Here is a 256,345-nt window from a genome sequence, read left to right as displayed (position 1 = left end):
GCGAGATGATGTAATCAGCTAGATCAAACAATTTAGACACGTCGTCAAACTGTACATTTGAATGACATTTGGAACTTAGTCCATGAAAGAGCAAGGAACTGTGCAACCATCTATCTTGAACATAATAAATCGAAAACAATACGAGCTAAGACGGTGAACATCATCTTTATATTAAACTTTTGTACCAAATTATCCAACAAGAAGATACAATGTTCCAAAATGCATACTTGATTCGCTTCACTATATCCAAAATACCCCATATTAAGGGATTTCCGATATTTGTGGAAAGCTGTAAGGATTAGAAATAAGATGAATATTTACATCCAAATCCATAAAGTACAATTCATTTCTATGTAAAAAATTTTTAGCCAGTTTTCTGCCATAAATGAATTGTTTTGCTTCCCCTCAAATAGAATCACGCAAGGTTGCCTTTTAGCATTATAGTCTATAACAGATATTGAGCCGATTGAACCTTATTGTTCTAATAAGATCCCACGTGGTAATTGGTTGTATTTAAATTAAAATTAAACACCAATTCAATTTCAGAACACTATTCTTAGGATTTATTCATATTTTTAAATTCGCTTGTAGAGTAAAATTGTCTTTTTTATGTATCGCTATTGTATGGCAAACTATCCTCTAGAAGTCAATTGGAAAACCTTTCTTACCGTAATAAAATAAATGAAAATAAAATTGCAAGGTCAATACAAAAAGTATTACGTTATTTAAAAAGTTTAAAGTTGTATACCATTGGCATTCGTCCTCCAACCTTCAAGGGGATAAACCTATATTGTAGAGAACTCTTTTCGTTTCTTGTCCTTAAACAACTTTACAAAGCCATTACAGCTTTTGACTCTCAGAATGTAGGTAATATTTTTAATGAACTTTTGAAAAAAGTTGTCTTTTGAATTGCAAAGGCACACAAATAATATATATATATATATATATATATATATATATATATATATATATATATATAAGCCTTATTTTATGTGAAGCAGAATGCAGTTTTGAAGACAGGGAAAGGACTTTCGATTTCGTGACGTAGTTTTATTTCATATAGGAGAAGCACGCAAGAAGGCGTGGACATGGTAGGTCCGCCACAGCGCGGCACAAAAGCAGAAGTGAAGAAGAAGAGAGAAATAAATTATCCCTCGTCTTATATAACGAGATATGGATAGGAAAAATATTTTTTTACAGAACTAATATATTATTAAGATTCTGATAGGGATTTCTGATGCATGTCAATCACGTGTAAAGGAAACAGAGCGATCTTTTAAAAAGAATGTACTTACTGGACAGTTTTCTATCCTTTCACGCTGAGCGTGTGAAAGTGTTGGCGTTTAGCCGATTCAGCAATTTTATAAAGCTTCTCTTGAATTAATTAAGTAGAGAAAGTGGAATTGGATCGCGAAATAAGAGAATATTTTAGAATGAAGTTAATATGGGCTAAATTAAGATAAAATCTTGGAAATTAATTAAATTTAAATAAGAGTTAAAATATCATTACAATTTTCCCCCCACCGCAAGACGTGGAAGTATGTCGGGGCCCTCCACACACAGTCATACCTTACAGTGGTGGTCAAGTAAGAAACTAAAATTTAAAGGCATATTAAAAGTAATATCAGAGTTTCCCTTTCCTTTACAGTATATAAACATTAATACAGAAATCACCTTCGTCATTTTATATTAGAAATATAAAAAAAGACCAAGAATTATAGTTGTGAAAATATTATATAAAAACCTTAATAATAAACAGTAATAACAAAATATTAAAATTTTAAATGATTTAGTGCACATATGTATTTTTGTTATTATTCTGTAGTTCACTTAATTTGGTGAAAATAATCTGACAGGCTTGCTTATATTATTCTTAAATGCTAGGAAGTCTGACTCAACAAAATTATTAAATTAGAAATAAAGTATTAAATTATTAAATATAATATCAATATTGTTATGATTTCAACCAAATGGAATATCATTATAACCATGATTTCAAATAAAGTATTTGGATTGTAAATAAAAAACAAAAGATTTGCAAATTTCAAATAAAAACTTGGAAATGAAAATAATACTTGCAGAATTGAAATATTTCATATTAAACACTTGGAACTGAAACCATAAATATAAGATTTAAAAATATCTATAAATAATACTTGTAAAATTGAATGGTTTCATATAAAACTTTTGGAAATGTAATAAATGTAAGATTCATGTATTTTAAATTAATCATTTGGAAATGATAATAATAATTGCAAAATTCAAATATTTCAAACAAAACAGTTGTGAATGAATGTAACAGACACAAGACTCAAAATACTCATATGATAAAATATTTGAAAAAAAATATGTAATATAAAAAATATTTGTAATTTGTTAAAAGCAAGTATTTGGACACAGTGATAATAGAGGGTAGCTCAATAACTGTCAGAAGTGCAAAACTTTCCCCTGAGGTATTCACTACATTTGTCTAATTACCATTGCCATTAATTATTATATAAGAATCTTGGTATGTTACTTTTTTCGTTCACAATGTCTGCATGCATAATTTTTAAATAATGGGTTAGAAAAAATTTAAAAACTCAATATTTTAAACTAAAACCCATGATATTATGAATAATAATATAAAAAGATTATTTGCAATTATATTATAATAGAAAATTCAATTTAAAATTAAATCAAAAGTACAGAATATAAATCTTGATTTTCATTTGTTGAGTCAGTTGATGGATGCTTTTTTTTTAAAAAACGCTAATCACTTTTTTGATGAATCACTTTTTTAATTAATCACAAAAATGCAATTTTGAGCACTGAAACTGGCACTGGAGACTACGGCAAGTGACTATTATTTTGGTGATGATAATAGAGCAAGGAAATGACGTCAAGATCGGGATTATTCAGCACAGGTAAGGAGCCAGAAATTTTTTATGATGACATGGAGCCCCAACTACTTGAAGCTATTAGGAGCACGCACATGACGGTATGGAGCACAAACACAAGGATATTAAGCAGCAGTTTCGGATGAAGTCGCAGGTTATGGAAGGCATAGAATTGTGTACATCAACGGAGTCACCGAATTTCAGCGACGTGAAACGGCGTGGCCGGATCCTGGACTACGGACAACAGATAATATTGCATCGGCTGCGTGGCCGCAGGAGAACACCATCGGTATGGGACAATATCAGCGTAGCGAGAGACAGAGCGCCCGAGCCTGGCGTGAAACGACGCAGCGAAGCTATGCCACGGGAGACTGTAGACGGCAGGTCATCTTCCTGTATAAACAGCATCATACAACGCAAACGGGTGAACGGATTGCAACGAAATTTGGTATATAAACTATACACGAAATGCGCTCAAGGAATTTCGAAAAAAAAATTTTAGTTCTAAAATGACCACTAGAGGTTGCTTTTTCCGGTAAAACTTTAAATTTAACACAATAAACGACCAAAACGGAATACAGAAATAATATTAAGAATCCAGAACAAGAGTTATGAGTAATAAAATATAAAACAGGGAAAAGCTGTCAGTTCTAGAAAAAATGTCGAGATTTGCATGTTTTAGAAGAAAAGGAAGCTTTATGCAAAACAGGTTAGGATAAGAAACGTTTGCAGTCGTTGTCATGTTTTATATCGATGTTTCCGGCTATAATGATGACCATATATTGTTGCGATGATGTTGCGATGTTGAATGACTTAAAGAACTCCATAACGCTTCATGTGCGAAGCATTACAACTGATCAGTTACGATCTGCTATTGAATATGTCCATCGACTTGAAAATTTGTAGGTGAATGTGGATGGCATGGAGCACCTTTCCCTACATTATCCTCGAAACGGTTAACAACTGCTCCTCTAGCGCAATTTTGTCCTAATCTGTTCTTGTTTCTGCAAACTTAACTGCTTCCCCCCTCTTAAACAGCGTACTGTTATTTTTTCCTTACCATTATTTAATGTGGTTCGATGACAAGGTGATTAGAAACTAGTTAATATTGTTTCTGTATTCCGTTTTGGTCGTTTATTGTGTTAAAATTAATGTTTTTCCGGCGCGCACTGGTAGACATTTTGGAACTTTTTTTTTTTTCGAAACTCCGTGAGCGCATCTTGTATATATACCAAATTTATTACATCTCGTATATAGTATATATACCAAATTTATTATAATCCGCTAACCTGTTTGCGTTGTAGGATGCTGTTTATAGGTTAAGTTTAATTATAACCCTTCCTATATATATATATATAGAACCCCGCCGGCCGAAGAATCCCCGCGTGCTTGGTGGCTGACGCGCGTTAAATCTGTCTTGGTCACAAAGTCCTCCATGTCGAGAGTAATACCACTGGGGGCACTGGATCAGGAGTGATCGTTCTCCGATTCAGGTCTAAATTACAATCTGTGGTTGAGTGAATGAAATGCGTGAATGAAGTCCGCCCCGTAAAAAGGGTTGTGACGTGTGTGTAGCTAAGTCGTTCTCTTGACCCTAGTTGGCGCTACTTTAGAAACAAGAGGCGCTCCCCCCTCAGGCTTAAATCGGCTGTCTTCAAACAGCGGACTTGTCCATGGCAAGTGCCATAAGAAACAACAACAACAACAACAATAATATATATATATATATATATATATATATATATATATATATATATATATATATATATATATATATATATATATATTATATACATATAAATAGAAAAATAAATAATTGCAAAAAAAAAAAAGAATTGCAATGAAACGACAATTTAATTTTGATATTCACAACTGTTTTATTTTTAAGTATTATAAAAGTAAGTAAATATTATGTAAAATATTTATAAATTCTTCTAAAGTAAGTAAGTAAATATTAAGTAAAATATTTATAAATTCTTCTAAAATTGTTTTATCTAACAAAAAATGGAAATATTATTATTTAAATTCTCCCAGAATGAGATTCTTCAATGCACAACTAGAAGAAACCTGTAGATATATAAACAAATTCTTTTAATAAAATTCATTTCATTTTTAATTTCGATCAAAATATAAACTTGTAAAGTAATATTTCGAGGAAATCAATTTGACATAAAAGCCATACGGACACTACTCATTAGAGAACAGAAGAACAATTGCTAACTTAGTACACAGGAATTTCTTTAAAGCTAACGAAGAATATACAAGATATCACATAAACAGTAGAACAAGTGTTTATTATCTTAATACGAATATGTTCAGAGAGTTTGCAGGAATATGTTCAGAGAGCCTTTGGATTTTGTTATTTCCATTAAAAAAAGTGTATTTAGAAAATGACCGATAGATGGCGCTCACACGTCATACCGAGACAGTTTATGCAAATCAGGAAAACAGAGCACAGTAACATTATAGTACATTTTATTTTAAAGCAAAAGATGCTCAACATGACCGCCACCACAAGGTATTAAGCAAGTGAGGCGTGTAACATGTCGGCATCGATGACACCAACGACAAATTGAATGGTATCTTTCAGTTCCGTCAAAGTAGCAGGAAAGCTCCGCTCGACACGAGACTTCAGGTATCCCCACAACCAAAAGTCCGCTGGAAAAAGATCTGGCGATCGTGAGGGCCACTCATTCTTACATCCTCGGCTTATCACTCTGCCCTCAGTGAATGTGTCTAGCAGGAACGTCTCAACGGAACTAGCAACGTGGGGCGCGGCACCATCCTGCATGAAGGTGACGGAAGATAACGCACGTCTTTGCTGCAAAGCAGGTATAACGTGGTCTCGCAAAAGCCTAACATAGCGTTCTGCAGTGACGGAACAGGCTTTCCAACCACATGCAGGACAACGCTCTTTAAAAAAGAAAGGGCCTAGAATAAAAGACGCACTCAAACCGCACGAAACAGTCACATGCGGAGAATGTAGTGGTTTGGTCGTGTACGCACGAGGGTTTGATGTCGCCCAGATACGACTGTTTTGCGTATTGATGTCACCATGCAATGAAAAGTGGGATTCATCTGTCCACATGATGTTCAGTAACCAATCTGGGTCACGTTCCATTTCTGCGAGCACCTTTTTTGCAAAGGCTTGTCTTTTCTCGCAATCTGCTGGCAACAACTGGTAAATGCCTCTATCTTGTACGGATGCAGTTTCAAAATTTCGTGCAGAATGCGTTGGATCGACCTTTCCGGAATTCCTGTTACTTTACCTGCTTCATGTGCACTGCAACTCCCCGTTGAAGTCTCGGCTGCCACATTCCTCAGGATCCTTTGGATAACAGGAACGCGGTCAGCGCTGACGGATGGTCTGCCACTTTGTGGACGATCCTCTAATCTTCCCGTTTCCTCAAAACGGAGAACTGAATTCAATATCCCAATCAATGAAACTGGGTTTTCTTCGCCTTAATTTATTCCGTAACTGTCGCAATTCTTTAATCGCGGATTCACCGTTCTTATAGAACAGTTTAGCCACTAATGCTCGATCCGGTAGCGATAGCATGCTACTGGCGTCGAATGACAGATCCATTTCCAGCTTTGTGTTTTATAGCTATGCTGATTTGCATAAACCGTCTCGGTATTACGTGTGAGCGCCATCTATCGGTCATTTTTAAGTTTATTTTTTAATGGAAATAACAAAATCCAAAGGCTCTCTGAACATATTCCCACAAACCGCAATTTTTTTCTAGCATTACTTTATTTATTATGGTTTTTTGAAGTTTGCACGAATTTATGCCGCATCCGGTATACTTTCAATACAAAGCTTCAGGAAATAAGATACTCAAATGAATGAAAATACTTTGTTTTCTGTAGAGGTGCGTAATAAAAAATTACGAAAATTGAATGTTTAAATGGTTCCCATAACGGAAAAGGTTCAAATAGTAAAACGCTTTTCTGACATTCGTCTATAAGTTCACAAATTTCCATATTTCTATTTGAAGACAAATTTATTGACTTAGACTATTCTTACATACCTCTGACCGGTGTTTGAGTGAGAGTTTCGTTATAATTTTCAATGATGATATAAATATCCCGAAAGATTATTAAAAGAGCAAAAACAGAAAACAAATTTATTAACTTTCCCTAAATTTTAAATATTAATCAGGGAATACATTAATCGACGTGTTTAAAGATTTAATAAAAATGAACGCTTTTGAAACTTATAACAAAGTTTTCATTCATTTAACAATACTTGCACGTATGGGATCGAGTTCATTTCCAGTGATTTAAAGGTAGGCTTCTTGAATTCGTCGGCAAAGATCTACAGAGTGTACTGCTGAAGCTAATCCATCCCTTAGTTCAAACATAATTCCAATACAAACTAACTGAATATATCGATCACCATTTAGCATACAGTTGAACAAAGTGGAATTTTGTTACGCCATATACATTGTTGGCCATTAAAATTGCAACACCATGAAGAAAAGCAAATACAAAAAGTATATTTATTGCATCTAAAAAATATGTCAGAAAGACAAAATGCTCAAATTTGTAAGTAGTTTGGGGTTTACAAGGGAGAGAAATTAGTTGAAACAGCTACCACCTCTGGTAGCTAAAACGACCTTTACCGGTCAGACATGGAAAGGATCTGGGCTTGGATGACAGAAATGAACAATTCATTACATGCTATTTCAAGTCTATTCCACACTTCATCAGCCGTATTAGCTGGAGAGGGGTGGAGGATCGGTCTCTCATCAACCCATGATCAGATATTTTCAGTGAGTGAAAGATTTGGAGACCGTATAGGCCAGGGAAACAATCGAATACCATATGTATCCATGTGATCTTGCATTATCTTGTTGGAATATGGCGTTTGGTAGGCCTAGAAGATAGGGCACAACCACTGGACGTAAGATGTCAGAAATGTACCGATCTGCTTTCAAATTACCGTCGATCCGAACTAGAGATGTGCATGTCATATACCCAATGTTTGCCCAAAACCATCACACCAGGTGCAGGACTCCTATGCCGATATCGAATACAAGCAGACGACTTGAGGTCTCCTCGGAGCTCCAGACATGTGTACGACGATCAGAATACTGCATGCAGAACTGGGACTCGTCTGAAAAAAACGACATTTTGCCACTCCTGTATTCACCTTTGTCGTTCGGCGCACCAAAATCTCCATCTCTCTCTATGCTACATTGTCAAGGGAAGCCGAAGTAATCGTCGCCTTGCTGACAGTCCATGCTGCTGCAAGCGTCATCGCACTGCACGAGCGAATCGTGCTTGCAAACATGCCCATTTCCTGACTAATGATCCGTGATGTGGTTATATAGTTTTGCAGGGCCGACCTCACAATATGTCTGTCCTCTCGGTTGTTAGTCATGGGAGGGTGTTAAAATCCTGCATGCGCTCAGTATGACTCTCAGCAATCTATTGATTTCATATTTGCATGACTGTGATTGGTTTTCGACCAATTGGATGGGCGATATTATGGAACAATAATCCACACTCTCGCTAGGTAACGATCCTGCCTCTATCGAATTCAGACTCATGCTGGTAAGCATTTCTTATTATTATTCAAGACATAACACGATATTCTGAGCAAACTCCAATTTTACAAAGCGCTTTGCAAATGAGAAATTCACAACACAGTTTTTCTTTTATGCAGTGCTTCAGATGTCGTTTTTTTCTCCTGCATCGTCTAAAAGCGCTGAAATACTCTTCATTTGCATATCCCAACCTCTTCATCCTTTCATGCGATTTTGAAATTCGTCAGATCATTCTTTCCTGGCGTTGCAATTTTAATGACCAGCAGTGTATTTATAGAAAATTGTTACTGATAATGAGCCTTTCCTGAGAAGAATGAATTTTTACCATTCCAAAAGAGATCCTTTTAAAAATTGATCTAAAAAAATCTATCTCTCAGTCTAAAAATCTATTTCAATTAAAGCTACATAAGTCTGTCAAAATTATATTTTACAGAAAGGATATGATAATACCCAATCCTTTCCCTTTAGTTAGGGACCAATTGTAAAATTATAGACGTCGATCGTGTAGGTTTACACAGACAGTTGTAAGAGCCTATGAACTCCACGAATATTGTATGATTGCTAATTATCACGTTGAAATATCTCTACATTGTAGGTTTCGGTTTTTGACTTCTGGGCTGATTATTTGTACACTAACATGAGGGTAACATTAAAAATAAGTCAAAATGTTAATTTCAGTATCATAATACTTTCTCCTTCTCGTTACTCGCCCGGAAAGTAAGGATCTTATAGCTTGTAATCGCTAAACCGTTCTGTAAAAACACTTCAAAAAAGAATGCCGGGAATGAATTCTTCTACAACTTAGCCAGCATTACATACAGAATAAATAGTCAGCACATCTAAAAGTTCCTTGTAATTGAATATGTCATTCTCTTAAAAAGCACCCAAGTACGAGAAATGAATTTAATTTTACGCTTTGGTAAGAAAATTGATATTCGGTTAACAAATTAATTGATCACTATAATAGTCAATTTTACTATAAGTTTTTTTTTTTTTTTTGAGAATAACATATGAATTAAATCTTTCAGAGAGTATTTAATCACATTTAAAGAAAAAGCTTACTACTCAAAAAAAAAAAAAAAAAACTTGACAAATTTGAAGTGCATTCTTTAATGTTTTAGGAGACCTCATAATCAGTGAGTGCGTGAGTGAAATTTCACTTTTATGTATATTGCCAAGATTAAGATACATTTTTAGAAAATAATTAGGCTTATTTGAAAAGGAGAAATGGTCACACAGGAGAATCGGGTAAATGGTGACATATGATATCAAGTTGTAATATTTGTTGAATGATAAGTCGCCAAATGTGTTAATCTTTTTCCTTAGTTTCTTAATATATAATTAGTTTCACGAGTTTTGATAGGTTTGCCTAGAATTTTTTTCGTCTAGGCCAGACATTCGGTACATGATTCTTCTATTCTATCGGAAAAATAAAACAAATGCACTCGCAATCTCACTTCCAAAATAAATATTATAATAAAATACATTTAAAACAACTAAATAACTTCTGAAAATTTTTAAACTAATCAATTTTACATAATTTTGCCATTAAATCTTTCTCCTCTTTTACTTTTATTTAATTAGTTTTATTCAAACTATTAATCTCTAGACCACGTGCATCTAAACAATTTTGTTTCGATGCAACCTTTATTTCAATAAAAAAAAAAATGAAAGAAAGGCAAAAGGTTTAATTCATTTTTTTTTCAAAACTGGTAACATAAATGTTGATGTTGAAACCAGTACAAATTAGGGATTGAAAATCACTTTTTAGCCCCTAATTTTTAAATAGTTGCTACTATCGAAAAATTTTAAGAACAAAAGGTTAAAGTTCCCTTCACTCGTTTCTTTTTGGCTTGAGCTTCAATATAGCAGGCATCACACTTTCTTCCTGAGCCTGAGCTATCGTTTTGGTTAATTTTTTCCATTCAACCTTGACGAATGTATGATAACTTTGTAAAAATAAACTTGGCAAGCAAATCCTATTCTAGATTATTACACTTTGTATAAATTTACACATAGTGAAAACTCTCTGAGCATCTACTCCTCTGTTTCAAGAAATTTTGGCCGCTCAGAGGAAATGGCCACTTTGAAGGATTTTCGTAATAGTTGCAAGATAATTTCTATAATACATAATATAAACAAGTCTAGCACATCTAAAATAAAGTTTGAGGCTTATCTAAACAGAAAATAGTATTTTATTTAAAGTTTTATTTTTACATTTTATTGAAAAAAAACGATATAATTTGGCTCTTTTTTAAGTTTTTATGCTTTTTAGAAAAAAACATTTTTTCAAGTTTGTCTTTCAGTTTACAAAGTAAATCTCTAACGGATTCGTTTGTCATTGCGTCGGAATTTCCGATGACTTCAACTATTTTCCTCAAAGTCACTTTAGTTGAAAATTTAGCTAAATTATGATTACAAACCGTGTGAAAAAATTCCTCTCCAAAACAGAATCAACTCCCGAAAGGTACAAAACTTCATTGTAAAAAAAAATTTCAAACATACAACAGACTGTTTAGCTAAATATACAACAGACTGTTAGTACTGTTCAGTTAAATAAATCTTAAATTAATTTTAGATTTGATTAAAGGCATATAAAAGATGCTTACTTTCGATGGACGTTAATCAAAAGAAATTACTCCCAATCGTAACTTGCATCAAAGCACTCCATTGCTGCTTCGTGCTGGAAAGATTCGGGATCGTACTCTATTCCAGCAAGTTTCGAGAGCTCTGCTAATTTATCTTCCGCCTTCGAAGAAATCTAATTGTCTCTCGATTTCTCTGCTACTAATTCCACAGCTAAAGAAACATTTAGCGATCACTTCTTGACTTATTTTTTTCCCAAGAACTTTTAACCAGTCAAGAGCATCTATGATAGAAATCTTTGAAAGCACTTTTGCATCCATCCATACGAACAATGGCATGTCGCAGAGCGCATTGTCTATGTTCGAACTTGAAACATTTTATAACAACATGACCAATGGCCGAAGTTTTGTTGTTATATTTGGCGATAGAAATGTGAGTTTAATATTTGTGAGCTGACCTCAAAGTGCATGATATGCTGCATTGTCCAATTAAAGGAGAACTTTCCTGGCTTGATTTCTCATTTTTCAAAGTTTACCAGCTTTTCTTCAAAAGAGGATGATCTCATCCAAACTTTTTTGTTCCCGTATTACGGCACACCAAGACGGTTTAAATCTCTTCCTTTAAAATACCTGGGTCTTTAACATCTCCAAAGACTTTTCTTCCTCTCCAGCTGCTCTCACATAAAAACGAATGGTAGGCCTTTCTTTCGGAAATTATCCACCTCTGTCTTCATCAGAGTTTTGACAATCTAGTAAAATATGCCAATGCTATTTTAAATTGCCCTGTCCTTGTCAATGATATAAAAAATACGTTAAAATCAACCTCCACTCAAAATGGTGAAGTGAATGGGATCTCAAGAATACAAATAAACTTCATTCAATTAAACACATTATTGATCATTGACCCGGCTACCAAATAGAAAGTACGATACAACTTTTACTCAGTCACACTCGAGTCACTCACAGGCATTTGTTGTTGGGAGAAGCCGCCCCTCAATGTACAGAATACCAATACCAATTGTCAGCTCATCACATTCTAATTGATTGCCCTCAATTTATTTCACAACTCATCCGGTGCTTTCAGTCTTCTTCTATCATTTTAAGAGACATTCTTCATAAAATCATTCACATCTTTTTACTTTCTTAAAAATTATTGGTTTTTACCATTTGATCTAATTAAAAATAGTTCAATTTTAAAGTTTTCTTACTTATTTTTACCGTATAACATAAACATTGACAATCATGACAAATGATAAGGTTTTATCTAAGAGTTTATAAAATAAAGTTTTAATTCATACCATACGTTTGGTGCAGCATAATCAGGAATGGGTTTTGCTCCACTAAACTCCACTAAATCAAATCTGAATTTTGAATCGTACTTTTATCGGGAAAAGTCGTTCTTGCCAATCTTGGCTTTTCCACTGACCGGAATTTTCTTCGCAAGAACATATTTAAACCATTCCAAAACAGCCTTATTTATGTCGACATATTTTTCGTTTCTCATCCGTTTGACACCACTAAATTTGAAATATTCATATTCTTTCAAAATCAAATAATTTTCTTTAATGATTTTATTGATTTGCTTTCTTTCGTAGGTAAATAATTCAGCTAATTTTCTCCGATTTACCATTTTTATATTGTTGCAGAACATGTATACACTACTCTAGTTTTAGCAAAATGCGCTTCGATATCCTAGTAACTCAGATCAATGACCAACTAATGAAAGAAACCTGAATGACATTTTTATTCCAAAATTATCGTATTCCACTAATAAACAATAGGAAGCAAGATATACAACTGCCTTTCTTCACCTGACCTTGAACGTTTCGCCTCATAACTATTGCAAAAATAAGAAGTGATTACATTCTCCTGAAAAATAAGATGGGCGAACCCACGCTGCAACAATTTCAGAGGCGGTTAGGTAGTCGTTGCTAGGAGTTATTTTAACACTAGGTATATGGATCGAAAAATCCATTCTAGGAAAAATGGTCCATTAAGACGGATGACCGCTATATAGGAGTGACCATTCGAAGAGGTATCACTGTATATGGATTAAAAGCATCAGCCTAAAACAATAAATAAATCAATAAATAAAATAAATTCTATTAGTTCATGGTGGACCAGGTGACCTTCGCACCATTCCAGCGTCCTTGCCTTGCAATCCCCTTTCACCTCGGTAGTTCTATTGATCTCCTCCCCTCCGATTCTGCAAACTTCGTCTTTGGAGGAGCAGATTTTACAAAAAGTTGTTGGTCTGCACTAAATAGACAAGTTAGATTTATTTTCTTACATTAATTCTTAACGAAGTTATAGTGGAATAAAAATTTCCATTCTTCAAATTTCCATTCTTCGAGCCCCTTTGAACTAGACGGTCCGTCTACGAACTCATTTGTGGTTTGTAGACTTTTTAGAACATATTTCAAGCAGGTTAAAACCAATCAATATTACTGTAGTTATTATGTTAATAAGATAGCATGGGCAAATCGTACACGAAGGAGTACTCTGAAGAATAAGAAAAACTGGTACACCTAACTAATATCATGCACACGAGCATGCAAAATTTCCGCAAAACGATATGACATGGACTGAACTAACGTCTGAAAGTATACTGGATGTAACTCACTTCATGAATTCCATAAGGCATTCTACAAATCTATAGGAGTGAGATGTGTTAGAGATATCTTCTGAACAGCAAGTTGTAAGGCGTCACAGATGTGTTTAATAATGTTCATGTCTATAGATTTACATGACTAATGAAAGTATCTAAACAGTGTTACTGTAGCGATTCGGTAGCAATTTTCGAGTGGAGTATCGCATTTCCTGATGGAATTGACGAAATCCGTCGAAATGTACAATGGACATGAATGGATGTAGGCGAACTGTCAGGATACTTACGAACCTGTCACATGTCAGATTCCTTTTCTGGCATATTAGGAGATCCCTATAATACTAACTGCACAACATTTAAATCATTCCACAGGTTCCACCAGATTGAGCAATCCCTGTTGCCATGTAAAACCAATAGATTCGTGGGGTTGTCTCCATACCCGTCCATCCACTCGATACAACTAGAACCGATATTATTTAGGCAAGGTGTAAAGTACCTATTTAGAATCATGAAAGTCAAATAGCGGTGTTGTGGCACCAGGCAAGGTGTAAAGTATGTGCCTGCAATCAAAATCATACACGAGTGTTCTTTCGGCTCCAAAAGCATGTACCAATGATGACCCATTGAACAATTCTGAAGCTGACACTTGTTGATGCCTCACAATTAAAATCCCCGACAATTTGTTTAAGTTGTGCGTCTATCCCGTTTTAAGATTCTCGTCAATCGTCAATGGGTCTGTTCTTTCAAGGTCTTTTTCCGGCCACACCGATGTTGCAGATTTTATATTTTATGAGATATTCGACATTCATGGTACATTAATAAAGTAATCGTACTCCAAAATTCAAATTTCACCACAACTTCGATGATGCTTTGTCCCATATCTAGTGTGTCGATTTTAGTGTCTCATTCCTTGTAACAGAAAGAACCGATCTAACAGCTTCGTCAGATACCTATTGTTTTAAATAGACCCTGCCTACCACATCATGCAGATTAGTAGCATAGCTCTTTTATTTGTATAAGCACTCCTGTACCAGTTTTTCTGGCTTTTCAATATACATTTATGAACGAAGGGCAGTTTTGTGCCCTAGAAACCATGATCTATGAATATCTGCAGAAATTATCCCGAAGTCGTGTCAGGAGAGCCGTTGCAATAGGTAGTCTTTCTATAAGGCATTTACTAATATGAACTTTGACAAAATGAGGTTACGCTTCGCATTTGTATATAGAATGTGAAAATTCCTCTATTGGGTGCATATAAACCAAAAGAGCTAAAAATAATTATTTCAAGTGTTAAAGGCTGGTTTTTATTTATTTACTTATTAAGAGCACTTATAAATTGCTTTTAAACTAAAAAAATGTAATAACCCAGGCTGAAAAGTTGTTTTCCATATTAATTTCTTTTCCCATATATTTTCTTGCGGGATGTGGGGAAAATATTTTACGTAAAATTCAGGATGCACATAAAATTTATTGTTATAAAACATCCTTCCAGAAATTTTGAGCGGAAATTTGGAGAAGGGTAGGCCAACACTAGAGTTGTCCTCGTTATCCATCGATGATTTGAATGAACGAAGTCCGTCTCAAAATCGCTACGCTTCTCTAAAACGGAACTTCCATAAAATTTATTTGAGACAACAGAAATGGAAATTAAGATAATAGTGATTTCCACCAACAATCTTTCATGATTATCGTATTTATTTTATGAAACGCTTACAAATACAAATCCCTCCTCTTATTTTTAATAATGAATTTTAAAAATCCCTTTGACATCTCAATATAGAAACTTAAAAAATATAAATACTTTACATTTTCCTTAATACACTGTTGAAGAGACCAGTAGTAAACTACATACTATGTTAACTTTGGTTGCAATAGATTACTTCCTTCAGCTGTACAATATAACAATATAAGTGTAATGTTTAACAAGTCATATAAGTGATAATTTTAGTAGATGGGTTTGCTTATATCAATCATTATTAATTTTTAAATTAAACTGAATTTTGGAAAATTCAGCTATCAAATACTTCAGCAACACTTAACGATAACTGAAGCATTTTTATTTCATTAAACCTTTTTAAGAAACTTTTGTAAAAAATTTTTCTTTCATGATTTTTTTTATTACATTATAGCCCATCAAAACGTAATTCTCATTACTGGATGTATTGAGACATTTTAAATTAGTTAATTTCAATAAACTAAAATTAAAATATCCGTCTTCACTACAATTGTTTGTTTCATTTTATAAAAGAAAAAAGTTATTAGGCAATATTCATATTTCAATCATATTTTTTTTTAATATCTTTAGTTTTGACAATTGTGTCGTGTCATTCAAACTTCTAATTAAATAATGTGAAATGGATTTACATTCTTTTCTATGAATTCGTATTTTTTTTTCCAATGGCATGAAAAGGCGAATAAATTATTCTATGATTTGGGGAGGAGAGGGGGAGTTAATGCATAGTCCTTATGAATAAATAAGGATGAATATCCAAATTATTTCCATTATCTAAACATCTATATATTCCATTTCATGATAAAACTATGTCTTACTTTTCATAATCTCTTTAATCTATCAACTGGTTGTTAACTGCTCTGTACATGATTAAGAAGATATCGTGTCACCTGATATAAGAATCTTTCTATTAAACGGGAAAGAAAAGGAACTCAACGTAATATTTGGGATGAAAAAAACTGTTGTTTCGGATTTTTCACCGCTGGGTTCACTTGATAGTGGGTGTATGATGTGAGAACACAATCAGCAGGCCTCAGTAGAAAACAACGACGTTTATTTACACGAAGACACTGATACAAAGACGACGAGTACATAGACGACAAATATTTACATCAGAGACGACCACAGGACAGCACACAGTAGCACACTACAGACGTCTGTAGCCCACAAGTAGTAATCGTTCACAGCACACGAAGCGGCCAGACAGAATCCAGCAGGAGAGGGGAGCTTCGCTCTACGAACTCTCCAACGGCTGAACTTCTCACTGTCTCTTCTCGTTTTAGCTGCCGACTCACTACTTCTCACAACTGGCTACTACACAAAAGATATGATGCTGTTTCCACAGTAGACAACAGGATTCAGCACACAGCAGTTCAGCACTCGCTCCACACAACGCTGGCTCTCCGCTGTTTCTTCGCTATCCTGTCGGCGACACCGACTACAATTACGATGACGACTCTCGACGACACCCCACAGCTTGAGAGTGCCGATTTTTTAAAGTTCCCGTGAGGCGGGTCTAGAATCTTTTATCCTAATCAGGCGTATCTCGGTTCCTAATGAACGGATCGACAAAATTTTCGAAGTTGCGAGCATTACCCATTTTGTCGCCAAAGTCGCCGAGTTTGTCGCCAAGCTGTAGGATCACTGGCTCGGCATCCGACAGAATCCAGTACAGATGACTGTAAAACGGTCTTTCTTTTGATGACACTATTCGGGATGGGAAGCCAAATTACAGGTTTGTAACACTATTCATTAAAAAGCCAGAAGGTCGAAAGCATACAATATTAAAACAACACACACACACAAAGACGCAATAACGTGAGCAACTTCCTGAATAGTGGCCTACTAAATTTTCTCACTGACATATTATTGAATTGCTAATAAATAATTAATTTTATTAAAAGAAATACGAGCATTTGAAGCCAATTTAAAAGAGTCTACTAAGCAAGATAATGTCTTCCATTCTTATAATTTAAAGAAATGTTTTTCGAATATTCGCTACAAGAGGATAGCTATAAAAACTGAAAGCTTTTAAATTAATTATAATCATAATTATTTTCAATTATTATATTTCTTCAATTATTCATTTCATTTTAACCGATGTTTTTAAAGAAATAAACTTATCTGGTGTAGTGTAAGCAAATTATGTTCTGATACCACAAACACCTACTAAACCAAGCTGCAACAAATATTTCAAAAGGTATTCAAGAAATGCTCATTTCAGTAGAATGCAATGATGAAATAAAACTGGATATTCAAACTTTAGAGACTTTTGAAGGTAATTTGAAAAGTAATTAGCCTAGGTAATTGTAGAGGTAAAGGCAATGTAATTTGCCAGAACCTTTTGCTCAGAAGTTTCAAAAATACATAAATGAATAAAATGTGAATAATTATAGAATTTTCTTTTTCATTTCGTTGAAAATTTCTTTGTTCTCCAGAGTTAAAATATTCCCAGAGCAAATTTCGGAGGGGGGGGGCGTTTACAATAAAAAGTTATAAATATATTTACTTAATAAGAAAAATCATTCAACCATTTGCTTATCCACAACCACTGAACCGATTTCGAAATTTTTTAATTTATATGAAAGCTCCTGACTTCTAGATACATCAACAACGCTCCCTGCCCCTACCGCTGTCCTTTTTCGTGATAAACTACAAAGCCTAACTTCAAAGTACATTCTCTGCTGGGAAACACGTCGACAGTTTCCCAACCATTTGGTTTTTGCAAATGCTCCTGATTCCTGGATACGCCATCGATTGTCGTCTAGTCCCCCCCCCCCTCCTTTCAAAGGAATGCTGTAAAATAAAGCTTTGAAAGAGCTTTAAATCTCACTAATTGGACTGATTTCGCCAAGCACAGTTAACCATTTAGAATTTCTATCATTATTGTGCAAGTCTACTTTAAAACAATGCTTTATTTTCTTGTGATAAGATTTAGTTCATCAAAGTTGGTTGACATGAATAAATTAATCTTATTAATATTATTCCCTTTTGGTGGACATTCTGATGGTATTAGCATAATCATATCGATCAATTTCGATGAAATGTATCGTATCGAAACAAAGGAAATACTATTTTCTAATGTAGCAATATTATGAATGCATAATAATATGTTCTGATCTCTTAACTGTGCTTGTTAAGTAGAAAAAAATGTTGAAATCGGTCCAACTGCTGAAGTTGGAGGCTCTGCCTTTTATTCTGTGATATCTCTCAGAAACAAAGGCGGAGAGGCCCGATGACAGTTCATGACTATCTATGAATCATCAACTTTGATATGAAATAAAAATTGGCGAGATTGGTATAAAAGTTGAGACAGGGGAACTTTGTCGTGGTTTTATAGATAAAAAATGTACAATGTAGTTACGCTTTTTAAATTTTTCTCGAAAATGGACTGCGGTGGTGAGCAGAGGACCACTAATGACTTCTCTAGATAACATTTTAAAAATGAAATGAAAAATTGACAAAATTGGTACAGTTGTTGAGGTTGGGGAATTAGTTCATTGGTTTCGCCAATAAATATGAGTTAGAAAATACAATATTTCCCAAAACTTAAGCAACAAAGTAATTTTTCATTATACAACTATGAAACTGTAGAAAATGGGCTGTTTACGAATATCATAAAAAAAAAGCACGTCAACAGAAAGGTGATGTATATGCAAATATCAACACCATGATGATACAGGGCATGTACAAGGTCATGCAAAAGACGTAGAGGTAGCGCACGCAGTGTAAAGCAGAAAGAAGAAGGAAAGTCGCATGTTTAAACATGATTTTAAATAGGGTAGTATGATCGGAAAGCTGGAAGAAGGGTATCGTTTGACTAGTGTTGTCGATTAGTTTGAAATTGTCAAAAATGTGGTATCGCGGCCTTGAAAAGTGTTTCAGCGAGCAGGTAGAGAAAAAGGGTTGGAGGTGGTGACAAAGAAGGAAAAAAGAATCGATGAGCAGCATATCGCCTTGTTAACAAAACGAAACCAAAACAGACATCGGACAACATTGTTCAGAACTAGCATGCGGTAATCGGACGACAGGTATCACGGTTTCTCCTTTACCAGACGATTGCATAAAAGCCCCTCCTTCGCCCGGTATCAGGAATGCTAATAACATTGACAAGAGATGACCAGTGGCACCGTTTACAATGGTGTAACGAACACAAAGACCGGACATCTCTTCGGTGGGGCCATGTCTTCTTTACCAGGCTGTTGTTGTCGCAAATTGCTTTAAAAAGTTGTTGTACAAGTTGCTTTGATCTTAAAAGCAATTCTTCGATACCAATTGATATAGAGAGAAATACCGACCTGTTTAGATTTTACCAATATCTGAGAAAAAGACCGTTGGAACTTGATATGCTTATGTGGGAAGGAATAAGGATGAATGGAAGAACGAAGCTCCACATTTATGACAGAGTTTCAATGACCAGAGATCGCTATTTTGATGAAGTTATCCTCCCCATATTTTTCTATTTCGAGGTACCGTACGTCTAGACTTTGGGCAATAACAAATTACCACGTAGGATTCTTGCTGTTCAAGAGCTTCTGAAAGGTGAAGGTTATCAGTCGAATGGATTGATCAGCATTCTCCCCTGATTTAAATCCGATTCAGCATATTTAGGATGCTTTTGAGAAATATTTGCCGGCACGATCGAATCGTCCAGGCGATTAACAATCAACTGATATAGATGCTCATTGAGGAATGGGCATCTCAGGAATTTGTCTGAAGAAATGATAAATAATAATTATGTGAGCGTGCCAGCAACCACTGAAATTAGAGGAGGTCGTATCTCTTACTAAGAGACATCTGTTTGTTGTTCACCTTCTCGTCTAGACATGGTTTTTTTACCACCGCCATCCTGGCAATATATCCTTTTCACTATATCATCCACTAATGTATGCATCATCTTATTTTTCTAATTATTGTTCGCCCTTTAAGAACTACATTGCGCCTCTGTAGTATAAATTTTATGTTTTCAAAATTATTTTTTCCTGAATTACAACAAAATTAGAAAAGTTGCTTCTTATATTTAGCAGACGCATATCTTTACAGAGCATGCGTATAACAGTTTCATTCTTAAAGAGATGAAATAACGTAATGTACAAAATTCCATCCTATGCCACCAGAATAGTAGTTTTTTGATGGAGAGCCTGGGCGATCAGCCAATAATTTCCGCTCCCTAATCGTGCTATTGAAAGATAACTGTGCAAACATAGTGTAACATACGTAGCAACATAGTGTAACATACGTAACGTGTAGCAAACGTAGTGTAACATAATAATGTAGTGCATAGTAATTTAAATTCTATTCTTATGGCAAACACAGCATGTTCTACTTAAATCAAAACCGGATTGCCAGATTCCCAGTTGGAATAGGATGCAACACAAACTCTAAAATGAAAATACACGGGAAATATAAAACTTATTAGGAGTGGCAACAAAAACAGTGCTTGAGTAAAAAAACCTATCATTGAAGGGGGGGGGGACTTAATTTAGATTTTGTTTAACATAAAACCATTATTACAAATTACTTATTAAGGCAAACTACTGTGACACTTAGAATTGCAAAGAGAACCATTTTTCATGTAGAAAAATCTCTTTGCAGAACAATCTTCTTTACAAAAACAGCGGATTAACCCTTGTCCAATTCCTACAGCTCCTTTTCTTGATGCTGTTCTCAGTGAAATTTCCTAATTCGGCACTCTTTGCAGCGATGCATTAAATTCAGATCTGAAAATCAATGAATATGATAAACTTTTGTATCAAACTTGTACCTTGATTAGCTGTAGTCTATTGTATAAATACTTATAGAATTTAAAGTTAATATAAATAATAACCATATATTTTTCGAATAAATACTGAACTAATTAACTATCATTTCTTACCTCGAATACAGAACTCCATCTTTCGTACTAATGTTATGCAGCCCATCTTTATTTTTTTCAAGCACTACACCGATGAGATTTTGCAAGTCAGATTTAGAATCTAGATTTTAAGAAATTCACAAATCTAGATTCATATGGTTTTATCTAGATAAAACTGGTAACAACTAGAGAAAACCGGTTTTCCCTAGCGCTGTTAGTTAAAACGTTTTACCAAGTTAATTCGCGTTTTGATTGATTTCAGGTTTTCACAATTTGATCCGGATCATTTAAAAAACGGATTGTGAACGAAAGATTTGAAGGATAGTAGTGAATTGAACGCATCAGATCCAAGAACTCGATGCAGAATGAGCAAAACAAACCTTGCTTTTTGTTGATATTGGTGTCGGCATAGTTCTCTTTTACGGAGAGGAAACAGCCAATTATTCTAAACAAACTGATCTTTTTCTCGAATTTTTAGAATTTTGTTTATGCAATAATCGATTGGTCTTATTTAGAAAATAACTTTCGAAGAAATTTAATATTAGTTGATTAAGTTTGTATTTAAAAAAATCTCTCATCACCATAGATGATTTCAAACTTGATGCACTATAGAAATTTAGAGGCGTATTTAAAAGTACTTTACTGTTATGTAAAATGGAGTGGGCATTTGAAAAACACGTTCCAGTAAGAGCTTCATTCCCAAAAAGCAAGTTTTCATTTTTATAAAGTAAAGTTAAAAAGTAAGCTTTCATATTAAATAAAATAAAATAAATATCTGTTGGAGTTTTTAGTACTTATACCGTTTCCTTCGTTCGTTGAAATAAAATTTTGATATGACCCAATTTTAGATATTTATACTTCTTCGACATGAAAAATGGTAGTAAAATAATAAACTTTTACTTGCATTCTTTCTGATATGCAATTGTTTCCGAATATTTTCTTTCAAGCATTTTGTACCCTTTAAAAGGTTTATTTGTGCATTGACTTTGATTAAATTCAAATGATTTGAGATAAAATAATTAAAGTAAGCACATATACCAAAAATCTTATAAACAAATCTGTAAAATCAGTAATTAAAAGCATTTGTACAGTTTTACATGGTAATTTAAGTCTTGCAGTTCTTAATAAGTTATTTTTTCTACTAATAAAAATTTGGAATGAAATATGCATTCATTTCTTGCTTGTACTTAACATGAAAAGTTACTGTTTTTTAAACATATAAACAAATTTATATTAGGTTTATTGCATGCCAAGCAGATCGGTTTTAAAAGTTTATAGTTCTTATTTTAAAATTTGAAGTGATTATTAGCATACATCTTTTAAATGTGTGCTTTCAAGAAACCTAATTTTTAAAATAAAAATTAATTTTGTCATGTACAAAACAACTTTCTGGCTATCGTATACTTTTTCCTGCACGAGTTGAAAAACAAAATCTATTAACTATGAAAAATATTTTATTATTCTGAAGTGTAAATTTGTTTAATAATTGTAAAATTTAAAAAAAATGAAAAATGTAACTGATAGTTGACAAATATTTATATGCTTACATAAATTGAATGTGAAATTTTATGTACAATAAGAACAATTTGTTTAAGGTAGTAATATTAAAAATTCAATTTTCCATTGGATTTATTTAAACTTTGCTCATAGACTAATGCTGATATCAATTTCTCTTCATTTCTTTCAAAATTATCTATTTTTAGTGTTCATTAAATAAATTAATGCCTTTTGGTTTTAAATATTTAAGCATAGTTTTGCCAATATCCCTAATTTATTGACTAGTTAGTCAATATGAAATTATCAATGCTAATTAATGACAATTAGACTAATCTGTATTCTGTAAGGTAATTGAAAACTATTTATTTTTAAATTAATAAGCATTGAAGGATTTCTAATTTTTTTGCCAGTTTATTTTTGTTTGAAACATAGTATTATCTAAAATATATTGTTTTAATAATATATTAAAAGAGAATTGCAGTAAATAATTTGCTGACATAAAGATGTTTGGTCATATTTGTTAATAACTTTGAGTTTGTAGATGCTCATGGTAATCGAGAAACATAAACATATATTTAAATGTTTAAGTATTGCATAATTATTTAAATTTTATTTTTCATTATTAGTTGAATTGTTAATGTAATTAAAATCAATCCATATACATATTTTCTTTCTTACTAATGCAGATTCAAACCTTTAGGGACATTATTTGAATCTTCCTAAATATGTTGAAATTGCTGAATGCTATTCTATTGACTTGCATTTTCAATTTTTAAAAAATGTGCATTAAATCATTTTTCAGAAAAATATTGTTAGCTTATCATCAACATTGTTAAACACTTCGTATGTATAATTCTCTTATTAAAAATGCTGGATAGTATTAGAAATATGAATGAAATAAATTGATTATGGAAACATCTGTAGATATTTTCATAATTAGAATTTTGTTTCTTATATTTGTTATTTGTTAAATGCTTAGTATTTCTTTTTTAATTATTTAAGCATGCTGTTCTTGGGGAATCGTCCCATCCATGAAATTTTTGATATTACTGTGAAAGCATATTTGACTCATGATTATTTTGTTTTTCTAGCACATCTATATGTATTTTGTACTAAAGTATCTTAGTATTTTCCTGGTTTATTCATTTCTAATTAGAAAACTGCTAAAAAAAAATTATATTCAAAGAATTATTTACTAAGCTTATCAGCCGATTAGGAGGGTATTCTCAGAAGTAAATTCTTTCAAAAATAATCTACTGAGGAAAGGCATTTTCACAGTTAAAAATTGGCTTTGTATGTTTTGCGAAATTTAAGAATTTTTAAAGAATAGTATTTTCCTAACCAGTTTTAAAGTTAGTTCTGTAAGTGTGTCTTTTGGATGAAAATTGCAATATCTGATTTTTTATTATATATTTTTTGATACTTAGATAATATTATGTAATTGAATAGAAGGAAAATGTAAACATTTTATACATCCAAATGATTATTAATAGATGTGTCAGGGGGGGAAAAATCCCTAGAATTTTTAAAATTCAATATCCCTTGTTGATTTCGTATTGATATTCTGAGGGAAATTGAGAAAAACTAATTTTTCCCTTATAAAATATTGTGTGAAGATTCATTTGCTTAATAAAGTGGTCATGATTAACTTTTATTTATTTAACCATGAGAGATCAGAGTTTGAGGAAATGCAAATGTGAAATATAATTAATGTAAAGTTTGTCATCTGAAGTTTTTGATTAAATAAAAATTCAATAATGAATTGAAACTAAAAAAAATTTACATGCTTTAAAAATTGCTAACTCAATTGTTTCCTGCACCATGAGCAAAGACAGAAAAATCTTTAATACTTACACATCTTTTTTAAAGATTCTCTTGTTTAAGTCGACACATGTCAGAAAAATCCCTATCAGAATTTTGTAATAAACCCACAAAAAGAAAAAATACCGACTCTTTTGCTCATGTCTTCTAGTGCGAATGTACTCATTGCACCTTTGTTTCTGTGTAAAAATTATACGTCCTATGGTATAATAAATTTAAGTTCATTCAAAAAGTGACTTCCTTTCGGTCATGTAACTGCCAAAATTATACTACATATATATATATATAGAGAGAGAGAGAGATGTAAGAATTTAAATTTATCTGCATTTTTAAAATTAAGTATTTTCTAATCATATGAATCCCATCTTCATTTGACCTATTGCATACTGTATGGTTTTCCCACACTCATCTTACTCCTTCATCTACTCAAGCCTAAAAAAAGAAATAACCATCATAGCCATGATCTTCATCTGCTTAGTTTAAAATAAGAGCTAGTTTTAGGGTAAATTCCCTTTTGAAACTGTTTATGCTCTGATTGCATTACATTGCTTTTTTTCCTGTTATTTGCTTGCTATGCTGAGTGTGCCATTTCCTCTGCTTATGGACATAAAAAGAAATTTTAATAGTTATTAGTGATTCAACTCGCCCTTAACCATGCTGAAAGAGAATAAAAATTTGATTTCCTTTTAAGCTATTTCTTTTCCCAAACATATATATATCTTGCATTATAGTTAAGCTTTAGAATTAATTATAATAAGTTTTTTAATTAAATTACAAAATTTAAAAATTGTTGACGAATTTGTGGAGTACAAAATGAAAAATACTTGCCAAGAATTTTTTTTTTCTATGTGATGCTTGTATAATATAAGTAACCAATGCATAAACATGTTAAGCATAAGCCTTTGTTATGGTATATTAAGAGCATAAAAGAAATTGTTGATTTCTTACAATAACATGTGTTAAATTATAAATTCATGACCTATTCCCGTATTTACTCATGAGATTAAGAAAATTTAACTTAATATAATGTAAGTTTTCATAGATTGATTTTGTGGCTTTCACTGCATTTATTGTAAGCATGCAAATATAGAACGAGTAGCATATATTGACATAAAAAAGTTAAAAACAATGCATCATAATTAAAAAATTCTTTACTTCATTGTCTATTTGGAGAACAGCCCAGGATGATTTTTTTTTCATTATATTCTAACTTTAAGTGGTATTTTTTTAAAATCTAAAATTTCGAAGGCAATTTCAGGCATTTATTTTTTAAATTTGCCTGTGGAAAATGAAAACAATTTTAATTATTGATTTAATAAATAGTTTCTGATCATATGTTTTTAAATTTAGATCAAAATTCCTTCAACTTTGTAACAAAATCTGGTATGAATTGAAGCAAATAATGAAAGCTTCCATTTATAATACAAGAAGAAGAATGTATTTGTTTTCAAACTGATGCTGGAAAATTCATCATTTCTGGTGGAGTACTCTTATTTCAAAAATGGTATGTGGTATAATGATTTTAAATAATTATTTTTAGAAATTTATTTTATTGCAGTTTGGTTTTGAATGCATAATTAATTATGAATTTTTAATGGTACTACTATAAAACTTTTTTTTTTTTTTTTTTTGCAATTATATGATGTATATTATAAAAGCAAATGTGGTAGTCATTTGAGGTGTAAAGGCTTATTAATATTTATTTTATCTTCTTGAACATATTGGAATATTTTAACTGTGCATTACCTCCCCCCCCCCAAAAAATGCCCCTGTTAATTGGATTTTTACTCCAGAGATACATTATGCTATTTGAAATGCTATTGTAAGAAACCTTTAGATAACTGTGTAATTGGTGCATGCATTGTTACTGATTATTGAAAAACAGCAACAATTGTGTTATTTGATTATTAGGATTTCATTGAAAATAATAAACAATCTAAAACAAAATAGCAGATTTATTGGTAATGGTTATAGATAAGTTTCTTTTAATTAAAACATTTGCAGTATTAAGCACTGCTGTGTGAGTCCACACCCTTCAAATTTGCTTCTTTTGTTTTCTAATTCAGCTTACAAAATATGTTTAGCATTTTTCCTTTGAATATATACCATGGTTATTTTGAAAATGGCAGAATTGAATGCAAAATGCATCATGTCTATTGATGTATATTATTTTTATTGGCTAAATTATTCATATTTATTGAATAGACAAGATATTTTAATTGTACCTATGTCCAAGATCCAAAATAATTAAAAGCAGATCAACAAAAAATTTCATAATTTATAATCACACTGCTTTTGCTATGGAAGATGAATTGTGAATATTATTAAATCAACTTTAACTATTAAAAATACATTCATTTAAAATGCTCATTAAATATTAGTCAATTATGCTTGATACCCCTTCTTTTTATTTTCTAGTTTGTATTCTTGTTTTACTGCCCAAATTCAGAATGCTGTATTACTTTTGCTTCTGGTGGCCAAAATGTGAATTATTGTTTCTTTCTTAATAAATCAATTACCTGTTATCTCAAGAATATGTATACAAAATGGTGCTTGATCATTATTCTGCATAATTGAACTCTTACAATTTATAATTTGATTATAATCACCCTCTAAATTGATAATTTAATCATAGACCACAGCTTAATCTTTCTCTCAACAGCTGTCATCCTTTACTTAATAAATTATAACCAAACATTTAAAAGCAGATAAGAATTTTTGTCTTAATTTTTTTGATAATCAAAAAAAAAAAAAAAAAATCTAAATTGTATGGTATGCATATATTGTGTGTAAATATGTGTATTGTCTTAAATATGTATGTTTGGGGGTTTAGTGGATTTATCAGTCCCCTACAATAGCTTATTCAATTTATTCATTATGTGCAAAGATGGTTATGAAAATTTACAGATGAAAGTTCTATGACGAAGAAGAAATATATTTCGGTTATATTTGACTATCCAGAATGAGCCTTTCTACCTACACTTGGTTCATTTGGATTTTTATTGAAAAATCCCTTTATGCTAGAATTCTAATTTTAATTTTTTCAATGGATCATCTCTTTTTGAGAGCTGCAATCCAGCCTCCCTTATGATGTGTAAATTTCACACTGCTACTGCGATCGCTGAGATTGGAAAGCGACCTGTGGTGAAGAAACAATTCCCATATCGCTCGACCATCGACATGTAAGGTTTTCCGAACACATACTTATACAAATGAAGTGGAAAGGAGAAAGAAGATTGAAATAAAATGGACCGAAAAAAAAATGTAATGTTGAAAAAAGTTTTAGAATGCTTTAATCACAAGTTGCAACTGCTCCAGTCTTCGGTTACATGTGGTCAGCTGAAATAGAAGTTGCTTCTGGCCCTTCATTGGATCCTACTATTGCTATGTTGGAACGATAACGTGGCTTTATCTTGATCACTTTGTAAAGTCCTTAAAACTTTGGTCTTGGTTTCAAAGCTCCTTTACTTGCTATTAAGTCTTTTATTTTATAGATAAGACATTTCTACAACATCTATTGCATTGGCGTCGTTTCTTCTCTTGCAATTTGCCGATATTTGCTTTGGTCTCATCATGAATAGTTTCTTTCTCATGAGTCATGGAGTGCAGGAATTCTTCATCAAGAATTTGTTTAATTCTTAAATATGCCTTGTTTCGCATCTTCACACCTGTCATCAACTCAGGGAGCGGATTTGGTGGATCTGCTGATAGAGTTGTTAATGATTCACTGGACATCTTGCACAAACTTGAACCCCTTTCGCAGCGACGTCCATTGATAATTTTGCAAGCACTCGAATGAGGGCGTCTTGATGTGATTTGAACGTGCTGAATTCCTTCGTCCTTGCAATAGTCTTTAGAAGTGAAGGCAGAACCTTTGTCGGAAAGAATTCTGAAAGGATTGCCAAAGACAGCTTTTTAGATTTGAAGCTTTTGCAGTGCCTCTGCTGCCAATGGTGTTTTGACAACAAACACCGTTGGTATCGGATTTAGTAAAGGCATCTAGTACTATGAATATTTGGTGATTTTTCTTTCTTAAATTTGATAGAGAACCAGTGAAATTAGTGTGATATGTACTCAAAATTTTGCTCTTTAGGAATCGGAATTCAAAGGATCTCCTATGCCGCTTCTTTTTTATTACAGAGAATGCATTCGAGACATTCGTTATGATCTGTTCTTTTCTTCTTTTCATTCAAGATATGAAAGTCTCTTTTCAGTGAATTTTCAGTCTTTTGTGTAAATTTCTTAATAATAATAATAATAATAATGAAAAACATTTGGGACTTAATTGAGATGGAGAAAACCATGTTTTTCCTTCACGGTTCTATGGTTTTTGAAATCCAATGTTTCATACAATTTATCTACGGCAATTAAATCTCATAACTTTTTGAAGCCCACCCTTTTTTTATTTCCTTTGACGTCAAAGTTGGCGACACTAGGGGAGGGGGGAATCAAGCCCTTGTCTGAGACCATTTTCCCCCTTATCGATGAGTAATTAAGTTTCATCGTTAAAAATCTTTATCATTTCGGAAAGAGATATAGAAAACTGCATCTTCAAGTTATTGTTGTTTGTACACCTTGTGAAATTTTATGAATACATATGTGAAAAGTGATTCAACCTTCTATTTTCTGTAGTGGTGATTGGCATCTATAATAATAATTAGTAATTTAATTTTTTTATAAATGCATGAGTATATGTATTTTTCAATTAAAAAACATTATTTAATATATTCATTACATCTAAAATAAAAATCATAAGGAAAAGTGAGCAAGAAGATCAGTGCGAAAAATTTTTACACTGTAGAGTTCAACATTTTAAAGTATGCCATCTGTCAGGTGTAATAAAATATTCCTCGGTTCTCTTTTTAATGAAAATATATAAATCCAAACTTATAAAACTTATTTGTTTTCCGAAAAAGCAACAGTTTTTGGTTCCAAGTTAATTGCAATGATAATCGAATGCTAGAGGTGGTAATGGTTTTGTCCGGATATCTGTAATCATGTTCTTGCTTTGAGAGTATATTAAATCGATCACTCCAGTCTCGTTAAGGTGTTTCAGGTGATGAAATTTCACGTCTATATGTTTTGTTCGTGAATGATACATGTCAGACTATGACAGGTATATACACGATTAATTGTCCTCATAAGTTGTGACAAGTTCAAGTCTTTCATTAGATTGATCAAGTGTGTGAGTTCATGTGCAGCATTGGCAGTTGAAACATATTCATTCTCTATAAATAAATATGCCACGTAGTTCTGACGTTTCGAAAGTCATTATATAGGACTTCCCCATTTTGAACAGATTTCCACCAGTTGATTTTCTGTCTTGTCATTTGCTCAATCTGCATCACAGAAGGCTGTCAGGATTAGATCTTTATCCTACTGATAACAAGTTGTAATTCAGCTGTAATTTTCAAATATCATATTATCCCCTTCACTACATTCCAGTCTTTTTCTCTCATTGCTTCTACTCAGGTTGTTGATAGCTATTGTGATGTCCGGTCGTGGTGCAGTTAATATATACAACAATGCTCCTCTATTGGGTATTGTTCTTCCACAGATCATTTTCTAGTTTTATATAATTTGGTTGATTTCTTTCAATAATTATTCGCAGATAATAATTTACTTCGCCAATATTCTTCTATTCGTGTTTCTTTTTTAGTTCAATAAGGAATTTCTTTATTTTCTTTACCAGCTAAGAACAAATCATCTACATAGACAATTATATTCATTGAATTTCCAATACTAGACATGGATAAATCATAATTTTCAAGTTATTCTCTAAGATGCCAAGCTCTTGTTGCTTATTTTAATTCATAGATGATCTTAAGTCGTTTGCAAACTTTTTGTGATATTTCAATATAACCTTCAGGTTGTGACAGGTAAACTTCGTCTTCCGAATTTTCATTATGAAAGCAGATTTTATATTAACATATGCAATATTTAAATTTTTATGCGCAGTTGCAGCCAAAAACGCTCTAACTGTAGTATATGTCACTATAGGCGACCATTGGTGACCAACTGGAGAGAAAATTTATTTTTGGAATTATCTAAAATAACTTCATAAAGAGAGTTATTTATTTTTCTTTTGCAAGAACTCTTTCTCACCTTGCATTATTTTACATTCATTTTTCTCCAGTATCATATACTACTATTCTCTGGGGCTTTTCTAACTGCTACGACTTTTTTTCCCCTTTTTCCTCTGCGCATAGAATATTATTTCAGAGAACATTACTTAATTTTCTATCCAAAATCATAGTTCAAAGAAGAAACTTTTCCGTGATGATGAATAAACAATTTACAGTCCTTCGCTATTAATATTGATTCCATTTGCTCTTAATTTATTTCTGTAAAGAGATGTTTGTTTTTGAAAATGCTAGACTGCTACTTGAGCTATTATCAATGACTACGTTTTTTATTTTTTTTTCTATTGGCAAGTAAAGAATACTCAGCGTCATTTATTTTTGATAATTCATTTTCCGTTTTCATCAGATGGCTTACGAAAGCAGAAAGGGGATTTATAGTTTATTTGCTTGAGGTCAAAATTATTTTATTTGAATGTTTTTGTTTATTTCCGCTATTATATTTAAGATGCTGACATTTAGACTTTGCATATTTTTTTTATGACAATAGGTGCAAAATTTACTTTCGGTATTAAATACATGCATTTATTTTAAAGCGCTTTACTAGTTTCGTTCTGAAATGTCTCCAGTTATTTTGTATATTCGTCAATTAGTATATTCTTAATGAAATCAATATTCATTTCGTTTCCTGGTATTGCTTTATGAGCAGTATTTCAATTATCATAACTTTGTAGTACAGGGCATAAGAGTAATGCTGAGATATGCGAGTCATTTATATTTTCATCGATACTGCGAAGTTATGGATTAACTCCATTAAATTCATGATATGATTATTCATATTACCGTCTTCTTCTAGATTTATACTATAAAGTTTTCTTAGTAAAAATAATATACTAGTTAGATGTGTTCTTTCCTGGATTTTCTTCTTCTTTTAGTTCATACCTAGCTGCATTTGCTGTTTTTTTCATTTCTTATTTGGATAATTTGATTATCTTTATTGGATAAATTTATGTTAGCTCTGCGTTTTGATCGCGTTTCTATCGATCGACTCCTTTAGATTCTGTCATTTTTTCTGTGATTTGTTCATACAGATCTTCTTTAATGAGAATAATTTCTTTTTTGAGCAATCAGTTTGCATAATTATTGGAGTTTAGTTTTTCAACATTTTCTTTATTCGATAATGATGCCATTATTTATTTTCAATTGACCGTTGACTTACGAGGAGATATCAATAAGTAACGCACATAGTTTAGTACACAATAATACAAGATGGACATAAAGTCCCTAAAAACTTTAAAAAATTTATAAAATCCGGAAAATTAAGCAAAATAAAAAACGATTTGTAGGTTTGTCACGGGATTTTTTTTAAGATAAGAAAAAATAATTCCAAAAACAGCCGATAAGTTGCGATTCGTACATAAGTGAAAGAAAAGACTCATAAATAGCAAAAATAATGATACCAAATCGTTTATTATAGCAATATTTGTTCCATATGTCTACCACCATAGGTGATAACACATTGAAGGCGTGTCACAAATCCAGCAGTGGCAAAGTGCATCATATCCGGCTGTATGCGTGACAGCTCTCGACGGATTGGTTGGAGTGGTCGATACACACGGGATTTTAAATTTCCCCTTAGCCAAAAGTCTGCTGGTGTCAGATCTGGAGACCGATGAGGCCATGGTAACTTGCAACGTCTGCTAATGTTAACTATAATGTGGCCATGAAGCGAAAAACGAGCTTCATCTGTCCACAAGATGTTAAAGACTCAGGCGGGATCTTGTCCAATTTTGGAGAGAGCCCATCTCGCAAATTCTTCTCTCTTTACGGTATCCGACAATAAAAGCTCGTAGCAAGACTGTAATTTGTATCGATACTGATGAAGAACTCCATGAAGAATGTTACATATTGAGTATGGTAGTAAGCCCAAGCGTATGCCAGTTTCCCTTGCGCTGTTGTTAATCCCTGCAGAAGATCCCAATGCTAATGTTTCTATTCCTGCTGCAACGTGCGCTAAACGTATCTGACTTAGACTTGGTTGTCCGGACCTTATACGATCCTCCATCGATCCAGGTTCCTCAAATCACTGAACAAATTTATAAAGCTTACCACTGTTAAAAGCTCTTTTCCAGTCTTCACACTTTTCTGAAGTCGGAATTTTCGTAGTGCAACAGTCGCTGATTCCTTGTTCACTTACATGGTATGCGACGGAAAACTGGTTCTGAATCAAGAGCGTATCCCATTTGCATATTTCCAACTAAGTCGTTTGTACCAGCGCCATCTGTCGGCTGTTTTTTGAAATTTTTTCTTATCAAAAAAATTCCGTGACTTATCAATGCTAAATCTGCAAATCGTTTTTTTTTTAAATTATTATTTAGGATTTTTTTCTTGTTTTATGAATTTTTAAAGTTTTTGTAGACTTTTAAAAAATGCAATAAAATGGCAATTTGAAATGGAAATGAAAGTATTGCCGATTTATAATTTTTTGATGAGATCAATACTCAGACCATCCTCTGGTTTTCTTTAAGAGCACCAATTAAATTGTAGTAATGAGCATAAGAATAATGCTGAGATGTTCCAGTCAATTATATTTTTACCGATATGGCCAGGTTTATTGATTAAATCCTTTAAACTCCTATTCATGTTGAGGTATTTACCGCAGCGCCTAGATGCGTTTGAAACTACCAATCTCATAGGAAGTCATTGTCTCTTATGAGGTCGTTTTCAGAGTCAGCTTTTTGACCGACGAAAAACATTTAAAGTATATAAAACTGATTAAAATATGAGGGTGTAAATCCAGGGCTATGTAAAGAGTGCTCTAAAACTCCCCTGTTGTTTTGCACGAACGATTCGTTCATTAATCCGGCATTCGTTAATTTTCGAATGAGTATATGTACTTTTTACTCATTGCTTCAGTCTCTCAAGAACTGAAAACCGCACTGAACTTGACGACATACTTTTGATTTTCATCGCGTTTTATTCCTCAAAACAATCCTATTTATTTTGGATTTTCTTCCTATTATTTGTTATTTCTCCTCCCTCAAATTTTAATTGATTTTTAATTATATATTTATTCATGTAACTTTTTTGGCTACCCGAATCGAAAATTATTCTCATTAGAGTATTTGACCGTTACCCCTTTAATACGTACAATTAATATTTTTAAAGATGCTTTTTTCAAACTCGAACTACTGAAAAGGGTGTTATCCTGTTCTGTTGTGATTTCATTTTACTGAATTATCACTAAAAAGCCGAATATGCCATTACAGCTTTATCCATAGAGATAATAAGGATTCAATTTTGTTCTATAATCGCGAGATAAACGATGACAAGTTTTTAAATACCTGAATCAAACACTTTTTCTCATAAGAATATCTTTCCTTTCGTTCTTTGATTTTTCTCTAGATAAGTGGCATTTAGCATGGGGTGCGAATATTGTCCCCTGAAAACGCAAGGTTCATTAACCTGCTCCTCCCAAATTGCAATAATATTCGCCGCTGTGGGGAGCCGCTAGGAATTATTCGAATCTGAAGAATTTTTACGAGTATCAAATTTTATTCTGTTGGTGTTGCCACAGTATCGATTGTTTGGCGTAGCATTTCACACTTGGAAATCATTATTGTGTTGGGTAACACTTTGCCCTTTCAACAAAAATTCAGTTTTTTCTGGAGCGCTGATTTCTTTGTTCATGCATTGCAGTAATTAGTTTAATTTATATTCATAACTATCAACGCCTTTTTTGAATTCAAGAACCAAATCATATGGCAAACAGTTTCTGATTAATGGACATAATAAAGTGGTGAGATTTTCAAATGTGACATTTGGAGATGTAAGACTTCTTATTTGTATTGGATACATATTAAAATATTCTTTTAGTCCATTAATATCGTTTGAATATTTTAAAAGAGGAATAACAGTCAACAACTTCTGTAAATGTTTCATTAATGTGCCCTTTCTTTCAAATAAATTCTTTGCACGAATTTTAGCAATGATGGTGAATTCTTCCATATCGCCAAAACTGCTGATCCCAATCAACCTTTCAAATATGCAAATTTATCAATAGAATGTTGCAGTTTCGAACGAGTTCCAAAATGACCATTGATTTATTTCCCTATAAAGTTTGGTAATATTTATTTTTGATAATTTATGTTTACTACATTTGCTATTTTCACAGTTTCTGTTATTGAGCCTAAATCGCAATTAAAGTTGGATTGATTGGATTTCCGTAAATGTTTCTTGGCTCGAAATCTCCATGGAATGATTTCTTCCCGATAATATTCTATTGTTTCTGCTGAATTCTCTATTCGAAGGTGTGAGCAGAGGTCCAAAATCCTATCCATCGCTTTCAAATTTTCAAGTTTACCATTTAATTGATTAAAAAGTTCTTCAGTTTCGTCATCATTAGGGTCTTTTGATTTTCTTTCCTCTGTCAAATTGTAGAATATCTCTTGTGACAGCAGTTCGTAATGCAGAGTGTTTCTTTTTATAAAAAAACTTCGGTCATTTTTAATTTTCAATTAATTGAGTAATTGCTTTCAATTTCAAATATCCCCACCTCTCAAATTTCTGGAGGGATGCCACATAATCCAAATAATTTCAATGCTTCAATTTCCACAGGTCGGGAGCAGGGTAATCCAAATATCCTATGAGAATGAGCGCAAATAAATGTATTTTACAAGGGAAGACTACTATAACACATATTTACTCATGACGATGAAATTGCCTTTGATTATTTTCTCTCCTGCTATCATAATATACAAAATAAAATAAAACATTAATTGTTTGGAAAGAAAAACGTATAAAACAAGTGTTTCAAATTATTTCATTTAAAATATTAATCTAAAAAACTCACGCATTCACATGTCTATTTGAACATGTAATTAGTTTTTACTTATTCCCAAATAATGTCTGGCTAAGGACGCCTGTTTTGGATTGGTGAAAAGCGTCCAATTACATCACTCGAAGATCTTCGTTGGGAAAGATGCGATTAGAGTATTTTATTTCAAACTTATTTTCTTTCATATTATTAGAAGGATTTATTGGATTTTACACCATTACTCGCCATATTTACACCATGTGTATAAAAAGACTGACGATTTTTTTCCATAGAATATTAAGCATACTGTGATTGTTAATTGATTGATTTTGCCAGAGGTATGCGATTAAATTCCAGAAATTTTGTTAATACTTTTCTTAACCGAAAGGTGGTTCTTAATTTCCGAAGCTCTCAACCAATGGTTAATAGATGCCCTGGATTAGGTTTGGGAAATTTGATACCCTGAATCTAATTTCCATCAACTGCTCTTCCAGTAATTAAAAAATTATTGGAAGGGCAGCTGTTACTTGTAGAAGTATCAATGAGAACATACAATTAAATCAAGTGACCATATTAAAAACTCACACCAATTTGTGGTTAACCTTATTAATGGAAAGCCTTATTAGATAATCCATGATGTTATTATCCTGCAAAATTAACTACTCCATGATATTTATTTAGTCTTGTACTATTAATATGATTATGGATTTGCCAGATTTTAATCAAGAGGATTTCTCATGGGCCATTTGAAAGATGTTGTACATCTTCAAAATCCAGTAATGCTGATAGAACTGAAAAAAATTATCAGCTGTGATGTGCAGCCCGTTAATTGCAGTGACATCATTGCAGATTTTGCATGTTTGCTTGTATTTTGCCATTGCTTGCGATGCTGGTAAATGTTTTTGAAGCTGGAGCAACATTTGTGAATGAAATTTATTACTAATATAGAGATCCGGAGAAAAGATCCGGACTTAACTCATTAATCTCATTCAAGAATAACTTAAGTATCCTAGTTTGTTTACTGTTCTATTTTTTTAAAAAAAACTGACCGCTCTTTTCTGGGTATCTTGTAACATGGTTTTTAATGGTTGAATTTGATATTAATGTTGATAATTTTAATTGATTTGAATGTAAAAGCAATTATCTGATTAGCAGTTTTATTAACAAAATTTTCTGCGTGAAGTTTTTTAAATAATTGTTGTTTATAGGATTTTTTGATGAATTTATATCGTAAAATTTGAAACCTTGCTGATTCGTAATTTTTTTCATATAAACATTGATGTTATTCAGAAATTGACTGTCATATTTATCATTATCTTCTTTATCATTATTTTTTGTAGATTTTTTCTATTATATCCCATATTTATATTTATTGTTTTATTCTTCCCATATTTGTATTTATCGTTATCTCCATTATCATTATTTTTTTTAGATTTTACGCATTTCATGGAGTATATATCGTTACAAAACAAGCTTAATCTTTATTTTGACGTACACTATAGTCATGCTCCTCATCATATCCTATTTCAAAGCAAATATGTATCCTGTACCGATGAATTGTTTTGTATATGAAAATAACGATATCAAGTCAAAAGAAATAGTCTTCAATGCTGAAATTAAAATGAACGACTTCTTAAAGTATACAAAAATTCAATCATCTAGTCATATTAAAGGTTGGATTGAAATCACTCAAGATGTGTTCATATACTCTGTTTATATTGATAAATGTCCATCTACAATATCTGAATCTTCAGTTTGTGTGCAGTTTATTGGAGTAGCTTTAATGAATATTACTGATACTGATTCCTCTTTGTCAGATTTGAAATGTGCTTTAAAAGAAAAATCCACTATTAAAGAATTAGGATTTGCATATATTGAAAAATTGCCTGAACATCATTTTAAACCTTATACAGCTATTTTTGTTTATTGCGTTGTGGAAGATTTTATAATTGATTTTACTTCTATTTATTATGCAACATTGTACAAATTTTCTATATCAACATGGTTACCAACATATTGTTTGATTCCAAAAGTGTCTTCTAATTTAGCTGTGAATTTATGTGTGCGACCATTGTATGGATCATTTTCTATCATTTTTGTAATAGAATTCTTGTCATATTATAAAACTATGGGTATTCAGCATTTTGTATTTTATCGTTTTAATATTTCTGAATCAACTAACTTATTTTTTGAATATCTTAAACATACTAATTTAAGTATTGAAATTAACCCTTGGGATATACCTCTTAATGATGAATTAATTCATGAATATGGCCAAATTGTATTCACTCAAGACTGTATTGTTCAAAGTAGATATAAATTTAGTCATACTATTATAGTGGATATAGATGAATTTATTGTCCCAAAGCTTCATTCGAACATTACTTCTTTAATTTCATATTTAGACAAAAAATATGAAAATGCTGGGAGTTACATTATTCCTATGGTGCTATTTTGTGACGAATTTTCTTATGGTAAAAACAGTTCCTCCATCTTTCGTATTTTAAATAATAATAAACGACAAAAAACACCTTGGGCTTGGGGATATCGATCTAAATATATTGTAAGAGCCGATCGAGTGCTTTATGGAGGAGTTCATTTTGTGTGGAAATATAAAAAAAATTGTTATGAAATCAATGTTTCAGATTCAGTAGCTTTGCTTTATCATTACAGACGTTGTTGTGGTCTTTTGCAAACTTGGTTTTTGCATTTGTTTAGTTTTCATGTATTAAATGATGAGATTGTGATAGACAATACTTTGATTAAAATTGCAGATAAACTCCTTAATGATAGCTTGGTTTCATTAGTTTTGGAATCTTCAAATTTTACAATGTTTGCTGATGTTTTGCATTCAATTCATTTAAAAGGAATATGACGATAATGTAATAGGATCAGATTAGTTTGTAGTTAAAAACTTGTTTGGATAGTCGCGTAAATATGATTCTTTCACTGGGCTAACAGTTCAGTTGGCTTGGAGGGCACATTGTTATTTATTCCACTGTTAAATAGGGGAAGTCGCTCGCATGATATGCAAGCACGTTGGACACTCGCCAGGAAGCCCGAAATTATGTTTTTACCTTTAGATAGCCATACGATGGGATTTTCATTATTCCTTTCCACTTAACAGTTGCTCTTATTTGGGTGATGAGTAATTTCAAATTATCAAAATCTTTAAAAATCATTTATAGTAATCGCTTAATCTTATATTTTGAATTTACTTTGGTTAATTCGAAGTCTGAATTAAAATATGTTAGAAACTGTATTTTCGGTAGTCAAATGTTTCCGCATCTCGTGTCCTCGGTGATCGTCAATGTGTAATTTTCTCTCTGTCCTTAAAGACTTTATTGGTGTGTAATGTATTCCATAAAAAGCATTAAATTATCACTTTTTAAAAGCGATTTGAATGCATTAAAGGATTCAATTTATTTTAAGAGTTCTTTTAATGTGCAGTTTTTGTGTCCAAAAATACTGCAACGTATCTTTTTTAAATTTCTTATTTATTGGTATTATTCTTAGATTTATTAAAATTTTTAGGAAAATAATTAGTATTACTTATTTATTAAAATCGTTTACTATTTATTTATTAATTTTGTATTATTATTAAAATTATTAAATTTATGAGCAAATCTGTATTGTTATTTCAGTATAAAAATTGTCATTATTTCCTGCTGAATTTGTTTTGAGACTCAGTTTTATTTAATTCATATTTTTTGATAAATCGAATTAGTCAAGATCGAATTTGTTATTAATATTCAATTTCAGAGTTGTCTCTTCATTTTGTCAAAATTTTATCTGAATTTGTCTTCTGTACATTTATTAATGCTTCTAAAAAATTTTAAACAATAAAAGGCAAACATAAGGTCGTGTATTATAAATTACAATTCTTGAAGAGAAGTCAGCGAAAGAAAGCTAATGGAAAAATGCATAAATTAACGAAAAATTGCATTAGCATCAATGTTCAACATTAAATAGCACCTATCTTATTTATGCTTCAGTATATTTAAATATCAGATTGGATTTTGATGCTCTTGTGTTTGATCTTGTTGATTCAGATGTTAACTAAATATTTGGACAATTAAAAATATTTAGATTCAAATCTTCAGTCTAAATATCACAATATAAAGCTTTAATATTTTGATTATGCTGCAGTTTTTTAAATTTTGTAGCGGATATCTCCTATAGAAAATTAATAAATTAATTGTATGCAGAAAATTTATATTATCTATTTTGTATCTTAAATGCTATTTTAGATTTTAAGAGAGAAAATTGAACATATGAACAAAACTCAGTTTGATTAATAATATTGAAATCACCATCATATTGTAACTGTTAAGTTGTTAAAAAGTGATGATAAACTGTGGAAATTGTGTGTTTCCAATGGAGCAAGATGTTTTTAGGTTTATGGTTTTGAAATTGAAAATAATGTTACAGAGGTACCTATAACAATAAAAAAAAAAAAAAGGTTTTCCACATTGCGCAAATTTAATTGCATGTATTATGATTTTCAATGCTATTTATTGCAGTTAAAGCAAGTATTATTTATATTTTTTTTTATACTTGAGGAAGTTATTTTTAAACCGTTCAAATATTTCCTTACTCTTTCTCTCTCTCTCTCTCTCTTTAATTATATATATATATATATATATATATATATATAACGCTTATATGTACTCGAAATCGTCATTTGATAACAGCTGGCACGTTGCATCGCTTATCTTTTATAGTGCAAAAAAAAAAAAAAAAAAACCGTTTAAGTCGAGTAGTTTCGATTATAAATCGAAAACGAGAAGTTAGAGCAAATGAAAATGTCGAAAAATCGTTCATACTAAATTCCAGTTGGAATGAACAGGACTAACATGATTAAATTAATTTTATTAATTACTCGCATCTCCTGCGATTATTTCAATGTAATTAACATTATGTCGCCGAATCTTGATAAAATACATCTTATCAAAACAAGAAAAGGAAATAAATTCAGTTTTGATTTTTAAACATCTTAGAATTATATACTTTTGCTTTCTAACATTTACATATAGAGTCAGTCCCAAAATTGAGTATACTAACTATAATTATTAATATAATACATGTTAATTAATTATAAAAAATCTAGTGTTATATTTATAGTACTATATTATTAATTTTAAATTGAGTATGAAAGTATAAACTATATTTTTACTTAATAAGTTAAATGTTGCTTTAAGGAAATTGTGTTTTTAACTAATTATATCAATCTACCGGCATGCGAAGCAAAGATTATGAAACAATGAATTTTTATAGAAAAATCTATTAATATAGCGTTTAGATGAAAAAGAATGTCACGAAAATGAGCATGCTATTTTATTAATTTTATTACGATAAGCAAATTAATATTTAATTGCAAAACTTTTTGGCTGGACCACTGCTTATAATCTCTTAGGCATGGATATGACCAGTATTTTGGATTGTTTCAATTGAAATTTTGGCCCACTATTTCCTTAACTTTCTTGAGATCCTCTATATTTCTAGAGAGAATGAGATCCTCTATTTATCACTTCATGTTCATGAACGCATTTCTCCAACTCAGACCATACATTTTCTATAGCATTTAAATCTGGAGATTAGTGTGGTGTGTGTAGCTGTTTCTTTCAGTGGTAATACTCGAGTATATCAAGATATGCTCGATATATCAATACTTGGAATATACGAGTATCAATACTTGATAATATACTGCGAGTATTATCAAGTTATACTTGATAATACTCGCAGTATGCTTCGGATTGTTGTCTTGCTGAAAGATGAAGTTTGACTCTAGTCTTAATTAATTAATACTTTTTAATAAGTTATTTAAAATGGCAGGATAATACCAGTCTATCCATAATGCCATCAATGATCTCCTACTTCATTTTCTGCCATACAACCCCAAACGAGGACAATATTTTAATTAAAGGACAGTATTTGTATTATTATCAGTGTTTTATTATCCAACACGAAAGTTAAAGAGAATCTTATAATTAGTCTTATTTTTAACCGTTTTGTATTTCTTTTTGAGTTTCTTGTTGGGAAAACTTAAAGAGAAATTCTGAAATCATGCAATAAATTTGCTGACCTACTTTCTTCTTTAAAAAAAAAAAAAAAAAATTGAAAATTTGCTTGCAATTGCTACCAAGTAAGGCAATTTTCAATGTTTTTAAGCTCTAATGTAAATATATAAAAAAGAAAAGAAGAAAAAAAAAAACCCTACGATCAAATTTTGTATGTTAAAGGAACAGCTTTTTTTATCAAACTTTATTGTAATGATAATCTACAATTTCAAATTAGAATTATACATTTCTAAATATGTTGCATTGAGAAAGTCTTATACTTTTACAAAAATTGTTAGTTTAATTTTATAACTGTATTGTTCAAAGTATGAAAGCTTTTGGTTAAATTAATCTATATATCGTTTTTTAACCATAATATGTAGGTATTGAATTAGAATTACATGATATATAGGCATTTTTAACCATAATATGCAAGTATTGAATTAGAATTACATGATATATAGGCATTTTAAACCATAATATGTAAGTATTGAATTAGAATTACATGATATATGGGCATTTAGCATTTTCCGTTGAATTTTTACTTCTTTTCATCACCTCCATTCTAACAGTATTATTGAAGAAGAAACCGCAGCGGACGGGAATTAGTTTTTATATTCAAGATAAAGTTCATTTTGGGGGATTATTATATTAATATCATTATCTTTGATGTTCAGAGATATTTATTCCTTTTGACTGAAACAAAGATACGCTGGTAATGATTAACTCGATAGTATAATGGAAAAATAAATACGCTTCTTGTTTTTATTGATTTGCTATCAATTTCCCTAATTTCTTAGTCAAAGCTGTTATACCACTATTGTATAGAACTGTATTTATGAACAAAAATTAATTGGTATTTTTAATTGCTATTTGCAGTTCTATTTTGCATTTTTTTGCATTCCTCCTAATTAGTGTTAAAGTATTATGAGTACTTATCTTAATTAAAAGTACTTACAAAAAATTAATTTTACAGTTACTATGAATATTTTGGATCAAAATTTTCCTCAAATTTTATAATTATCATGTTTTATTAGTTATGTTGTTTTTATTTGTACTTATCTTTTAGTGACTTATTGTTAGGTGTAGATTTAAAGAAATATTATAGAGCTTATTAAAAGTATTAAATTCATGTTTTTGAATTTTTCTTTATCAAATATTCTAATGTCATTTATTTTTTAACGCTGATTATAGAAGATTGCTATGTTTCTTTCATTGTGTATTAGTTATTTTTTATGTATTTAATATATATATTGAAGAATGGTGTATATGTATGTTGCTTTAGACAGAAGGCTTTCTCTTCTAGATTTCTCAGATTTATGCCCTTTAGATCTGAAAAATAGATAAAGTTGTTCTGACATTTTTATATTAAATTTTATTTTGAAAACTATAAATTTGTACAAATGCAGAAATAGAACATAAGTAATCAATTAAAATTTTGACCTCTAAAGATTTATTAAGCTTAAGTTAAAGATGTCCAATTACTGAAGCATTCAATACCTCTAAAATGCATATTTTACATCGCAGACTTAGAATCACTGATGTAGAGAACTGTAAAAGAAAAAAAGCGTTTTTTAGATAATTTTTTTGCACATTATAAGATTTGCAATTTTAGACTGACTTTTGTCCACACTATACCCTTTATCTAAAAATTCAAAATAGTGTTCCTTATTTGTGTCAATTGTCCATTATTGCATATTCTTATATGTTATGTCAACTTCTATGCATATTACAGTTTGAGATATATATTTATATACTGTAATGCCGTCTTAATACAGTGTTACTGTATTATGTGCCTTATTTGGTTAATACTTTTGTGATTTTATCACTGCTTTTTGTTTACTAATTTGATTTCTGCGATACTTTTTACTCCATATTATAAAACTTTTAATACCTCTCTGTTCATCAGCCAAGAAGTTTCCTTTTAATGTGTCTCTTCAAATTCATATCTTATATTTTGAACTATTGTGTATTTCCCATGTATTTCAAAATAATTATTTGTATGATGATAAATATATTACCTTTTTACTTTGTTATAAGTCTTTAAGAATTGTCATGTTACATTTTTATAGCTTATGTATTTATTGTTATTCATTCTTCAGTAGGTATGAATCTTGGGTATTTCGAAATTTCTTTATGGAATTGAAAAATGTTAGAGCTAAAATTTAAAAATTTGCATACGTTGATTGTCATTGCTTAGTATTTATAATAGGTGAGACAATGTTATACGTTTTTATTGGAAATGCTGCTAAGATGTAGCAAATTTTTTCGCTATGAAGTTAAAATATTGCAGTTAAACATGATTCAAAGAATATTTTTGAAAACTTAAAAAATATTTTTAACTGTAGAAGATTTTACTCATTATATAATAAATATTGGATATATTTTTTTATGACTGAGAGAGTGAGACTGAAAAAAAATTTTCCTCTCTGAAAAAGAGAACTTGCATCATATTATTTAGTTGCTCTTAAAATAATTATATTATGAACAAAATTTAATTAATGGAATCATTGCTCATTCTTTAGGTATATGTGTGATACTGTATTATAATATGCTGATCTTTGTTTGGATTTCCTCATTTTTATATTTGCAATATTGTGAATGTTTTAAGTATTATTTCAATTTAAATTGTTATTATTATAAAATATTTGCCTTGGTCAAGTTTCATATAAATAGTCATGAAATTTTATCATAACTTTTTGTGTATTTTCTTTCAGTGTAACTGTATAGTGCCAATTTAAACACGTAATTTGTTGCTGTTAAATATACTGTTGAAACAAATGTATGATTGAACAAGTGATAAAATGAAATAAATTTTTATGCAATTGAAGTGTCAATGTGTTTTAATTTTTTGTTTAATTGTTCAGCATTCAAATGATCTACAAGATTAATTTGATGAATTATAATAAAATAAATATTCTACACCAAAATGAAAATCATAATCATTCATAAAATTTTGTATTTGGCATTGACAAATTGTTTCTCTTTGGATTTTCATATGGTATTTTTCTTTCTTTTATAATGAACTTATCTTGAAAAAGAATGATATATGAATGTAAGATGAGTTATAGGCGATGTTGAATTATGATTAAAAACTAAATTATCCTCTACTGTGAATCATCTGGAAAATTATTATTTTGTACTGAATAGATTTAATAATTGTGTAGTGATTATAATATCCCATTTTAAATGGAATATTATTAGGTTTACTGAGCTACATAATGTGAATAAATTTTTGGCGTCTTTGAAAGAATAATATTGTACTTGATAAAGAAAATGAAATAAAAATGGCAAAAAAAAATTACTTTTAAATTGAACCATAAAATAACAATATTTAAATATTTAATCACATTCTTGAATATTTTAATAAAAATGTGTGTGTGTGTGTGTTAAATATTTGATTGCTATGTAAACTTTAGTATGGTTAAAATTTTTGAAACAAATGAATCAAGTACTAAAATATTTTAAAAGACTTAAGAAATTAATAAGTTTTTTTTTTTTTATTTGTACAACTTCATCAAATCCAATTTGAAATTACTGAATCGTATTTTAAGTGATATTTTTCCAGCAAAGTACAACAACAATTTTAGATAACGAATGAAAATGAATATTTTAGTTCTTTTATTAGCCTTAAATTTGGTTGAAAATTTATGCAGTAAATTACGGATTATTAATCAAGACTGTAATTCATTCATTTCATTCATAAAGTTTATGAAAAAATAAGTTGATTTGAATATATCTAATATCTTTTAAAAAGTAAGATTTTTTAATGGGTATAAACATATTTAATTAATTTTTAAAATGTGATTTTTTTTAAAGATTTAAAAATAAGATTTTTTTCAAATGATTCGAGAGAAGATAGAGAAATTTACAAATTTAAATCAGAACGTGTGTAAACACACTACTACTCCATTTTATACGAAGAATATTTTATATTCCATTTTATACATTTAAGAATGAATTTGGTTTCATAGATTTAAAAAAAAAAAATATTGAAGATTAAGACATAAAGACTGAAAAAAAAAGGATTTTAACTTGGTTTCATTGATAAAAAAAATAATATTGATAAAATTTAAGGAAAATGATATAATCCTTAAAAACAATTAAAGATCACCACCCAGGATCTCTAACAAAAATTTCTAACAAATGCACTTCATTTCCTTTTCCACTGTCTTTTTTCTCTTTGGAAATAATTTCAAGTCAGGAAGTGTATTGAGTTCTTACATTTCATTTTTAGTTAATTTTTTATTACAGCTTTCTGATAGAAAAATATTAAATTCTCCAAATATTTATTTTTTAACCCTCCAATTTTTTTAATATTTTTTTTTTTTTTTTTTTTACCATTTTCATGCTTATTTTTATAATTTCAGTTACATTATATTCTCTATCGATTTCAAAATTATTTAATTTTCTGAAGGGAGCAGTTTCCAGAGAGCCTAAAGTGTTGAGCTTAGAATGTCCATTTATTTGGAAAAATTTTAATAAATATTTTCCTATAGTAGTTTATAAATCCCAATTTCGCTTGTCTCGGATATATTTTCATGTTCATGTTTATTGTCAATTGTATGGATTAATTCTTCAAAGTGTTGTAAATATAACTGAATTAATTCTAAAAGATAAAAAAATTATATTCCTCATATAAGTTAATTAAATCTTGATAAAATTTAGCTGCATATATTCTCACCTAAAGAACTTTCAGTATAATTACATGTGATAATTTTTTAATATCATTAAGAGATTCATCCATATTTTTTTATAAAGTCGAAGGAGAATTTAAAACTTTTTTATCATCCATTTATTTAGAAACATTTTTATAAGACTTATAATCTATTCAAACAATCTAAAGCTCTATATCATAATTTCAATCGTCTATAAAGTTCTTCATCAGAAAGTCTCAATTTCATCGGAGCTCTACAATTTGTTATTTTGTTTATATTTTTAACGATAAATGCAGAAGGTAGATTATTTTGATATTTAAAAATATCATTCCAATCAACCGATTTATCGAGATTTTCGATTGTATCTTCATTCATATTTTGATATCTAAAAACTAAAACCATATATAATTTTCAAACATTTTCTAAAATAAATTTATCACTTAAAGTCTGATTTTCTGAAATGGATGACCAATGTATTTTATGATCATGCATTAATATGACACTTTCAGAGAATATTTGAAATTTAGAAATGATATCTCAATCTAGTAAATTTTCATTATCTCATATAAATTTTCTGATAATTTTTGATAAGCTGAAATGTTTTGCCAATTGACTCTACCTGTAAATTCTAAGATAGAAGGAGCACATTAATTAATTAGGGCTCATACAAATATAAATAAATAAATGAATGTTGATTTCTTAAAAGAAGCAGAACAAATTCAGAGTTCCATTATCATCTATTAGCAGTGAAACCTCAGTATAATCTGAGGAATTTATAATCAATAATTAATATAAAGACAGAATAGGTAATAGATTTAAGTATTTTCAAGAAGAGCATAAATTATTATTAAAAGACAAATAATTTTTTTAAATATATATTTCATCATCTTATTGATTTTTAGTGATGAGAAATATATTCGTTATAATTATTTTATTAAAAATATGGGAATATTATTCTATTCCTAATAATATTATAATCGATAAAAAAAATATGATTTACAGTGGGAGAAGTTCTTAAATTATTTTCAGTCATTAAAAAAATGAAACTTTTACAAACGGTGCTGAAATAGGACCTACGTTATGTATTTTGTCTACCCAGAAGAGATACAGAGAAATAGATATATACCTTAAAAAATTAAATGGAGCTAAATTTCAAAATTTGCACATTTTGTTTGACTTCTAAGCCTATAATTGAATTTTATTCATTTCGCACAAAGAACTCTAAAATTTATTATCAATCTGAGTGTAAAGATTGTAATTCTAAAATCAGTTATAAAAAATTAACTCTGATTGTGGAAAAACTTATAATCATTAAAAAGACATTTAAATAGTAATTATCATATCAAGCGTAATCTGGGAAACCACATCCACCTTAAACAATTTTTTTTCCTAATAAATGGAATCTAAAGTCTAAGAGTGTTAAGAACTACATAAGTATTGTAAAGCGATTAATATTTGAGGCAAGAAAAAATGATCTAGATTTTGTGATTGATCAGATGAACAGAAAAGAAATTTATTTCTGCATTTAATTTTCAAAATAATGATTTTACCACATCTAAAATTGAATATAAGATTTGTAGTTAATATTATAAATCATCCGATATAAAAAAAAATTAAGAACTTTAAAGCATAAAAAAAATTAAGGTCTTTAAAGCATAAAATTGCTTTATTTAATGACGAAAATATTGAAGGGAAAAATTTGAAATCGGAAACAAGAAAAAATTATTATTAGATTATTGTAAAAATCATAATTTTCAAGTACTTGAGGATCTGAAAAAATCTGATTTGATTTAATCTATCATAGATCAAGTTCAATGGAAACAATTTTTGAATTTGTTTTCTTTTGATAATAATTTTTTTAAAAGCAAAAACAAATCTAGAATACCTCAGATTAAATGTGGAGGATATTATAAAAGATCTTATAAAAATTAACATCTACGAAGTGTAAAACACAGAAATTCCATTTTCGAGGATAGTGAAGAATTTATAAAAGTAAATTCAGGTTTTAAGAGCAGATTGTAAACATATTGGATTATAAATATTGACGATGTCACGAATCTCTCTGAGCTTTTATATGAAAGAAGAAGAATTATAAAAGAAATTTTAGATACAGAAAAGCATTTAAAAAATAAATTTAAAATTAATTTGCGATTATGTGAAAGAAGATGATAAAACTCAAGAACATTGATTTAAAGCAAAAAAAAAAAAACGTTTTATAGTAAAGCATACAAATTTAGATGGTTTTTATGATAATGCTGCTCAAAAATTATTAAAAGAAGCCGTTGAATTTGAGGTAAAAGATTCTGAATGGAGTTTAGATAGAATTAAAGTATTGGAATTGCAGTAAATAAATATGATCTTTTAAAAGGATAGAGTCATACAGATTTATCTGAAGAATTTAAAAATAAAAAAGCAATTGTAAACGCAAAAAATAATGATATTAAATGGGTTGCATGTCCAATGCGCACAGTCGCATTTGCACTAACTCATTAAATAATGTCATATGCGCTCAGGCTTTAAAACGTTTGCCACGTTATAACTTTTATCTTTGCATGTAAGATTTGGCGATTTTACTATGTACGCCATGTGATAATCAATCACTGTGAGATTGAGAATGATACTCCATGTCCCTGATAACGAAACGAAGCTTCCGTGAGAAAAATGCTGATGGCCCTTACCGCGTTTCAGACGAGTGTTGAAAATAATAAATAAAATGTGGGAAATTTGCTTTAAAAAATTATTATAAAGGAATATGTTTATAATTTTTCCACTCAGAAGACATTTATAAAAATTATAATTATGATGTGCATAATACAAATTTAATCTTATAAAGTGAAATATAATTTTCAGTTTTATGAGGATTTAATCTTTATTTGTTCTATGGTTTAAGTTTATTTAACAAATTGAAAAAATACATAGAATTAAATTAAAAAATTCAATTGAAATGGATGTCAATAATGTTTAGTTCTTTCTATATGTATGTATATATATTCCGCAAGCTTATACTTGAAATAAGCTAATGAATTTTTTACGTTGAAGTTGTTGAAATAAGGTGCGTTATTATTTCTTTGCAAAATAATAAGTTCTTTGGCTAAAATAAATAAGATATGAATCATATTAATAATTTTAAAAATAACAGTTGGTTAATTCTCAGGAAAAAAAAAAAATTCAATAAGAAAATGTTGATAATTACTGAAATTTCTTCAAACCTGAAATATATTGCCTCATTTTCTAGCTTATTTACTATCAGATTTAAATATACATAAGCCAATGTACCAGCAATCGACATGTAAATGCAAAATCTATACGTTCTACATTAAAACGCTTAGTTCTCAGATACAGTATCATGATCTAAACTTTTATTCGCAGGTAATGTAGTAGCAACTTTCTGCCTATTTTCTTAAAAGCGCTGCCATTGATTTAATACTAATTTTCAATTTGTCCTAAATCTATATACGAAAGAAAGCTAGAAATAAAATATATTATTTTATATTTTATTCATTCTTTTTTTCCCTTGAATTTCTTGTCAAAAGTATAGATTCATATAGATTGGACTTTTATCGTAATAAAAATTGAAATTACAATAGTAAATATTTAAATATTAGATCATAAGATAAGACTAATTTTACAGATATGTAAGCATAGTTTCTGAAATCATTTTTTCCCCTAAAAAGCATTAAGGTAATTGCAATTAAGAACAAGTTTTTTTTTTAAATACTGCGTCTAGACATATTTCCAATTTCAAAATTTCATTAAATAAAGTAGACAATTGTAACAAAAGTTGCAAAAATTAAATTTTCAAAAATCCATCATAATTTCAATTCGTATAATTTCAGTGAATTCGTATAATTTTTCTCTTATTTTCATCTCTACACGCAAAATTTAAAATTGCTCTCTAGAAAATTTGCAGAGATATGCTTAGTTTTAAATTTTGAAAGACTGGCCACAAATATGAAAGAAAATATTTATTTCAGAATGCAACTATTACACCATCCAATCATTATAACTTCAAATGGATTAGATAATCACACCTAACGTTGTACACTTTCATAGTTTGGCAGTTGTACCATCCACTTTATAAAGAAAGAACAGAAACTTGAGGAACTGAACATTTAAGACATCTCAGAGACTTACTGGAATACTCAGCAAGAAAAGAAATTATTTTTAAATCGATTTTGTGCAGTTTCTAAAAGAATTATATACAGGGTGGTTATAATTAAAGTTACCCTGTCTAGACCTACGTAGAGTCCGCTCTAGTGGAAGAATGTCGAAGAAACTCGATACTTAAGTTGTATGGATCATAGCGAAAAAAAAAAAAAAAAAGCTGCAATGAAAAAAATTAGTTCAAATTTCAGCCAATAGATGGCGGTTTTCCTGTACGATAAAGGCCGTTATGCAAATTTAGAGTAGTTTAAAAAGCCAGTACTCACTGCCGCAAAATCATTCTTCGCCATGCTGTTAGAGAAGAAAGGAAGAGCTTTACTGATAAAGTTGTTTTATCAGAACAGCAGTAATTTGTCAGCTGCACTACGAGAATATCGGCTCTTGAAAGACTTGCGGAAAGGGCCTATGTCCAGGCAGGCTTTGAAAAAGATTCATTATTAATTTTGAAGAGATTCGTGAGTTGGGTGTGCTACAACGAAGAGGACGGAAACGGATTTCAAATGAAACTGCGGAAGAAGTCGCTCCTGCCATGGTCGAAAGAGCGTCCGATTCGCAATATTTTTCATCAAGTGCTCTAACGGTGGCACGTGATTTGTCCCTCCCTTGGTCTACAGTACGAAAGATTCTTCAATCCATTGTAAAATGGTATCCATACAAGATCCATCATGTGAAAGAGCTGAATCCTGCAGACCCGGAGAAACGAAATCAATTTGCTAGAATTTTTTTTAGCGAGAAAGCCGTTGACAATTCATGGCCTTGGAACATTTTGTGGTTGGACGAGGCTCATTTTCCCTAAACGGAGCAGCTAATACTCAGAAATGTCGCATATGGGGAACTGCAAGTTCTAATGTTGTGCATGAACAGTCTCTACATCATGATTACATTACTGTATGGTGTGGTTTTACTGCTGATTTCATTCTTGGTCCCTTTTTTTTTTTGAGGAGAACACTCCTCATGGTCCTCAAAGGTGTTCCGTTACGGGTGCCCGTTACCGCGACCTTCTTCAGCTGCAAGTCATTCCTGCGTTACAAGAATGATAATGTTTAGGAACTACTGTCTTCATGCAAGATGGTGCACCACCTCACATAGCTCGATCAGAGACGGCATTGCTTCGTGCCCACTTTGAAGATCAGCGGGTAATTTTAAGAAGTTTTCAAACTGCCTGGCTTCCGCTTTCTGTGGACTTGAGTCCCTGTGATTTCTGGTTGTGGGGATTCCTGAAAGATCGTATCTATGAAGGAAGCATACAGACTCTGAATGAATTGAAAGCAAGCATAACACGTCATGTTGCTGCAATTGATCGAGAAACCCTTCGTGCCACTGTTGAACACGCCATAATATGTTTTGAACATGTGCTTGACGAAATGGAATGCACATTGAACATATATTGTAATTAAATAAAGTTTTAAGTTCCGAATTGTGTTTTTGTTTTTCATGCGCCGCTTTCTTACCTGGCGGTTGAAATTTGAACTATTTATTTTATTGCAGATTTCTGTTCCCCATGATCCATACAACCTAAATATCAAGTTTCTTCGACATCCTTCCTCTAGAGTGGACACTACATATGTCTAAACAGGGTAACTTCAATTATAACCATCCTGTATATTGGGTTGGTTATAATTAAAGGAGTTTCTTTGACCTGCTATATTTTAATAAAAATTTACAATATTTAATAAATTTATGAGTGAAAATATTCTTTTAGGTTATAAAAATGCTTGTCGATAACCATACTCATATACGTCATATTATTCTGTACCATTTTGAGAAAGGATGGAAAGCAGCGAAATCATTTCGCGATGTCAACGAGCTAACGGTGGGGGCACAATCAGCGAAAGTCGATGCAGGGAATGGTTTGCCCGTTTCAAATCTGAATGCAATAGCTTGGAAGATAATCTAGTGAGAGTTTGACCATCGGATTTCGACGACCAGGCAATTTTGGCAGCTGTGGAAGGAGACGAAAGTTTGACAACTCGAATGCCACAACTTCAATGTGGATCGTTCAACCATTGTTCAGTTATTGAAGAAGATGGTGACAACGCTTCGGATTAATCATTTAAAAACGCCTACTAATTATGCACCAACCCAATATATATATATATAGTTACAAAATTTTCCTTGTGGGTGTATTTGGAGGCAATCCCATAAGCAGGTCTCGGTTGATATAATATTCAGACTATCTGGATTCTTCTAGAAAATTCCTTTTGTAGCTAAAGTCGCCAAATTTCTCGTCGCCAACTTTTGTGGTCAAGATTGGCATGTCACGGATTCGTTTTACCACTTTGTAATACTGTTCCCCCTTCAAAGACTGCACGACCCGGGAAGTCTCATTACATAGAACTATGATCAGTGGCCTGGTACGGAGCCAGCCGATTAATGTGGATGACTTTTGGCTTGGCATTCGACGACCTCCATACTCTGTAGACGACATCGTTTAATCTCTTCACAATAGTATAAGGTCCTTCCCAGTTTTGTTGTAATTTTGGACTGAGACTTCTCCATTGCTTCGGGTTATACATCCAGACTAGATCACCCTGCTTAAATTGGTGGTCGGTCACTCTGGAGTCGTAACGAGTTGTCATTCGTTCGCTGACCAGTTTAATTCTCTCGCTGGCAAAAGCATGTTTGCTTTCTAAAAGCGCTTCTAAATTTTTCACGTACTCATTTCGCGAGGAAGGCGCTTCAGTCGGTCGTCCAAAGAAAATATCACAGGGCAATCGCAGCGTTCGACCAAAACGCATTTCTGCTGGGGTCAGTCTGGTCGCTTCATGTTCTGCGCTTTTATAGGCCAAGAGAAAGAGTGGCAGATGTGCATCCCAATTCGAAACAAATATTGACAGATTCTTCGAAACAAATATTGACAGATTCTTCGAAACAAATATTGACAGATTCTTCGAAACAAATATTGACAGATTATTTAAAATTGTTCGATTAAACCTTTCGACCATCGGACTCGGGATGCAGCGCTGTCGTTTGAATCTTCTCAATCCCCAAAAGTTTACAAAGTTCAGTAAAGAGCGCGGAATTAAAATTTGTTCCTTGATCAGAATGCAAAATCATAGGCACGTCATAACATGAGATCCATCTTCGAACTAATTCTCCAGCTACAGTCGAGGCCTCCTGATCTGGAATGGGAATTGCTTCGGGCCACTTGGTAAAATAGCCCATTAACACTAGAGCATAATTATTGCCCTTTGTCGTTACAGGAAAAGATCCTAGGATATCCAAAGCTATTCTTTCAAAGGGTGCTCCCACATTATAGCGTTGCAAATGACCCTTCGTTCTTGTTTTAGGTCCTTTTCGGGCTCCACAAGCATGGCATTCCCTGCACCATTTTTCAATGTCAGCGCGGAGTCGATCGCATTAAATTTCGTTCTCTTGTCTTACTCAAGGTTTTCATTACTCCAAAATGCCCTCCACTTGGGCTGTCATGAGTCTCTCGCAGAACTTCTGTAATTATACTCTTTGGGAGAATTAATTGCCATCGGCAGGAAGTTCCATCATCACTCTCCCACTTGCGGTATAAAACATGGTCTCTCTGATGTAAGGAGTCCCAAATATCTCAGTATCATTTCGTTGCCAGACCTTCCAGAGCGATTTCTTGCCAAGACGTTCGATCCGCCGAATTTAATTTCTTCTCCAAAATTGGCTTAATAGCGGGATCTTCTAACTGTTCTTTTTGTATCTCACTTGAAGATCAGGGATCCACCGTTGTTATGGTTAAAACTTTCACGGAAATATTCGTTTCCATTCCGAACTTTTTTTCCGTATTCGTGCAATTTTTGCAGCTTTCCCTACAGGGTCTTCGAGAGAGGGCATCTGCGTTTCCATGAGAGATCCCTTTGCGATGCTGGATCTCGAATTCATACTCCTGAAATCTTTGAATCCAATGAGCTATCTGACCTTCAGGTTTCTTTAAAATTTAAAAGCCATCTCAAAGAAGCATGATCAGTCCGGAGAAGAAATTTCCGTCTATAGAGATAGTGATGAAATGCTCTATAGACTTTACAATGGCTAGTAATTCTTTACGTGTGACACAATAGTTTCTTTCTGGCTCACCCAAGCCCTTTCTGAAATAAGCGACGACACTTTCTTCGTTTCTAATCTTCTGGGATAGCACGGCCCCTATTCCTTCATTACTAGCATCCGTATCCAATATAAAATCTTTGTCAGTCCGAGGGTAGGTTAAGACAGGGGAAGTTGTGAAAGCCTGCTTTAAACTGTTGAAAAGATTGATCGTATTCTTTTGTCCAATTAAATGTACATTTATCTTCAGTTAATTTGTATAAAGGTCTTGCTATTGTAGAAAAATTTCTTACAAAATGTCGATAATAAGTACACAGCCCAAGGAAACTTCGAAGGTCATGCACGGTCTCTGGACGAGTCCAATCGACTACTGCCTTAATTTTCTCTTGATCGGTTTTAACTCCCTCTGCTGAAATAAACATGTCCGAGGTAAGCTACCTGCTTTTGGAAGAATCGGCATTTCTTAGGGATTAACTTAAGGTTGGCTTTCTGTAGTCTCTGGAATACTTTCTGAAGGTCATTCAAATGTCCGTCCTATTACTGTGATGTCATCTAAATACACTAAACAGGCTTCAGACGATAGTTCACGTAATAAAATCTCCATTAGTCTTTCGAATGTTGCAGGAGCATTACAAAGTCCAAAAGGCATTACCTTGAATTGCCAAAGGCCTTGCACGGTGGTGAAAGCTGTCTTTTCTCTATCTTCAGGTCGGATCTCTATCTGCCAGTATCCTCTTTTCAAATTCACGGTTCCATCTTTGAACGGAACCATTGACTTCCGTTCAAAGAATCCAGGGTATCATCTATTCGCGGTAGGGAATAACTGCCTTTTTTAGTAATTTCGTTCAATTTCCTGTAGTCTACACAGAATCTTGTTGATCCGTCTTTCTTTTTGACAAGTACAATAGGCAAAACCCAAGGGCTTGGCATTTCATCAATTATTTCATTGTCAACCATTTCTTTAATTAGTTTCTCTGTTTCTTCCTTCTTTGCAAGGGACAATCGTCTGGGGTATTGTTTAATTGGCGGATGGTCACCTGTATCGATTCTATGTAGTGCCATATTGAACCGGCCAACATCAGAGTCACAGGTCGAAAACTAGCTTTGAAATTCGTTAAGTAATTTTTTTACATCGCTCTGTTGCTGTTCATCAAGTCCTTCAAGACTCTCCAAAATTGTTGGAGGATGTGCTCCAGAAAACTCTTGAGTACGAGCGACGATATCCACCACCGGGTCACACGACACAACAACAGTTCCTTTGTTCACGATCTTGGGTTTATTGTTCAGATTCAATACTCGAACGGGGATGGCTTCCGTTTTCAAATCAACCAGTGAGGTCTCCACAAGCACACCGTTTTGGGAGACTTGACTAGGAAAGTCCGTCACGGCGTATCTGAACTGTGCAGAAACTTCAGGAACCCCCTGGATAAGACATTCAGATCTTGACAGTATTAAAGTTCTCTCCTTTGCCAATACATAACATGATTTTGAATTCTGTACATCGGCTGAAAACAGAGGAATTTCTTCCCCTGCTGTCCGTATCTCGTTTCTTTTAAGGTTTACAGTAAAATTAAATGTTTGAAGGAAATCCAGACCCAGAATACAGGGATCGGTGATGTCAGTTATGTAGATCTTATGATGAAATTTTCTTAATCCCAATTCAATGGATGCATCTAATTTGCCATGTATTTTAGCATTTTCACCTGTAGCAATCTTTAAAAAATATTAGGAGCCGTGTAATAAAATTGTTCTTTTAGTTTCTAGGCCAAGTCTGTTCTTAAAAGTGTGACATTTGCTCTCGTATCTATCAACATCATACACTGAATGCCGGAAATAAGTCCTTCTAAGTAGAGCCCATTTTTATTTCCACTAAGAACGGAAACTCTCAGTTCTTCTTCAGGAGCTCCATTCAGAAAAGGCAGCCTTCGCCTCGCAAGACGGCCATGAGTTAGTTTCCCTGGTTGGAAACAACCAGCGAGCACTCTCTCTGTAAGTGCCTCTTCTTGTTGCACCTCCAGCAAGTCACATTCGGGTTTCGGTGAGGGATGTTCTTTTCACCATCACGACTGTTCAATAATTTTTCCAGCATGCTGCAGAGTGATTCAAATTTGTCATAACTTTTCCTGCCGGTATCATCTTGAATCTGAATCGGTCTGACATGTATGCAACTCCTGGAAACAGTTTTTGCAGCCTCATACTTCATGCTTTAACCCTTTCGCGCCGACTGTCACCTGTACGTGCCAGCAAGAAACGCACTCACTTCCCGGCCGACACGCCGGCGTGCAAGAGCGTTTTCTCGTTCACCCCCGGCCGTCACCCATTAGTGCCAGTGTCCTGGAACGTTTTAAAAACTAAAATTTTTGCCAGAAGATGGCATTATATGTCCATATGGTTTCAGATACATGTAGATTTGACCTTCTACTCAAAATGAGAGTAGTATGACTCACATACACGTGGTTTTTAGGGGGAAGGAATGAAGGAGAAAGGAATGTTTCCGAATGGCGTGAATTATGACGGCTCTTTAAATTCGCACGTGGTATTTGTTTACAGTAAGCAGGGGAAGTTTTTTTTTTTCGCTACAGCGTTGGGTATTTCGATTTGCGGTCCAGTTTTTAGTGGATAGTTAGATCTTGTAGACGTGAATTTTTTCTCTTTTTACCGTTAGAATGTCGAAGCGTCGAAAAATTTTAACTGAGCTTGAAATAGCGGAAATGATGCAAAATATTTCAGATATTGATTCTGAAACAGATTCGGATAGTGACAGTGATAGTGACACTATAATATATTCTGATCATAAAGAATCTAGCGAATCTTGTGATGATGAGGACATTACTGATATCTGTATGCCGAGTACATCGAAAGCAAGTACTTCTCCATGGTCATCCACAGTAGAAAATTTAACACAATTACCATTCAAAGCAGTGCCTGGACTAAAAGTGGATGATTCGGTTGCAGAAGAAATTGATTTCTTTAGGCATTATTTCGATGATACAGTAATGAAATTAATTACGGAACAGACCAATCTGTATCAGAGAAGTATATATCCTGAGGATGCATCTGGTGCACGTTCTTCGAACTATTTACCTGTCACAGAGGAAGAAATGTTTGTTTTCTTTGCTCTTACAATTTTGATGGGCATTATAAAAAAACCCAAAATCAAAATGTACTTCTCAACGAATCCCATGCTTGCAACGCCATTTTTTAATAGCGTAATGAGTCGTGATCGATACGTTGCAATTCTTCGATGTTTGCATTTTGCCAGCAGCGATGCCAAAAAAATCGGAAAGCTTCAACCAGTTTTAGATAAAATAATTGAAAATTTCAAGTCCGCTTACACCCCTGAAAGGAATATATCAATAGATGAAAGTTTATTATTGTGGAAAGGAAGACTTGGATTTCGCCAATACGTCCCTGCTAAACGATCTCGATATGGAATTAAACTCTATAAATTATGCGAATCTAAATCAGGATATATATACAATTTTATTATTTATACGGGGAAGGATACAGTGTTAAAGGAAACTTTAGGATTATATGGGGAAAGAGTTGTGAAATCTCTACTTGAAGAACTTTCTGGTCAAGGGTACCATTTATATATTGATCGTTTTTTTATGTCTCCATCATTAGCGGATGAACTCTTCGGACTACAAACAAATACTTGTGGGACTGTAATGAGGAGAAGGAAAGGAATGCCTGAAAATTTTCCGCCGCCCAAAATGAAAATCGGTGAGATGTTGGTTTTGCAGAAAAAGAACATGAACTTAACTGCTTTCAAAGATAGACGAGAAGTGCTAGTGATATCAACTATGCATGATGCAAAATTGCTTGATACTGGTAAAAAAGATCGCGCAACATCTAATCCCATAATGAAGCCAGAGTGTATCGTAGAATACAACAAAAATATGGGAGGGATAGACTTAAGCGATGCCGTCATAATTCAGTATCCATCTTTCAGGAAAACTGTTAAATGGTATAAGAAACTTTTCTTTAATATCATGGATATGGCTGTATTTAATGCCAATATTCTTTTCAACAAAAAAAGTAAGAACAATCTTCCTCTCCTTAATTATCGCCTTAATTTAGTTAATCAAATTATTTCTCAGCATTCCTCTAAAATCCCCAAAGTTAATGTCATACCAAAATCAGCAGAATCATTAAATCCACTCCGATTAACTGAAAGACATTTCCCAAAACTTTGTTCAAAAGAAACGGGTGAGAAAGTGAGACGACGATGCTTCGTTTGTTCACATTCCCGGAAAAATCCTCCAAAACGGCAAATGAGTTATTATGAGTGCAAGGACTGTAACGTAGGACTGTGTGTAGATCCCTGTTTTCAAATTTTTCATACGAAAAAAGAATTTTAAGTCATATATTTAGTTTTGAGATATATGATGTTAAAAGTTATTAAATGGTAAGTACATAGTGAAAATAAAATGTGTAAAATATATATTTAAACAAGAAATAACTTAAATAAATAAAGTATCTATAGAAATAAATATGAAGCATATGCCATTTAAATATTCTACAGAATATTATTAAACAACGCGTTGATATTTCGGTAATTTCATGGATTTAGGCTTAACAGTGAAAAACCCTCCGGCCGTGGACAGACACTCGCGAGAGAGACTGCCGGCCTCAGCGATAAGCGCGCGTTTGCGCTTCGCGTCGCGAAAGGGTTAAGCTAGAGCTGATTTTAGATCTTTTTCATCCATTAGCCTCGTTGCATACTGCGTGTCTTCGTCTCTGATGGCATCGACGAAATACTGCGCTGCTAGGCTTCCCCGAACATCTAGAGGGCATTCGGCGTAAGCCAGGCTCATTAATCGTTCCACATCTGCGGCCAAAACTTGAAGGTTTTCCCCTGACTTCTGCTGTTTTGTCTTCAGCTCTGTTCTGTAAAATTGGGTTAGATGGCTGTCCCCAAATCTGGATTCCAGGGAATTTTGAATTGTCATTAGGTCCATCAGCTTTTCAGATGGAATTTCTTGAAGAACCTCCGCCGCTGATCCTCGGAGAGACACTACAAGTTGGCTGGCTTTTACAACATTTGTCCCTTGGTTTGGTGAACTAACAACATCAAATTGGGTTTTAAAAGCATTCCATCATGTCTGTCCATCATATGTCAAAGGCTTGACTGTCGGTCTGGTATACGAAAATTCTGGACTTGGTAGGAAGTTGTTTGGTCTGTCCTCAAGTTCACTAAGTCTCTTCTCGAGATTGCCGATCCTCTCCTGAACTGTTTCAATTTTGCTTCGAACCTCGCTCCTCACTTCTCCAATCTCCCTCTCGATACTTTGGACATCTTCTTCTATCTTCTCTATGCAACTGTTAACGTGATCTTTAATTCCCTTGACTTGACTCTTGACGTGCACCTGAATCTGATTTTTCAATTCCTTTTGGCTTTTCCTCCTTTCGTCCTCTCCAGCTTCCATTTTATTTTCTTATCCTACGTTCATCTCCTCTTGTCCTTTCTTCATCTCTGCCATCATGGCAAGTAACTCTGCGAGTTTTTCATCCATTCCTCTAGTCCAAGGCATACACAGAAAAATCCAACTAACCCCACTTCTGACACAAAATGTTACGAAATTTTCCTTGTGGATGTATTTGGAGGCAATGCAATAAGCAGGATCTTACAAAAATAAAGCTCTTTATTTTAACGAAGTCTAAAAGGAAAACTCTAAAGTAGCACAAAGCAACAGAAATATCAATATCAACAAATATCGCCATTCAAACGCAATAACACAGCGCATTTAATCACTAGCTCTGCGGCTTGCTTGCTGTCTAATACTCCAATTTTTTCCAGTCTTGAGTGCGTGGTTTTTTTATAGTTCCTCCACAGGAAGTGATGTCATTGACAGGAAGTAATGTAATCTTAGGGAAGTTCCGGAACTTTCTCCAAGCTTCAAGGAAAAACTGGTCTCGGCTGATATAATGTTCAGACCATCTGGATTCTTCTAGAAAATTTCTTTTGTAGCCAAGGTCGCCAAATTTCTCTCCAAGTCGCCAACCTTTGTCGCCAAGATTGGCATGTCAGGGATACGTTTTACCACTTTGTAATAATATATATATATATATATATATATATATATATATATATATATATATATATATATATATATATATATATATATATATATATCAATAGGCTGTGTGATTTAGTGATTAATAGGATCCTTACTTCAACAGGAGAGAAATGGTGAGAATGAAGTGTCATATATGTGACGAAAAAATTGACATTTTTCTTTATTTTTTAGGTTATTCTTTTCCAGAGCTCAAAATTCCAAAATTGACTGTGTAGAGAATATTTCAACTTTAATAGGGGACATTCGTACAAAATATTGAATAGTCGTTTAAAAGCAAGCAAATAGGCCCTTCCTTTGGCAAAATCAAAACTTTCTTTTCTGAAAAATGTTGTTTGGGGAGACGAAGGTTGCTTTGATCTATATAGAAGCGTTAATTTTCAAGATTGTCACGTTTGAAAAAATTAAAACAATTCTTCGTGCAAGAAATTCATCAATCGCAGTTTTCTGTTCATATGTTACATGCTGCTGTTTTTAGAAGTTCTTCAGTTGGTCCAATCAGTTGGACCAATTTATCATACAGTATACCGATAGATTCAGTTAATTGTTATTGGCATTATATCTGAACTAAGAAATGAATTATCAGTGGATATTTGATAAATCTTTGCTGACTAACTCAAAAATCCAATCCTTATCTCACATGAACTGGATCAGATATGCCCAAGTATTATTAAGGTAACGCAATTCTGTGTAGGTGTCGAAGGTGTTAATTTGGAAAAATTTTTTAAGCACTATAATTAATGCCATACCGGGCCATTTTTTTAAAAAAAAATTAATGAAAGTTAATAAATATGTTATAGGGTTTTGCAAAGGAAAGCCAGAATTTAAATCGCTTGAAATTAGGTAACAAAACACGTTTTATCCTTTGAGAGTAAATTTTATTGACCACAGTTTAGTACTTATTACAGTATAATTTTATTCAAATACTTTAAAGTAAGTTTAGATTATTCTTTTTTTGGGCGGAGGGGAGTTCTTCCAAAAGGGGGCTTAAATTGGAATTAAAATTATTTCCTAAATTTGATATTCAGAACAAGAAGTCTATCATAGCTCTCAGAAAGCAGTTATAATCATTATCATTAATTGGAATTGGATAAAACTAAAGCAAAAAGATAATAATTAATATAAAAAGACACCAAACAATAGAAAAACTAAGGCTGTGGGCTTTTATATCTTGAGGAACAAGCGAATAAATAAAGTAATGCCATAGTTCATAAAATATCAAGAGTTTGGATTTTATATGCTGATATGAATTTGAAAATCAAAACCTATTTTGTATTATTGACCTTAAAGAAATTAGTGATGTAATTTGAAGAACTCTATTCTTTAATTGAACCGATGAAACAATTTTAATAGGCTAAGTTTTATTCTACTTTAATGTGTATCTCTCAGAAAGTTTGTTCCATTTTTAATGACAAATAAACTACTGAAAATTCATTGCTTTTGCTTTGTCGAAATTAGTTTTCTGTCAATTTTCATTAAAAACTATTTATATCATTCAAGTCTATTTTAAAAATACTCCTTGTCTTTCCTAGCTTCTAGATTAGAAATGCCTTCCTTTATTTTAAGAGTTGTAATTTGTTCTTAAAGAGACACTCTTTAAAGATACTCGAAAGGGATGAATGATTACCATCGCAGTTTCACTGACTTTTCTTGTGATATACATTGCTGGCTGTGTCATGGCCTTTTGCAGCACAGTGTGCGCATGTAACCGTTCCGAGATAATTTGCTTTTGAGTGGCTGGAACTCTGATATTGAAAGTATCTTAAATAATTTGGGATGCATTGCCTGCCTAACTGGTAATTTTATATGCCCGGTATATATAAATTTTGGCAATTTCGGGAAATAAAATATTAGTATAAGATGCTTTGTAACAAGAAGCTACCCATCCACCATATTGTTACGTGGCGTACATTCGTTACTCTTTTCCTCTGAAATTCATTTGATATTTCCTCAAGAGATACATTAAATATTTCCGATTGTAACTACGACCTCTGAATAATTCAGTGACGAGTGTGGTTGGACAGTTATAGGTGTTGTGGCTAGTGTATTTAACTCATATACTTGCCGGGTTTGCTTTTTAGAATTCGTATCCTCAGAATGCGTTTCAAAGATACATCATATTTCATGAATTGTTGCTGAGATAGTCTTTTGCCCAAGAAAAGGAGAAACTGAGTGGAAAGTTTCATTACTTTCAAATAATCGTTTAATTATAAAATCTGTGTCGAATTTAATTGTACAAATAGATTTTATAATTTTCTAATGTCCTTTGAAGGGAGACTATTGTTTGGAGCATATATGATATTTCATGAATTGAGTCCCGACGGCTCTGCGCACCAAGAAGCCTAATTAAAAAAGGTGTATCCACAAGCTCTGAAAATTTCCAACTTCTTTGTTTACCAGATTACTAGCCGGAGCCTATAAGCCCCAGACAATTCTTAACGCCAAGCCCAAGAAAAGGCCCCTTCGCTTGATCCCTAGCATATTAACTATTCTGGTGGAAAACCCCCTGTCGATTTATGCAGTTGGTGCCACAGTGCACCACCTATCTATTAACCTGCCACGCACTATCAACACGTGGGTTTTTTTTATTGTTCATGAGAAGCGAGAAGCAAACAGAGCAGCGACAACTTCTCATGGAGAGCTCTCTCGCTTGAGGAGAGCTCGCTGCCGTTGAGGGAAGGGAAGAAGAAAGCAATTAGCAGCAAGCTAGGAAAGCAGATAAACTGGTGAGCAGACCTGGAGGTCATGAAACCCATCACCCCCAAAGAAGATGTGTCCCTTAGGGACTATTTAGTGTTAAAACAGACATATTAAACATTTGCCCACCTAGCAAATATCCGCTCTTTTCAGTTATTATTCCAATTTAGGTGATTTCGTTTGCCATTTTTATCCTAAAGAAAAAAATATTTATCTGACATTTTTTTTTATTTCTTGACAGCGTTTTAAGCTCCTAATAAGTCCTAATACAATGTCTCAGAAATGTGAGTTTGTTCAATATCTTTGCAATGAATTGGCTGATTTTTCAGAATAGATTTATAAACTGTAACTTGGAACTTGATATCGTGTGTTTCAGAATGTACAGGGGAATCCGGAGTTATTTAAATATTTGCAATTCACAAACGAAGATAGAATGATACTTTTCCACAAGAAGAATGAAAATTAGACTTGAATTGTTTTTGCCACGAAGTCTAACTTATTGGTTGCAGTAGTTTAAATTTAGGTCATCGTCTGATTCTGCAATTAATGAAATGATGCATTACATAAGATGATTAAAAGTTCAAGAAAAAGCTACAATTACATAGGAATATATGACCTAAAACTCCATCCGATTAGAGTAGAAGATACGCTGGCCACGACATTGAGGGTCATAAACAAGAAGAAATCCAGGCTTAGGAGATTGCAGTGGCCACAGGACAGAACCATATATTTCTTATTTGCACAAGTCCCTGGGCAAATCTGTGAACATTTGGTGATGAAATGCGAGTGTGTACGGTACATGTTCGCCATTTCAGCATTACACGCTCTCCGTATGTAGTCGAAATTTTAGAGGATTATCACTGAAATTCTACCTCGGTACTGATGAAAAAGCCCATTGCCTCATTCGATTGATATTTCAAATCATACCTTCCTCTATGAATTTGGCTTATTTTAATGTTTCTTTTGCGCTTTAAAGTATGTATGTTGAATTTTGGACCGCTATTTGTAAGATAAAATAATAATTAGATTAGTAGTTTACAGATGTTCAATGCACCGTCCTATATTTAGGGATACTGTTGTCAAAAAAGAAGCTATATTTCTATTTCACAATTTTAAGCAACATTTTCTTTGTTCATATTCTGTCCCCGTATGTATTGACCCCTCATTTAACATTTGTCATCTGTTATTACTTTGTCCCATGCAGCGCACTTATCCATATTCAGCAGTATCATTTGATGGTTTAAAAAGTAAACCATGTAACCAATAAATTGTAGTGGTAGAAAAAAATGTTGGTTGATTTCTGTCCTTTCAGTGGCAATGGTACTCTTCTTCCTTCATCCGTTTGGAAATTATTCAAATATTAAATTTATCTGGATTTCTGAATCACCCTATATATTTTAAATTGCTGTTTTCGTCCATATCCTTCTAACAAAGCTAATGGCGATGCATGAAATTACAAAATTATTTATGAGATATGTATTTAAAGCTTTTCTAAAAAATAACTTAAACGATGTTTTTAGATAGTACTGTGACTTTTAATGGGGAGTTTTGCATAGGATTCTTTTAATAATTTATTTCTAAATCTGTATGTTAAGAATTTTTTTTTATTATTATTGATTACTAGTCTAAAATGCTTAACTCCTCCTACTGAACATAGATCAGATTTGAAGGAAATTTCTTATCTTAATAAGTTTTTAAAAAACAAAATCCTTTTTAAATGACGCACCAAAAGGAAATTTATAAAAAGTCCTAACATTATTTTTTTACAGTTTTAATGTAATATTACATATTTGGTTTCTTTATTTACACATTATTGCCATATCTTTACCTTAAATATTATGAGAATTATGTACGTAATTATATAACCATTGAAAATGTTACAAAACTAAAATGTTTCTCTTTGTTTGGAAATAATTGGTGGTGTAACAAAGGTAATTGTCGTCAGGGTACCTATAGACCTTTGTTTCTCCAACACTACATCACTTGAAATAGTTCAACATGTATTCGTAAATTTCACTAAAATTTTTTTAATTTGCATGCCTTACAAGTATTTAATCTTCGATGTGGTATCACACTAATTTCTGGATATTAACAAGTTTGCTTATGAAGTTCAGATATTTTTTCAAATTCCAATAGCTTATTAAGCTGATATTTTTTTTATAGTTGATTTATGGAGTTTAAATTTTTTTCAGAAAAATCTTAATCCAATATTTACAGCCTCTCGGAGATTATGCTGTAGCTTCTGGCTACTGAATTTTCTTTTATTGTCCAATTTTATTTAACTTGACTTGTTTTATATTTGCATAAATGAAATTTTGCAATCAATTTTTCACTCATTTTCTGATGATATGGAGTTTTAAAGTTTTGTAAATTTGTGTCTTCTTAGTGGCAAAACATTATTCTAACGCTGTCATCCATTATTTTAATTAAATTTCAGTTCCATACCGCTGGCTTCATCTGGTGATATGTTTTAGAAGAAAACAGATATCAAGTTTTCAAAATATAATAAATAATGTATTATAAATTAAGGATTAATAAGTAAAAAGTAATCAAAATAAAACTATTCTATATCATATAACATTAATAAAAGTTATTTTCAAAAACTGTTTTTATGTATTTTAATCCTTGTGCCTTCGAAGAAAGTCATGAAGTCTTCGAAGAAAGTGTGCTTTCAAATCCACTGTTCTTCATAAATAATAGCGAAAATAAAATCTTCCAATCAAAATCAGATCGGAGAAACCACTTTTCATTTCCCTGAATCCATTGCCTTTGAATAAGTAGAAAACTTCCATATTTTATAATGTTCTATTACTCTCAGCACTCTTGGATAGTATAATTAAGAGAGCATTTAACTGTGTAATTTCCGTTTCAGTATTATTAACGTCAATTGACTTTTAATGGATTAATTAATTATTTCCCTTCCATCTTTTATTGGTTTTTTTCGGCAAAGCCCAATGTATAATAATAGTAGCAACGATCCATTCTTTTTGTCTTGCTTAGCAATGAATAAGTTATCAAAATTTTCTATAAAATGATGAAATTATTTTACTACGAGCACACTTTTCCTTCTTTATATAACGATGTAAATTGCCAGAAACTTTCGTATTCGTAATTATAAAACTATAATTTTCATTTTATTAAGAATATATTTGCTATTTATTAAGAAAGAAATGGACATACTGAATACATATTCATTACAATAATTGCATACATTACAATAATAAATTACATTAAATACTGAATATATATTACAATACGTGCTATTAAGAGTGTCACTGCAATGCACAAAGCAATGAGCTACTGATTTTCACTAAAGGTACAGCTTATTTCGAATAATATTTCTTAGTATTTAAAACTTTTCTTTGACAGAAGTGATTTTCGTAGTCTTTTAATTTTTCAGTTTGTGATCAAGAAACTAAGAACTAATGATAAAAGTCAAATTTGAACAATTTGAAATCCCAAACTTGAAGAAGTTATGGGCCTTTAAAAATTATAGCAATCAAACTTGTATGCAAAATACTGATATATATTTGTAAATGATGAATAAAAACACGTGTAGTTATTATAAAGGACGTTAGTATATTAAGGTGAGGTTAAAAATTATTAGTTTTGAAGTAGGTCACCGAAATGCTCTATAGATGTTTATTTTCTCCAAAGAAACGTTATAAAATGAATGCTGAATAGATTGAAATCTGATTTTAGTCCAAGCCTGTTTCTCCTAGTTTTTAAAATGGGATTTTTGTTCTCAAGGAAATGTGTTTGATGCATAAAGATAATTTTTTTTTTTTTTTTTTTTTTTTTTTTTTTTTAACATGGCAGAATTTTTTCTGCTAGCTAATTTATTGGTTTAACCGAATATTTTAAAGTGCCCAGTGCAATGAACGCACTACTTTAACCAATCATCTAATTTTTCAGCCTTTACTCATAACAGGTTTTTAATCTAGGAAAAAAAAACGCATTTTCTCCATTTATCTAAGAAGAAATTCAGTAGAAATACTCCCGTGTATCCAGGGCAAAGGCACTAAATCATCATGATGGATGCATAAGCATATGCGCAGTAGCCGAGCTGGATGCATATATACTGCTTTTTCAGATGCCAGGGAAAATTTCTACAATTTCCTTTCATTAAAATTGGTAAAAAAGGTGTCATTGTAACTGTGGCCTAATAGCTAATTTCTGAACTCTTAGAAAAAGACAGTTTTCCATTTGGAGAACTGCTTTAAAATTCTAAAAGAATAACATTTCATGTGATTTCAGTCAATAAATAAAACGCTAAAAATTACGAAATTTAAATTTTTAAACCATTTAACGGTCTTTAATCAATTTTTGTAAATTTTTCTTGACGCACCATAATTTATACAAAAAAGAATTCCATTCTTTTGAGGCCAAAATTGACCGAGTTATGAAGCTCTGAGTATCACTATTTTATACTGTTTCAACGGCTATCTCAAAGATCATTCAGTCAACGTTTCTTCGAGGCAGCCGTTGATTAGTCTAAAGCTGCGAAATCAATGCTTTTTTTCCCGGTCAGTTCGTTGGACAATTTATTGAAACAATTCATTGGAACTATTTAATTAGAAATTAACTATTGAAAGACGATCAAAGAAGATGTCTTGCGTATCAGAATTTGTGATGAAAACTCGAGTTTCTTCCCACACTTACCAATAATGAATCTTAACTATTTGCTTTTTTTATTTTATTATAATTTAGTGCGTATACTGATAAATATATGGATCAGTTTGTTTTAAAATAATAGGATGCGCTGAGTAGATTTTCTCGTTAAATTACGTAATCAAATCATCCTGTGACTTCCATTCTATTCTTTTTTACATCTGGAGGGCCTCTCAAGTCATTCCATAGATTATTAAAGGAACACATGTTTTGTAGTCTGTATATGTTATCATTACTGATGTACTTAAGAGCATTTTCCCTCTCTTTTTTGATATGGTGAAGGATTTACGAATTTTCTGAAATAAAAACAGGCAAGTAAAAGAATTTTCTTTCTCATAGCATTCAATAATTTGATACAGTTTTAGATTAATTCTTATTATTTGTTTATGTTTCCTTTTGTTAAATTAATGTTTCTTTATTTCTGTTTATAGCTACTGCTGTAATGTTAATATGAAAGCATGTAATATTCAAAACAAATATATTAATTAAAATTTCTATTTTTTGATACAAAATATAGTTTATTACGTTTTATATACAGAAATATCAGTTTTATAATAAAAATTACATATGTATATGTATATATATCTATATGTATATATATTATATGAGACAAACTATATAAACGAAATTTATCAAAACTCGATTTATTTCTTCTGATATTGGCTAGCTTTTCTCTTTCTCAGAGAATTCTGAAATAGTTTTGTGTTTGTATGTGCGCAGCGATACTGTTGTAAAATTTTGTGCTAATTGTTGATCGTTAAGTGGCCTGTTCGATTTCGTTTCTAGACGATATAACCGCTGTTTAAGTTGCTTCTGAGTTCTAGTATATTCACTAAAAAATCTTGCAAACCTAGTTTGCAAGTTATCAAAAGCTGTTTGTAGTTTATTTAAACGGGCCTGAAGATTAGAATCCTCCAGATCTTTCGCGTTCGCATCCTTCTCATCAAGAAGGCCATCCTTGATAAGAATCTGCTTCCCTCTTTCTATCAACATTTTTTGTGCTTCTGGGTATTCTGCCAAAACATTCCATAGATCTTCTTTAGATAAGCAGAATAGATCTGAAAACCCAACGCTTCGAACATTGGCAGTTCTTCTGTTACCAGTCTTTACGCCTGAAATGTTTAAAATGCTAAGTTCCCCAAATACACATCCTTCACTCAGAGTTGCGAGGACCTTTTTACCATCATCACCAACAACATGAAGTTGTCCTCTTTTTACGATATACATTTCCTTACCGACATCCCCTTTTCGGCAGATGTAGTCACCAGGACTGAACACCTGCAGTTTAAGTTTTAATACCAATTGCACCAAAAGCCCTGGCTCACAATCTTGAAAAACCTTAACCCTCTTCAAGGTTTCCATATGAACGTGTATTGCTATCTCTGCTTTTAATTTATCAGGTAGCACTGATGTAACATCATCTTCATCAAGAGATTGTCGATTGATCCACAGGTAGTCAAACCATTTGATAACTCTATTTTCTAACTCTTTACTCACCTTACGGAACTCTAGATATTGTTTCACTCCATCCATTCTTCTCTGAAATTCTGATCGAGTGACATTCATATTAGTTATCATACTTCCGACATTTCCGACAATCGTTGCAAAAATGAGGACACCAATTAAGAAATCCACTACAACAAAGACATATTCCTCATCTCTGACTGGTGGAGGCATCTCTCCAATAGTTGTTAGCGTCAATGTGGACCAATAAAAACAGTATATGTATTGATGTCTCAAGGACGAAAAGCGTGGAGTAGTCATATTATAAACCCAAGAATCGGTTCCGAACCCTATTGAGTAACTGACTGCAAAATATAAGCATGCATTCCAATGAATTATGACTAATATGTAAAACACTAACTTTGCTATTCTAAATGCGTAAGGGAAATTGGTACGTGTTTCTGTACGATCGAAGAATTCCAGCAGTCTGTGAAAGCGTAACAACCGGTTTAGTCGAAAAATGACGATGCATGGCACATGTAAGTCACAATTGGTATCCATGATCAGGTACGTTAAATCAGTAGGTACGAGACTTAAAAGATCCAACTTGACTTGATAAGAACGAATATAGTTTTTAAGAAGTTGTTTGGAATCCCGTACTAGAAGACCTTGTTCCAAATATCCTGAAAAGGAAAGAAAAAAATTGATTTTATCTATTTCTCAGTATTTCAAATGCACATTTTTCAATTTTAGAGTGATACAGAAAACATTTAGATGTCCCTACTCTTTAATTTCATTTCTCCTTTTCGAACATCTGTTGAACGCAGAAAGAATTCATTAATATTTCATGAAACATATTCGGTGATTAATGAATAAAACTCGCTAGCCTTTAAAATGTTCTAAATGAAAACTAAATAATTTTCGGAATGAATATCAAGAAATTACAAAAAATAATTGCAGTAGATAACGCTAGTCAGTAATACTTTTATTGAAAGATAGAAACTTATGAAACATATCTTTGACAGATGGCTCTCTATGACATACACTATGGCGAAAAATGGAAGATGAAGCAAATTGAAATGTGAATTGCAACCATTCTGTGTTAGGCAATATCTTCGTTAATATTTTTTTAGCACAGGAGAAGGAGCAAAATGGTCTCCGGCGCCTGTCTTGATAGGCGATTTTGGCAAGTTTTGCAAATTCTAATAACGAGAATGGTGTAAAAAAAGTTATATACTTGCTACAAATGCAATAATATTTCATTTTCATCACAATATTTCATCTTTTCTGTATAGTGTGTATGTCAAATTTTTTGATTTTTATATATGTGTTCTACCTGCAATTAATTAAATTTTTTTTGTATTTTTTCAATCGAATTAAATGCATACAATTTCATTACAATTGCGCTTTTAAAACCACTATGGATATTTTGTTGTGTATTTCTTATTTTAGATTATTCTATGACATGAATTCAGAATTTAAAACAGTTTAAAAAACGAAAGGAATCCACTTTTAACATACAAATTTTGAGAATTAATTTACAGATATAAAGTTCTCATCTGATTGAATCTATTAAATGAAATATTTCTGATTAGCTTAGGACTAGATTTAAGAAATAAGAAAAAGAGTATTCATACCTGTACGGGCATGAATAACCATATCGAAGAAGTAAATTCCGTCGCACAAGTAGTCTAAGCAATACCATGTGGTTGGAGACAGTTTCTGTAGTTCCCAAAAGACACTACGCCCAACTATCATGACTACGTTGTACACCAAGGCCAATGAAATCACAGATAACCATCGATAGTGAAAATTTTCGGAGGGATCAACAACGAAAGTCCTAACAAAAAGTAAATAAAACTTTATTTCATACAAATATTCTTTTAGAGTATTTCTTAAAAGATTTTTACTGTGTTAATATTCATACAGTTTGATGTATAAAAGTGCAGATACATATTAAAAAGCGTGTTAATTTCCATAATCATTACCCAGCTAAATTATTACATGCAGAACATCAAAATAGAAGGATTTTCATTGAAATGAGAAAGAACGAGTACTTTTAAATCCAACCAAAACTCTCATTCGTTAAATTTTTAGAGTTAATTGATAATTCATGCTTGAATGTCCTTTCAATTAAAGTAATCGGCTACGCTTGGAATAAAATTTATAATAGGCTGGATTTTGTAATAACCTTTCTCTTATTTTTAGATGAATTGTCATTTATAAAAAAGAAAATTATGAAACAGCTTTTTATAAATATAATCTTTTTTCAAGAGCAAGGGAGTTTTCCAATAGCTGTTTCTACATCATCGCTATCGGAATTCCTCGTTTTTTCAGATATTCATAAAAAGCTCGAAATCAAATGGACATACTGGCTGCTGCAGCATACCTCTATCTGATACACTGAGTCATTTTCATAATTTTTGCTCCGTATTTACTCCTGAGTTGGTGGCAATTTTCTATGTTCTTCAGAAAATTTCGCCTTCTACCCAGGTTAAATTTATAATTTATACCGACATCATGGTCCCTATGGAGATGCTTTTTCACTATTATAATCGGATGCATCCAATTGCTTCCGAGTATGAGTTCGAGTTTGTTCGTGTTTTTTGGCGCAAAAGCCACCTTTGGCTAAGCTGCGCTAAACTCCGATTACTTTAGAATTTTGTTCACTTTGCATCTACTTCAAAATGATAGCTTTCAGAAGATTTTTAATTGGGTTTCGATTCGTGTAGGGAATTTTGGGAATGTAAAATCAGATTTAGCTGCAAAATTATCAAAAGCGTTTTTGTGCACAGGAATTCCAATTTGCGACATTAGAAGGTTTTTCGGCAGTCTTGTTTTTTCTACCTGGCAAAAGATATGGAATCTGCAGATCCATCACAAATTACATTCTGGTCAAAAAGACAGTAGATTGTGGCCTGTGCTTTCTAAAAGTGAGATGGATGTTAAAATGGCGCTTCTCGTTTCCTTCACAAATATTTTACATTTGGGAAATTGCACCTAAGTGTAGCTGATGTCAGATTTATTTTACTGTTCGTCATATTTTAATTGAATGTCCTTTTATTAGGTCATATAGTGTTCATTTTTTTTATCTCGTCTTCCTGAACAAGACCTGATGGATGAAAAATTCCACTGCATATTTCAAACTTTTTAAAAGTCGTTAATTTCTTGATTTGCATTTAGTACTTTTTTTCTTCTGTTTATGCCACACATTTCTTTTTGTTTTAATTTTTTCTAAAATCATTTATTTTTGCATTGTCATATTATTTACATTGCCATATTTTATGTGATTTTAGCTTTCAACTGTTGGTTTTATTAACTTGTTTTTTATAACCTACTCTGAATTTACCATATGATTGGTACCCTATAGTCAGTTATGGCTCATACAACAATAAACCACCCAAAAAACAAAATAAAACCGAAAACGGCCATTTCAATAAGAAATGGAGGTACAGGATGGAAACTTTCCTTTTTGATCAGAATGCGACAAAAAAAATTCAGAAGAGTTTGCAATGTTTGTTCGTTGCTCACTGAACGGGTCCTTTAAGATAAGCGCTCATATGATATGGAAATAGATTCGAACCCAAAAAGGGAAAACAACTTTTACTTTGGATATTTCATACCTTACCTTAGTGCTAGCCAAATCCTATATGCTCAGAGTTACTCAGGTGACAGTGACCACTCCAGAAATGACCCCTTCGCTTAATCCCCAGCACATTAAAAACTGAAATGGCTGATTTACAGCCGACGGATGCACCGGGGACCACAGTGCGCTCTCCGTCTAATGAATCGGCACATGCGGCCAACACGTGGACTTTTCGGCTGCACATCACAAGCAAAGAAAAAAAAAAGAGAGGCGACAGCTTCTCTTGAATAGCTTCTTGACTAGCCGTCGAGGAATGGAAAAATCAAATGTAAAGCAGAAGGTATACGGAAGAAAACACTTGAAAGAAGTGAAGATCCCTGGGAATCTCAGGATTCAGACACTCGTATCCACTTTTAGAGAGTTGGTCCCTAAGGGGACAAAATTATTAGGATATCAGCCGAATTGATGCATTGGGGGTCAACAGTATACCACCCATTCAAAGGGTTACCACGTATGGCAAGCACATTGGAGTTTTAGCTGTCTATGAGAAACAAGAAATAAGCAGAGAGGGGGCATTTTCTCATTTAGATCACCCTCGCTTGCCGTCGAGAGATGGAACTAAGCAGCAAACAGCAAAAGGTGTAGGAGAGGATAAACGAAAGGGGAGTAAAGATCCCTGGGATCCCTTGTCACTGGGACACCGCACTCACCTGTAGCACTCATCTGAGGGCTATAAGTCATGAGTGGTTCTTTTCAGAATAAATCTTTCGTTTTTTTTATATATATATTTATACTAGACTTTGTATAATTTTTATTAATACAAAGGTAAATCGGTGATTACCTCAACGGATAAAAATCCATATGCCTTTATTTAAAAAAATCCTATTTGCTATCATATATCAATAATCTCTATATTGCTTCGTTTGATTTTCGAAAAATGGGCTAAAAAATTTACGAGAAATTTGACATCTGCCATTTCAAAATTCGTTCAAAGGAGTTCAATATTAGATATTTGTATCCATAAAGTTAAGAATTTGTTTATTTTTTCGGATTTACGGAAATCATGAAAAGTAAAGGACTAAACCGACCTGTGAAAAGTCTGTAAAAGAAGTGGGAACATGCGCCTCAAAGACCTTTTCAGATGTTAACTTGCAGTGAAGAGAGAAAAAAAAATATTTTGCTGAATGATAATCACAGTTCATCTTACCTTCCCCAGCAATGAGTAGAATTATTTTCATTCGTGGGGTCTGCTGGTTTCGGGCCATTCGAGAACTTTTCTAAAAATGAATCAATGCGTTCTAAATCTCTTCTACGGCGTCTTCTGATGAGTTTAAAATCCTATGAATAGAAAACATATTTATCAATTTTAATTAAAATATTGATGCAAGCTATTGAATATCAATTATCTGTATGGAATATACAGTATTACAATGTATTACATATTATAGAAATTATTGTATGCAGAGTAATTACTACATTCTAATTTTCACTGATTCCATGATGTGAGCTAAATACGAATGCCCATATAGTTACTGCCTATCCAGTCTATGAAATTTCATTACAAGTTCAGTTGCTTTTTTAGGGTATAAAATATAAAAAAGTGTGCTTTTTCCTGTGGCGTTTATCCCCTTAAGAAAAGACCTTCCTCTTAGTTTAAATCAGGGATGGGCAAACATTTTTCGATCGCGGGCCAAAAATTGAAAAAAAAAGTTTGGAGAGTCAAGATAAATCTTTCTAAAATTTTAAAAACAATATAAAAGTATTACAGTTTAAATATATGTTAATGAGATGAATGAAATTGAGATTTCATTTTTAAAAGTTACTTATATTGAGTCTCGAAGTGAGATGCATTGATTCTAAGGAACGAGGCTAAATGCTCCTCTGTCAGTCTACTTCCGAAATAATTCCTTCTAAGGTTCATAGTTGAAAACACATGTTCACATATACAAGATGAAGCAAACATAGCACTGATTTCTGGGCTTGAGATATTAAATTTGGGAAACTTACTTTCGATAATGATTTAGAAAACTCTAACTTTTGTATACAGTAGACTCCCGATTATCCGCGGGCGGGTTATCCGCGGTGCGGATTATCCGCGCCTGCCGCACAAAGTTTTTTTTTTTATTTTTTTTTTTTATTTTGACTGATTTTTTCAAAAAGGTGCAGTTTTACAGTTATGCTTTTGTAATTACATAATACATTACAGTATTAAAACAGTACATATGTATTAATTTTTCTGTGTATCCTTGACGCCTCTCGTAAATACAAAGCACTTTTCTGTTTTCATTAACAAAATGCATTTTAGGTTAGTTTTCAGTGATATACTAAAATAGTAAGCGTTAGTTAAACATTTCCTGCTATTTATTTTACGTTTTATTGTACATAAAACGATTTTTCAAAGTTGGAATGACTGTTTTCTTTTTTCCTATACCCGTTATTAGCTTTTTTCGGATTATCCGCGATTTTTGTTATCCGCGGCGGCAGCGCCACCCAATTCCGCGGATAATCGGGAGTGTACTGTATTTAGAAACAACTGCTTGAAATAATTGTTAAATTGCAACTCAATTAATTCAAGCTGCAAATTGACCTCACTGCTTTACAATTTTCGTTGAAAGGCATGGCAAAAAGATCCAATTTTGTTTGAATGGCACCGAAGTCTTGAAATCTGCTTTCGAACTCAAAATGCAATTTTTTCAAGCCATATTCATAATTCTTAAGCTTCTCTTCATTTACTGAGGGTATTGAATTTAACCGCGGAAAATGAGACAAATCGTTCTTAGCTAGCTGCCCAGCAAGCAGATTAAGTTTTAGTTTAAAAGCTTTGAGATGGGCCCAGATATCGTCGATAAATTTATTTTTCTCTTGCACCTTGACATTCAAGTTGCTCATATGACAAAGAAGATCTATGAAAAATGCGAAGTCCGAAAGCCATTCTGTATCTTCTAATATTTTGCACTCCGCAGAACACTGTTTCTCATGGAATAACGACACAATGTCGTTTTTCAGCTGCCAAACTCGCTAGAAAACACATCCTGCACTAAGCCATCTTTCTTTCATGTAATACAGTACATCAGAATATAAAGATTGCACGTACTGAAGAAAATCTCGAAATTTCCTGTGAGTAAGCCCACGAGATTGAATAATAAAGGATGGTTAAAATTAAAGTTACCCTGTTTAGACCTACGTAGTGTCTGCTCTAGTGAAATGATGTCGAAGAAACTTGATACTTAGGTTGTATGGATCATGGAGAACCGAAATCTGCAATAAAAAAAATCAGTTCAAATTTCAACCGCCAGTGAGAAGGTGGCGCATAAAAAGCAAAAAACACAATTTGGAACTTAAACACTTTATTTAATTATAATATACGTTCAATGTGCATTCTATTTACGTCAAACACATGTTCAAAGCCTGTTATAGCGTGTTCAACAGTGGCACGAAATGTTTCTCGATCAATTGCAGCAACGTGACGTGTTATGCTTGCTTTCAATTCATGCTGAGTCCGTATGCTTCCTCCACACACACGATCTTTCAGGAATCCCCACAACCAGAAACCGCAGCGATTCAAGTCCACAGAACGCGGAGGCCAGGCAATAAGAAAACTTCTTGAAATTACCCGTTGATCTTCAAAGTGGGCACGAAGCAATGCCGTCGCTGATCGAGCAATGTGAGTTGGTGCACCATCTTGCATGAAGACAGCAGTCCCTAAACATTCTAGTTCTTGTAACGCAGGAATGACTTGCTGCTGAAGAAGGTCGCGGTAACGGGCACCCGTAACGGAACACCTTCGAGGGCCATGAGGAGTGTTCTCCTCAAATAAAAAGGACCAAGAATAAAATCAGCAGTAAAACCCCACCATACAGTAATGTAATCTGGATGTAGAGACTGTTCATGCACATCATTAGGACTTTCAGTACCTCATATACGACAGTTCTGAGTATTAACTGCTCCGCCTAATGTAAAATGAGCCTCTTCCGACCACAAAATGTTCCATGGCCATGAATTGTCAACGGCTATTCTGGCTAAAAAGATTCTAGCAAATTGATTTCGTTTCTCTAGGTCTGCAGGATTCAGCGCCTGCACATGATGGATCTTGTATGGATACCACTTTACAGTGGATCGAAGAACCTTTCGTATTGTAGACCAAGGGAGAGACAAATCACGTGCCACCACTCGAGCACTTGATGAATAATATCGCGAATCGGACGCGCTTTTGACCGCGGCAAGAGCGACTTCTTTCGCAGCTTCATTTGAAATCCGTTTCCGTCCTCTTCCTTTTACCACACCCGACTTTTCAGTCTCTTCAAATTTAATAATCATCTTTGTCAAAGCCTGCCCTTTCCGTAAGTCTTTCAAGCGCCGATATTCTCGTAATGCAGAAGACAAACTACTGCTGTTCTGATAAAACAACTTTATCAGTAAAGCTCTTCCCTTCTTCTCTAAGGCATGGCGAAAAATGATTTGATAAAGCCAGTGAGTACTGGCTTTTTAAACTACTCTAAATTTGCATAACGGCCTTTATCGTACATGAAAACCGCCATCTATCGGCCGAAATTTATACTATTTTTATTGCTTATTTCTTTTCCCCATGATCCATAGAACCTAAATATCAAGTTTCTTCTACATCCTTCCACTAGAGAAAACATTACGTAGGTCTAAACAGGGTAACTTTAACTATAACCACCCTGTATTTACAAGCTTCATGACTGCATCAAGCATGGGTTTCATATTCAATGTAGATTTACATAGAGAATCTTGATGTATAATACAATGTGGAAAAACAACATTTTTCCTGGGAAAGTTTTGATTAAAGATTCCAAGAAATCCCGATTTTTTTTCCTGTCATATTTGGTATTCCATCGGTCGTAATATTACATATATTTGCTATAGACAATTTCAAAGTTAAACGCCCTTCCTGAAATTCATGAAAAATATGACATCCTTTTGTAGTTCCCTAAGAACGCATGCACGCCAGTTTCTCTGTAATTTCAAAGTTCTCATCAACACCTCTTATAAATGATACTAATTGAGCAGTATCATTTATATCAGTGCTTTCATCCATAGCTATTCAGAAAAATTTAAACTGGCCAATCTTTGATTCTAATTGTGATGTCAAATTTTTATGGATGTCTTCGATTCTAGAAGTCACCGCTTTTCGAGATAAGCTTACAGTCTCAAAATTATTTTTCTTGTCTAAACATAGAACATCCCAAATTTGGAGCATGCATTGTTTAACAAACTCCCCATCACTGATAGCTTTATTATTTTTAGCAATATTGTTTGCTACAATGTAACTTGCATGTGTAGCTGCTTCTTTGATATTGCTGCTTCCCTTATTGAAAAAAAAGTTGTCGGCCTGATAATTTTTTACACAGACTTTCTGCATTTTGTTTTCTTTCATATTCGGGCATTGCTTCGTAATTTAAATTCTTATGCTTAGATGTAAATTGATGGGAAATGTTATATTCTTTGAAGACTGCTAAAGCTTCATTGCAGATGAGACACACTGGTTTATCTTTTACAACTGTTAAAAATATTTCGAGGTCCATTCATCATTAGAAGCACGGCACTCTGAATAAACTTTACATTTTTAATAGCGATTTTGGGGTTGAAATATTTTACGAATAACCCAAACAAGCACTAGCTACGCTATACTTTTAATAATTTCACCACTATTCACAATGATGCTGTATGTCCGCAATCTTTCCATACGCAATCAATAATATTAAAACTCGGGCCAAAAGAAAAAGCCGCTGGCTGGAGCTTGAAATGCGCATATTTGAGGTCTAATTGACCTATATTGGATTCCCATATGTCTGATCCCTGAGAAAGAGATAATGCTTGTTGGCACCAATCTACAGCTATAACTAACAAAGAACTTCCTCTTTTAACACTTTACCGATTGAAAGATGTTTGTGCTTGCTATTTCCGTCGATTTATGTTTTGTAGAACAAAAGTAGAGAAAGTAAAGAGATCAACAGTCCTTTGAAAAAAAGGAATAAAAAAAACTAATATTTAATCAAAGTAGAAAAGGAGATCAATATATAATATATAAATATATATTTCTTTTAATTTGTCTCGGACCAACAGAATTAAAATTATATCCGCGGGCCGGATAGAACCTTCCGGCGGGCCGGAGTTGGCCCATCCCTGGTTTAAAGGATAAATATCTAATCACCTGAAAGTATTTGAACCGTCATTATATGGTCAAAAATCCATTCAACCATATTTAAAGTATTCTGCTATTTGGAATTATACATGAATACTGAGAATCCGAAATGAGAATTGGCAGTGAATTTCCTTAATCTATTAGGTCAACGGATTTATAGCCTAGTCCTATTGATAAAGGTAGAATTTTACAGCAAATTTTTATTTGTAAATCATGGTTTATAAAATATTGTTTTGGCAACTAAGTAATTGCGGATTTCACTCATAGATGGCTTCAGTTGAATTTTTAGGTTTGCAGACGTAGTACAAATGTAAAACACATTTTTTTATTTGATAGTTGGCAATTCAGCTGTCAATCAGTAAAAAAAGTTTTTTGATCGGTTGCGTAGTTTTCGTTTGGCGTTCGTTGAAAAATGGAAAATCAAAAGGAACATTTTCGTCATATTTTGCTTTTTTTATTTCCGCAAAGGGAAAAACGCATCGCAAGCTCATAAAAAGTTATGCGCTGTTTATGGTGACGAAGCCTTAAAAGAACGGCAATGTCAAAATTGGTTTGCCAAATTTTGTTCTGGTGATTTTTCACTCAAAGATGAAAAACGCTCTGGTCGTCCAGTTGAAGTTGATGACGACCTAATCAAAGCAATAATCGATTCGGATCGTCACAGTACAACACGTGAGATTGCAGAGAAGCTTCATGTATCACATACATGCATTGAAAATCACTTAAAAAACTTGGCTATGTTCAAAAACTCGATACATGGGTTCCTCACGAGCTGAAAGAAACGCATTTAACGCAACGCATTAACAGCTGTGATTTGCTAAAGAAACGTAATGAAAATGATCCATTTTTAAAACGACTTATAACTGGCGATGAAAAATGGGTTGTTTACAACAATATCAAGCGGAAAAGATCGTGGAGCCGGCCAGGTGAACCAACTCAAACAACATCAAAGCTGATATTCATCAAAAGAAGGTTTTGTTATCAGTTTGGTGGGATTACAAAGGAATTGTCTACTTTGAACTCTTACCGCCTAACGATCAATTCTGATGTTTACATTGAACAACTAACGAAAATAAACAATGCAGTTGAAGAAAGGCGGCCCGAATTGACAAATCGAAAAGGTGTTGTATTCCATCATGACAATGCAAGGCCACACACATCTTTGGTCACTCGGCAAAAATTATTGGAGCTTGGTTGGGATGCCACATCCACCATATAGTCCTGACCTTGCACCATCTGATTACTTTTTGTTTCGATCTTTACAAAACTCCTTGAATGGTAAAAATTTCAATAATGATGATGATGTCAAATCGTACCTGATTCAGTTTTTTGCTAATAAAAACCAGAAGTTTTATGAGCGTGGGATTATGATACTGCCTGAAAGATGGCAAAAGGTCATTGATCAAAATGATAACAGAAGAAAGTTATTTAGTTCCATGAAAAAATTGTCTTTGATTTTCTAAAAAAAATCCGCAATTACTTAGTTGCCAACCCAATAATTTAGTTTTCCTTTTTCAACTTCATACCATTTAGTATACATTTATACTTATTTTGTATGATTTTCATATAATTTGCTTATAGACATGGTGAAGAAAATGAAATGACATTCCAACTTGAGAAAAGATGATAAAAATGTATTTTTGCTAATAATAATAATCTCTATTAAATATAGATAATGTATATTTTTATTATCTGCATAAGACAATATTTTCTTATGTGAGAACAATATTGTCTGCTCAGGTGTTTGGAAAATGTATTAATTTTTCATTAGTGAATATGGTGCACTCCAGAATTTATGAGTGAATTGTTTTAACAATGGATCCATTTTGCTTTCGTTCTCAAAACAATACATGTTGAGTTGTAAATAATGTTGATGTTTGTTTAAAGCAATTACGTTAAACAGCAAAATTCATTCAGATATGGATAAGATAAATAAGCTAAAAATTATTGATTTAAATTCACACTTTTATGAATGTTCTAAAATTACGATATTTTTATTTAAAAAAATTACTCCTTCTTTTTTTCTTTAATTTGAAATTCATTGTTAAAAATATTATAGAATTTTGAAATTGCTTTTTATTCTCATATTCATAATCAGGTGTTACCGATTGAATTACATTACATAAATTTAATTGCATTGATAAAATAATTGGTGATCAACTTCTGAATTCTTTGCCGTCTTTCTTTCTTTGAATAATGAACTGCCATCAAGGATACACAGGTGGACTAAGATTCAAAGCTTTAGTGCATCAGAAAGCAAGTAAACTTTCGATCACAAAATTCCATTTTACTAGCATGAAACCAGGTTATATAAAAGTGCATTAAAATAAAAATGTCTTTTTGATAATTAGCCTTAAAAATAAATTAAAATAGGTTAATGGCAGCCTCTCGAAGCTAAATATTGTTATTATTATTATTTTTTTTTTTTTTTGGTGTTACGAAGTTGATATTTAAATTTTTTTTCTGCATATTTATGAATGTTGTATGCTGTATTTTTTTTTAAACTACGGAGATAGGAGTTATTAAGAAAGTAGTTCTGATAAAGAGAAGATGAAAAAAAAAAATTCTTATTAAACATCGAAATTTATTCTTAGAGCGTAAATATAAATTAACATTTTCTGACGACACAATTTATTTAAAATTTAATCAAAAAGTTGATTTTAAGGGCTTTTTTTTTTTTTGCCTGAATTGCGCCATGTATATGATTAAAAGTTTATCAAGCGTTATCAATAAAAGAGTTAAAAACGTAGTAACAATTGGTAAAGTGGCATAAATGCTTAAAGAATAAATAAATATATATACATATATATGATAGATATACCATATGCTAATAGAATACAAGAGGGAATAACTTTTATGAAATAAAAATATTCGGTGGTATTTTTCACCCACCAAGAGACGATAAATTGAAAAAATTCACACGTTCACACGATAAAAGCAGAATATTTAATTAAAATGTGGTTAACAGTAAAATCATTGTAACATGTGAGGTACTTGAGGGGCTCTGTATGCAAAAACGATATGCTTATGAGTGAAGCGAGCCGAATCAATTTGACATCCAACTCTCAAATAGGAAGGGCAGGCCAGATGTAATTTGAAGGTTTAACGCTAAACAATTTGTTCTGAATTCTTTCCCATTTTTTATGCGAAACAGAATTAAGGCGACTGGCAACTATTGCGCAGACAATAAGCGTTTCTGACAGGGTCACAATATCACAACTGAAATGTCCATATGATTTCGAACCATCTGTAAAAAAAATGATACAACTGCAAAAAATGATTGACAGCGATGACTAGTACTCAGTTGTTGGAAAACTGTTGGAGTAACTGCTTAAACAGTTGTGCATACGATAGCTTAGTGCGTCAGATTGAAAATATGATGCCACAACCGACATGTTCATCTGATTTCGGGCTATCTTTAAAAATTGATGCTAAAGAAGAATACTGATAGCGATGATATATAAGAAACATGTTGGGAAACAAAAGGAGCAGTTGTAGATTTATCAAAACCTACAAAGGTCTTCAGAAAAAAAAATTTTGGAGCATCCCCTCCCCCTCCAAAAAAAGCAAAAAAGTAGATCAAAATAAATAAAAAATAAAGAAAAAACCTCAACGAATTTAAAACTTAATTAAGGACCAAGTCATGCAGAAGCAATTTCACTCACTCACAAAAAGAGACAATATGAGAGGTCTGAACATCTTAACGTCTCCGAAGATCAGCCGAAAATGCTATTATATTTAAAGGAACGTTTGGGACAAATTGCCCTCGAAAAAAAATATAATATCGATTTTTTAAAATTTTTTTTGCGCCTTAAGTCACGAGGTAGCTATGACAGATGTTATAGAGGTTTTTTGTGAGCAATTTTCTAAAGGCATCTGAAGAAATTCGTAAATAGAATGGTGGATGTACCCAGCCGGTGTAAAATTCTAGGGCGGGAATACATCATGCATTTAGGCGGGAAAGAATGACTGTCTCAGATTTTTCACACTTTTTCCGCAAAGGATTTTTTGTTTTGTTTTGTTTTGTTTTTTGCGCAAAGGCCAATCTACTGACCATAGTGCACCAAACTAAATAATAAAAAATAATGTCAAAATAAAATAAATTTACAAATGAATAAAAAATATTGTGAAAATCTTCTGTCAAGATTGAATAATGAATATAACAGAGAGTAAAAAATAGCTGATTTTAACAATGCAAAACGAATTTTTCCAAGTAAGGCAGATGATGAAACTGAAATATTATTGAAAATATGTCAGCGCTGGGAATTAAATTTTGGATATTCTGAAAGCATATGAAGTTGCAAAGCAAACATACTGGTATTTGTTCTCCAAGCAATAAGTGACGATGAGTAAATCTTGAATGCCAAAAAAATATCACACTTTTTGTTTCCTAAAAACTTTCAAGATTGTACAATTGGTGAGATAGCCTGAAGTTTATCTCCAAGTTACACTGCTCCTGCCATTTAAAGTAATACATTAATTCAATGTACCGTTTTAAACTATTAATCGGGAGAGAATCGGTTTTAGAAGTTGCAGCTGATTTGGCAGCCTTTTCTACTTGTTCAGTACCATCTATTCTGATATGAGAAGGTATCCTGTGAAAAAACATTGCATAGCCCTGAATAGTGAGTGTTTCTAAAATATCTAAAACTTTAAAAAATCAGAGAGTGGGCATGATCTTCAAAGTATTTTAGAGAATTTAAAACACTTAACAAATCTGCATAAATGGTGAATACTTTTTGATAACTATTAGAAATTGGCTCTAAAGCATATAGAATAGCAGAGATCTCCGTTATAAAAATAGAACAAGAAGAATGAAAAAGGAAATTGTGTCCCGAAAAACAACTGCAAAGGGGACGTTTTGGATCTGTCAGTATAAACGGGGATCAAATGACGATAACATTCTCTATCCCAAATAATGGCCGATGTAATGCAAGTTCAATGAAGATTTGTTGGTTTATAACGTCTGCTGTATTGTTCTTGTAAAAGTTTTCGAATGAGTTCAATACTAGCATTTGAAAAAATTTCTAAGAAGGGAAATTATTTTTTGACTGAAGTGTTACATGTAAGCATAGCGAGTTTTAGCATCTCGTTATCTCTCCTTTAGATCTGTAAGATATTATGAATTCTTGAAAAATATACAGATATTAAAGATTTTATAGCATCCAGCATTCGGATCAGAAGAGAACGAAGTTTAAAATTATAAAATGGATTATGCATATTGGATTGGATTCTAAAATAATAATTCATTGATAATATTCGTCTTCTAAAATGATTTCCTTCTCTCCTTTTGACCCCATACAATGCTCACCCCAGATGATGACCCTTTCTATTTTTTCCCTACAGTTTGAGTTTGTGTTTTATCGCACAAAAGCTATCTTTGGCTAAGCTTCACCACATGGAAGCTTAGGAAGGAATTAAAATATTTGTAGCAATTTATAATAAAATCGAAATATGGAATATCTACAAAATCCAAATGTCTAAAAGTGCAAAAATGTGCTTTTTCTCTAGAAGGTTAGTCACTTAGATGATTAAGCTATCTGCCGATGTTCAGTACTTTGCTACCAACGCGCCAAGTTGGCAAGCGCCCATTCTAGGGTTGCTCCTTTTTTGTAACTGCGCGGGGTCATGACCCGCCAGAACTGCGAAGAACTCTGAACGCGATGCTTACCGTTGGTAGTGGGGTGACTCCATGCCCCTTCTCATAGAAATAAATCGCATTTTATAGAAGCATCGTTTTCATCCTTATAGCTACACCGCATTTCCTTAGTTTATTTAAATTAGTTACACCGCATTATTTAGTTCTCAATCTCAATTGTGGAGCCATCATAGACCTCCACAACATTTTTTGGTCCGTCGGAGCCTGAGCGCACTGGATTTCTATTTGATATCCATTCAAATTAGCTATGGCAAGTGATTTAGTTGTCTTAAATAGAAGAAAGGGGAGTATTAGAGGACAGTTGACAAAACTGCGAACATTCATTGAAAAAGGAGAACATTTAACTGAATCGACAGTGATTACCCAACTGGATATTCTTTCGAGAACAAGTACAAGATTTGAAGAACTGAGAAACGAATATTATAGGACTGTGTCGGACAATGACTTTGATCAAGTGGAATCCAATCTATCCGAACTCGAGGATGAAATTTTGAAAATAGAGGTAAGCCTCAAATCCATTTTACATGATCTCAAATCTACTTCTGTTTCTAATTCTACAAATGGTGTTATTATTAAAGAGTCCATAGATAAATTTACTTCAATTAGATTACCGGAAATACCTCTTCCATTGTTTAACGGTAAAATAGAAGAATGGAATTCCTTTAAGCAACAATTCCTAAATTTAATAAATGATAATCCCAATTTAACTGAAAACCAAAAGTGCTACTATTTACGTTCATGTTTGAGAAACGATGCAAAATTGATAGAAACGTCTGAAGATACATATGATTCCCTTCTGAAAGCTTTAGTAGAAAGATTCGAAAATAAACGTGTAATTGTAGACACTCATATCAAAAATATAATTAATCAAGAAAAAATTGCTCATGAATCCGCGAAGGAATTACGCAATTTAATAGATTGTATTCTTAAAAATTTAAGAGCATTAAATGTTTTAAAATATGAACGTAATGAATTGTCAGATGCTATTTTAATAAATATAATTTTGCAAAAATTAGACCGCGAATCTCGAAAGCAGTTTGAACTTTCCTTAGTAAACAAGGAAGTTCCTGATTTTGATGATTTCATAGAATTTTTAGAAAGAAGATATCAAGTTTTAAATGCCATTGGGCACAATATTCCATACAAATCTAAATATTCGGATGTTAGTGAACAGAAAAATAAAGCAAGAAACCTTTTTGTTAAGCCATCGAATAATCCCAAGTATTGTATACTGTGTAGAAACGCTGATCATCCATTGCATAAATGCGATCAGTTTTTGCAATTCTCCCCGCAAAAGCGATATGAAACTGTTCGAGAAAAACATTTATGTTTAAATTGTTTCGGATCTCACAAAATCGCTCAATGTAAATCGAAACACACTTGTTTCACTTGCAAAGCAAAGCATCATACTCTATTACACCGGATGCAGGTGTCCACAGTAAGCGATGACTCATCCTCAATGAATTCAAGGCAGACTCCCTCAGTTGCTGACCCCTTTTCGTTGTGCAACCCTTCCCCCCTGACTTCCTGTTTCGTTACGCAGAAGAAAAGAGTGATTCTAGCTACGGCTGTTGTTTATGTTTTGGATAGTTTCGGAACTGTCAGAAAGGGTAGGGCTTTATTAGATTCTGGAAGCATGTGTAATTTGATGACATCTGATTTCGCCAATGCACTTGGTTTAAAGAAAGAAAAAATAAATGTTCCAATATCGGGGATTTCCGATACTACTCTTAATGTGAAAAGAAAAGGTACCTCCACTATTTTGAACTCGGATGGTTCTTTTACTGCAACACTAGATTTCTTGGTCATTCCGAAAATCACAGATCTAATGCCATCCACATTTATTGATTTAGAAGGAATAGAAATTCCGCCTTACGTCCAATTAGCGGATCCGGAATTCTTTTCCCCCAAAAAAGTGGATATATTAATAGGGGCAGAAATATTCTTAAGTATCTTAAAAGAAAATAGATTTGATATAAATAATTCCTTAATTTTGCAAGAAACTGTATTTGGACATATACTAAGTGGAACAATTCAAGGTAAACAGGAATCACATCATTGTGGTTTAATCTCTCAAATAGATAACTTAGATAATTTGTTAAAGAAATTTTGGGAAGTTGAAAATATTTTAGATACACCTACATCTAAAAACAAAGAAGAATTAGAATGCGAAGAAAATTTCGTGCAAACTTATCGTAGGGATGAGCAAGGTAAATATATTCTTAACCTTCCTCTTAAGAAGAATATGCAATTAGGCAATTCCATTCAAACTGCAAAACAAAGATTAGATAGTCTCTGGAAGCGATTAAATAATAATCCGAATTTTTCTGATCTTTATTGTAATTTTATGAAAGAATATGAGCAATTGGGTCATATGCAAAAATTAGATAGTATTGAGAATGTAAAATATGTCATGCCTCATCACGGCGTTTACAAGGTTGTCAGTAGTACAACAAAGTTACGCGTAGTTTTCGATGCCTCAGCTGCATCTACTTCAGGTGTATCTTTGAATAACTGTTTGCTAAAAGGAGGTGTTGTTCAAGATGACTTGTTTTCAATCTTATTGAGATTACGAAAGCACAAGGTTGCATTTACTGCTGATGTCAAGAAAATGTACAGACAGATTTGGGTTAATCCTGAGCAGTGTAATTTTCAATGCATTCTTTGGAAAACCAGGAGTTCTGAGGAACCTTCATTTTATAAGCTTCTTACAGTTACATACGGCACCAAATCTGCTCCCTACTTAGCTACGAAAGTGCTAAACCAATTAGCAATAGATGAGCAACACAAATTTCCTTTAGCATCTGCTGTAACCTTAAAAGATTTTTATGTTGATGATGTTCTCTCTGGTGCAGATGACGTTTCTACTGCAATAAAATTACAGCAAGAATTGATTTCTCTTCTAAAAGCTGGTGGCATGGATTTGCACAAATGGTGTGCTAACAATGAAATGCTTTTAGAATCTGTTCCATCTGAAGATCAAGGTTATCAGTTTGGTGATTCTGATAAAAATACAATTAAAACACTTGGCTTAAAATGGAACCCAAAAGAAGACTGCTTTGGTTTCAATGTAACTCCATCAACTAGCATTCCCACAAAGCGAACTGTTTTGACTGATATAGCTAAACTTTTTGACCCACTTGGTCTTCTAGGACCAGTGACAGTAAAGGCAAAGATCTTCCTCCAGAGATTGTGGCTACACAAAATTGAATGGGATCAAGTGTTACCACATCAGGAAAAGCACGAATGGGAAATATTCAGATATTGTTTAGGGGATATTACAAAGATGCAAATTCCTCGTTGCATTCTAACTGACTCCATCAAGGAAGTTGAACTACATGGTTTTGCTGACGCATCGAAAGATGCTTATGGTGCAGTCATCTATCTTCGTTGTGTTACTATATTGAATCATGTGAAGGTTTCTCTACTATGCAGCAAATCTAAAGTTGCTCCAATTAAGGTGATGACAATACCCCGTCTTGAGCTATGTGCTGCTGAGCTTCTTGCTAAGCTCGCTTCTAAAACTGTGTCATCTCTTAACCTGAAAATAGATAAAATTTGCCTCTACTCAGATTCGACTATAGTGCTGGCCTGGATTAATACTTCATTGCATCTACTTAAGGTGTTTGTGTCAAATAGAATTTCCCGCATCCAAGAGCTGACGAAAGAATTTTCCTGGCATCATGTAAAAACTTGTGAAAATCCTGCTGATATTATTTCACGTGGTATGACTCCTCATCAACTTATGAACAATCATTTGTGGTGGAATGGTCCACAGTTTCTTCAACACGTTACTGTTGAACTTAGTGATGAAAGTAACATTCCTACTGATGACGAATATTTACATGAACTGAAAGGAGAGACTACTAAGACTCTAACTTTAAGTGTGGATGCTACATTTTTAGATTTACTTTTATGTATTACTAACAAATATTCTAAATTAATTCGTATTGTAAGTTTTCTTTTTAGATTTTGTAACAATTTAAGAAATCCTAAGAATAGGTTGTATTGACCTCTTTCTACAGTAGAATTACAAAGGGGTAAATCATTCTACGTAAAATCTGTGCAAGAAATTGCATTTCAGAGTGATATAAATTTACTTCTTCATGGAAAACAACCCACAGGTAAGATTAAAAATCTAAATCCTTTTCTTGATGAAGATGGAATTTTGAGAGTAGGAGGTCGTATTCAACACAGCAGTGTAAATTTTGACCAGAGACATCCAGTTATCTTACCTAACAAAAGTAATTTAACAAAAATTATTGTTATGTATTTTCATTTGAAAAATTTGCATATTGGGCCACAAAATTTATTGTATTGTGTTCGTAGAGAATTCTGGCCCTTAAATGGAAGGAATGTTTGTAGAAAAATTGTCCACAGTTGTATTACTTGTTTCAAAGCAAAACCTTTGACTAATGAACAAATTATGGGCAATTTGCCAAAAGAACGTGTGAATGCAAATTCTCCTTTTAACTGTACAGGTATCGACTTCTGTGGACCGTTTTTCATAAAGTATAAAGGTCAAAGGAAAGGTTTATATCATAAAATTTATGTTTGTATATTTATCTGTATGGTTACCAAATGTATTCACTTAGATATTGTTTCTGATCTAACTTCTGAAGCATTCATTGCATGCCTCAAAAGGTTCTTTTCAAGACGAGGTAAATCGCAATTTATTTTTAGTGATAATGGTAAGAATTTTGTAAGTTTTAATTCTGAATTAAAGAGATTAGCTCTTATGGTAACAAAACATGATGAATATTTATCAAATTTTTTATCTGAAGAGGGCATTCAATGGAAATTTCTTCCACCCAGAGCACCTAACTTTGGTGGCTTATGGGAGGCAGGTGTCAAATCCTTCAAATACCATCTAAAACGTGTTGTTGGAGTTTCAAAGTTAACATATGAGGAATTTTTTACTATTCTGCATCAGATCGAAGGAATTTTGAATTCCCGTCCTATTACTCCTTTGTCTAGTGACATGGACGATCTGGAAATTCTGAAACCTGGACATTTTCTCATTGGTCGGCCAATCACATCCATTGTTGAACCAAATTTAACAAACACGGAAAATAATAGATTGAATTTATGGCAAAGAACCTCAAAAATGGTACAAGTCATATGGAAAAGATGGCAAAATAATTATTTAAGTACTTTGCAACAAAGACATAAATGGATAATTAAGAACCAAAATTTAAAAATTGGTGACATGGTTTTGCTCAAAGAAGAAAATCTTCCATGTTGTAAATGGATTTTAGGTAGAATTGTAAATGTATTCTATGGTAAAGACAATGTAATAAGAGTAGTAAATGTTAAAACTCATTCTGGTATATATAAACGATCCATTTCTAAAATTGCACTTTTGCCATTGGAAGTCTAATTTCACCTTACATAATTCATTTCTAAATGTGTACCTTGAAATCTGTAAGATTCTCTTTAATATTTGTAGCGAATATTATATCTAAAAACTGCATTAATTGTCTCCCTTGTTTTTACAAAAATGTAATTGATGTAATTATTGAAATGTATATTTCAACGGGGGCGGCATGTTCAGTACTTTGCTACCAACGCGCCAAGTTGGCAAGCGCCCATTCTAGGGTTGCTCCTTTTTTGTAACTGCGCGGGGTCATGACCCGCCAGAACTGCGAAGAACTCTGAACGCGATGCTTACCGTTGGTAGTGGGGTGACTCCATGCCCCTTCTCATAGAAATAAATCGCATTTTACAGAAGCATCGTTTTCATCCTTATAGCTACACCGCATTTCCTTAGTTTATTTAAATTAGTTACACCGCATTATTTAGTTCTCAATCTCAATTGTGGAGCCATCATAGACCTCCACAACATTTTTGGGCGCGTTGGTAGCAAAGTACTGAACAGCCGAAATGATACACCTTGGACCAATAGTGTACAACCACTCTAATGGGTTGTCAAGCACGGGTAACACATGGGGTTTGGGGCTGTTCGTGAGAAACTAGAGGTGAGAGCTTTATGGAGAGCTTCCTCAATTGCCGTTGAAGGATGGAAATAAGTAGCAAATAGTATAAGCTGTAGGGAGAGGGAATAAAATGAAAGGGAGTTAAGAACCGTGAGAACCTTAGGATTGGGACACCTCTGCTAATCCATACCCGTAGGTGAGCCCCTAAGAGGAATTAATCAAGAGTTTGCTCATTGAAGCAAACACTTCGCTGTCTTGTACATCAGAATAAATATGTATTAGGATCAATCAAGGATTATTTCAAATTCATTTTGGCGAATAAAATCGCTTCATCATGAATAACACTTTTGTATGATATATTTCTAAATAAAACTTTAAATCGTAACCAACCACACGAAAAATTATCTTTATCACGGTATGCTGCTTGTCTTTTTATTCTCTTTGAGAACAAAAAAGGGCTGAAAAGTGAATAGTCTGAAACGATACTTACTACTAAACTACTACGATATTGAATACTAATATCTAATTGTTTTCATCCTTTCAATTTTCAGTTTATTTCGTACAATGCAATTGATTTAAATTGAATATTCGAACACTTTCAGTGTTTATACAATATTTATGTTTAATAAAATTTAATCTACCATATGTCAGAAGAAGAAGAATGAGAATTGGGGACTATTTTGCCTTTATAGAAGATTAGAATTTTTTGATAAGTTTTTCGACAAGCGTATATGCATTCATCAGAGTGATAACTGTTATATAATAAAATGCACGTTAGCTACGTATTAGTCCTATGTATCCCAATTTCAGTGCCCCGCCTTGTTCTTATATGATGCCTTATCAAATTCTGATATGCACATCTCTCCTCAGTCATCGCAAATACTTTTAATATACTCAGAACTGGTGGATTGATATGAGTTTTAGCAAGAATTTTTGGGGTTTGCTTTTAGAGTTTTTCATCCAAGCATGTGTTTGGAGGAAAAACTAAATGTGTTATGGTCTAAATATGTGTTTTCGTCCTCCAGAATGGCAGCCGATCATCAATTACTTCCTTTACAACATACAGATTGTCCCTATTAAAGCTCCAAAGTCCAGAACTGCCTACATATATGCCGTTCATCAAGAAAGTGCGTGACTTTATAAATAATTTAATTAAAGGATGTCAAAATACTTATTAAATAAAAAAATTAATCATTTTAATACTCTAACTATCATAAATAATATTCGAAATAAATGAGTATCGTAGTTTCCATATTGTGATAACTTTTTACTCAAATGAAAATTACTTAAGCGTTTGAAGCCATAAGACTAAATACAGCAGGTATTATTTTTCAAGAAATTTTCTTAGAGCACTGACAGCATTATCAAAATTTTATTCCAATTTTTACAGACGGATCAAAATCAGTTGCTCATTTCTCCTTTGTTGTTTTTTTTTTTCTTATGCAATTTTTTCTTTTAACTTTCATCCATCGTGTTTAATTTTTACTGAAGAAATAAGTGGTCTTTTATATGCCTTAGAAGAAATTTGTAATAGCCTGGATAAAAATTTTATCATCTACACGGGCTCTCTGAGCGTTTTACATTCTCTAAAATCATGTCATCCTCATCCTTTGGTTTTAAGCGTCTTAAATGCTTTTATAAACTAATTTCTCGTAGTTATACTATTTTATTCTTCTGGGTACCATCCCATGTTGGAATTTTAGGTAACGAAGAAGCAGACAAGATTTCCAAATTGCGACTACTTCAATCGCTACTATTATACCTGTGAGCGACATAAAGAAGCATATTAAAATGCTTCTTTACTCTAAATGATAGAGACAGTGGGATCTCGAAACAAGCAACAAACTTCATGTTATCAAACCTCATGTACAACCTTGGCCCTCATTAGCAAACAAAAAAGCAGACATTATTTTAACTCGTTTGGGCATTGGACACATTAGATTCACTCATATTCACTTGTTTCTAGGTGAAAAACCACCACTGTGTTCGCGATACCATTGTCAAATGTCTGTACAACATATATTGTCAGAATGCCCAAATTTCAATTCCCAGCGTCAACACCTTCTTAGAAAGTCTTGCACTCTATTATTTTTCTTGCTTGTTAAGATACCTCACTTCCAACTCTTTGCATTTTTAAAGTCAATAAAGTTTTATCCATTTATTTTAATCTTGATGACATTTTAATTTCTCCTCATATTCTCTTCGATTATTCTTTTAAAATGATATCATTTTACCTATTGTTTGACGTAGAATGGTATTGTTTGACGTAGCATCATGACTCTTGCGCCAAAAAAACCCTAAACAAACGTCATAAGGCCAACGTCATCAGTCCATTAACGCTTTCAATTTCATCATATTGTACTCATTTTATAAACTTTTAGTTAGGGTAGGTTTTATGGCAGCTTTTCGTAGAGATTCAGAATGATTTCACAACTAATTGAATTATTTTTTTTTTCAAATGCCTTTTCCTTATTTTCAATCAGTCATTGTACCTGCCTGGATGAAACAAATTTTTTTTAAATGACTTCAGCTTATTTAGAGGAACTGTTAAAGTTTCATGAACAGTAGAACTTTCAACATGTTAAATTTTCATATACAATTAATATCCAGTTTAAACTCACTCAGTTCTCAATTTCACAAACATCTCTAATGTTATTAAGCTTGATGATCGTTTTCGTTTGGTATAATGATTAAATTTCTTAGAATACCAATTGATAGTCATTTGATAGAGATTTAAAATTCAGTCCATAAATAATTATTAGAGATTGATGGATTCGTCCAGCTTTGATCAAGCAAAATAATTCTAGAATAGTCTTATGGAAACAAGAAAATGACTGTTTCCATTTTTCCGGTTTAAAATTAGGAAATAGCTTTTCGAACAGCATCCGGAATTTCAGTCTTTTTTCTTCTCTATGAAAGCGCAATAAGTAAAATGATTAGAACTGACATATTTTCACCATTGATTGATGTAAGTCTGCTGTGAAAATAAACAATGTAAAAAAAATTAAACAACTGTATGTTATATTTTGATGACTGCCTTTCATAAAAAATTGTGAAATGATTAAAAATGTATTATTTTCATCCTTCTTTGAATGGTATAAATACTGCTATAATTCAAATGGTAAAACTGCTAAAAATTGGCATTTCTTATGTGTTTTTTTAAGCGAAATTATGGTAGTACTGAAAGTCATATTTTAAGTAAATTCAAAACTGAATTGAACTGGAACAAATGGACATGCCCAAATTACAGTTAAATACTTTTCTGAATGAGAAAGTTTCTTTAATATAAAAAGTAAATTCTATTTAATGACATATATCTTTTTCAATAACAAAGAACTAAAAATAGAAAGCCGATTCACAGAATATAACTAATTAGTTTTCTGAAAATTCCTATGTTTTCCTGAAAAACACAATACGGAGTTCTTCAAATAAATTCAGTACTCAAGTATACATTTTCTTTTTCAAGGATATTGCTCGTCTTCTATTGTCATTAATGAAATGCTGAAGAATTGTCAGGTAACAAAACTGATTGAATTTTACAAATTCCGTTTGTTAAAGAAATTTCCCGAAACAGAATAAATTCGAACTTCTAGTCCAAAATATAACAGCATCATATGCTACTATACTATATTTTGGACATCTGTCTTATTTCTTCAGCCTGTGAAATCTGTACAAAGTGACTATAGAATTGCACATTTTATAAAAAGAATGTTGACCTAAAAACATTATATTGTTCAGGGAAGTGAAACGAAAAATTTTGTTTTGAAACTAATGCTCATTTTTTATAATAACGTTAATAGTGCTAAACAAACATCATGGGTGTGATTTCATGTGAATGTATTTTATTTTATTAATTTAATAAAGATATGTAACTGAGATTAGATTTATTATAAAAATTACATATTTCATGAAAATTATAAAATTTATTTTTTACAGTTATTGCAAATAACATTGCAGTGCCTTTTATGAATGTAGTTGGAACATATTGTACATCTATTAGTATATTTTCCATTTTCTTTCCTTGTACATTTATAACATCTTCTTTGCTAACATGTGGAAGGTGGAATTGGTGTTGTTTACTCAACCTTTTCTTCATTTCTAATATTATTTTCCTCAGATTATATGACATATTCGGTATTTTTTTTATCGTTCTTTAAGAAATGATTCAATGAGAGAAAATTCTGATTCTAACAGGTATTCTGCCTCGTAATATTTCAGAACCATTTGTAAAATGCAAGAATGAGCTTACCCTGGCTGTGTTTAGTAATCCATAAAATACTGCTAAAGGCCATCTTCGACTAATGGAGTAGTTTCTGCAAAGCTGATCAACCTCCGTTTTATTAGTTTCTGGAGCGATCGTGATAAAGAAAGGACAATTTTTTTGTCTTTTACAAAAAAAGTAAGTTAACAAAATTAGTAACAAAATTAGTAAGTTAAATTTTATCGTGAGTGTTATAGAGAAAAAAGATAGTTTTAAGACACAACTTTTGGCTAACAATTATTGAAGCAGAATTTCACACTGATTTTTTTCTCAGAGTATCAACCACACTCGTATTGTATTTCTGAGCATTTTTTTATACCAACCTAATGTAAATGAATCGTCTACAGTTATTGTAGAATTGGTTTCATGGATTGATTTCGATACATTTTTGACAAAGTAATTAGTCAGTGACAAATCATTAGTGCTGGTTGCCTTTCCAACATATGGAATCCCAGAAAACGCATCGTAAGAATTCGAATCACACATAAGTACTTATTTAATTCCTTATCTGTCTGGTTTGTTAGGAATATACATTCTAAACTTATTTTTGCCTCGAAAACTTAATAGTTTCTCATTAATTGTACATTTATAAGATGGTCTATAATAATCCTGGCAGTCTTGAATAAATTTTTGCAGTGATCTTATATGGGTAAATGGGTCTGTAATTTTACAAGCCTTTCTTAAAAAACAATCATCAAATCGTCAGCAATTCGTTAGCTCTTAATAAGCAGTATACTACTGTAACTTTTGTAACGTAGAAATTTCATTTCATGTGGTTAGCTTTCCTTGACCTGTCAGAGATCTGCATAGTATATAGTGAGCCAATGTATGCTTTGAATTCGATAACAGATCAGTTAAACTAAGAATTTTCATGAGAATAATTATTCCGTTATCTCTCAATTCCTTGATCCTTAGAAGTTTCAATTTCATTTAACATTTCGTAGTCAAAAAATAAATCCCAAGCTTCGAGAGAATCATTGACAATTTTTGCCTTATCTTTTTATCCAGGAACTGATTTTATCACATTTTTAACAGCAATTAACAATAAATATAAATAGTCATTGTTGAATATTTATATTTATTTTAACCTTTTAGAATATCTTTCTTGGGTAAAAGGATAGATGTATCAAACTGTTCATTAAACCAAATATCATTACTTAATTTAGTTTCTTTTTACTAATAGAGATTATTTAGGAAAATCGTCCTGATTTGAACTAGAAATTATAACACGAATACTAGAGCGGATGATATGCATTTCTTTATCACTTAAAATTTCAACATTTTCTCCCATGTCATTATCAAAATTATTCACCACGCCATTGTCTTCTTTATTATGGTTTATATTGTCTTCATAATCGCTAAAATTACCCATTTCTAATATAAATTTTCCCATTTAATCTCTTTCTATTTTTATTTTTTTTTTTTGTCGGTGGAAAAATATTATATAAAATTATCTTCACGGCAATAAAATAAATAGAAACACTTCTAAAATAATTATTTCCTTACATCTCAGCTTCTAACTGTCTTACTACATGGAAAAATTATAATTACGATACTTAACAGCAAATTAAATCTTCCCGAAGTAGTTTTAAAAAAACTTAGTGTATACGGGGTGAAATATCATCCCAGATCATTTTTCATTCTAAAATGATACGCTAAAGAAGTTCATAACTAAAGAAAAAAAATTATGGTAATTGTATCCCAACTGACGCCATAAATGATAACAGGCAAATTCAATGTAACTAGTAATTCGGCTTTTTAATAGTATTAGAAAAATAATTTACATGAGACATTTTTCATTCATGAAATCTTTCAGGGCTCACGGAACGTTTCAGAAGATCAAAAGCATTTTTTCAAAAATATTTTAATATTTTATGCAAAAGTAGTTTGTATGTTAAAAATATTACACATGAAAGGATTCTATCATATATCAAACGGTATTGAATTAAAGAAAGTGACATATATAATATCAGGGTTGAGAAGAGTGTTGTACCTTCTACCAATTTTCAATATTAATTTTTTATTAGCTTTGTAAATAAATTCATTATTCTGATGTAAATGCTGTTCTTAACTCTGTTTATTTCTGCATTTTAAAAAAACCCAGAATTTTCAATTTTAATAGTTTTAATTATTTTTTTTTAATTTTACAAGGTGTAAAAGACATATCTGTATTGCACTTTTAACCACTATGAAAGTTTTTTTTGTACCTTTTACCTGTAATTATTATAAAAAAAGCATAAATGAGAAAATGAATTTTATTTACATAAAATGAAAATACAGTTACTTTTGATTAAATCTCAAGTTTTTATACTTAATAACAAGTTATTTACAAGATTTCTCAGTTTTAAAGCTTCCATTCTTTTAAAATATATTCATTATACCATAATGAATCAGAAAATTCTTCATTGAATTTTATAATATGAAAAAAAAAATGATCACTTCTTTAAGAATTCGTTTTTTTCCCTTAAGCTTTTTGTTGTTGTTATTAAAACAGAAGTGTTTTTTTTAGTCCTTTTTTAAAGTTTTAGGGCCATTATTTGACGACAATGCCTTCAAGATTAGTTGGCAGGGATCATCTCTCATTTCATTTTTTTACTTACTTCTGCACATTAAGGAAGGGATTCCCATTTTCAGGAGATATTCCTGCGGATATTCATAGCATACTTCGGCTGATGTGTCAGAATCTGTATAAACGAACCTACAATGGTTGAACCGTGCATGTCATATGGATGAATCATTGGCCAGCAGTTAAAGATGCAGGTAGAAACTCGTCAACGGTAACATTATTTTTAATAAAAGGGACCAAATTTATAAACTATGATATTCATGGTATTATTACAAGTGAAATTGAATCACCTCATAGATTGTTATTTGCGGTTCCCATCCATTTGATCCTTACCTGGTTGTTTCGAAGGGGCCAAATATATCCTTGTGTTGCGAGGAGGACATTTTTTTATCATCTCAATAACAAAAAGAGTTTCGTGATTGTCAAGGAGTTTTAGAGATGATTGATGAAATAAATGAAGAAAAGGGGTTTTGTAAAATAATCTAAAAATCGAAAAGTTATCTCGTAAGAAAGGAATTCCAGACAGAAAGTAATCTTATGATGAAACCACTCAGAATGAAGGTCCAATAGTGTGTCTAAAATTATAGATTGAAGAAGACAGATCAAACTATGGATTGCAGATTTACAACGGAAATATTTTCCTTGGTCTTTCTTTCAAGAGTAAACTTCCATTTCACAGAGAAATGAAATAAGAAAATTGACTTGGGGCTCCCAAAATATATTTTTCTGGCGATAGGCCATAAGACCAAAGGTTATATAGAGATAGCATACATAAAATACCACCTTCCTCACACTATAAGAAAATGATCAAGATAGATGCATTTATGTTTTCTTTGAATCACCCTTAAATCATTATCTTAAAATAGCCAAAAACATCGACCACTGATATACAATTAACATAAAAGAGAAATGGAAAGAAAAATAGCGATAGTTCAATTCAAAATCTTAACATTGCTTAGGAAAGGAGTACCCATAAATATTTTTATTTCGGAATCGATAGAGTTAAAATTTTTAAATAATATCAATTAAAAAAATGGTGTAGAAATGAAACTGATATTGTTTAAAAGGCAAAGCTTTGAATTTTAAGATGAGGCAAAAATTTATTTTCTGGAATACTTCTACCAGAAGTTATTATAGAAAAGAAGCAAAATGTTGGTTATTTCTCATAGCCCGAAGCTGCTGTCGTCGAACATCTATTTTTATTTCTTCATAAAAACTTTATTTTCTTGCCTCTGGCTGAGCGATTGACATTACGCTTGCTTTCAAGCAATTTTAAATCACGATTTAAATGCAATAAAAAATGCCGTCAAAAGATATGTAAAAATCAAACAGAAATTTTAAAAAGTTGTGGTAGAGTAGTTCAAAGTCTAAATGTTGCCGAGTAAAAAAGCACTTACACATTTCTTTGCGTTAAACATTTACACGAAAATAAAATTGGTATCGTTCAAAAAATAATGTATTTATTTTATAATGGTGTAATTATTTTTTTGATAATTTTATCTTAAGTTTCCGTGGGAAGAAGGTTAAATATGGGTTCATTTTTCATAACCTGAAGAGGCTGTTTCTGGCTTACATCTGTTTAATTTGCTCATAAAGGCTTTACTTTTTTTTTTTTTTTGCTTCCTTTTGAGTGATTGACTTAGAGCTTCTTTTTTTACCATTATAAAATCGAAAACTTTAAAACGCATGAATGTTTGGGAAAAATATACGTATTAAACCAAAACACAAATTTGAAAAAGTGGTAGAATAGTTTAAATTTAATATTACTTCTAATGCTTTTAATTTTTTTAAAAATTATTCACAAATGAAACAAATATTGCGAAAAATGGAATTGATATTATTGAAATAATAAATTTTTTCATTTTAACAGGGTATTGAAATATTTCTTGTAAGATTGTTGGCTTCGAATTGACTGAGGAGAAACAGTAAAATTATGGTCAATGTATAATGAATTGAATATACAACTCACTTTAGTATTTTGAAAGGATGGGAAATTTTTTCTCTGGTGTTCAAGAATAAGTATGCAAATTTTGTTTGAAATCGCCAGTCGTTTAAGGAGGATATGTGGAACATATTCATATGCATAGCCAGAATGACTTTTATTTATATTAGGATTAACTTGAAGCAATCTTTTTATGTTTGCGCTAAATTTGAAATTAAAAATTTCTTTTATCCGAAACCTTTAATTAGAAATTAATTGCCGTTGGGGATCTTAAAACCTGTTCAGAGATTAAGTGTAAAATTGTACGACGTAAATATAAATGGATTTTGTTTTCTTCCCCACATATCGATCAGTAAAATTAGACGAAGCATATAAAGGCGGGTATGCAAATTTCCTAAAATTTTGAATTTTCATGCAGTTGAGCATTATATGAGATTCTTACTTAAGCTTTGGTTTCAGGAATTGTAAAATCAAATTAGTTTTATCTTTATTTTTATGAAAAAGAACAAAAGACTATGTACAGTCGTGGAGGAGAAAAGGAGCCACCTAGCTTTATTCTGGTATCATTCATTGTACAGTCATTAAAAAGGTGTTATTTGAAAGGGCTTAAAGTACTCTTAAAGATTTTTTGAATTAAACATTTTATAAGGGACCATTTATATAAAGAAATTAGAGAAAACTTCAAAATTTCCAGTTTCAAAGCCCTTTTTTTTTTCAAGAAATTTTAAAACTGCATCAAAAATTATTCCAAGAAACCGTTTCATTAGTCTATGCCTATACGTTCAGAAATTATGAGCTAATAAATATTTTGATTTACTAATGTTAAAATTAAATGTTGAACTTTTATTCATATTTTAAAAAGTAACATTGTTATTGGCCTAAACTTCTTTTGTTATGAAAATATAAGGTATTCTACACAATTTGCTCGCATATTTATTATTACAAAAAAATGTAATATGTAAAAAGTTTTAAATGAGACTTAAATTTTTTTTTAAAGTGATAAACTTAAATTTTGGTATATATCGAAGGACAAGGCTAGTTTATGGCAGCATGCAAAATTTCAGCTCATTCTGACGAGTAGTTTTTCCATTACATCAAGTTTTCTACAACGGCCCTAAAAAGATGCATTTAAGCGCGCATTCATGTATTTTAAATTGTCGACAGTTTTTCATTTGACATTTAATTGCTACTATTCGTACATTCCTTGAAACAAATATCCACATAATTGTAATGTAAGAATCTATAAAAAACACTTCGTCAGAAGCAAGAAATATGAAATCAATGTAAAAAATTCTTTTTATTGCCACAATATTTTATTAATTACCGGTATTTTTAAATATGGAATATAGTCTCTGTTCCGTAGCAAGCTGGATTTTTTATTTGTTGGCTTATATAAGGTCACTTATAGAAATACAAGAAATTACTGAAAATGGAAATTTTATTTCTTAATATATAATTTGTCGGATTTAATAATTAATTTTACAAATACTCTGCTGAATTATTTCTCTTAGTAATTAATGCGTAACGAACTCCAAATTTTGTGATTAGAAAAAGGCCATTTGTGTTTGTTTATATTTGAATGTTTGTTTAAGTGCTCAATATTTTTGGACAAGTCTCAAATTTCATAAAATTAATGTGCTTTAATTATGATGATTATAATATTATATATAATCATAAATTGAATTAAAAAATTTCTGTTTCAGTGACGAGGCGCACTTCCACCTCCAAAGATATGTTAACAACAGGTATGGAAATTCTGGGCACTGAAAATCATCATCATATAACAGTTCAACCATTGCACTAACTTTACCTTACAGTTTAGTATGTGTTATCTGCAGAAGGCATCATTGGGCCAATTGTTTTTTTCCGAAAATGTCACCGGTGAAGCTTATTTTGGCGTGTTGAATGACGATGTTATCCCATTCATGCATGGTATAGACAAGATGAACGATTATTAAATTATGCAAGATAGTTCTAGATCTTACCACATTCAGCGAGACCTCGATCTCTTATCGGAACATTTTCACAATAGACTGATCGGGTTGGATTCCATTGTGAAAATAGGCAATGGTATAAAGGGCCAACTTACTCCCCGGATCTTAACCTGTGAGAATATTTTTTATGTGGACGTCTAAAAGACACAGTGTAGCTCACATGTAGCTCACACAGCCCTCAACATTGGACGACTTGAGAGCAACAATTGAAACTGAGGTCAAGGAAATTGGAACATAAGTTTTGCAGAAAACAATTGCAAACTTCGATTCTAGACTTCACCTTGCCATTTGTTTGAACGACATTTCGAAAATATTTTGTATTGAAAGTTCTCAAAAAACATTGATTTTCACTTGGTTATACACCCCCCCCCCCTCTTTTCTTGAAGTTTTCATAACACAAGCTTCACATTTTAATTAGACTATGACGCTATATTCGGAGACCCTCTGTGTTATACATCAAAATACTCGTCTTGACGTGTTCTGTACGAATCTGTAAATATTAGACCCATACCTTATGGGACATCTTATATTATCACAACTGCAATTCATTATATAGATTTTATTATTCCATTAATATAGATGGTTGATAAATATTAGATATTTTCCATGCCAATTTAATTAAATTAACTGAAGCAAATAGGCCCTAATATAAATTTTCTACTAGGAAATTAGCTATTTCTGAAGGACATCCTATGGAATAATTATTCTTATAATTATATATATAATTATTATTCTTATAAATGTATATGATTATTTTTATCATATGCCTTTTAAAATAATTATACATTTTTTTTTTTCAAAAATCTGTTCATATAAGAAGCAGCAAAATATGTAATGACTAACACCTTAAAAATTGCTACAGTAATGAAAATTAAAGAAATGATAATATCTTTAATTAATAATAATATTAATTAAATTAATAATAATTAATGATAAATATTTAAAGTGATGATCTTCCATTTGCTTTCCATATCTGTAATACATATAGGTATTTTATACGTGTCTTCATATTATGAAGTTTTTCGTAATGAAAAAGCATTTTACAGTACGATAAGTTGCCGGTAATACTTATAAGATTAATTGATTTACATTTATCAGTGAATGAAAAGCATTATTGTATTTATCTGCTCTTAAAATAAAATGATGTATCCTTTCATGTCTGTTTATGATCAGTAAGTGGTGATGATAAGAATAGTATATACTGATAAAGAAATACAGAAAGAAAGAGCAAAAATAATAAAAAATAGTTGATTATTACTCTCTATCGGTAAGATATTAATTTTAACACTAAAATTAATATTTCTTTATTTAAAAAAATATAGAATAAAATATATATTAGATTTTATTTTCTTTCACTCAAACAATAAAACATTCCTCTTTAGTACTTTCCATGTCAAGACAATTCAAACTTGGGGGCAATTTAAAAGAAACTCTTAATGTTCTGGAATATTTCTTATCGGAAAAGCATAAAAATTCTCCAAAAAATTTTCACTATAAATATTTTATGATGAATAAAATAGCATTCAATTTTAACATGAACATTGTAATTTTGAAGATGCTTTTAAAGTGTCACAAAAGTTTTTAAAAAGAACTATTACCAACGTCCAGAGAATATCTAGATTTTGCACATCTAAATATGGAAACAGGTCCTTAAAGGAAAATGTCAAGTATGTCCCATGGTATATAAAGCAAAATTTGTAGTCCGGGTAATTTTTCCTTCCTAAGATAATAATAATAAAAAAAAGATGTAGCCATTGAAAATTTCAAAGTTTTTATTATTTTAAATATGTAGATAATCTTTTTTGAAAATGCTAGACACAGCATCTTTTAATATTCCTTTCTGCCTTTAAAATGGTATCTACAGTTTACAGATAGGGAGATCGATAGCAGAATAAGACTGGGTGATTCCTTTTTTTTCTGCAACTGTGTATAATGACAACGGGGCAAGTAAATTTATTCTGTAGCGAAATTGTAAAAAAGTGCAAAGCCTAAGGCTGGTTAACCTAAATAAGGCTCCATAGTAAGCCTATAAAATAGTATTAAAGAATAAGACCATTAATACTTATTAGTGAAAACTTTGAATACAATAAAATTTTATTGTTCTGTAGGTCACAAGAATTATAAAATTTGTGTGAATGCGACGAAGAAATGGGGTTTGATAAAAAAAAAATTAATGTATAATAAATCATTTCAAATGTTCATTCAGTTAATAATTATAAAGAGTTCTAACAAGATTTTTTTTGGTACTTTGAAATCAAATCAGTCTAACTTATTCTTAAAAATGTAGAAAATAACAAATGCATATATTTTATTTATTTAATTAACAGTAATTAAATTAATCCCATGTTAAAATTAGGAAAATATATTTATTTTTGTTTCAAGAATTAACCTATCATGCCTGATTTCGAGAAATAACTTTGCAATTCAACGTAATAAAAATGCTTACAAAAGAATCTACCTCCCCCCCCCCCTCTCAAAAAAAAAAACCTACTAAAAGAGAAACCAAAAAATACACATACGCATTTAATTCTCAACGATTAAAGTCACATCAGAACAAAAATTATAAGCATCTTTTCCATATATGTTTTTTGTGGTGTTTTATGAAACTATCGAAGAACGATTACCGATTCCCATACAAACTTCTTACATTTCGAAGCTACAAGGTAATTTCAATCTCTTCTGAGAATACTAGAAATGGCCCCTGATAAAGCGTAAGATCTAGGCGATAAACAACAGATGTCCTTCGGGTGATTAGGTTAATTAGCATCCCTAATGTGAGCAAAAGCTTCAAAAGCATTCCCTTTGTCGAAACTTGACACTTTTCGAGTGAACCAGCATTTTAAGTGTGACAGTTTCATTAAGCATAGCAATCTGTATGTCTGCCGATAGGAGGGATATCTTCATCCCATACAAGGATGCCAGACAGTAGATCCTTTTCAATTACGGAGTAGTATCAGCATTTAATCGATCTTTATTTATATTCCAGTTTGGCTTAATCGCAGGGTTAAAATTTGATATTAACTCCAATGGCTTGGGTTGAAGTGACTGTATATGGAGTGCCCATGTCAGTTTATTTTTTATCATAATCCTGAGGAATAGGTGATGAAATCACCTATTATTAATAGGTCACCTATCAATAATAGATGATTTAATTTCCTGGTGATTTCAATAGGTTATTAACTCGTTTATTTTCTCATACGTCAAAAGACTTCAATTCCAACTATTGCTGAAACAAAAGACTTTCTAATATCCAGATTTTGGAAAAACCAATAAGCTTTACTGGATTCATTCTGTTGTTGATGATCGAAAGAATATCAACTTGATTTAAGAAACAAACGTGAGGTACAAAACCTGAATAAGTAAACCAAAATAACAGAACGTAACGTATTGCTTCTTGAAGAGAAATGTTGTCCTCGAAAGATGTGGAAACAACCCATCGTTCTACGACTATTCCTTGTTGTAATGATATAGCAAGAACCTTAATTAATTAGCCAATTAAGAAACGATAGGAAAATAATAGCTCACCCAATACAATTGATCATCCCATTAGAAATAGACCAATATGGGGAGAATGTGGAGAGATACAATTCGCCGAACTTTCTCCAAAGAACGAAGTGCCAACTCTTTTCTAGTGCAGCAAAAACATTCTAAAGTAGGTTTCACACAGGGCAACTATTGCGGGCAATCGAAGGTCACCCTTACCTCTGGAACATCACATGACCCCAATGGGACAATACTTGTTTCATCCGGACAACTATTCATGGGGTTACGTGATGTTCCTAAGGTAGGTTTGACCTTCTATTGCGCGCACTAGTTGGCCTCGTGTGAACGCTACTTAATGGATTAAATTTGATGTTGTTAACTCTCACCTGGTGAATATATCTTGTAAATACGCTGATATAAATATTATACGCTGAAATAAATAAAATTTCGATTTTAGCATGAAGTGCATAGGTATTGAATTGTTACAAAAAGTTATCTTTACTCCTTTAAGATTTTATTTATTAGTTTAATACTTGGGTTGCTAACGTTTTTGTGAGTAAACTTATAAAAGGAGAGTAACATTTTACAGCTCTACAGTAAAAAAGTCGCATGTCATCTTAATTACTACTTTTAATTTTTTGACAAAGACCAGGGAGAAAAGTGAAATTTATTAATTAAATTAATTCTTTCCGATACATCGTCTCTTGATGCTGATGCTGAATAATTTTTGTCAGTGAATCTGACGTGAATGTTGCTTTGATATGCGTCGATTATTTATCTGAATAATCTCTATACTGAAGCTTAATAACAAGATTTTATTTATTTTTTCTTTAGATGACTGCTCTGGATTTAATTTTTTAATTTGAAACTATAAATAGATGACACTAATTATAATATTTTCCTAATTTTCCATTACTCCATTGTAAGGAGGCTAGATCCATGATGCCAATTTTGTTATGAATCATCCATCTCCCTCATCTTAACTTCATATAACCGTCATACAACCATTATACCACTGTATTATTATTCCCTTTCGATCTTCAAATTGAAAAACAGAGGAAAGCAAGTGCTGTAATCCACCATCAAATGATAAAAATTTTCCGTACTACAATCTTCTGCAAACTGTTTTGATGCCTCCTAGCAATAAACTGAAGGAATAAATTACTGCAATTAATTGCTTGGGTTAGTTTATTAGGTGTATAATTATGATGAAATATCCTTTAAAATATGAATATACTTTTTATTGGCATTAAATTTATAGAAGTTACATATTTTGTGACAATAATAATGATCATCCGTTGTATTTTAAAATGGAGAGTATTTATTAAAATTTTTATTTTGTTTATTAATTATTCAAATGTGGCTATTTGCCAATTGTTCTATAATTACTATGCTGTCTTTGGACATCACTGACGCCTTTTCAATTTCACCCAAGATCAGGATATTGACGAAGTCAGCTATAAAATGCTCCACAAAGTCAGTTTTGCCCTTTTTGATTTCTGAGACAGGATTCCCAAATTCTCGGCATATCTACTAAATCTCCGTGTTTCTAAAGTTGCTAATGTAAATATAATTGCTTCATGTCAAATAGTCTATAATTTCGTATAAGTTAGGTAGATGTAAATAAATTTCTGGTTTCATAAATATCTATTGAACAATATTTTATAATCAACGGAATGAATGAACTTATTGCTTTCTCCTCAAATTATGGAATTAAACCGAGCGCTCATTCCCTTTTCTATGTTGTCCATCCTTTGATTTTACAATAAGAACTGCCGAAATGTTCGCTTCGCACAAATAAATAATTGCAAATGGAATTATAATTTTGTTGGTATGTATAATACCTCACGCCGCTTTTGCGCCATACTCCAAACCATCATGGTTCACACATTTGGAATCACTGTTCTAAAATATTAGCTGCTATATAACGAAATTTTCTGGAGCATTTTTTCCTCTGAAACAGATATTGGAATCAGGACTCTGTTTATTAATTCTTTTACATCTATGAGATAAGTGAGTGATTTGGAAAATCCCATTCATAATGAACTGAACATTTCCATAGTTACCAAACTTCTATATTCATAAAACATTTTCTCCTACCCGATTGAAACTGTTGTTTCCATAAAAAAAACAAAGTTCTTATTGCTCTCTAATACAACTGAATAAGAGATTCTTACCCGAATATTCCTCATAAGCCTGCGCAAAAAGGAATCCCTCGATGGGTTCATTTCTTCTACCATTTGTTCTATGCCACCCTCGGAGGCAAATGTAGTTCTTGCACGGACGCTTGGAAGTCCATTTTCTAAGACTTCTAGATCTCCCATTTCTAATAATAGGAAGGATGTGTTCCTTGGTTATCTGAAATAAAAAAAAATTAAAATCATTTATATAAGTATGCTAAAAATAGATTAAAAAATGTTTTTAAATTATTTTCAAACCTTTAGTCGTTAATTCACTATTATGAATATTATGAAATCCTGAAATATGTGTTTTTCGATTTCGTTATCAGATGGCGCCGCTATACGAAATAAAATTTAAATTAAACCATTTGATTAGCTGATCATTAAATTCAGAATGAGTAAAAATAGTATATTTTCATCGACAATACATAAACTTACAAAATTTGAAAACTACAGCTAGCCAGTAAATGGGTTAAAAGAAACGATTAGAAAATTCCATTTTTATAAGCATGAAAAAAATCAAGTTAAATGAAAATGCGTGGAATGCGGAGTAAATATAAAGAATAAAACATGCGAAATACATGACCCACATTTAGATAATATTATAAAGAATAGATGAAAAGAATTTCAAAAAATTAGAGTTTGTAAGAAAAATATATATAGTTACTCTATGCTAACAATATCATAATTAAAAAAAACAAAATTTTTGAGTTTAAGGCTACAGAAAGTAAACTTGCCGAGATAGAAATAAATGTGCAGAGACATCTTATTATGTATGATCTAGCAGCAAGTATCACAAACATATACCATATTATATTGACCCAAAGAGCTATTACTTGAAACTTAATAACGGAATATTTTTTCCAGTTATAACAGCGTTCTCCTGAAGGTTTTATATTGATATTATACACAAACATAAAAAAAATAGCAGTAAGAGTTAAATACGAACTAAAGAAAAATATAAAAAATATTAAATGTTATCATGTGGGAAAGATATTAAACAGATTCTCGCAAATTCCTGTTATAATAAATTCCGTCCATTTTGCCTAGAAAGTAAAGTACAATCGTTGATTTCGAAGCATTTTACCTATAAACATTGTGTTGTTGAACAAAAAAAAATGTATAGAATTTAAAATTTAGGTGAGAATGTAGAATATCACACTGAAAATTGTCTCACTTTTTTAGGAAAAGGTTCAAAAAGAAATCGTTGCTTTGTAACATCTGATCATATCCTGTTATAACTCAAAGTACAATATATGAAATAGATTTAATTTAACTTCTTAAAAAATTCTAGAAAAATGCCAACATCCGGACATAATCAATACGCAAATAAAATAAATAAAAGTTTTCTTGAATACAATAACATTTTTTTCTCCTCTCTTTGCATTCAACTGCAAACACATTTTTCTAAAATGACATGATATCAGTCTCCTAACATTACGCTTCAAATATTCTTTTCTTTTTAGGAGAGCGCAATAACATCTTTTTTGCATGAAAAAAAGTTTTGTTTCTCTTTCAATTCATTGCATCATTATTGCGCGATTTGGTGTTTCGGTTGCTCAATTGTAAGATTGGGAGGCTCCATTATCTCAAAAACAATCAATGCACAAAAGACGTTTCTGAAGGCCTGGAGTACACTAATTCACTCCATTCATTCAAAATTTTTACATTTAGAACAAAATATTTATAATTACTTTGTGGTTCCTCTCTAGCTTAATCATTTATTCAGCTTATTACAAGTAAAGACAAAATAAAATAATACATATTCATTCTGAAATCTTTCTTTCGCGCTAAGGAGAAAGTTAAAAATGCCGCAAAGAAGAAACACAGAGAGAATGAGTGAGTCGAGTATCAATTTTTTATTGGCATCTTTCGCAGAACGTATTAGATGCCGTCAACATCGCATCCTAGTTCTACAGGAGTATGTTTTGGATCGTACGTTATAGGAATTGAGTTGCCATCTAAAGCTCAAAGAGCTGGATCTTAGAAACGTGTCCGTTGTTTGACTTTAGTCCTTCAAATCAAGTGGGACGATGATCAAATGTACTGTGAAAAGATGATACTAAAAAAGGATTTGATCAATACTTGCATCATATCATCGTACTTTCAGGATGAAAAATAGGCAAATGTCATAAAACAGAATCTGGGATAAGGTTTTGAAAATATTTCAAGAAGGGCTGTATATTTTCGATCCTAGCAGACGATTTGAATATTCCATAAATTTTTTAACATTTACCACAAAGTGGTTGTGTTCTTATGATCGAATTTCGGCGTTTAAGATAAGAAACTTAATGAATTAACGATTAGCCATGTATTTAGGGTGATCTGAAAAGAAGTCCTTTTTTCCATATTGCTTATTTAATGGGACTTAAATGCTGTTAAAATGGCTAAAATCGACTCTTTTTCGTTCATTTAAAAATAATATATAAATTTCTCTCCTTTTTATTATAATATTAGTTGTCAAGTTATTAAGAGATAAAAATTTATTTTATGCAAATCAATCTATAAGTTCCGTTCGTTCCGCATTCCCTCTAAAGTAAATAAAAAATGTGGGTAATTCCTTCAGTATGTAATCCTAATCATTACCAACCATATCTGTTAATGAATTACAATAATTCGATGCAAAAGTATAAAAGGATCATTTATTTTCTTTGTTTATAATAACTCAAAACTCGAATAACAGAACGGTAATATCATTTGTTAGCAAAACATTAACAATAAAAATGCAGGAGATCTTTAAGAAAACACTTCCTCAATTAAAACATGTATGACATTTTATTCTCTCTTCGAAACAGATGATACTTGGAAATTTGATTAATGGGAAAACTTGGGCATTAAAGACCTAACCCTTTATTTCAACCAAAAGACAATAAGTAAGTATCAAGAATATTTTATTTATCTTTCAATCGCCATAAAACTGGTAAATTGTATTAAAGAATTCCACTCAGGGTCTCACCTTCTTTAGGTGAGTATGGGTGCCCCAATCCCGAGATCTTTACTCCCTTCCGCTTTATTCTATCCTGCGCCTTTTGTTGTCTTCTGTCAATCGACATCAAGCGAGGAACCATGAGAAAATATTGGTACTCTGATTGCTTCTTGCTTCTCATGCACAGCCAAAACCCCCATGTACTGGTCGTTATGTAGCGATTTATTAGACGAGTGCTACAGTGTATCTTGACCCCCATGTAGCGGTTCGGCCTATATTGTTTGAATAGGAATTTGTATCTTGCTATCCACATATGAATTACGATTTTTGCAGCTGTAGAAGAAATACAGTTTATCGGAGTCATCTTCGTTCATGGATTCACTTTCTTTTCTCATACATTACACCTACTGAAAAAGTGTAAGAAATCATTAAATATTTTAAAGATGTTCTCTGAACCATCTTGAAATATTAATCGAACTTCTCTTCTCTGTGCCAACCAAGCAGTCCTTTTTTCACGCATAGATTTTGATTGCTTATGTATGGTTGCGTCCACGCTGCAGTTTTGCAGCATCTTGGTGCATCCAAATATCTGCTTTGGAGCTTTTCGCATTTCTCCAGAAAAGAGAAGTTATTTCTCAACAGTTACTTCTTTATTTAAGGCGCAAGAAATTGTCTACCTTATTTAATTCGCCGAACAATTCTTTCTGTCTTCGACGAATTTATAATCTCCTACCTTCTCATACTCTTCCATTTTGTGAAAAAGCCTAAGATTTTTTGCATGAATCGGGGCTTTATAATGTTACCATTAAGCTCCTTGGTTTCTTTACCTTTCCCCCTTGGCATATCTCGCAACTTTCTTCTTTGAATCCCTTCTCGGGATTCGATAAATCTGTAACTGTTTCTGTTGTTTTCTGACAGTTTTTTCCTCATTATCGCTGTCGATATTTTTTTATTATACTAGTTTTTAAAGAAGACTCGAGGTCAGACGGACATGTGGGTTGAAAATTCAGATTTTGCAGGTATGAAATGGCAGATTATTTAGCTAAATTTGCATTATCTTTTCTATTACCATCACTCCTATATTGTGACGCTAAGAGGTCCCTTATTTGTCGACTCTGTACTATTTGACAAGAAACTTGAAATATACAGACACACAAGTAGCGTTTGGATTGTACTTTCGATATGAGTGGTAGAAATCAAATTTATTCTCCCCATATCGGACTCACTTGTTTCACTCATTGTCTTCTGCGCTATGGTAAGAGTGTTCCCATGTCGTATGGATTTTAGCGTGAAGCATATTTTAGTTGTCTGTCCTTTTTTTTTTCTTCGGTGAATTTTTAAAAAATTTTTATCGTCATAACCACTTTTATTCAACATCTCTTAACTTGAAACGCGTGGTTTGTCTGAAGCACCATCCAAATGTTTTTAGCTTTTTAAAGTCAATCGGCTTTTTTATGCGCATTTAACACCTTTTACTGTCGATTTTTTTTACTTCGTTCACATTTTATTTTTGTTTCAAAATCTCAATCTTCATCTGTTTTCTAGGGGTTTAAATTTAGCAGCGACAATGGTATTTCAAAATTTTATTTTCTTATCATTTTATTTAAATGAACTAATGTTTGGTTCAGTTTAGCCAAGATTGGCTTTTATGCCATAAAACACGAAACAACCAACTGCATTAAAAAATAGATTTTTCTTGATCCAGGCAAATAGTCATATTTTAGATGGTTAACAATAACAAACAAGTTATTAAATATAATTAAAATGAAAACACGAAATCCAATTTTGAAATTCTTGGTGCCTGTTTTTAAATGTTAAAACCAATAAATATTTCAAAGAGCCCAAACCCTGTGTTTAAAGCCATTGAAACAAATCATTATCTTTCCGAAAATTTATTTATAAATAAAAATCGTGTGAATGAATATCGTTCATTTGAAGCATGGATCAAAACGAATATCGTTTCTAATCCATGCTACAAATGTGATGTGGATTCTGACACTGGATAAAGTAAAACACTTTAGAGAGCTGGGTATTAGACAAATTTTAAAGATTGATAAGTCAGTCGGAAGAGAAAAACAATCAGAAGAATGTTTCGACTGATAAATCACACTCACCAAACTATATAAAAATTATTTCATGTTGGGTTCTTCTCCATATTTGTATCAAGAGCCTTAAAATTCAAAGTTAAGGCAGTACAGAAGCATCTCGAAATGCTATCGGAATTGAGTCCAGAAATAACGGTATTGCATGTATTGACTGAATTCTCCCACAAGTCAGACTTCCAGGTATTATCTGGTGAGAGGAAAAAATGAAATGTCATACAAAATATTTAAAGCACATAAAGAAGTTTTAATAAGTGAAGTTCTTTGTTAATGGCCTTTAAAGAGGGTAGTTCAAAAACACTTCCACCAGATATGAACCCCTACCGGTGTATTCCTCTCCACAAATCGAACCAAAATTTCAGACGTAGTTGTTTCAAGGTATAAGCTCAAGATTGTGGTGATTTTAAACAACACAGAGCTCATGGTTACAGTAAAAGAATTTCGAAACTTTCGAATCTCATTCCACTTTTTCTTTGTCCAAATTAATCAGCGTATTGAAAAATGAAAAATGGCATTGGACGATACGTATATGACAAAAATTAACAATTTAAAGCATTTACAAAGAAGAACATTGTAAAGGATCATTGGCAACAGAAAGAGGAGGTGCATTAACATATTTGCATAATTCACAAGGACAGATCGTAGAGGCATCAATCACTGAGCACTACGTGCAAAGCAATGCTCGTGGGAAAACGTTTAAAAAGTAGTGCGAGAAAAATGTTTTTTCAGTCAGGTGTTTGAATGTGCCAACTAGATGACACAATGAAACAACGACGTGAATTGATATGGATGTTTTATCTGAATGGAGAAAATGCTACCGAAACAGTGCGAGTTTATCGGCGAAATAGTCTGATACGAGGCCCATGTTCCATAAGAAGTCTACGCAATTTTGTAAGAAAACTTCAAGAAAATGAATGCATTTACAATGGACCTCGATTCGCAAGGCCATCTGTTCCAGATGAAGCTGTAATGGAAATGTACAGTAAATTATTGTAGATTCACTGCATACTGCAGAAACTGTTGCTCGTAGTTTGGGTTTACCGAAAACCATAGTTTTCAGGATTCTGCGCTTTGTTCTGCGGATGTTTCCTCATTGATTTCAGCGCATCTACAGATGAGCAGTTGCATATAGATTTCACAAATTTTTTCCCCATTATATATGATGAATATAACCGATGGCCGCTACGTATATTAAGGACGAAGAAGACGCATTTCTGTTTAAATGGAAACGTTAACACCAAGAACTGCGTTTACTGGAATGGCAAAAACCCTCAAGATCTGGCACCAGTGCCTTTACACGAAGCCAAAGTGACGGTGTGGTGCGGCATCGCCAGCACATTTGCTCTTGATCCGTACTTCTTCGAAGAGGTTACTACCACAGGTGTGAAATCCCACTCTGTCACAAGTGCTCGGTATAAATCAATGTTGCAGAATTACATTATTCCAAAATTGCAACAACGAGATTTTATTAGTCGCATTGCATGGATGTAAGATGGAGTTCCACGATACTTCGCCCAAAGTAATCGACAAGTGCTACAACAACTCTTTGATGATAGTCATCTCCCATGGCCATCGTGATTCCCCGAGACCTATGGATTTCTTTTTCTGGGGTTTATCGAAGATTTATACGTCTAGTCCACGCGATGTGTCAGAATTGAAAAGTGCTATAAAACTAAAGTAAATTCCTCCTGTTATGTTATGCTATGTTATCAAAAGTCTCCCGCATGCAATGCATTGTTGTGCATACGTGGAAAACTTGTAATTCCATAGAAAGCTTTTCTTTTTTCATTTCTTCTCTTATATTGTCATTGGTCTTTTTCAACACCTTTCTTTCCTAATGTTTTATGCCAGCAATTTTCGTCGTACGCTTATCGCTCTAAAGCCATTCATGGTTTTTCATTACACTGAACAATTTGCACAAGAAAAAAAAAGTGAGTGTTACCATTCGAAAATTTCGAAATTCTTTCACTGCAACCGTAACCGTGAGCTTTGCGTTGTTTGAAATCGTCAAAATCTCGAGCATATGCCTGAAATTTTTGTTCGATTGATTGAACGGATAGGTCGCTACAGGTTCATATATAGGGGAAGTGTTTTCGACCACTTTTTATATATAATATATACGTGATTTAACAATGCTTAAACTTAATAAATGAATCGCTCAAAAGGACATAAGAAAAGTAAAGCTATTGCGAGAAAATGAAATAGATGTAAGCTAACAATAGCCGCTTCAGATTATGAGAAGATAAATCATATTTTACATTCTTTCCCCAAAAATTTCACACAAAATTATCCAAAAAATCTATCCCATTAAGAAATTGAAAATTTTATTTTTCTCACGATGTCTATTTACTTTTGTGTAGTTTCCCTTTCAATTGCTATTAATTCTTTAGAAAATTTGAAACAAATCATTTTTAAATAAGGAAATTTATAAATACTTCTTTACTGAGGCAACGTTAAGGCTTTGAAAACGCGACCACAATTTTTTAAAATTTCTCTTTGATTTTATATTTATCTTTTGATGGCATATTTAGTGGCATTTCAGAAGTTATTGAACCTTGCCTAAAAGTAAGTGTAGGTCAATTGCTTGGACAGAGGCAAGAAGAGTAAATCGTTTGTGAGCAAAGGCTTCAGGCTTTGAGAAATAACTAAAATGTTGCCTGTTTTTTATAACTAAGTAGAAAAATATTCTAAAAGATATACAGGGTGTTGCCGAATTCGACCGACAAATCCAGAGGGGTGATAGTAGGCATCTAGAGGATAAAGAATCACCATACAACATGGGGTCCCAAACGACGTTTAGGGGGTGAAAATCACAAAAATATAAGGAGTCGGCAAACTTTTGGAAACTGTAAAAAAATTAATAAAAAAAATAACAAAATGTGTTTCAACTATGAATTTTTTTAAGTGAAAGCACATTCTTAAAGGCAATTTTTCATGTGAGTAACATGCTGATTTGATGAACCAGGGGGTCGTAAATAATTGAAAACGAAAAAGTAGTTTAGAACCCTTATCTTCAAAAATATTAAAACTTTAAGAAAAATAAAAGCTTGAAAATATAAGGAATTTTATACTCTTAAAATGTCTGTAGTGTGAAAACTGAGGAGGTTTTAAGATATTCAAGAAAAACTAAAATGTTTGCCGGGAAACATCGCTGCAACATCGGCACCAATGTTTACAGAAGGTGTTGCAAAATTCTATTGAAAAATTCTGAGGAGTAATAGTAGGCATCAAAGCGATAAGAATTTTCAAAGAAATATAAACTCGCAAACGACGGTGAAAATTTATTTCCTGGAATACAGATACAGCATACATTTGCAGCATAGACATTTTAACATAAGAAAGGAGACGATGAGAAACTTTTATAAAAATTGCTCAATGTTGCGGCCGCGTAGGTTTTACACAATCGACACCGACGTTTAAAGGACCACCGGACGCGCTCAAACATACCAGGTGTGCTTGCGATTTCTCCAGTAGTGACGACGATCCATGCTACGAGATCTTTCAATGTATCCAAATGTGTCTGATAAACAAATTATTTTATATGGGCCCAGAAGAAGAAATCCAAGGGATTAAGGTCCGGGGAACTTGGAGGTCAATCAACAGATCCGCCACGTCCAATCCACGTCCCAGGATATGTATCATCTAGTTAGTTACGCACAGAATTCAAAAAATGCGCTGGTGCACCACCATGCATTAACCACATGTTCTGGTGTGCAATGGCCGGTATTTCCTGCAGTAAATCCGGAAGGACGTGCTGCAAGAAAACAAGGTACTTTGTGCCACTGAGGCGTTCGAGCCTTGCATTTGGCCTCGTTATTTTGAAGGATCCTGTCTCCCGCAACCCTCTATTAATATTTGCAAAGGTGCTGTGGTGTGGACAACGCCTACTTGGATATTGCTATTGGTATATTCTTTGTGCTAGCCGTCCATTACCATTCGCTCGGTCGTAAATTGAATGCATATCCGCATATTCGTCATTCGTGAAATCTGACATGTTGTTTGCGAATGAAACTTACCAACTATCAATTCTGCACTGCTCTTTAATGAATATAAGCTGCTTTTATATTCCTCGAACCATCAATTCTGCAATGATCGCAGCTTTTATATTCCTCGAACTCACGGAAAATTTAGATACGAGAAAACTTCTTCTTCTCGACTACCTTGTTCCAAATCCTTGCATTCTTAGGGCCATTCTCTTCGCCAGGCTAATTATCTCTTCGATGTCTGTTTTTGCGATTTTCACAGAAATAACGTCTCCTGCGACCCTATGTTTTATGATAATTTTTAATCTCTTTAATGCTTACTATCACTACTCTAAATTTACCTATCGAATTTGGCAACACCCTCTGTAAACATCGGTACCGATGTTGCAGCGATGTTTCCTGGCAAACATTTTAGTTTTTCTTGAATATCTTAAAACATCCTGAATTTTCACACTACAGACTTATATCAAATTCCTTATATTTTCAACTTTTATTTTTCTTAAAGTTTTAATATTTTTTGCAGATAAGTTTTCTAAACTACTTTTTTCGTTTTCAATAATTTACGATCCCCTAGTTCATCAAATCGGCATGTTACTTACATGAAAAATAGTCTTCAAGAATGTGCTTTCACTTTAAAGAAAATTTATAGTTGAAACACCTTTTGGTAATTTTTTTATTAATTTTTTACAGTTTCCAAAAGTTCGGCGACTCCTTATATTTTTGCGATTTTCACCCCCTAAACGGCGTTTGGGACCCCAAGTTGTATGGTGATTCTTTATCCTCTTGATGCCTCCTATCACCCTTCTGTATTTGTCGTCGAATTCGGCAACACCCTGTATATATGTAAGGTTTTCGAATCCTGTCGGCTAAATAATATGTAACACTATTTTGGTTGAAGCAGAATGCAGGTTCGAAGCAGTGAAGAGACTTTGTATTTTTAATTCCGATTTATTCTCTCTCGGGATGCAAACATGATTATTTTTCAAGAAGGCGCAGCGCAGAACAAAAGCAGAAGTAAAGTAGAGTGAAAAGGGGAAAAAGGGACGAACAAATGATCACTAGTCTTATATAACATAGGATTTCTGGCCAGGCGCCATTTCAATACACGTGGTGACCTTTGACACCTTTTCAAGGGCAACCGAAGATATCACTTTCTCTTGATACGTACTACTGATGGCGCATTATTTTTACAGAGGAATTAATTAAACCGAAAGTGGAATTGGATCACGAAATAAGTGAATATTTTAGAATGAAGTTACGATGGTCTAAATTAAGATAAAATCTTGGAAATTAATTTGGATTAAATTAAGAGTTTAAAATATCATTATATATATATATATAATATCACCATCAAAACTTCTGAAATTTTTACTTTTCTAATCATATCAGTTTCATTTCTTTTCAGTTTAAATGATTAAATCGTTGAAACTTTAAATTACTCTATCACTATTTTTTTAATTACTTTTTTTTTTCCACATATATATCTGTTGGCAATGTTTTTGTTTTTTTTCCTTGTTTTAAAATAATAATTTAACAATAGTAAAAAAATCTGAAGTAAATCGCCCAAAATTCAAACAAAGGCTCGGCAAGTAAATTTTTTGGGAACAATTTACTTCATATTTTTTATTACACACACAAAAACTGTATGTAGTCCACGAATGCATACGCAAAACTACTATCAGAATACATGAGCAAAATTCGCAGAGAACACTTCAGAAGCAGAAGCAATTGTTGATTTCGTTTATTTCCAAGTTTCTTATTGGTGAAAATTAACGATTAGATTAATTGTTTCTTAAACCTTTCTTATACATCAGCATTTGTGAATAAAATTTGCAAAAATATTGTAACGAATATCTGAAACTTATGGAGAAAATCAGCTCTCATCAAAAAAATGAAATTTCGTTTTTATAACCATCTGCTACAATTGACATTTTAATTGAAAGGCACTTCAGACAATAAAAGATTTTGTTTTATTAATACTACAAATAAACGAATATAGTACTACAAAAGACAGTCGATAAAAATATTATATTTCATATAATTAATATTTTTTCTAAGTATTAATATTTCATAGCAAAGCACTTTTATGTAGAAAAAAAAGAAAGAAACATGAAAAGGTTTTCATCCCGGACAGCTCTAGATGTATCGTGTAATAACATGTAATGGGTCGCTGGTGAAACATTTATTTGCAGGGTTCATACTAATTTTTCAAAAGATTAAACTTTTCTTTAAGAGATTTATAATATCAAGAATAGGTAAACTTAAAGTTTGTTTAGTGTCAGATAATGATGCCTTGGATTAATGATACTAAAATTTTAATATAAACTGCTACTGAAAACAGACTTCCATAGTTACAAATTCAGATAATGTACAAAGTAAACGATTTTTAAGGATTAAAATGCAACTTGCGAGTTGGATAATGTCAATGCGCATTAAATAAGTATTGCTGAAAATAATCTTGTTTTTATATGTTTATTTTCGTAAAAACATTTTTAGCTTGCAACAAGGTTTATGATCCACGTTCATATCCATTCTATTTTTAGAGCATTATTACTCATTTTCTCCAATGTTTAAACAATTTTACAAAACTCTCTACTTTGATTTTGAGTCTGATGTTATGAAATAAAAGAAATTTCTAAAGTCTATAGGGTGATTATAACTAAGCTATTACTTTCAAATTGCTGCAAAAAAAAAAAAAAAAAAAAAAAAAAAACATTGGTCCGAAGGACTTCAAAGTTGAATTGAATGTACTTGAAGAAGGGGGAAACGGTATAGCATAAGAAAAAGTTCCTAAGTGTATTAATAGATCGCGCTGTAAGCAGCATAACGAAAGTGGATTCATCTGCAAGTGACATTTTGACTCGAAATACATGACATGAGTTACACATTAAGTAACTGTATTATTCAATATTCGTGATTGTTTCGGTTTTTTCAGGCGGGAAAGAAAAAAAAAAAAAAAAAAGAAACGACTTCCAACTCACTCAGCATTTGTGGCACATCATCCACTACGACAAGGTCGTTGCACATTGGAGGGGAAAAATCAGTTTTTAATTATCCTTAAGACAAAAATCGTATAAAAAGCTCATAATTATTCGGTTTTTAATTGTCTTTAGGTCAAAAACCGCATAAAAAGAAACAATGTAAATGCCTGTTAATTATCACTGGACTTGTGCAACTCATGCGCAAAATAATATCTACCATACGTTAAACCGATAAATAAAATGTTCCACAATAGACTGGAGTGTCTCAGGGATCACGTTGTGAGAGTTTTGTCTTATCTGTGTCTTCATTTCAGCTAAATTTGCAATTGAGCCCCTGAACATAACAGTTTTAAGCCGCAGCCAGAAATCATAAGGATTGGGTCCTGTAATTTTGGAAGCCAGGCTGCTGGAAATTGACGGTTGATAATTCTATCATTTCCTAAATATTTCTTGAGCAGTTGCATCACAGCAACAATTGAGGAGTGTTATCTTAAATGAAAATGTTTCTATCCTGATATGAATGCTGTTGAAGTGTTTGAAAGACCTGGTTGCACAAAAAACTCTCATAGCGTTTACCATTGATAGTAGAGATAATAGGAACCGCAGGACAAATCTCTTCGGGAAAAAAATGGTCCTACAATAAACGATGCCGTCATCCGTACTAAACAGTTACTTTTGCAGAATAAAACTGTACTGATGGGCGAATGGATTTTCCGTTGACCATATCCAGCAATTTTGTGGCCTTGGAGATAAGCAACAAAGTCTTGGAGATAGAAATTGACTTCTTCTGTCCAAAAAGTGTTCTGTGGCCATTCATTATCCACTTCCATCAGATCAAAAAATTCTAGGGCAAGTGTGTGCCTTACTGGCGAGTCAGCGGAAAGCAATTCCTGAACAAGGTAATTTTGTACGGATAGCAATGTAAGTTATTGCGTAAAATTTTATGGACCCTGCTCACAGACATGTCTAAAGAAAGGGCAATTACCCGTGCAATGAACGTTTGAAAACCGAAAATTACCGTTGGAAAATATGGCTTTGAAGCTAATGCGATAAAATATATAAAACTACCAAATTTATCAAGTAAAATAAAATGTTAATTTAAAATTCAAACAGAAAAGGCAGCAAAAAATGACATATATGTCAATTGGATACATTAAAATCTTACGAGTAATAAAATATGATTCAAAATTGGAATAAACAGTTCAAAAAAAGCAGCAATTTTAAGAGACGTTATTTAAATGACATATGTGTCAATTAGATACATTAAAACCGTACGAGTTCTAAAATATGATTCAAAATTAGAATAAACAGTTAGAAAAAGGCAGCAATTTTAAAAGACGTTATTTAATGTGAATTGCTGAATATACATATTAAAATGTTCGCTTTTATTCTAAATAATCAATGCAAAAATGACAATGAATAGAGAGAATCAATTTTAACATAGTTGAAAGCGCGCGAATAACAAATGTAATTAAACAGCAAAATAAGCTTAGCATTAGCAGAAGAACGTGAATGTGTGGTTAAACAAAGAAATAGGGTTGATACTTCTTAAAATATGGTGCTGATAAAAATTGTGTTTAGCCAGTGTAAAAGCCTGATGGTAGGGGAGTAAAGAGCGCAAGAGCCAAGTTTGCCTATGCTGCGCCAAACGCATGGTTAAAATAGATTCTGATGAAAAAAATCAAGCAATAATCTCTAAAAAAATTTTTAAACATTTCTTAAATAAAACTGGCAAAAAGAATAAAAGCCATTTTTAACATTCATGATTATACAACAAGAATGAGCAATAAAATAGCGTTAAAGTTTGGCAAAGCAATTTTTTAAGCATCTATGTAAAATGGTGAATTATTAAAGCATTCTGTATAAAACAAGTGAATAATAAAATGTATAGATAGCGTTTGTACATTCTTAGATATTTAAAAGAGATAAAAAAAGAGAAAGAAGCTGCGAATTCTGTTTAAAAATAAAACAAGTAGAATGAACAGCAATACAAACAAACAACAACAATAAGATTTCGAAACTGAATTATTTGAAGTTTTGTTACACGCTTTTGTACATTGTTAGGATAATGTACTTCGATCACTTATCCCGTTTCTTCTTTAAAGCGTCAAGAAGCAAAAAAAAAAAAAAAAAAAAAATTATTAAGTGACTTTTACAGTGAATTTCACTTTGTAAATTATGTCTCTCACTTGTTAAATTGACTAACTCCATAAAACAAAAAGCGGCGAAAAGTGGTACTTTGTAGTTTTAAAGCTTTGTTTAAAATTTAAATTCAAATATGCATTATTATTACAGATGTCACTCTTATTGCAAGGTTTATAAAAAAATAAAATAACATTTTTAAAATGTTGGCGTGACTGAGAGATTGAATCGATTTGACAACTGAAAAAGTAATCATATCAAATTTCATCTTTCATTCGATTCATCATTTTCCATATTCAAAGAGTTGTTTTTAGTTTGATCCATCTTAACCCCTATGTTCATTTTGTATAGTATACCATACATATACCTTTTGTTTGTTTGTATGTTTTATGTTTTGTTTTATGTTTGTGCCCCTAAATATGTACGTTTATTATAAAATACACATGCCTAAATGTTTGTTCTTACACATTTTTATATATACATACCTATATACATTTTTTTTTTTTTGCTTTTCTTTAAAAAAGCAATTTTGCCACGATAAGGGTTAATACAACAGTATAGCTTTTCATTTTTCCAAACAAAGTTGCAACTAAAATTAAAATAAATTTTGAATAATCTGCAAGTATATTTACTTCTGCTAAAGATGGATTGTGACTCATTTCTTTCACTTATTGTGATGAGAAAAAATTAGAAATTTTACCATGCCAAGAAGATATTTGCCAGGGGACACCCATACAGAATAGAATGCAATGCTGTGGTTTGCGTTGAAGGATTTATTTGGAGGAGAGAATGGAGTTAAGTAAATTGGTTTTTGAAATAATTTTTTTCTATTGCCCATACATTTTCTCATTTTTGATTCTCATTGTTTGGGAAGTAATGTGATTCGAAAAAATTAGGAGTATATAAAGTGCTTTGACACTAAAGTACAAAACAAATCAAAAAGTGAAGTTAATTTATTTGGCCTGTGAATTGTTCAAAATACCAGATGATGCTTCTTTCCTTCAATGACAATTGAAATACAACATTTTTTTTTTCTAATAAGTAATTTTTACACTTAATTTTTCTTCTTGTATCACTAGATGGTTCTGAGAAATGATATTAATCTCGATGTTGCAATGGGATAAAATATAGCAACAATATTCACCAATAAGAATTTTTATTCCAGTCTTTATTTGATGATTTGTTATCTTCCAAGCCAAAACAGCAAGTAGAATTCCAACCGTTTGCTGACTCGCCAAAATCAGCGAGTTGTATTTTACTCTCGAATTTCTTTATGCACAGTAGAATGAAAAATCGTTCTCATGGTTCATTTTGGATTTTAGCATATTAGTAATGGGTAAATATTTTAAATGAACATCTTTCCATTCAATTTTTGAGCAAGTAAATGAGTATGCTGCATAACATACAAACTCATCCTAGAAGAGAAACTGTTGATATTGAAAGGTAATATTTTTTTGTATCAGCAAGCTTATTTTACGGGGCTCAATTACTATCGACATTTATGACTGACGATGCTTAATTATTACGTGAATGAGGAACTGATGTCTTGAACAAAAATGCACAGCCGTGAAAAAAAGGAACTACTCAGTCTTATTCCGCTGTCGGCCATCGCATATGGAAACTAAATTTGCATTTTGAAGGTTAACATGTACCGAGAAATAGTATGCCTAAAAGTTTCAAAGCAGGTTGTCCAGCTATTTAAACTGATTCAAACTTTACCATTTTCTATGGAAACCATCATTTGGATACCATGAATAGATGTAAAATAGAGATATCATCTAGAATACAATTTTTAGTTAATACACCATGGGGATATTACGCATTTTCTGTTAAGGGATCGTTTCCATATTTCGATATTCTTTAGACTTTGGTAGCAGTACATTTAATTTCGTGACACTTTAAAAGCCTTTATAAAGTTATAATCTACATGTTACAATCGATTGCTATTTGATTCAAAACAAAATATTACTGAGAAAATTTCTAAAAGAAGTATAGCTCTTTTCCATAAAAAATATATTCAAAAGCATCTAAATTTTCGTCTAGACTGCACTTCAGCCTAAAACGTAATACGTTCAGAGCACTAAAATTGAACATTTTGTAGAATGTGAAAGAAATAACACTCTTTTATTGATTAAAAAGTGTTAACTTTATTGTTAAAATTAATATCTTAATGATAAAGAGAGAAGAATAAATTATTTCTATTCTTTTTGCGTTTTATTGCTGCATTTTTTTATTGGTATATATTATTTCTGTTATTACTGCATACTGCTCATAAAAAATAGACATCAAATGTTACAGCTCTTTATTTTACGAGCATATAAAAAAAGTTGTACATTTCATGAAATGAAGTACAATTATAAAAATAATTATCATATATATAATTAGAAAAGAATTATTCCATATTACATCTTTGAAAATGAAACAGCTTAATAATAAAAAAATATATTCGAACCTTTTTGATTAAACACAATCAAATAAAATCAGTTAAATTGGTGTAGAAAAAAAATAAAGCATTTATCAACCAGATATGTTAAATGGTATAATGGAATAATTAAATAAAAATTTGAAATCACAAGAATGCATCTAAATGTAATTTATCACATGATTATGCCTTTTAGAAAAGATATAGATTGATTTTCTGCATTCGTTCTTAAAAATTTTCAATTCTTTTCAAAGAAAGAATTTAGGAAGTAAAGATAATTCTCTTGTCTTCTTTGTATGTAACAAAAGATTAATAACTCAATAAAAGAGTCAAAAGAGTAATAGCTTAAAATGAATTGCATTTGTATAGGAATATGTTTATTGTGATATAGTTATATAACAGGAAGATCAGCAATGCTCCTGTAATGTTGGTTATTTAAAAATAATTCTGGAAAAAAGGCATTATTTATTGAAACCAGCAAAACATAATTATGCATTCACGAAAATATATACCTTTTCTGTATTTCGTTTTATCATTTTAAATAGGAGGAAAGGACATCAGCAAATGTTGTTCCTAATTACAATTCCTGACCCTATGCATGCAAGAATGGATTATTTATAGCTGATTTGCGGCAGATTTAAATCAATCGGAAATGGCTGTGTGCATTGGTTCTCATCATCGTATTCCCCTTGTTTTGAATTCAAGTTTTTTTTTCAAGATATTGTTTTTGCCATTCTGTATTTGAAATGTTTATCTTTTGAATTTTGTTAATATAAAATAAAGATTAATTTTCTAAGCAATAAAGAATTTAGATCATAAAAAATTGATAATAAAGTTAAAATATAAATTAAGACAAAATAACTAATAATTAAAGCGAGTAAAAATTGAATGGGAATTAAAGATATTTAATAAGTACTAATTGTGTAGAAATGTTCAATATCAAGATTGAAACAGAACTAAGGAATTTTTTTTTAATTAACTCTGTTTCGTAGAACAATAAACAATTCAATTTATGCGAGATAGTAGAAACTCATTTTAATAATTCATACTCACAAAGGTAAGTTTTGATGAATATACAAAATACATTATATATAAAATACAAAATATATTAAAAATTCTATGTCTAAAAATAAAATCTAAAACTTTCATGTCTAAAGAATGAATAAAAAATTTCAATAAAAATTGTCAGCAATCTGAAAACGGAATCAATATAAATTACATTTAATAAAGCTTTCATAAGCCTGGAAGTACCTTCACAAATAATCTGTTTTGGTAATGATATTTTTCATTGCAGTATTTCAAATTGCGATTATAATTACAGATTAAACTTAAAAGTGAAATAATATGTTGCTTGAATGCTAATGCATCTTCGTGGAGATTCGGATTGCTGAGTCAAATATTCTAAAAGTGTGTGGCCATCTGTCGTTAAAAACTTTACACACAGAAACTTTTGAATGGCTTTTGTTGTAATACCATTAAAATAGGCATCTCAAATTAGGAAATTATCGTATTTTAGTATATAATAGTCTGTTAAGAGGAAATTTTTTTCTTCGTGCCTCTTATGATATAAGTTTTTATTTTGATTATATGCTCTTCATTTTGAAAACCAGAATTAATTTGATTAGAAATGATAGCTATAACCGGTCATTTTTTTAACATTTGTGTGATAGTCAAACCAATTGCTTTTTCCACGAAAAAATCTTACATTAACTTTTTGAGACAAGTGATTTAAAAAAAAAAAATAAAAACTATAGTCGCACAAAAAATTTTTTATTATGAAAAACGGGAGGAAACTATTCATTTTGATTTTAACATAAAACATTGCTCAAAATAATAAGAAAAAAATAATAACATTCAATAAGCCCTCTTTTTAAAGGGTGGACATGTATGTAATGCCGCCACTTCACAACAATTTATACATTCATAATAAAACAACGCATACCATTAATGAATGACAAAATTTACTGCATCACACAATGTGCACACACAACTTATTGATGTGTTTTGATTTGTATAAATATTTTTAATCATTTACACATTTGTCGTTGGTGCATAAACATTACTACCTGAATGGAAACTTTAAATAACATATTAAACTTTAAGACTATGAACAACTTTTCGAGGTAGGTTAAAATATATCCCACCATGCGTAAAAAGCTAATCCTGAGAAAAATCTTAAACCACTTAGACCAAAAATGACATTTAATCATTAAATTATTAGTCAAATTTCAGAAATTGAATTTTTCTTTTGTAAAATGTAATTGCAAGGTGATAGCACACCTTAATTAGTAAGAGATATATGATGAACCAGAAGATGAAACCGAAAGTTTCAAAAGTATATTAATTCCATGTTTATGTTAACTTATAGTAAAGATGTTAATAATGAAGTTATAAATCATGTCAGTAATATTTAATGAATAATAGTTTTAGTAGTTTAGTTCAGTTATATTAGCATCTCAATTTGAATTAATACTAAAACAATTATAGGATGGGCCTCGTAAGTTTGAACCAAAACAAAACCTGAGAAAGTATCCTTTTCTCCAAAATCTTGCAAATTTTGCATTAAAATTCTTTCGCTGATGTTTGACCCTCGACGTCAATATTAACTTGCATTAAGTCCATCTACAGGATGTACCTATTGTAGGTTAGTTAGTGTTTTAAGCCTGTAATCGAAGTCGAAGCGTATCAACAGGTCACAGTAACCTTAAAAGAAATCAACGTACATTTTTATTTTTCATATCTAGAGCAACAGTATTTTTTAAAAATTAGGAAGTGGGAATAGAAGATAACATGTGCAAGATTATTCTGTTCTAGCTTTTTATTCATAGATGAATTCCACCATGGCCCTTGATCCAAAATAGCTTGACTTATAGTTTATTTTTAAGAAAAGTCTAAGTATTATAAATTCATTTTTCATGGACTCCGCTATGAGAACCAACCCAGGATCAATAAAAATATAATTTTTTCCCTCAGCTTCAGTTATCTTTTCGATGGTTTTTAATATAATCACCACCTCAGCTGTAAAGATGCTGGTTTAATCACTCAGACGTACTTCAGTTTTCATTTAACCTTATCTGTTATATCATAGCGCATTAATAGAACTTTATCATACATTTTCGAATCATCAGTAAAAATTTTATATTCTGGTCTATTCTCATCCTCTATGAAATGCGAATGGATGATGCATCTCAATAGCCGAACAGACACACCAGAGATCGCGGTGACTCGCCCTCTAATGGGGCGCTGCATTCGGCTAACACGTAGTTTTCGGCTGTCCAGGAGAAAAAAAGAAATAGAGTGGAGACAGCTTCTAATAGAATGCTTCCTCGCTAAGTGTCGAGGGACAGAATAAGAAGGTAAAAATCAAAAGAAGTAGAGAAAGGTAAGACAAATCCCTGAGTATCTTGGGATTGGAGCCTTCATACTCATTTGAAGAAGTTCAGTTTTTGAAGGGAGAAGTTCTACGAGCATGAGAAGTATTGATGGTATGGGAAATGTTTTATTGCATTGCGTACTCGTGAGAGATATTTATTATTTCTGACAGCTGGTTTTCACTATTTTTGGCATTTACTATTCTAGATCATGTGTTGTGTGTATCACGGAGGCTGGAAGGAGCCTAACGAAATTTGTTTCTATGGTTGTAGTTAGACATTCAGAATGAATGAATATTCAAAAAGATGATATGTTTAAGGATTTTTACATCGCAGAAAAAAAAAACAATATTTTCGTTGCTACATGATGGCACTAGTCAAGAATCAAAAATTCAAAGAAACTCTTCTATTATTTCCCATCAGTGATCATTCGTTTATGCCTTAAGCCAAGAACTTTGAAATTATAAGAACTAAACTCAGAAAATACTATACAGATAGTTATTTGCACAAATCTTAATTTTGGGAGACGATATTTTCATGCTGAAGTGGTCATTGTAAAGTAAAATGCAACGTCACCATTAATAGATTTACATCATATTCATGCCGTATTAGAGAAGTCGAACCAAATTAAAAATTCCAGCAACCATAGCAATGAAAAACTCCCTTTAATTGGCTGAAAATATTTTACTCCAAGTAAATTTTGTTTTACATTACGAATGATGTAAAAAAGTTTTGAGAATGACGCAAAGAAAGAATGACAACATTTTTTGATAGCAAGTGATGTATTCAACAAGTAATGAATAGTTTACTTCTCATTTTAATAAATAGAGTTCTTTTATTATACGCTTATAGTTTTTTTAATTTAAAATATTATTTTTACTTGTAAATTTACTTCAAATGCATCTGTGCTTTTTTTTTTATTTTAATAAAATTATACATTTACTACAAAGAAGTAACATATCCCAGACACAAATTTTTTAAAGAATTGGCTCTTATGTTTTTTAAAATCAAAAAAATGTGTATGAAATATGTTAGAAGATAATGTGAAATTTAAAATAAATTTCATTAAAGTTTGATTCGTCAGAAAATTGTTTTTATGTCTCCTTTAAAATTTTTGTTTCCTGCCTGTAGTTAGCAATTGCATTATGGGGTGTCTAATCTATGTCAAGTTCTTACGACGTTGATAAAAATTGCTTCAAAGTGTGCAAGAACGTAGATATATTGAGTTACAAACATATAAGACGTAAAAAACACAAGCAAATAAAAAATAAATTGCTACTATGACAAAAAATTATTACATTTTTCACGAGGAAGTGGCAGGGTTATTTTATAAATAAGGTATGTTTTGAAATAAAAAATAAAACAAGGAAAAAAATCTAGTTATTTTCTGATGCTACAAATAATTCTGCATTTTCTATTTACTTTCCTTGATTGTTTAAGTACTTATCATAACGAACATATCATATTTTTGGATACCTTGGTAATTACCAATTATTTACAATTGTTTTGTTTTTTTCGTCAACGTCTAAGTGTCTGCTATCTAGAAATATCTTGAAATAGTGGCAGTATATTCAAACCTGTCTTTGAGCGGTGGATAGAGACTGCATGAAAAAATATTCTGAAACTTTATAAGTAGCTATAAAATATATTATTTGCAATACATTAAAAAAATTATGCTGTAAATAGGAACCACATAACAAAAGGTCCACATAAAAAAAATAATTCAAATATCCAGGATGTAGCTAGAAATTGGTTTTCCAAACAAGGCAAAAATTAATTTTAGCATGGGAGTATTTTTTAAATACTTAGCTTCCTTATGTATTAACTGTGAAGGCGTATATGAAAATTTCAAAATATACATGTAAAAAGTATTCAATATACGTCTGTAAAATAAACTGGAGATGTAATTTCGATGCATTTTTTTTTTTTTTTGTATATCCTATAAAAAAATTATCAAAAGAGTGGTGCATACAAACAGGTTTAACTGAACGCGTTTAGTAAAATATTTTAAAAAAATGTATAGACAGATATTTGTTGATTTAAATCAAAGAGATACAACAACAAGAGATAATACAAAGATTTACAACTAATGATCGTGAAGATAAGTGCGTATGTTGCAATCAAAGCATATAAACTCTTCATAATAACATACAGGACAGTTTTTATACCATTTTTAACAACCGAGATATTATAAGCCTTTATAAATGACGAAAGAATGGTCTTTCTTGATGCAGCAGATGTGATTTGTAATGATATTTATATTGACAATGTTTTATCGGGAGGGATACATTCATTACAAGATACTAAAAAGCCCCAAATTCAATCCTGTCAACTTTTCTTAAGAACTTATTTGTGTAATACAGTGTTTCTCAACCTTTCAGTATTCGCGGCCCAGTTTTCAATCATAATTTTCCTCGTGCCCCCCACACCAGCTTACTATAAAATGTATACAACACTAAAGTATATTGAGTATGTTGGATTCTGTTTTTAAATTATTTTTAACTAACTGCCAAAACAAGAGTAAAAGTGAGCCAACGTTGGCGAGAAACCACATTTGCATTTTGCCATGCGGGCGGTTAACAGATGAAACGAATGAAAGCGGGGAAAATTTAAATATTATATTTGAAATGAAAGCCAAACGGGGGAATAACGTTAAAAGAATATGAAAGTAGAAAAATTCGTTAATGAAAGTTAACTTAGACGGGGTGACCTAAATTCAGAAACTGGGAATACATTTTTTTCGAATAATAAATAATAAAGGAAATAAAACAGAAACATGACTAAACAAAAGAGAAAAAAAATAAGTATTGTTTGCGTAAGGGAATCCAAACGACCGACGCCGCCTCGAGCATGCGTAGTGCAAATATTTTCTCATGTGAATAAAGAAAATGTTCGATAACGCAAATTTCAATTCCGGTCAGTCTCATTTGAGTCGATCCTTCTATCGCTATCGAATCTATCATGAATGTGTATGTTGTATATGTTTTCCTGTTAATTACAATTCAGAATATTAAATATTCACGGCAGCAGATTTATGCAGACTCATGGATAAATTTTTAAGCGGAAGTGAATGAACATTAGACGATAATCAGGCATCAACAAGTACACTTAATACTTAAATTTTGGATATACCAGTACTGAAGTAAATGAAGAAGAAAGGCCCCTGTGTATCATTTGCTCAAAAATGTTGGCCGCAGACTGCATGAAACCTAATAAACTTAAACGACATTTCGAAACGCTTCATAGTGAGTACGTCAACAAACTCAGAGAATTCTTCGAATTAAAATTAAAATCATATAAAAAGCAAAAATCATTTTTTAAAGAAACTTTGTCTGTGAATAAAAAAGCCTTAATTGCATCTTACAAAGTTTCATATAAAATAGCCAGATGTAAAAAAACCTCACACTATTGGTGAAGAGCTTATTTTGCCAGCAGCAATTGAGATTGTAGAAACTATGTTTAGAGATCCTTTTTCAAAACAATTGCAGTCCATACCTCTTTCAAATGATACTGTTGATCGTCGAATTGGTGATATAGCTGAAGATGTACAGTGTCAGCTTTTCTCGAAGTTCGTGACAAATTGTTTTCATTACAGCTTGATGAAGCATTAGATAGTAATAAAGATGCTCATTTAATTGCCTATGTTAGCTTTTGTGATAATATGTCAGTAGTAGAACTACATTTCTGCAAACCAATAGTAAAATAATTATTTAAATAATGATTTAAATATGATTTAAATAATTATTTAAATAATGATAATAAATAATTTCTACAAACTAATAGTAAACAAAACTACATTTCTGCAACTCAAAACAACAGCGCTTGCATTATTTGTTATTTTAAATGATTTCATGAAAGAGGCAAACATAGAATGGAAAAATTGCGTCGGAATATGTACCGATGGTGCTCGTTCAATGGCCGGAAGATTCCAAGCTATACAAGCACTTGTAAAACAAAAATCGCCTCTGTGCGTCTGGACAAATTGCATGATCCACAGAGAAGCTTTGGCTTCGAAAGAAATGAGTCCTGGTCTGAATATTGTGTTAACTACGGTTGTAACCGTAGCAAATTATATAAAAATGAGACCACTGAAATCGAGAATCTTTTCCACACTTTGTAAAGACATGGGTTCAGTACATTCAGCGTTATTATTTTATAGCGAGGCAAGATGGTTATCATGTGGGAAATTTTTAACGTGTTTATGAATTAAGAGAAGAAATCGGCATTTTCCTAGAAGAAGAAAACAGACAGGAGGCCGAGAATTTTCGCGATGGTTTATTTGTGATGAAATTGAGCTATTTGGTCGACATATTCGAGAAATTAAATAACTTGAATCTTGAACTCCAAGGAGCAAATACATATATGATGGATACGAGTGATAAAGTTAATGCTTTTTGTAGAAAATTGAAATTGTGGAGAAGAAATTTAAAGTAAAAAAAAAAAAAAAAAAAAAACCCTAACAATATTTGCAAATGTGAATGATTGTACTGAAACTTACAAGGCTGAAGAAGAACATGTAAAAGTTGTTTTTGTAACCACTGAAAATCATTTGGCCTTTCTGACAAAGAATTTTAAAAAGTATTTTCTTGCTGACGACAAACTGATAGAAAGTTACGAGTGGGTTAGGGATCCATTTCATAAAACTCCCGAAAGACTCTCAATTGATGAAAAAGAAAAATTCATAGACTTCACGACAAGTGGCGGAACTAAAAGGCAATTTAGTAATAAATCACTATTTGAATTTTGGACAGGAGTAGAGGATGATATTTCTATACTGAAAACAAGGGCATTTCGCATTCTATTACCATTTTCAACATCCCACCTTTGTGAAACTGGATTTTCTGCTGTGGCTTCTTTGAAAATAAAATACAGATCTCGGCAGAACTGAAAGTGGCTATTTCTAATATTAAGCCTTCCTTCGAAAAACTTTGCTCTGCAAGACAGGCCCAAGTAAGTCACTAATAATTATTAAATTTGTTTTTAATTTAGTATGCTTTAATTAAGTAAGTTTTGATTTAGTAAGTTGTTTTACTTTAATAAGTTATTAAATATGTCAATGTATTTTTCTTTCTATGTGTATGTGTGCTTTCCTTTCAATCAGTTAATCAATTTTTTTAAATAATATTTTCTCTTGGATATTCTAGCGCCCCCCTCTAGTGTTCTCGCGCCCCCCTAGAGGGGCGCGTCCCACAGGTTGAGAATCGCTGGTGTAACACAAATAAAGGTCTAATGATTCAGAATCGCATTTTAAGTTTTTTTTAACTGCTTTTAATTTAAAAAATTTATTTACATCGTCCTATTTTTTTGATAAGGGATTTCAGTTTGAGTCACTGAAAAGAATGGGTATGCTATAGATTCCGAAGATAGATTGCCCTACGTACAAAGTAAAGATTTAGTGACAAAGCCGATTTCTCCAAAAGAAAAGTGCTTTCTGAAATTGCTAGATCCTATAATCCTTTGATCCTCGTTGAACTCATTATTACGTATGCTAAAATATTTAAATCCTTTGGAAAGGAAAATGAAACTTACATGAACAAATTATTACAAGATCCTATGAAAAATAGAAGAACTTCTATCTAAAATTATCAGAAATAAATGATTTCAAAATCCCAAGATGTATTCTACCTTCATGAAAAAATACGTATTGAAAAATACGGTTATTCCGATGCCTTAGAAGTCCGTATGGTGAAATAAAATATTTCAGAGAATCTGGAAACTTATTTTTTATGCAGCAAGTCCAGAGTGGTTTTATTGAAAACACTGTCACTAAGGTAGAACTGTCTGCAGTTTTAGTATTATCGAAATTAGTTTGGAAGGTCTTCAATTATCGTTCAGAAAATTTAATTGTGAACTTATTGCACGATCGTTTTAACATGGGCCAAAAATGAACTCCTTGTCAGCAATAAGGGAGTGAATTCAGACACTTTCGGAAGATTATCATTGAAAAATGTGTATTCTAAGAACAATCCTGCAAATTTAATTTCTAGAAGAAGCAATGTAGGCGAACTTTTAAAGAACGAAATGTAGTTCTATGGTCCAGATCTACAAATTGAGGGATTATAAGGCAGTCGATTCATTCAATATCCTGTTTCTGTTGGCGAACTAAAATGCGCTGTGACTCCTGCATTTAATCACTACAATTCAGGATATTATGATGAAATCTTTAGATGCACAAATAATTTCACAAAATGAGCATGACTTTTAATTTTAAGTTCATCGACATTAAAACTAAGGAGTCTTGTAATATGATAAGCAAATATTAAATAAAGAGGAGGCTTTAAGGAGTGCTGAATTTTTAGCTGGAGTGGCATAATTGAATTTTAGAGCAGAAACTGATGCATCGGAAAGATACAAATATTTCAAAACAAGTAAGTTAAAAGTTCTAGATTCTTTCATAGATGAGAATAAATTATTCAGAGTTGGAGATAGACGTAATAATGCCGATTGATTATATGCAAGCATCAAATAATTGCTTATCATATATCAATTTTAAATTTCTGTTAATAAATTTCTATTTGAACATACACTTAAGAAATTTATGCACTTGGATACTCAGTGTTTAGTACATTAAATTAGAATCCAGCATTGGTCCTCAATAGGAAGAATATTTCATAAAAAAAATATTACTTTATTCTAAAGTATGGTGGAATAACTAATGGCAACCCTGCCTTCTACTAGGATAACTTAAGTACACAGTTTTATTTTTATAATCCTCTTTAAATAAAATTTAAAAACCAAATAAAAAGAATAAGTTAAAAGATTGATTTAGTGATATTTGCACACTTTGTTACAAAATTTATTAACTTTGTGTCATATTTAACAATTGAAGATTTTATTACAGCTCTTGGATTCTCTGAAGAGATAATGCGCCAGCAGAAATCTCTTTTCAATACATATGTCCGGAAACGCATGGAATATGAAGAGCACCACTTCAAAATTGTATCTTTTGTGGAAATGAATCTGTAACACTTTCACAAATTTCTTGTCAATTCAACTGAAATTTCATCTCCCTCCACATTTCGCGGAGACACAAAGCTGAAATATTTGAACTCGAGCTAATAACCATGGAGGAATTTGAAACAATAGTTATTAGAATATAAAGCTTACTTAATTCATACCTATTAGTTCCGTTGTCAGATAATATTATGGATATGGAGTTGGAACTCCTGGCCATCTTTTAAATGATTGCAATACTTCAGCTCGAAATTTGAAATATTTCAGATAATAGGTTATCTCGATGGCAGTATACTAACAAAATGTGTCTAAACTATTTGGAAGCGTTGAAAAATTGACAATCTTAAACTTTAACAACAAAGAAATGTCAGCTTCAAAAAAGAGTTAGGATAGGATGTCCGAATTATTAAAAAAAAATGAGTTTCTTCCTTGTAAGTGGGAAATGGCAGGAATTTAGAAATTCAAGGAAATGATGAAAAGGTCAGAGTGGTTAAATAGAAAATTGCTACTGCGTTTTGCACATCTTATTTCAAAAATAAGCCTTTTACTAACAAAAACTAATTATGAAAGCTAAATTCAAATGTAATTATAGTTATATATTTATACTGTATTCAAATAATATTTGTATAAAATTGATGGATTTGCTTAAGATATTGCGTCTAATTTGTAAATTTTTCATTTGTATATTTTTTTAGATAATTGTATATTTAGGTATATTTTGAAATATTGTATATTACAACACCGGACAGAATGCTGCTTCTATAGCGATAACATACTGCAGTGCCATCTAAAAGAAAAATTTAATCTACTGTAATGGCCCGACAAAAGTGGATGCGAGAAATAACGAGTAAAAGATTTAGCGTTGCAAAGGATTTATTTTAACCTAATCTTAAATAAAATCCTGATTACACGAAGAAAACAGATTTCTTTAAGGCTTAATTTGGATGATTATTTCATTCTCATAAAGTTATTCAAATCCTCATAATCTTAATAATTTTATAACGCTTTTGAGAATACTTATCCAAGCTTGAGAATACTTAACCAATAAACCCCACGAACAGTGTAATAATGAAAAAAATTTAAATAAGTACATTTTTGACGCATAAATCATTTACCCTAGTTGTATTGTTCTCGAGATCTAAGGTCTTAAAGTCTGGCGATATTTTAAGAAAAAGGCGCAAAATTTGGCAATTTTTGGTGAGAAATAGGAAGTTCTGGAATCAGTTATCAGAATGTCGATATCTTGAATATTAACGAAGTTACAGCGACTGTTCTAGAATATTCCATGCTTGGCTATGTAGAAAAATCGCCAACGCTATATAAGACTAATGAGATCGAAGCTTTAAGATTCGATCCGAGTTCAGTTTGTAAAGTAGCAGTAGCTTCCCTTTTTATAAGTTAGAAGTTCTTTAGGTAAATTACCGGTACCAAGCGACGTTATCGTGTGCATCTAGCGAGACATCTCAGTTTTATTTTAGATTCCCTTTACTTGTGTGTTCAAAAGTAATAAACCACTATTAATCTTATGAAATGGAGCCTCCTTATCCAGAAGAACGACAGCTTTAAGACGGAATTGAACTTTTTATTCCTGATCAAAGTAGATTTTAAAATTTCAGTGTTTTTGAAGTATGTTTTATTTAAATAATATTCAGTTTATTTTAATTATAATTAATAAAATATATTTATAAATATTTATTAATAATTTAGATGAATTAATATGAATAAGTACACAAAGCAGGCTAATATGAACTTAGATACGGAAAATAAAACAGATAGGCTTTGATGTTGAATAAAATGGTCATGAATTATGGTATCAATTCTTTTTATTTGAAGAAAATTATTATCAATACTTGAAGTTTTATCGTTTGTACATTGTTAACAGAAATGTTTAATTTTTAATTTAAAATCGAAAAATTTAACAATTTTAAAAAAAAAAGCGTAGTAAATGAAAATGATAGGCACTACAAAATTAGCCATGTAGAAAATTATATCATGATTAGCGGGAAATAGTAATTTTCATTCTTAAAAAATATTAATAGTATATTTTAATTCGTATTATTATAATTTATATTATTAAGTATATTTGTAATATTTATTTAAATATTTTCCTTAATGAGTGTATTTTTTTAAACTTTTTCCCCTGCATTATTAGGAAATACTTATAAATATATTTCATTAATAATAATTAATGAAATATAGGATTAATTAAAGCTACGATTTCATCAAACAGCGTTGATTTTGGAGTGCAAGAAGACCTCATAATTGACGAATTTGGAGAGTTTAATGATATGTCAAAAGAAGAAAAGTGAAGTTTTAGAAGACAGCGAAGATTAAGCATCAAGCTATCGTCCGAGTCCTGATAGAAAGAAACTGGGAAACATGATTATGGAAGAATACATGCAACTTGCGGTTGGGAACTGGAAGTATGGGAAAATTAAAAAGTTGAATTTACCAGTAAGAAATCCTTCAGGCTCGTAACACCCCTTTCCCATTTGTACAATTGGGAGAAACAACTATAAGCCTCACACATTAGCCTGTCAAAACAGTCAAAATGCAAGTAGATTTCTCATCACAGTTATGAGAAGTTCCTGAAAACTCGTGAACAACGTTATCCCGTCAACGAAGAAGATTTACATATTTGGGTTTTGGAATGCAGTAAGTACTATGCAACAAGTTATGGATTTCACAGCATCTCTTGCTTGGCTACAGAAATTTAAAAATCAGTACAACATTGTATCACGAAGTCAAGAGTTTCATCGGGAAGATTATTACATTGAATATCGCTCAACAAGAAAAAGCTTTCGCCAGTTTCACCGCCGAAAAATTCCCAGTGCAAAAATAATCCAGCCACATGAAACATTTCAGGCCAAAATGGCTTTCAGAAGGAGATGCATAGTGGCGGGAACCTTGACACATGTGGAGTGCAAAAAGTTGAAGCTGCTGCTGAATCAAAACGCAATCTGATTTATAGTTACACCAATCAACCAGTGATGAGCGCCGCCTTCACCAATGCTCATCGCACTTCAAGAATCCATAGGCGAATTGGAATAGCGTGTCTGGTCATTTAAATATCCGAGCCACAAAATCTGGTCAATGGCAAATTCTTATTTTCAGTAGCTTGAGTAAATGCTGACTTTACTAATATTTGTTTTCTATAGGAAAAGTGTTTGTAAAGACGGGACTGCAATATGTTTATTTCCCCTCTGCTGATAATGGGTCCCTTCTTGTAGTGGATACTCGAACACGACATCAATCTAAGTGAAGTGGTTCCTGAAGCTGCGACATTTCAATTAAAGAAAATTCCACCAGGTGCTACTGCCAAAGTTCAACCTTTGGATGTTGCATTCGTTCGATCTTGGAAGCAGTTTGCTCGACGTGTATCCGACCGGGCAGTAATGGAAGGAGGAGTCGATATTTTTCAAAGCAATAACATCATCAAACTTCAGTCACTTGTTCATTTCCAGTTTAGTGCACCGCAATACTCCGACATGATTCGCTATGCTTGGTTCAAGTCTTGGTTATTGCAAATTCGGCCACCAAATTTCAAACACCTTTGCAATTTTGTTTTCTCAAGAGGTTGACCATTGTAATTGCTGTTCTACATTTAAGTTCATGAAATGTTCTTTGTGATACAATTTTCTATGCTTCAATCCTTTTTTTTTTTTTTTGTTGTTGTTGTTGTTTTTGTTTTAGTAGCATACTTTTTTGGCATGCTTCTTACATTTTTATATTACAATATCTATGATTTGCATTTTATATTAATTTGATTATTAAAAATTTTGAATTCGAACCACGTTTTTTCTTTATTTATATTGCCTAAAGTAAATAAATAAGTTTTTATACCGAGACGAGTGCAAATAATTTATGCGTCAAAAAAAACATGGTTCACTATGCACTTTTGATTGCTACTTATTTAGATTTTTTTCATTATTACACTAAAGTATGGTTTCCTAGTAAGTACCTTCTTCCAAATTTAATCACGAAAAGAAAATGCTTTACCTTTGTCACATATGCCTTGAAAACTCCCCAATTTATATTTAAAATCCAATTTCTTTAGAGCTAACTAATTTTTGTGCATATTAATTTTGTTTCAGAAAATATCATTGTTTGCTTTTTATATTTTAGTGCAATTTTCTTTAAAAAAGAAGACGAACTATCTTAATCTAGAATTATGATAGCATTCTAATAATCAATATTTTGAAACATTATATATATTCTTAAACAACTCTCTATATATACATAGCTTATTATATATTTTCAAATGAGAATATTCTTTGTCGAATTCATGCATTTGTAAGATTTTTCAGTGTTTCTAGAGGGTCTCCATTTACGAAATAAATTTGTATTCTTAGCGTGCTTTGAACATTCTGACTATTGAATTCAACACCACTACTACTGATCGAAAAACTTAGTTAATATCTTTGTAAAAACATATGGTTTTGAATTTTTATATCAAGATTTGGGTCTTATCAATAAAATGAGGTGATAAAGTCTGGACAACCGAAATGAAAGATCGATTCCACCCAAGAGCTGCAGTGTCTTCCTGCCATCGTGGAATCAAGATGACTGCTCTCTTGTCATTCTCATCATCTGAACAGATTCAAATAATGATCATTGTTGTAGAGCTTTCAAAATGTATGTTCATTGAACTAAATTTGTTCAATATTTACAGGGGGGGGTTGCATCTGCTAAAAGTATTTCTGAAAAGGAAACTAATCTTTCACATTGCAAAGTAAAATAATTACAATATTGTAAGAAATATTGTTCCCGGAAGCAAAGCAAGTGAAAAAAAATTGCCACAAAGACTCGATGCTTTACTCTTAGCATATATAACAAAGAATTACAATAGACGTGTAATAATGAATATGTTGAATGCTGCTAAACAAATGAAAGCATGCATTATATAATAAATATATTTGTGAAAGAAAGAATAACTCCGTTGATTCTTTTCATATTTCATTTAATAGATTCAAAATAAAATAAATTTTAGATAAAAGAAATATTTCTGTATCGCTGTGATCACGAATATCGGAGAAATATCAAAAATATTATTTATTTTCATTTTTTATTTATTACTTTTTTTTACATTTTAAACTTCACATCGCTTTTCAGGAAGTGATGTTTAAAAATGATAAAATGTTAAAAAATATCATAGTGGTCATTGTGATTTTCAAAGTGTTCGATTTTGAAATAAACTTTAAAAATGATCGCTGTTACAACAGATGAATATTACGACTAAAGACTTTCTCAACAATTGAACAAATAACATTAGAAACAAAACTTTCACAGATAATGAAGTATTTTCTTTAACAAATAATTCCTCGCATATTTTTTGTTGTCTGGGAAATATACATATTGGTGTCGCTATTACATACTTTTCGATAGAGCACCGTAATCTTTTGCGCTGCAATACCATTAAAAATCAATCAATCACAAATGTCAGTTATTTCGTTCTTTTTGACCAAAGGGCAGGTGCGAAAATCATGACAAGTGGAGCTAAACAGATATAGAGGAAGCAAATTTCCTCTCTCATTGAAGTAGAGATGGGAGCAAGTTGACCATAATTAATAAATGCAAATTTGATGCCTATCGTTTTTCTTTTCATATATACTTAAAACGATCTTTTATTGTATGGCACCTAGTTGGAGAAATTTTCATTTAATATCAGCAATATTATTTCCGTATTTTAAAATGATAATGTAAAAAAATCATCCTTCTCTGTTATCAGGTCAATATGATAATCTTGATAAAAGCTGAATACGATTTTATTTTTAGAAATTGTAAGAAAAAAAATAATTAAACATTGTTAAGTAGATTTTCTTGAATATTATGTCAGGGAAGGATATACAGGGTGGTTATAATTAAAGTTACACTGTTTAGACCTACGTAGTGTCTGCTCTAGTGGAAGGATGTCGAAGAAACTTGATACTTAGGTTGTATGGATCATGGGAAACAGAAATCTGCAATAAAAAAAATTAGTTCAAATTTCAACCGCCAGGTGAGAAGGCGGCGCATAAAAAATAAAAAAAAAAAAACACACAATTTGGAACTTAAAAACTTTATTTAATTATAATATACGTTCAATGTGCATTCTATTTACGTCAAACACATGTTCAAAGCGTGTTATGGCGTATTCAACAGTGGCACGAAGGGTTTCTCGATCAATTGCAGCAACATGACAATGTTATGTTTACTTTCAATTCATGCTGAGTCCGTATGCTTCCTCCATAGACACGATCATTCCGGAATCCCCACAACCAGAAATCGCAGTGATTCAAGTCCGCAGAACGCGGAGGCCAGGAAGTTAAAAAACTTCTTGAAATTACCCGTTGATCTTCAAAGTGGGAACGAAGCAATGCCGTCACTGGTCGAGCAATGTGAGTTGGTGCATCATCTTGCATGAAGACAGTAGTCTCTAAACATTCTAGTTCTTGTAACGCAGGAATGACTTGCTGCTGAAGAAGGTCGCAGTATCGGGCACCCGTAACGGAACACCTTTGAGGGACATGAGGAGTGTTCTTCTCAAATAAAAAGGAATAAGAATGAAATTAGAAGTAAAACCCCACCATACAGTAATGTAATCAGGATGTAGAGACTGTTCATACACATCATTAGGACTTGCAGTACGTCATATGCGACAGTTCTGAGTATGAACCGCTCCGCCTAGGTTAAAATGAACCTCGTCCGACCACACAATGTTCCATGGCCATGAATTGTCAACGGCTATTCTGGCTAAAAAAATTCTAGCAAATTGATTTCGTTTCTCCAGGTCTGAAGGATTCAGCGTTTGCACATTCTGGATCTTGCATGGATACCACTTTACAATGGATCGAAGAACCTTTCGTATTGTAGACCAAGGGAGAGACAAATCACGTGCCACCACTTGAGCACTTGATGAATAATATCCCGAATCGGACGCTCTTTTGACCACGGCAAGAGCGACTTCTTTCGCAGTTTCATTTGAAATCCGTTTCCGTCCTCTTCCTTTTACCACATCCGACTTTCCAGTCTCTTCAAATTTAATAATAATCTTTGTCAAAGCCTGCCCTTTCCGTAAGTCTTTCAAGCGCCGATATTTTCGCAATGCAGCTGACAAATTACTGCTGTTCTGATAAAACAACTTTATCAGTAAAGCTCTTCCTTTCTTCTCTAAGGCATGGCGAAGAATGATTTGATAAAGTCAGTGAGTACTGGCTTTTTAAACTACTCTAAATTTGCATAACGGCCTTTATCGTACATGAAAACCACTTCTATCAGCCGAAATTTAAATTATTTTTTATTGCAGATTTCTTTTCCCCATGATCCATACAACCTAAATATCAAGTTTCTTCTACATCCTTCCACTAGAGCGGGCATTACATAGGTCTAAACAGTGTAACTTTAATTATAACCACCCTGTATATAACATATTTATAAAATACCTTATAATCAAAAATTTTAAAAAATTTTACTTTTTTCTAATTTTGAGTATTCTTGTGCCCACATATGCAACTATACTATACTATACATTTTCTCTGTTCATGGCACGAGTACCGACATCTTACATTTTTACAAATTTCAATTTTTTAATTACAACCTGTCTTTTTCTTCTTCCTAAACCTATTGTTTTGCTAAGATGTTTAAAATTTTATCTGTAGGTACATACGTTTTACAGTAGATATAAACCTCTTAAAGAAATTTTTTTTAAATATTTCGGACAAGTTGACGAGATTGTCAACTTACCCTAGTTTCCTTGTCTCCACCGGAAACATTAAAAATTCTTTGATCAACAAGAATAGCATATAAATAAGTGGTGAATGTGAAGCATCTAGAGCAGTCATGTATAGCAAAGAAAAACTGAACACCTTTCCGTTACACTGAAAACCTTGAAAATTAAAACACTGCAAACAGACTGCATGGACATCAAGAGCGGAATGGCTTCAATGACTTTACTAGGCGAGTTTTTAGTGTCTATTATAGCAGCGTGGAGTGCTGGTAGTATACGTAAGGAAGTGAGTTGTGAGCTATTTTAACATAAACGAAATCATTCTTTATCTTGATCTGCTCTTCAATTTGCCATCCTTTGCTGCTTATCCTAGGAAATTTAAAGGAGGTTAAAACCTTCAACAGAGACATTTACAGAGAATGCCGTAAATTGACGAAAATCTAAAGTAATCGTGTCTTTCAAAAGTGACAGGACATTCTTGAAGTTTGTAAGAAAAAGACATGGAAATCGCTTCTTTTTATTTTTTCACAGGGATGTCATTTTAAGTATCACCTAATTTTTATTTTTGCTTACAAATTTTGCAAGAAGTGTTCATTTTATCTCAAAATGGCTCATTAGTATAAGGAAACAACGAATATTGTTCGAAATCTGATTATTTTCCTTTAAAAAATGGTAAATAAATTCGAATTGTTGCTAAACTTGTAAATTTATCTTATTTGTAAGACTGCATTAGTAAGCAAAATCGTATTCGATAGTTGACTCCATGATAAATTCTTTGAAAAGGAATTTTCAATTGGAAGCCAAATGTGAAGTGATTCGGGAAAGCTACTCGAACTCAGGGATTTTTTTCCCGAGAGAAATGACTGAAATCGACGGTTGAGTACCGTAAACATTTTTAAAGAATTTAATGAAACATTTTCTTTTTCAATTTTACCAGAAACTATACGACGGAATCTGAGATCAACAGACGTACATGAGTATTCGGTCACATTTTTTTTTTTTTTTTTTTTTTGGCAAATGTGAAAAACAAACAAAAGATTAGGCCAAATTTAACATTTCTGATTGCAATAGGTATTTAATAGTGCAGAAAAGAAAAAAACGAGAGAAGCATATTGATGAAGGTGTCTTTTGAAGGGCTGTATATCACCGTCAAGACTATATAATTGGTTATTTATTGTTAGCATAATTGAGCATTGTCTTTATTTAAACAGTTTTTTAAATTGAAATTCTTGCCCAAAATTTGTATATCGAAAATAATTCTGTTTTCTATCAAGTGAACAATCCTAAACACAGCATCTGCCTTGTATTCTCTATAAATGTGAAAACTTCCGAAAACGCCATCACACAAGCCGGTTTCAAACTCAACCGAGCACATAAATTTACTGATTTCATCGTTTTTATTGAAGTGTCCAATGATTTTGTGAGATATCTTTTTGGATACGTTATTTACATGAATAATGATTTTTAAAAAATGATTTTACGTTGTGTTAAAATTGCCTTGTGTAATAATTTTAAGAGTAGGATAAAAATACTATTAAAAATTCCCCTATAATAGAATATTAACCAATTAAAATCATTCCAATGAACCTTGGGAAGATAGCAATGATAAAATTTGTCACTCTTTCATTGCATCTTATAAGTTCAAAATAACGATCATTCTACAGATGTATTACGTACGGATATGAAGTAAAGGAGTCTATTGAAACTATATTAAGCAAACTCGTGAAAAGACATGAAAGATGAGAGTAAGAAAAAAATATTTCAAACGTATTCTACAGTTGTGTCCAAAGTGAGATGAAAAAGACATTTTCGATCATTTCTCAGAAAAGTGATCACTAATATTTTAAAATTGATACGATAGATGTTTTGAAAGCAAATACCGTTTCGAAATTCCAATTCTGTCGCATTCCTCGTGAGCACTGTGTTTACTTTCATATTTTTGCAAGCCCATCACGGAAACATTCAACCTTATTAAAGTTTGTTTTTGAATATTTAAAATGGCTATCCCCACTGAGATCCCTGCTGATTGAGAAATGTGCTCCGTGATTTGTTTTTTTAGTGCCAAAGCCGTGAAATTCGTCTTCAGATGAGTGAAGTATACAGAGAAAATATTATGAGCGATGGAATGGTATGAAAATGGTTTATAGCATTTCAAGATGGCCACACAAATGCTCATGATGAGAAACGAAGTGGGTGAGTTTCAGTCATTACTGAATATTTGGTGCAGGAGGTTGATGAAAAAGCGAATAACAGACAACGATAGAATAGACGTTTTGCGGTTTACCTCGGTTTTTCATTCCAAAACATATAGTGGGACAACAATAGAATCAAAGCAACACATTCGATGATTTTGGAATAAATTTATACTTAGTAGCGTTTTCATATGCTTGCGAACTAAAGTGAATAAATGAAAAGTTTAGAATTTGAAAGAAGACTACACTAAGCTGAAAAAAATGAATGGAACAGGGATAAAAGCATCTTATTCGAGAGCAATAAAAAATTAGGCATGTTTAAAAGATCAACTCATTTTTACATTGCTACCTAGAAAATTATTTGTTGAATGAAATGATTTGTTACAAATAAAAGAGTCATTTATACACTACAGGAGGGGAATTAAATTGTTAATTGATAGAATTAAGTGAAAAGCTATCGGCTATCTTGATTAAACGACTTGAAAAAGAGACTCTCATAAGCCTCTAATGTTAAAGCTAGTTAAACATAGAAATTCCCAGCCCTTAGAATTTTCGATCAATCATGTCTGGATTAGAAACTTCTCGAGGGGAAAAGTTCTCAACTAACTTTAAAAGTTATATGAGAACTCTAGTCGGGAGCTGTAAGGTGCGAAACACATTCTTATGATGGAGATTATAAAGTTAAGATATGCATGCAAGAGTTGTTTAATAGATTTTGTTGTTCCGTGGTAAAATTTACGAATATATAAACTTGTGTTTCAGCAGAAAAGATAACAGAATTTACTACGTCTACTAGTAAAAAAAAATAATAAAATAACACTCAAAATTTGAATCAAAGATTGTATTTTTTGAGATCATATGAATTGTTTAAGAAGTCAACTAAAAAGACTTTCTATATTTTTTGAGATCATATGAATGGTTTAAGAAGTCAACTAAAAAGACTTTCTATATTTCTTGATTACCAAATATTAATGAAAAGGGAGCAATTTTTTCACACTTCTAAGAGCTTTCGCCTGGATGTCGGTTGCACAGATAGTTTATACTCAGTGCAAACGGCAGTTAGCTTATAAGCTGCAGTGGAGAGATGGCTTTGGATGGGAAAATAAATATGACAGCTTTAATAAATGATTATGTCTGCTGGGAGTGTGAATTTATTTTAAGAGATTTTTTTTGATAAAATTATGAACATACTAAGAAAAAACGGTTACAACTTTATAAATCAAGATATTATTCATTACTAATGGCTACTTTTCCCCATAGTTTTGGAAAAATTTATATTCCATGTTGAAAGAACGACATGTTTTAATAGGCTATCCGCGAATCGACCATCTGTTCGTTATCCTCATAAGATTGGAAGCATTGCACAGACAAACCATGAATCAGCAGTCGTAACAGAAGAAGAAAATATGAAGGAGCAATATTTGAAGAACACGGATGTTGTGATAGGATATCTCAGGTAAATACTTTAATCGTTTCCTCAACTAGATTTGCAACGTCCGGCTGAGTGTTGCGGTAATGGAAAATCACTTGAGGGTGTCTTTTCACTTAATCTGTCTTTATTTCAGTGATCAGCTCACTTTCATCAGTTGTTGCTGGTATATTCCTCCAGGGATGATTTTTCGTCTTCAGGCATTTCATTTCTTATCTTTCGTGTCACAATCACTTTTTTTTATAGAAATGAAACTAACACTCATGTCTTGAAATTTATGGCGCATAATCACTATAACCTTCCGACAGTATTCATTGCCTTTCAATGGTACTTTTCTTTGAATGAAAGTAGAAAAGCCTACTTTCATGTAGAGTGAGTTTTATTGAAAATTGTTTATCATTTCCACAAAATAACACCTACTGAAAACTAAAGCCATTTGACGATGCTTTGACATGATGTTAGCAACAATATGAATCGGCATGAACCAACATGTCATAGGTTGAACATTAATTATGTCATAGCTTGAAAATCCCTTGAAATTAATGCCTTTTTCCAATATGCTCAAAGAGTCTTGGAACTTTTCAAATATTTTCCAAATATTAATGAATCATCCTATTTTCCGAAGAGCAAATGAAGAATATCCTGTATCAGAAGTAATTTCATCCAGTTGAGATACATACACGGCATAAGCACAGGTGTTCTTTGTTACAGGTATTCAAAACTTTCAATCTTAATAGAGCTCAAATCGTAGGTGCTCCATAAGACTCGGATTTATGGATCCCTCTTGAATTGAAATTACCATGTCGAAACATCACATTCTGGTACTTCAGCTTAGTCTTCTGATTCTTGTTTCTTATGCTCTAAAAAATTTACTAAAAGGGTAAAGATTCTAAGGAAGAGCGGCAATGTATAGGCCATCTTCTCCCATCCTCGTACTTTTAGTACCCCTTGACATCTTTGTATGAACGATCGCGTTATTGAACCAAATAATTACTTCGATGGACATACCAAATAAACAAGTTCTATCTTTATTAATTCTTTCAAAACGGAATAAATCATAGGAATTTTTGAAAGAAGTAGAATAAAATGCTTGACAATCTGGATTAATTGTTTGCAATTGAGATATTTGGTACAAGCGTGATTCTGTGTACATAATGCAATTTCTTCAATGATGGCCTGAGGACTAAAGGTGCTTTTTTCGATGAGAAAATATATAAAAATACGAAAAGAATTCTAAAATATTTTCATTGGCACAGAAATGCATAATGATTTTATAAATCCAAGATTGTTTATTTTTTTATTCTTCATCTGAGCATTTTACTCTTTACCTGAATAAAATCCATAAACTGTGTATTTCAGTAAAGTTTGGCCTTAAAGACTAGAATTTTCTTCTTCACGAAGAAACATCGATTCAAATTTCATCCAACTGATTTGCTTTAGTATCACCGGTGCACCATCATGTGATACTCCGGATATCTATACTTGAGAAGCAGGGAGCAATTTTCTCCTATCCTCTTCTGTTTCCATGGCAACCGAGCTGGTAACAATCTTCGATCGTCCTTCAGTTTAGTGTTATGTAATCTGCGGAGTTTGACGCCAAAGTAATTATACTTCCTTGTTTTTTCTACTATCATTTCACTTGATACTTTTATGCGACTTAATTTTGAGGCCACAAAAATTATCCTCACTTCTAAGCTCAATAATCTCTTTAATTTACCATGATTTAAAAGAGAATTATTTCAGAAGATTTTCTCAAGAAAACAATGATGATTTGGTATACAGGTTTTTGTCGACACTATAAATTTTTTTACAGTTGAAGAGAAAAAAATTGTTTTACAGATTTTTAACTTGTGATTTACTAAAATCCCAGGTAAGACCATATTGTTTATTAAAATAAGCAAAAATGTTACACTGCAAATGATCAGCAAGGTATTTTTTTACAAATACTACCTAGCAAAGGTGGATATTCAATTCGTTTCCGTTAATCGTTCGAATAATTGATTTTAAATTCAATTATTGAAGCTTTTTATCGCTATTATCGATAATACTAAATAGACTCTCAAGATCTAAACAGAATCCTCAACCCTGAAATAACATTGTTACCTTTGTATCCTCGTAGAAGAGGGAGAGCAGGAGGATTACTGGGCAAGCTACAAAGAAAAATTATATTACTTTTGAAAGTTTTTTTTCTCTGCCTAATTACATTTATTTACACTTATTTTCAAGTTTTTGCTGCTAATATATTGAATAATTATTATTATATCAGTATAAAAAACATTACTGTAAGTTCATTTATGAAACTTGTTGATTTAATTTTTCATTTTATAACGAGGCTTAAAAAATGAGATCTTTTCATTCATACTCTAGTCATCTCAAAAATATTAATTTGAAATCACATAATCTTATTTCATAAACTTATGTATAAAAGATTTCAAATGCTATAAAAGTGAGTATTATTTTTTTTAAATAATTTCATTGGCTATAATGACATCAGATTGTCATTAATTTATAATCTTCTCAGAATCTATTCTCTTAAGCACTGTAGTTCTCCCGAGTAAGCTTTTGATAATAATTTCACGTTCAAAATATCTAAAAAATATTAACTAATTATGCAATATTGCTTTGCTAAAATTATCAAAACTCTTTTCTCTAAATTTACTGCTTTAAATCTTTCATTGATTCAATATCTCAAGAATAACAATGAAACCAAGATAAGAATGAAAGAAAATAGCCATTTTTAGTAGAAAAATAAACGAAAATAAAAATATATATTCAAAATTTGCCCCTAAAAATTAAAAGAAATAACCCAATTCCTTTCTAATAAATCAGTTTTTTTTACAAGCCATCGCTATAAGAATTCTTATGTTTTTAAAAACCAAATGATGATCCGGGAAACTATTTAAAATTTGTACTGCTAGTTTAAATTTTCATAACCACTAACCATTGAGTTATAAAAGATGTTTTCATTTTACAGTAAAAAATCAAATCTGCTTTTATGCTGTTCTTTTTTGTAGGATTTCTTTATGCCATATATCAAAAATGTCCATAAAAATGCATAATGGGATTAAATAATGAAAAAGTAATTTAAAAAGAAAACAACAAGGGGCCCATCAGTTGCTACATTATCACATAACAAAAAATATGTTCATATTGTATCATCAATTTTATTACGTATATACAAAGAATAATTCTTATATGCGCATTTTAATTTTTTTTATATTTATATAATATGTAATGTATAAGGAAATAAGACGTTTAAAAATATTCCCGAGTGTAAATTAATTTTTACTTTTTTGGAAAATGAATTTCCAGTTTTATCTGAGGTTTTCAGTTTGGAACCTTTTTTTTGCTATTTACCATTTAAAAAAATTAATGTAATGCAAACAATAAATTTTATAACTACTTATGCAGTTTCAGAATATTTTTTATTCATTTTCGTTAATGCGTTTTCTATTAACCGCATAAAAACAGGTTTTTAAGTAAGGATAATTTGTGATGAATGTTTGTCTGCTAATCCTGTCATAAGTGATTTGAATCATTCATCCAGATATTTCTAATAATTTTCTTGTAGAACAACAGATTTAATTTGCGTAACCTGAGATCATGAAGGATTTAATTCACATTCACACATTAAATTCGCATGAAAATTAAATGTCTTCAATTCATAATAAATTAATATAAATTGATGAGATATTCTATTTTGACCATAAAACAGTTAAGTTGTTAGGTAATTTTTAAAAAAAATCTTATGAAATGCGTCCTTTAGGAGGGCTATAGATCTGATATAAATTAATTTATATTTTATATCAAATCGTAAGATACCTTATAGATATTTAGCATAAAATATTTAAACAACAGACGAACTTGATAACACAGATAATCAGGAAAGTTAATATTAAAGGCTTTTCGAAGCTGATAAGTTAACAGAAATCTATTACAGATGTATGCATATATACTGGGACAAACACAAAAATTTCCATATATGAAATTTAATTAGTTTAAGTTCTCTTGTATGTACCCCATAGCAATTTAGTAGAAACCATTTCTTCCTTTACCTATCTCTCCTAACTGAACGCATTTCAGCATGGATTCTATTAATTTAGAAAAATTTTGGACATCGTTATCCCAAAACGAAATTTTTATGATATTCTCAATCATTTTTCTCTTGATTGTGCAATCCATCTGATTCACGTGTCTCTTCTCGTAGATTCACAAATTTACCATGATACCTGAATAATTATCTTGACCATCTGAATAATTAGACCAAATAAGAACTGTTCATTTCTTTTCTTGAAATTTTTTTACCAGCTTAGAATTATGGTATAGAGTAAGATCTTGTTGAAGCATACCATTACCGCCAGCGAATGCATGCATAACAGACATAATTTGACTTCTAATATTGAAATATATTCTTTAGATTTCATCATTCCCTCAACTGGTACCAACCCCACCAGTTTTTTGCAGTACAGGAGTGATGTTTCTTGCCCCAATATAGCTTTTCCCCTTCATTACAGGTGTAAATAACTGTTTTTTGGATAAGTTTTCTGGACAATCTCCTTTTTTCAATAAGACACAACAGTTATCAATAATTCTTTTTGAAGATTTTATATGTTTAGGAAGAATGCATTTTATTATTTCATACAAAAACTTTGTCTGTCCGAGCTGTTGTCTTATGTTCGCGTTAGCACTTACTTTCTCGTTTGGGAGACATTGTCCCAAATTCTTTTGTTGAGTAATATTCTTGGTAGCACCGGATTTTCAAATCCCAAATATTGCAGTAGTATTCATCATAGTCATAGAGGCACACTGATTTCAGGTAGCAATTCTAATAGGATGATATCCGGTGGGTTTTTTCATACATATGAGAAAACAACTCATACAAACGACTACTGCTAATAGTTGATGATGTGAAAATGTTCTAGGGTGATAATCACATGATCAAACCAGCTTGAATTAGTCAATACAAAATTCCCTTTGCAACAAAAAGCTGTTGAAACTGATTTTAGACAGGAAATCTGCAAAGACGAATGCTTTGAAAAAGGAAGCGTGCCCGAATTAATTTGCACAGTACTGTATCTCTATGTTGATTTTAACAATGAAGTAAATCGCATTATCTTAAGTTGCAATTATAATATAAAGGAACATCTGTAAACTAACTAATATGAATATTATTACTGAGATGTCAACTCAGATGTTATAAAACAAATAATTTTCGTTGATCAGCTATAGTGCAAAAAGACGGCGTAGACATTACAAGAAAGTAATGAACATAAATGGCTTTGAATGCAAGTACTAAATATTTCCTTTTCGAAAGAAATACATGAATGAAAGAGGCTTTAAGCCTTTAATACTCTATAAAATATTCAATTTTGTATCACAGAATATGAAATCTTTCAAGCATATGCATTTTAAAACTAGCAAGAAACTGCACAGAAAATTGAATTAGGAAAGGTAATCTTCAGGGAAAATTTAATTTTAAAAAATGGTGAGAGAATACCCCTACTTGTATAGCGTTGAGTGAAAAAGTGTAATTTGGCTTGTATGAAAGAGTATGTTTACTCTAGAATAAATATATAATTAATTCAAATTAGGGTTGTAACGATATTCAAGTTCCGAAAAAAAATCGATATTCGAAAATTGAAAATGAACTTTTTGATTTCAGTTTTTTTTAACCGATCAAAAAGTCTAATTTTTAAAGAGAATCTAAATACTCGCATCGTTATGATCTATCACGATGAGTCATTTTTCAGGAAAAAAAATCTAGATTAACAAACCTTCAGTTAACATCGTTTCCAATATCTGCTCTAATGGCCGCGTTTCCTTCTCGTCGCTTTTGCGTAGACCGCACTTTTCAAAACGAAGGGAAAATAGAATGATTATAATGGCATTTTGACCAGAACTTTGAATTTTGTTTTTATTGCTGATTGGATTATTTGGCATTTAATAAAGTTTGCGTTTACTAATGTAAAGATTATTAAGGAAATGTAAATTTTTGTATGAGTAAAATTTATTTGCTTTTGATTTCTGCACGATATTTATAAGGATTTTCATAGAATCTCTTCTGTTCAGGGGCTCACCTTCTATAGGTGAGTATAGGTGTCTCAATTTCGAGATATCCAAGGATATTTACTCCCTTCGTGCTTATCCTCCCCTAAGCCTTCTTCTAGCTTGATCCTTCCATTCCTCGATGGAAGGGCCGCGGTGGCCTGGTGGTAAGGTCTCGGCTTCGGAACCGGAGGGTTTCAGGTTCGGGACCCGATTCCACCGAAGAACCGTCGTGTGAGGGGGGCTGTTACACGTTAAATCCGTCATGACCAAACGTCCTCCCGCTGGTGTGGTGTGGTGTGGAGAGGGGGGTGCCAGCTCAGGTGTCGTCCTCGTCATCTGACCGTGGTTCAAAATTACGAGGTCCGTCACAAAATAGCCCTAGTGTTGCTTCAAACGGGACGTTAATATAACTAAACCAAACCAATCCTCGATGGAAGGCGAGGAAATTCTCCATGAGAATCCGTTGCCACTCTGTTTGCTTCTAGCTTCTGGTGGCTGAAACTCTCATGAATTGGTCGTGCGTAGGGACCCATTAGACGGGCGGTGCACTGGTATATCAATCGGCCAGTAGCTAACCACACGAGTGTTCAGTCTGCTGGGGATCAAAGGAAGAGGTCTCTCCTTGGGATTATCATTAAAGGTGGTCGCTGTCCCCGTGAATGATTCTGAGCTTAAAGTTTCTGGATAACAGCGGTAAGCCGCCGATAAGCACCACTCGTAAGTGCCGATAGGAGGGATACCCAGAGCCTTCCCTCTTTGGGCTCTGTGTTGGGCGATGCTATTCGGCCTGAATCCTCATCAGTGTCATGTGAAGAAAAACTATTTTCTTCAGTTTGCAGCAATTCTTCAAATCTTTAATGTAACAAGTGTCCAGTTTATATATATATATATATATATAATTCAAGGGAAGTCTGAATTTAAAAAAAAATTATAATGTGCCTGCTTTTTGGGGGAAAGTCCATTTCTGGATACATAGGTGCGGTGAGATCTACTAAGAAATTTCGATCAGGTGATTAGCTAATTAATGTTGTATCCTCAAAACAAGCCAAGCAGATCTTAATCTCAAATCATTGACTACAATTAAAATTAAATCTAACATTGAATTTATCCAAAGGAGTTAATATCCTGCAGAGAATTACTGAACGTTTCAATTAAGGCCTTACCAAAGAAATAAAACGGCAGGGATTGATTTATGTTCGGCGTATTTCTGGACGGAGAAATGACCAGTTCTTGAACACGAAACGCTTAATATTGACATTCAGTTCCGCTAAATTACCGGAGCGCATAAAATCAGGGTATGTGCACTTTTCTATTAAAGCCTATATTCCGAATAGTTAGGCCATTTCAAGGGTCAACGTTTGGGCATTCTAAAATTTCTTACCACGGGACTTGAACTGAAGTGTACTAATTTCAAAAGTGAGCATACTTCTTACTCTCGAAATTGTTCCTACTGCAAACAGGAAAAAGTAATAATTTCTACAAAAATCTAAAACTAATTTTTTTTTTCAGGAAACCCTTAAGCTCACAAAATCAAAAACTTTTGCAAATGGAAAAAATTACACTTCTTCCATGAAAAAGTTATCTTCTACCATATCTACTCAGTAGGACTCAGCTGATATATATCTTCTGGTATTGTTTTGAAACCACTCCACTATACTACTTTTGCGTCTCATTCAGTTAACCATCCTCCTCTCTATCTACTGTAGCAATTTCTGAATCCGCTGCTGCTTCACCTGTCTTAATAGGATTTCATATCATGTCAAACGGGTAAAAACATAAAAAAGACTCTTCTATTAAAACTATGAGAATCACTAATGCGAAAAAAATGTCAAAATTTTATACAACTTTGCCCCGTTTAATTTCCACATCAGCATCATCACAAAGTATACAACGAAAACAATAACAGATACCTATGTTGGGATAAAATCACATTCTGTTTCTGATTTTACTCTGAGTGTTTATAAAAGAATTTTAGAATTTATAACAAAGTTTTTTATTAAATCACCACATATTTTATCGCCGTGACGCAGCTAATTTATGATACGCTTGTATCAATATGGCCAAACTTGGCTCTTGCACCAATAAAACTTTACAACCAATCAACCATAAAAATACTTTGCATATTTTTAGATTAAAATCCTTGCTTTAAAAATATGTCGTTTTGAAATACTTTTCTAGTTCATTAACATTAAAATTTCAATATTTTAAATAATTTATAAATAAGTAAAATAAACGCGTATATTTTAGTAAAAAGTCCCTTTTCGGGTTTTCTAAAATGTCTTTATTTTATTTATTATCGTTAATCTGAATATTTCCTTCACATGACTCATATAAAAGTAATTTTTATATTTTAGAATAAATTGCAACTGAACAGAAGTCAAGCAAATGAATTCAAATTGCATTTCTTCGACAACAGATTCTGTTTAATTTGGGCATTATTTATACATATTTTAATTTTAACAGGAAATTTTACCGAAATCTGAAAATTAGTATTTATGATTCTAATTAGATATACATCACGCAGTACAAGAATGGTGGTGAAATTTTTAACAAAATAATAATACTAATGCAAGTTTCCTACAATGCTTTATTTTATATATTTTTATGATGATTTTAAATATTTTTTCATTCAGTTAATCAGTAGACAATCATCCCCTTTAAATTACTTTGTCTAGTTTTAAATAATTAATTAAAAAATAATTAGATGTTTTAAAAGTATTATAACTTCATTCAGAAATTTTAAAAAACGAGAAATTGAGGCATAGTATGAGAGCACATAAATATTGTCGAAAATTTATTAGATTTGGAATAAATGTTAATTTCCCTTCAATCAAAATTCAGTAGAGTACCCCAACTAAAATACCCCAACTTTCACAGCTATAAAACTTAATCGCAATTATATGAAAATTTTTCATCGAAATACGGAATAAAGTAAATAGCTTTCACATTATTGGATTTAAAAGAAAGGAAAATGCCTTTTCTTTTGCAATCAAAACATTCACCAGAAAGAAATAGTTTATTTCTCTACTGTTCAAGCCGTGCTGTATGGATTTAAAAATATATATACTTACGAGTAAATAATTTGATACAAACCGTTTCAATACCAATATACCAAAGATATAAGTGATTTCATATTAATATTTTATTATACTTAAATCATCTTAATAAACCAGTGAACAAAACTTCTACAAATCAATAAATGAGATTGGATAACAAATAAAAATCAAATATTCCGAATAAAATATATTGTTTATTGACATTTCTTAAAGAATTGCACACTACTTTCAAATCCGAATTGTTTTTTACCGTAACCTTTGTAATGTGAATAGAACAAATGGATATATTTTTTATAGTAATATTTTAACTAAGGAGAAAGAACGGTGTTTGATAAGAGCCAGGTGTAGCTAAACTGAGCCAAAGAAAAAGAAAAACGATTGATATGTGTGCTTTTTATTATAGAAATAAAAAATTTCTAAATAGATAACAAAATCAGAAGAACATACAAAAATTGAAAAGATGTATCAATCATTTTCTATAGTTATTGCTCACCCTCATTTATCAGATTTGCCTCCTTCAAGCGAATCATTTAGGGTGAGTTTTACATCGATTAGGTTTAGTTTAGTTATATCAACGTCACGTTTTTAAAGCAACTTTAAGGCTATTTTGTGACAGACCTTGTAATTTTTTTGGACATCGGCCAGATGAGAGGGAGGCATCTGAGCTGGCACCCCCTCTCCAAACCTGCACACCACACCAATGAGAGGAAGTTTGACACCGACGGATTTAATGTGCACTAGACCAGCTTTCACGACGGTTCTTCGGTGAAATGAGGTCTCACCGACTCCAAAACCGATACTTTACCACCAGGCCACCACGGCCCTTGAGTTTTGCATCGAATCGAGCTCTCATTTCGATTAATTCGGCTTCTTGATATCGAGTTGGCAATGAACCTGGATCAGTATAGAAGAAATAAAGATGGCAACTGCTTTATCACTTATTCAGATTTATTAGGATTTGTTGTTCTTTTATCTCTAACTGTTCTTAAGAATGGTTTTACTCTTCCTTATTTATTTACTTTAATAAATTGCAATTTCTTTTATGTTTAAAGCTATAATTTTCTAAGCCCCATGGCATATCCATTGATCTATAGTTTCTCATCAACTACTATTTGTCTTACTTGTGCAAATGATATTTTGTATTATCTTTTTAATCTAATTGCTTCTTACATCACACTTTATAATAATAATTTTATAAAATATTTAAATGTGTTTGAATCTAAATCAGTAACAGTTTTCAAAAAGCATTGAAACAATGAAATAAAATAATAAGAAACAATTTATTGTTTGTTAATATTTCATTGAGTTTATAATACTGAAAAGCGCCTTATTTATCTTTACTGACATTTCGATGCATATCACGCGACTTTCTAATAACTGAAAGACAATGTTGCAACTTCTTACAATGTAAAATTTTTCATTCTTATATTCTATCATACTTGTAATTAATAGTTAGCACGTTGCTAATTATTATTTTTTTATATTTTTTCATTCTATAACAGTAATTTACATAAGTTTTTATTTTTATTTCACAATTCTTTTTTCAACCAACTGATCAACAAATTAGCAAAAATTTACGTTTCATAATCAAATTTAAATACAGTTTGTAAAAAACGTATTGGGACACACCACAAGCTCACAGATTTTTATCATAATATTTCACTTAAATTCAAAAATAAAACTAAAACAAAGAAATAAATATTATTTTGATATACACAAATCATAATAATTCAAACAAAACTCTCATAATAATATAATTATGGTTATAATTGAAAATAAAAGAAATCAAATAAAAAAGCATGTTCAAAAAAGTATTGGGACATTTCCCAAAAAATAAAGAAAAACAATTCAAACATAAAGTTAGCATCTTTATGGGCCGCCCTTGCATTTTATGACTTCTTGTAGTCTATTTGACATGGGCTAGACGAATTTTTTCCAAAATGATCCATCGGTTTTGGCCCTCACTTCGACCAAATGTTTTCTTAACTCGCGTATGTTAGAAATCTCATGTTCATATAGCTTTTGCTGCAAAAATTCCTACACATGCTCAATGGGATTAAAGTCTGGAGTTTGTGCAGTATTCTTAATAACACTAAGACAGTGGTAGAGGACCCATTACTTGTAAATATCAATGATGGGTGCTCTCTAATTTGTGTCATTACCTTGGTACAATTTAAAATGTATTAAGATTCCCAGCTTTCTCGTATTTTGCTTTAAATTTCGTTTGAGAATGTAAAGATAGACATGTTTATTCATTGTACAGCCAATAAAATGTAAGTTCCCGACACCAGTGCTTGCTATACAACCCTAGACTATTGGATTGCCACCTCCATATTTGGCAGTAGGTCGTAAATTTTTGACATGTATAGCTGTATTTGGTTTCCGCCAAACATTTTGCTTGACATCCGATCCGAAAATGTTGTATTTGCTTTCATCGACAAAAATTACATTTTCACAAAATTCTTTTGGTTGCTTACAAACATTTTAGCAAATTCCAGCCTAGCTTGTCTATTTGCTTTTTGATGTAGGGCTTTCTTTGAGGTACTCTGCCGTGATATTTAGGTTTTCTTAAAACACTTCTGACAGTTTCAGGATTTACAGACTTTCCAAACTTACTTTTACATTGCAGAGTCAATTTTACCGTCCCAGTTTCTGTATGAAAGTAAACTTATTTCACAATCCGCCTCTTTTCATGCTCATTAAATGTCCTTGGACGCCTTGATCTTTGCTTGTTTTGAACATTATTTGTTTTCTTGAACTTGTAAATAATATTTAAAAAAGTAGACTTACTCAATCTCAAGATATGTCCTACACAGCGAACTGATTTTTCATTTTTTCCAATGCCTTATTACAAGATTTGGCACATCAACCGACATAACTTTGTTTCTCGCCATTTTTTTCTATAACTAATCTTATCTATTGCAAATTTTATTTTTAAAATTATAGTCTAAAAGATTTGGTAGTAAATTCAATTCTATTGATGTGTTATATGAATGTGTCGTTTCAAAGGCCACGGTGGTCTAGTGGTAAGGTCTCCGCTTCGGAACCAGAAGGGTTCAGGTTCAAGACCCGATTCCACCGAGGAACCGTCGTGTAAGCGGGTGTTGTGCACTTTAAATCTGTCAGGGCCAAACGTCCTCCTGCTGGTGTAGCATGCTGCGGAGAGGAGGATGAATATTGAGGTGTCGTCCTCGTCCTGTCACGGTGGTTCAAAATTACAAGGTCCATTCTAAAATAGCCCTAGTGTTGCTTTAAAACGGTACGGTAATATAACTAAACTCATTGCAAGCGTGCCACAATACTTTTTTGACTCCTATTTGCCTTTGAATTATCTTTAAAAAGCTAGATCAAATTATAATTCTGAAATACCAATAAAATTTTCCTTACAAACAGCACACCAAATGTTAAAATATTTCTTGATTCAATTAGTTTTTTATTTTAATGGAATAAATAGTTTTATGAATAGCTTTGTAGTTATTTAAGCCAAGTATCTCAATACTTTTTTGAGTGACTTTATGTCAAAATATCGAAAATAAAAACGTTTCTTTATTTAGATATTGAGATTAGATTTCAAATTCTGAATGTAAAAGAAAATACAGTATTAAGAGTATAAAAGTATTACTGAAATTTATGTTTGCAAAATATTATAGAATTTAAAATTTAATAAATAAGCGCTAACGAAGCTCCAATTTATGAGCTGCTTATTATCGTTTCATTACATGAAAGAGTGAAATGCTTCTTTGATGAAATCAGCGACGTTATTTTTAGAATCAATCTGAAGAAAAAGAGTAAAATATTTTGAATGAACAAATAAAAATTAAACTCTGGATTAACTTAATTTCACTTTATCAGTGCGTTACAAATGGAATTTTAATTAAAATATACAACAAAAATAAAAATCTAAAAATTTGATAAAAAGAACTGCGTTACACCAAGAACTATCGATTTATCTTAGACAATCTATTTAGACGTTGAAATCTGATCATTACCCAGCTCTGATATAATTCTCGATCTATGTTTTCTTTCATTCGTTATAAGTTGAGGTTAATCCACAGTATTTCCCTAAATTGAACTAGGCATCGTATTTAGAAACACTGAAAATTAACATGTGGCTTGAGCGACTATTTAGCATCCTTTAATACACTCTAATTTTGAAAGAAAATTGTTTTCTTTCTCAGTGTATTGAATATTATGAGTAGATCAATCAATTATTTTTTATGCCGAACTGCAGCTATAATAGAGAAAATGGCAACAATCAAGAATTTACAAAATAAAGTCACTTTCAGGCAGGTATTTATTTCACATGAATACAATAAAATTCTAGCCTACAAGAAAGGAAATGCCATTTTTACAGTTTTTTTCAACTGAGCAGACAGTGGTGAAGTATCCCGATTTAGCCTTGTCATTAATTGCCATAATAGCTATCTTTTTTTCTGTAAGTAGTCGAAAAGACACGCATGGTGATTGCCTAATAAGAAAAGGTCCAGCGAAATAATCACTGTCGGTCTTATCAATATCGGTTATCTTGGTAAAACAGAGCCACGAAAAAAAGTTTTAGGCTTTCTTACAATGAGGACCATGAGGAGCAAATTAGGTTCCAAATTCGCTTCATTCGACACTCGAACAGAATCTTTCACATGATGTTGAGATGTTCATCTTTCACATGATGTTCTCAAAATACATTCTTAAAACATTAAATCTAAAGCCAATACTTGGTTAAATATAAGCTTCTTAATTCCTTAAACAATGGAATTCGATTCTAAACAACAATGTTTGCTACTCGTGAAATTAATTGCTTTTATTTAGAATAAATTTTTATTAAAAGTAATTATTATTGGAAAAGTAGCAATATCGTTTTCGTAGCAATAAGGGAAGTATGAAAATTTCAGAAACAGCACGTTTCGCTTGCCTGCAGTGCTCGGAGAAAACCAATTTCCTCGTCCAGCCAATCAATCAAAAATGATGCAGTGGGGCGCTTCTTTCGAGCTTCCGAGCCTTTCCAGTTCCATTCGAGCAAGACGAATTGGGAATGCAAAATGTAGCATTTTATTCGAATACATAGGATTTTCTATTGGAGGAAATGAGTTCTGTATAATATCGTATGACCCAATAAACTATTTAAAATAAGGTTTTATCAAAGGATTCGTTACTACGACATTTCTAAAATCTAATTTCATTTCTTCAACACAAGAAGCTTTAATGAAAGGAAAAGTGGAAAAGTTACGATTAGGAGGCTTTTCACCTTAAATGTCATTTGATAGCGACATTATATGTTAACATGGAACAGTAAAGGGTCAGTAAGAGGTATATGGAACGACATTGTTTCAGAAGGAGCTTAGCTTTTATATTATTTTACAAACGGTTCGCATTTTCTTACTCGTTTTACCCACTCTTTAATACTGCAAAGACAATCTGTCTGCTACAATAAAAACTTCCCTCAGCACTTAAGTTCAACGGACTACATCATTTTTCTCTCAGATGTTGCGCATTTTTCACATCATTTCCAAATTTATTTTTATAAGAAGGCAATTATAAATTCAAAAAGCTCTTTTGATCATAATCTGCCTACGACATTTGTGAAAACCTTTTATTTATTCTTCTCCAAAATGGAGTAACATGAAAGATTATTATTTTCTGCCATACATTTGCATAATCTCAGACATAAATTCTGAAGGGTAAAATGGAGATTCTCTTTCAAACAACGGGGGGAGGGGTAAAAAAATAACGATTTCTTAGCACATCTATAAAAGCGCATTTTTATCTTCTAAAAACAAAGATTTCTCAGAAGAAATGAATAGACGTCTTTCTTAGTTTACAAAAAAACATTCACAATTCTCAGCAATTTCCAGCTTAGAAACATAGTTTTTCTAATATGTGTGTAACTGCTATCATCTACCAGATTTTATTAAATTTTTATTTCCCCTATAAAAGAGAAGATTAACTGGAAAACTCTTTTTACACTTCTAAATGCTTATATTTTTAAACGCTTTTGCTTAACTTGATTTGTATGAAGTTTGTAAAATAAAATTTTCCAATCGATTCTTTCCTCACTTCCTGATGAAAGAGTATTTTAAAATTTTGTAGCCTTGTATGCTCTTGATAACAATGATCTATTTTAAAATATTCTGAACTTGAATATAAGTAAATCATTAATTAAATCAAAATTTCACCTTAATGTAAGTTTGCTTTAAATGACTTCAATTTTTTTTCCGAGATTAGAAGGTAGAAAATAAGTGAATTAAAGCAAAGGTTCAATAATGCACTAATAAAAATATTTTTTAAAAAAAACTGCATTTGATAAATTTGTTAATTTACTATTTGTAGAATAAACTAAAAGAAACGAAGGACGTTCAACCCCTAATAATAAAGCAATTATACATAGAAATAAAATTTTAGAAATTTCTGAGGGAGATGCCCACAGTTCAAACAGTTATAAAGAACGAATGATTTTGATTCTATCAACCATTCATATAACGGGCGTTTCAGTTGTTATTTATTTAACCGCAAAATCATTCTTTTCCCTTCAAAGCAGGAGAAATGCTCACCACTCTTCTTCGCAATGCACATATGGGAGAGATTTCTAGAAAGCAGCTACAAGAAAACTGTCGGGGCCACTCATTGTCCATATTGATTTTATTGTAAACTATATTTAAATCAAATATCCTGAATTTAATACCACTCGTGTATTAAATTCAGGGTATAGTTACTACAATTTCTGAATTCATCATCCTTAACCATGTAGGTGTTATTATCCGTATGCCTTCGGGTGGTTCGGAGAGTCAGTGGTATGATTTAACCGTGTAGGTGAAAAATACCATCCAAATATTTTTACTTTCTTAAAAATTATTCGTTTCTTCTCTTATATTTGACATTAGGTTTGTTTTCGGTTTGTATTTCCTCTTTTTTTCCATTTTAAAGTACTTATGCCACTTAATTTTTTTTCACACAATTTTGCTTATTTTTATAAATGTTGTTGAGTTTTAACCATATTTATTGATGTCATGTGATAAAAGTGTAACCATACGCCTGGCGCAGTTTAGTCAAGAAGCGCTCTTGCGCCAAAAACCTCAAAACCAAACCAAAAGCAAGAAAACTGTCTATTTATTCAACTCATAATTACCAACTTTTTTGTATTATTTTCTATTGGAGCTAACAATCATTTAAAAACAAAATTTTCGAAAACAAGTAAAGTACTTGCTTTGGCATACTTGATTTACTTTAATACTCATTTTCTTTAATCGAGTTACGTCTTGAGAATAAAATTTATTACTGGAAGTATATGCCAAAATTGAATAAATGTTACAGTTAGTTCTGTAGTAAATCAAAGCTCGTTTTTCAAGTTCATTGCATGCATCCGTGCAAAATAAATAAATATAGTATTTGTTATGATTCATTTATTTCTAATATGTTTGAGTACGGAATTATTTAGTCAGGAAAACACTTGCATTTGTAAGTTTTGTATCTTCAGTTTCCTTTTTTTTTAACAAATGATAATGAAATAAGAGCTTTCTATATTTCTAATCTAAATAAATTCTTATTGCATTTCGATTCATGTTATGTCTTTGAATGATTTTTTTAACAGACTTGAGTTTGATGCGAGACCCATCCAGTCTTTTTGCAAGTAATGAAATTTTAACAGAACTCTGTTTCATCAATATCTTTATATGAAAGAGCAACTTTAAAACATGTTGTTTAACTAATTCAACATTCAGTATTTTAATATTAAAACCCGATATTTTTAAATTAATAGTGATAAAGAAATTGTTCAATCACGAAAAATGGTCCCATTCAACTTTATTCTGCTGTCGATCATCATATATGAAAATGAAATACATCATTTAAAAACTAGTAACGTATATTAGAATATACTACGTTGCAAATGCTCGTAAGAGATTTTTAGATATTTAAAATTGTAAATTTCTAACAGCAATACCCTATTTTGATGTCATAAATAGATTTTCTATGGAAAAATGACCCAGAGTACAAATTTCGATTCATATAACATTAGGAGATGTTTGACATTTCCTGTTAAGATCATTTCTATAATTAGATGTGTAAAATTTAGATATTCTTTAGAGATCAGTATTAGTATTTTTTTCTTTTTATTTCTGTGACTTTTTAAAAGCACCTATAAAGTTATTATGTCCATGCTAAATTCAATTGCTACTTCTTGCATGACAACATATTTATAATGAAAATTTTTGGTAGAACTTTCTCACAAAGAAAGATTCAAACACATTGAGCATTTTTCTTTGTTTCTGAACTTTCACCTGAGCCCGAATCTCTATCACACTGAAAGCACCAAAATGGAAAGTTTTGTCAAATGAACAAAAGAAATTGTTTATTATAAAAAAAATATTAATTTTAGTGTTAGAAGTAATATCCTATCCATAGAGTGAGAGAAAAAAAATAACTGATTTTTATTCTTTTTGCTCTTTATTTTTGTACTTTTTTATCAATACATATTATTTTCATCATCACTGCTTACAACTCAAAACAGACATTAAATGACAGAGCATTTTATTTTATGAGGATACAAAGCAATAATGCATTTCATTCTTTAATCAATGTAAATGAGTTTTCTTCAAAATGTTAATAAGGTTTCTTCCATACAACTTAAAGTTCACTATAAATACTTTTTCATTTCGAAAGATCTCATTATATCATGAGATGATACGTCAAAAGGATATATACATATACAGATATGGAAAGCAAATAGCAGAACGTCATTCTAAATGTTCCTTCACTTATTCTACATATCTTTAATTTCCATTATTTGTTGTTCTTCTTTAAATTATTATTCGTCTCATATTCTGATAAGAAAAGAAATGTGAAACGGGTATAATTATAGGAATAACTATTATATATATAATTATGAGAATAAATATGTCTTAAAGTATGCCTTTAAGAAGTATCCAGTTTAATAATTGAAATTTTCTATTAGAAAGTTTTTTATTTCACACAACAAAATGAATTCAATAAAATTGACATATATCAACCAAGTTATTAAATGGTACAATAAAGTCAATAAAAAAGAATTATAAATCGTAAAAATACATCTAAATGTAATTTATAAAAAAACATATTTATACTTAAGAATTTGATGATAAATATAACCTTGTTCTTAAAAGTTTTAAACTCTCTTAAAAGAATTAGTCTGAAAAGAAAAAGCGCTCTATCTGGGGATTTCAAAAGGATGTAAGAACGTCGTTTTAACGTATTAAAACAGAATTATTTGATAAATCACGATTGTTTATATAATTGAGGTGAAATAAAAATATGACCGCAAATATTTTATTAATTAGTCACTTAATTCTTGCCTTTTTTTATAAGTATCTAATCTTTAAGAAACACAACATCTTAAAAATGAATTTCACTCGAAATTATATATATTTTTTTATTATAAAATATATTTGCTTATCAAAAGATATTTTTACAAAACATTATTTTCAAAAAGGATTATTCAATTCGACATTCAAGTCAATTGAAATTTATGGCATTAAAATTTTATTTGATACACTTCTGGGCATTTCTTTACTTCATTTAAGTATGACGTAAAAATGCATAATTTATACTGAAAAAAACTTATAAACTAAAATATTAACCAATACTTGATAAATCGATAAAATTATTTGAAATTCTTCGTTTCCACATGTGTAGGGAATAAATATAAGATATATTTGTCTTACAAAAAAATGAGTACTAAATGTGTTTTCTAGTAATGTTTAATGATTGAATTCTTTATTTCATTTATAATATTGTAATAATTACAATTACGGAAGATTAATTTTATGACATTTGTGACTTTTGTAAAGAATGTTGAGTGCTATATAAATTATAAGTATGAGTGCAAAATGCTTAGATTACCTTATGTCTTCATAACAAAAAGAGTTTTAAATTAATAAATCTATTATCTTTTACGAAAAAAAAAGTCCAACATTTTATTTTAACATTAGAAAGTCAAATTTTTGTTAGCTCATAATTTCGAAAGGAGTAAACGTAGAATAATGAAATTTGGTTTCCAGAAAGAACTGTTGATGAAGTTTTGAAATTTGATGAGAAAAATGGGTGTTGCCTGTGGAAATTTTGAAGACTGTTCTTATTTCAATAGATAGGCTGCGCCTTTTGAAATTTTTAATTCAAAAATCTTTAACAGAAAGTGAATGCCCTTCGAATGATGCCTTCTTTATGATTCTATAATGAATCATGCCAAAATAAAGCTGATATCCCTTTTCTTTCCGCGATTGTACAATGTTTTATCTGCTTAAATATCAGTTTGATATTCAGAATTTAAAAAGATAAACTTTTATCTGTTATCTTTTTAACCAACATACGGCCATTACTGGCACCAAAACAGGAGTGATTCTCAATAGAAATAAATCTCCACTACACTTTCCAATCAATTTAACTTGCAGATAGCTGTGATTTGGAGTGAATGGCATGAACGCTACAGGGCTCGGAACTACCTTAAATAACAATTATTATTATTATTATTATTATTATTCACTGTGTTACTCTAGTGCCAATAGAAGATCAAATGTTTGCTTTGAAATTTTTGAAAATTGAAAAACATTTATGAAACTAAAATATACCAATTAAGTGGCAAAAGTTTAAAAAAAAAATTGGAAATAAAGGCTTCTCTTTTTGCTAAAAAGAGGTATATAGTAAAAATCTTTCAGTTTAGAAGTTTATCAACTTATTATCTTAAAATTTGCAAATAGCTTAAGAAATAAACTATATAGTTCCCGAACTAAAAAATAAGATGCATTTCAGCCCGTTCTAAATATTGTTCGACTTATAAATAACATGAATTTTTCCTTTTTTACATAATGAAATATTAAAACAACCATAACATATTTCTAAATGTGTAGATTACTTATTCTCTAGTTCAGAAACTGCAGAAAATATTGCAAAATTGTTATACCAAATTTGAACAACAAATATGTATTAGATTTTTAATTTATGGAGCATTTCGTAAGAAAATTCTACCAAAGATTGGAATTTGAGAAAATAGCACTTGAAGATGTGCAACAGGATTAAACGTTTATAAATACAAACATAAAAATCAGCGCCATTTCCTAAAAATATGCTTAGAAACAAAACTTATACTTTTTCATACAGAAACCTGTTCAAACGTTAAGAATGTTAAATCAAAAAATTCATAGTTTCGCAAAAAATCGACTTTTCAACGCAATCCCCGTATTTTGCACACTCCAAATTTTGCATCATCTTTAGACAGTATTTCTAGAATTTATTGGATTTAAACCGCTTAATGCGTGTGCGTATTTATTACATTATATTTACGTCTTATTTCTTTCACTGACTTTTTTTCTTTACATTCTTTCGCTAAATAAGGAAGAAGTTATTACAATAAAATGAATGCATTATAAGAAATATGAGTTTATTTTAAATAAAGAATTTCATTTTTTATACTCTAGTTTAAAACTCTAAATTTACAAAACTGATATCATGGAGAAGGATGATCAATTTTTAAATATTATACTCCATTTGTGGTACATCAAGATGAAGAATATGAAGAACTAGGATACCTTTTCTAATTTTTTGTTACCTCATCTATTATTTGAAATGAAAACTATGTGGCAAGATGAGATCAAAATAAAAGTTGTTCACTACCTTCCAAACTGAAATGAAAATCGATGCAGACTGGAAATCTATGCATCAATTGCATTTAATCAGTAAAATCCATTCGGCTTAAATGTTATTTATACAAATGTGAAGAGATTTCTGATAAAGTAATCATGAGTAATAAGAAGACTTCAAACAGACATGCATATTTGTATTATTTAGTGATTTTACCTTTTCACTTGCGATTAAGGCTGACCGTTTCAATTATAATCAGTTCATAAGGATTTGTTTATTTTGCAATTTTTCTTTTTCGTTTCAATTCACTTTTCAAATTCTTTCTTTCTTTGTTCGTTTGCTTCAAATACCGCGCCCATTTAACAGATTCGAACACAATTTGACACATATGTTTCTTAGTACTTTGAAAGATTGAGTGCGCTTGTTGAGCACTTGGCTACCAATGCGCCAAGTTGGTGAGTTCCTATTCTAGGGTTGATCCTTTTTTGTAACTGCGCGGGTCATGACCATAAAGTTGAAAACTCTATGGTCATGACCCACCAGCAGTAGAACTGAAAACCGAACGCGATGCTATGGGGTGACTCCATGCCCCTTCTCATAGTTCAATACACCACTTTTTATAGAAGCTTCGTAATCATTTTTTTAGCAACACAGCAATTATTGGTTTATCTTCATTAGCATTTTAAGAACTATCATCGGCATCCTTTACAGCGCTATTGAATAAATGTTTTCTACGCCACTCCCCCACAATGAGCGAGAAATGGTGACAAATGATTTTACGTTTTTTCGCAAGAATATCGTTTCACAAAAATTATTTTTACACCATTTTAAAATTTTAAAAAGGAGCATATTATTGACAAATTTAATTTCTGAACAACTTCCTCTGTAATTCTAATCACTTTTTCAAAAATGTTCTGTAATGATGCTATTCTAATTAGTGTTGAGAGTTGAATATAAGAATACAGAAACTGTTCAACTTAAAATTATACATATTTTACTTTTTCTTGTGTGTGTGTGTGTGTGTGTGTGTGTGTGTGTGTGTGTGTGTGTGTGTGTGTGTGTGTGTGTGTGTGTGTGTGTGTGTTAAAAAAATCCAAGCACCCAGAGTGAAGAAATATATATCAATTTGTTTGTTTTCTTCCTTCTGATCGTCTACTTGTTACATAAAATAAGTGTTCACGTCAAGATGAGCACATTTCTGATTTTTAACAATTAATAAAGAATTAATAAAGAAATTATAATAAATATTACTATATTCCTTGCCAAGAATACCGAGTCCAGTATAAGATGCCATTTTTTTCGTACCTCTGTAATAATTTTCTGTCCCATTTTTATCCAATTATATTGCACAATTATCATCTTCTAACTAAAAAAATGCTTCAGATCAGAAAATTAATCACTAAGTTTTCTTTTATAAACTTGAAAGTAACAATAGCAGTTTTCAGTTAGTTCCGAAATTCATAAAGACTTTCTAATTTTATTAAATCATTTATTTCAATAAATCTGTGGAGACTTTTATTTAAGTATTTGCAACAAATACTCAAGCGGTAATTTTTTTCCGCAGATAATAGACCCTTCTTGATCTTTTTCCATTCAACTTTTTGCAACATTTAATTTAATCAACTGAAAATTTTGATATCATGATCCTTTTTTTATTCATCCGGGCATGTCAACAACTACAGCACTCCCAGATGCTAATTTAAGACTTCTACAGCTCCTCCATAAAATCACAGAGAGTTGTCTTTATTCGGTTTGACATTTTTGGAGAAAATATTTGTACTCATCACGCGATTCCGAAGTTTCCATCAATTGTTTTTGTTCTAATATAATCTAATCCAGGAATATTTCATTTTTAAAAAAATGTTCTGTGTTAAATAATATATGCAAATTTCAAGTTTTCTTTTCGAAATTCTCTTAGGAACTTCATTTTCAATGTCTTACAAATTTTAAATGCATGATAGGTCAAAAATATTAAGCTGAATGATCAGAGTAAAGATTTTACGTCATTGAAATGATGATTTGTGTTAGATTCATTTCATTGGGTTTATAAACTTAAAGATTTTATATCATCTAAGTGTGTAAATGATTTGAAATACGAAAAAGTTGATTTTAAAATTCTAGTCTAGTTTGAGTCGTAATTTGAATTAAATCAGGAAGTCAATAATCTTGAAATTGATTTCTTTAAATGCAGCTTCTTTTCATTCTCGTTGATATATAAAGTGTTTGAAATGATCCATGAATATTCATATTTATGTTTTATTATTTTTAAGGAGAGAAACAAGGCAATTTGAAACTGAAACTTTGATCTTATTAACAAGAAAGTGTCGTTTGAAGAACAAAGATGTTTGGCGATTAATAATACTTATTTAAATGTCTTTGAAAAGCTTAAAGATAGATTGGAGGAACGCTGTGAGACTGAGTTTACGATGACATAAAAAAATTAATTCAAGAGAGTGCTATAACTGACAATAATAACACTCTAATTATTACGATATTTACATTATTTACAATAATGTTACAAATTGTTTAAGGGTGGGCCAAATACTAAATTCTTTTAAAGGGTGAAATTTAAAGAGTAATATCACTTTACAACTGGATATAATAGAACGTTTTAAAGTTGTAAATAATGCAAAAAAAAATCAAAATCAAGTGAAAAAGTCTAATAACTACATCGATAGTAAAATAACTGCGTGAATATTAGTTCGGAATACAACAAATTTATTAACTTAAATGATAAAACTTTCTCCTAACAGCAAAACTTTCATACAAACCTCAAATTGGCCGAAAGATTAACGTACCATCTACTAGATTATTCCAATAAAATGATTCATTTGTGAAATTATTTGAAAATGTATCCCTATCTATATTATAAAGGATCTCAGAATTAAATTCGAATAGATTTATATAACAGCAAGTTCGACAATTTGTTTTCAATTAATTTGAAATTTTCTTTAACTTCAAAGGAATGAAATGTGGTAATCGTATTAAATGTAATCCATTAACTCCTGGAATATATGACTTATATTTGGGATAAATTAACAGAATTTTATTTTGTAACTTATTAGATCAGAGGAAAGCATTAAAAAGACGAAGGCTTCTGGAATTGAATTAGAGCGGCTTTTGAATGATCTTTCAAAATCAACGTCTGTTTCAAAAATATTAAAATTGCCCTAAAATGAGAAATTTTGGAGGAAACCATCAACAGTGAGTATGAATTTGCAATGAATCAATTTGTAGTCAGTATAAAAACGTTGGAGTTAAAGCGAAATTCTCTCTAGTATACGTTAATTGAAAAAAAAATCTGTTTTAACAATTACAGAAACAAAATAATTTGTACTGCTTTTAACGTGACAGTATTTTTAGGCTGGCATACTATTTTTAAACTATGATAAGAGAAAGTTCTCAGGTGAATAAAAGGAGCAAGAGACTAAGAGTGAAAAGAATTGCTGCAAGACAGATAGACGGACAGATTGATATTCTTTTTGTAAAGTGCTTGATATAAAAATCATTAAGCAAAGAATGCAATGGCTGATATAATCAAAACGGTGAATACAAGAAAAAAGATGAACAGAATTAAGCTTAAAATTATATCACGCTGTAATGTTTCGGACAAGACGCTTGAAATTGTTTTTACAGCAATATATTAAAGTGAATTGCGCATGCGTGGTGACGCGGGGGGGGGGGGGGTGAATGCCAGAATGCCTTTATTTAGTCAAAGTAGGGGTGAGATGAAAGAAGATGATGTTTACAAGATGAACTCGGATTATATCAGGACTCAGCAAGCATAAAAACTGTCAGTTACTCTACTATTGTTGGAAAAAGATACTCATTCCTAATAAAATACTTTAGAGCAAATTTCTGTTCTTAAAATCTGGTCATTCATTTTTTTACAAAATAATAATAATTTTTAGGCTAAAACGCTTTTATATTTTTTATTGAATTTTTTATAACATTTAGATAACAACGGTAGATAATCTCAGTCACCTTTAATGACATAATATAATAATAAAATACTCCGATCAGAAATGACACGACTATCACATGCACGTGGAATAAAACATAAAGAAAATGAATCGGATGGATCAGAAATCAAGATCAAAGAATGAAGAACTCCGAAAATACGCTCTTCTTTTCGCATTTCACCCCTTAGTGAGGTAGAATCGTCGGAAAGGGGTAGTCCTGGCATACTGAAACGAACAGTAGTCTATGCTTCATATTCATCTTCTATGCGTTATATTCATCATGGTTGCCTCCATATCAGAAACTACGAAGCCAAATGTGTGTTATATTCATATAATGATTCCTTAATTTATTACAATTCATTTCAATTGATATTTTGAAAAACTTCATTTCATCTCTTCTGCCTCATTTTTATTTCTCACAAACGACGCATATTCCATTCTATTTCATAGGAAAGAAAAATTTTGTGCGCATTGTCCATTGAATGATCATTAAATATTATTTTTCAAATTCTTATTTCTAATGTTGGTCTTAGATGCAAGACAGCGTGACAAGGGATAAATGTGTCAAATTCATGAACGATGCATTCCTTCTATCAAAAATAACAGTTCTCGATTTCATCTTTAACTTACAAACAGAATATTTACAACAAAATGACTATTTAAATAAATTCATCAAATGCAATTGAAACTTTTTTAGGTGATAAGTTCTGAATCATCAGTTGGATTCGGGAATGGAGAATAAAATTAAGAATGCATATGGGTTTGATTGTTACACAGCCATTTTCATATCATTTGGCGTACTCAGAATAGAAACCTTTCACTATACAAGGTTATTTCTTTTCGACGATGTCTATCATTAAAATTCAAAAGAAATCTTAGATTAACTATCTTAAAAGCTCTTGTTCATTTGTTCATGGACAACAGACATTTTTATGAGCAGCGAAATTAAAATAAATTTACTAAACGAAGTAAACTAAAAATTTATTAACAGATTTATTAAACGAAAAAGATTTATTAAACTTATTGGATATAGAGGTTATTGAAATATTATATTTCTAATTCTTGCAATATGGCATCTAATGGAAATTTTTAATGGATAAAAAAAGAAAAATATATAATACTCATCCAGTCAGTTAACAATTACTTTAAAAAGCCTAATCATTTAAAACCAGCATGACGGGTCTCCATAAAACTTTCTCGCATACTCTCCAATAAAGGGGCTTTCACCTCTCCTGCATAAAATGGGGAACCTTGGGCAAGACCGTGACCGTTAAAAAGGCACACATTTATATTTCAAAGTCTGCCAGATAAGCGTTTCCCGCTTCTTAGTATAATGAAAAAACAACAACCAAGACTGAGGTTTCCGAAGACTTTTTGTCAACCTATTGAAACCAAAAGTTTTCACAGAGCTACCATTTTAGCAGCAAGATCTTATACCTCATTTCAATGATCTAAATCGTCGCCTTTTTCAGTGATTGCATTGATTATGTAAGCGAATTCATGGACCGACAGCTAGTCCATCACATATTTGGTTGAAAATTTCATTCGAATCTATATATTAGACATTAAAAACTGTGTCCTAAATTGTACAGATCTAGCGGTTTGGGTTTCAAAGTGATCGAATTCACATGCACTCGGATAAGACAGGCAAACTTGCGGTGAATAAAAGAAATCGACAATTTTTTATAAGCAACCAAATACTCTTCGGTATCAAATTTCTTTCATCTCAATCAAAGCGTTTCTTTAGTTATCGTTGCTCCAAAAGTGGTGTGTGTTTTGGACTCCGGGAGGTCAAAACCCGAATTTTTGGACGATTTCTCTTGACATGCGAGAAAGCAAATATTATGGAATTCAATGAAAGATCATGGGACTTATAAATTTTAATGTTACTTCACTCATGTCTTTTTGAATCACAATGAAAATGAATATTATAAAATGTGTCGATAGTAATATATAGATATATATATACAGGGTGTTGCCGAATTCGACCTACAAACTCAGAGAGGTGATAATAGGCATCAAGAGGATAAAGAATCACCATACAACACGGAGTCCCAAACGACGTTTAGGGGGTGAAAATCGCAAAAATATAGAGAGTCGGAGAACTGTTGGAAACTGTAAAAAATTAATAAAAAAAAATAACAAATGGTGTTTCAAATATGAATTTTTTTTAATGTGAAAGCACATTCTTAAAGGCTATTTTTCATGTAAGTAACATGTCGATTGGAGGAACCAGGGGCTCGTAAATGATTGAAAACGAAAAAGTAGTTTAGAACCCTTATCTTCAAAAATATTTAAACTTTAAAAAAAATAAAAGCTTGAAAATATGAAGAGTTTTATACTCTTTCATTTGATATAGGTCTGTAGTGTGAAAACTGAGGAGGTTTTAAAATATTCAAGAAAAACTAAAATGTTTGCCAGGAAACATCGTTGCAACATCGGCACCGATGTTTACAGAAGGTATTGCAAAATTCTACCGAAAAATTCTGAGAAATTATAATAGGCAAAAAGACGATAAGAATTTCCAAAAAAATAAATATAAAGTCGCAAACGTTGGTGAAAATTATTTGGTGGAATACAGATACAGCATACATTTACAGCACAGACATTTTAATATAATAAAGACTGTAGTGTGAGAGGAGACGATGGGAAAATTTTATAAAAATTACTCAATGTTGCGACAGCGAAGGTCATTACACAACCGACACCGAAGTTTAAAAGACTGCCGGACACGCTCAAACATACCAAGTGTTCTTGCGATTTCTCCAGCAGCGACAACGATCCGTGCTACGAGATCTTCCACTGTATCCAAAGCTGTCTGATAAACAAGAAATTTCATGTGGCCCAGAAGAAATCCAAGGGATTGAGGTCCGGGGAAAGTGGTGGCCAATCAACAGGTCTGAGATAAAATCTGAGAATAAAATTCTTGCAGGAAAGATTGCATCTTGCTGTGTGGCACCAAGCATCCAGCGTGCCGAATACCCAATTCAACTGCAACTGATCGCGTGCTTGTCGATGGGGTATCGGCAAAACGCTGCAAAACTCGGTTTTCTGTTTCAGGTGTGCGCACACTGCGTTCTTAGCCTGCATTTGGCCTCGTTATTTTGAAGGATCCCGTCTCCAGCAACCGTCTATCAATATTTGGAAAGGTGCTGTGATATGGACAACGCCTACTTGGATATTGCTCTTGGTATATTCTTTGTGCTGGGCGTCCATTACCATCCGCTCGGCCGTAAATTAAATGCATATCCGTCATTCGTGAAATCTGACATGTTGTTTGCGAATGAAACTTATCGACAATCGATTCTGCACTGCTCCTTAACGAATACGACTGCATTTATACTCATCGAACCATCAATTCTGTAATGCTCGCTGTGTTTATATTCCTCGAATGCATGGAAAATTTACATACGAGAAAGCTTCTTCTTCTCGACTACCTTGTTCTAAATCCTCGCATTCATAGGGCCATTCTCATCGCCAAGCTAATAGTCTCTTCTAATGTCTGTTTTTGCGAGTTTCACAGAATAAATGTCTCCTGCGACCCTATGTTTTATGATAATTTTGATAAGTTTGAATATTTTATGATAAGTTTGAATATTTTTGAAGATAAGGGTTCTAAACTACTTTTTCGTTTTCAAACATTTGCGAGCCCCTGGTTCATCAAATCGGCATGTTACTTACATGAAAAACAGCCTTTAAGAATGTGCTTTCACATAAAAAAAATTTATAGTTGAAACACCGTTTGATATTTTTTTATTAATTTTTTACAGTTTCCTACAGTTCTCCGACTCCCTATATTTTTGCGATTTTCGCCCCCTAAACGTCGTTTGGGACCCCATGTTGTATGGTGATTCTTTATCCTTTTGATGATTACTATTCACCCCTTTGAGTTTGTCGGTCGAATTCGGCAAAATTTTTATAGGTATAAAATGCTTAAATAAGTTGAGAATCGAAATCGGGAATTCTAGCTTCAATAAGCTGGCACGGTAACTTATTTAAATGGAGTGCTTTTAAAATGAACTACATAAAAAGATCTCGTTCGACTTACACGAGCGTACTTCTTAAGTCCATGATATGAAAGAGGGTAGCACAAAAAAAATGGAAGGAATCAAATATTTACTATCAATACCAATGCAACAAAATCCCCCAGCATTTTGCAAATGGTCCCTGAATAAGTTTGACCTTAATAGTCACTCTCATCTTTTGTCACATAGTAAAAGCGAGGATGAGTGTCTGATGTTTACACCTTGGTTATGTTACTTTATTCATGACCTCTAATATCAGAGAATGAATAATAAACTTCTACTGAGTTTCGCTAATGGCAGTAGAAGAGAAAATCGATAGAGCTGCCCAAAACGATAATAAAAACGACATTGTTGCTTGGCAATAAATATTCTCACTAATCGAAATTCAAAAACTTCACCGAATTCAACTTCAGAAAAGGACGTCATAAAATCAACCTTTATTACCTGTAAGCGTGTCATTTTCAGTGTTATCGCAGATACATTTTATTTTTATGTATTTAAATTGATGTCTAATATTATAGTGTAGCTAAATTTTTTGGTTTAAAATGCCATAGGACCTAATAACAGATATAGTTTTATTATATTCTTTGCTGATCAAGCTTTTTCATGATAAAATCTATCCTCTTATCCTGAATCTTAACTGTACTGGAAAAGGATTTTTTCCCTTATCCTTTTGTTATACAAGGTGCAATGTGTTATCTTCATCCTACCGTTATTTTAAAAATCATGGGTCCTAGACATATATTTCCAGTTACAGAAACCGTTCAAATGAGTTCATTTTATAACATTTTTGAAAATAAAAAATAAATTTTATAAAAATTGCAAAATCTAAATTTCAATACAGTCCCCTATTCCACGTCATTACATTCATTTAGTTAAAGCCACGCTCATTCTAATAAGTATAACACAAAAGTTCAACTTTTGTAGTACAAAAAATGGCAAAGATATTTCATGTTAAAATTTGACCTGACACAGTTTATGAGTGTGTGCATTACGTGCAACTTCAGACGTGTGGCTGATATAATATTGTAAATTTTATAACTCCAATGATAGCCCTGAGGGTCGTTTGTATTCCACTGCTATTGATCCGGCTGTTCCTGATTCCTTTCTTCAGGTGTCGATCCTATTGAATGTGACATATTCTATTAACATAAATCAATAGTGAATAGAAATTCTTACTCACTGAGTCAGCTCAACTGTTAAGATGACATATCTCAGTCAATTGTTGTACGACAGAAGTCAAACTTTCTTTTGGATTCGTTCGACTGCGTGTAAATGTTTACTAACTATTACTATAGAGAGCAAGAGGCGCATAAAAAGTTAAATTTCATAATTCTTATAAAATATTTTACTTTCAAAATACCAAAACATGAACTCATAACTCATTTAAAAGGTTTTTGAAACTAAAAATACCGATTGGGTAAAGATAACACGTTGCATCCTATATATAAGATCTGTCGCAGATTTTATTGAGTAACCAACTTCACTTCAACAAGCTCAACTAGGAAAATATTCTATTCTCTGATCCGAAGTTCACTTTGATATGGGAAGGGATTCTTCTTTAGAAGGGGGCATTCTACAGTATGTCCACTGTTGTCCCTTGTCACCCTTTTAAATTTGGAACTGCTGTTGCTATATTCATAAACGTGGTGTCTAGGTATAGTAAAGGAGCCCTGCGCTACTGAATGAAAACGCCTACGGCCTCATCTGATGAAAAACTGAGAAGATAGCATTCCTATTTCGAAAACAGAATGAGACAGGGGAGTAAGAGATTTACAAAGATGTAGAGCATCATCGAATGAGTACGAAAAGAGAAACCTTATGAAGATTGATGCGAAGAACAAAACGAATAAAACGCTCATTTGTTTTTTCATGATTTCCTACACTGTTAAATGACAAAACGATCTGAAATGCATACAAAAAAAACGCTGACATCATCTAAAGTCTAAGAGAGGTACAAATTTCCAGATCGATTTTTAAACTGGTTGGTAAGCTGGGGATACATGGGACTGGCGTTTTAGCAAAGGAATATGGATGCCTGCTCTATACAGGACAATATTTGTGCTAAACGAAATATCTAAATAATGTGAAGAGGAATAAAAGGAAAGAAGTGTCGTTGTAATGTTTTGTACTCTTTGTAAGAAGTTTGGTACTCTTGATAGTAGTGCTCATCCTTGTCATTTGACGACGATTCAAAATGGCGAAATCCGTCTCTAGGTTGCAGTTCAAAACGGGCTGTTAAACAATCATAATTATGAACTCTGATTGCAAACTTCTATTTTTTAATATCTTTTTCGAGTGCAAAATATTAAAATACCAGGCAAAATAATATCAAAAGTAAGATACAAGAAACATAAATATTCTCTTATACTTAATACAGAGTTCCTTATTGTCAACTATGCCCCTTCCTTCCTTTACAATCGAAATTGTAAAAGCGCTTCTGCCTTTCACAACACATTTTCAAAGGAACCTGATTTCAAAGACAGAAAGAAAATCCATCCTAAAAATATAATATAATGAATTTTTAAGATCTCTATTTGACCTATAAATATCAAAAGGTCAACTCATATATAATTAAACATTTTAATTTTTATCGGAATATAATGAGAAATTTCAATTCAGCATTATATCGAAAAAGTTTTAATAACTTCTATTAAATTAAAACTTCCTTTTGTTAATCTGATGACAAAAACTGGAACAAAATGCACAATTTACGTTGAAATGTTAACAGATAAAATGAATATAATATTTGTTTTTAATTTTAAAAACATTTTAGCCGAAGTCATTTTTTATTTTATTTTCTCTTACACAAAATAAAAAAGAAGAAAAATTGTTCAAAATTCCCCCTCAAGATTTCGATAAATATTCATGTTTTGCACCCGTTCGAATTCGAAAAAACCATATTTCGTATTTCGTCTGTCTATCTTTCTGTCTGAACATGAACACTCAAAAATGTTGTAAGTTAAATAGAAGAAATTTCATATGCAGCCTTATTACTAAAATTGCACATACGAATTTAAAATTTAATTGCACATAAAAAAAATTTAGCAAATTTTCGACAAAATGGAGTATGCACATGATGGAAATCTATCTATCTGTGTGCAAATGAATGCGATCACTCGAAAATGCAAAGAGCTAGAAGTATAAAATATATTACATGGTTTTATCAACATAAAAGGTTTAGAACAGATCTGTCAACAAGTTGTCCATTCGTATATATGGGAAAGCAATAACTGAAATATGTAACATGAGTCAAATTTAGTATGCAATCTTCACACCAGAAGTGAAAATTTATTTTAAATTCTTTATCAAAACCTCCAATGGGTCTGTCTGTCTGTATATTCGAGGGTTTGTCAACTCAATCATTCAAAAATATAGCAAATTAGATAAATGAAATATGATACTTTATCACCCATCCTCTATACCTACAGTTTTGTTTTCAAATTAATGGAAAATACGACTTTCTTTGCTATACACACAAAGATTCATATTGCAGCAGTATACCGGGAATTTGAGAGAACACTCCGATGGTCTCTGCTATAAATATTTATTTTATCTTAGATTTGTGATTCATTTTTACATGAAACAGGCCATTTAAGAAGTTAATTTTAATCATTAAATTTTGCCCGTCTATCTGGTACCATCAGAAGTCCAAGTTTATGAGAAAATCTTTATGTCAGCTTGTTTTTCGTTAGCGCTGAATGATAATGGGGCAAATGTTTTCGGGGCGGAGTTAGTACCTTTGGGATAGGAATATGGTTCTGAAGCAAAATGTCCGTTTTTAACAACCATTAACTAATTCCGATGTTATAAATGTTAAATCCTTAAGCAGAATTCATACTTATAAAAGCCGTATGTTTTCGTGTCAATTTATTGAGTTTTCATGAGATGGTCTTCTTTTATAAAATCTCTTATAATTGGGTTTTCTATATATTTTTTCAATACTTTTTTCAACATAACATACAGTTCAGTCAAAAAATAGAAGTGTAAATCTTAAATATTTAGAGTGGAAAATGTCTTGTGTCTACCAGGCCTTTTTTGTACAGATTTTTATTGAATCACACGACACAACTTAATTATGAAGAGTAGATAACCAAATTATTTGAGACATTAACCCCAGAATATATTATTCTGAATTTTTTTTATTTGCTCTGATGTTTTCGAACAATTGTTTTGAGATATTTCATTTATAATTTCATAAAAGTAAAATTAAAACAGATCAAATAATTCAATCCCATAAATTTCATTCCCCTTTCTGATGTCTCTTTGAAAACTGATTTATATTTTAAATACACTCCATATTAATAATAATCATTTTTTGTTTGAGCCCATGTCGTTTCTATATTATAGCGTCTGAATGTGCAACTTTGGCTATTAATGTCCAGTGCTTTACTAAACTTTCACCTAAAACGTTGTCAGTATTGTATTGAGAGGAGCAAAAAACTTTAAAGATTGAAATTTTCTCCAAATTAAACGCACCATATTTTCATCCAAAGTGATCCCTAAAAAGAAATAATGATCCGAACTTAAATGTAATAGGCAATTTTATTCCTGTTTAACGTGAATTCGTATAGAAAGAATTACGATGAGCCCTCATACAGCGAGATAAACAGTCCCGTATGAGAAAATTAACATTTTTACAGTTTTGATTTTTTTTTTGTTTGTTTGTTTGTTTAGAAATAGAAATTCAGATATAAACATTTACTTACTGTTTATGCATTAATATTGATGAGACTAATAAAATAATATATTACTGGCATTATGTGCAATTATAAATTAGAGACATGTTTCAACTTGCATAAATTCGTTCGATGATGCATGTTCCGAATAATGAGATTCCATTTGACGTGGAACATATCCATCGAGTTATATGAGAATCCATTGTATTTGAATAAAACAATCCTTCTTAGGTTGCTGATAATAGATTTTCCAATTTTATTTTTGACCTATAAAAGGAATAATATTCCAAAGCATAAAATAAAAGCAAAAATTAAGGATCCTTCGATTTTTCTCTTACATTACTCTGGTTTTTTTATTATGCCTCTCCCCAAGTTTAGTCTGTCTCTAAACCTGTATAATTATTAACCTTTTTTTTATATTACAACTAAAATTATATGCTTATTTGTTTTGATTGATTGCATCAATGTGGTATTATGAAACTCTATTGCAGGAAGCTCTTAATATTCTGAACGAAATATTGAATATACACGAGCAAAATACATGATTATGACATCCCATTAGCCATACTGAGTTAATAAAATTGGAAGATTTCACTTAGCAGCTTTTAAATCAGAAGAATAGCCCAAAATCGACCCATTGATATTAGATATTACAAATTGAATATATCAGCCACTGATTTACTTAATCAATAAAATGTTGTCTTTCAAAACTCGGTTTTTAACTCACATACTTGTCGTTTTAGAGCTGGATAGTCATATTGACTTCATCCTCTGTACTCATAATGAGTTTCTCGTGAACTACCAGAAGTCATCCACTTAAGTATGGTGTTATGTTTACCATAAGGTTCATTACGAAAATTGTTATTAAAGAGATTATAAAAAATAGCTCCCTGGTAGAGCTTGTTTCCGATTTTGATGTCTAATAGTCACGATTTTATTCTGAGGTAGTAAATTTCATAAGAAAATTGAAAGTTTTAAATTATTTAAAAATGGGGAAATTTTTAGCTGTTTAGATGCAATCATTTTAAAGCAAGTTATTCATACGAAATTATACAGATTGCTTTAATCTAACTTATTTATCAATTCGTCTCAATAATTAAATCTTTTCATCCTTTTAGAATAGAAACTGGTTCCGTGGAATACTGTAAGAATCCTGTACTTCATGTAACAAGCGATTTACGAAATATTTTATTCTACCAGATTTCAGTACTTATTAAGGAGATTCAAGCTTTTGCATTTTATATTATAAGAGATTATTTTTACATATTCCTTTTCGTAAACGTTTAAAATTTGAAGAAACAAATAATTATAGTAAATTTTTTCACCTAATGAATCATACCTAGGAAAAAAAGTAGACATTTTTGAAGTTACTCATTTCAGTCATTGAATTATTTACAATTAAATTATTTTGTCCTTTGCATACGATACAGTATAGTTATTCCAGGAAAATAGTGTTTAATATAATAAATAAGTTTATTTAAACATGTTTTTATTAGTATACTAAACCGCAATTGTTGTTGTTTTCATTTTACTCACTTTTTACTATTTTAATCTTGATATCTTTTAGTTCTTGGGCTCACCGCCAGTGGGACCATTGATACAGATTCAAAGTTTAATTTAATTAATGATTAACTGATAGATTTTTGCAAATGTTAAAATCAGTTATTGTCATTTTGATTATTTGATTTAGATCGATTATTGTCATTAAAAATTATTAGAAAATAATTGTGTTAAATCCCCTTCAATAAAGTGTGTCAATGTCGAAGCAATGTCTGGATTTTGAAATGCATGCCATTTTTTGCAATAATGTAATCATTTTTTTAAATTCTTTACTGCTGATTTAAAATACTTCAGTTTCTTCCATTCTTCAAAAAAAATTAAAAAGAAAACGACATAATAATGTATTTAACAGGTAAAATTCAGTAGTTTTAATGAAACTCGATTTCGAAATCTGAATTCTAATGCCGTGAAAAATGAATTCTGTATATGCATTACATAAATTTTTATTCTTATTTTAAAAATATTATTGACAAATTTAAGTTAAATGCACTCCAGAATTTTAACAATAGTTAGATTAGATATTTAAAATTCAAGAGGTTTTCATTTCATTGACTATTTCAAAAATCCAAAAGAAACGAAAAATGGTAATGAATGAGTGAAACATGACTAACGAATATTCTGGACTGTGAATTTATTTACGGTAAAATCTGCGATGCAATCAAAACTTTAAAAAAAAATCTTTCAGTTTTCATTCAATTATGAAACATGGTTAAAAAAAGAAAAATACGCTATTATATAAAAACAATAATATAAACTCAACGTGAAAAATAGCCAACACTCAAATAAAAAAATTATGTTTCGGAATATTAAAATTCTGTCTAATTATATGTATATTATTTATAATTTATTCTATCAGAATTTCGGTTGATAGAATAAATGAAATCCAAAAATATTTCATGCCGGTATTATTAATTAATATTGCACTTCATTCTTGTTAGGTGTAGTAGACTTTCTTAGTGATTGATGTCAAGATAACTTTATTGTTCATGTACATTGTGATATCCTTGCTTTCGGAACTATTGGAAGCATGAGATATGGTTTGATGGAGATCATTCCCCCCGAAAATCTGTTGTTTCCTCTGGTAACTAGGTTTATAATAGACCACGACTGGGAACATAACATGAAACTAACATTTCTATTGCCAGATTCCTTAAAAAAATCATTTTTACTAATGCGACTCATTGCGTTTACGCATTTCGTATTTTTTGTCAACCATTTTAAAATTTACATTATTTCTGGTGTTAAAAGAAATTTTTAAAAAATTATATTGTTTTTAGATAACGTAGTTATATTTTTTATTTCTCCGTGGTTTAAAAAATGAATATCTTGGATAGATTTGAAATCTACTTGCACAAAGTGTTTGTTGTCTCGATCAGGATCTGAAATGTATATACCCTTATGACCGGATTCTGAATAGATTATACATCGACAGTTGATTGCTTAAGTGCAAATAAATAATTTAATAGCAAAAAATTTACTTCCTTGAACGAAATCAAACTGTATTTGAATTAGAAGTTTGTTGTTCTAAATGCATTTGAAGTCAATATATATATAAGACATTTATTGTTCTGTCAGTGGATTAGCACATTAGAAGAATATAAATGAGATGCTTCTGTTTCTGTTTCATTTTCTCACATAATAGCGAAAGTTGTAGCTCTAACAAACATGAAAAAAAATTCTTATGGTACTTATTTTATAGATTAGATGCATGTTTATTTTAACAGTTCTGTTGAGAATTAAACAATGCTTAGAGGAAACTGAAAAGAATGAATATTGATTGAAATTATTTCTTGGCGTGGCAAAAAAAAAAGCCCCATGTTGGAAAATTACGAAATATTATTTCTATGCATCAAAAAAAGTTTCAAATGTAAAAGTTGATCTTATTTCTTAGCATTCTAGAATACATTTTTTTCAATTCTTCAATATTTTCCTTAATCTTATTAACACTTTTTAAAAACTTTATTGCCATTAATGAGATAAACTTTGAGGAATATCAAAAGAATCTTGTCATTTTTTACTTATAAAAAATATAACAAGTGTTTATAACAGAAACTATTTAACTCTTTAAAAATGAATATCTTTGGCAATTCTTTTGAAAACCTTTTCAACGTAATTCTCATAAACTTGAAGCTAAAGAAATAGATTTTTTTCACAAAAATTTATTTTATTCAAAACACATACACATGCAAAATTTAAGGATCAAAAGAAGAAAATATACAAAATTAATTAAATATATATAATAAATAATTTTTAAATATAATTAAGTATGCATTATTATCAATTCAACTGCAGTCTTTCTTCAACCGCCGATTATACTCTATTCCGTGACGTTCGCTCTTAACGAATAAGGAATAAATAATTGACTTTATTCACAGTAGATTAGATTTTTAGATTTTAAATTTTTCAAGAGAAAGTAACAAAACTGATCTCCACTTTAACTCTTCAAACGAAACCTTTGAATCATCAATTAATTTAGAAAAAAATTTGTACAGTTAAGTTGAAAATTTTTGATCATTCAATTTGAAAGCATAAATAATCAAGTAAAGAAACATCATTATGGGGATAAAAGTTGGAATCCAATTTTATTTCATTGGGACACAAAGAAGCAGTAAGATGTAAAAGTATGCTGAAAAAATATGTAAAATATGTCTTGTGTGTATAAGAGGGCGATTGTAGTTCATTCCTTTCTAGCGAAATTGACAAAACAAAATTAAGAAACTTAAAACATGATAAACACAAATACTTCAGAACTCCAAATATACTGAATTGGTTCCAAAATCTCTTCCTATAATCAAATATTTTGATAATTGCATAAAAAAGATTATTTCCTACGGGAAGAACAAATTTGCTTGTAACGCTTTCATTTAATGATTACAAAAAGCTATGTTTACATTCTATAAGTTTAAAAACTGTATTAAAAGGCTTTTGCTTGAAAGTATCTATCGAAGTCAAGTGTTCACTAGTTTTTACAAAGGAAAATTTTGTTTTGGGAGTATATTTTAAGCGTTCCAGATAATTGGAATTCTACTCTAAGATGTTTATTTGTTAATTAATGTTAAAAACAATAAAATCCCAACGCATTCCAACATTGATTCCACTTACATAAGTACATAAGTCTGTTATATAACACTCGTGTTATCGTTCACGTGACATTCATTATTGTTTAGTTTTGTTAGTTAGACAAGTTAGTTTAGTTAGATACTAGAAGGGATATACAGACGAAATATACCAAATAGCTTGTTATGAAAAGCTATAACGATCATTACAACAGTAATTAATTTTTTTTCCTACGAATTAAATTTTAGTTTTGCTGTCAACAATAAAATCCTTGTTATAGGAAAATTTGACATCACAAATAACAGCACTATAACAGTCTCAAAATTTAACCAGTTTAACAAACAAACAGTTTAATTTAGACTGTTAAATAGTTTATTAGTTAAAAAAATTAATTTAAACAAATTTTAAACTGAGTTTTTAAATAAGAAAAATGATTTTTTTTGTTTGATAATCAAGTAAAGAAATATAGGAGTTCTAAATTTCAGCTTCTGATTCACTTAAAAAAGAAAGATTGCATGTTTCATTTGAATCATAACAAATTATCAAATTCATGAATTCTTTAAAGAAAACTTTTACAGACTTTTTTCTTAAATGAAACAACTATTTTTCTGGTGCAAATTAATTGAATATTTCTAACCGATTAACAACAGTAATAAAAAAATTATGAAGATAGACTGAATATAGACTAAAATATATTATTTTAATCAATACATTATTTTCAAAAAATCCCCGATTATACAAATTTCTTCTTTTTTCTTAACAAGAAAAAGAAGGTAAAAATTATTAAGAATAAAAGGAAATTATTGAGAATAAAATATTTTATTAAATATTTTTTTACTAAACTAAGTCTAAATAATGTGTTGAATAGATTTTATGGTATAACTCTCGATTCAACTGCTAAATAAAATTTCTAATATATACCGGAAACTATGGTAAGTTTGCCACATTTTTCTTTTATCTCACCTTATTGATAAACTATAAGTGTGCAGAAGCGCTTCAAAACCCTCATAAATTATTTATTTTAATCGCTAGTTTTCCATTCTTTGGAAGCATTTACGCGTCAAAAAAATAATAACAAAATTGGTAAAGTCAACCCGAAAAAGGGGCAACTTTGCCAAATGAGTCGAAAGCAACTGAAATCTCCCAAAAAAGCAAAATAAAAAAAAAAGATTTTTTTAATATGATTATCAATATATATTATATGATTTTCAATATAGTATTTTTCAATATACACTTAACACATTAATATTAACTGCTTAACGTAAAAAAAGAGATATGTAAAAATATTTAGTAAAAATTAGAATGTTTAAAATTTACAGTCCTCAAAATTTTAAAAAAAAAAAGCAATTTCGTCAAAAAAAAATTTTACGGCTGTTCCTTAAAAAGATTATGTACATGATATTTTGTACATTCAGTAAAGCTTCTTCATGCTCGTTTGGGAAATAAAACATTTTTCTTCTGTCATTCGTATGATGATACTTCAAACTCCATGCAATTGAGTGAGTTTATCAATAAAGTGCTTGGCATATGTTTTTCCCAAAAAACATTTATCATAATAATCCTTCTTCGAGTTAGTTTTAACGAACAGTATTATCCATCCTGAATCACCTTAACTTTCGACATTTCATCTTGCTAGAGAGATGTGTCGTGTAAAATATATGCACAATCCGATTCATCTCTGCTGTTGTGGCCATTCCTCTTATTATTCTTTCATTTATGAGCCCCCCTCCCAATGTGATTTGTTGCGGAAGTACTCGGAAAGGATTGGTCTTTTTCATCAACTGTCAAAAGATGAAATTTGTCTCTCACCCAGTTTGCACAAGAAAGGACCTCGTCATTACTCAGGAAAATCTGGCGTTTTCATTTCCTTCGAATGGAGACATTTGGCTTTCATTCACTAAATTTTACAATTTTTTTCAATACAAAAATTACAATTTTTAATTAAAAAAAGGCAATGTAGGTAGTTTCAAGAAGAATTCTTACTTCTCAGTTCAAAATATACTTATTAATTTATTGAAGATCACAAACTTATATGCTAAAATTTTCTAAGTTATTTTTTTCCTATTTTGCAGTTTAAAATTTTCATCCAGTTTTCTAAAAAAATGTTCAAACTAGAAAAAATCACATTTCATGTCCTTTAGATGCATTGCTTTAAATCATTCATTCTTTAGAATGAATTTGCCCCCCAGCCTGATTTCAGGCTTCTTAGTAAACATAGCAAAGCAAATGCACATTGACGGCAAAAACTAATGGAGAAATGGACTATTTCTTGCCAATTTTTAATTGAAAAGGTTTGTTAAAAGTTTTTTTTTTTTTTGTATCATTATCAACTTTTCTTTTAAAAAATAAATATAGCTCTTACCAAATGCATCAAACAAATTAAGAATTCGCTTCTTTTTTTTTAATCAGTATTTTGTAGATGACAAAGATCTATCATTTCTAATTGTATCATGCACAGTTTTGATGCAGTGATTTCTTTTAATAATTACATTATTGTAAGCATTAACAACTAAAATTTCCCTATACATGTCATAATTCAAACAAGTAAATAAAAAATTAAAACAGAAGTATCATCAAAGTTATTGTTTTTTTAAAATTAATAATAATTCGATATTTAGATTACTATCAAGTAGCAACAAATAATTCGAAAATTTCGTTATTATTCCTATTTCTACGAGGGCGTATTTAGATTTCATTTTTTCCCAAATGAATACTAAATTTCTTGTATCAGTAGAATGACAGTCAATAACAGTAAACTGTCCATTGCTTTACAAACAAAATTCATCATATTTATACAAAATTTACGTCGTTTAAATGAAGAAAAAAAATTCAATCCATATAAAAGTCCTTATTTTGTAAGATTAAATATACAAAATAGAAAGAAGCGCTTTGATAAATAAATATACGCAATATGCATTTTATCTAATAATATTTTGAGCCCATTCATTGTTTCATCTCCTAAACACTAATGGAAGAAAAACATTGCGTTTCTGTGTGAAATGGATCCTCATCGTTGAAACAGAATTCAGATATAAATATGTATGATCTTAGTATGCAAGCAATACGCATGTATAGCCACACTTATATATCATTTAAATTAACAGCTGAAAAAATGTACAATATTTGTCAAAAATTATATTAATAATTCTAATTATTTCAATTATTATACCGAAAACCATCGTTCATTCATATCAAAAGGGTGAAACTTACTAAGATAATTTTAAATCCTACATTTGACCTTTTTCTTTGTTCATGAAAAGCAAACAGAAATTAAAAACTGAGAAATATTTCTGAGCATGTATACATCTATAGAACTTCGACGTTCAAACTCTATTTTTTAAATCAAACCAAAGAGTTTCTGCGAAATGTTATCCAAGAAGACAACTTCTCTGTTTAGGATCTTTTGTATGAATCATTTCGATTTCTATCCTACAATAACCTGACGAATGTTTAAAAATTCTGAGCCGTCTCTGAAAATGAGACATTTTTGTTTTCTCATTAAATTGTCGAGAAGAAAATGAGTTCTTACGGAATGTTTGGATGGAAAACAGTTGAGGGTTACTCACCAATATGCCAATGTGTCGTGACATCCAGTGCTTCGATAGGATACAAAAGTGACGGAAAGCTACGAAGTGCGCTGATATAATCCCTTACTCCAGCTGACAATCTTACGATCCGTGAGGAGGAGGAATTTCTGCTCTTGATCCTAATTGACGTAGAGGTCGGATGGGACCACGGAGGCATCAACAACGCCATCTGGCTGAAAAATCCTGAATTAAAAAGGAAACGTCTCGGATTCAAACAGAAATTCAAATGGCAAGAGATTCTAAGGAATATTTCACGAATTGTATATCCTTAGTGGATAATTTGAAACGAAAGCGAAATTATAGACGCTAATAAAAAAAATTCTTTTTTCGTTATAATTTCTGCATCTCCTTACAAAAATCTATATGTTTAAAATAATCGGCAAAGACCCACAGAGCCGGCCGTCTCTAGAGGCCCGGGAGCAAAAAACCATTTGCGGTCCTGAATTTTTTGTAAAGTAAAAACAAATTTTTTTAATTTAAAAAACCGAACACATATTACTATTGCAAGTTTATTTAATGCGTAATTTTGTTCTTGCTAATAATTACTTCAAGAAAATTACCATTTTTTACAATTTCTTTTTTCGATGTTTAGTATAATAGCAAGTGCATTTAAGCGTTCTACACACATGCCTGACCAAGGACGATTCTTTATTAATTTTAATTTGCTGAAAGAGTTTGCTCTCACCATTTATTATAGAAACTGGCAATGTAAAGAAAAGAGAAGTTTTAACACAGTTAATGCATTTAGAAATAAATCATTATAATTATTAATTAGCTTATATTGCAATATAAGTTGAGAGTTATTTACATCTCTTTTATTCAAAATCAAATCCAGTTGCAAAACAATTATTTGGATTAGGTTTTTATCTATATCATTATTACAAAACATTACAAAGTTTTGGAGCATTTTTCTAGTTCATGTTTTTCTAAAGTTTTTATATCAGTAATTAATTTGGAAATACTTTTAAATCCATCATCTATCTGTACAATAACAATATCAGTTACAGAATTACAAAATAACATCTAAATTCCTTAACTTGGTTTCCTATCATTTCATCTTCTGCTGTTTCGAAATATAATTTTTCTGTTTTTCGATTTCATTTTACAGAAAAATGTTCTGAAAGATTTAAATTCCTTTAAAAATGAGCTAATCTTTGTTTAATTCAGTTTTAATTTTATTGACTAAATTAAAAGCCAAGTCAAGAACAAATGTTTTTACTTGAAATAGTTTATTGATAGTGCTAGTTTTGGACAATATTGTAAACCATACTAGTAAACATAAAATAAATGTCATTTCTTGTATTGAATCCAATAGATTTTTAGCCTCTGATACAGCTGTATTATTGTTATTTGCATCAATAAATTCTTCAAGGGCATTCAAAGTTCGTTCAAACTATATATACACTGCTTTACCGGTATTTATTTTGACTTCCCAACGAGTGTCGCATAACTGTTTAAGAGTAATGATTAAATGCTTTTGTAGAATTTTCCTCTTTTTGTAGATGTAGAAAATAAGCAATATAAGCGTTGTAATATCCCAAAAAAATTTTTACAATATATACTGCTGGAAGCGGCATCACAAATTAATAAGTTAAAGGAGTGTGATAGGCAATGCACATAAATTGCATGAGCAATTATTCTAGATTGTACACCTTTATATTTCCCTTTCATATTGTCATATGGCTGTCCATCTCTAATATATCTAAATCAAGCTCACTTAATATTTCCAATACAGCTCCTTCTCCAGTCACACTCCAATAAACCTTATCAATGAATCTTTTAGACTTAATCGTTTCTCTTCAAAATTGACATATTTACTAAAGAATACTAGCTGGTGATTTTCTACTACTAAAAAATTGACATACCTACTAAAGACTACAATCGGCGGCCCCATCAAGTTTATCGCAGGGTCGCTGGCTAGGTCGGGGTATTGCTTGCATATATACCTACTTAACACTGTTTTTTATCGGAAATATCAGAAGTAGAATCCATTTAGATACTGTAATACGTGGTACTTTTGTATCGTCTTTCATTTTTTCAAGAATTTCATTTCTTAACGCAGGAATAATTTGTTCTTGTGATATATGTGCTAAATCATGCACAATTCTATTTTTGGAATTTTTTTTATTCTGTTTAGTAAGCACAGAATCGTATTTATTTAATAATTCGATTAAACGTTAAAAATTTCCATTATTAGTTTTCCTGTTATCTCATAGTTTCCTTGAAGCGGAAGATTATTAGATGCTAAAAATAGAATCACATCTACAATTCTTTGAAATAGTCATTTAAGTCGTCCCGTTTTCCTATTTATATTAACTTGATTTGTTTTATCAATAGTTGGACATAAATTTAGTTGTTTCAGTCATTCTTTCCAAGCAATAAATGAATTAAATGACAAATATAACGCTCATGATGATGAATTACAGTTGATAACTTTCTCCAATTGTTATAGAAACCTATAAATCGTGTATATTTTTCATTTCCTCTGGAAAATAACTTCCAGAGAAAACAAAATACCTAGTCTTGTGTTTTTGAATGAAGCAACCAACTGTGAAGCTGCATTTCCCCATTTAGCACTTTAAAAAAAAAAAAAAGTGGAAAAGGATCTACCTTCAGCATTCTTAGCAAAAACATTTTTGTGTTGTACAGATCTATTTTTAACACAAAACGTTTTAAACTTTTCAGTTATAGTGCTTAGTCATAAACCTGAATCACTTATAAGCACTTGATCACATTTGTTATTGTCATTTTCGTTGTTATTTACTGATTCAATCCTATTTGTATAAACATATGGTTCTTTCTTCAAAGATTTTCACAGTTTCTATACTTTTATTGCAAGATTGTGTAGTTTGTGCGGAACTTTCTTCGCCAGTTGAAGCTTGAATTGTAATTTCTGAAGTCGAAACAATTTCATTACCAAACTGACTTCGTAAACTCTCATGACTTTTTGGAATTTAGCTTTTCTTCATTTTTCTTTTATGCTAATGTGCATTCTTTGGAACCGAGAGTTGAGGGATAATTCCTTGGCATGTATATGATCAGATCTAACAATATTACAGTATGAATTATCAAAGTCATATATGCAATTGAACCTAATAGGTGAGTTAAATGCGTGCACTTAATAATATGTCGCACACTTGCACTAAACTGTAATATATCTGTAAACTTCGTATATTTCAAAATCTATAGATTGTTCCAGTTACATTTCTTCCCCTCTTCTTTCCATCCAGCTATTGTCATTCAGAACATTATTTTATTTCTTGATCATGTTGGGGCCCCTCTCAACATGATCAAGAAGCCCAGTGAGCATGCCCCGTTGCATAGCATTCGCCGCACCCCCAGATGCCCGGCCCTGAAGACCCAGTCCTCCAACTATTGGTCCGATTTCACAGAATTTTGATTTTATATGAATGCTCATCATTCCTAAATATTTCATCAATGTCGACTATTCCCCAAAGCCCCTTCGTGATTCATCAGAAGGTTATAAACATTTCAAACTACTATTGGTGTTGTATCAGTTGTAATTATATAGCTGTTGCTACTACATTTACGACTTTGTATTGCGGAATTAAAGATAAAAAAACATTTTTTGTCACCTAATCATTTTTTTTGTAAGCCTTATCGTCATTCCGCGGAATCCTAACTGAAGTTTAAAAACCAGAACCTAAGTTGTTATTTCTTCGAATTATTGCACTTGCAAGCATACAAAAATAGACAACCCCATGAAGGAATTTTTTTCTAAATGTGATACGGATTTACATTTTAAATGATTCACCTGTGTACCACATTTTATCGATCTAGTTTATTACTTTTGGGGGGACACTTTTACTCCGGCAGAGAATCGGTCACAGAAAAATGTGACCGATTTTTATTAATCTAGTGTCAATACCACAAGCATTTTTGAATTATCAGACAGACAGGCAGAATTCTAAAATGAGAAGTTTCTTAAAAATCTTGCATTCATTTTTTTATCACAATATTTTCTCATTGCATTTTTTTGTTGACGAGAAATTAAAAACTATTCATCAGTATAGGAAAAAGTAAGAGAACGTGAGCTGAAGGTTCAAATTCTAGTAACATCGGCAAAGTCAGGCGAGTCTCAAAATCCTGTTATAAATAATATTAAAAAGAAATGGAATCTACCAAAATGAGTGTTCAGATATTCAGTGGCGATATGAAGGATTTACTACCATTTTGGGAACAAATCTAGAGCTTTCTTAATAATGAAGATTTTGAAACTAAGCGTCAGTAACGTGTCCTAACGATTGCTAGTGGATCCAGAGGAGTGGAAGACTTCCCTCCAACTACGCCAAAGCCGTGATATGGAGGAAATGATTTTTTATGTTAGAGAGTTATTTAAACCCATCATTTCAATTCAGAAGCATGAAGTTAGAGTTTATTTTACAAAGATGTCATTGTAAAATAAACTCGAACCGAATCTGGGAGCACTGGAGAGGCGCGATTAAGCCTATTAGAGGCTCTCTGAAAGAAGCACTGATATAAAGTTGTGAATTTTGAAATTTCAGTTATAATGTTTCAAATTAACTTCGTATATTTTAATGGCAAAAAACTATTTTAATTAACAATAATTATGTTTTATAATTGCTCTAATGATTTATTTTAACTATTTAGTTCATTATTTTAATAAACCTTTGTTGATAATTAATATGTTTACATCAGTGGATGAATTTATGCAGCTTATAGCTGTAATTTGCATAGTTAACCCTATGAGCCCGGACTCTCTCCAAAACGTCCCGTTCGACACGGCCCTGACTATGACAATTTCAGGCCTCGTGACTCAAATGTAGGAGTGAAAGGAATTCGCGATCACCCGTGATAATGTTCTCTATGGGGCTCTGGCACCTCTAACAATAATTGATGCACGTATTTTTAGGTATATTCCTTATAGGAAGACTACCTATTGCAATGGTTCTCATATACAGGGTGTTGCCGAATTCGACCGACAAATTGAGAGGGGTGATAATAGTCATCAAGAGGATAAAGAATCACCATACAACATGGGGTCCCAAACGACGTTTAGGGGGTGAAAATCGCAAAAATATAGGGAGTTGGCGAACTGTTGGAAACTGTAAAAAATTAATAAAAAAATAATAAATGATGTTTCAAATATGAATTTTTTTTAAGTGAAAGCACATTCTTAAAGGCTATTTTTCATGTAAGTAACATGTCGATTTAATGAACCAGGGGCTCGTAAATTATTGAAAATAAAAATGTAGTTTAGAACCCTTATCTTCAAAAATATTCAAACTTTAAGAAAAATAAAAGCTTGAAAATATGAAGAATTTTATACTGTTTAATTTGATATAAATCTGTAGTGTGAAAACTGAGGAGGTTTTAAAATATTCAAGAAAAACTAAAATGTTTGCCGGGAAACATCGCTGCAACATCGGCACCGATGTTTACAGAGGGTGTAGCCAAATTCGAAAGGTAAATTTAGAGAAGGGATAGTAGGCATTAAGGAGATGAAAAATTATCATAAAACATAGGGTCGCAGAAAACATTTATTCTGTGAAACTCGCAAAAACAGACATCGAAGAGACAATGAGCCTGGCGAAGAGAATGGCCCATGAATGCGAGGACTTGGAACAAGGTAGTCGAGAAGAAGACGCTTTCTCGTATGTAAATTTTCCATGCGTTCGAGGAATATAAACACAGCGAGCATTGCAGAATTGATGGTTCGATGAGTATAAAAGCAGTCGTATTCGTTAAGGAGCAGTGCAGAATCGATTGTCGATAAGTTTCATTCGCAAACAACATGTCAGATTTCACGAATGACGGATATGCATTTAATTTACGGCCGAGCGGATGGTAATGGACGCCCAGCACAAAGAATATACCAAGAGCAATATCCAAGTAGGCGTTGTCCATATCACAGCACCTTTGCAAATATTGATCGACGGTTGCTGGAGACAGGACCTTTCAAAATAACGAGGCCAAATGCAGGCTAAGAACGCAGTGTGCGCACACCTGAAACAGAGAACCGAGTTTTGCAGCGTTTTGCCGATACCTCATCGACACAGGAAGATGCACTCTTTCCTGTAAGAATTTTATTCTCAGATTTCATATCAGACCTGTTGATTGGCCGCCACTTTCCACGGACCTCAATTCCATGGATTTCTTCTTCTGGGCCACATGAATTCTCTTGTTTATCAGAACCTTTGGAAACAGTGGAAGATCTCGTAGCACGGATCGTCGTCGCTGCTGGAGGAATCACAAGCACAATCGCTCTAACATCGGCGCCGATGTTGCAGCGATATTTACCGGCAAACATTTTAGTTTTTCTTGAATATTTTAAAACCTCCTCAGTTTTCACACTACAGACTTATATCAAATTAAAGAGTATAAAACTCTTCATATTTTCAAGCTTTTATTTTTCTTAAAGTTTAAATATTTTTGAAGATAAGTGTTCTAAACTACTTTTTCGTTTTCAATCATTTACGACCCGCTGGTTCACTAAATCGACACGTTACTTCCATGAAAAATAGCCTTTAAGAATGTGCTTCCACTTAAAAAAAATCATATTTGGAACATCATTTATTAATTTTTTACAGTTTCCAACAGTTCGCCGACTCCCTATATTTTTGCGAATTTTCACCCTCTAAACGTCGTTTGGGACCCCATATTGTATGGTTATTTTTTATCCTCTTGATGCCTACTATCACCCCTCTGAGTTTGTCTGTCGAATTCGGCAGCACGCTGTATATATATATATATATATCTTGTGTATAAAATAACTGGAGTAATTATGTCCGGATTTTAACTGCATTCGGATATGTTGTTATAAATGTAAAAACCTTGGATGATGAGTCTGTAGATGGACCATCTAGCCCAAAGGGTGTGCAAATGGTGGGGGAGTTGAAATTTTCATTTCGCTATAACTTCTTTAATATTGAAGATAGAAAAATAAACTGAATTAACCAAATTATCGCCTTTTTAAGACAAATAACTTTTGTGTTTAAAGTTTTTCGATAGCTGCAATTGCTTCGAAGTTAAGTGATTTTCAAGCATCTAAATTTGTTGCTAACATCAACAATTCATGTTGACAGTTTTCAAAAAATTTGAAATAATGCTTCTATGTTTCTTTTATTCCCATGTTTTGAAACTGTTTAAATGCACGTGGTGTAAAGATTAAAAATTTGAATAAAGCTAACTAAATAAAACAAAGAAGGAGAACGATTTAATAGAAACGTTTCGTAAAAATGAGCAGCTTACGCAATTTCCAGAAACAGGGTGTTCCTTAGGCTTTATATACATATATTTAAAAAAATAAACCTCAGTATTCCGATGCTTTTGTTAATTTGATGGTCATCTGGTTTGATACCTACAGCATTACTAAGAATAGACTGCATTCAAATATATTGTAATAATAAAAGATAACCATCATGGCTTTAACCCAAGTATGTTTACTTTTATTAACTATTATTATTTACTAATAATGATTAATCCCTAAAAAATGATCGGCAAAGATACCATGTTAGTTTATTGTCTATGTTCACCAATGGCATGCGGTTAAGCCGAAAATTTGCCAGCGGCCCGCAATTAATACACAAGTGCCAAAGAATATTTTTTTAAAAAGCTGATGGTAAATTTCCTTTTACACCAATTAGTAGTTATAATCGATATATTTAAATGCGCAACAGATAAAATCTTAGCGACAATGTTAATTAAGAAAAGCAGACGATTTTTCCCTCCGAATCAAATGATAAATTCGTACTTTCTATTATCAAATGTTATTTGCAATTCATTGAAAGAAAAATATTCGCAAGCGATAGTTATTTCTTCAAATAAGTTTAAATGCACAGATTAGCTTTTAGTTCTTGCTGACTAATGCAAATTTTTGGCACTTTCTAGAAACTTTGAAGCTTTTATATAAAATAAATTTTGTTGCAAACCTAGGTTTGTACATAATTTTTTACAATATTGACTTTGTACTTTGATATTATTTATTTTGCAATAAATTCTGAACGTATAGATAGCAATATATTACCTATGTTTGCTTCAATATATAATATTTCATTTTTACTTTCTACATATAGAAAAGGTATTGTAATCGTCAAAAAATTCAAACTTGAGATTTTGACGAAACGTTTCGTTTCTGAACTCACTGACTCCAAAAAACATATTTTTGGCAATATATCTGTCAGTTTTTCTGTCACAAAGGTCATTCAAAAAAGCTTTGAGATAGAAAATGAAATTTCATATACGGTTTTTCTCACCAAATGTGTAGATTTCTATTAAATGGTGAGCAAAATCAGTTCTGAAGAAGCCTGTTCGTCCGGCTGTTTGAGCACCAATGGACTCAATAACACAAAGAGCTATGTAAATAAAATTTAGTACACAGGTTTAGTATCTCAAATAGATATTCGTATCAAATTGGGAACCAAATCTGTCAATTATAATCTGAATTCAAATCTGTCGACCCTCTTTTGATTCATGCATGTAAACGCGATCGTTCATAAACGCAATGACTTCATTAAAGGAAATTCGTTATGTAGTTTTTCGCTACAGTTGTAGTTTCGTGTCAAATTTTGGTGTGAATCAGTCTGCAAAAAAACTTCCAAAACACTCTTCTCAAAATAGATTCAGTTAAAATGCTAGATTCGTGTCAGAGATCTGTACTTTGTTACAATAACTAGATTTGTAACTTGTAATTACTATTTTGCATGGCGTTTTCTAACTCCATGCAAGTTATGCGTGGCCTCATCCAAGGTCTGCAATTTTATGCCGGAAGACGCGAGAAAATGAATTGGATGGTATGAGAGAATGTTTCGGGAAAACCATTCCCATTGATTTTTGTGCAAGAAATCCGAAGATATTAAGAAAAGGAATCTACCTTTTCCTTCCAAAAAGGAGTTATTTATTTTTTATACATTATTCAACTGGAGCCATGAACAGAGAGGCCGGAAGACAATAACTACGAAGATGAAACATTTATCAGTAAAAGGAAACTCTAAACTCAAAGATTGCAATTTTCTTATACATTTTATTACGTACCATAAGCCGGCCTTTTAAAGTATTTTTACACAAAAGATATAAAAAAAAATTTCGAAATATTTTAGCTCACGTATACATACATGTATTTGATAATCAAATTCTGTACTAATCGATTTTTTGATTAAGCTTGAGGATTTTATTATTTTATCAAACAAAATAAATTAGAAAGTATAAAACTACTATGTTCCTCAATTGTTGCTTTTTTTCTTCATCAACTTTTCCCAATTTGCGCATTTTTCATATTATACACAGTTAAATATAATTCAAACCAAATGTGAATGTCATTTCGAAATAAAGTAAAATATGTGCATAATTTATAAAGTAACATTCTTCTCTATTGTATTGTTACAAAGCTGTAATGCTGCTTCCCAGCATGGTTGGTTCTAACACTGGAAAGACTGATTTACAGTCATCTGTATTGGATGCTGAGGGATGCCGAGCCAGTGGTCCCAGAGCTTGACGACCATTTGGCGACTTGGCGATAAAATGGAAAATGCTCGAAACTTTGAGAATTTTGGCGATTTCATGATATTCAGTTTATAAAGTAATTTTATTTTCTCATTTGTGCATCCTTAACACGTAATATTGAATTATTTCTACCGAATGCCAAGGAAGAAGATCGATAAGGATATTTTTCTTAAAGTACAAAACTCACTTGGTTAAATTTCACATCTGTGATTGGAAAATAAACAATCTGATCATTTTCATCCATCAACATCTTTTAGCTCCTTCGATATGCAATGTTGGAAAAAAGAAAATTATTAGTTTTTAAAAATATTTGAACAGGAATAAATCTACCACTCAATTTGCTTAATATTTTTGCATTTTTTTAATTAATATGAAGATCACGATCATTTTTTCTGTATCCACGGATGTCTTATCCATAATGTGACTCTCTAATAATTTCATTTGATCAAAGATATAAATTTTACGTCTAAAATGGGGACGAAGAAACCGCAGGTTGAAATCTATAAATTCTATTTATAATATTTAAAAGTGGAGAGATAAAGTTTATACAATTAATTCCAGCTAGACTATTAAATAAAATACATGAATAAATGGACACACTCTTGCATTTTAGAGGTGAAAAAAAAGATTTATTGCACATGTGGTGCTTTGTTATTTAAAAATTTTCATCTGCACTGAGAGAGTCCTATTTATTAGCTGCACTATTCACTGCTAATTCTTTAATTTTAAGTAACGCAGGTGTCAAAGAATTCACAGCAAGTTTAACAAATTGTTAATGAAACAAAAAAATATAGTAAAGTATTAAAGTATAAATGAAAATTCTATACTGCATGCATTTTGCATAGAAAAAATAGCAAAAGTACTCTACAATTTTAAATAATACTTATCAAAACGTCACTAAATATTTCATTGAATATTTAGAGAATTATCATTTAGTAAAATGCATAAATGGAGCTTTCAATAAGAAGTGCGGTAATTAATTACCATTCAAGCACTAATTAATTACCATTAATGGTAATTAATTACCATTCACACTAACATTAATAGAAACAAATAATGAATGAGGAAGAAATGAAGACTGATACAAGTATTGGATATATCCCTTTTCAGCACTTTCCTGCGAAGTACCCTGGCGTTTCATCTATGGAGTATTATGCCTTCAATCTGTTTGTTGAAAAGAGCTCATACCACCTTAATGGTTGGACTCTGGAAAATAGTAGAAGAGGACTGGAAATTGATACTCCTGGAAATTTAACGAAACGCCCATCTATCCTGGTAATCACGATACAGGTTTGCAGTCTAGAAAAAAAAGATTATTAGATCTAAAATTTTAAAAGCTAGTCTTCACATTTTAAAATTTAATTAAACTACTCCGAAATCCTTCTAAAAATGGGTAAATACCTTCTGTGTTACCGAATTCAACATTAAATGAACAGGTATAAAAGAAAATATAAACTGTTTTATTACTTAAATTTTTTTCTGCTTCTAAAATTTATACCTTATTTTATCTAATTTATTTATTTTAAATTGAGAGTAGCTGCCTTTGGTGACCAACTTTTCCCCATCATCTATATATTTAAAATTTTTGATAAAACCAAAGATAGCAATTCATGAAAATACGGTATTTTATGTATGAGAAAGACAGCTAAATTCTGCAGAAAATACTAATTAATTTCCAAGTCCCTTGAACAATGAGAATTTTTTTTCCTGCATTGGTCATATGTGTGGGGAATAAAAATTGACCAATTAAGTATTAATTAATGAAAAACCGAAAACCTAACCATTTTTTTTAATTTTAATGGAAATTTTTGGGAAAAAAAAAGATGGTGTTTCGAGTAAGGGTGAGTGTGTTGCCCTTCTACGGGCCAAACCATTTGACCTAGAGCTAGAAAATCTAACAAATTTATACTTTGAAAAGAAAAATTTTCACTTGGGAGCAATTTTTTTTTTGAAATTTTAATTTAATTTTAATGAATTAAAAAATAAGTGAAATTTTGACGTTTTTTCGTGATAACTTTCAAAAATACTCCTGCACAAAAATTATTTTTACCCTATTTTAAAGTTTCAAAAAATTATATTTTTATTAATGTAAATTTAGTAGCGTCAAAAATTTTTATCTATATCTAATTAACTTTTTAAGATATTTTTAAGTATATTCTACAACAATATTTCCATCATTATGAAAGAAATTCAAACCATTTTTTTATTATTTCACTACATATTTAACTAAACAATTTTTTTTTCTATTATTGAAAGCTAAGGAAGAGGAGTTCCATTTAATATCTATATGATTTACATCTGAATTATTGGTATAGAAAGCAAATTTCAATATAAAGCAGGCTTTTAATGATTGCTTTAAAATTTTGTTGTATTTACAATGAAGGTTCAAAATTAAGCAATGATGAAAGCATTTTAAAATGAGTTCATTTATAAACATTGCTTCTCTTTCCTGTGATATAATTGAATCTACACTCATATTCAAAATTAAGATTACAAACAGAAATTCTAAATTGCTACCAGTAAAATTGATATAATTTGTATTGTATATATTTTGAAGAACGGGAAACACAATTTTAATCTTCGATCTTAAAAAGTAGTTGTTTAGTGTTAGTTTTTGCAGAATTACTGGAATTGGACCGTTTAAACGTCAGGGATTTTTGCCTGCAATTTTGTAAATATTGCATTAAAACAAACAAGTTAGCCTGTTTTGAATGAGAATGAGTTCTCGTAATCGTTTAGATGATTGAGATGGAGAGCCGTTGGCAGGCTTGAAGTTGACCAATCTCAACTCGATGACTACAAGTGGCACCGAAAGTGATATCCAGGTTGTAGAATCAATTCCAAACAAGTGGTATTTTCACCAGGAAGGCCGGCCAAAGTCGCCACAGAGCAGCAATACCTGCACAGGACCGCTACTTAGCATTAAGCCCACGTCGACATAGGCTGACAACGGCTCCTGAACTTGCTCTCGATTTTGCTGCTGCGTTTAGAATAAGAATTTCCAGACAAACAGTATAAAAACGTCTAGAAGAAAGGATCCTTTAGACCCGGCGTCCAGTCATGTGTACCACTTTGACTTCATCCAAAAGGAAAACTCGGTTGTTGTGGAGCCGAACACATCAATCTTGAACACAACAAGAAAGGGGGAATGTACTTTTCAGTGATGAGTTCGAGATTCATCAGAGTAATTCTCATCGAATCTTCATCAGGAGTTCGCTATCATCCCTCTTACGTAAAAGAAATGAATCGATTTGGTGACAAAGGAATCCTTGTCTGGAGCGGCACAATGTTGGCATAATGCAGTCGTACACCACTGCACGCCTTCCATGAGAGTATTGTCACCTCTCATCGCTATAGAGATGAGGTCCTTGTAGCCTGTGTGAGGTTCTTCCGGGGTGCTATTGGCCAGACTTCCTTTTTATAGACGATACTGCGAGGCAACACAGTGAATAGTTCATCAATTTTCACGGGTTTTATGCTTCTGACTTTAATTTTGGACATGAGTTTATAAAGATAAAAATAGAAATTTAATAAAATGTATAGCACAATTAACAGAAGGATATAATGGAAAAATGGGAAATCTTGATTTTTTGCCATTAAAAAATGATTCAAAAATGACCGATAGAAGGCTCTCACGTATCCAACCGCGACGGCTTGTACAAATCATAATTGCTATAAAACACAATGCTGGAAATGGATCCGTCATTCGAAGCCAACAGCCTGCTGCCGTTACTGGATCGAGCATTAGTGGCTAAACTTTCCTATGAAAACAGTGAATCCACGACTAAAGCATTGCGAAAGCTCCACAAGATTAAGATAGCTTTACTTGCGTTTACTGTAAATTATTTTAAAATCCTAATGAAAGTATTTTACATTATGTTTCCATTTTGGATTTCCTCATTGGGATGTAAGGAAACAAATATTTATACTTTTTGGTTTGGAACAGTTGTTGAGTGTGGCAGATTTAAGTTGGTATAGGAATTACGTTATGTTATTTTTCATTAAATTTAATATTATTTTTAATGCTTTTAATTTTTTTAAAAATAATTGCAATTGAAAGAAATATTGCGAAAATGGAATTGATATCACTGAAATAATATATATATTCATTTTAACTGGGTATTGAAATTTTCTTGTAGGATTATTAGCTCCGAATTTACTACGGAAAAACGGTAAAATTTTGGTCAATTTATAATTAAATTAAATATTTAACTGATTTTTGCATACTGAAAAAATGATAAATTTATTCTCTGGTCTTGAAGAATAAGTGCACAAATTTTGCTTGAAATTGCCAGTCGTTTAAGGAGGATATGTGGAACATATTCATATACATAACCACAATGACTTTTATTTATATTAGGATTAACTTGAAGCAGTCGTTTTATGTTTGCGCTAAATTTGAAATTAAAAATTTCTTTTATCCGAAACCTTTAAATTAGAAATTAATTACCGTTGGGGATCTTAAAACCTGTTCAGAGATTAAGTGTAAAATTGTACGACATAAATATAAATGGATTTTGTTTTTCTACTCCACATATCGATCAGTAAAATTAGACGAAGCATATAAAGGCGGGTATGCAAATTTCCTATAATTTTGAATTTTAATGCAGTTGAGCATTATATGAGATTTTTAATTAAGCTTTTGTTTTGTGAATTGTAAAATCAAATTAGTTTCATCTTTATTTTTATGAAAAAAAAACCCAAAAGACTTTGCACAGTCAAGGGGGGGGGGAGGAGTCACCTAGCATCACTCATTGTACAGTCTTTAAAAAGATGTCATTTGAAAGGACTTAATGTACTCTTAAAGATTTTTTGAATTAAACATTTCCTAAGGGACCGTTTATATAATGAAATAAGAGCAAGCTTCAAAATATCCAATTTCAAAGCCCATTTTTTTAATGAAATTTTAAAACTACATCAAAAATTATTCCTAGAAACCAAGTTTCATTCGTTTATGTCTATTCATTTAGTAATTATGAGCCAATAAATATTTTGATTTTCTAATATTAAAATTAAATGTTGAACTTTTATTCATATATTAAAAAGTAACATTGTTATTGACCTAAACTCCTTTTGTTATGAAAATATAAGGTATTGTACACGTTTTCCTCGCATATTTATTATTATAAAGGATGTAATATGTGAAGAAATTTTTAAATTAAATCTTTAAAAATTTTTAACAGTGACAAACTTAAATTTTGGTATATACCGAAGGACAAGGCTAGTTTATGGGAGCATGCAAAATTTCAGCTCATTCTGACGAGTAGTTTTTCCATTACATTAAGTTTTCTACAACGGCCCTAAAAAGATGCATTTAGGCGCGCATTCATACATTTTAAATTGTCGACAGTTTTTCATTTGACATTTAATTGCTACTATTCGTGCATTCCTTGAAACAAATATCGTTTTCCACATAATTTTAATGTAAGAATCTATAAAAAACACTTCGTCAGGAGCAAGAAATATGAAATCAATATAAAAAAATAGCTTTCTACTGCCATAATATTTTATTAATTGTCGGTATTTTTTAATATGGATTATAGTCTCTGTTCCGTAGCAGGCTGGATTTTTTACTTGTTGGTTTATATATGGTCACTTATAGAATACAAGAAATTACTGAAAATGGAAATTTTATTTCTTAATATATAATTTGTCGGATTTAACTAATTAATTTTACAAATACTTTGCTGAATTATTTCTCTTTATAATTAATGCATAACGAACTCCATATTTTGTGATTAGAAAAAGGCCATTTGTGTTTGTTTATATTTGAATGATTTTAAGTGATTAGTATTTTTGAACAAGTCTCAAATTTCATAAAATTAATCATAAGATTTCATAAGATTAATTTATTACGTGTATTATAATAATGTATATTATGTATATAATTCTAAATGGAATTTAAAAAATTGAGCTATCAAAATATTATTAGATAACATACTTAGTATAACCACTTAACTGTTTTATTTTCTTTACTATCTAATAAGATGACACCTTCTATTTTGAGAATATTTTCTTATTTTGATTCAAATGGAAATCCATTGACCACTTCACTTATCGATGTATTCGAAGTTATTTTTATGTTGAATTATAATCGTTATGAATGGTTTATTTTTTGCTTACAATTAAAAAAAATTGATAAATCGATGCACGTACGGCATACGGGCAAAACAGTTAAGCGGTTAAATATTTCGGATGCAAAGTATATATTACATTTATTTCCTACGCATGTGAAAACGAAGAACTTCAAATAATTTCAATCATTCACAAAGTAATGATTAATATTTTATTTACTACTATTTTTGTCAGTATAAAATTACACATTTTTTTAATATTTAGATGAAAAGCGGAAGCGAATTGAGAAACAATGCTTCAATGGTTTATTAATTAAAGAGGCATTCTTATAATATCCTTTTGTAAGGTATTTCAAGATTTTAAGAATGAATGCAAAAATTGAGCCTATGACTATTCTCAAAATTTTAAGAATAATTGTGGTTTTTAGTAAATTACATTTAGATGTATTATCATGAATTGTAATTCTTTTTATTGATTTTATTATTCCATTTAATATAGTTGGCTGATAAATATTACATTTTGACTAGGCCAATTCATTAAATTAACTGAAACAAATAGTTCCTAATATAAATTTTCGACTATGAAGCTAACTTTTTCTGAAAGACACCCGATAGAATGATTATTCTCATAATTATACACATAATAATTATTCTTATGAATATATAATTAATTTTATAACTATTCCTTCTATCAAAAATCAATTCGTATAAGAAACAGTAAAATATGTAATGACTCACACGTTAAAAAAAAAATGCTACAATAATGAAAATTAAAGATATGAATGAACATTTAAAGTGGTGATCTGCCATTTGTTTTCCATGTCAGTAATACATATATGTATTTTATACGTGTCTTCATATTATGAAGTTTTTCGTAATCAAAAAGCATTTTACAGAACGATAAGTTGCCGGTAATGAATGTAAGATTAACTGATTTGCAATTAATTGTAATGTAAATTTCAAAGTTTTTATCATTTTAAATACGTAGACAATCTTCTATGAAAATTTTAGATACGACATCTTTTAGTATTCCTTTCAGCCTTTAAAATGGTATCCTTAGTTTTCACATAGGGTGAATGAGAGCAGAATAAAACTGGGCTGTTCCTTTTTATTCCGCGACAATGACAATGCTGAAGTGAATTTACCCCATAGAAAAATTGTGAAAAAATGCAAAACCTAAGGTTCCTTTGTAAACTATAGAATAGTTATAAAGAATAAGGCTATTAATATAAATTATTGAAAGCTTTCAATAAAATAAAAATTTTATTGTTCTGTAAGTCACAAGAATTATATTATTTTTATGAATACAGCGAAGAAATGCATTCACAAAAATGATGTTTAAATAAAAATTAATGCAAAATACAGAATAAATAATAATTATAAAGGATGCTATTTTTTTGGTACTTTGAAGTCAAATCAGTCTAATTTATTCTTAAAAATGTTCAAAAGAACGAATACATATATTTTGCTAGTAAAACAGAATTTAAATTAACTTCATGTAAAAATTACAAAAATATATTTGTTTTGTTTCAAGAATGAATCTCTCATACCTAACTTCGTGAAATAATTTTGCAATTCAACGTAATAAAAAGGTTTTCAAAAGAAACTAACCTCCCCCAACCCACCCAACCCCTAAAAAACCGGCTAAAAAAAGGAAAAAGAAACGTACACATTTCATTTGCAAAGATTAGACTCATATCAAAACAAAAATTTAAAACATTTGTTCCACATAAGTTTTATGTAGTATTTTATGAAACTATTGAAATGCCCACACAAACGTGTTACATTTCGAAGCCAGAAGATCATTTCAATCTCTTCTGAGAATACTGGAAGTGGCCTCTGACAAAGCGAAAGATCTACCCGATAAGCAACAGATGTCCAGATGCTTTTCGGGTGGTTAGGTTCATTAGCATTTCTATTGTAAACAAAAACTGCAAACGGGTAAAGCATTCCCTTTGTCCAAACTGTGACACTTTGAGAGTGACAAAGCATAGCAATTTGCATTCTGCCGTATTTTCAGAAGTATTTTTCAGAATTACAGAAAAAAAAGAATATAAATTATCTTTTTAAAAATTGTTTATCAATATTATTCTAACTAATTTCAATCAAAAATTAAAAAAGGAAATGAAATTAAGTAATAGATAAAAATTAATACTAATAAAATAATAATAATAAAATTAATTAATAGAAAGATTAATATAATTATTCTCATGAGAATTGTATTATTATTAATAATATTTTTTAAATTATTCATTTAATAATTATTAAAATTTAAATAATAACAAAGTATTATTAAAGCAATTTTGGGCAATAATTCCATTTGAGTTTCTGGTCTGAATCGTGGTCTCAAAACTGTGAAGTATATTACTGGTCCAGCCCATCAAAATTGTAGTGAGTGTGAACGTGTGGGGGACACGGGAAAAATTTATCGCACATGATTACTTATAAAAAACCAACTTTTCCCTTCCAGTGCTTTTTTTTTTTAATGAGTAATCAGTTTCATATTTGAGAAGGTCGGAGAGCATGTTCTGTTGTTTACAAAAAAAAAAGTTCGAGTTTTCTAAAAATAAGAGATACAAAACTTTTAATCAGCTGTGTTCCAAATGACAGGAAAAATTACCTGAACGGTCCAAGAATCAGTGCTTTCAGCTTTCCCAAACATGGAGCTCTTGAAAACAAAATGGTTAAATGCATACGTCGATATATATATTATCTCACGAAGCATACAAGGATAAGCTCATTTATTTATTTTAAATGAATGTCAAATATATCAACGAGGAAAAATCCATTTATTCTTATTTTAAAATTTAATTTACCTGATAACATTCATTAATCATGAATTCAAAAAGCTGACATTATAAATAGAATTATTTATAAAACTCTTTAATGCAAGCTAAGTTATATATAATAATAACAATAATATCCACTTATTCACCCTAGTTAAATTTATACATTTTTGTTATTATTATATAATCACAGTAGAATTATGCTTTACGAGGAGAGGGCACGGGTTGAAAATTGAGTTTGGGATAATGTAATGGCAAAATGGCTTTAGGATGTTCATTCACAAAAAAATTAAGGCACAATAATCAGTCAATTCCAATAGAATTCTTTAGTATAGCTTATGTAATAGTAAGTTGCCGCCGTCGTTGAGCAGCACAGTCGGGAAGCTAAAATACTTCATGTCCGAGGGGGCGGGTTTGATTTTTCAATGTGTATGCGTGTGTTTGTTTTCGTTTGCTCATTTTTTTAACTATTTGTATTAAATCAACTATTTATAAATGGTTTTAATTAATATGTTAATCAATTTTACAAAAATAGGAATAGTTATTATCCTAATATCTGAATTACTATCTAATGAGAAAAACAGTTATAAATATTGATGCGTTTTTTTTTTAATATTTTATTGCAAAACTATTTAACTTAAATCAAATATTTGCACATAGTTTTAATCAATATGTTACTCATTACTAGGCATAGGTATTTGGACTTTCAGAATATTTTAACTAGCTATATTATGGTGAATTAATTAAAGGACGATATGCAACATTCCAATCATAGCAAAACCTAAGAAATAGCTCTTTCGCCCAGAGCCTCTAGCAGAACAGGAATTATAGGAATGAAGAATTTCAAGATGTATTTAAAGTGTCATACCCGCTTAAACTTTAGGAGATTTTTTTTATGTTCTTGATAACAATTCTTAATTTGAATTCTTCCTCATAGTGCCTTTTTTTTATTGTTGTTGTTGCTGTTGTTCGAGCATATATGTCATCTAGATAATGAAATAAATGTTCGTGTTTGTAAAAAAAAAAAAATAATAATAATAAACCTTTATTTTTCAATCTTTAGAGTCAATTTTAGCAATCATTAAAATTGTGAGCTATCTGTCTGCGAATTCAATAGCTTAATACTTGATTTCTATTATTTCCTTCCAATTAATAAAGTCAGAAACCTTTGCTTATGTATTTAATAAATTATCAGCTACCCTCTTTAATTTCCGATACAAACACAGTTTAGTAAATTATAACAATTAATTTGTCACTTTTGAAATTCAAAAATTTAAAACTTTTAATGATGTTAAAATGGCAATAATAATTTAAATTATTTATCAAAATTAAAACTTTATTTATAATAATTTTACAGTTTAAAAATTAAATTATCATTGTGATTCAAGTATTAGGTAAATGAATATTTATTTTTAAGTAAAGAAAATGAGTTATATAAATTTAAATTGATAATTTGAGATTATTGTTTTTTAAATTTATCCAAAAGTGAATCCTGCCCTTTCTGATTGCCAAGCGAATACCTTAAATAACGTGCTGATTGGCCACTGAATTATTCCTTTAATTTAAATAATTCTGCAAAATAAGGAAAACGCATTCGTTTTCATAAATATTTTCTGTTTAAAAGTTTCATTATAACTCAGTTATTAGAAGAATAAATATGTATAATTTTCATAAAAATCAACAACATACTAATAAAAAATATTTGCAAATCGTTAATGAATTTTATATAATTTCGAAAAAGTTAAATCAAAAATCGAGGTTCGAACCCTGACCCTGCGAATACAAAGTAGGCACAATGATATCCGAGCTGACTGGCTCCTCTACGATGGCGACAATTTACTAATAAATAAGTTATGACAAAAGTTTAAAGGTTATTTTCGTCTAACTGGTTGATTATTGCGCTTTAATATTTTCATGAATGAACATCTTAAAGACATACTACCATTATAATAAATCTCATCTCGAACTCACTTTATCACCCCATGCCCTCCTCTTGTTAGTTACAACAATTAATGCATTTAGTTAACAAAGCAATAATGAGCCTTGGTTTTGATTGCAATATCGTTTCATGTTCAAGTATATATAACTGAAATTAAATTTAACAATCCACATAAAAGGGATTAAGCACTCAAATATAATTTCTTTTATTGTAGGTCTGTAGATTGCATCTCAAACCATTGAAAGAAAAACCAGTCTGTTTGATTCTAAATCAGGAAAATTAGTCAGTGCCTCTCTTAAGACTAGTCACTCGAATAACTCCATTTCAGATGCCAAATTATGTTTCTTACAAGTCATTTCATAGGAAGAATCTAGAAATTTAGAAAAAAATAATATTGGATCAACAATGCGTAGAAAAAGTTATCAAGAGAATTATAATAGAAAGAAGAAGTATGATGAATTAAGAGAATTTTAAAATCTTGAACTCTATCAAAGTATTTCATTAGTAAATATGTCTAATTTTTCGAATATTATTCATAAAGAAAACATAATACTTCATGCAAATATCGAATTGATCCTGATTCTGAAATTGCATTATATGCCGTAATAAGCGATTTATTAGAGATGTTAACATTTGTTGTAACATAAAAGCGGAACGAGAAAAAAAAAGTAAAATTCGGTGGGAAAATGTTAAATATCTTATGATCAAATGTTATCTGAAAATTTTAAAAGAGAACTTCAAAATAAAGTTCAATGGAAAGCTATATCCATATACACTCATATCCATAAATTAAGGATAATGCAAGTTGAGGGAAAGAAAGAGTCAGAAGAAAAACAAATGTGGCTTATTTGTAAAACCTATTTATTAAACAAAAAGTAAAGAGCAAAAAAGATGGTATATGTTTAATATCATTAATAAAAATTGCTATTTTTTGCTGCCTATAGTAAATTACAAAAAAAAAAAAAACTATTTCCAAAAACCAATATTACATGGTTGGTATGATGGTTAATACATAGTATGTCTCCCAGACGATGCAATGCAGTCTGTACAACGCCTAGGCATGCTGAGTATCAAATTATCGATCTGATCTTGGGGAATATTACACCACTCATCAAGCAATGCTCCCCGAAGTTCCGGTAGACACGTAGGAGGTAGTTGACGGGCTGCCACTCATAGGCCAAGTATGTTCCACACATGCTCTACTGGATTCAAGTCCGGTGAGAATGCTGATCAGTCCATACGGGTGATATCCTCCGATCGAAGGCGCTCGTTTATGATGTTTGCACGGTGAGGACGGGCGTTGTCATCCATAAACACGAATTCTGCGCCCATGGCGCCCCGAAAAAAACGTACATGTTGTTCCAGAATGACGTACCAATAGATTTGGCCTGTCATGGTTCCATTTTGAACATGCAGGTCAGTTCTGGAACCCATAATAATTCTCCCCAAACGAACAATCTTGCACCACCGTAATGGTGTCGTTCAATGATGTTCTCTTGGTGGTAACGGGTACCTGGCGCTCTCCATATGAAAGTCCGGCGAGAATCAGACTGCAAGCTAGACCTGGACTCGTCGGAAAACATCACACAAGCCCACTGTTGCGGTGTCCACAATGCATGCTCTCTACTCCAGGCTAACCACAGGCGACAGCGAGTTGCAGTAAGTGGAACACATCTGACAGGCCTATGAACATATAGACCAATCTGCCCTAAGCGTCCGCCTTGAAACTGTCGCACGAGTGGCTGAAGAGAGCTGACGAGACAGGTCTGATCTGTGCTCCGTCTGTTTCTTTTGGCAGTAACTGTCAAATACCGGCGCTCATTTGGCATTATAACTTGGGGCGACCTGTTCTGTAACGTCTACTCACCTTACCATCATTTTGGAATTGTTGCCAAAGCCTGGAGATGACACTCTGGGCGATTCCAAGTTCCTCGGATACTTCCAGCTGGGTACGCCCACATTCCAGACGACCTATAATTCTGCCACCTAAAAAATCATCCAAATGCGTCTGTGTCATAACTATGTGGTTATTGCACTGAAAGGCTTATAAAGCGCTTGCGAACAATTTTACTTCTTTGTCTGTTTCCTTCACTCTCTTACACTCTCGTCATTGTGACGTACTATCGGTGTCATCTGCTGGCTTCCTGTAATTTGTATATGATTTTTCAAGATGTATGTAGTCATTTTACGGGTGATATATGTATTTTAGATTTCGATTTCCGCGTGACTCTGAATTATCCTTAATTTATGGACATGAATGTATTAAACATCATACAAAGATTTTGAAAAAAAATTAAGATAAAATTAATTGAAGATGGATATCTGAAAGCCAAACCTTATTGGAAGAATTTAAGAAAGAATTTCGTGATAAAGTTAATTGTAATTAGATATCCATATATCAAATATTATAAGAAGACTTATATCCCTTCTACTAAATGGGCGATGTCAGCTGGAATGAAATTTCTAAAATTCCTAATCTGATTGAAAGTTTTATGAGAAATTTTAAAGATAAAGTTGAAGTTTAATTTCTAAATATCATAAATTAAAATAAAATTTTCTGATAAAGATAAAATTAATTGCCAAAACATTATCAAAAATTGCCTGAAAAATTTGACATTAATATTAAATATCCAAATAACTAACAGATAGTAAAAATTTACTGGATCTAGATACCATTTCTAAATATCATTGATGACTTAGAAAATTTATTTTAATGCACTGGGCAGCTATTTCAGAATATCAAAATTAAAGGGATTAATTTATTTTAGAAAATGACAAAAAGTCAGATATGGCTTTATCTTCTATATATCTAAATATGAATGAAAATGCAATAGAGGAACTTGATAAAGCAGTTGATTGGAACAAAATTTTTGAATATCAAAACAATATAGCTTTGCCAATGAACTTATAGAAAAATAACTGACTGTAGAGTTATGATACAATTGAGATTTTCTGATGAAGATTTTAATAAAACATGCAAACGTTTGAAATTGCCTTTGCCTAAAGAATATTTGAATAGCTCGTAAGCTTTCTAAAAAAATATTTTCTAATAAATGGGAGGTACTTATGCAAAAATATGAACAGGTTTTTGTAAAATTCGTCAAATTAATGTTAGGTTTACAGAAACATTTAAATATATAATAATAGCTATAACTCCTGTACGTAAATATGGTGTGTATTTTTTATTGTTAAAATAATAGAAGTAGATAAACAGGAATTTAGATTTCAATGTTTAAAATTAAATGTTGAACCATCAAAGAAAAAAAAATGTCTTTGGATGGAGTGTGTCTAATATTCTTTGATTTATTGTCTTGAAAAAAATCCTTTAAAAAATATTTCCTAATAAATGATAAATATTTTATAGTGGGTTTTTTATAGTTTGAAAAATCTACAATAATTGTAATTTCTCCTAATGACCATTACTTCAAACTTGATCCAATTATATCAAATATTAAGGATGATGATTCAAATTATACTATATTTAAAAATATCAATACCACAATATAATTAACATTCATAGCTAAAGTTTATAAAACAAATATTCAAATTGAACTCTTTACCATATGTGTTCCTCAGGAGCTAAGTGAATAATGGTGAATACTAAGTGAGTACTGGTGTCCCAATCCCGTGGTCCCCAGAGATCCTTCCTCCCTCTTATTTTTCCCTCTCCTCCGTCGGCGGCGGAACTCTGCATGAGAAGTTATCGAAGTTCTGCTTGCTAGTTGCTTTTCATGGACAGCCCGTGGCCACGCGTATTGGGTGTGCGTGACAGCCCGTTGATCCCCGGTGTGTCGGGTGTCCGATACTTAGCTGCCTGAGTGGTTGTTCTGCTGGCGGACGGACAGACGGATCACTTTTTGGGCTGGCGTTGAAGATGGTTACTGTCGTCAGAACGAAATCCTTTCTCCATATCGTCTAGATTTTAAAAAATAAAGGCCCCTTCAATAAGAGACACAGTGTACCAATTATTCCAAATTTGAATCACCATTTCGATAGCTGCTTTGTAATAAAACAACTATCAGAAAATAACGAATCATTTCAAACTTATCACCATTTTTTGTTCTAAAGACCGTCTCCACAACCATTTAGGATGAAATATCTATTAAAAAGTTGGAGGTTTATTGTTCGTAGCAGAGCTGTTAGCAAGCTACCAAAAAAAAAAAAATGACGCAGTTCATTTATCCGAGGTTATAAAAAGAACTCGCATCTTGCTGTCGTCAACATAACATGGGAGTAATTCTGTCATTAAGCGCGCCATTTCATTAAAATTCATTCCACCTTTATTTCGAGAAGTAAGAAGACTTGCCGATTGTCAGCTCCTCATTTACGTTGGAGAAAACTCATAAAGGCCTTTTTTTATATCCAATCTGTTAAAGAAAATTTATTTTCTTTAATTATCTGTTATAATTTTCTTCGCTTGTTTAAAATATTTTTTAAATAATTACTACTTAGGGTTAAGAGTAAATGAGTAAATTGATTATTACTTTTTGATATTTTGTTTATTCTTGTAAAAAGTGTTTCTGAATTTAATTTCGTAGTCTTAAATATTTATTTCTCATTGACTGTTTGTCATATTTTTCTGTTCAATTAAAATGCTTTTAAGTATTAATTAGGGTTAAATAGTGAGAGAGGAATTTTACTAGTGTTTTTGATATTTTATTTATTTGCATTAAATTTTACATTTGAAAAAGTTATTTCTTATACATTAATGCAAATACTCCTTTTTTATTGATATATCATATTAGTGTTCGTTTGCATTGTTATTTTAGCTGAATTTGCTCTTGTATAAAAAAAAATTAAGAAATAAATTTTCTAAATTGTATATTGTTACGAATTTGTAATGCTGTTACCCAGAACAGTTGGTTCCATTGTAGAAAAGATAGTTTTCGGACAGCTCTACTGGATGCTGATCAGACGCAGATCAATGACCCCCAGGCTTGGTGATAAACTTTGCGATTATTTGGCTGCTTGGGGACGAATTTGCGACAAAATGGATGAAACTAGAATCTTCAGGAATTTTGGCGATAGGCCCAATAGGAGGCTAGTTATTCTCGATTGTTCCAAAACTTTTTGTGCCCTGCTCCGGAAGCTGTAAAAGGGCAGGAGTCCAAGCCGAAGTGAGTAATATAGTGAGTAGTATAATTAGTCAGCGACGAATTAATTGGATCAGTTCAGCGAAGTGCAAGCGTTGAGTGAAGCTCAATCGCTGCCCTTTCATTCCGTAAAATTACCTGATTATGTTAAAGCAGGATATACGCATCTCTCTGTTCAACCTTTTATCCCTAACCCATTGCGATGCTTCAAATGTCAACTCTTTGGTCAATCTCAAACTTCCTACAGTGGAACACTAATAAGTGCCCTTTGTACAGAAGTGGGCAATGAGAATGCTGGTTGTATCAATAAAGAGAATTGTATTAATTGCAAGGGTGACCACTTTTCCTTTTCTCGTAGTTACTTTACATGGAAACTTGAAAAAGAAATAATCGTAACAAAAATTAAAAACCAAATTTCCTATTAAGAAGCCCGAAAACTCGTTGCTTCCAAAACATCTGTCACAGGCACCAGCTAGTCTTCTATAACTCAACCCAAGGTCAAGCAGACTAAGCCTCAAAACATAACTAAGAATGGTACTTTTTTGGAAAAAAACGTTCACTTCTCCTGAGCAAAAGCATTCTCCTTTAAATCCAGCTGTCGTTAAAACTCAAAGTAACTCTTCAGCAATTGGAATTGGAAAAGGTTATCTTCCCACAATCAGAGATGTAACATCACAAGATTAATCTGGTTTCAAGACTGTCAGCAAGAAGAAGAAATATAAGAAGCAGTCTCAGCCTGCAATTGAAAATAAAATTGACTCCATTTCTGAAAAAGGATCCAAGTTTTATACAACATCGTCGTTAAACTTTTGATCTACTGCTGCATCCGTTTGGTAATCCTTTAGATTCAACGCTTGCAAATGACCTTGGAGTTACCAAAGAAATCGCATCACCTTCTGTAAACTCCAAAGCTGAATCTACGATAATTGACAATATTTCTAATACCATAACTGACACTGAACTTGATGCAATACACTATGACCCAAATGAGCCAATTGCATAAGTTGTTGAGCAGCAGCAACAACAACCGTCTACAAACCCTACAACTTCTAATAAAACTTTTACGTAACCTAAACTGAAAAAGGGCCCTCTTAAATGGGTTTATTTCGAAAGATTTTATATAACCACTTTTAAGTATCCCTGTCCATGACAGATATTAAAAAAACACCAAGTATCAAAAGATCGCAGTGATATCTTTAATCGTTTGAAACCAAAATTATTTTTTACTGATTTTATGCTTGCTCGAATTTTCTCATCGGTGAATTTTTATTGGCCTTTTCGTTTCGCTATTGTAAGAAAAAAAAGGTCAAAAAGTCAAAGGACAAAAGTTTCTCTTTTTTTTTTTTTTTTTTTTTTTTTTTTTGTATTGCATTTCATGATAATCTATTTGATCAATGAAAATGCCGTTTTTACTGAGTTATAGATCTGATAAGTTTTTGATTTCTCTAATAATATTTTTTAAAGTATTAATATTTTAACAACTTCATGTTTTAATTTGTACCTGAAAATATATCATATGTTTGGCGCAGTATAGCCAGATATGGTTCTTGCTCCAATAAACCTCACAATCCAATCCATGTCAAGAATATAAATCACATCTCTCTTTGAAATGCATTGAACACTATTATTCGAGACTTTTTGATATTGGTTACATAAAAACATTCGGCAAAAGTTCGTAAAATATTCCGCATCCCTAATTTTGACAAACATCATATCTGTGAAATATATCATTGTATTCGCGAAATCGAGTGACTTAAAATGATTTATTTCTTTGAAAATTCTGCTCCCGCTCTCTCCACGCTGAAAATAAAAGCCATCCTCATTTTTTTTTTTTTTTTTTTTGAAGTACTGAATTACATTCTAAAATTCGTTTCGAATATAGAGTTTCGTTTTCAAAACTGTAAATTCAAAATCCAGGTCAGTTCGTTTTGTTCTTGGATATACAATCCATGAGTCGATCCGATTAGTTTTTCAAAGCTTAAATAAAAAATTCAGCTTTTTTCTGGTTCGTAATTTCATATTGGTTTCAAGGTTCATAATCCACAGCTTGTCCTGTCGCGAAAGCCAATAATTTTGTATTAGCATGTAAAATCATATTCAGCCGATTCTAGGGTGAGTCTGTGAAAACGATGAATCCAGAAAATTCTGCATAAATCAACTTTATTAGCTGAGTAGCACACATTCACTGTAAAGATGAAAGACACACACGCTACATGCTCGCTATCAATTTATAGCGTCCATTCTTTCTCTCTGTCAATATAGTCCATTTTCATCACAATACTACTCTAAGCTCGTATTGACTTCACTTCGCCACACATATTTATTAGCCAATCACAACATAGCGCCAAGTTGAAAAGAACGTTGTGTGAGCAACAAACGCATTTTCATGTTTCAAAACAAAACAACGAACAGTGTAGTGTTGTACTGATCGATTGGCAAAATAAAAATTGGTCATCTGTAAGATATTCTTATCGAATTACGCATAGCTGAAATGTAATTTTCTCATCATTAATTTCATAAATAAAGTGAGTAAGATATTTTTTTTTTGTATTCAAGTATAAGATCAATGTGTATAACGGTCAAAAATCAAATCTATTCTTCGACTTCATGCATTGAATAGCTTACGCCCGATATTTAATTATATTTATTTTTTCTGTATTATTGTAATTTATCACATTCATTTTTAATTGTAGGCAATATTATACAACAGTAACTATTTTCTACCTTAGCTTTTCTAGATATATTGTATAGTATGTATTTATATAGTAGATTTTTGTGCAAATTAAAATTTACAGTTTTTATTTTTAAATACAATTTTAAGTTAAATATATATTTGTAAAATCATTTTAAGTGACAGTTATAATAGAAAATTCCTTAGACATTCATATGTGCTTTTGACGAATAAAAATTTCATACAAACTTTAAGTACAGGACTACTTGGATTGGAAAGGGGAAAAGAAGTAATTTAATTCATTCTTTATGGTATTCCAGAATTCTGCTTCTTAATTTCTAGAAAGGATGGTTTTACTATTTGTATTAAAGTAGTTTTGGTTATGGTCATCATTCTATTGGGAAATAAAAATGTTGGAAAATTACACAGGAATTTAGCATCTTTCCTTTAATGTTATTATTTCCAATTTGTTAAACATATACAGATTGAACTTTGTCATAAAATAATTATATAAGATTTTGTTAATATAATTACTGAATTTGAATTAATATAGTTGTACTGAGTGTCAATACATCAAATTAATACAAGAATTTCATTTTTTTTTTTTTTCAAATCTGAAATTGTTATATATTAAGTGTAAGCTGGCATGTTGACAGTTGAGCATGATAGCTGTTAAAGCTTCTGTTTGTTATTGCCTCTAGATATATGCAATTGTCTTTTATTTTCATATTTGATCTTCTAATTACCAAGGGCTCTTTGCATAGTATTTATATGTCTTACATTGTCATTATTTTATAATTATTATTTTTATATAAGGCATTTTTAAAATAAGTTACCTTAAATGTGTGTGCTTCTGTTTCTTGTTTTAAATAGAATGTGGCACTTGAAGAAATATATGTTTTCCAATAGCTTTATTTGAATGTTAGATATACTATTTTTGAGCTGCTAAAAATCACTTCATATATGAATTAATATATGAATGCCATCATCTTTTCCTTACACTTCTTATTTCTGTAATTAGAAAATCACAAATATATGAAACATACTAAAAATATAAAATTTCTGTTATCAAAACTTTTTTTTTTTTTTTTAGTTAGAAATCATTTCAAAATTCTCATATAAATTACTTACTAATAATCGACAATATGTTTTATGAGAAAATTTTACTACAATGCATACATTCTGCTGATAAATGCAAGTTCAAATAAATTCTAGGTAATTCATTTATTTTTCGCCCTCTGAAAAAGAAAAAAATATCAAATTTAATATTTTACATTTTTAATGTTATCTTTTAGTATTTTCTTTTTCCTGATTAACTGAATATTTTTTAAATAAATTTGTAGTTAAGCAAACTTATAAGTTTTTTTAATGGCCAGTTAATTGAGAATAAAAATAATTAGTTGTAAGTACATTTATGCTTACTTCATCAGTTATGAATGAAGGAATTTATCTCTAAAAACTTACTAGTTATTTATAAAAGTGAAATAATATCTCTTCAGAATTATAAAACTGTCAATCTTCATTTTGAACATGAAGCTGAATATATTTAGATGAAATTAATATTAACATGTTATATGCTAGTGGGCAATTATATTTTGTTTGGTAGAATCAATAGTGATTTTTTTTTATGAAAAAATTAACAGGGGTTCCAGTTAATACTTTAATTTCTGGCAAGAAGTACATTAATCTTTCAAATTATTATTTTTATCTGATACATTTTGAGCTTTAAACTTTTAAAATTGCTAAATCGTATATTTCTGACTAGTAATAAAACTATATAACAGAAGGAGTTTTCTTATTCTAGAATCTAAAAAGAATGCATTATTATATATGAGTTACCTGCTTTAGAATAGAATATGATGAAAGGAAAGTATGGCTTGGTCTCTATAAGAGTTAAAAATACTTTATTTTCAAATGAAAATTTTTATACTGTCGGAAACAAGGACATATATATAAATTAATAAATTTCAATGCATGAATTGCTTTTAAAACATTGACAGCATTAAAGACTGTTAAAGGGAATTTCTGCATAAACTTATTTTGTGATTTTTAGGATTTTTTAATACAATTAAATAAACAAATAAAAAATTCCACAGTATGGCCTGTTTTGTGTTTAACTTCATTTTGCACTGAACAGAATTTAGGGTACATTCTGAATCTCTTATCTTTGACTAGTCGACACAGACCTATAATTTGTGTCTTAAGAACATATATCACGATTCATTTATCTGTAATTTAAAACATGTTAAGCTGACAATACATGAAACGCTTCAAGCATCGCTTTAAAAGTTTTGAAATAATCCTTGCGAATTTTAAAAATGACTGAAATATTTGAATAGAATTTTGTTTTAAATACTAATGTTTAGAACTCTGTGTAGTTTTTACTATATTTAATGCAAATGTCTTTATTTTTATTTATTTTCCCTGTATGTCTAAGATTACCTAAACTGAAAGATTCCCCTCTTCATTGTCTTGGAAATTTAGATCTAGCTACTTATTTTTCTTGGTGCTAAGAATGATTCTGATTTCTAAAAATTATCTATTATTAATTATTTTATTTCATTCTTTTGATTAGCTATTTAAGTATATGTATAAACTAAAATAAAACTTAAAAGTATATTATGAATAAAAGGATGCAAGAAACTAAAAGTCACAATAAATTAAAATGGAAAAATTTAGGAATGAAACATATAGAAAGGACTATGGATGAGGCAAAATATTAAGGAATGTGAGAATTTAAAGGCTGCATAACTGGTAATTCTCTAACTGTAAATAATATTTCCATCATTATATTAAAAAAAAAGTACTAAAAATAATTTTCTTGGATTTAATAGATTTTAATTTTTACTCTCATTGCTCCTGCCAAATTTTTAGTTATTCATCAGCTTCAGAACATAAAAATTAATTTTACTTTTGATAAAAATTACTTTGAGGGTGTAAGATTTGTTAATTTTAACCACATAAATAAGCAATCTGATATGCCGTATGGTATCTTATGTGATTGTTTTGTTAATTAAATTATTATTAGAAAAGGATTGATGATTGTCAGGCGAATTGTAGCATTTTTATAAATTATGGTTGAATCTAAATATACATTTAAAATTGTAATACATCTTTTTATAAAATCAGTAAATTATATTACTTTAAGGCCAAATCAGTATTTTTCATTATTTAAAATGAATTTACTTTTGCAGAAAAATAAATTTACTATTACAATAATTGCTGTATTTTATTCATAAATTTTCAATATTTTATAAAATTGAAGTTTTTATTACTTTTAATTTAAAGCATATTTTATAATAATTCAGGCCACACTGATGGTGATACTATTTAATCTTTGGATGTTTTTTAAATCTCTATTTGTTTGAACATCAGAATGTGAGTGCAGTAAAAAAGTTTAATTTTTTGTTAAGTATTTTTCTTAATTGAAAGTATTTTTTTAACTTTATGAGCTTTGCGTCCTCATTCACTATTTCAGACATACTTTTGAATAATAATCCTGATTAATAATCTATTAACTATTAATAATTTCCTGAAGAATAGTCTGACGATTGATTTTATTATTGTTTCTTGATGAATTTTGTGTTAATTGGGTCTCATTTTCCTACTCGACTTTTAACATTTTGAATTACATTATTTGTATAAATAATTTATACATATAACAATCTAAAAATGAATGTATTTTTATTATCAATAATTTTAACATCCTTCTTTTGATTCTGTTTGGATATCTGGAAAGTGAGGTATCATGTCGGGACCCTCAAGTCATCTTATCGTTATTTAAACATATGAGATCCATCCTTAATGGATTGTAAATATTTGAATTGTTAGATTAATATTTTGTTAAATCAATTTATTTAGATAATTTATTTGTTGTTGGAGTTTTTTCTTCTCTCTCTCTCTCTCTTTTTAAATTGAACATTATAAAAACAAGTTTTATTTTAAAATGCACTGAGTGCAATGATGTGAAGTCTCTGTACACAGAAGTAAACAGATTTTCAATTTTCCTGGTGGAATAATAATGGTGTGGTTAATAGTTTTACTACTGTTGATTAGAATATCTCTTTATGAAGGCTCTGTGGAATGAAATGCATATAATTAGGTCTGTTTTGCATGTTTTTAGCAAAAATATTGATGAATTTTAGCAAAAATATAAATGACAAGGCAGTTCTGGCCTTTCAGCTTTTCCTAATGCCATTTGACAAGTTAGATTCTATTTATAGCTGCTACACAATTTAATAAAAGTTAATTTCTAGTTTAGCTTTGTTAAGATAAATTAGACTGTTATTTTATCATTATGTGATGTTGTAGAAGCTATCATATTGCAATGTCAGTATTTTTATCAAATAGCTATATTTGCAGACTGTTACTGTAGACTGTTACAGAACTATGAGATTTATCTCCAATATTTCATAATGTAATTTAAGTGGGAGAGCATGAATTTCTGCTTCATTCTGTTGCCCACGTAAAATCGCCCTTTTCAGTTGGTTTTTATAGCATTTACAATTTTTTAAAATGCCATTTTTGAAATAATCAAAGTGCGACAAAATGATTTAAATTTATTTATAATTTTTACGAGGTAGTAGTACTTTATAGTTATAATTTTCTTTGCATGTTCCGAACTGACATAATGAATATTAATGCCAATAAAAATTCAAATAAAACTTATGAAATGTCTTTTAAGTGTCTTTAATGTGCACTTAATAATGTAGAATATGGAAAGTTTGAAAGCTTCAACAATTCAATATATATTTTCCAAAAGAATTAGATACTTTGTTATGAGAAGCTAAATCATAAATCTGATTTAAAATTTAAAAATAATTTTGTTTAAATGAATAATCAAGCCTTCCCACCTTCCTTCCAGTTTTTTGATAATGTTCATTTCTTTCATGTATTATGAATATTTTGTAAATTTGTGTTAAGGAGTGTTTATAAAATTTTCTTGGCAAAGTTATTTTTTGTTAAATTTTAAAATCTGTTGACAGTTTATTCATTAAAGAATTTGTGAAATTAAAGAAACAGAAAAATATTTAAAGATTTGTTTGCATGAGATAAATTTATGTTAATAAGTCTTATAAGATGGCAATTTTGATATTGTGTTATTAATGTAAATATTTTAATTATATAAAACAAGAAACGTGAATTAATGTAGCTATAATGTAAAATTTTAAATACTCATACATCTTATATTAATATAGATAATATCAATTTGAAGCTATTCTTCTCTACTAATACATACTCACATTACTGATATTTAATCTTGCAGATTTTAGATGAAAATGTTGGTGAAGGGGCGATTATATTGCTTGAGAAAAGATGGTACAAAGGATTCAATATATCTTAATATCAAGCATAAAAATTTCTTATTTGGGAGGTAACTTTTTTTATAGTTTTACTATTAAATTGTTAATTAATAATAATCTATAGACTGGTCTTAAAATTAATTTATTGTTATTTATGCAATGTACATCATAAATTCATGCAAATTTCAAAAAATCATAATTTAAAAAAAGTAATGCACCAAAAAATTACGGTTTGTGAGAATATATTCTGAACTCTTTGGATTTTTTCCTATTAAAAAATGACCAATAGATGGTGCTTACATTTTAAACTGAGATGGTTTATGCAAATTAGGAAAAAAGCGTACAGTAACTTAGCGCATTTTATTTTAAAGCAAAAAAAACAAAAACAAAAATTCTACATGACCGCCACCACAAAGTATTAAACAAGTGAAGTTCGAACTACGCGTATTACAGCTGAGTAAAGCAGGTCAGCATCAATGCCAGTGATGCAAAATCCTATTGAATAGCATCTCTCAATTTCACCAAAGTGACCAGAGAGTACCGGTAAACATGAGACTTTAGATATCCTCACATCCAAAAGTCTGCTGCAGTATGGTCTGACAATAATGAGGGTCATTTAATCTTAAATCCTCGGCTTATAACTTGGTCCTAAGTGAATGTGTCTAGGAGGAATGAGCAACGTTAGATGAGGCACCAGTTTACATGTGACAACAAGTAAAGCACATATTTGCTGCAAATACTTTTTGAATCATTTTTTAATGGGGGAAAAAAAGTCCAAAATCTCTTTGAACATATTCCCACAAAAGCTTCCCCATATGCTTGGTGCAGTATGGCCAAAGATGGCTCTTGTGCAATAAAACTAAACCAAAAACCAAACCCACAAAAAGTAATTTTTTTCCAACATTACTTTTTTTCTGTGATTTTTGGTGTTTGCATGAATTTATTTCATCCCCCCTTCTATATGTGTGAATGTATGTGTAATGATATCTCTTAATCTAATTTAAGCCTTAATTAATATCCTAATTTTTGTCTTAATTTAACCCATATTAACTTCATTCTAAAATATTCTCTTATTTCCTGATCCAATTCCCACTTTTTATTTAATTACTTTAAACACATGCTCTAGAAAATTGATGAATTCTGCAGGTTCTCATGCTCCGAATGAAGGGATAAAAATCCCTAATGCTTGCAGCCTTCTTTTATAGGTACCAAAATTTCCCTTTCCTAAGTCTACATGTGTCTAAGAAATCTCTATCAAAATCTCATGGTAAAATCACCCATTTTTGATCTCCTCTGCTCTTGTGTTGTGATGTAAACTGACATATTTCTTACCTCTTATTCTTTGTACATAAAGTATGTCTCCTGAGCTGAAATAAATCAGTTTTGAAATTTCAAAAGTTTCTTCTTCTTGGCCATGCATCTTCTAAAATATGTTTACACAGACACACAATCCTGATTATAGTAGGATATTTCATAAAAATTTGGTTTTAAAAAGTTATTTTGGTAGCTATAAATATACCGTGAATTTGGAAAATTTCACAAGAGTTTAGTACATTATTGTGAATTCTTTGAATTATCATTTATAAATGCATTCTATTTTATCATTTAATCTTATTATGATAAGTCCGACTAAGTGTAAAAATAAAGGACATCGTATGAACTCTTTCTAGAATTTCATGAATTCAAATATTGCTGTTATCCTGGTAATATATGTTTCTTACAGAATTTATATGTCTATTCAATGGCAATTTCTCTGTTAATTGTGACATACTGAAAAAAAAATTCATTTGTGTTGATATGGGCAGCTAGTAAATGTGTAAAATAAATATTTTTATTTACACTATCTCCATGGTTTTATGAATTTCCCTTTAAAGAGTTCTAAATTCTAAAAATCTCTTGGCTGAGTAACAGTGAATTTTGTTGGACCAGGTCAAATATCATACAGCTGAATAGCAGCAAGTGTTGCTGAATTGCCTCAAGTTTTGGAAAGCTAGAGTTCACTGGTCTGACTGGACTCTCTTCTTGCTTTCTGAAAAACATGCCTTATGTACAATATTTTTGATTTACTTTAAGAGCTACACACATTACACTTAAAAACTCTTGCCCTTCTCATCACCAACACTGTCATATTTTCAAAGTTTAATGTTTACTATTGAAACAGAGCATAAATACTTTGTAACTCTTCAGGTTTAATATGGTTTACCCATTTGGAGATCTTGCCAGTTTTTTTCTTCTGAACTTATCATTACGTAAGTGATGGACATCTGCTCCATAAATGTCCAACTAATGATTTTCTCTTGAGAAAAAGTAGCATATCTCCAAAGCAGTTCTAATTCTGTATAAAATGCAAACACATTCTCTATATGTCTTTCCTAGACATTCTCCATATGTCTCGGACAACTAGTGTTCATGTCTAGCTTCTCCTCCAATGAAGATACTTTTTTTTAATTGGAGAGAAAGTTTTCTATTTACATTTACATTATTGTTGATGAAGTATCTATTATGCATTCTCTGCTGTATAGAGAGAAAGTTAAAAAGCATATTGCTGAATAACAGTGAGTTTCACTGAATTTCTTCTAGTTTTAGAAAGCAAATAGCGAAAGTTCTGGTATACTGAGCTCTCTACTTGCTCTCTGAAGAAATGTGTCCTATTATTGTCATTTCTATTTGCCTTAGTGGTCATACCTGTTCTATTTAATTAAGGCAGCCCTACTATCTGTCCTTCAAAGCAGACTGTTTAACAACTTCTATCACTGCAAAATATGAGTGATTCATGACGTCACTGGTTTAACAGATTACAAATGATCTGTACAAGTGATGTGTACCTGCTCCATTATTGGTCAACCAATCATTTTTTATGGTGAAAAAAAGAGACACACCTCTAAGAGAGTGAAACCTCTGGAGATCTGCATCTACAAATAACAAAAATACATGAAATCCATGCATCATTCACTTGCTAACCAGTGCTGATGTTTTTATAGTATATAACATTTTAAGTTTCTCATAATCTATCTTCTTCTTGTTAACCAGTTTCACTTCAAATCATGTATAAGAACAATATTTAATTTGCATATTGTTTTTGCCAATTAGGTACTGCTTCACATATAGTTATCACTTTGAAACCAAAGGCCATTTTCAGCATGTTCACCTCTTAGCTGAAAGATTTACAAAGATTGTTGTTATTATTATTTCTTCTTATTCCTATGAAAACTAAAATTTTGCTGAAAGACACATCTTTAAATGAAGGATGATGAAATAATTATTTTTCTTTTGTGATTTTTATTTCATTTTTCATTTTTTTAAGCATTTGAGAAATTTTTCATTTTAAAAAAATAAGTTGCTCTGGGTTTTTTTCATACACATCATTTTAAATGTTTATATTAGACCTCTTACCTCATTTTTACTTCATTGTGATAAATGTAAAATTTACCTGCTTTACATCTGAGGGAATTTTCAGAATTTCATCATTCTAATTTTACTTCAAGATGAAATTAAGCATATTTTTTATGTTTTTAGAATTTTAATATTTTTACTCCTGTTTTAGCTCTGAATATTGTACTGTAAGAATTTACATTGAAGGAATCTTCCCTGAGCATTGTATTTTGACAATTGGAGATCATGGGAAAGTATGTATCAACAATTGATTCTTTTGTAAAATATAATTAGTCAGATATTAGTATTTAAAAAGTCATTTATACTGCATTTATTTTCAGGCATATTTGGAACCACTACATCCTTTAGCAATAATCTTAGTGAATGGCATCAAAATAAAATGTAAAACGTGCTTGGAAGATAAGGATGTAATAAAAATACTTACAAAAAGATTTCTGTTTTCATATCCATTCAACAGTTTATCAAGTAGTGTGTCCGTAGAAAGGCCATTAGTTTTATACCATTCAAAACAGGTATTATGTTTTAAATACATTGTATGAATCTCTTAAATTCATTAATTATTAATTAAAATGCTTTTTTAAAAGGAAGACATCTAGATTGTTTTTAAAAATTTGTATTGAATCTCATGATGTATAATTATTAATTTTGTATGCCTCTAAAGGAGCATAATTTTATTTATTTCTTAAAAAAGAACAAATATAGTAGCGTTTTTTGAAATATGTATTCAGAAAGTTAAGAGTCAACCATGTTTGAAGAAAATGCAAGACTGACTAAGAATTGAATTCTCTTTTAACTGCTGAATATTCTAATGAAATTTAATGCAATTTTTGTGTCAAATTGTTGAGAAAGGCACTTAATTTTTTAGGATTCATTTAAGACGTTATGCACCATTTTATCTAATATTTTTAAAAAATGGTATAGTCTGCACAATGTGAAAGGAGATTCAGAAAAAATAGTTTAAACCTTCAAAACACAGCTTTTCTTTTCAAATCCATTGATAGACTGCAAATATACTATGTAAATGTTATAAATTTGATATATTTTAATCAGTAAGCTCTGAATTATTTTTCTGAGAATATTTATTACTTATATATACTATATTTAAAATTGCTCTTAGTTACATAAACATGTAAAGCTTTGAATTTTTTTACATTGTTGTCTTTCTTAAAAATTCTGAGTTCAACATTTATGTATTGTGTATTTAAATTAATAATGCTATCCAACCTACAGGCATACTATACCATACCATCTAAACTGTATTCCTTTTATCATCTTTGATTAAATGAAATTCCCTTTTTCTGTCCATACCCCAGTATCTTATAATAAATATGTTAAAATTAATTTCCTTTAGATTCAATATCTCCTCTGATGTAGACAAGATCCTATTGATAATGACTCTTTACCGAATATTTTAAAACAATGTAATCAGCTTCCAAATTTTTAAAAATTTACTTACCAAGTTATTATTTATTAAACTATTATTAAAGTTACAATTAATGAAATTAGAATAGTCTGAATAGTGAGAATTAGAAATTAATACTAAATATCAAAAATGTTGAATTTCAATCAGTTTTCTGCCACTAATTTGAGCATTGAGTACCCATGTTATGAAATAAAGGAGGCAATTTATCAGAAATGCAATCATGTCAAAAAGTTGTGCAGGGAAGTATTGTTGTCTGTTCCAGTTATTAGATTATCTTATGAAAGATTACTGTTCTCCTATAATTTCATTGCATCTGCTTTCCACTTGTTCCTTCATCTGTTTGACCTTTTGAAAAAAAAATCATTTTGCTTCCTGCGCCACCCTTTTTCTTATTGATCCAGCACTATCCTCACTTACTGGTTGGCCCACGCAGGGCCGCGGTGGCCTGGTGGTAAGGTCTCGGCTTGTGAGCCGTAGAGTTTCAGGTTCGAGACCCGATTCCACCGAAGAACCGTCGTGTAAGGGATTCTGTTGCACGTTAAATCCGTAATGCCAAACGTCCTCACGCTGGTGTGGTCTGGAGAGGGGGTGTGCCAGCCCTAGTGTTGCTTTACAACGGGACGTTAATATAACTTAACTAAACTAAACTGGTTGGCCCACTTAAGAGTTTGCACAATGTGAATCTCTCTTCCTTTTACAATCAATAGTAAGCAACTCTGTAGGATATGATTTTGAGTGACAGAGGTCAAGATAATAGTATTTAATTTGATGCCTCCAAAATTAAAGGCCTCACTATGATAATTTTTTATTATTTTAAGGTTTTTTCATTTCTACTTCATCTTACATTTTACTGTTATATTTGAAATCACGTGTTCCATCTATCAGTAACTTATAAAGTATTTAACTTATTTGTACAAACTTAGCTAGAATGTTGAATTGAAACAAATTTTATTTTATACAAGAAACAAAGGTACAGTGTATTCAACAATTCAATTTCTTTCCTTAGATGACAAATATTATAAAACACATTCATGAAGACTTCATTTTTTTTCTTTTTCTTTTTTTTTTTTCCTGCTATTGTCACTAAACTGATTGCTAAATGCAAAACAAGATTCTAAAGCTTAATTGAACTGTAGATCAAAAAATATTTTTTCAGTTTTATGAAGCAAATGATAAAGAATGTAATATATTCTTATGCAAAGAAAAAAAATGTATTATTTGCAGCTAATACGGTCAAAGAAAACTTATTATTATGAAATATTACATAATATAGATTTTTGTTTGTGGAAGGATATTTTTTTCAGGGTATTTTGATTCCATCAAATATCTTAGTCTTATACTTCATGTTATATCAACACTTGTTTCTGAGCTGTTGTATGCAGTGCCAAATCATTAAATAAGTAATAAAAAATGAATAAATAAAAGAAGATTTTGGCTTCGCAATGTTTTTTATTGTTGCTGTTATTAAGTAATCATTAAATAATTTGTATCATGATAACAAAAATATTTTGCGTTTTATTTCACTGGAGTTCTTAATTTTGTGTGACTTACAGTTAAGGAGCATGAAAGGTAATATATTACACTTATTATTATATAAATTTTGTTTTGCTAAATTCTAGATAATAAAGAGGTTTTTGGTATGTAAATATAAACCTTCTTTTAATATGCTATTATTTCGAATAATGTTTAATTGTTGCTTCCTTTCCTTACTCTTTCCACTCTTTAAAACCACATTCCATTATAATTAGCCCATGAGTGTTATTTGCGTATTTCCTCGTATTTTGAATTTACGTACAGGGGGAAAAAACGGGGATTTTTTTTTCCAGATTTGAATGGCAATCCTGTGTTAAAGATGGAATTTTGTAATCAAATTTTCACTCCATTTTGCTTGAGTTTTGAAATTTTTTACTGATATCTATTTTTGGTGATAATACACTTTAGTTTTATACCAAAGGCATCACTTTGAGTTTAAAAAAGAAATTGATGTCGAGATTTCATAATGTTTATAGTAATGAATTAGAAATTGAAAATAATTAAAATAAAAAGAACTTTATTATCTCAATAATAAAAAAGTATTTCTAAAAGAATATTTTTATTTAATTTATATATTATTTTCTAAATGGGTCATTTGGTTTGTAAAATATGAAGTAATTTGAAATAGGACAAGGAACAATTGTAAGTACATTCTTAATTTTTCAAAATGTCTCATTCACTAAGTTAATTCATTTTAATTTTGAATGTGGGGTAGATAATTTTTGTGTTTATTTTCATAAATTCGTTTATTGCAATAAAAAAATTACAATAATATGCCTGCATACATTTAAAGATTAAACTGTTTTAATTTATATGTTCCTGAAATTTTTCTTTTTAGGACTGGGAAATTTCCCATCCAATAAGTGAACCTAGAGCTCCTGAAAAATTGATTTGTATGATTGAAAGTGACGTTTTTACGAAAACTCCGGAGTGTTTATTGAAAATCATGCTCCGTGAACCTGTAAACGTTTCATATGCAAAGATTAATGCTCTGCTAACTAATTCTTTTTGTTCTGATAAAACTTTAATAAAATATAGGAATCGGTATGTTGAAGAATCACTTGACTGGAGAAGAAAATTCGCTTTTAAGCTGTATCAGTTTTTCAGTTTAATAAGAGAGCTTCTCAACAGGAATGAAGAATGTATATATGATTTATTGCCAATATTGAAGTCTGTTTGGAAATGCAACTTTGCCAGAGCAAAGGAAGATATTCTCTTTCTACCTCTAAAATTTCTTTACTTCAAATTTCTTAACAAGGCAGAAATAACTGCTCACAGGAAATCTTTGCATGACAGAATCAATTCATATACTCCTAAAAATTTGTTTCATAGTTGTGATACGATGTCAGCAAAGAACAATAATTCTAAGAATGAACTTGAATCATCTAACCGTAATTATAGAGGTAATTCAAAACATGATAGACAGAAACAAAATCAAGAATCACACAGAATGATCTCTGTTTCTTACAAAAAACGAGTTTCCTTAGCTGTGAAAAGATATAATCTACGCAAAAAGAGGAGCATAATAATGTCAAATTCTGCTGGAATTGGAAGTGATGAAAGCATAAAATTACCAGGTATGTTTTAGTTTTTGAAATGTATGCAGATTCAAATATTTATATTAATATATTATAATTATATTTATTCATTTCAAATATTTATATTAATTTTTAATATATCTGAACAAATAAAAGTTGCTATGCTCCATTCTCTGTTGGTAATCAGAAGACAGCTGTCTCTTATATGCTCTGGAGATCCCTGGATTGTTTGTCATCTCTTTCTTTCTTTTATCCTCTTTTCTTCCCTTCCATCTTGTGCTCGTCCAACTGGTTAGATAACATAGTGTTACAAGCACCAGGGGCACAGGATGGCATTATGTTATGTCTCTTATATGGTAAATAAAAAATAATAATAATTTTTGAATTATTTATCTTTAAAATGAGTTTAAGGATTGAAGAAAATGTGGTTAGTGGATATTATATTTTTGAATTTTAATAATTTGCGCCAATTAGCTATTCTCTATTCTTAATAAGTAGGAAAATATGTAAACATTCCATTTTAATGAATGGAAGAAACTGTTATGTATCATTTATTTTAAACTGTATAACAATTTTCTCTAGTCATTTAGAAGATTTTTGGTAATTAACACTGCAATGGAATGTAGATTACTAGTTTTGTCAAACTAAATTTTAAAGATATCAAATCTTATGGAATTCCTTTGAAATTATTTGTATAAATTTTTCCTTTCATTTACATAGTTGATCTAATTAATATAAGCAAACATATTAATTTCTGAACTTTTTATAAAATTCCATGGGTTTAAATAAACAATGAAATTTCTATCATGATTGAAAAAAAGTTAAAATCTATTATCAATCAGGAACAAGCTCCCTTTCTAGCATTTTTATTCACTGACTCAGAATTAACTAAGAAATTTAAGTATGAGAGTATTATTAATGTATAGTTTTTAAAATATACATGAAAATAAAACAAGTTCTGTATTACTTATTTAATTTATAAATTTTTTATAGGTAAATGCTAGTTTAGCAAATTAATAAAATTTCTTTTGTATTAAGCAATATGTGATGTGAGCATGATTGAGATAAAAGCCATCATGATTTATTTGTACCATATCAATTTGTGAAATGAAATTAAAGAGCAGCATTCTAACCATTCACGTGTTTTCGTTTGAAACTATTTTCACTTAAAGGCTTTTTGAACAACAAACTTTCTCCATCTTACTGTTTTTTATTTTCTCAGTTTAATCCTGATTGTTGCCTTTTGTTCTAATTTTACTTTTTCTAAAACTATTTTTGTGAAACAAAGGTTTGTGCCCCTAATATTGTAAATTTTATTGAAAAGTCAAAATTAATGAAATTTAGAAAGAGAAAGAAGTGAATAAAATAGTAATAAAACTTTTCTAAGTGGACATTATTTTTATCATACATTTCTGCTAATAATAAAAATAAATGCATAATAATTATCTTCATTTATAATGGGGTTGGCCTCAATTATAAGATATTGTGAAATTTCTTTTGCTTTGATTATTTATGTTTTATGAATTCTTGATTAGAATACTATATGATAATTTGTCCATTTAAGCTACTTAAGTTATATATATCGCCCATATTATACACCTATTACAGAACAACTAACCTTTGAACAAATGCAGTTAATTTTATATGACTCATCCCTTTTTCTTTTTTCTTTTTTTTTTTTAAATGTTTATGATGTTTAGGTCAAAAATATTTCCATCAGGAAATAATGCTGAAATGAGGAAAAGTGGCCTTATTGTCAGATAAAGTGGTTATTTTTTTTAATGCTGAATTAAAAGAGGCAAGTCATATCTTTAGCAATGGAAAGGAATAATAACTTAATTAAATACTTACATTTTATTTTATTCTTTCAAATAGTGTTTCCTAATCTTACCTTATCTGTTTAATAACAAATTTCTTTTTTTGTTGAAACAGAAAATTTTTATATCTTAAGGTACAGCCCGCTGTTTTTTCATTTAAGATAATGTGTTAATATAGTAGAGTGTATGAATTGTTTATTTTTATTTTTTTGTTTTGGACATTTGAAAATAACTGTCATGTATGACTTTTAGAGATTTTGTGGAATAATACTTTTATGGTTAATTTTTAAATTTGCCTGCAGTTTATAGAATAATTAACTTTATAAAATTCTTAAGATAAAAAAAATGCAACTGCAAGAATTTCTTGAACACGTTTAGAACTGATAGACCTCTGAGTGAAATGCAGAATGTTTATAAATGAATGTACCAATTCTGAAGGGCTATTAAAAGGGAGGGATACAACCTTGTTGCTCATCGGAAATTACAAATAGCAAATGAAAATTTAAGTTCAACACAGTTATAAATGTTCATTGTAAGTCCCTCTAAAAATATGAATGATATGAAAGTGGTACAATAGTTCCCCCCCCCCCTTTCAGCATTCCCGATGTGATGTGTTGAAAACCTATAGATATGTATGTCTCAAGTTCTTCAATGCTTGTTGAGGGGGGCGGGGGAATGCCTGTTGTTTAAGGTTGTTCCAGGGGGATATTTCTATACACGCATATGTTCAGCTTTTCTAAGTTGCACTTCAAGCATGCAGAAAAAATTGCGGGGTGATTTATCGAAGGATTTCGTACCGCTTCGATATCTTTCTCATTTTTAGAGGGTCACATTGAGCACTTATAATTGTATTGAATTTCAAATTTCAGTTATTAGTTTTAATTTCCGATGAACAACAAGGCTATACATTTTTTTTGTTTTGTTTTCTTTTAATAGACCCTCAAACTTAAGATATTCATTTATAAACACTCTGGATTGAAAAATTCTGAATGTTTAATTCATTAAGCTTTGCTTTTTTTGAATTTCTTGGGTGTATTCTTGCATGGAAAAATTAATATTAAAAGTATTTATTCTTTATATAATTTGATCGATTTCTTTTTAACTGTTTTACCTTAGAATTGCTTTTTAAAACTCTGATGCAGATATACAAGTTAGTTCCTTCTAATTTATTAATTAGATTATTTGTTAGTTAAGTTTCTAATGCAACTTTCAGAAATCTTTTTGTGTATTTATTCTGATCTCATGTAGATGTCAGAGAGAACACGAACGGTGAATCCATAGGAAATAATTCTGATGAACAGGATGTTCAAAATAATGTTACAACAAAGAGGAAGCGATGTTGTTACAAGAAAGAAAAGGAAGAATTGCAAGATAAAAGAAAATTGAGAATAAGTAATTTTTCGGATTTTTTAAAATTATGTTATTGTTTGATAATTCACTTAATATGATAACCTCAAAGAAGGAAAACGTATTTAGTGATAAAATATGAAAAGTTCTAAGATTCTGAAAGTTATTTTAATTACATCAAAGGCATTGCAAAATTATCCAGACCGTGCAAAAATATGAATTCTTAATGTGTATAAATCTTTTGAGAAATTTACTGAGCTCTTGTGAAGGAATCAAAAAACCCTTCAAAAGAAAATTTAAAAATTAAATTACAGTCTCTTTTTTTAATCTGGCTTTGAATCTTTTCAAAAATATGAAACCTTGTAATATGTATGTGATTCTTTTGTAATATCTAAAAGAAAGAAAGCATTATATTTCTAAATATCAAAAAAAAAAAAAAAGTCTACTGGTTAAATGTAATTTTAATAAATTATTTGCTTAAAAACATTTTGGAAATTAAATAGAAGAAAAAAACTTTAAAAAATTCATTTCCTTCCCATTCTCAGGATAAAATCTTATAATTTAAAATATAGAATTGCTCAGTTTTTAACTTTAATTGACAAATAATTGACAAACAACTATTTTTAATCAACAGTTTTTACATGAATATTTCCCACATTTTTATAACATAAATAAATGAATGAAGTGAAGGCAAATTTCGAAATATTGTTTTGAAAAAACTATTGTATTACACAGGTTAATTATATCTTTCTTCCTTTATAGAAGAAACCTTAACAAGAGAAAAGTGCAATACTGATAACAATTTGTTAATTGAGCGTTTTAAAAGAAATTCTAGATAAAATTCAATCCAATCGAATGCTCTTGGTCAAAACATTTTAAGGGAGGAAAAGCCAAACTAAATTCCAATTTATCACAGGCATACAGAGAGCATACTAAGAAATATGTTTATTAATATACATATTTATACGTATTTTTTTAAAATCAAGTATTTTATTTGTCGATTGAGATAGCTACAGCACTATAATACACATAATTTTTAAACTTTTAATTAAAATGAAAATACAGTTGTCAACAATAAGAACAAATAACTGAATTTTCAACGCCAATTGGAGCAACGCAAATGCGTGAATTTTCTACGCCAGTTGGGGTAACACAATGCAGACTAGAAATTTTTAATTTCCATTATTCTGTTTTATTTTAATTCAAAAGTACTTCAGCATGAATCCGAAAGATTGATTAAATAAGATTGTTTAATTTTAAATGCATCAAACATTAAGAAAATAAACAGAATAATTTGAAATAATAACGAAAAAATGTTAAGCCTAACCTCGTTAGCATGGGGGAAAAAACTGAAGCCTTACTCATTTGGCGGTGGGGAAATAAAAAGATTTTTGGCGGGAAAGTTAGTTTTTAATTAATAAAAAATTAACCGGAATAAATAGTTGCCTATGTCCTCGTCATTGACTAACAAACAGAGGTAAACAAAGAAATGTATCGCTATGCATACCACAGCTCTTGCTATCTGCACATGCGCAGTTTGAGGCTTTCGCGCATGCGCGAAATAGTTAAAATCGCAATTGTAAAACTCCTTTTTTTTTTATTTTGATATGACTTTAATGTACTAAAACCTTCCCCAATCAATGCTCTACAAAATGGTATAAATATCTCCAACAGCCGTTAACTATTTCTCGAGTTTTTGTGGTTTGAAACATGCAGACGATTTCAAGAGATTTCATTTTATACTATGTATAGATGGTTTTTAAGCAAATTTTACAATATTTTCTAATTTTGATGTTTTTTATCGCTACTATTTTTACTGTACTAGATTGATGAAAAATTAGTATCTATTTTTAGTGTTATATTTATTTTTCTGTTTTTACTTTTATAAAGAACACAAAGTTAGCAAGGAAGTTGCTGCGGATACCTTTGAGAAACAAAACATTACTTCAGAACCAACGAAGGTAAAACGGAAAAATAAGAAAACAGAAGGAAAAAAGACTGACTTAAGTATGAAACATTAACAAATATTTCTTTTTATTGTTATTATTAAACCTCTCACTTTACTTGAATAAGACTAATTATTGACCCTAAATCGTGTAAGGATGATACTTCATACAGCCAGTTTTCGCGACGCCTTTAAAGAAGAAAGATCGAGCTTTGCTGGTCAAACTGTTTTATTAAGACTACAACTGTAGTATAGCTGCATTACTGGAATATTGACATTTAAAAGGTTAGCAAAAAATGCCTATTTTGAACAATAATTTCAAAAAGGTTATTACTAAATCAAAAGAGACTGGGACGTTGGGTGAAGCGATATGAAACATTTCAAACAGTAGAAGTTGTAATACATATGGTTGATAGCTTCTTTACTGGTGTGCTTTTGAATAATATCACATAAATTGTCTTTCCCTTGATTTGGAGTACGAAAGATTCTGCTATTTACAGAAAAAATATTTTAGATAACTTCGCTTCAGTATTTGTGAAGAATAATCACAAATTACTGGTGATAACCTACGTTTATACTTGTATTTTTTGTCTTGGTGAATTTGATTGTAACTCATAATTTGGCAACACAATATGTTGGTTTTCATTTTTTCTTTAAAGTTACTTAAAAAGTCCTCATAAACTGTTTATACAGGGCATCTCAAAAACCTTGACCGGGGCTTTTATTCCTTAAATATTGATCGTAAAATACTGTAAATTACAAAATTGCGTAAAAAAAGGTGCAAAATATTATGGAATCGATTAAAATTTTCAGGGGATTAAACTTAAAAAATACAAATTTAAATTTTTATACGGACCCCGTACAAAAAAAATCCCAATGAGTAAAATGTGCCCCATTCTCTAATAAGGTCATGTACAAAATTTCAGAATTTTATCATGAAAATTCTCAAAGATATGTTAAAACAAAGTTGGAGAAGGATCAATCACAAATTAAAATGAAATGTTTACAGCTTCAGTGCAGATGACGCAACGCTGGAATGCATCATAAGAAAATTAAATATGCTTCATATCTAGTTTTAAATACAAATTTTAAAATCTATGCTTCCTGAAAAATAATTTAAAATTTTATATCATGAATTACAGAACAAAACTTTATATATAATAATAATATTAGATATAAGAATAAGAATAGAAAATAGCACAATCAGTGAACTTGTAAAAAATCTTATGTAATCTTTCCTTTAAGTTATTATTTCTACACATTTTTAATACTTTTGAACCAATAAATAGTAAAATTATTATTTATTTATTCAATCATTATTTTCTTTGTTAATTTGTATACGACCCCTAAAACACGAACATCTGACATGATTTTTTTTCTTTGCGAACTCATATCCAGGCATCGAAAAGTAGTTTAAGTCAGGATTTATGTAGTTTCATATCTTTGAGACTTTTTGTGATAAAACGCTGAAATTTCGTACATGACCTTATTAGAAGATGCGGCGCATTTTACTCATTGGGAATTTTTTGTACGGAGTCCGTATAAAAATTTAAATTTTGTATTTTTTAAAGTTTAATCCCCTGAAAATTTTAATTAATTTCATAGCAATTTGCAGCTTTTATTACGCAATTTTGTAATTTACAGTATATATCTACGATCAATATTTCAGGAATAAAAGCTGCGGTCAAGGTTTTTGAGACACCTTGTATTTTAAGATAAAAGTAGAGACGATGGAAGAAATTATCCAATCTGGGGGGAGGGGAAGACATCTCCGACGGAAGTACATTTCTGTAATTTATTATCAAAATAACGTAATTAATTTCATATTTGAATAAATGAAGTAAGAATTTAATATTAAAATAAATATTATTTGTAATGATTAATTATTTGTACAGTGTCGGGTTTATAAGAATCATATGACCAAATGACGATTAAGGATAGAAAATGAAGAATCAACTAGTGGCCTCCAGCGACTAGTTATTCGTGTCTGTATATTTAAAATAATTGACAAACTTAATGAATCAGTTTTCCAGGTATAACCACAGGAACTAATTTCGGCAGTTTTTATTTCTTATGAAGATCAGTGATAATCAATCACCCTCTGTTCTCAATCATCCATTATTCAAAGAAATTTTTAGAAATTCTCGTTTATTGTACATTTTCTGAGGGAAAAGACAAAATTTCCCAGTCACAACTATTACGTAAAATAACTAATGTACCGATTTTATCAATTTTTATCACTTATGAAAACTTATGACTAATAGATAGGTCATCAAAAATCGTCTGCCCCCTTTAGACAGAAGCCCCAATCCAAGCAGCTGGACCAATTCCGCCACTTGGAAAGCATAGCTAAGGAATCAAAATATTCTATCATTACTATGCGATTATAATTTCAAATAGCATTTTTTTATGTTGTTTTGTTTTGGTAACGTGTATTTCATCAAACTTGGTCGACATGACTATAGTAATTCCATAATGACAGAGGTTAAAATTAATAAAATTAATTTAATCATGTCAAACAACTTTGATGAAGTGCATCCTATCACAACAACGAAGTAATAAAAAGTATAGTTACAATAATTTAAACAAAAACTACATAATAATGATACAACATTCTGATTGGTTAGTTATACTTCAAAGTGGCGAAATTGTTACGTTGGTGCTGAAAATTGGGCGAAATCGATAGACTTAATGAGTCTGAGAGGTTATGTTAAAGTTTTAATTTCTGACATATTTCGAATTGTTCTGGAAGAGGGTAGACAACCATTGATAACGTATCGAGGGGTCTTAAGCATTGAGTACTTTGATGCAACACTTTATTAATGGAATAATGACATATATCTACTCTGGATGCTATTTCAAACTTTTTAATGCCAGTTTTAGGTGCCATGGGAGGCACTTACTCTTGCAACACTATTGTACCATCAATACATTTAATTTATGATTAAATAATAATGTAAACTTAGAAAATGTTTTAAATAAAAAAACTTAAAACATCTGTGTCTCAAATATTTCTTAGGAAAAGATTCTTAGCTTTCCAGTCTAATTATTTGTGGGCTTCCTTTTACTCTCTTTTTAATTTTTTAAAGTAAGTAATTTTTAAAGGATTCCATCAAGGTATTTTCTTCAAATGGGAATAAAACTCTGATTATTACTGATATATGAAAAAAAAAAATTTCCTACTGTAGTAAACTGATTTTACTAAAATGCAGTAAAATATTTATAACAAATTTTGAATTACATTATAATTTTTTGATGATATGTATTCTGGTGTATATAAATATGTGTGAAACTGATCATTATTGATTTCTATAATAAATACAATTTTAACTCTTTTGTGTTATCTAAATTATTTACTTGAAACAATTGATCAAACATATATTTCACCAATTTTTATGTGCTTTTTCTTTAAATGCAGATTCAGAAAAAGAAAATGTTGCACAATTGATTGATAATTCATCTGGAAAACCTATTACTGTTACGAAGACAAGAAAACAAAAGCAAGCCAAAGAAAAAGAAAGTTCTGATAACGGAGGTAAAGAAAAAGCGTTATGAGGCGCAAAATTTGCCCATGTGTTTGCGATTACATTGTTACAAGAATAAAATTATACATGTTTTTATACATACAAAATTATACAAGATTTTATTATAAAATTTTCTATAATGTTAGTGCATATTAAACATGATTAAAAAATGCGCAACTTCTAGCATAAATCTGAAATTAATAAAAATTCCCAGTATTAAGATTATTCTTTGTAAATTGTTATTAATAAAAACGTATATTTTTTCAATAACTGCAAAGGAAACGATGCGCGAAATGTGAATAATGGAAGGAAAAGCATCAAATTAATTTTGAAATTTGTATCATTTTTATATTCAATACTTATAAAAATTGTTTACACATAAAGTAAAAAATATACTTTTTCTATTGAAGGGTTTGCTGTAAAAAAGAAGTAGCTCCTATTATTCAAGAGAGCAGAAAGCCGTATAAAACGTTTTATTTAAAGTAAACTAACAAAATATATATACAACTTGGCTTTTAAAACAAAAAATTATATTCCTATTAATCATCACACTCCCTCTCTGTAACGTCGGGCTCATCTGCTCCATCGTCGGGTTGTAGGCCATTGTAGAACCACATGTCATTTTGTGGGACGTATTTGCGAGCTAGTTCCATTACATCTTTATATTTTGGGCTCTACATCCTACTAGTTCCATTACATCTTTATATTTAAGTGGAAGGGAGTGGGAATAAGATGGCTGAATCTTGTTTAACATTAATGAAGCAATGTTTTGAATGTTGAATATTCTTACTGTCTTCTTACAGAGGAGTCCAACACTCTCTTTACATAATATGTTTCCTGCATTAATTTGGGATTTTTCATAAGTAAAGATTATATTTCGTTATAAAATACTTTTGTTACTATTAGAAATGATGTAAGGAGTTTTCAGGAAGAAACCTTTTAATAGCTCAACGAAGTTGAAAATCATTCCTTTGGTAACTTAAGTAACAACAGATTTTCTCTTGACACAGTAAAAAAACTCTTTCTACTTTCCTTGTACGTTTTTCAGTGTTCCCGAAGGTATGATCGGTGGGGGGAAATGGCAGTAGCACCAGGAGCTACCTCTATATTTCAACAAACTAATGACTTAAACAGCTACATCGCTTGCGTAACGCGAGAACTAACGATTGGAACTGCATCTTTCGGGCACCAAACGAACAAGCTTTTATTTTGCCACATGATAGTACATGCAACTTCAAATTCCCCTAAGTTGGAGCTACATCCTTTTTGCAGCAAACCCTACAATTGTTTCAAGTCTGAAACAAGAATCTGAGAAACAATCGAAAGACTGTTCGTCTAGAGAACAAATTACCCTTACGAAAATTACTAAAATAAGAGCAACACGATGAAGCTATAAAAGGAAGAAAAAAGACATCAGTTAACAAAGTTGGAGCACATCACATGCAGCTACTCTTACATAATTTTTATATGTATTGCTGATTTTTTTTTCCCATGAACTTAGTTTTTCAACAGTTCTACATTTATGCATATTTTTTAACATATTACCTTCCTACCATACATTTATTTATTGCATTGCAATAACCAACGCATTATATAGAGTAAAAGAATTGAAATATACGTAAAATTTCCTCTTCTCCTTTTGTAGGTTTAAAGAATGAAATAAAAACAAAATTCACTAATGACTCACCTAGGAAACAGAATAATCAGTCAGAATTCAATGAACCAAAGTCAAAAAAGGAAAATAAAAAGAAGAAAGAAACATCATTGGGAAAGACTGATTCATGTATGTCAAATAAATGAAATATTACCGTTTTTTAAGTTTAATTATATGTACTTCATTTTTTGCGTATTTGATTTCAAAAACTTTTTAAGAATTTCTGCATTTTTCTTGCCATTAGAAACATGATGAATTACACTAGCGTGTTATAATATGAGTATTCTTCATTTTAATAGTTACCTCTACTGATTTCTGGATAATTTTCTAAGAGCAGTTATCTTTAAAAGTTTGATTTTTTAATACCTATATTTTAAAATTATTGCTCAGTTTTAGCTAAATTATATTTCTGTACTTTAAATTACTTTCATCTTTTTAAATATAGTAGAATTTAACTGCTATTTGATATTTACTTCTAATATATAAAATCAAAAAGAATTTTTTGAATGTGTTGGAAATTTATATTTAAAGGATTTTCTAAAAAAATCTTTATACAGATTCATGCCTATATCTTTGAAAAAGCAATATACGTCAAAATATGCATTATTAAAACACCCACTTCACTAACCTGCTTATACGTTTGTCAGTGGGATATATAAATAGATCCCAATTGTAAAAAAACAAAAAGGAAAGAAAGTTATGTGTATTAATTATTGTAAGAGGATCTCTGAAGTGATGAAAAATATACTAATTGTAAAGGTTAATAATATTTCAGCTCACATAGGTTCAATTATGAATAAGAATCGAATTTGTAAAAAGTAGTAGAATAATTTCTGGATGGAATTTGTAGAATGGCACTGTATATCATGAATATGTCTTGATATACATTTTATATGCAACTTTATGCAAGCGCTTCACATGCAACTTATCTCTTTTTGCAAAAGTCTACAACAACTTATGTCCAGCATATGCTAGAAAATCAGGAGAGCGATCTGAGTGTCAGTGGGGGGTATGCAAGGTTCACACCATGCCAAATCATAATGTGAACTGTTTATATATTAGCTTCCATCAGAGCTTATGAACTAATAGATTATGAGGATATAATATTTGTTGTCTTTTTGTTTTGTTATTGAATATTTTGGCTCATACTGTAAATTTGATCATAGCAATTAATATAATTTGACACTCACTTTGTTAATTGCTTAAAATTCTCCTTTACTTTAATTACTATTTTCTTTTCAGGTAAATCCTTTCAAGAATATATTACACAAGAAGTATGTACTTTTCTGCATTCCCTCATCTATTATATACTTAATCGCATGAAATAAAAATGTAGCTGCAATGTTTTTATAACCATATATTTAAACTGATAAGATACTTATTAGATCTAATAAGATACTTTTTTATGTTTTTGAATTCATTTATTAATACAAGCATGCAGGGGCAGTTATCCTGTAAAAAAGTTATCTCTAATCATGATCCTAGCTGGTAATAATAAGGGAGAAACTGGCTGAGGTCATTGCTCTTGCCTGACACTTAAAAGTTGCAGCAATCAACTGTTTATTATTTTTTTAATTTGTATCTATTTACTTATTATAATAGCTATTAAGTACTTACCTTCTTAAATGTAATAAAATTTACTTTTATTGAAATTGGTTTATAGCTTCCGGTTGCACATTCTTTTCAAGGTTCACAAAATATATGCACTTTTTAGTGCCTAATCTTCTCAAGATGGTGCAAGAAAGTTATAGTGATAATTAGGAACTAAAATTTTCATATTGAAGTAATTTCGCTTACTTTTTTCTACTTTTCAGAGAATATACAACTGGAAGATTTAGACCACATCTGATAAAATAAATTTTATTACTCATTAGAAGTTGATTGTCTATAGCCAATATTCACCATTTTTAAATGCCTTGCAAAATCTTTTTTTATGCTGATGGATAAAACAAAATAAGATATTTGTTTGAAATATGTGAGCAAATCTTTATAAAGATCCTTATTTTTGAACACATGTAAAAATTTATATAGAAAGTGGCTGATTTTGACTATTTCAGTAGGCCCCTTTCTAGGCAAATTGTATTGATCATAAAATAATGAGAACTAAATTTATTTGCTCTTTTAAATTCATCTGCTTTCTTGTTTTATTTATGGGATATATATTTCAAATAAATAACGTTGCATAAAAAGATAAAGCGACTGTAATTTCTTTGTCTTTGCATATTTTTTAAATGGGCTAGACATTGCAGTGTCCAAGCACTCAAATTTTAATTTAAATAGGTATGAAAATTGAGAATTTATTTTTGACAAATACATCATCTTTATTTTTCTTTATTTAAATGTTTTTAAAAGTTTCTTAAACAATTTTAAAAATTTGGTTTAAGTTCATGAATCGCGAACTTTTTTTTAATGAATTATAAGGAGTTTTATTATAAACCGAGAACTATTAAGTGAAACTATTCCTATTTATATTCCTTTCGAACTAGAATAAACAGTATTAGTGCTCTTTATCCCAAGAACTAAATAGTTTTTCCATTCAATTTCTTATTTGCGGTAATTTTTATCGAACATGATAATTCGCTGGTATTTTTTTTATAAGTAGAAAGAAAAAACTTTGGCAACTATTAGAAATCAAACTTTTACTGATAGTCAAAAACAGACTATGGAAGAGAAAGATTCACCATCGTGTCTAATTTATTGCATGTATGTATAAATATATATTTCCGCCGAAAACGTCAGAACGTCAAGTTATCGACATAATTAGCGAAAATGGTTTTGCGTACTACGGGAAACGGAAACCTAACTAAAACCGAGTTCCTGTTATTCTTATGATGTTAAGCCTTAATGGGTCTCTTTTATTTAAAAAGATGTATATGCAGCTATTCCCTGCCTCCTTTTCTTCCATCAAATGACAAATCGATCTTGACACATGTTACGAGAGCGAAAGTATGAGTTTTGGTTATTCATTTTCAAAACTGGTTGTAAAATATTGACCCATTATTGTAATTCCAAAACAGTTTATTTTAATTAAGTACTCTACAATAATTATTTTCCCCTCTTCTCGGAGATCTTTTTGTTGAATTATGAAGTGTCGGGTGTTATTGCTATTATTTCCGTAAAACATTTTTTTATACAAATAAAAAATTTTAAAAAAATGTTAAAAATGGGTTAAACATTATGAACACTAATTACTAAATTCTTCATTCAAAGGATGACATGAAATGGACGTTATTGCTAATATTTTCTTTTAATCTTTTTTGTATGTGTTCGCTTAAACAACAAAATGCTCTATAATTTAAAAATAATATTAAACACGAGAAATAAATTTGTTTGATGCATTATAGGTGCACATGCTTCTTGTAGTTTTTTCAAAAAAAATTTAAAGGAGAAGGGCAGCATTTTTCTTATACGGTTTTGATGTACAATTTTTTTACTATAAAAATTTACAAAATTCATTCATACTATCTTTTTTTTAATTTATACTTCTAAAATATTTTCCTTTTTATACAATAAAGAAAAAAATTGATAAGGACTAATTTCCCATTTTTTTTTTTTTTTTTTTTTTTTTCTATTTTACTGGTTAATTATCAAGCCAGCGTGCAAGCGATTTTTTTTTATTATTATTATAGTTGGTGAGCTAAAAGTCAATGCAATTTTGATTTCACTGAAGAATATTTCTTATTTTGATGCAGAGATTTCACTTTGTAAATGATTTTCTTTTTCTTCTGTTAGTAGTATTATCTTTCAGTCCTGACTGGTGTGTTGGTAAACAGTATGATTGGAGAGATCTCATTTGAAGGAAGCAAATCATTTCATTCTAAGTACTCTGCCAATGTGCATAGATTTTTGTTCTGCATTTTTCATCAGTAAATTTGACAAACAATTCTGAGTTATGACTGGTTGGCTAAAAGTCGGCCTAAATGGGCATCTATCTTCTAGTGTTGGGTTTTACATAATTGGAGCTAATATGAAATTCAATAAGTAAAAAGGATGGGTTTGTTTATTTGTTTTATTAATGTTTTTCTGAGAATTAAACTTTATTTTACATTGATTTTAGTTAAAAGAGTAGAACAATTTTTCAAATGCAGTTAAGAATATATTGTGCTATAATTAATGAGAATAAAATAAACTGACATCGTTGTAAGATATTAGAAACATCCAAAAATGTCAAGAAAATTTCTTTAAAAAAACCTGGAAATGTCAGAGAAATTCAAACAGTAAAAGTGCTGTCGTGCCTTCTAATGCTAATTCCTTTATGCCTTTGTTATGGGGAAAAACAAAACAAAAAAACTTAGCTATTTGGTTTCAAAATGTTGTGTAGATCTTTAATGAGTTTTATGTGCTAGTGTAAATTTCATGTACATGCACAGTTTTTTGAAAATGCATGAAATATTTATACAGATTCCTATCAAGGGTAAAATAAATTAACAGAAGCTGTTATGAAACTAAGCGTTCTCTTTGGATTTTTCTTTTTGAAGCGGCTATTATGAAAAGACAACAATCAAACATCGACAAGTACTAACTTCAAATTTGTGACAATTGTATTACTATATTGATTTTTCAGATCAAAGTGAAATATTGCATCTATTCATTTATATTATTTAATATTTATAAAAATCATTAATTTATTTTTAAAAGTTTTATTCTTTAGTTATTTTTTAATAAAATCCCTCCCTATGCATGAGCCATTCCTCTCCCTATTATCCTTTGAATATAAAAATATTTTAAAAGAAATGCATCCTATTTATATTTTCTTAGTTGTTATTTCAACGAATAAAGATATATATCTTAATTGTATAATTTATAGTTTAAAAAATTTGGCTCAGTAGAAATTACAATATCTATATCTATTCCCAGCAATTTAATGACTTTCTAAATAAATTCACATTTTTTTAAATCCATAATGAATTATAAATTAACTGTGTTCCATTTTTGTACATTAAGTTGTATGAATTTTTAAAAAATTGCTCATTATTATTTTCAGGTATCTTACTCTCAGAGAATCACTCGATCTATGGCTAAAAAGCATCGTTGAAGCATTCAAACCATTTCGTTGAGCACCTGTGAAGAATCTTTGTGTCCGATAAATAGGTTTTTCAATAAAGTATGATCATAAATTAATAAAAAAAATAATTTCCAAGGCTTATCCTCCAAATTTTGATGGTCTTTCTCAATATATTCCCCATCACAAGCAATGCACTTATCCCTACAATTTTCAGACAATGGAAGTCATTTTTGATAGACTCTTCAAAATCGCCTCTGCAGCCATTACAATGGCCTCTGATGATGGAAGAACTTATCCCGGAGGTGTTTCTTCAGAGTGGTGACGCAGCCAGAAAATGAGGGAATTTGATCGCTCTGTAAAATGCAGGCTTTATCTAAAAATCAGGGGAAATTACCGACGAGAACATTTCACCCCAAACATCCCCAAGAGTGGCAATTTCTCTTCAACCGAAACCTAATGTCGCCAAAATGATCACAGCAACACAAGACAACTTTCTTTCAAGAGTATGGCGTTTTTTAATTTAATTACGATAAGAAGAGTGATATATTGATAAATGTGGCTAACGGCATCCCTAATGAAGTTTTCGGAAAGATCGGTTCCCACTTTAGAAAGAACAGTAAGACTAATTTTTGATTCGTCATGCTCTCAACTCAAAACCTTGCAATGATGCCATATCATTTTTTTAAAATGATAAGTATACTTTCTTATGGGGACCGTAATGTTGAGAGAGATTTTTGATCGATAAAGATTGTTTATGACCGCATTCAAGAAAATAGGGGATTAAGTAATTTTGAAGTGTCAAAACGATTGACTTTAAGTGTAAGGAATTCATGGACCAAATATGAAAAGTATAAAAAAAAGAAACGAATGGAAGAAAAGAAAATAAGCGAAAATTTGAAAAGCCAAAAGGAAAGCAGAGTATCAGTTCAAAGAATTAAAAGCAAAAACTAAATAAATAGATAAAACTTTTGAAGCAGTTCAAAGAGAATTTAAGAGACGAGAAGGAAATTGCAAGCCTCAAAACTTTGCAAAAAAAAAAAAAAAAAAATGTTTTTTTGTAATTTTTGCATTTAAATTGTAATTGGCAACCATTTGTTACTTGAGTTATTATATTTAAATTAGTGTCTTATATCTAACATTATTTATATTAATAAATGGAATTTAAAAACCTTTATTTATAAAAACATAAAAGTTTTTATTCGAGCAAGTAATTTCTGATGATTTGTTGAAAAAATATATTATTTTAAATCTTTTGATGTTTTTTTTAAATCTTTGTTAAAATATATATTTTTAGATGAGTATATTCATATTATTTTTGTATTTATGCTGCATGTAATTCCGGTACTTAAGCACAAAGCACTAATTAATTATTGAACTGTTTTACGATTTTGAGCAAAGATCATAATAACTTTACTGTTAAAATAATTTCACTTCTATTTGCAGAGAGTGTTTTTAATTTTTTTCTTAGAATTCTTATACAGTTTTAGAAGCAAAGTGATTTGTTAAAATGCCCGGTATTCTTTCCATATAAAAAATGTAATATATTGTTTTAATTGGGGTTTTTTTTTTCAGAATGTTCATTCCGTTTTATAAAATTTAAATTGCATAAAAATATATTATTTATTCATATTAAATAGTTCTCAAAAGTGTTTTGAATTATGTATATTGTACACATCAATGACTAAGTGACAATGAAATTAATTTAATTAGTAGTTTTCAAAACTACTAATTAAATTAATTTCTAATTTCACTACTAATTAAATTAATTAAACTTTTTTTTTCACTGTTTCGGTAGTCACCCTATTCTTCTAATTCCCGAAAAGAAAAAATCGTTTATTGCTAAATCAGGCCTATAAGGAAGATGGAAGATATGCAACTTTTTTCTGTGAGCAATATGCGAGTGATACAGTCAACAACAGCAAAAGAAAATGGAACACTCCTTGTAACTTTGTTATTTATTATCGCATCTTCACAAAATTGATGTCGATGGAAATGATGCAAACTAATAAATTTGTTCCTATAAAAAAACTGATTAACCGAGTTAATTAATTGCTATCAAAATTCTTTCATGGAAATCGAGGTATTTTTAATAATTCGATCCAGCACGCATTTTTGTGTATTTGTATCAAATTTCGTTCCACAATTAGCAGTGGTTCTTGAAATAATTTTGTTTGCTGAAAGCTTCAACCAGAAGGAGCGAACCCACCGGAGGCTGTAAATTAAGTAAATTTCAGTTTGTTAATAGCAAGCTTACCACCTAAATTTTTGCTAACATAATAAATAAAAAAAGTTAGATAGATGCAATTTTACACAGATTTAATCAGACATCTGTATCTGTGTCAAATTTTGAAATTCCAATTCTATTAGAAGATAGTGCGTTTCGGTTTGTCTATTCCTAGGTATTGAAACGTGATTACTTATAAGCGCAATATACTAGAAACGTGAAATTCAGTTTGTAGTTCTGGTGTCTAAAATGTTCTTTATCGAATTTTAGATTCGATCAGTCGAATAGATGAGACTTAAAAGGCCAACAGAATTGTATCTTTTAAATGAAGAAGAAATTTAACAGTAGCATACGAAAAGCTGTGGTGTTTTTAACTATGAAATGACTGAAAATTCTTGATGTTCTACATGACACTTGTAAATCCTTTTTTAATCTGTTGGTATACTATTTGTAAACTGCATGATGAGGAGTATGAAAATTGCTCACTGAAACAAAGGAAAACCATTAGTACTATAAAGAGCTGTTGTAAGATTGACAGAGTGAGGGATATTTTTTTCTGTAATATAATGGTCGATACAATCGGGAAGAATAAATACAAACAAATCGAACATAGCACATTACCATACTGCGATTTTTCGAACTAGAAGTCTGAAATGATGGTTTTTAATTAAACACACCTAGAAAAAGAAGAATACTTTATAACCTTGATGGATGATTTTAAGGATATTTTGTAAATATCCTCCACTAATCAAAAAAATTATGAATGAGTGCTCAGCATTAAACTACTGAATATATAAATAAATATTAATTTCCTTATTTTAGCATTAATTAATTCATTAAATTGTAAGAAATGGAACAGATTTCCTTAGATTACTATTGGATTTATTTGTAAACGATAACTGCTGGTAAAGAATAATAATGCAGTCAATTTGTTCCGTAGTCAAAGTTTATATCATTTTAGTAGGGGGGGGGAAAGCATTAACTTTAGAAGAAAGCAAAATTTGTTAAATCAAAGCCGTCTGATCTGATAATAAATTAAATATTTAAACATATGCGATATTACAATGACCGTTGAAGCATGTGTTGCATAAAAAATAGATCTACAATTATAAATAAATTTAATATACGGTCCCTTAAAAAAGGAACATTGCAAATCAACTGTGGGAATTTTATCATTTTTGTGAATATTTTGAAAACTATGGAGTATGCGCACAATTTTTTGGATTCCGACATTTTAGCTTGTCTGCTTTACTCCCATGCAAAAATGTTACTATGTTACAGTTCACTTTTCCCCCATATTTTTGCTTAATAATTTGTAAAAAAAATATTAAATTTGTTTTATGTATATATTTATGTAATGCTATTATGAAATAAGATACTTTTCTTTTAGTCAGCGAAAAAAAATTTGAGAAATATTTAATAGTTTTCGAAGTGTGGACGAAAGTTCTTAAGACGGATTTAACTTTGTAGGCGTCATTTTTCACGAAATTATCGGAATTTTATAAAATTTTATTGGGAATTAATTTCATAAAAACAAATAGATTCAGCAATATATATATATATATATATATAATATACACATACATATATAATGGAAGAATTTCGGGATAAAAGTTATTTAACAACTATTTCTATGTTAATTAATTCGATTAATCAGTTTGTTGATTGCAGAAAATCTGATGCCTCGATACATTTCCAACAACACCAATTTGTGAAGATGCGATAATAAATAAAAAAAAAAAGTTATAGAGGGTTTTAAAAAAAGACTGTACCAATGAAATGTTCAGTCTTTCTAATAGGTCTCTTATTGTGATTGAACAATCTTCCCTCACTATAATATTGTAGCCATACTGAGGCTTACTTCCGTTAGAGCCATCACTGGAGCGTCCGGTTATCTACCTTCTTTAAACGTTTGTGTGTTGTGACTTATGGCACTTTACAAGCCCGCTGACAGTTATCTGTCAGCGATTTAAGCCGAAATGGGCGTCTCTTATTTTTTCAGGAGCGCCAACTAGGACCAAGAGTACGACTTAGCTACTCACATGTCACAACCCTTTTTACGGGGCGGACTCATTCACTCATCCACAGATCGTAATTTAGACCTGAATCAGAGAATGATCACCTCTGAACCAGTACCCCCAGTGGTATTACTCTCAACATGGAGGACTTTGTGACCACGACAGATTATTACGTGCGCCAGCCACCACACACATGGAGAGTCTTAAGCCGGCCGGGTTCTGTGTTATAAAGAACATAATAGATCTGTGTTAAACATCTGTACATAAAACATATGTGTTATAAAGAAGGACAGAGTCATCATACATTTTCTGTAACATCGCATAGGCTTCAGCTGATGATTTTGTAAGCAAAAATAAGATGTCAATATGTTCCACGTGTGTCTCATCCATTTTCAACGTAAGCAAAATAACGTGCACCAAAACCATAACAATGACGTCATAATTGGAAAATATTCGCTATCTATTCTTGACTTCTCCAGCTACACATGCAGCATTAATTTTTTTTTTTTAATTTACAATTATTATTTATTGAACAGCTCTCGTATTTGTTATTATTTAAGATTTTAGAAACTGCATATTTGTTTTTATCATTTCTGTGAATATTTGCAATTTGTTTTTATTTTATTCATTTATCATTTGCATTTTTAAAGGCAAAAACTTGTTATGTATTAAATAAAAAAAAAGTATTTAAAAAATCAATCTTGGAATTTTAATTTCAGTTTTTACAGTCCATGAAAAATTTATATCATATAATGTAATCAGTCTTCAAAAATAATTCTTATTTTATGATAAAATTTACAATAAATAAAACAAGTGTTAAGTATTTTTGAATTTCTATATAAAAATGTGTTACATAGAAACACAATTGTTTTTTGTGCCAATCAAAAGAATAAGACATGACTGATCCAAATCCGAGTCATTTTCATCAATTAATTTCTAATTTCTGTGTAGAATGATTTTCAGAAAATATATTAGCTTTACATGCTAATATCTTAACAGGAAAATTTTCTAAAATGAAACAAAAAGCAGAATATATCTTCTAGATTCATTATCATTGTAGTTATTTCTTTTTGAAAATAAAGGTCGAAGGAAAGAAAATTCGATACATGTAACACTGCTATCGAACGAAATTATGTTTGAATCATGAAAGCAAGAAATATTTGGCGGTATTCCTAATTTATATTTTTAAAAAAAGCAAGAAAACAAAATGATGTATAAAGTACGAATATATATAATATTGTAATAAAAGATGATTGTATGAACACTTACCTACTATATTTACTTCAATGTTAATAGACTGATGAAATACCTTTTTTAAATTCTCTTGTAATAAAGCAATTTTAATATTAATGCTTAATCAAAAAATTTTGGAATTTAAGTATCTCTTAGGGGATTTATTTTATTTGAATGATTTCATTTATTAAATATTAATAATTAGAATTAATCCTAATATTCCATTGTTTTTAACAATATTCAAAGATGATGTAACGAAGGGCCTTTATAAGCCTGGTTTTTGCATATAGATAAATGAAAGGTTAGCGTCAGTATCTCGGACAGGATACAATAACAAATTCTGAATGTGGTAAATCCATCATTAAATGCCATACAAACAAATGAATATAAGGTATGAATTTTGAAATGAGTATGAAATTATTTACTTATGTTCTATAAGTCTTTATTTTTATAGTTTATCATCTGATGCATTTTAATAGCATATTCTCTTATCCTCAAGATACACACTTTTTCCATTTAGAATATTTTCGAAGTAAAACGTTTTGTGTATTTTACATCATTATTATAAGGGAGTGGATATAAATAGCAACAGTTTTTCTTTAAATTGTTTCTATGCAATAATGTAGGTTTTCTAATAAAATTTTATTAGAAAATTGAGTGAAGAAATGTCAACTTGCAATACATGTAATAATTTGGTTTCCACTGAAGTTTGTTAATTAAAAATTTTGTTAACGATATTCGAGTGGAGATGAAATTATTTTCCGAACATCCTGATATATATTTTACTACTCTAATGGGGAGGTTAAAGAAGTGTTTGCGTTTAACTGATTTCATATATTAATGCTATGCTGTCCTTCACTCGATTGTCTATATTTTTTAAACATAATTTTCATCATAACATCTACAACTCGTAGGGAAAGAAATATTCTTAATATTTTCATGATAACAATGCAATCATCAAAAAGCATTTTCGTTGAATATGAGCGGAAATTCTTCGATAAATAAATAATAAAATCAAAATTCTCCTTAAACACAATTGCTTGGCTTGCATAATTCCCTGTCAAATAAAAAAATTATATTTTCATGCTTACGCGTGGTCTTTGTAAATAGAGCGAGATTTGTGTATTAAATTGGGTGCAAGTGTACAAAAAGTATCGCTTATTGTTTAAAGATTTGATTTTTAGCCAATATCATTTTTGAATAATAATCTTTTAAGTATACAATGATCTTATTTATTTAGCATGCTCCTTTGAGTTCCTGCGCTCGTACCTGAGCAGAGATTTTTAATTTTCGAATTTTAGCATTCAGAATTTTACACGATTCCATCGTTCAGATTAAAAGACGAATGGCTGAAATTCTACGAAATGACAAATGTACAAGGATAAATCCAGGGCTAGGCGATGACGATACTTCATCATCGCGATATATTGTCCAACACACATCGATATTTTTCGAAATATCGTGATATTTATTTATAGCTATTATAAGTTATAAATAATATCTTAACATATTGACTGATCAAAACAACTCCAAATAAAAAGAAGTTTCAATTTATATAATAAAAATACTTGTTTTCTTTTGAATAAAAATAGCTAGAAAATAATTTTGTTAAAACCCCTTTAATAAAGTGTGTCTATACCAAAGCAATGTCTGCATGTTACAATTTATAGCGTTGCGTTTCAAACAAGTATTTTTATAAGAATATGAAAGTATTTATAGAAATATTAAGAAAAATTCTGTATGAAGGTTAATAAGAATGAAGAGCAACAAAAATAAACACTAACCGGTAACCAAACGTAAATTAATTGTGAATATCGATTTATTGTATTGCGATTTATCGTGAGCCGTTAGGCGAAAGCGGAAGTTTAATGAAATTTATTTTTTTTATGCGAGTACGCTTAAGTATGAAAATGCGAGCTGCGAATAAAATTGTGAATTTAATTTGAATTAATTCTATTTTATTTCTAAAGATGAATATTTAGTAATTAAACAAAAGACAGTCAACAACCTTCGGATAACAGCAAGGAACAGAAAACAGTTTATTCCAAAGTGACATGTTTAAAACAAGTATGTTTATTATTAGAATATGACAGTATTTATAAAAATATTAACAAAAATTATGTATGAAGGTGAAAAAGAATGAAGATCAATAAAAATAAACACTAGCTGATAACAAAAAGGAAATCGAGAACGCAAATTAATTGTGAATATCGATTTATTGTATCACGATTTATCATGATACATTAATCATGATCATGATATCGATATTTTTCGAAAATTGGCATCAAAAACCGATTTTTTTTTTTTATATATATATAAATCAAAAATCGACACAGCCTTAATAAACAATGATATGTTTACAACAACGAAAAAAAAAATGCTTGGAACGTAGAAAAAACAGAATTTTCACTGAAAATTCAATAACAAATGAATAGAAAATCTTATTAAATTTTTAAAGTAAATATTATCTACTAAAGCAACTTCATGAGAACTGACATAAAAATATACTGAAGCAATTATTCATCTGCAGTGCACTTTAATTTGTGATCATACGCGAATTTTTACAAATACGGAATTAAGCTAAGGTACAGTGTGTACACCACGAGAACACTTCCAAACAAATGTGTATGATTATGGCGGTTGCTAAAGAAACAGGTTACTGTAAGAAGAGTTCATTTCGCATTGGTAGAAATTCATTTAAATTGGTACGTTTAGGGCCAAATTGCTGATATTTGCTATTATTGCATTTAATTTTTAAAAACAAATTCAAAAAATAGTTTATTAAGCTGAAAATCATTTGAATACTCGGAATATTAAAAAATATCTGATATTCCTGCCATATGTATGCAAAGAAGAATGCAAATCAAATAAAAAATTTGAATAATTATTTGTATGTCTAACGATTGCACAAGAAGGGGAAAAAAAAATTAAGAAATCTAAAGTAGAATCATGCATGACAAAAAATTAATCGTCTTCATTTCATTTGTTTTAAATTTATGTAAGTATTTAATATCAAATTCTCCGGAGCAAACGTGAGGTAACTTGTCTAATTTAACATAAAAACATTAGTGTAATTAATCGTAATTATTTCATAATTTTTATAAAAGGTTGTTTATATTCTAATATAAAGTAAAATGTTCATTGTTATATATATGCTTGAAAGTTTTCGAAATTTATATTTATTTATTTATTTCTGAAGTATATACTATTTTCCAAAACATAAAATTAACAATTACCTCATTACCAATTTTTAGATTTTTTTAAAAATCTTACTTTGATTTGTAACTTATTTTCAATAATTAATTAAAATAAGTAATTTCGCAGTAACTAATTTCGCAAAGTTTATATGTAAAGGTATTCTGAATTTGAAAATAATTCAAGTGTTCGTTCAGGCATGTGCCAGAGATCCTGGACTTAAAAGAAAATCCAAATAAATAAACTCAACATCGCTTTACATTATTTGCCGAAAAAAATTTGTTTTAAGATAGTATTCCAGATGACCATTTATTAATTTTCCCCGGTTTGAAAAAGAAATCTAATTATTTCAAAGAAAAATTTTTTCACGAACTGTTATTTCAAATAACAGGGTGATAAGTGAGCTTTTCTTTGCAATGTATATCAATAGTCATGAGCAGCGTAGCAATAAAGGATCCATAAATTCCTGCATTTATTTTATAGTTTGGGTTGAAAATTCTGCATGCCCAATGTCGCTTCAAGAGATTTAAGTGGAAGTTTAAGCAGGATTGCTCAAGCGTCGCCCTTGTCAACTGATCAACGTCCAAAATTACGAGGTTCATCATGAATTAGCCCTCATCTAGATTTCAAACTGGAAGTTAATCTAGCATAATGGAATATAATAACGAATAGTAAAACATACTCATCTTAAAAGAGCTGACAGTAGTAGATTTTCAAAATTTATACAATATATATGTGCATATTGCACTAATTATAACAGAAAGTGATGCCATTGCCTTTGCGCAGAGTAAGAGTTTGGAGAATGGAGCGGCAGATGAGATGTTATACTCATCAATTCTTAAAATTATAAGGTTATGAAAGTTAGAATAAAATAAAACAACTTTGAAAGCCATTATTGAAATAATTTTTATTCTATTTCATAATTAAGTATATTTTTAATTCAATAATGCTAATTTTAAACTTAGAGTTTGAAATTTATAAACATTTCGTGCCACTTTCAGTTTATAATTTTAAAATTCCAAAGGTGTTGCACAAAAATCTGATAAATTCTGAAAAGACCGATAAGAAATATAATATATATGATATTTTAAAAGTTTATTTAATCCTAATTAATTTCCAAAGTTTTATTTTTTCAGCCCATATTAGCTTAATCTAAAATATTCTCTTATTTCCTGATCCCATTCCACTTTTTCTATTTAATCAATTCAACAGAAGCTTTGTAAAAAGGCTGACATCGACAAGTTTCCACACTCAGAGATCCCTCTAATTCATTTATCTAAATCGACAAAGAAAAGAAATTCCTTTCAAAATCTCACAGTATATAATCATAGGGATAAATATTTCATTAACTTTTCCTCTTTTCGCTTCTGCTTGTACATAAATTGTCTCCCGGGATGGAATAAAGATGTTTAAAATTCTCTCCCTTAAAAAATTATGTTTACATATATATAAGAATTTTCAAATTTAGTTAACATTGCCATCGAAAGGTAATGCAACAATATGTAGTTAAAACGAAGATAGTCATTCTATACTTCGTCTTCAAGCTGGTTGTTCAGATTGCAAGTTCGATAAGCCAGAATGGCTTTTGCCTTGGAGCAGCGGATATTTCTTGTTTTGGAGTTCCACAGCCTGGAACACAGTTTTGTATATTTGATCTGAGAAAAGGACCGTCAGACAATGAGGTAAAGGCTCTCTCAAAAATTTGAAAGATTTTTGAGAGAGCCTTTAGATTTAGGGTGCGAGAATGATATCCGTATTGGAAATTTCGGCCACCCACGCGTTTCAGTTAAAAGTCGAATGCTGAAGACGTACAGCAGATTATCCAACAGGGACCTTAGATTTCCGTTCGCTGTGTTGCATTTCCTTTTGGACTTTGAAGAATGACCACGCACCGTCTCATGCACAGTCATGAAAAATTCCCGTACAAGATCCAGACTCGCCAACCTCTGACACGAAATTTCATCAATGTTCGTCATAATTTCGCAAACGTTTTGCTACATCTGCGGATAAATTGAACTCGATGTTGGCAACATATGGTTCTCAAACGAAGCGTATTTTTACCTCGGTGGTTATATCAATAAGCAGAGCTCGAACCGAAAATCCTCATATTGCTGCATTTCTATCCCTGTATTTCCCAAAAATAATGATCTGGTCCGCGGCTTAATAAAGGAATAATTTTACCATTTTTTTCAAAAGTAACCGATAAATGTTGCACGATATCTTGGAATTCTGGAAGATTTTGTGGCAATTCATATTGCTTTGGAGGACCGTCCGAATGCTTCCTGGTCCATGCAAGATGGTGCTCATTCACATCGAACACCTACATTATTTGATTTCTTGAGCGAGTATTTCAACGATCGAGTAACTAAACTGCCTTGGGTTATGATACGCATACAGGAAGTGGCATGGCATAGCTTCTTTATTCTCCAAACTTGACGTCGTGCGATTTTTTTTTTTTTTTTTTTTCTTTGAGGGAACCTGAAAGACATGGTATACCACCAAACTCCACAAACAATTGTAGGTATGCAACAACCCATCTATACTACATGCGAGAAAATTCTAACCGACATATTTGCACGGATGTCTGGATAGTTTTTTTTCCCTCAGACTGCGCTACGTTGTTGCTGCAAATGGGGTTTACATTGAAAACATCGTTGTTTAATTTTTTTTTTTTTTTTTTTTTTGCAGAACTGCTCGCAACAGTTTCATACCAGTTTTTATTTTTCCTATTGTGCAGCAGCATCTGCCGGTAGCGATCTTAATTAAATTTGCAATCTGACGGGATAAAATCCCGCGATTTCCCAAACGTAGGGACGTAAACGATACTTTTCTGTCGCATTCTTTTTTAATTGATTTTCAAAATCCATCAGTCATTTTTGGAACACCTTATATGTATATATATCGCTTTGAAAAATGAGAGGGCGGCGAGTTTTCTTTAAATGTCAGCTTTATTCTTGTTCATTATGAAAAAAAATTCAGTGCCTAACATCTCTTAAAAATTGTTTATTAAAACCATGACCAGGAAGTGACACTCACCACAACAAGGCTGAAAGCAGGAAAAGAGGGTGTGGGAATGGATTCCTAATTTATATAGTTTTAAAGGACACACGTTTCACATGATATCGTAACTTCAAATGAGGAATTTAGAGAAGTCAGATCCTCGTGCCCTCAGTAGTGCCTTTTTAAAACTATATTTGAATTTAAAAAAATATTAAGAATGTAGATAAATTGAGTTTCTTATGCATAAAAATCAAAAGCAAATAGTTTTTTTTTTTTTTTAATTTGAGAAAGGGGAATTCTGTAAATTTGTACAGTGTTTAAAAATAAGAAAAAATTAAATATCGTAATTGATTTTATAATTGCAATAGTTCCTTTTTAGTTAAATTAGATATTTACAATACACTTCCGAGTATCCGGCCTAATATGGCGGAAGGATAGGCAAATCTAATTTTAACAATCATTCAAAAATAAGCAATGCACACGCTGATATAGAGATGGTCAGCGGTCTTAAGCTTTTCAGACTAAAAGTGGTACGGATCCCTCCGATAATGGGACATAAACATAAGTGTTGCCGAATTAATAATTTTTGTAGACAAATTTATATTTTAAGTCAATTTATCGTTTTTTCTTCAAAAGAACTTTTTTTGAGAAAGTAGCACTAGAGTTTTTCATATAAATTTGTCTTCATGACAAAAATTAGTTTTCAATACATTTTTATCGTTCAGAATGAATCAAATATGCACATATGGTACCACCTATCAACAACCAGGAATTCAACTAAACACATAATGCATTATGCTACAAAATTATGTATCAACAGGAAGAATCTTTCGGTTTTTAGAACTTTTAAAACTATGAACTGCATTTCGAAGTTAGACACGGTAATATAAGTAAGCTGTCAGACATAGTGACAAAATTTTACGATTTCCACGACGCATTATAACGGCATTGAAGTAATTGTGTCGAATACTGCATTCCAGATGACCATCGTTCTTGAGAACCAAATATGCTTATGCCTCCTTGTCATTCAATGCATAATATAAAAAAGCGGCAGAAAGATAAAGGGTTTATTTACAAGAAAGTTAACAACATCGAATTCCACCTAGCAAAATGTTCTTTTTTTCGCGAGAAACACGTTATTATTCCATTCAATGAAATTTCAGTGAATCTTATTTCCACACAACCTTAATTAAAATTAAATATCAAACTTTAGAGATCTATTTTTAGTTTAAAATGCAGCCATCATAGGCAATTCAAGTTAAGTGTTGACATAATTTACTGACTATTGCTTTAAATAACTTATCAAAAATCTTGTATAGTTTCTTGTATAGAAAATGGTTACTAGTTTCAACAAGGAATAAAATTACTCTTAT

At 30.9% G+C, this 256,345-nt stretch overlaps 4 protein-coding genes across 5 annotated transcripts; 3 read left to right on the top strand and 1 right to left on the bottom strand.

Annotated features, from left to right (window-relative positions):
• Positions 1 to 21,591: 21,591 nt before the first annotated feature.
• Positions 21,592 to 38,883, top strand: LOC129958774 (uncharacterized). The gene is made up of 3 exons (XM_056071448.1): positions 21,592 to 21,950; positions 25,879 to 26,032; positions 36,857 to 38,883. Exons 2-3 carry the CDS (start codon positions 26,030 to 26,032, stop codon positions 38,297 to 38,299), a joined length of 1,446 nt encoding a protein of 481 aa, XP_055927423.1. The 5' UTR covers positions 21,592 to 21,950; positions 25,879 to 26,029; the 3' UTR covers positions 38,300 to 38,883.
• Positions 38,884 to 56,994: 18,111 nt separating this feature from the next.
• On the top strand, positions 56,995 to 58,692 carry LOC129959407 (piggyBac transposable element-derived protein 4-like). The gene has a single exon (XM_056072226.1). It carries the CDS (start codon positions 56,995 to 56,997, stop codon positions 58,690 to 58,692), a length of 1,698 nt encoding a protein of 565 aa, XP_055928201.1.
• Positions 58,693 to 68,393: 9,701 nt separating this feature from the next.
• LOC129958939 (cyclic nucleotide-gated cation channel alpha-3-like) lies at positions 68,394 to 186,885 on the bottom strand. 2 transcript variants are annotated; one of them, XM_056071689.1, is made up of 6 exons: positions 186,754 to 186,883; positions 112,033 to 112,210; positions 106,990 to 107,170; positions 74,013 to 74,143; positions 70,857 to 71,059; positions 68,394 to 69,902 (listed from the first exon to the last, which is right to left on the bottom strand). In XM_056071689.1, exons 3-6 carry the CDS (start codon positions 107,134 to 107,136, stop codon positions 68,440 to 68,442), a joined length of 1,944 nt encoding a protein of 647 aa, XP_055927664.1. In that variant the 5' UTR covers positions 107,137 to 107,170; positions 112,033 to 112,210; positions 186,754 to 186,883; the 3' UTR covers positions 68,394 to 68,439. The 2 variants fall into 2 exon arrangements, with proteins under 2 accessions (XP_055927664.1, XP_055927665.1); XM_056071690.1 differs by lacking the exon at positions 112,033 to 112,210 and having other exon boundaries at positions 186,754 to 186,885.
• Positions 186,886 to 214,414: 27,529 nt separating this feature from the next.
• LOC129958652 (uncharacterized) lies at positions 214,415 to 244,819 on the top strand. Its single transcript, XM_056071260.1, has 11 exons — positions 214,415 to 214,674; positions 220,087 to 220,194; positions 223,668 to 223,749; positions 223,837 to 224,028; positions 227,311 to 228,049; positions 231,076 to 231,219; positions 233,065 to 233,181; positions 236,538 to 236,654; positions 238,289 to 238,426; positions 239,540 to 239,571; positions 243,282 to 244,819. The coding sequence occupies exons 2-11, from the start codon at positions 220,094 to 220,096 to the stop codon at positions 243,330 to 243,332; spliced, it is 1,713 nt and encodes a 570-aa protein (XP_055927235.1). The 5' UTR covers positions 214,415 to 214,674; positions 220,087 to 220,093; the 3' UTR covers positions 243,333 to 244,819.
• Positions 244,820 to 256,345: the final 11,526 nt, after the last annotated feature.

The sequence above is a fragment of the Argiope bruennichi genome, chromosome X1 (genome assembly GCF_947563725.1).
Source record: "Argiope bruennichi chromosome X1, qqArgBrue1.1, whole genome shotgun sequence".
NCBI classification, from domain to species: Eukaryota; Metazoa; Arthropoda; class Arachnida; order Araneae; family Araneidae; genus Argiope; species Argiope bruennichi.
This window is presented reverse-complemented; position numbering and strand designations above follow the sequence as displayed.

Bases quoted from the DNA above. Each gene is read 5' to 3' on its own strand.
- LOC129959407 (XM_056072226.1), top strand. From the start codon at position 56,995: ATGTCGAAGCGTCGAAAAATTTTAACTGAGCTTGAAATAGCGGAAATG.
- LOC129958939 (XM_056071690.1), bottom strand. From the start codon at position 107,136: ATGGGAGATCTAGAAGTCTTAGAAAATGGACTTCCAAGCGTCCGTGCA. The intron at 74,144-106,989 runs GTAAGAATCTCT...TTCTATTCATAG, and splicing joins GGCTTATGAGGAATATTCGG to GATTTTAAACTCATCAGAAG. The intron at 69,903-70,856 runs GTATGAATACTC...TTTCCTTTTCAG, and splicing joins GGTTATTCATGCCCGTACAG to GATATTTGGAACAAGGTCTT.
- LOC129958652 (XM_056071260.1), top strand. From the start codon at position 220,094: ATGAAAATGTTGGTGAAGGGGCGATTATATTGCTTGAGAAAAGATGGT. The intron at 220,195-223,667 runs GTAACTTTTTTT...CTCCTGTTTTAG, and splicing joins AAAAATTTCTTATTTGGGAG to CTCTGAATATTGTACTGTAA. The intron at 239,572-243,281 runs GTATGTACTTTT...TATTATTTTCAG, and splicing joins AAGAATATATTACACAAGAA to GTATCTTACTCTCAGAGAAT.